At 44.9% G+C, this 273,880-nt stretch overlaps 10 protein-coding genes, 3 long non-coding RNA genes, 2 other non-coding genes and 1 pseudogene across 32 annotated transcripts; 4 read left to right on the top strand and 12 right to left on the bottom strand.

Moving 5' to 3' along the window:
• Nucleotides 1–8: 8 nt before the first annotated feature.
• Nucleotides 9–25,069, bottom strand: LOC120740862 (diacylglycerol kinase delta-like). 3 transcript variants are annotated; one of them, XM_040043358.1, is made up of 31 exons: nt 24,909–25,069; nt 22,195–22,305; nt 22,032–22,112; nt 17,401–17,505; nt 17,191–17,323; nt 16,728–16,834; nt 16,523–16,648; nt 16,305–16,407; nt 15,317–15,479; nt 15,120–15,228; nt 14,906–15,045; nt 14,726–14,810; nt 14,088–14,182; nt 13,905–14,004; nt 13,506–13,827; nt 12,715–12,873; nt 12,513–12,641; nt 12,297–12,372; nt 12,082–12,192; nt 11,909–12,005; nt 11,468–11,575; nt 11,139–11,252; nt 10,927–11,061; nt 10,692–10,852; nt 10,325–10,436; nt 10,148–10,240; nt 9,837–9,956; nt 1,957–2,074; nt 1,705–1,835; nt 1,406–1,505; nt 9–633 (listed from the first exon to the last, which is right to left on the bottom strand). In XM_040043358.1, the coding sequence occupies exons 1-30, from the start codon at nt 25,044–25,046 to the stop codon at nt 1,416–1,418; spliced, it is 3,672 nt and encodes a 1,223-aa protein (XP_039899292.1). In that variant the 5' UTR covers nt 25,047–25,069; the 3' UTR covers nt 9–633; nt 1,406–1,415. The 3 variants fall into 3 exon arrangements, with proteins under 3 accessions (XP_039899292.1, XP_039899293.1, XP_039899294.1); XM_040043359.1 differs by having other exon boundaries at nt 9–627; XM_040043360.1 differs by lacking the exons at nt 22,032–22,112; nt 22,195–22,305; nt 24,909–25,069 and adding an exon at nt 20,304–20,832.
• A 3,896-nt stretch (nt 25,070–28,965) lies between these two features.
• Nucleotides 28,966–49,207, bottom strand: LOC120740866 (S-arrestin-like). 2 transcript variants are annotated; one of them, XM_040043372.1, is made up of 16 exons: nt 48,935–49,207; nt 45,497–45,564; nt 44,713–44,773; nt 43,910–43,954; nt 43,345–43,544; nt 37,752–37,811; nt 37,486–37,553; nt 37,274–37,409; nt 37,071–37,155; nt 36,311–36,383; nt 34,731–34,868; nt 31,828–31,905; nt 31,021–31,035; nt 30,831–30,883; nt 29,884–29,893; nt 28,966–29,060 (listed from the first exon to the last, which is right to left on the bottom strand). In XM_040043372.1, the coding sequence occupies exons 2-16, from the start codon at nt 45,542–45,544 to the stop codon at nt 28,967–28,969; spliced, it is 1,164 nt and encodes a 387-aa protein (XP_039899306.1). In that variant the 5' UTR covers nt 45,545–45,564; nt 48,935–49,207; the 3' UTR covers nt 28,966. The 2 variants fall into 2 exon arrangements, with proteins under 2 accessions (XP_039899306.1, XP_039899307.1); XM_040043373.1 differs by lacking the exon at nt 48,935–49,207 and having other exon boundaries at nt 45,497–45,565.
• Nucleotides 49,208–50,648: 1,441 nt separating this feature from the next.
• atg16l1 (ATG16 autophagy related 16-like 1 (S. cerevisiae)) lies at nt 50,649–88,025 on the bottom strand. 4 transcript variants are annotated; one of them, XM_040043366.1, is made up of 20 exons: nt 87,824–88,023; nt 85,962–86,073; nt 82,912–83,005; nt 82,734–82,836; nt 71,055–71,128; nt 70,877–70,946; nt 70,199–70,380; nt 70,056–70,121; nt 69,833–69,919; nt 69,695–69,754; nt 67,834–67,939; nt 67,643–67,748; nt 67,454–67,524; nt 67,308–67,379; nt 66,359–66,479; nt 66,184–66,289; nt 65,937–66,086; nt 65,100–65,147; nt 64,915–65,016; nt 63,895–64,830 (listed from the first exon to the last, which is right to left on the bottom strand). In XM_040043366.1, exons 2-20 carry the CDS (start codon nt 86,065–86,067, stop codon nt 64,737–64,739), a joined length of 1,818 nt encoding a protein of 605 aa, XP_039899300.1. In that variant the 5' UTR covers nt 86,068–86,073; nt 87,824–88,023; the 3' UTR covers nt 63,895–64,736. The 4 variants fall into 4 exon arrangements, with proteins under 4 accessions (XP_039899303.1, XP_039899300.1, XP_039899302.1 ...); XM_040043368.1 differs by having other exon boundaries at nt 67,834–67,936; XM_040043367.1 differs by having other exon boundaries at nt 85,962–86,070.
• LOC120740891 lies at nt 66,658–66,933 on the bottom strand. Its single transcript, XR_005697515.1, has one exon.
• On the bottom strand, nt 70,450–70,723 carry LOC120740888. Its single transcript, XR_005697514.1, has one exon.
• A 4,917-nt stretch (nt 88,026–92,942) lies between the features above and the next one.
• Nucleotides 92,943–100,894, bottom strand: spint2 (serine peptidase inhibitor, Kunitz type, 2). Its single transcript, XM_040043370.1, has 10 exons — nt 100,330–100,894; nt 98,309–98,479; nt 96,171–96,284; nt 95,783–95,803; nt 95,534–95,695; nt 95,367–95,423; nt 95,033–95,197; nt 94,906–94,950; nt 94,647–94,752; nt 92,943–94,528 (listed from the first exon to the last, which is right to left on the bottom strand). The coding sequence occupies exons 1-10, from the start codon at nt 100,766–100,768 to the stop codon at nt 94,441–94,443; spliced, it is 1,368 nt and encodes a 455-aa protein (XP_039899304.1). The 5' UTR covers nt 100,769–100,894; the 3' UTR covers nt 92,943–94,440.
• A 3,405-nt stretch (nt 100,895–104,299) lies between these two features.
• Nucleotides 104,300–120,531, bottom strand: LOC120740875 (transmembrane 4 L6 family member 5). Of its 5 annotated transcripts, none has more exons than XM_040043395.1 (6): nt 117,808–120,531; nt 114,504–114,697; nt 105,619–105,687; nt 105,318–105,472; nt 104,971–105,163; nt 104,300–104,869 (listed from the first exon to the last, which is right to left on the bottom strand). In XM_040043395.1, exons 2-6 carry the CDS (start codon nt 114,678–114,680, stop codon nt 104,849–104,851), a joined length of 615 nt encoding a protein of 204 aa, XP_039899329.1. In that variant the 5' UTR covers nt 114,681–114,697; nt 117,808–120,531; the 3' UTR covers nt 104,300–104,848. The 5 variants fall into 5 exon arrangements, with proteins under 5 accessions (XP_039899329.1, XP_039899328.1, XP_039899326.1 ...); XM_040043394.1 differs by having other exon boundaries at nt 104,300–105,163; nt 117,808–117,842; nt 117,931–120,531; XM_040043392.1 differs by having other exon boundaries at nt 104,300–105,163.
• Nucleotides 120,532–120,654: 123 nt separating this feature from the next.
• rnf168 (ring finger protein 168) lies at nt 120,655–129,644 on the bottom strand. Of its 2 annotated transcripts, none has more exons than XM_040043388.1 (8): nt 129,339–129,644; nt 128,910–129,143; nt 128,226–128,424; nt 127,912–127,982; nt 126,755–126,910; nt 126,497–126,582; nt 122,037–122,106; nt 120,655–121,965 (listed from the first exon to the last, which is right to left on the bottom strand). In XM_040043388.1, exons 2-8 carry the CDS (start codon nt 129,054–129,056, stop codon nt 121,396–121,398), a joined length of 1,299 nt encoding a protein of 432 aa, XP_039899322.1. In that variant the 5' UTR covers nt 129,057–129,143; nt 129,339–129,644; the 3' UTR covers nt 120,655–121,395. The 2 variants fall into 2 exon arrangements, with proteins under 2 accessions (XP_039899322.1, XP_039899324.1); XM_040043390.1 differs by having other exon boundaries at nt 128,910–129,098.
• LOC120740876 lies at nt 127,046–134,702 on the top strand. The gene is made up of 4 exons (XR_005697510.1): nt 127,046–127,148; nt 132,208–132,211; nt 133,876–133,884; nt 134,689–134,702. It is a non-coding gene; the product is annotated as an uncharacterized LOC120740876 (long non-coding RNA).
• Nucleotides 132,802–137,935, bottom strand: LOC120740871 (gastrula zinc finger protein XlCGF26.1-like). 4 transcript variants are annotated; one of them, XM_040043382.1, is made up of 6 exons: nt 137,640–137,935; nt 136,426–136,612; nt 136,053–136,336; nt 135,896–135,965; nt 134,882–135,647; nt 132,802–134,221 (listed from the first exon to the last, which is right to left on the bottom strand). In XM_040043382.1, the coding sequence occupies exons 1-6, from the start codon at nt 137,748–137,750 to the stop codon at nt 133,426–133,428; spliced, it is 2,214 nt and encodes a 737-aa protein (XP_039899316.1). In that variant the 5' UTR covers nt 137,751–137,935; the 3' UTR covers nt 132,802–133,425. The 4 variants fall into 4 exon arrangements, with proteins under 4 accessions (XP_039899316.1, XP_039899317.1, XP_039899318.1 ...); XM_040043383.1 differs by having other exon boundaries at nt 137,703–137,935; XM_040043384.1 differs by having other exon boundaries at nt 137,551–137,756.
• Nucleotides 137,936–146,082: 8,147 nt separating this feature from the next.
• nyap2a (neuronal tyrosine-phosphorylated phosphoinositide-3-kinase adaptor 2a) lies at nt 146,083–207,069 on the bottom strand. 3 transcript variants are annotated; one of them, XM_040043385.1, is made up of 8 exons: nt 206,584–207,068; nt 203,758–203,877; nt 203,387–203,603; nt 202,672–202,982; nt 199,066–200,088; nt 173,163–173,276; nt 157,336–157,448; nt 146,083–146,562 (listed from the first exon to the last, which is right to left on the bottom strand). In XM_040043385.1, the coding sequence occupies exons 3-8, from the start codon at nt 203,587–203,589 to the stop codon at nt 146,341–146,343; spliced, it is 1,986 nt and encodes a 661-aa protein (XP_039899319.1). In that variant the 5' UTR covers nt 203,590–203,603; nt 203,758–203,877; nt 206,584–207,068; the 3' UTR covers nt 146,083–146,340. The 3 variants fall into 3 exon arrangements, with proteins under 3 accessions (XP_039899319.1, XP_039899320.1, XP_039899321.1); XM_040043387.1 differs by lacking the exon at nt 146,083–146,562 and adding an exon at nt 155,727–157,249 and having other exon boundaries at nt 206,584–207,069; XM_040043386.1 differs by lacking the exon at nt 206,584–207,068 and having other exon boundaries at nt 203,758–204,949.
• LOC120740879 lies at nt 196,654–198,163 on the top strand. The gene is made up of 2 exons (XR_005697512.1): nt 196,654–196,706; nt 196,795–198,163. It is a non-coding gene; the product is annotated as an uncharacterized LOC120740879 (long non-coding RNA).
• Nucleotides 207,070–208,335: 1,266 nt separating the features above from the next.
• On the top strand, nt 208,336–227,811 carry LOC120740874 (sodium/potassium-transporting ATPase subunit beta-3-like). Its single transcript, XM_040043391.1, has 7 exons — nt 208,336–208,736; nt 215,395–215,523; nt 215,615–215,713; nt 220,155–220,342; nt 220,419–220,469; nt 220,643–220,729; nt 226,361–227,811. Exons 1-7 carry the CDS (start codon nt 208,451–208,453, stop codon nt 226,526–226,528), a joined length of 1,008 nt encoding a protein of 335 aa, XP_039899325.1. The 5' UTR covers nt 208,336–208,450; the 3' UTR covers nt 226,529–227,811.
• Nucleotides 211,250–236,803, bottom strand: LOC120740877. Its single transcript, XR_005697511.1, has 3 exons — nt 236,327–236,803; nt 228,936–228,941; nt 211,250–211,262 (listed from the first exon to the last, which is right to left on the bottom strand). It is a non-coding gene; the product is annotated as an uncharacterized LOC120740877 (long non-coding RNA).
• Nucleotides 236,804–241,006: 4,203 nt separating this feature from the next.
• Nucleotides 241,007–255,345, bottom strand: LOC120740826 (annotated as a pseudogene).
• Nucleotides 255,346–256,611: 1,266 nt separating this feature from the next.
• On the top strand, nt 256,612–265,349 carry LOC120740848 (neuronal tyrosine-phosphorylated phosphoinositide-3-kinase adapter 2-like). 2 transcript variants are annotated; one of them, XM_040043342.1, is made up of 5 exons: nt 256,612–257,106; nt 259,755–259,874; nt 260,029–260,245; nt 260,650–260,960; nt 263,544–265,349. In XM_040043342.1, the coding sequence occupies exons 3-5, from the start codon at nt 260,043–260,045 to the stop codon at nt 264,605–264,607; spliced, it is 1,578 nt and encodes a 525-aa protein (XP_039899276.1). In that variant the 5' UTR covers nt 256,612–257,106; nt 259,755–259,874; nt 260,029–260,042; the 3' UTR covers nt 264,608–265,349. The 2 variants fall into 2 exon arrangements, with proteins under 2 accessions (XP_039899276.1, XP_039899277.1); XM_040043343.1 differs by lacking the exon at nt 256,612–257,106 and having other exon boundaries at nt 258,756–259,874.
• Nucleotides 265,350–273,880: the final 8,531 nt, after the last annotated feature.

The raw sequence follows: 273,880 nt of genomic DNA, 5'->3' as shown, positions 1-273,880 counted from the left end.
AGCTGAGTCAGTAAAGTCATTAAAGGGTTAAACGTGTCAGAGACCAGAGGACGCTGTGATTGGTCTGCTGCTGACTTACAGGTGGGCACCTCAGTCCTGCAGACTGGATCTGGGTCTGACGAGTTTCAAAGTGGGGATACACCTCGGGCAGCGACTGACACGGCTTATGATTGGTCAGGTGAGAGTCTTCTCGTTCTGATGCTCAGACACTCAAACCAACAGCGATGTTCTGGCTCCTCCTCCAGCAGTGAAATCAGGTTGGGAGCTTCTCTGACTTCCTGAAACATGACGCAGACGGTCACGAGATGCACAGAGAGAGCTCTGTGTTTCCTGAACATTTCAACAGCCTGCAGGAACACAAACGTCCTGAATGATAAACCCTGCCCTCCTTGACCTCCTGCTGATTGGTTGGTGGGTGGGGTGACAAGGCACTGTGGGGTCATGTAATTGGTTGTTTCTCCTGAAATCCTGGGTGTCTGGGTTCAGTCAGGTTACTGAGAACCAGCACAGACCGATCCAAGTCCGATCACAGCGAGTCCTGGACCTGCGTCTGTAGGCTGAGGCGCTGGTCCAGGGTCAGAGGTCAGGTAGGTGAAGTGGTGAATAGCAACACAGGAGAGCAGGCAGCTGTTGCTGGGCAACAAAAAGGGAAAAAAAAAAACAGTCAGTGAAACCTGCAAACAGAGCTCAGAGTCAGTGAAGACCACAGTGTTCATCAAGCTAATGTTAGCTTTGCAGCTTGTGCTAATGTTCCTGAGATAGCATTAGCACGTAGCTGTGAGTTAGCTGCAGAAATGTGCTGATGTTTCCCAGACGGCACAGCGACGTGTTGACCTCAAACATTCGCCCTGTGGGTGGTGGCCCATCTACACCTATACCTACAGTTACATAATAAAATTCAGCGTGTAGGCTGCTACAAACATGTGTTCAGTGTTAAAAAAATGATCCCTGCATTCACAGTTCCATGTATGACGGGTTCCAGCTACACCACTCATGAGCTCCAAGCAGGTAAGCTACACCCACCCGGCGGAAAGCCACATTGGCACTACTTAACTGTCCACTGTGAGGGTCATGCACAGAGAGGTGGAATGTAGGCAGAGCAGCACTACGACGGAGAAACGACCTCTTCCCTATGACAAAGACACACACCTACCCTACATTAGAGCTAGCACCACCTCCACAACGCACGTGATTTACTGACTACGTTTTCTGTAATGGCGACATCAATGATAGACGCTGCTGTCTGGTTTGGTTCCTAACATTAACTGATAAAGTTAGATCAGTCAGTCCGCAGACTTGGGACGAATCAGACGATTTTACCATGTGACAAAGACAACACTGAGTCTGTTAGCGCCAAGCTAACATGAGCGAGAACGTCAGGTTGTCCACATAAAGCAGCAGTCACCTGGCAGCAGCTAGGCCTCGCTGGCACTGCTGTTCCTGTTCAGCTCTCTGATGCCCTGCAGGATCCTCTTCATGTGGCCCACCTTCGTCACGCCGAGGTCCTGCACACACCAGAGGAGGTCAGTGAGGCTGGGCAGGCACTTCCACTCCACCATCCACCCATCCATCCCATCACCAGCACCATCCATTACATCACCACCATCCATCCACCACCATCCACCACATCTTCACCATCCATCCATCCATCCATGCTACATCAACCTATACCTATCAGCAGTTAGCGGTGACCCAGCGGCGTACCTTTAGGTCCCTCCTCTCCAGGTGGATGAGCTCAGCTCCACGGACGTCGTGACCAATAAAGATGTCTTTATACTCAGTGAGACACAGAAAGTCCAGCCATGCCCCCACCTCTTCTGTCCCCCACTGGTGAACTGAGACATCAACAGGAAGTGGTTCAGACAGACAGAAAACACCGCAAACAGTGATTTCATAAAATGCCATGACTATATTATCCTCTGTGAATTTAATCCCACAGAGAGAGACAGATGTTACCTGGCAGAGAGAACGTGGCGCATGTTTCTTTGTTCTTGTTGTTCTTCTCCTTCTTGAACTTTGGGACGAGGCGGAACTTGGCGCCCCGACTGCGCTTTGAAAAATCTGTCAGTGGACCCTGAGAGACAGATGGGCAGAAATGTTTGCCATTAAATGTTTTCACGCTTCCTGAGTTGATGTTTTCCATATTACCACCCGCTAAACACCTCGAGGCGGTTTGCTTAGGTGATGCACTGGGTGTTTCTTCATCACTCACTATGTGTTAATAGACCTCTCTGCACTGAATGATTTTTTTTTTAAAAAGTACCAAAGTCTTTTTATTGAAAGAGGTTTTGTACAATCACAAACAACAAATTAAACATACAAGCAGTACAGCATACTGCTAAAAAAACAAAAACAAAACTCAACCCCAAAAACAGCGTCTTCTTTAAGTTGCTTGAAGACGTTTCACCTCTCATCCGAGAAGCTTCTTCAGTTCTAAGGTCAAATGGTGGAGAGTCCCAGATTTCAGATGAGAGGTGAAACGTCTTCAAGCAACTTAAAGAAGTCCAGACGCTTTTCTTTCTAAGCTCCTTTGACTATGATGACCTGGGTGACTGAGAACCTTCACAGACACTCTCCAACATTGGCAGGTAGTTTGTTTTATAAAGATCTTTGTAACAGCTGGAGATCCAGATTCCGAGGAATTTAAACGTTTTATTATTTACTTTGAATGGTATTAGATTAGATGGGATATTTTTTGCAGCCGCATTGATTGGGATGAATTCACTTTTCTGAGGATTTATTATGTAGCCAGACATTGAACTAAATCTTTGCAAAGTGCTTAGTAGTTTCGAGGCGAGGGTGGGGTCAGTTATAAAAAAGCAATGGATCGTCTGCATAAAGTGAAACTTTGTATTCTTGGCCTCTTCTGATGACTCCTGTGATACTGATATCCTGTCGTATGGCTGATGCTAAGGGCTCTATAGCAAAGACAAACAAAAGTAGAGCTAGAGGGCATCCCTACTAGTGGCCCTATGGAGTTTAAAATAAGAAGAGATCGTATTATTAGTACGCACAGCTGCCATTGGTGAATTGTAGAGAGTTTTCACCAACAATATGAATCTGGGGCCAAAACCAAATTTGCTCAAACTATAGAAAAGGTAGTCCCACTCCACCCGGTCGAAGGCCTTCTCAGCATCAAGTGACAGTAGGGCTTCAGGTGTATTGGTTGAGGGAGGGTCATGAATTATACTTAAGACGTGTCTAATGTTGAAGAAAGAGTGTCTGCCCTTGATAAAGCCGGTTTGGTCTGTGGAGATGATTGTTGGTAACACGACCTCTAAGCGCTGTGATAACATTTTTGCGAGAATCTTTGCATCGGTGTTTAGTAGTGAAATCGGCCGGTATGAGCTACATTGGAGAGGGTCTTTGTTTTTTTCAGAATGAGTGAAATAACCACTTCTTGCATAGTTGGAGGGAGAGTGCCAGATGAATAGGACTCTGAAAAGACTGACAGCAGAAGTGGTGAAAGTTCGTTAGAAAACGTTTTAAAAAATTCAGATGGGAAACCATCTGGTCCAGGGGACTTTGCATTCCACCAATCACCATCATGACCTCCTGGATAGAGAGGTCCCTTTCGAGTTCGGTAACCAGTTCAGGGTCAACTGTGGTTATACTGAGGTGACTAAAGAAGTTGTTCATAGCACACTCATCTTGGCGTGATTCTGCGGTATATAAATCAGAGTAAAATTCCTGGAAACAGGAGCTGATTTCTGTGTGGTCGGTATGTTTTAGGTCCTGTTCATCAGCTATTTCAGAGATGAACTGTTTGGATGACTTTTGATGAGATGAGATAGCCGTTATTTGTCAGTTGCAGGTCTTTTGCCCACAACCGAGATGACAGACCTTGCCGACCCGTACATACAATACACATACATCTTTGCCTCCCTCCTGCTGTGTGCCCAGCCTGGAGGCTGCGGCTCCCGGTGCAGACGGCTCCCTGTGATAGTGTTTCCTCACCTGGCTCATGTCTGTCCAGCCCAATTTTACTTTTTAAGTGTGTGTGTGTGTGTGTGTGTGTGTGTGTGTGTGTGTGTGTGGGGGGGGGGGGGGGGGGGGGGCTGCTTTTAACCATGTAAAGCACTTTGTGCTACATTGCTGTATGAAAAGTGCTTTATAAATAAAGATTGATTGATTGAAACATCACATTGGAGAGACAGGTCAGGCTAGGTAGCGAGGAAAAAAACATCGAAATGTGTAACACAGAAGAATAATACAGGAATGCACAGATATCAACACACCATAGCACAATAAACACAGACAGCAACATGGGAAAGAGTTCCAGTGTGTACATCTGATTTGGGACCGCTGCAATCTTCGACTGCGCCTCCAGCTGACCCGATGTCCACATCAGAGGGGAGGTAAGCGTTGGAGGTGGCGTTGGATCTGGGGTAGGGAGGGTGATCCGTCGGTGAGTGCTTATCAGTATCAGTATATGTATGTGTGTGCGTGTCCATAGTTCAGCTGAGACAGTGTCCTTCACCCTGCCAGGCTAAGTAAACAGTCTTCCAGCCAACCCAGGTGGCCTTGTAGGGAATGGGAAGGAACAGACTCAACACAGTCGTTATCAGGGAGTTTTTGTTCGGCTCCAGCCTTGAGCCCACAGCTGGCGCCGAAGGTGTAGCCGCATTATGATGGTCATTTTTCTTTTGCGACAACTCATGAGAATTTCAAGCTGTTCTTTAACACTCCGACATTGGTCTCTCAATCTCCCATTGGAGAACCGCGAGCTTCCCCATGATGGTATCAAACTTGCGCTCCGTGGTCTTGTCATTCTTTTGCTCAGAGAGCTGATTCTGAGAACTCACGACTGCAGTCAGCTGTTCCACGATGTAATCCAACTTTCGCTCAAAGGTGTTATTCTGAGCAGGCCTCTCCTTGATGTAACCCAATATACGCTCAGAGGTGTTATTCTGAGTATTCACGGCAGCTGTAAGCGTCTCCAAGGTCTTAACCATGCTGCTCTCAATGAGCCCGTTCTGAGAAGTTGCGCCTCGTCCCATCGTTTCAATCCCAGCGGGCAGCCTTGTGGGGGTTTGAACAGCCGGTTCTGCTCTCTTAATTCTCCGATAAGCCAGGGCCAAGCCAGCTCCGATCAGCCAGAACCCTGTTATCATGGTTCCGAATAGGTAGATATCTTCAGCGTCCTCGATCGACAGTCCCACCAGGCACACGATCCTCTGCCACCCGTCCATTGTGTATCCGGCAGGGAAAGTCCCTCCAGGGCACTCGGGTTCTCCCAAGCTCAGACTTCTCGTTGAGAAAAGGGTGTCAATAGCATTCAGAGACCGGTTGATCAAATCCATAATTCTCTTTAGGTTTTAGAGAACAGACTGTGAGAGAATGTTCCAGGGAAAGTAATGCAAAAAACACGAGACTAGACAAGGACATAAGAGCTAAGCAGGGAAGATAAGGGAGAGGAGAGGAGAAAAAGTGTGTCCGCCTCCTCCGAGAGCCAAAAGGATGTATTTGATGTGCTAAGACCCTGCCAATTTTCTCTCCCTCCTCATAGAAAGTACATCTAGACTTTAGGATAAGTCGCTCCGCTTGCTGTGTTGAAAAAAGATCAAATTTCATTTTGAGGGCTTGACGTTCTTTAAGGATGCTTTCCGATGGTGAGTGACTGTAGTTTATATCTAGCTGCAAAATATCATCCAATAGCTGTTTCAAGTGCTCAGTGTCAGCTTTTTTTCTTGAAACGGAAAATGAGATAATTTGGCCCCGAAGATAGGCTTTCAGTGACTCCCATATAACTGAAAAAGACATCCCAGGGGTCTGGTTTCGTTCAATAAAGTCTCTAATCTCAGATTTTGTAAAATTCACGAATGCTTTGTTAGAGAGTAAAAGAGCATTAAACCTCCAGGGGGGGTATATACGATTGGCACCAGGGATGTGCATTCTCATCACTAGGGGAGCATGGTCTGAAATAACAATAGATTGATAATCTCAAGTTTCAACCAGTGGAAGAGCACGTTTATCAATAAAAAAAGTAATCTATCTGAGAGAATGTTTTGTGGACAGGAGAGTAGTAGGATCGCTACCCTATCGTGGTGGAGGGGTTTGTGTGTCCCAGGGATCCCAGGGGCTATGTTGTCTGGGGGCTTTTGCCCCCTGGTAGGGTCTCCCATGGCAAATTGGTCCTGGGTGAGGGACCAGACAAAGAGCGATTCAGAAGACCCTTATGAGAAAAACATAGAGGGAACAGTTTACCCTGCCCGGGATAGGGTTACTGGGGCCCCGCCCTGGAGCCAGGCCCGGGGAGGGTGCCGAGGCCAAGCGTCTGGTGGCCGGGCCTTAGTCCGTGGGGCACAGCCCGAAAAGGGGACATGGTCCCATCCTCCCACAGGCCCACCACCCGCAGGAGGATCGGGGGGTCGGGTGCATTGTGTGCCGGGCGGCAGCCAGGAGTGGAGGCCCTGGCGAACTGATCCCCGGCTACCAAGACTGGCAATTGGGACATGGAATGTCACCTCTGGTGAGGAAGGAGCCTGAGTTAGTGCGTGAGGTTGAGAGGTACCGGCTAGATATAGTCGGGCTCGCCTCTACGCATGGCTTGGGCTCTGGAAACAGTCTCCTAGAGAGGGGCTGGACTCTGTCTCAGTCTGGAGTTGCCCCTGGTGAGTGGCGGCGGGCTGGGGTGGGTATTCTAATATCCCCTCGGCTTGCTGCCGGTACGTTGGCGTTCTTCCCGGTGGATGAGAGGGTTTGTTCCCTGCGCCTTAGGGTCAGGTAATGGGTTGCACTTATGCGCCGAGTGGCAGTTCAGAGTACCCAGCCTTCTTAGAGTCCCTGGGTGGGGTGCTGGAAGCTGCTCCACCTGGAGACTCTGTTGTCCTACTGGGAGACTTCAATGCTCACGTGGGTAACGACAGCGAGACCCGGAGGGGCGTGACTGGGAGGAACGGCCTCCCTGATCTGAACCTGAGCGGTGTTTTGTTATTGGACTTCTGTGAAAGACAACGTTTTTCACATATATCATTGCCTTCTGTTGATCCAAAAACTCCTTACTCTTGCCCCTGAAAGATATACGCAGTCTCCCTGGAAACATTATTCCGTAGCTGACATCTTGACGCCCTCGAAGCAGGTTCCTCACGTCGTTAAAAGCGATTGCACCGCGAGCTTTGGCACTGCGAGCTTTGGCACTGCGAGCTTTGGCACTGCGAGCTTTGGCAATGCTCGCGGTGTAGTCAGGGAAGATGGCCAGAGGGTTCCCCTTATATTGCAACAGACCCCACTCCTGGGCCTGCCGTAGCACATTGACGCAGTCTTGGTAGTAATGGAGTTTGGCGATGATAACTGAAGGTTTCCCGTTAGATCTTCTGGGAGCAAGGCCTCTATGTGAGCAGTCCACTGGGATTTCTTTATCCAGTATCAGAACTTCTTTCAATAGAGTAGAAACTGAGCTGGTCGAGCTGGAACCGGCGTCCTCCGCAACACCCACAATACAAATATTGCACCTCCACATTCTTGCCTCCATATCTTTGTTCTTTTCTTTTAAGCTAGCCAGCTCAGTCTGTAATCCTGCAACCATCTCTTGGAGGCTGACAACCTTGTACGACCATGATGATAAACCCTCTTCCAGGTCGCTAATAGCGGACTTGATGTTGTTAATTTCTGAGCGGACTGCTGCTGTGTTGTTAGTAATCTCCATCTTAACTTCTCTTAGTTCGTTCTTGAGGCAGTCGAAATCCTCTGCAAGCGCACTTTTAAGTTCTGACCTGATAATCATGGAGATATCGGCTTTCAGAGAGGAGAGGATGTCCGATTTCAGGCCTTCATACTCCATCGCGGTGCCTGACTGCGAGCTAGGCGACGAGCTCCTGCCTGCTTTATCAGCGTGTGCCGAGGATGCGTCTGGCCGCTGGCCCGAGGGGCCAGTATACCTATATTTCCAGAGTTTAGATGCCATTCCGGTTGTAACCTTGGCCCGTTTTTTCTCGTCGGTCACAGGTGTTACGGGGAGTGGTGGTTCGTTTAAATAAGCCTTTAAAAGCAATTGTTAAAATATAAGCTAGCTAGACGGGAGTCCAGTCCAACACGTCTTACTCCATTGTTGGCTCACTAGTGCCCCCTGAATCGTACTTTGTATTAATCTCTGTCTCTCTTCCACAGCATGTCTTTATCCTGTCTTCCTTCTTTCTCCCCAATTGGTCGCAGCAGATGGCCCCACCCCTCCCTGAGCCTGGTTCTGCCGGAGGTTTCTTCTTGTTGAAAGGGAGTTTTTCCTTCCCACTGTCGCCAAAGTGCTTGCTCATAGGGGGTCATATGATTGTTGGGTTTTCTCTATATGTATTATTGTAGGGTCGACCTTGCAATATAAAGCACCTCGAGGCGACTGTTGTTGTGATTTGGCGTAGCTGCTCCTCTCCTGTGCCCTGTCCTGTTCTTTCTGGGTCATAAACTTTTAAGATATTTTCAGATCTCTTCAAATACCTGCTCGGTTTATCAAGACATCACATGTTTGCAAAAGTGCTCTGACGTTTTTGGAGACGTCTGTTACCCACCAGCTCGATAGCTAGCCGGGGGCAAGGCTCACTAGATCCGGTGAGAACACCGGACTCCCGGCAAATCGTTTTCAAACCCACCGCTGTCTTTCACTACTCAGGTTAAACATGATATACAAGTCACTTAGATAACTTAAAAATGTTATTGTTGGGCTTTTTTAGTATTTTATTTGTTCCTGAGTAAATCGGTTTGGCTGAGATTAAATTATAGTTTTTACACAGATGAATAAACGTCAAGCAGACAGCTGATTTGTGTGAGCTGCTCGATAATTTACTCCGGTGTCCCGTTATATTTTAGATAGCAAGGAGCAGACAGCTGAGTTTATTAATCTCCACTGAAATAATCTGAAAATTTCATTAAAATTTAATAAACTATCATGTTGTCTTTATTGTTAGTTAGCACATACCTTAAACACTTAAAGCTGTAAGCTAATGATAGTTATATAAGAGCAGATGCTGCTGGTGCAATAAGTTGTACGTTTTACGTCCAATGGATGATGATCTGATTAGTCGACTAATCGCAAAAATAATCGGTGACTAGTCGACTATAATCGTTTGTGGCAGCTCTACCTGACAGCCAGATATCTATAATCAAACAGCATCTTAGTTCTCTTGGCTCAGAGATACCCGAGGCTCACCCGAGCCTCAGGTATCTCGGTGTTGTTTTTGATTCTGCCATGTCTCTAGAGCAACACTCTCGACAGTTAATTAGGAACTGCCTTTTTCAGCTGAGAAATATCTCCAAACTTTTGTTTAAATCTGAGTTAGAAATGATTTTATTTCTTCTTGCTTAGATTATTGTAACAGTCTTTTTCTTTGTTTGAGCAAAAAGAACCATGACCGTCTCCAGTCAGTCCAGAATGCTGCGGCAAAGCTTTTAACAAAGACATGAAAAAGAGAGCACATTACACCAGTTTTACGCTCATTACACTGGCTTCCAGTAAATTTTAGAATTCATTTTAAAATCTTAGTACTGACTTTTAAAGCTTTGAATCATGACACTCCTCTCTTTATTTCTAATCTCTTAGAAGCTCACGCTCCCTCTCGCAGTCTGAGATCATCTAATCAAAGGCTGCTGGTAGTTCCCTGAACACGTTTTAAAACCAGAGGTTTTAGAGCGGTGGCCCCCAGGTTGCTCTCCCTCCATCTCTATGTTGCCTGGATTGTATTTATTTTTTTTAAACATCATCCTAAGACTCATTTATTTAGACTGGCTTTTAATTAGATTTGTGCTGTATGGTTGATTGTACTGTTTTATATTATTGTGAAGCACTTTGTGGTTTTTATCCTGTGAAGAGTGCTGTATAAATCAATAAAGTAAAGTACAGTAATTACCTCATGGTCTGATGGGTCGATGACTGGACACAACCAGAGAACATCAGCCAGGCGGGGGAGCTGCTGAGCCACAGAACTCAGAGCTGCATTCAGTTGTTCCTGCTGAGGAGGATCCAGCTGCTGCACAGACAGACACACAATGTTAGGACTGAACCACGAGGTACAGGCTTTTTTTGTTTTTTGGTGTGGTTACCCATGAACAATCAGAGTAAAACATGGCAGGAACCTGTCAACCTGCATTGTGTAACAGATAAAGATAGAGCCTAAGGTTTCTAACATTCTGGGATAAAGTAAAGGACCAAAGCAGTTACCATGGACATCTTTCCAGACAGGAGAAGTTCAGTCTCACTGACCAAAGCTTTGATGTTGCTGACCATCTGAATGACCACGCTGCAGCTCAGAGCCTGTAGACAAACAGTGATACTTTACACAGCTGAAGGCTCAAGGACTTACGTGAACTATAGAAAAGGTAAGAGCAGCTGTCGTACCCTGGAGCTCTTGGAGTCGGCGTAGACTACGTCCATGGCCTTTGAACTGGCGTTGACAGCGTGAGCCAGTTCCTGTTCCATGCTCTGGTGAGACTGAGCGACCTCACGGATGCTGAAACGCCACAAACACATTCAGGTACTCACAACAAGAACACAGAGGTCGACCCTAAGGTCTTTGTTCTTCCACAGAATCAGACCAAATCCATCTGTTTATTGAGCTGCGGTAGGACGACAGGTCCTACCAAAGGATTCAAACCACTTCCTGCTGTGAGGCGACGGTTCTAACCACTGTGACACCGCCATGCCATGATATCAAAAGTAAAAACATTTGTTCAGGGAGCAGGTGGGAACACTGGGTGGGTCTCACCTGTGGATGAGCACTCCAGCTGCCTGACCGAACTCGCTTATGAGTGTCGCCTCTTCCTCGGAGACGATCTCAGGCTGGGAGGACAGTGGTGGCTGAGGCGGCGCCCGGGGAAACTCGCACTTCTGTTTGTCCTCCCAGGACTTCAGGGTGCTCTCAAATGCCTGAAACACAGACACGAGCTGAAAACCTCCGCCGGATCGAGACTCCCAGAACAGCCCAGAGCTGCTTCACTTACTCGGTCTCGGGTCAGGGTCTGGGTCCGGTTCTTATGGATGATCTTTATGTACCCCGGAGGCTGGATCCACGCTTCCCCGTCCACCTGAACCGGGACACCCTCGTCGCCCAGGATTGTGATCTTCACAGTCCGACACTGAGAGGGAGGGGGTGACAGTTACAGACAGATAGGCGGGTGGATTGGACAGATAGGTGGGTGGGTGGGTGGGGTACCTGAGCGATGCGGTGGTGCTGCAAGTTGATGACTCGGGACACGGCCATCTGCATGCTGCCAAAAACGGCCACCACCTCCAGGATCTTATCATCGAAGGACGGAGCTGTGAAGGTCTGACAGAAACACATAGGCCGAGTCATGACAGCACCGCTCAACTACTAGTAACCACCAGAGAACTTCCTGTTCCACAGGGGGCGCTCACAATGACTGCAGCTACGCAAACGCCAACCTTCACATGAGACGTTCAGTACTACAGTAATGTATTACTTCATTTCAGCATCAACATGTTCACACGAGTACAGACAGGTGGAGGAGGTGGAGGTCTTACATCGTCCTCTTTGGTTCCTCCCCAGAAGTTGGTCCCACCTGCGTAGCTCGGGATGTTCAGGACAGCGATTCCCTGCAGACTGGGCAGAGGGATTGGCCGACCATCACACTGAAACACACACAGTGTCACGCGTGTTACCAGCTAATCTCTTTAATCACTGCAGGAACACGGTAAGAAGTGGAGTGACAGGTCAGGTGGTTTACAGAGCAGGTGTGTCTCTGCTCTCAGGACCTAAGAGGAAGCAGGAAGTTGTCATTTTCCTGGTCGTGCCCCTCCCCGTCGGCTGCAGGTTGTTTGGACTACGTCCATTTATAAAAAATACTGTGAAGAAAACTGAACTCGGCCTCAAAGACCCTGAAGACATTCATGACGTCATGAAGGTCAGAGTGAGTTTACTGAGGAGGCAGCAGAGCGTGAGGGGTTTCCTGGTTCTGCTCTCACCTCCAGAAGGACTCTCTGCTCGAGGTTCTTGTAGGTTCTGTGCAGCAGCTCCTTGGTTCCTAGGACTCCATACCACATCATGTTCTTGGTGCGACTCCTGCAGATCAGGACACATCTGAGTCAGTTAGCGCTCTCGGAGCTCGCCACGCCGCCGTCATCGTGCCCACTCCTACCTGCACTTCTCTGGATGTTCGTCTCGCTTGTTGTTGAAGTCCAGAGAGATTTTGGCGTCTAGTCCGATGCCAAAGTAGTTGTTCATGACACACTTCTCAGTGTAGCAGTCCCTGACACACACACACACACACACACACACACACACACACAACAGGGTTAATGAGAGCACGTGTGGACGCAGCGAGGACCTTACGACGCAGTCACGGAGCCTCACATGTTGTCGGGGTCGCAGCTGAACGGGTCGGCGTTGACCAACAATCGGCTGATGACGGAGCTGCTGGACAGCGAGCCTGCAACACACACACACACACACACACACACACACACACACACACACACACACACACACACACACACACACACACACACAGGCATCACTACTGGCATCATAAATACACACTTTAAGGAGTCAGACCTGCCGGCTTGTTACCTGGATACAGGATCTTTGTGTTGAGCATAGGCATGTTGTCCCGGCTTCCTGTCTGGACAGGAAGTGATGCGGAGCTGCCCAGTGGTAGGCCGCCTTTGCTGATGAGCTTCTCACAGGGCGTCTTACTGACTGAAGACAGAAAACAAAGCATGAGCGTGCGGCGGCCGTCCCGTGGGGAAAGCACGCTTTGGATGTTTCTGACCTCTGCGAGCGCCACGATGCTTGGAGCTGTAGGACGAGTGCAGGGACGTCTTGTCCTCCTCGGTGTCCTCCTCTTCGTCCTCCTCCACCAGACCCTCCTCCTCGGCCCGGCTCAGAGAGAAGACCTGCTGCTGAGTCTGAGCGTTCTGCTCGTCCACCGCTGCAAACACACAGAAGCAGCTCAGCTCGCTCGCACCACGTTCTCCTCACATTACACTGATAAAAATATCAGAGCTGGTCATTTACTGATTTCTAAAGTGACCGAACTCATCAAGCTTCCTGCCCTGGTTTCCTGAATCTGAACCAGCATGGTTAACCATCACAGACAGTGAGTCCCGCAGCTGGGGTCTGTCTGTGGACAGAGTCTAACAACAAACCTGAGGCCAAGCTGTTCTGCAGCAGCAGACATTGAGATCTGATCCTGGATCAGTGTGTTTGTCATTTCTGTAACTCAGCCCAGCTTCAATCTGTGGGAGGAACTGATGAGCATTTACCCAAATTTTTCAGAAGGACAGAAAATCAAATTTTTCCCTTTAACTGCATCTCATACAGCCCCCCGATCCATCGTCGAAAATAAACCTGTTGTCACTCGTCTCTTTAAAGCCCTCCTCCCCAAACACCTGCTTTCCTCTGATAGGCCAGCCTGTGGCAGCCTGCTAAGGGGCAGCTGTACTGACTGTAGCTGAGTATCCACAGCCTCATGGAGATTTGACTTTACTGAGCTGTATCTGAACAGCTCCTCTGTGAAACCACCACACCTGTTCAGGTGAGTCCTGACCATGACGGGCTCACCTTTCTCAGTGTGCTCGATGATCTGCCGGATGGCCTTCTTCAGACTGTTGGCTCTCAGCATCAGCTGCTCTCGAGGTTTAAAAATGGCAGCTGCTACCACAGAGGAGGAGGAGGTGGAAGGGGTGGGGCGTGAAGAGCAGGTGGAAATGGGCAGAAAGTGAGGAGGAGGAGGAAGATGAAGAGGAGGCAGCACAAGTCCCTCCACCTCCTCCTGCTCCTCAGCGATGGTTGGGGGAGGAGCTGGAGGGAGCACGGAGGACGCCTGAGACTCTTCATTTAGAGTCTTCAGCAACGAGTCCAACTTCTCCTTCAGCACACCGCACTGAGACAGAAAACGCGAGTCATCAAACACAGACGCGAGTCATCAAACACAGACTGGTGCCTTTTCAGTTGTGGTACCTTCTTGGCCATGGCCTCTGACTCCTCCGAACTCTCCGTGTTCTTCTCGTAAGCTTTACCAACCCGGGCCACAAAGTCCTTCACAGTCTCACAGAGAACTCTGCAATGAACCACACAAACACCACCATTACTCAATTACACCCAAGACACGACACAGATGGCTGCGCAGGTGGGTGGGCGTACTTGGCCGAGGAGATAACCACCGAGTGCTGGTCAGAGGTCAGGATCTTGGACAGGTGAGCAGCCACTGAGTCCTCATACGTGAGAATGTGCTGGACCTGGATTAGAGGATGGAAACACTCGAGTCAGAGGAGTCTGTTCGTTGTTCCCAATCTGATTCAGCAAGCACGACACTTTCAAAATAAAATCATGGTGACGTCTGTCAGTGTCAGATCGGCCCCTCTGTTTGCTCACATTCAGCACAAGCTCAGCCACATTCACGGAAACATATCCACTTACTCATCGTTAGGTTGCTAGGTAACATTGATCCCTGACTTTAATACTGATCAGTATTAAAGTCAGGGATCAGCACTGGCATCACTGCTGCCCTGGTTATTGACTATTGTCTTATTGACGATGATCTGATTAACTAACATTAAAACCTGCCAAAGCTGGTCCTGCACAAACCAGAAAAAGCCAGTTTGCTCATAAAGCCTCATCCAAGCATGCTAAGCCTCTGAATACTGTTATACTCTTTGTAAATGAGTGGCTTTGGTTTGTTCCACCAGAGGAAAGAATCACAGAAACCCACACACGACCAATGCAGAGGACAATGAGATTGGCCACACCCATTCTTCATCAGAGCAGTGCTGAGGTCTCACCTCAGAGTCATCGCTGCAGTCCTCGGTGACAGTGGATGCAGAGTGTTGCCGTGGAAACTTAGTCTCATAGACCATGATGCTCCACCTGCAACAGGAAGAGAGAAAGGCGTGGTTTACCTGAGCTACAGCCCGGACCCGAAGGTCGTCCCCATCCTCGTGTGACATCAGATAACTGGTCACCTGTCAAGCATCTTGGTGCTGGCTCTCTCCAGTTTCTCCAGAATTTGAGGGAGCTGGGTGTCATCGTCGCAGGCCGAACCCCAGCCCAGAACCCGGGCAAGGTCATTCCCGGTCCCCAGAGGAAGAACGCCGAGCTGACACTGAAACACAGATACACACAGTCAGCGGCGAGCACGGCGGGAGGCAGAGCACGAGTTAACCCGCAAGCTCGTACCTGCTTGTGCAGCGTGAGCATATCGATCTCAGACAGCACCCAGCCAACGCTGCCATCTCCTCCACACACCAGGATCCTGAAGGTATCGAACTTCTGGAACAGCCGCAGACTGCCACACACACAGAGGTGTGAACTTGCATGTCAAACATACTGTGTGTTACTGTGTTTTTGTCTGTGTGCGTCTGTGTGCGTGTCACCCCAGGTGAGGCCCTCCATTCATCAGGTCAAACACCTGCGCCGGGTTCAGCAGCTGCTTGAAGCGCCGCAGGAACTTCACGCCCTGATTGTCTCCACTTTTAGAGTTAACAAAGACCAACAGAGGACTGGTGCAGGACGGAGGACACGACGCCTTCCAGAAACCTGCGCACACACACACACACACACACCAGCTGTTGGTCTGCCGTGGGTTAGTGGGGCACTGGTTTGTGTCGACCTCCTGCAGACCGACGTGGGCGGTGCTGGCTCTAATGCTGCACACATTAAAACCTCTGTAACAGCCGCTTTAACCCGAGAGCCCACCCTGAGGCCCTTTGCTGTCATATTTCAGCCTGCACAGAGTGAGTGGGTCTGCTGTAGTGACCGGTGAGGGTGGTGAGCTTTTTCAACGGTCGTCAGACCACAACTTTATTGGTTTGTATTGGTGTCAAAGGTCATCTTTGTGGGGGAAGTGTCGGCATTCTGACGTCTTCAAAGTTTATGGCACAGAGCTCAACGTTTCTCTGTGAGGAGACATGTTGATGGTGTGGATGAACCTGCCTGTTTACTGAGCACACTCTCATCTTTATTGTTTATTATCTTTAATTGCAGTCTGGAGATGTTCTTTCTTGTGGGATGAAGACAGCTGTGTTTAGTTATCTGACATGTCCGTTTTTACCGCCATTTTAATGAAGCTCCAGCACAGACGTGCAGGTACAGAGACGGAGATGTGGCGGTACCGTCCGAGCGGCCGTACCCATCATTCAGGAGAACGCTGACTGTACGATCATGTTCAGAGGGTTCACTGTGTGTGTTACTGACATCAGGGGAAATAAGAAGGAAACCTGCAGGGTCCCGTCAGCGTGAGGTGGTAATGTTAGTGATTATAATGGTGATGGTGGGGATGACGGCTGTGTGAGCAGATCTGCAGTGAGTGTGTTTGCCCTGCGGGGGGCAGCGTGGGGCTCAGACTGACAGAAGCACACTCACCGTCTGAGTCGATGCTGTTGAGTGCCGTCGGAGGGATGACGGACACTTTGCACTGACCAAGGGGACACTTGGAGGACAGCTGCTCCTTACAGCTGGAGTGCACCTGTGGAGACAGCTCACCTGTTCACACATCTGATGTGTGTGTGTGTGTGTGTGTGTGTGTGTGTGTGTGTGTGTGTGTGTGTGTGTGTGTGTGTGTGTGTGTGTGTCTGTCTCACCATTGCTTTACACCACAGACACCTCCAGTCCTGCAGCCGCAGCACACTGCCGCACGTTTTATCACACACGGTGCACTTGGCCGACACCGGCAGGTTTCCCTCCAACCACTGATGAGGCATCGACACCTGAGAACAGAGGTCAAAGGTCAGAGGTGAGCCGTCCCCCGACTCAGAATTGACAGGACATCTGTGCTGTGTGTCTCACCCCATCCTCGTCCTCAATGATGTCCTTCCCGATAGAAGCTAGTGTTGTCCACTTACAGTTGTTGGTGGCTCTGACTGCACACCGTTTGTGAGCCTTAAATTTACACACTGAAACACACACACACACACAGACACACACAGGTCAAATTATCCTGCGGTTCATCTACAAACTGCAGAGCACAGCCCCTGAGCTGGAGCTGTCTGCTGATAGCATTCAGCCTCACAGCTTTCCTTTATTGGCCTGTAACAAAGCTTTTATCTGAAGGATGCAGTCCGCCTGCATGCTGATTCACAGGATGCTGATTCACACCCACCTGTACACAGGTGGAGGTGGGTGGAGCACACTCAGCTCCAAGTTTGTTGATCAGGAACACACTGCTGCTCACAAACAGCACTCCTCACTGCCACTATAACAGCTCTTTGCTCTGCACCGTGTGTGTGTGTGTGTGTGTACACTTGTCTACCTTCACAGGAGAGGCCGTGTGACGTGACCCCTGACAGAGCCTCCCTGCATACGTTGCAGTACGTGGGTCTGGCGTGGGAGCAGGCGTACCAGTTGTGCATCCCACTGAAGTGGTCCATGCTATACTGGGTGGACTGGGACACACACACACAGTGAGCAGGCTGTACAGAGACCAGTCTCTGTACACTGGGATGGCGGGGACGAGACTGACCTCATAATTCTGTCTGTTCTGGATGCTGCGCAGCGCCGTCATCCACTCCTCCATTTCCTTCCTGTTGTCTGCACAAAGGATGAGGCGCCGACAGGGCGTGATCACCTGAAACACACAGGTGCATACATCACGGTGCATTCACAGTCCACAGCCAGATGTAGGAGTTTCGGATGTCACACTTCAAACTTTAATTAACAAGATGTCAAATCATGAGGACACAGCTGGAAGCTTGAAGAGCTGCTGCCCTCATAACTCTGTGACTTCTTGATCAGCTGCTCTACAATGAAGCTTCTGTTTCCTCAATGACAGAAACAGACCCAACCAAGAAACCCTTATCAGGTATCCAGTGCTCACACACACACACACGCAAACTGTGTGTGTGTTAGAGTTGGTGCCTCTGTCACTCTGCTCCTCCTCAGGTTGTGTCTCAGGTGTGGTGCATGCTGGGAAACGCGCTCAGACTGCTGCAGGGTCTGATGAGTGGCTACATTCTGACTTGTTCTGGATCAGTTTTGCTCCTGCTGTTGCAGTTTCCTGAACTTTTACTCTGATGTCTGGGAATAAAAGCACACGAGGCTCAGTCCGAACACTCTGGGAATGATCAGGGTTCCGTGTGAGAGCTTAGTCACGTCCCAACAAAGCCTCGTTTCAGGACGCGACCACAGAACCTGCAGCACAGGCTCGGCCGTCACACGGAGAGCATCACAGGACGTCGGGATATCTGGGAGCAGACTTCCTTGCTCGGGCTGCTGACACCTGTCAGGAGCAGAGATGGGCAGTAACGCGTTACTGTAATCCGATTACTTTTTTCAAGTAACGAGTAAAGTAAGGGATTACTATTGCAAAAACGGTAATTAGATTACCGTTACTTTCCCGTGAGCACGCCGCATTACTAAAACCGTGAGTTTTTTGCGAGTGTGTCTCACGACAGTGACGTAAGCGAGTGTGACGTTCGTGACAACAGCTGTGTGCAGATCAACAATGGATCATATATCGAGTGCGGAGAGAGTATGAGCGTGCAGCGTTTAAAGCGTGGAAGTACTGACCTTACTTTGAGTTTGATTCCATAAAAAGTGACAAAAACATTAGTGTCCGCTGTGCGTGGTAAGAAAACTTCTTTTTACAGCGAAAAAAAACCCTAAACTTCCGAGCAAGCACCGAGTAGCTACGAAGTAATGGGAAACTCACAGAGAAACTCATCTGACGGCTGCGGCACACCTGCACCAGGGTAAACCTCCGCCTACCCCACTCCTGCTTTACAGGTGAAAATAGAGCAACAGGACCGCTGAGTCTGTGACTTTATTTATGTTCTGCTTGTTTTACTTGCATCTATTTGAAAGACTGAGTGTAAACACAAAAAATATTTTATGTGCTGGAATGTGCAGAAAATAGGTTTAAATGTTAAACTAATTTCTTCCAGTCAGAGAATGTTTCATATAATTTAATTTTTGCTTGATGCATAAAGTTAAAAGATTAAAACTAATAAAACGAGTTTTAAAAAAGAGACTTTTCCATTTGATTACATTCTGTATGATGGATTATGCAGAAACAGTAGAATTGGGCTGAAAGATCTATCGCTTTATCACCTCTTCAGGTTGTAAATCATGTTTTTAAAAAGTAACTAAGTAACTAAGTAATTAATTAATTTTGAAAATAGGTAATCAGTAAAGTAACAGGATTACTTTTTGGGGAAGTAATTAGTAATTAGTTACTGATTACTTTTTTCAAGTAACTTGACCAAAACTGCCCAGGAGAGCTCGCAGCGCGGTGCCTTACGGAGAGAAGGAATCAGCCGTCAGTGGTCACGTTAACCCGACGAACAGGAAGAGCGAGCACGGAGCGCGGGACCCCCAGCTGCCGACTGGACTTTGACACTGTGGGATGAGTCCACACAGACAGAAACACAGCCCGGGTTGGGCTGCAGCTGGTCTGCGGCTTTGAACATCTAGAACTGTTACAAGTATTCTGGGCTCCTCCCCCTGTAAGACAACTTTCTTGTGATTGGCTGGCGTTGGGAAGCCTGCAGATTACAGATGAGCAGAGCAGCATTATTTTGTATTTTATTTTAATTTTGTGCTAAGTCGTTCCTGCAGAGGGCGCTCCACGTCGGCTCACCGACCAATGGCGTGGAGCTGCTCAGCCTCAGTCTGCACAGCCGCTGTCGGCAAACGGGCATCACAGACAGGAAGTGACATCACGCCATCGCACACAATGGACCTCTGTGAGCACAAATAGAGATAGCAGTGTTTCTTGCCCCTCCCCCACCGTCCCTGAACCTCTGCTTTCTCTCCACATCGTCATCACCCAATCACTGAGCTGTACACAGTCACCTGACGTCTCCTCCTCTGCCTGTTTCCAGCTTCCTGCTCCTGTCCTCGCTGCTGCAGCCGACTCATGCTAAGCCTCGGGAAGTCCACAGATCCACACACAGCGGCATGAACGCAGGGGAATAAAACATGTTCCTTCATTCCCGTGTCATGTGACCCACGGGGTCTTTTCCCAGAGCTCAGTTTAAAACGCGGCGGACACCTCAACAGTTCACTTAAGCCACCAAAGCAGCTGTGCATGAGCCACAGTTCACAATAATCCTCCTTTGTGTGATCGGAACACATGGGCGAAGGAAGCGTTTAAAACGAGAACTAATGAGCTCTGTCGACAAAACGAAAGCTCGATTAATCGCCATCACTCTGCTTCCACCGTCTGACTAACGGCGAGCGCTGATGGAGACCGCCCGGCCCACTTGGGTCAGTGTCACTGAGGCTCAGAGCAAAACACGTGTGAAGGCCCGGAGGAGAGACGTCACCAATAACAGCGTGAAGGATCTGACGCAGCGGTGAGTCAGGAAGCGTGAAGCCGGTCAGCTGTCGGTGACATCATGACCTTTTGACCAATAGCTGACTTACCGCGTCCTGACGAAAGTCCGGCTCAGAGTCCCGATCCTGGTTCTGGTCTGCTGTCGTCTCTGCCTCGCTCTGACTATTTCTCCCTGCACCGGCCCCGCCCCCTTCCTTTTCTACCCAATCCAACCAGCAAGAAGGAGGAGTGTGTGTGTCAGCTGTGTTCATGTGACTGTGTATTTTTAGCACACAGACTGTTATTATACCGACCACACACACACACACACACACGCACGCACACACACACACACACACAGACTCTTTAAACAAACTTCAAAGGCCTCAATTACAGGAAATGACTTCACTCGCCAAAATAAGACGCTCTCTTCCTGTGTGAGTCCGTTGTGTGACTAAAACAGAAACTCTGATGAGCACAAACAGCTCCGAGCATCAAAGCGACAACAGCACGAAACGCACAAATGGATTCAGTTAGAAACAAAAGAAAAGCTGAAGATTATTCAACACAACATTTCAAAATTTATAAGAAAAAACAAATCTGTGAAAAATGTTAAAAATAGAAAAAAATAAATATGTAAATAAATAAATTAGAGTAAATATGTTTCCACTAAAGGAAAATCAGGTTTTTAATGGACGCCAGCAGCACAGACAGACACACACACACACACACACACACACACAGACTCAGACAGACACACACACAGACACACACACACACACAGACTCAGATAGACACACAGACACACACACACACACACACACACACACACACTCTCAGATAGACACACAGACACACACACACAGACTCAGATAGACACACAGACACACAGACACAGACACAGACTCTTTAAACAAACTTCAAAGGCCTCAATTACAGGAAATGACTTCACTCGCCAAAATAAGACGCTCTCTTCCTGTGTGAGTCCGTTGTGTGACTAAAACAGAAACTCTGATGAGCACAAACAGCTCCGAGCATCAAAGCGACAACAGCACGAAACGCACAAATGGATTCAGTTAGAAACAAAAGAAAAGCTGAAGATTATTCAACACAACATTTCAAAATTTATAAGAAAAAACAAATCTGTGAAAAATGTTAAAAATAGAAAAAATAAATATGTAAATAAATAAAATTAGATTAAATATGTTTCCACTAAAGGGAAATCAGGTTTTTAATGGACGGCCAGCAGCACAGACAGCACACACCACACAACACACCACAGACACACACACACAGACACACACAGACTCAGACAGACACACACACACACACAGACTCAGATAGACACACAGACACACACACACAGACACACAGACTCAGATAGACACACAGACACACACACACACAGACACACACACACAGACTCAGACAGACACACACACAGACACACAGACTCAGATAGACACACAGACACACACACACACAGACACAGACACACACACACACAGACACACACACACACACAGACACACACAGACTCAGATAGACACACACACAGACACACACACACACAGACACACACACACACAGACACACACAGACAGACAGACACACACACACACACACACACACACACACACAATGAGTGACAGACGTAACTCAGCCACGCCTGCTTCCAGTCACTGATCAGCTGATTAGACAGAATGTGAATTAAACAGGAATCTATCCTGAGGTCACTTCCTGTAATGTAACCACACAGAGCAGGAACAGCGGCCTGTGTGGGGACTATTTTCAGCGGTGGATGAACCTGGCCGTGCTGCTGCAGGTTTAAGACTCACGGTGAAGCTGTTGTTGACGTTTTTGGTGCTGGACTCGGCCACGCTGGCGTCCGTCAGGTCGACTTCGTCAAAGATGATGGACTGCAGACACACAGAAAAGGTCATGCTCACGCGTGCGTCCTCAGAACACAGCCCAGCAACTGAGCGGCAGGGCGGGGCTCACCTTGGCGGTCTGAGCGTAGTACAGCGTCCTCCCTCTCAGCTTGAAGTATCGCCGCTTCCAGCGCTGGAACGAGCTCGTCTGTTTCAGCAGGTTCCCCTCCTTCAGCACCGTCTGAAACACACACAGCTGTGAGCACAGATTTCTTCTTTCTTCTTCTCAAGCTGAAAGTGTGTAAATCTTGTGTAAGGCGAGAAAGTAGCTGTGTAAACATCAAATATCTGCTCGGTTTATCAAGATATCGCATATTTGCAAAAGTGCTTCGACGTTTTCGGACACGTCTGTTACCCACCAGCTCGATAGCGAGCCGAGAGCTCGAGGGTCACTGGAGCCGCCGAGAACGGCACAACTCCCGGCACATCACTTTCAGATCACTTTCACTACTCTGGTTAAACGTGATATATAAGTCACTTAGACAACCTAAAAATGTTATTGTTGGGCTTTTTTCAGTGTTTTGTTTGTTCGTGAGTAAATCAGTTTGGCTGAGATTAAAGTTATTAGATTAGATTAGATAAAATTAAACTTTATTAATCCCCCGGGTGGGTTCCTCCTTGGTTTTCACACAGCTGACTAAACGTCAAACAGAAAACTGATTAAACAGTATGAGACGGTCGAGAGTTTACTCCAGTGTCCTGTTATATTTTAGATAGCAAGGAGCAGACGGCTGAGTTTATTAAACTCCACCGAGACAGCGGTGACGCTAATCAGAAGGCTAGGCCGTCCCATTTCACAGCTGTTTACTTCCGGCCTACCCGACCACCTCAGGAGGATGCAGTCCATGAATTTGGACACGACCAAAGACACCTGCTGTGATGCTCACACCTCTGATGAAGTCTCACAGTGTCAGCTTTGGTTTATACACAGATAGTTTACACTGAGTTTGTTATTACAGACAAACATCCATCCATCCGCTTCCACTTATCCTTTCCAGGGTCGTGGGGGGCGCTGGAGCCTATCCCAGCTGTCATAGGGTGAGAGGCGGGGTACACCCTGGACAGGTCGCCAGTCAGTCAGGGCTAACATGCAGAGACAGACAACCATCCGCACTCACATTCACTCCCAATGGGCATTTTGGATTAATCAATTAGCCTATCCCCACAAGCTGCATGTCTTTGGACGGTGGGAGGAAGCTGGAGTACCCGGAGGGAACCCACGCAAACACGGGGAGAACATGCAAACTCCACACAGAAAGACCCGGCCTGATGGTGGAATTGAACTCAGGACCTTCTTGCCGTGCGGCTCTATGAAGTGAGGACTCGGTGAAGATCTGCAGGTCACAGCGTTGACCCGGTAACCCTTTCGCCATGATGACGCCATGTTCACAGAGGAACACCTTTGATCTGGGGCCCAATAACGCGCTCTCTGTGAGTGGGATTACGTCACCGGAGGCCCCCTGCAGCAGAAACCACACCTCACTCACCTGTGTCCTGCTCATCACTGATGCCTACCGCCCTGAAAACCAGAGCCTGTCTTTGGTCAGCTCTGTAGGTCGAAGGAAGCGCCTCACAGTGAGCTTTCAGGACTCCGGGTTTGTTTGTTTGTTTTTTTAAATTGTTTCCTAATGGAGCTGCTTTGACATCGTCTGACAACACGATGTCCACATTTCCGAGTCTTTAGCCTGCCCGTGAAGGCAGCAATATGAAAAACGATCAGTAATCAATAAAAGTATAATCTGTCACGTATTGATCAGCGGTGCCACTTTGAGTTCCCGCTGTTCTCTATCGCAGTTAAAATCCCGCTGCTTTTACCGGAAAACCGGCCGTTACGTGTCGACCGTGATGGGACCGTTATGTGTCACAGTGCTAAAGCTAACGTAGCGCCGCCTCAGCCGCCTCAGCCCACCCCGCAGCAGCACGCCCATTTAGGCCACCAGCGATAGGAAACACCGATGTCTCACAGTGGGCCCAAATCTTTCCGTTATCAGGCGTGAGCTAGTAACCGGTATGTGTTACCGGTTTGAACTCGCGACGTTTCTCTGTTGTTTCCGTGCGTTTTACCGGCGTCTCCGCTGACTTTATGCCGTTTCTGCCCTAATTAGGTTTAACGGAAGCTCCACAGATGGTGAAAAAACCGGACCAGTCAGACTCCGTGTTTACACCCGGTCATCTACTGAAACTCGGTGTCTGGCTACGGCGTTTCCCGTTATGTGGTTTAGAAATGGTCTAAGAGCTGTGGCCCTTACCCCAAAAAGCACAGTTTTTCCAGGGATGCTGAAGCCTGGGCTCAGAACTCCGTTTAAAATCGGTCAGATTTAAAGTGACACCAATCTTTGGACTACGGGAGCACGGGCCAAAGACAGTAGACCGGTTTAAGGCGCAAACGCGTCCGGTCTTCAGTTCGGCGTCACCAGCATCCAGCCCACATCTCACACTTGTGTTTTAAAGGCAAAGATAGCGCCGCCCGCAGCGGCCAGTGGAGGACGGCTGTCCGGGAAACAGACGTCAGAGCGGCGCTGAAACATCACACATCATGTTCACTGCGCGCCGGAGTATCCGACGGTCGATGTCTGGTCCGAACATGTCTCACTCTAACAATAAACCGGCTGCTTACCGCTAGAAAGAGGGACCGACTTTTAAAGAGTCCGTATTTTACATGGAGTTCTGCGGGCCGGTGGACAGCGCCGTGCCCTCATGCTGCGTGTGGCCCTGTGCCGCTGAATGAGCGCCGCCGCTGACCGCCGGCTGTGCGCAAGGAGCCCCGGATGTTAGCACACGTACCTTGCTGCGGATCTGGCCGGACGTCGACACTTTTCGGATGAGTTTCTGCGGAGTTCCGGGCTCCTGTTCCGGCTCACTATCCGATGACTCGTCCGGGTACCGCGCCGCGGCGGAATCCGGTCCCCCTGCCTCCGCCATCCTGCCATCAGACCCCCGGTGTCTGCCGCTAGGGGAAGCAGCGCCCCCCAGCGGCAGAGACCGGACAGCACAGCGGAGCCGACCCCTGGTGGTCACTCGGTGACATTACAACAACACGAGTTCTCCGCTGGCGTGAAAACAGCCTGATCTCAGCGGAGAGGGTTTGATGGTCCACTGAGCTCCGACAGGCCTGTGTGACCCATAGCATTCCCGCCTCTTACCTGAAAAGGTTGCTCTGTGAAGCAGCCCGACGCCTCGTGAAAGTCACCGGTGACCAGGTTAACTAGATTTTAGGTAACTAGTTAGATTTCTTTACATAGTCCACTCTCCATGGTGCCGGTGTTTCATCATGCACGCGTTAAAGACAAAAATAAGTTCTCCTTCTCCAGCTCGTGCAAAAGCATACACGTATCAATGTTATCTTCAGATAACAATGAAATCATTTTACTTAAACACAGCAATCAAAACTCAAATCTAGTTAACCTGAACACAAGCTCTCATGGCAGGTGTGAGGTGAGGGTTACACCTTTGCCCTCGCAGATTTAGTGAAGCTCGCTCCCACACGGCAGAGACTCAGGTGTACTCTTAGGTGAACGGAGTCGTTTTTTATTTTATTTTTTAGGCTGAATTTCCAAACCAAACAAAGTTCAACCCTTTGACTCAAACACAGAAAACAACCATACGGTGCTGTTGAGTCAGTAGCAAAGGAATAGAGAAAAAAACATATAAATGATATGAAACAAGAGGAAAACTAAGTCGTCCTGCTGTGTTCCTTCGGATTACCCCCCACCCCCCTATCCAACCCCTGTGGCTAGTCACGTGCTCTAATGTTGTGATGTGGACATTAATGTGCTCTCTGTGCAGAGGAGTTTTTTTTGTTTCCTGTTCTCATGCTGTCCTCCCATAGGTGCCCAGCGTGAGAAGAGGTCTCTTTTTTTCCTCTTGTACTTTTCCCATTGTTGTGTAATTTTTCAGTGTTTTCTCTGCAATGCTGCCGATCTCCGACTGTATTCCCATGTGATGTCTTTGTTGTGTGTGTAAGTCGGGGGGGGGTCCTATTCCTCTGCGGGGCAACCTGCATATGGCCAATAAAGCATTCATTCAATTCAATTCAATTCAATTCAATAATAAAATAAAACAGGGGTTTGAGTCCAAGAGCATCTCTAAGTCCAGTAAGGAAATACATTTCAGGGCTTTTGTGTCCAGATCTGGAAAATACTTTGAGATGATTCTTCCACGCACAGAAGTGGGCTCGGACTGTAATATGTTGCTAAAATAATCACATTATTCAGTCCAGATTTTTGTCTTTCATTAACACTCCAGTGTTAGTCCACATCATATACAGAGCAAAGAAATGTTTTAGAACAAAGCCAACTTTGAGAATCGGTCCAAACTCACAAACTAAGTTGGGCTGTAATAAAACATTTTCCACAGTCTCAGTGTTGTTTTCACAGAATCCACAGAAAAGTCTTCCAGTTCAGCCTAAAGTGTGAAAACTGAGAAAACTCGTTCACAAGTTTAAATTCATCGTCGTATTTTTTGGCCTCCTCATCCTCACTGAAAACAACATATTTCCTTTTCAGTTTGACAGGCTAGCATTTTGTTGACAAAAGGTTTCTTATTAATCGATTCTTGTCTTCCCTCTCTCGCTGGATACCTTCAACAGTTATCGGTCTCACTTCTACACCAAGGTTGGAATATCTCCCAGTCTGTTGAACCATTGTTTTAAAGGGTACCGGGATGATCTTCATACCTGTTTTGTCCATGAAGTGAGTCACGGACCATGGTGCTTTTTGCTCCCTTTTTGATTTTCTGTTAGCACCAATGTGTCCTTAGTTTCACTTGACTGTATTATGTGTTGTGAACTCATGCTTGTATAGTAGAGGAGAGCTTGTTGGTGGAACTTTGACAGCTTTGTGGGCACTTTGAGAATATCATGGTAGAGAAAGTCAATACCTCTGTGTCTGACAAAAGAGCTCAAAAATCTTAGTTTAAGGCTCCGTTCATAACCCCATAACCCCCAAATCGAAACTTCTCTACACTCTTAACCCTATCAGCTCATCTCCTGTAGAGACATTTATTATTTTTCCAAATGAAATTCAAATTCACGCTGAATTTGAGTCATTCTGTCACAAACTCACCTCGGATAATAAATTCTTCCAAACACTGTCGTGTTCCTTTGAAGCCATGAATTAAAAGTGGATTTATATGCTGCTGTTAGCCACTCTCTGTGGACCCAGGCAAAGGATTACATTTGGGCTCTGAACACGCCCCCCGGGCCCAGGACGAGCTGCCCTTAGAGTCCGGGCCCTCTGGGTCCACAGCCTCAGTGTTAAGTGACTGACAGTTAGTATCCACAGACACAATGTCTCCACAAGTACTCAGTCCATCTGCAGAGACACACAAAACAGCAGGAAGCCTCAGTTTGTGGGTGTACTCATTAATCATGACACTTTATTAATCCTTAAGGAAATGATGTAGGTTATAGTTGCTCCAAGACAGTAACAGGCTAAACTAAACAATACAACATGTTACAGATTTTTCAAATTTAAGAATTAAAAATAGCACTAATGTACACAAATCACTTAATTATAAATATCAAGAATATTATGGATGGATGCTCACTGGACTCGATCTGATCTCTTTATTGTCACCGTATAACAAAAGTACCTCTGTGTGACAGGAAGTAGAAGTGAGAAACCCAAATGTAAAAACATGGAGCCGTGCGGAGTGTGAAACATGGAGAACAGGCTTCTTTAATCAAACACAAACACAGCGACTAACAGCTCACAACCTCAATCTGTTTAATGCATGCAGAAAAAGTGGAACACACACACGTATGTCAGGTATCACCGTATCGGACAGAAACAGGAGAAACATCGCTGCCTCTAAAATAAGCACACTGACAGGTCAGCTATGACGTGCTCTACAGAACGTCAGCAGCTCGTTTCACTGAGCTCTAAAGATGCACTTTACTCATCTACATTTGCTCAGAGCCTCACGGCTAACAGCCCGGCCTGCTGACACTCATCATATCCAGCATTTCCTTCATTTAACGTGACACACCAACCCTCTGAGGACGGAAATGTTAAACTCTGCCTCCCAGAAATGACCCTCGGGCCCTCAGCTGCTTTCCTCTGGAGCAAAAGAAGCTCCACGTGCTGCAGGAGGAGGTGGAGTTGGACGGAGGACGGCCAATCATGGACGCCTGTGGCCACGTCGGCATTCTTCACCTAACCCTAATGAAGCACTTAGACCAGGGGTGTCCAACTCCAGGCCACGAGGGCCGGTGTCCTGCAGGTTTTAGATCTCACCCTGTTTCAGCTCACCTGAATCAGATGATTAGTTCATTACCAGGCCTCTGGTGAACTACAGGACATGTTGAGGAGGTCCTTTTAAATCAGCTGTGATGGATCGAGGACACATTTAAAACCTGCAGGACACCGGCCCTCGAGGCCTGGAGTTTGACTCCTGTGACTTAGATCATTTCGTTCATCAAAGACAAGCAGCTCCATCCGTCCATCCACCTCAGCGTCCTCCCAGCCACGACTGCATCACCCAGCTTTGCTCACAGCATAATCACTGTGGCCACCGGAGGGCGCTGCATCAGGTTTGGGAAACCCTAAAGTACACACCAAACCCAGCCATGGAGGAAGTGCTGCAGGAAAAAAAAAGTAAAAACATCTGGTTCCAGGTAAAAGTACTGCATTAGGGGAGGAGATGGTCATTTATGGCAGACAGAGTTTTTGGTTCCTGCTAGCGCCACCTCGCGGCTGTAGTTAGCCTGGGGGTGGTGTTGCAGGAAACACGATGGAGTCGTTAAAACAGTGAGGAAACCACGGGTGGACGACCACGCTGTGTTCATCTTCAGCTCCGAGTGGCCGCAGCGCCGTTTGACCTGAGGCAGCCATCTTTGTAGTTCAGGCGTCGGTGGGGGACTCGTCGTCGTCTCCGTAGACCACGCCCTTCAGGTAGGCCCGTTTGAATTCCTCAAACACCATGTCATCTGATTCACTGCAGCACAGACACAGCGGGAAGGTCAACAGCAAGCTTCGCCTCCTGTCTCAGCAGTTTAAGTCACTTCCTGTTCTTAATAAACAAGAAAAAACTGAAACACACGTGAACGTTTAAACATACGATGTGTTTGGCGTAAACAGTCACATGACCACATGGAGGCGCTGGGGCTCGATGACCAGCTTTACCACCTAAACCACAGCCGCCCGATGAAGGTTGTAAAAACTAAAGTGTGGGACTTCGGTCTATCAGCGGTGTCAAACATAAGGCTCGGAGGCCACAACTGGATCGGCAAAGCCTCCGATCTCACCCGCTGGGCAAACGTGAAGGAGGGCAGGAATTTTGGCCTTTAACTGTGTTTTCATTTCAAAATCCATCCGCTGTTCTCACCGAGGTGACGACAGAACACGACAGCATAACATTTTACAGTCACAGGACGAGCGACGAGCGAATTTTCTACATGTCGTGCTGACAGATTTCTTTGATCTGCTGCGTTTAGTTGTCGTGTGGAAAAAGGAGATGCCTGTTTTATATTATTTACGCCTCTCAGGGATTAAAAGTGGGATTAATCTTTACAGGGACAGCAGGGGCGCTTTGCTGGTCCGGCCCTCTACGTAAGACGAGCTTGACCTTCCTGCTCCACGTGAGCTACGTCTGCTGCTCTGCTCCTTTTAAATTTAACCAGTCAGATTCGAGCCCCTCCCCCCCTTGTAAGACAGAGAATCGGCCTGGGAAGCGCCAACCTTTCCCTATGATGTCCGTCACACAGAGGAAGACTTCACTGTGTGGGACAGGAAGTGATGTTGTTTACTGTCACACTTACCTGTCCTTGGCTGCAGGTCAGTCAGCATCAAGAAAAGAGAAACAGGTGAAATATGAACAATATGAACTTTTTTATATGGCGCCAAATCACAACAGCTGGTTTCATACGGTCAGGTGGACCCTGCAGTGACACACCTGGAGGGTCACACTGGTAACACGCAAGAGTGTGCACCTGAGAGTGTGTGTGTTTACGTGTGTGTGTTTACGTGTGTGTGTGTTTACGTGTGTGTGTACGTGTGTGTGTGTTTACGTGTGTGTGTGTGTTTACGTGTGTGTGTTTACGTGTGTGTGTGTTTACGTGTGTGTGTGTGTGTTTACGTGTGTGTGTGTACGTGTGTGTGTGTTTACGTGTGTGTGTGTGTTTACGTGTGTTTACGTGTGTGTGTGTACATGTGTGTGTGTTTACGTGTGTGTGTGTTTACGTGTGTGTGTGTGTGTTTACGTGTGTGTGTGTGTGTTTACGTGTGTGTGTGTACGTGTGTACGTGTGTGTATGTTAAACTCTATTAATCGGTGCTAATCTGGATGTTAATCTGTGTGACGCAGCTTCTTGTTTATATCACAAACTGCTGTCAGCAATACACAAGAAGCAGCTTAAAACATACACACACACACACACACGTAAACACACGTAAACACACACACACGTAAACACACACACGTAAATACCCACACAGACTCACACGTACACACACACACACACACACACACGTAAACACACACACACGTACACACACGTACACACATGTAAACACACACACATGTAAACACACACACACGTAAACACACACACACGTACACACACACACAGCTGGACCAGCTTATGAGCCGGTTTACATGAGAACATGTTCTGTGTGTGTGTGTGTGTGTGTGTGTGTGCGTGCGCGTGTGTGTGTGTGTGTGTGCGTGTGAGTGTGTGTGTGTTGTGGAAGCTGAAAGAAATCTGTACCTGGTTCAGGTTTGGGATGCATGAGCCTGAAGGGAACCTCCAGAGACACCTCACTGTAAAGCACAGACACAGCTGTGAGTCCAGATGTTTTACACACACACACACACACACACACACACACACACACACACACACACACACACACACACACACACACACACACACACAGTGTGTCTGAGCGTGACCCTACCTGGATCCCACCGTCCTGTCAATGAAGGGCAGCAGAGAGAGAACAGACACAAAGCGTCAGATTGCTTTGAGGTTAATTTTCCCTCTGATATGAGGCGCAGCGTGCGGGCACGACCCTGGCTGAGAGAGCGCTCCTATTGGTCAGTGACACTTCAGGCTCTCTGATTTGAAAAGATGGAGTTTCATGACCCTGGCACATGATAGAGGTGTGTGGCTAGTGTCCAGGTCAGCTGACCCAGGAGGCTGTCACAGCCCCACATAGCAAAATTGGTATGGCCCAGATCAGGCCCACACAATGTTCTTACACATGGCCCACATACCACAAAAAATGACGGCCCTTTGGTGGCCCAGATCTGGTTGACATACACTCTGTCATGACACCGGTCAGTCAGAAGTGCCAGCTTGATGCCGGATCCAGGCCAGACCTGTTTTCTATGAGCCTGGCCAGATGGACCAAACCAAGATTGAGCCAGATGTGGCATGCCATCACATAGACAGTGCCGTCTAAGCCAGGCCTGGCCCACATCTGGATGACATACCACTTACCATGCCAGAAGTCAGCCAGCAGTTGACACCAGATCCGGGCCAGACCTGTCTGCTATTTGGGGCCAAGGTGTTGGTGACGTTGAAGCTGTTTTTGTTGTTCTGTGTCATCAGTTGCTCGTATTCACAATGTGTTCAAACCACTGCCTCGTCACACCTGAGCTGCTGTAAGTGAGGTCAGGCAGAGGGCCTGTAGTGACCTTTGACCCCTCACCAGACACCTGAACATACACACACTGTTAACAGCAGGAAGTGTGAGACTCACCCTGAGGCGACCATCCTCAGCACGACCTTATAGGAGACCAGAATCCCCTGAACCTCCTTCAGGACCTCCTGCTTCACACTGAGACACAGACAGCTCTCATCAGCTTAAGGAAAACTTTCTGAAAGTCATGCAACGCTCTTTCGCTAAGCTCAGGAAACTCAGGTGCTCTCGGCATTGTGTTCTAGCACGCTATGTGGTTAAAGGACAGGTTCACAGCTCTGTCAGGGGTCACAGGTGTCTGAAAGCACGAGCAAGGTTTCAGGCTCGTCGGCACAAACTGAGAGTCAGGAACCGTTTGCAGCACAGAGCTTCAGATCATCCAGAGTCCCCGTGGTGTTTCTAACCCAGCAGCTAGAAACAGGTCAGAGATCTGACCCCGCAGAGGAGACATTAGGAGGGAGACGTCCGAATCATCGAATCAAATAATCGTCTCACTAACGTTTGGGATGCTTCTGGTTCCACCTCTAAGAAGAAAGTTAAACTGTGGAAGCTTCATGACCTGACAGAACAAAACGAGACCTCGGCTCTGACACTTGGATGAGTCCATTTCTATCATATTTCTAATTTCAGTGGTTGATTTTCTGGAAAACATAGTTCAGTCTCCTGGAGGCTTCCAGTCGTCAGAGGTCATCAAGCCGTGATTTAAATTGAAAAAATTGCCAAAGTGATCCCACTATATAAAACTGGTGATAAACAGATTGTGTCAAACTATAGACCAGTATCTTTACTGCCTCAGTTTTCAAAGACTCTTGAAAAACTATTTGCAAACAAACTAGATTCTTTTATTGATAAATATGATTTATTGAATGATCATCAGTATGGGTTCAGAAGAAAGCGCTCAACATCTCTATCTGTGATGGAATTTATTGAAAATATTGCAACGGCTGTGGATGAAAAACAGTTTGGAATAGGTGTGTTCACTGATTTACGTAAAGCCTTTGATACGATAGATCATTCTTTACTTTTACAGAAGTGTGAAAGGTATGGTTTAAGAGGTGTTGTCCAATTTTGGTTAAATACTTGAATAATAGGTTCCAATATGTGAGTATTAATAACATGAAATCTAAACTTAGAAAAGTAACTTGTGGAGTTCCGCAAGGATCTGTTTTGGGACCTAAGTTATTTTTACTTTATATAAATGATATTTGTACAGCCAGTGATACTTTAAAATATGTGATGTTTGCTGATGATACAAACTTAGTTTGCTCAGGAAAAGACACAAAGAATTACTGAAAACAGTGGAAACAGAACTCATGAAGTTAAATAGATGGTTTGTATTTAATAAACTATCATTGAATGAAAGTAAAACAAAATTTATGTTATTTGGAGGTAGTAAAAGTAATATTAAAGTCCATCCATCCATCCATCTTCATCCGCTTATCCGAGGTCGGGTCGCGGGGGTAGCAGCCTAAGCAAAGAGGTCCAGACCTCCCTCTCCCCAGCCACCTCCTCCAGCTTGTCCGGGGGAATACCAAGGCGTTCCCAGGCCAGCCGAGAGATATAATCTCTCCAGCGTGTCCTGGGTCTGAGCTTCCTCCGAAGGGTGGCTGGCCTCTCCCTTAGAGATAGGGTGAGAAGTTCGGCCATCCGGGAGGGGCTCAGAGTAGAGCAGCTGCTGCTCCACATCGAAAGGAGCCAGCTGAGGTGGTTCGGGCATCTGGCAAGGATGCCCCCTGGGCGCCTCCTGGGCGAGGTGTTCCAGGCATGTCCCACCGGGAGGAGGCCCCGGGGCAGACCCAGGACACGCTGGAGAGATTAATATTAAAGTAAAATTGAATTTAAATAATGTTGAAATTGAAAGAGTATATGAGACAAAATTTTTTGGCATAATTATTGATGATAAACTTTGTTGGAAGCCCCACATAGAACATGTGAAACTAAAATTATCCAAGTCTATTTCTATTCTTTATAAAACAAGAGATTTTTTGAATAAGAACTGCCTTTATTTATTGTATACTTCCCTTTGTTTGCCTTATATGACCTACTGTGCAGAAATTTGGGGGAACACATACAAAACATATTTGGATTCAATATTTAAATTGCAAAAAAGAGCTATTAGAATAATAAATAAAGTTGGATATAGGGAGTCCACCAACCAGTTTTTTGTAGGATCATCTATGTTAAAATTCATGGACATTATATATTCTAAAACTTTAGAAATGATATATCGTGTGATGAAAAAGAATGTTCCAATTTGTATTTTAAGTATGTTTCAACTAAGAGATGGAAAATATGATTTGAGGGGGTCTTATAAGTTTGAAATGCCTAAAGTGAGAACCAATGTTAAGTATAGATGTGTGTCAGTTTTGGGAGTGAAATTATGGAATGGACTTAATGATGAACTGAAGATGTGTTTTTCTTTGTCATTCTTCAGGAAGATTTTAAAAATTAGTATTATACAAGGTTATAGAAATTTGGTTTGTTAACATTTTTTTGTGTTGATTTAATTTCTTGATTTATCATTGATTTCTTTTCAAACTGTTATACAACTTATTTATCAATGTTATTTATTTTCTTGGTTAAGGATTTGATTACTTCTATGGGGGTAAGGGATAGGATAAGTATAAGCCATAAGGCTTCAGCCTATTCCTTTTTCGGTTACTGTTTGAGTACTTTTATGTAAAATTATAATCTGTTGTTGTTGTTGACTGAAAAAAAAATTTCAATTCAAATTCAACTGAGGCTCCATCACCTCGACGGCCTGACCGGCCTTCAGGCTCATCTGATGGAGTCTCCGGAGATCTCGTGAGAATGCAGCCGGTCTGAACACTGTGTATTTTGCCCAGAATGCTCTGATGACAGATCTGTCTCACCTGCCAGGTTAAATAATGTGAACCTGTCCTTTAAAGAGCAGCCGTGTTTCCTGTCTAACACCATCATTAAAACCTCAGTGTGTCTCTGACATGCTCGATGAAGCCAGGTTGGTGTCCTCGTGTTTAAGTCGTCCATCCAAAGCGAGTCCTCTGCGGTCTTTGTTGTATGCCAGCAGAGGGTGCAGGGTGTACTCCTGCTTCAGACTGGTGCCACAAGGCACAGAGTCACTGTAACCAAAAACATAACATGATTAGAAACCTCTTGGTCAAACCCAGGGTGGTTAAAACTAACCCAGCTGACAGTGTGAGGTCACTAGGAGTATCTTTAGACCAGGGGTCAGCAACCTTTAACACCCAAAGAGCCACTTGGAGCCGGTTTCCAAGCAAAAGTAAACACTGAGAGCCGCAAATACTTTGTGACATCTAAAATGAAGATAACACTGTAAATATTGTTTTTTTACCTTTATGCTTTGTGTGAACAACTAAGGTGTGTTGCTTATGAAATCCATGAAGTGCTACAGTAAAAACTACATTTTATTTATGTAATGAACACATTTTGAACTTTTAAAGAAATATAACAAAAGGAAAGCTGAACTAAAATGATCCAGCAAACAAAAACTGCTGTGAGCCGCCAGCCTTATATCGCCTTTGGGCTTTTGGAGCCTTGACCTGACTTTTAAAAATAACTGAAAAAAAGCTCTATGCTGCTGAAAAATGAAAAATAGATATTTACAAAATTCTGCCTAAATATGTATTTTACCTGGTAAATGTGTGTGGCGGGGCGTGGTCTGCAGCGCCGCTGCAGGGGAGGCGGACACACCTGAGCGGCACCCGCAATCACGCCTCGCCGTCTTAAAGTCTGCGCTCTCTCTGCTGTTGTGTGTCGGGCTGTGAGCTGAAAAGCTACAGCCGGCTGTGTGCGCACAGCAACCGTGTGTGAAAAGTGGTCAATAAAGAGATGCTGAAAAGCATGTTCATGGAAACATCGTCGGGTCTGCCGTGGTATGTTTACAACGGGACTTCTGCTCCTGAACCTCCGCGCACAGTGAAGTCACTTCATCTTTACGCAGGACTGTAAGCTGTCGTCTGTGAGGCGTGAGCGGTGTTTGTTTTTAACATAGTTCACGGTGGAGCTGCTGACATAATGTGGATCCCAAGATCCATAATTGGCCTACCTGGGGTTGAAAGTCTCGGTAAATGCAGGTGTTTCGGCGGGTACACCGGCTTCAGCGAGTGTGACGCTTATTTTGAGCGATGAAAAATAATAAAATATAATTTTATTTTTATATTTCAAAATCACAATAATCTTTCAATTTAGAACTACAAGTTTAAAAAGAACTAATACAAAAAAAAATACACTTCAGCTAAATACTTCTAATTTATTTTCCCAAACCACGCGGAGCCGCAGTACAAGGACTAAAGAGCCGCATGCGGCTCCGGAGCCGCAGGTTGTCGACCCCTGCTTTAGACCAAGATGTATCAGGTATGACAGGGGCACATCTGTTTTTAAACAGATCAGTGCAAACATTAAATGTACAGGAAACATCTTCCTTTTGAAAAAAGAAAAAATATTCTGTCTGATCAAACTGAGACCATGAACGCAACTCCTGCTTTAAGTTCCCTCAGAAAAGATTCAAAAGAAATATACTTCTGTTATATCTTTAACTCACCTGGTCTCCTCTTTGGCCACAGACTTGACGTACTTATCGTTGGAGTAAAGGATGACGTGGGTCACCTGCTCGACTAAGCACAGAAACTCAAAGTAAGCCACCGTGCTGCTGCAGACAGGGAACACACCTGTCTGCTGTCAGAGGCCTGCAGGTGAGGCAGCGTGTCACCGCCACAGACACCTTTCCTCATGTTTACAAGGAGCAGCTTTTCTGGTTAAACATCTCTTTAGGTCACAATTCATTTTGGCCAATCGTGTCTGAGCAGGCTTTGGTTGCATGACTTTTTAAATTTATGCTAATGGAAGGAAGTGTTATCAGCTGATGTCTCCAGTCAACCCGATACCACTGCAAAGTGGGTATTAGACATGCCGTCCACTGTGTCCATTTCACCCTTTGCCCCTCCAAAGAGTGAAATGTGCAAGCGTGCAGTAAGCTGCAGTACCAGCAGGGGGAGACATTTTATTTAAAGTCATTATGTCTTGAAATAAATAAGCCAACAAAATAATGTAAATACATATTAGCTGCCTAGCTTAGATGTTTCTGGAGAGTAAGGACTCTGGAATGGACTTCATACAGTTTTTGTTCACTACAGACTTCTCGGCTTTAAATCAGTCGTCTCCCCTGATGGTAATGCAACTTCTGCATGCTTGTACATTTCACGCTTTCCTTTATAAAAGGAAAAACTGGAGAAATGATGCTTGGTGGCAGAGACACGCTGCTCTACGTCACCTTAAGTACTCTGAAGCCAAACTGATGTCACCTGACAAGCTGATGTCTTTGATGTTCCTGCTGGACGAGTTGGTGATTTCAACATTGGCTTTGAGCGGCTCGCCGTGGTAAAAGGTCTGCAGACAGGTAAGCAGACAGGTGAAGTGCTTTCATGAGTACATCTGTGAGAGTCCTCCAGCTTTCAGAACCTGGTGGTTCTGGTGTCTGATTCAGGACACTGACTGAAGCTCTGACCTCTTTGGGCAGGCTCAGTTTCACGTGCAGAGGTTTCTCGGACATCAGGAACTCAAAGGTTGTCTCTGCGCTGGGAAGCAGTTTGCTGTCCTCTGGACTGAACTGGATCTTGCGGATGGTGAGACGGACAGAACTCCTGCAGAGAGGACAGAGGAACACGTGAAAGGCTGTCCATCGAGTCCTCAGACTGAGATCCACTCTGAGCGACTCACTGTTTGTCGATCTTCTCGTCCTGGTTCTCACCACAGAAAGCTTTCACCTCAAATTCCACCGCACATTTCTGTCCAGCACACAGAAGCACACAGTTTGCACATTTACAGCTCATATCGGGCGAATTGGCTGATTTCAGAGGACTGCGTGAAAACGCAGAGAGAGGGAAGCTGATGTGAAACATCAGTGTGTGGACTCTGAGACTTTGTGGTGCTGAAGCAATGTACAGATGAAGAACATGAAAGGCTGAGTGTAGTGATGGCGTTACCTTCCCCACGTCGGACAGTCCGGGCTGCAGAGTGATGGAGCAGGGCAGATTGTCTGGAAACTGAAGCACATTAGACCGTCACGCTCGTCCTGTACGGTACCTGAATTGGTACGTCTCATTCTAACCTCTTCAACAATAAACACAGGAATAGTAACTAATCAAGACAATCTATACGATTAGAAGAGTGAAACCCACCCCTTCCTCTGTAACTGCGCCACAGACACACGCTGGTGACTACAGAACAATGACCTCGCCCGTGTTCAGATTTCAGTCAGGTTCTCGGAGGTTCTCATACAGCTACAGAGAACCCTTCTCTGTATTTCTGAAAATTTCTTCCCTAAAATGTTAGATTGTCTTTCTGAACGGTTAATGATCATTAATTTCTAACCTCTCAGAGAACTCTACTCTTTTCTGCTCAAATGTGGACATCCAGCCATCCATCCATCCATCCTATTCTGCTGGAGCCTATCCCAGCTGTCTTAGGGCAAGAGGCAGGTTACACCCTGAACAGGTCGACAGTCTAGAGTTTCCAGTGAACCCGACCTGCATGTCTTTGGACTGTGGGAGGAAGCCATAGAGAACCCACGCACACGGGGAGAACATGCAACCTCCACACAGAAAGACCCCTGTGGTTGAGTCAAGCTCAGGACCTTCTTGCTGTGAGGCAACAGTGCTAACCACTGTGCCACATTTCTAGTTTTAAAGAGAGTTTTAACAGATTTCTGAGACATTTGTGGGGGTTTTGTTATTCTGACCAGCGGCGGAGCGTGGGGGTGGCTTACTGGGCTTAAGCCCGGGTTGTTTTGTCAGAAGCCCGGGGTATTTTGGAGTGTAATTTTTTCATAGTTAGATGCCTGGCTGATAACTGTATAAAACAAAAAGTACACACAATATTTGAAGCACATAGTGCACACTGTGGGAATTTACGACTGTACGTGAATCCCCCCCTGATATTGGTATGATCCGAGCTCAGGCACTAAGCGACTGAGCGAGGGGCGGGGCAGGCTGCTGCCCGTGGAGTGCGCTGTTGGAGAGACGGAGCCAGCCATACTAAGGAGAGCTTAAGTTTGACCAGGTACCAAAGCAAACCATTCGTACCGTACAAATAATGTAAATATGACGGTGCATCATGAAAGATTGATGTCAAACTGATCACTTGACCAATATTACGTTACTTGCTCTTCAAGTGAATCAACAAATGGCGAAATGAAAAGCCAAACAAATGCTATTTTTTTTATAGAGTCTTAGCTTACGTGTGTTTATTTCATATTTTCAGTTCTTACCCTCCCCGACTAAATCGGTTTCAGTTATGTACTGAAATATAAGAATGGACATTAGAGGCTTCTTTCAAAGAAAAAACTCAGGTAAATGTTATTTTATATATTATGCTTTGTATGTTGTTCAGTATATTCTATGCAAACAAGAGGGATTTCAGTACACAGCAGGATATTCACATTTGTAACCAGATATTTACACTTTAGGGAGAAAACATAAAACATTTTTACTGTACAACATCAATTTATTGGGGGCGACCGTGGCTCAGGGGGTTGGGAAGCGTATCTGTAACCGGAAGGTCGCCGGTTCGATCCCCGGGCTCTCTGTCCTGGTCGTTGTGTCTTTGGGCAAGACACTTTACCCTACCGCCTACTAGTGTTGGCCAGAGGGGTCGATGGCGCGATATGGCAGCCTCGCTTCTGTCAGTCTGCCCCAGGGCAGCTGTGGCTACAACCGTAGCTTGCCTCCACCAGTGTGTGAATGTGAGAATGAATGAATAGTGGCATTGTAAAGCGCTTTGGGTGCCTTGAAAAGCGCTATATAAATCCAATCCATTATTATTATTATTATTATTACAATGTACTCACAATTCGAAGTTTTTAACTCCGGATCCGGGCTGGCCGAGTGAGATCTTGAGGGAGAACAAAGGGAAGCGGCGGCGGCCTAGAGGGAAGCGAGCCGGCGTCAGGAACAGGCTGAGAGCTCGTGCACACCGCACACCTCTGCCTAGCATCCTGCTCGCCAACGTCCAGTCACTGGAGAACAAGCTTGACGACCTCAGGGCCAGGGTAAAGTTCCAGAGAGACATTCAGGACTGCAATCTCCTCTGCTTCACTGAGACATGGCTGAACCCAGCGGTGCCGGACCACGCCATCCAGCCGGCCGAGTTCTTCTCGGTTCACCGCATGGACAGGACACGGGACTCGGGGAAGTCAAGGGGAGGCGGCGTGTGTTTAATGGTGAACAACAACTGGTGCAACAGTGCGAACGTTGTTCCTCTCACACGCTCCTGCACACCAAATCTGGAACTACTGTCCATCATGTGTCGTCCTTTTTATCTACCTCGGGAATTTACATCGGTCATTGTAAGTGCCGTTTATATTCCACCACAAGCGGACACGGTCACCGCCTTATGCGAGCTGCATGAGGCACTCACACAGCACCAGACACAACACCGGGACGCTGCGCTTATTGTGACGGGGGACTTTAATAGCACCAACCTCAAACGCGCAGCGCCGAACTTTTATCAACACATCTCCTGCCCCACCAGAGGTGAAAGGACACTGGACCACTGCTACACTACGGTCAAGGACGGCTACAAGGCACAATCCCGCCCTCCTTTTGGCAAATCTGATCACGCTGCCATCTTCCTCATCCCAAAATACAAACAAAGGCTGAAACAGGAAGTTCCGGTTCAGAGGAAGGTCGCGCGCTGGACGGATCAATCGGTGGCCGCGTTACAGGACGCACTCGATGACGCAGACTGGGGCATGTTCAGAAACCGCTCCGATGATGATGTCAACGTGTTTACGGAAGCGGTTGTGGGATTCATCGGGAAACTAGCGGATGATACCGTGGAGACAAAGACTATCACAACGTTTCCCAACCAGAAGCCGTGGGTGGATAAAACCATCCGCGACGCTCTGAGATCCCGCACCGCTGCCTACAACACGGGACTCACGACGGGGGACATGGACCCGTACAAAGCCGCGTCATATAACGTGCGGAGGGCGGTGAAAGAGGCGAAGCAGCGCTACGGGAGGAAACTAGAGTCACAACTCCAACAGAGTGACTCTAGGAGCCTGTGGCGGGACTAAGGACAATAACGGACTATAAAGCACCAACAACCGGTATGACGAACGCGGCCGTGACTCTGGCAGACGAGCTGAACACTTTCTATGCTCGCTTCGAGGCTGCAGCTAAGGACTCCAACGATGCTAGTGTTAGCGGCGCTAACGGCTGCAGACAGGAAGATACTGCCAGCACCGGAAACGTGCTCGTCATCTCCGAGCATGAAGTAAGGAGAGCCTTCAAGAGAGTGAACACCAGGAAAGCAGCAGGCCCAGACGGCATCCCAGGTCGTATCCTAAGAGACTGCGCATACCAGCTAGCTCCTGTGTTCACTGAGATATTCAACATCTCTTTATCTCAGTCGGTGATCCCCACATGCTTCAAAGAGTCCATCATTGTTCCTGTCCCGAAGAAACCCCACCCTGCTTCTCTCAATGACTATCGCCCTGTAGCCCTCACCTCAGTAGTGATGAAGTGTTTTGAACGCCTAGTCAGAGACTTCATCATTTCTTCACTACCAGACACACTGGACCCACTACAGTTCGCTTACCGTCCAAATCGTTCCACAGACGATGCCATCTCTCATCTCCTCCACACATCACTCACTCACTTGGACACTAGAAGGGGGAATTATGTTAAAATGCTCTTCATAGACTACAGCTCTGCATTTAATACCATAATTCCCTCCACACTCACCACCAAGCTGGAGCATCTGGGACTCAGCTCATCTATGTGTCAGTGGATCTCCAACTTCCTATCTGGCAGACCACAGGCAGTAAGGATGGGCGGACATGTCTCAGCCTCCACCACTCTCAGCACTGGAGCCCCCCAGGGGTGTGTTCTGAGCCCCCTGCTGTACTCTTTGTACACATATGACTGTGTGGCCACTACCAGCTCCACCACCATCATCAAGTTTGCTGACGACACCGTCATGGTGGGCCTGATCTCTGATAACAACGAGACGGCCTACCTGAAGGAGATTAGGAATCTGGAGAACTGGTGCCAGAGGAACAACCTCCTTCTAAACGTCAGTAAGACAAAGGAGCTGATAGTGGACTTCAGCACTAAGCAGGAGAGGAACTACCAGACCCCCGTCATCAACGAGTGCCCAGTGGAGAGAGTGGACAGCTTCAAATACCTCGGAGTTCACATCACGCAGGACCTGTCATGGTCCTGTCACATCAACACCGTGGTGAAAAAGGCCCGTCAGCGTCTCTACCACCTCAGACGCTTGAGAGACTTCCAACTGCCCTCCAAGGTGCTCAGGAACTTTTACTCCTGCACCATAGAGAGCATCCTGACGGGAAACATCTTAACCTGGTTCGGGAACAGCACCATGCAGGACAGACGAGCTCTACAGAGGGTTGTGCGGTCAGCTGAGCGCACCATCCGCTCCGAGCTCCCTGACCTGCACTCAATCTACAGCAGGCGGTGCTGGACCAAGGCCAGGAAGATCGTGAAGGACCTCAGCCATCCCAACAACAGACTGTTCTCACTGTTGAGGTCAGGAAAGCGATTCCGCTCCCTGAAGACCAACACAGAGAGACTGAGGAGGAGCTTCTTCCCGCAGGCGATACGGTCTCTCAATCACACCACCACACAGTACTGACCCACACATACAGTTCTTACACACACACTGGACTTTCTGGACATTTGTTTACACTTCATTACTTAAATCACGCTGCTGTTATTGTGTATATGCTGCTGTTATTGTGTATATATTTATTTATATTTCTTCATACATTCTTATATAGTTCTATATTGTGTATTGTGTATTTTGTTGTACAGTTATTTTATTTTCAACTTTAATTTATATATTTTATCTTATTCTCCCAGTTAAATTTACCCTTCATTCTAATTTGTGTTGTACAGTTATTTCATTTTTAACCTTAATTTATATTTTATTCCTTCCTAGTTAAATTTACCCTTTTTAATTTTTCATATTTATTTCCTATCTTATTCATAGCCTTTTCCTTTTTTGTTTTCTTTAGGTCACGAGCAGTTGTCCAAGCATTTCACTACATATCGTACTGTGTATGACTGTGTACATGACAAATAAAATTTGAATTTGAATTTGAATTTAGTCTAAGGTGTCCTGCACATGTGATATATATTTTTCCCTATATGAAGTCATTCTTTTTTTAACAAAACTCAAAACACAGCCTATTAATCTTTCAGTCATTTCTATCCCCCCCCCCCCAAGGGGAAAAAAAAATCCCACATGCATACTACCCTTTTGGGCTAAGCCCCGGGTGTTTCAAATGTCTGGCTCCGCCTCTGATTCTGACTGGTGCTCTAATGTTTTTATTCATTCTGTAATCAGGTTTTCCTTTTTTACCTTGAGGATTTTGGATGACGATTTAGGCCAGATCTGCACTGGGTACAAAACCTAACACAACAAAAAGGACTCTATTCCAGACATGACAAATGTGCCCTTTCTGTTTTCTATCCTTGAACCTGATGGAGGGATTAAACCTCTTCCTCTAGCAGGGCCTGATCTTTCCAGACGTTCCAGGCTGTTCCTCACCTCGAAGAAAAAGGGGAAGGCGTTGTTTCCGAGCTTTCGCAGCAACTTCTGCTGGATCTTGGTGTGGGTGAGCTTTTCTTTGTCCTGCAGCTCGGGGTAAACCTGCCGGGTCACCAGGAAGAGGTCCCTCCTGAAGGCCACGCCCATCACATCCATGTCCTGACGGCCGTAGCGAAATGTGCACGACAGCATCACATACACTAACAGACACCGAAAAACAGGAATGAAGCCACACATCCAAGAACATGCTGCACCAGGAGAATCTGGCTCCATCAAACCTAAATCAGTGTGAATAGAAGCTGGAGAAACGTCTGTCAGAAGCTGCTTATTGTTCTCTGAGATCTTTTGTGTCGCACCCACCCCACACTGCAGAGAAATGTGCATCTGCACAGAAAGAAGCTTTCATTCAGTGAAATATGTTTTACACAGGAACCACAGTCATAAGCCCTGTGGACCTCCTCCGGTAAAGCTGAGCTTCTCCACACTGACGGGCTGAAGGAGGGAGTCCCACGGCACCTCCTCCGGGTTCTGCCTTATGTTACTGCACACATTTAAACACACTGACCTTTCTTTCCTTTGAGCTGCACTGGGTCAATCACAATCACGCCATCTGTAGGAAACAGGAAGTGATCAAATCACAACACATTCCTGACTGTTTTAAAGGTTTGTCACTGTCCTCCTACTGGGCATGAGCAGAAATGATCAACTACTTCCTGCTCTGCTACCATCCCCATATCCATGGCTAGTTTACAATTAGCAGTAAAACCAGTGAGTACTGTTTTTCAGTCTGTTCACTGCGGTGTATGGATCCCACAGCACAGGCCACCCCTCAACATTCACCATGAGCGCTGTGTGGTGGAGAAGCTCTGTTTAAAGAGTCGGTCCTGGGTCTTTGACCCAGTTTGGAGTGAATTATGGTTTGTGACTCAGATTTCATATTCTAGCTCTGTATTAGTCACTCTTTATTTCTATATTTCATAGTGCTCTGAATTTTTCATTATTCACATTTCTAGTTCTATGTTTCTTGTTCATGTTTGGTGTCTTCGTTTCCGGTCTGTCCCTGTCTTGTACCTGTATCTCTCTCCTTCTCTGGTTTGTCTTTGTGGCTCTTTACTGTTGTAGTCCTGTCTCTGTGTTCTGCTCATTTGTCTCCACAGTCTGTCATGTCTCCATGTTCTTCTTCCCCAGTGTTTGTGGGGTCCTGACAGAGTTTATGCTTTTTTCTCTCACAGGGCTCAGCACATGCAGAGATGTCATGAAGACATAGGCCTGCATCTGTCAGTCCCCCGTCTTTAAACATTTTCAAGAAACATTTTTCAATCAGTAGCAAAAGCAGAGCGAGAGCAGGTAGTTAGCATCAGGACTCACCGACTGGATCCACAAAGTCGCAGTGATCCACAAAGTCCCTCTTGGCCATGTAGACGGTCACCTGAAAACACACGAGGGTCACGTAAGAATGACTGCAGGATCAAGAGCAAACACCTCCTCGTGCAGCACAGGTGCCCCTACTAAATCTGTCCTGCAGAAGATGTGTGGATGGGTACATCTTTCTGTGGGAATAAGTCAGTGACTTGGAGGTCACTCAGAGTCTGCAGGAGCTCCACATTCACTCTAAGCAGGGTGGACCATCACATGCTTGCAGAGGCAGAAATGACAGCACAGCTCTGAGTAGAGGTTTTTATTTGTGCTTTTAGTTTCCCACAGACCGGGAGCAGGAGGCGCATCGGTTCAGTTCATCGATGGAGTTAATGTTTTTGAACCTTTTCCCATTCTGAGGTCAGAAATAAAAAAAACCCTGAATGTTTACCCGCAGGCAAAGCAGACATTAATATTACAGTTACTCTGTCACATGTCAGTTCAATTTGGATTTCAGCACAAAGATGCCATCGCAACCCAGAGGGTCCGGATTAACAACCTGGATCCTGTTGCACACAGAGCGGTGGAGGAAGATCAGGGACCAGAACTTTTCTTAAAATGGTGTCTTAAATGGTGTCCTGAGTACAAATCAGCATCCTTTCAGTGCTGATGTTTCCACTAGGGGGAAACTTTAGTCTCTCCAAAAGGAACTTTGATATGACCTCTGCTCTGGGTTTCTAAACCACATCTTCTCCATGACTTATGATGTCAATGCTGAACTATCTTCAGAACTTACCGACTTGTCACGGGACACCTTTTTAAAGACGACGTGCTTGGGACTCATGCTGAGTGTTGAATCTTGACCTGCAGCACAGAGACATTCACATATCAAACGTTTATCATCTCAAAGTTAAATCGCACACAGCCCTCACACCTAAACATCCACTCGTGCATCTATGGATGATTAAAGCATCCCAGTAATATGACCAACTAAGAACACAGGCAGCAGATCTAACGCAGTTTTTTTAAACATTGTACAGACATGAAAGAAACTCCGACTAATAAGAATAATAAAAAAGATCTGGTGGATGGAGCACTCCAGCTGTGATTTCGGTGGGTGATGGTCTGGGCTGTACTCGGGTCAGTTATGGAGCCGTGCTGCTGCAGGCTGTGCTCAGTGAGATTTCTTCATTGTCTGGAATCACAGATGCTGTCCAGAGAGAGCACATTCTCCTACAGCTGCAGATGTGCCTCAGCATTAATGACGCCGTCACAGATGTGCCAGCTACCCCTGCACCTGCTCGGAGGAGGTGGGGGAGTTTCTGGATCTTCGTGTGGATGCAGTGATGTGCTCCACTCATGTTCCATGTTGCATCCACCAACACAAACCAACGCCCACCAACACCAACCTACAGCCACTAACATCAATCAACATCCACCAAGATAAACCAACATCTACCAACACCTACCAACATCCACCAACATCAACCACCAACCATCCACCAATATCAACCAACATCTACCAGCACCTACCAAGATCCACCAAAATCAACCAACATCTACCGACATCTGTCTATGAAGGTTCTCAGTCATCCAGGTCATCAGGGTGGCTGTAGCTCAGGCGGTAGAGCAGGTCATCTACTGTTCGAAAGGTTGGTGGTTCGATTCCTGGCTTCCCCTAGTCTGCATGCCAAATATCCTTGGGCAAGATACTAACCCCAAATTGCTCTCCGATGCATCCGTGTGTGTGTGAATGTTACTTAGAAAGCACTTAGAAAAATGTGCTTGTGTGAATGGGTGAATGCACAAGTTGTGTTAAGCGCTTTGAGTGCTCAGAAGAGTAGAAAAGCGCTATATAAGAACCAGTCCAGGATTTACCATCGTAGTCTGAGGAGCTTGGAAAGAAAAGCATCTGTTAGTAGATGTTGGTTGATCTTGCTAGATTAAGGAGGTTGGAAAGAAAAGCTGGACTGCTTTAAGACGTTTCACCTCTCATCCGAGAAGCTTCTTCAGTTCTAAGAGTCAAATGGTGGAGAATCCCAGATTTTAAACCCTGTGGGAGTGTCCCCCCAAGAGGGACAAAGGACCCCCTGATGATACTCTACCTAATCACATGAGCCAAGGTGTGAAAACGGGTGTTCCTCACCCTCTGGAACACAAACTTGGAGTAATCAGGACCCTACACCACCGGGCAGAACATGTTCCCTCTAAGCCTGAAGGGAAAAAGAAGGAACACACACATGTAAAGGAAGCACTTAAAAAATGCGGTTATCCTAATTGGGCATTTATAAAGTCAGCAAAGAGGCACAGAAAAGAAGATCAGACACCAACTAAGAAAGACAGACGCAACAACATTGTCATCCCCTATGTAGCCGGTGTATCAGAGAAACTCAGGAAGGTTCTCTCCAAGCACGACATCCTGGTGCATTTCAGACCCAGCAACACACTCAGACACAAACTGGTTCACCCGAAAGACAAAACTCCAAAACACAGACTTAACAATGTGGTGTATGCTGTACAGTGCAGCGAGGAATGCCCAGACCTCTACATTGAAGAGACCAAACAGCCACTTCACAAGCGCATGGCACAACATAGAAGAGCCACCTCCACAGGACAAGACTCAGCAGTCCATCTGCATCTAAAGGTCAAAGGTCACTCTTTGAGGATGCCAATGTTCACATGTTGGACAGAGAGGACAGATGGTTTCAAAGAGGAGTGAAAGAAGCATCTATGTCCACTGTGAGCGACCATCTTTGAACAGAGGCGGTGGCTTAAAACACCAACTCTCTGCCATCTATAATCCAGTTTTGAGATCCCTTCCCAGACGCCTTAACGCCCACTCACATCCTGGGCCATCTGACCTCAGGAATTCGCAGGATAGGGTGGGGCTATGTTTCACAATGAGCTCACCTGAAACCCTGGCTGATTGGGACCCACACCCATTTTCACCCGGCTCACATGATTAGGTAGGTACCAACATCTACCAACATCAACCAACATCTACCAACACCTACAAACATCAACCAACATCCACCAACATCTACCAACATCTACCAACATCAACCAACAACCGCCAACATCTACCAACATCAACCAATATTAACCAACATCTACCAACATCTACCAACATCCACCAACATCAACCAACATCTACCAACACCTACAAACATCAACCAACATCCACCAACATCTACCAACATCTACCAACACCTACCAACATCAACCAACATCAACCAACATCTACCAACATCTACCAACATCAACCAACATCTACCAACATCCACCAACATCCACCAACATCAACCAACACCTACAAACATCAACCAACATCCACCAACATCTACCAACATCTACCAACACCTACCAACATCTACCAACACCTACAAACATCAACCAACATCTACCAACATCAACCAACATCTACCAACATCCACCAACATCCACCAACATCAACCAACACCTACAAACATCAACCAACATCCACCAACATCTACCAACATCTACCAACACCTACCGACATCTACCAACACCTACAAACATCAACCATCATCCACCAACATGAACCAACATCTACCAACATCTACCAACACCCACCAAGATGAACCAACACCTACAAACACCCACCAACATTCACCAACATCTACCAACATCCACCAGCACCAACCCACATCCACCAATACCCACCAAGATCCACTAATGCCCACCAACACCCACCCACATCCACCAGCATCCCACATCTCTGCAGCATCCTCCTTTGACTCCACCTCTCCATCCGATCATGAACTGTAGGTGAGGGACTCACTGACCTTTACAGTGACAAATGCTTTTCTCAGATTGTTGAACTGTGTGCTCACATCCTGACACGCAGAGTTGAACCCTTTACATCTCTGAAGCTCTGAGAAGATCTTCTCGCCGTTCCACCTCAGTTGATGGCAGATGTTAATCCAGTTTTACTGGGGTTTTTTGTTTGTTTGTTTTTCAATCAAACTTAATGCTGCATCATATAAAATCAGGGGATACTACAAAAACATGTATGAGTTTTAACTTCTGGTAACTCATCACCAAGTTTAAAAAGTAATTGATCAGATTTGTTGTTTCACACACTTTTAGGTGAAGCTTCACAGAATTAAGGAACATCAGCTGACCTTCAGACTTCCTCAATAAACTAATGAAACCCATCATCAAACACTCATTCACACTGATAACAGATTCATCTTTCACTGAACAGACTGACCTGAAGCTGCAGTGATGAAGACGAGCTGGAGAGAAGCAGGTTTGAAGCTGATCAGAACGATCAGTTGTATTTATAATCAGCACACAAAGCCTGGTCAGCATGCACGTCCTTACAGGGAATAATCCTGCAGGCAGACACACACACACACACACACACACACACACACACACACACACACACACACACCTTTTCTAGTGGGTTGATGAATTTTCTAAATTACTGACTGATGGCAACAAAAGCAGATTTGAATAAAAGTGGAATTAAACATCTTTACAGCTTTTTACAGACGCTAGGACACATTTCTCAATACTTAGGTCACTTTTGCAAAACTCCTCACACAGTGAGCACAACAGAAGTCTATGTGGGCTAAACTGAGGATCAGTTATCATTGTTTTGGCACAAAATGCATTCAATGACTACATCTCTCAAATTTCATGAATTATTTTCTCACTCAGACACAACAACTGCCAAAAATCTTTGTACGGACAGGACATTTTGCATGTGCTTACATACTGTTTTCAAAACTGTTAAACTTATGGCCAAAACAATAACACAATGCAAAACTTAAAAAGACAGCAAAATGCAACAGCAATATTTTATTGAAACATATTTTAAATCTAAAAATGCAGTTTAACCAGCCACAGCTGATTCTCATTGTAGATGAACATCTACACAGGTGTTACTCCTTCAATTGTTCAACTCCTTCAATTCTGGCAGCCAGAAGATTCTTTCCTAGGTGTGTTGCCCTAGATGACATAAGATGTGATGTGGATGGGAACCTGTGGCCAAATGGAGAAGACCGAGTAGATTAGCATTACTATTGTATGTGTATCAGTGGATGGTGTGTATACAAATTCTTGTATTTTGGGATTACTTAGTGCAAAAAAATAAAAATACAGAAACAAATATTAACGAATTCTGCATGATGTCTGATTCATTCCAGTAACATATATTGAAATTATAAACAGAGATGTGTCCTTGTTTTACACAAGGAAACACTGTGTAATGCTACATGTTGTTAGTGTTTTTTAGGTCATTGTTTTGTGGGTGACAAAGTGTGTTTGTCGGCTGTCAACCTTTGCTAGTGTTCTGGAAGAATGAGTTTATTTGAGACCTGGATGAAGTGTTTTGGTAGTTGTAGTGCATTTTGAATGTGAAATGAACTACTTTGCCAAGCTGACGGTCAGTTAGGAGAATTGTGTGAAGAGTTTTGCAAAAGTGACCTAAGTATTGTGACATGTGTCCTAGCGTCTGTAAAAAACTGTAATCCAAAGCCCTGACCTCACCATGCACCTGACCGTTGGAGCTTTGCAGTAAATTTGGACCTTTTAAATGATTTTTCTATCATCTCATATCTTTCATAACTTTTTCAGCTCAGCAGATCTCCACATCAAACTTTTTGGCTGAAAAAGATGTTTAAAGTCTTTTTAAAAATGCAGCCCGGTTGCTTCTACAGCGTCTGCAGGAGTCACAGTCAGAGCACTGAGCCTGCTCTCTGTGAGCAGCTGCGTGATGATCGATCAGAGTGTGAAGAACCTGCAGCAGTTTCATGTCTATTTATACAACACACACACACACACACGTATATATATACACGTACAGATGAATGAAGACTAAAAGCACATGAGGTCAGATGGTTTTGGTTTGTGTATTGATCGATATTAATATGTCATTAACATGATCAGCAGGATGCGACTCAGCTGAGCCGATAAGTTTCTGTCACTCAGACTCAGCAGTCTGAGTGCTGACAGCAGCAACACACACACACACACACACACACACACACACACACACCTGAAGCTTCGGTTGGACCTGTGTTGGTCTATTCAGCTGCTCGTTGATGTTTCTAAAAGTCTTAAAGGTGAGTCACCTGCAGGACCTGAAAGTGAAGACATCGTGGATATCAGAAGTAAGCGGACACGTTAACCTTTGACCTCAGTCACTGACACAGAGACATGTGACCATAATCTGCTGTGCATCAGCCACACACTGTCCTTTAGTTTCTATGCAATATGTTAAAACAAGATCTAGAGTGTGATTAAAGTGGTGGGTGGGTTCTTTTACATTTTGAGAGAAGCCAATTGAGTCTAATAACAGATTAAATGCCATGTTGAGGCTGTCATTTTTAGCATCTACATGGATGTTAAAATCACCCACAATAATTATTTTATCTGAGTTGAGAACTAAATCAGATAAAAAGTCTGAGAAATCAGACAGAAACTCTGTGTAAGGCCCAGGTGGACGATAGATGATAACAAGTAAGACTGGTTTCTGAGTTTCACAGCTGGGATTGGGACGGTAAGCAAACTGGAGGGGATTGACAGCGTCTGGGACCATGTGGTTGATGTGTGTGAGAACCAGTTGTTCTAGGCACTTCATGGTAACTGGTGTGAGTGCTACTGGCCTGAAGTAATTTAAGGGACTGGTATAATGGTGGAGCACTGCCTGGGATAGTGACAGGTTGAAGATGTCGGCATACACAGCAGCTAGTTGTTCCCCACAGGCCTTCAGAATTCTGGGAGGAACTCTATCGGGTCCCACATCCTTGTGGGGGTTCACCTTCTTCAGAGTTTTCAGGACCTGTGTGTGTGTTTGACCTGGAAGCCAGTGCCCGTGGGGCCGCTGGGGGCCTTTGAGGGTGTTTCTGTGTTCAGTCTGTCAAACCTGGTGTAGAAGGTGTTAAGGCTGTCTGGGAGGGTGGCATGTCGGGTGTCTGTGGTAGTTGTGGTTCTTGATTAGTTTGTGACAGATTTAATTCCATGCCATGTGCTGCGTGTGTTGTGGTATAAGAATCCCTTAATTGTCCCACAAGGGGAAATTTTGTTCTAACAGCAGCCAGAAAGACACATATACAAACAAACAGTACACAGGACACAGAACAGAAACATACACAATTTTTACATATTTACATCAAGGACAATGGTTACTATAAACAGAATACTGTACTGTTATTAAATTAAATAAAATTAAATACAGATAAGAGGCAAACCCTGGTTATAGTGTAAATCGGTTGATTAAATTATTGCAGTTACAGCGCAGATGTAAACATCTATGTTTGTTGGGAGCAGTTCTGATTGTACAGTCTGACAGCTGCAGGGAGGAAGGACCTGCAGAAACGCTCCTTCATGCATCGAGGATGCAGCAGTCTGTCACTGAAGCAGCTCTGCAGCAACATTTACATGCATGGGGTGGGAGACTCTGTCCATCAGAGATGTTATTTTGGCCACAGTCCTTCTGTCTCCCACCACCTGCACTGGGTCCAGGGTGCATCCCAGAACAGAGCTGGTCTTCCTGATGAGTTTATCCAACCTCTTCCTCTCAGCTGCCGATAAACCGCTGCTCCAACATACCACACTGTAAAAAATGACAGATGCCACCACAGAGTCATAGAAGGTCTTTAAAAGCGCTCCCTGGACTCCAAATGACCTCAGCCGCCTCAGCAGGTAGAGTCTGCTCTGACCCTTCCTGTAAAGAGCATCAGTGTTGTGGCTCCAGTCCAGTTTATTATTCAGGTGAACACCCAGGTACCTATAAGACCCCACTAACTCAATGTCCACTCCCTGGATGTTGTAGTACATTCATTTGTGTTTCAACCAATGACTCTTAGATTAATGCACTAAATTCAGCCTTCATACCAACAGTGTTCAGTCGAGGATGAACACAGTATAAACAGTATTACTGTCAGAGTCCATCCATCTATTTTCTTCTGCTTATCCGGGGCTCGGTCGCAGGGGGAGGAGCCTAAGCAGAGAAGCATAGACCTCCCTCTCCTCCCTCTCTCTGGGGAAGACCGAGCCGTTCCCAGGCCAGCCGAGAGATGTACGCTCACCAGCGTGTCCTGGGTCTGCCCGGGGCTTTCTCCCAGTGGGACATACTAGGAACACCTCACCCAGGATGCGTCCTAGTCGAACCGTCTCAACTGCCTCCCCTAACCCTACTATCAATGTAGAGAATGGAAATCAGGCGGGGAAACTCATGAAACATCTATTTACATCCGGTTGAATTCAGTTGTGTAAATCCACAACGAGCACCAGGTCAGCTGATCACAGTCTGAAGATCAAGGATATTAGGACCACCAGGAAGATGATCCCCAAACAGGTGTGGATGACTTTTCCGAGCAGGCTGGCAGATGCACTGAAGACCGAGTCACAGCGTTGGAGGTCAGAGGTCTGAGGTTTTGGGGTGATGAAAAATGTGTGATGAAGCTGATTGTTGGGGCCAGGAGACAAGCCCAGGTGACCCCGGAGATGATTTTTGCAGCTTGTACTATCTGCATCATGTGAGTTCCTGATGGATGGATGATCTTCAGATACCTGGAGAGACCAGAGGAAGGAGGCAGTAGATAACTTTACTAATCAATCACAGCAGTTCCTGTTCTCATCTGCAGAAGGCGTCAAGAAGAGAACAAGATTCATGTTTATTAAGCTTTTAATATTCTTATGAACTACAGTCTGAAATCAACAAAGGTTCTCTACCTGTTAGCAGCAATGTACCCCATGAACAAGATGCTGGAGTACATGTTAAAGTATAGTGATGTGGCAATTCCAATTAGCCAAAAAAATGGATCGGACATCAATTGTAGAAACGATAGTCTTTATATAAGGCTTCAAAAAGGGGAATGTACAACAAATAAACTGCTCGACATCAGAGCAACATATAATGGCTTCCCGAAACTTTCTTTGCTAGCTAAAACCCAGAGTAACTTTCGTCTACCACAAAGGATTCTGGGAAATGCAGTTTTCTAATGAAAATACATGTTAAATGCTCCCTTTTAGCAGAAAATTAAATCTATAATTAATAGCTCTCACTAAACTTGTGGCTGACACTTAAATCACTTACAAAATAACCAAAATGCTGTTATCAAACAATAAACTGCAATAAAGTTACAACATATAGCACAGAGATTCCAATGCTGCAGTGGAGTTGGTGGATGGTGATGGAGCTGCTGGATAGTGGTGATACGGAGGGGACGGCTGAGGCAGAGCAGGAAGTCAGCAGCTGTCAGGTTCTTCAGGTAGACCGTCAGGCTGCTGGGTTTCTGCTGCTGAGCTCAACAGAAGTAAAACTTCACGGTTGTCATGGGATGTGTGCAGACTCCAGGAGGCACAATAGCGCAGTCACAACAGCTTCATTGCTGAACATAAAATAACTAAACTGAAAACACCAATAAACTAAACAGGCAGACTGGCAAACTGAACAAACAGGCTGTGTCCCAAATCAGGGTCTGCAACCTCAAAGGCCGCATTTTAAGGCCGATTACGTCACAGTGACGTGACGAAGGCTGTCCTAATTCAAAGGCTGCTCAAAAGCATCCTTCATTTCCCTGAATTTGAAGGATGGGTCTGTGTATGGCCCAACATATCCCAGACTTCATAGCGCGGTGGTGGATGTGGATAATTTATTCGGAAAAAAGCGGGGCGCCCGAAGAGTAAACTTTCAAAAGTAAGTACTGAATATTGTGTCACTTATTTATGTGCAAATGTTTAATAATGAAGAACATTAAAACATTACTGTTGGCCACATGTCGGAAAAGTTATGTGACATTAGTGACGTTTGTACTAACTTGGTTTTAAAGCCTTTACTTTAAAATATATGCCATTCAATATGTCTGTGAAGGTTCTCAGTCGTCCAGGGCATCGTAGTCAAAGGAGGTTTGAAAGAAAAGCGTCTGGACTTCTTTAAGTTGCTTGAAGACGTTTCACCTCTCATTCGAGAAGCTTCTTCAGTTCTAAGGTCAAATGTCTGGGCATTCCTCGCTACACTGTACAGCATACACCACGTTGTTAAGTCTGTGTTTTGGAGTTTTGTCTTTCAGGTGAACCAGTTTGTGTCTGAGTGTGTTGCTGGGAAAGGGAAAGAAAGACAACGGAGGAAATTTCACACCTTGCTTTCAAAAACACTCACTCCTCATTCTGAACCTACACAACTCAGAGAAGAAAACACACCTGAGGACAGTCAGAAGAAATGGGTAAAGAGCTTTTCAGACTGGAATCTCACTGAACCTGAAAAGAGTATTAGCCAAAGGACTCAATTCCCCGCAACAGTTGCCCATAGTGGACCTCATCACAGCCACAGAAGCCCCCATACGGATTAATACATTATCACAGACAGAAGCAGAGCAAATCAGGATGAAAGTCTCAGCCACCCTCTCCAGTGCCAAAGTCCCTCCATCCAACCTCACAATACAAGAAAAGAAGGTCGTCGCTTCCCTGAGCAAAGACCACAACATCACTATATTACCAGCTGATAAGGGAAGATGAACAGTGGTCCTAAACACTACAGATTACCACACAAAGATCACTACTCTCCTCAGTGACAACAATACCTACGAAGCCTTAAAGCGAGACCCCACAAGCAGCTACAAAAAGAAAGTTATAGCTTGCCTTCAAGACTTTGAAAGGGACAAAATCACCGCCTTTATCCAGGGGATACCATACCCTGCATTTACGGACTTCCTAAAATCCATAAGGAAGGGGTCCAACTCAGGCCCATAGTCATTAGCATAAACTCAGCCACTTACAACATCTCGAAACACCTTGCTACGGGAACACCCCACACCACATCAAGAACTCTACCGACTTCACCAACAAGGTCCAGAAACTTCCCCTGGATCCAGATGAAACGATGGTGTCCTTTGATGTAGTCTCTCTCTTCACTTGCATACCCACCACGGAGGCCGTGGAGACTGTCAGAAAACGACTACAAGAAGACAGCTCCTTGGAGGACAGGACCAACTTCACACCCGATCAGATCTGCACACTGTTAGACCTCTGCCTCACCACAACATATTTCAAATACAACGAAGGCTTCTACAGACAAAAACATGGCTGTGCCATGGGCTCCCCCGTGTTACCTATTGTAGCCAACCTTTACATGGAGGAAGTGGAAAGGAAGGCTCTTGGCTCTTTCAAAGGAAGAGTACCCAGCCACTGGTACAGATATGTAGACGACACCTGGGTCAAAATCAAGACACAAGAAGTGGAATCCTTCACTGCACACATTAACGCTGTGGATAAAAACATCAAGTTCACCAGGGAAGACACTGTTTGCCTTTCCTGGACTGCGCTGTGCACATTGAAGAGAACGGCAAACTGAACATCGAAGTTTACCGGAAGCCCACACACACGGACCAGTACCTCCTCTTTGACTCCCATCACCCTTTGGAACACAAACTTGGAGTAATTAGGACCCTACACCACCGGGCAGAACATGTTCCCTCTAAGCCTGAAGGGAAAAAGAAGGAACACACACATGTAAAGGAAGCACATGCAGCTATCCTAATTGGCCGTTTATAAAGTCAGCAAAGAGGCACAGAAAAGAAGATCAGACACCAACTAAGAAAGACAGACGCAACAACATTGTCATCCCCTATGTAGCCGGTGTATCAGGAAAACTCAGGAGAGTTTTCTCCAAGCACGACATCCTGGTGCATTTCAGACCCAGCAACACGCTCAGACACAAACTGGTTCACCCGAAAGACAAAACTCCAAAACACAGACTTAACAATGTGGTGTATGCTGTACAGTGCAGCGAGGAATGCCCAGACCTCTGCATCAGAGAGACCAAACAGCCACTTCACAAGCACATGGCACAACACAGAAGAGCCACCTCCACAGGACAAGACTCAGAAAGAAGCATCTATGTCCACTGTGAGCGACCATCTTTGAACAGAGGCGGTGGTTTACGACACCAACTCTCTGCCATCTATAATCCAGTTTTGAGATCCCTCCCAGACGCCTTAATGCCCACTCACATCCTGGGCCATCTCCGCCATTTGACCTTAGAACTGAAGAAGCTTCTTGGATGAGAGGTGAAACGCCTTCAAGCAACTTAAAGAAGTCCAGACGCTTTTCTTTGCAAGCTCCTTTGACTACGCCGTTCAATAGTCAACCTTAATCTAACAGAGAATGTGATGATTTTATGGATAATTAAAGTCAGTCATATATCCACAAACACAACAAGCTGAAAGTCAGTGATGCTGCTCGGTTTGCAGTCCTGAATATCACGGCACAAGCAGGATCCACTGCACTGTTAATGTGAGCTGTGTTATATTGCTGCCTCTGTTCGGTGGTGTCGAGCCAAACGGACTTTAACGTGTGTTTGAACGAGCTGACGGTTCACTCGTTAAGCTGAAAGAAAGATGCTTTAATCACAGCAGTCACACATGTGTCCACTGCACCATCTGGAACTCTTCTTGTTTACACTCGTAATAACACAAACACTAAATCCTGCTTCTCTGGTGCTGTTGTGTAGCAGTGTGTACACCTGAGACTGTCACCTGTCTGTCTGTCCTGCACTCTCTCTCTGTTTCTTTCTCTCTGATTGTGGAATAAAAGTATGAACATGTGTTTATAAGTTACACTTGTGTCTGAATCCTGCAGCTTATCACACATTTGATTTCCATGTGTGACGACTGCAAGTGTCCAGAGTGAGGACAGACTGAGGGACCCACTGCTGCACATCATCTGTGAGGCTTTGCAGCCCTGATGATCCACCAGGACAAACTCAGCAGTGTGTGAGGAAGAGGAGGAGGAAGAGCCAGCAGCAGCTGACAGATGGAGAGAATAGACAGACTGTTCCCTGTTTGTGAAGGACTGCTAGGAAAGTTTAACATAACTGTCTGTCCTGAATCAGTCTTATTAGGTAATGTTCAAATAATGTGATCATCCCAGTGTTTTCAGTGTGGGAGAAAGTACTCAGGGCCTTCAAGTTACACACTATGAAAGGCAGCAACAAGTTTAATTGTCATGGTCCTGAGTCTGACGACTCAGAATAATATAAAATCTGACGACTTTAATAATATAAAGAAACACAAAACACTTTATTCTGTTATGTCTTTTGTTTAGGTTTGTGTGACCAAGTGGTCAGCGGGGTTATAAAAGAAATAATAAAATGACAACGTCACCAAGGGGAATTTCACCCCCAGGAAATATATAAGAAAAATAGATAAAAGGAAAAAAGAGACTGCACAGATTCAAGGATGCACACCGAGGCAGGTTGGCTCCAATATTAAAACAGTTTTATTTATATTAAAATTAAATAAAATATTAGAAAACCGCTTAAAAGCAGGACAAAAGAACAGCTATGTCTTCAGTGTCGGTGTCTTCAGTGAGAGTCAAAACAACAACTTTCCAGCGTGAAACAACTCAGCTCGTGTAACCTGAGGAAACGGTAAGTTTTCTCTAAATATCTTTTTAGCTGTGGTTAACTGGATGTCAGTCTTATCCACACCCCTCCCCCACATTGGACAATCGGACCATCTCTCCCTGTTCCTCACACCTCGGTATTCACCACTCATCCAACGTGTGAAACCTGCTGTGAGGACACACCATTACAAAAAGAAGGTAGAAGAACACTTCTCCAACTCCAACCCCTGACGCATGTGGCAAGGACTCCAGACCATTACAGACTACAGGACCACCAAACCCTCCCCCGCATCCTCTGATGTCTCCTTCCTCAACGGGCTCAACAACTTTTATGCTCGTTTTGAGTGAGGGAACCCCACAACCACAACCAAAGCAGACATGACGCCAGACCACCAACCTCTGACTCTCTCCCCCACCGATGTAGGAGCGGTGCTGAGCAGGATCAATGTCCACAAGGCTGCAGGCCCTGATGGCATCCCCGGGCGTGTTCTCAGAGCGTGTTCTGGGGAGCTTGCAGGAGTGCTCACAGACATATTCAATCTGTCCTTGGCCCACGCTGTGGTACCGGCCTGCTTCAAATCCACCTCCATCGCCCCGATACCCAAAAACTCCAACCCATCTTGCCTCAATGATTACCGCCCAGTAGCACTCACCCCCATCATCACTAAGTGCTTAGAGCAGCTGGTCCTAGCACACTTCAAATCCTGTCTCCCCCCCACCCTGAACCCCCACCAATTCGCATACTGCCAGAACAGGAGCACAGAGGATGCAGTCTCCATCGCACTGCACTCTGTCCTCTCACACCTGGACAACAACAACACCTACGCCAGAATGCTGTTTATAGACTTCAGTTCAGCATTCAATACAATCCACCCCTCACAACTCATCAGGAAACTGACAGACCTGGGCATCAGTTCCCTCATCTGCAAATGGTTACTGGACTTCCTGACCAACCGCCCCCAACATGTCCGGCTGGATAACCGCTGCTCATCTACAATCACGATGAACACCGGTGTACCACAAGACTGTGTGATGAGCCCTTTCCTCTACTCCCTCTTCACCCACGACTGCAGACCTGCTGATGGTTCCAACACCATCATTAAGTTTGCAGATGACACCACAGTGATTGGCCTCATCAGTGACAACGATGAGGCCGCCTACAGGGAGGAGGTGGATCGTCTGGCTGAGTGGTGCGACAGAAACAACCGGCTGCTCAACACTGAGGAGACCAAGGAGCTCATCGTGGACTACAGGAGGAATGCTGACCCACATCCACCCATCCACATTAAGGGGACGGATGTGGAGCGTGTGAGCAGCTTCAAGTTCCTGGGAGTCCACATCTCCGAGGATTTCACCTGGACGACCAACTGCTCCAAGCTGGTCAAGTAGGCTCACCAGCGCCTCTTCTTCTTGAGGACTCTGAGGAAGAACCACCTGTCCTCAGACATCCTGGTGAACTTCTATCGCTGCACCATCGAGAGCATCCTGACCAACTGTATAGCAGTCTGGTACGGGAACTGCTCTGCCTCGGACCGGAAGGCGTTGCAGAGGGTCATGGAAACTGCCCAGCGCATCGCCAGAGCACCACTTCTTGCCATAAATGACATCTACAGGAAGCGGTGTCTGAAAAGGGCTGGTAAAATCATCAAAGACCCCAGTCACCCATCACATGGACTCTTCACCCTCCTGCCCTCTGGGGGGTGCTACAGGAGCCTCTGGACTAAGACCACCAGGTACCGGAACAGCTTCTTCCCCACAGCTGTCAGACTCCTGAACTCTGCCTCCTGTCATCTGACCCACGTTAAACTCATGGACTGGACATACACACAACCACCTACACACACACACACACACAATGGACAACTGTACCCTCAAACACACAATAATAACATGGACTGAACCACCACTCACAACCACCAGCACTTTATATAACCATTGTAGAAATTAGCCACATCTCACTGATCTTAACTGCACTACTGTATAGTTCTGTGTAAATAATCATTCTGTACATACGATAATTTTAAATCCTACAACTGTTTATAACTTGCATAGTTCACATTTCTGTATAGCTGTATATCTCAGATTTCTGTATAGTTTTTCATATTTCTATCCTGTTCATAGCCTGTACATACTTATAGTTATAGAATATTCACAACATACTTCATACCGTGTACATTATAACATACCATAATAGACCCATTTCCAGTGGCGGCTCCTGAAAAAAATCTCAGGGGGGGCAATTTTTATGATATCGACTAAAATGACCCATTTAATGAGTACATCAAACAACACAATTTTAATTTGTTGCTAGGTGATTAACTCATACAGTGATACCTCATGCCCACTAGATGGCAACACACAACAGAAAGCTTTCCTCTAGCTACATAAGTTACAGGTAGAAAGCGAAAGAAATTAGCATCCAGTAGCCTTTAAGCAAAAATGAATGTGTCCACTTACTCATTACTTAGGCTACATCAATCCAATGTTGTGTGGTGTAATCAAGCAACAATATAAAGCCGGCTGCATCATATAAATCAATATGCACAGCCTGTCAGCCACGACTTGCGCTGGAACCAACTCCGACAAAAAGTCCTGTTGTATGCTTTTGACTTCTCCTTCGTTGCCTGGGTTAGTTGAATTTCGGGCTTGTCAGGTCCCAACTCTTTAACTTGCAGTTTTTCTGCCATTGTCCTTCTGGCAAAAGGGTAGGTTAGAAGCGATCTAACCGAATTTGGGGGAGGCTGTGCCTCAACCGTTAACAATACCGCTGCCATCGTCTCTCTCTGACCTTATAGCTCACTTAGGCTACTGACTGAGGTAAAATTCTAGAACAGCAAATCTTCGCGCGTTTTCTGCAGGGGCGCAATTTTAAGCGCCCCCAAACCATTTAATTCAGCGACGCTGATAGGTCAAATATTTATTATTTTCCCCTGGCAACCATTTAATGATAGGCTATTTCGCTGCATATCAAGGGCGCTTTGACGAGCGCCCCAGAAGAAGAAAAACACCGTTTGTTGGTTGAACTTTAATGAGTCAGCTGGTGAAAATGTTAAAATACGCCTGGCTGTATATGGGCACACACATAGTAAAACTATCATTGATGAATTTTTTAAAAATATATATTTTTACTCCTCCACATTTGGGGGGGCGGAGCCCGAGCGCCCCCTATGGGCCAGCCGCCACTGCCCATTTCTGTAATATACTTACATATCTATATTATTGCTAATATATATTGTAATATATCTATATCACGGCTAAAGCACTTCTGGATGGATGCAAACTGCATTTCGTTGCCCTGTACCTGTGACATGACAATAAAGTTGAATTCTATTCTATTCTATGTTACAGCAGCTGTGTCGCGCTCGAGCTGCGAGTCATGTTTTCGGCGCTACGTTGTAGTGAGATAAGTTTGTGGGTGTTTTGTGCAGCTTCAGCTGTCTTTTTACTGCTCGCTGGTTAGCTAGCGTGAGCTATAAGCTAACAGCACATGTAAACAGCTCGTCTCTACTGCTTTAACTGTTAAAAGAGAGGCAATACTGCGGCTGACAGGGTTTATTATGTGAAGCAGCAGCTTGTTTAGTTTAAACAGTCTGCATTAAGCTGGGCAAACACTGCGATTTTTTTCAGTCGTGTTATTCAGCTCCTGCTCAAACTGTACGATTGAATCTCAGGGGTTAGAAGTTCATAGGTCACGATGCAGGTCTCACACTACACGGCCTGATGCTCTGATGCGACCTGAGTGCTCAGACTGTGCGTCCATAACATGAAGCTTATTATGCAAAATCTGTCCCTCGCTCTCTCATCAAATGGGTTGATAACCAATCGACATATAGATGAGAAATCCGATTACAGCAAAGCAGCAAGCCCTGGACTGCAGTTCAGGGGTTGCTGCGTCTGCTTCTGCCCAGCAGAGGCAGCAGTGAGTCTCAGATGTTTGCAGCCTGATACACAAACTGTTTGGTCTCTATTCACACAGACCGGCTCACTACGCTTGCAGGCAAAAGACTGCCCCATCACGACGGCCAGTAGTGGACGGCTGGTAGTACTGCAGGACTGAAGTGTTGGTTTTTTCCAGCCCAGATTACTTGGATCATCCATGGAGGAAAAACAAAGATACAGAGAGATGTGTGATCCGTAACGTGACATGTACTTGTGCCACCTTACCCTGCTGCCAGGACGAATGCTTCCAGTTACAAAGTTACACGCAGTGTTGATGTGGATGGGTAAATAACGCTGCTCTGTGGGAGCTGTTTGAGTCCCTGAGGCTGCTGCATGGAGGGACTCACTTTCTGTTATTAGCTGCATCTCAACTTAGTCTTAAAAAAGTATAAAATGGATCATGAAGCATGAAGTACAACAAACGAGAAGCCTGCAGGACTCCCGTGTCTGATCAGCAGAGCAGTGAAACTAGTTTCATATGGTGTAACAGCACCGAAGACACATTTCCTGTCTTCACTGTTTCCATGTGAGACAAAGACATGAGACAGAAAAACGTCACTTTATACTCTGATAACTTATGATCTTTATAAAACTCACCTCCTGTGTTGGCCCTTTCTTCTTTTTCTCAGCTGGACTCGAACCCTGATGGCAGAGAAAAAAAGACATCGACCCACACACAGCAGTGTTTGTCTGATCGCTTATTGCATGGACGCAGTCATATATGGCTGCATGTGCTTCATTTTTAATTAATCCAGCCTCAGATAATACATGAATGTGTCACAGAGGATCAAGTCCTATAGACTGCTGAACATTTAAACCACTTCCTGTTCACACTTCCTCCTGGTCAGCCACTTTCTTTGTAATGGTTCAAATTAAACCTGACGTACTGCGTTATGTTGTTAGGACGCTGCTGACATCACAGCATGCAGTTTGCACAAATGTAACGTCCACATACACGATCAAATGTCAGCCAGTCAGGAGTGCAAACGCTGCAGATATTTTAGAGGCTATTGATGAAGCAGCGAACACCACGGGTATCAGAGAAGAGAGAAAACAGGAACAGCTGGGAGACTGAAACAGGATACCCCACATCATAACAACCCACTGTGTGGCACACATATTAGAGTTGGTCGAATCTTTTTGCCCTGACACGTCGATTCGTTTCTGGATGTTTTCTGGAAAAGGTTCAAGACACCTGGATCATAAAATCCAGACAAGAACAAAGAGCAGTGAAATGGAGGCCGCGAAAACGCTGATGAAGGAGATGCTGCGGCCTCAACGTCGAGTGGCATTTTCTCCTCCGTGACTTCAGTGGAAATGTCAGATTCTCATGTTCTACACAGTCATAGAAATTTCTGTTCAATTACAACCAAATATTTGAGCTGATGATTATAATTTTTATACAGTTGTTGTCATTTCATGCAGATTGCAGGGTTAATTGATTAGTGTAAATTGCCCATAGGTGAGAATGGTTGTCTGTCTCTACATGTTAGCCCTGACAGACTGGCGACCTGACCAGGGTGGACCCCGCCTCTCGGCCTATAACAGCTGGATAGGCTCCAGCGCCCCCCGCGACCCTGAAAAGGACAAGTGGAAGCAAACGGATGGATGTTGTAATTTCTGTTTCAACAATTTTTTGATTGATGTTTTGTTTGCTTTACAATATCATACAATAAAAATACCAAAAACTGAAGCGTGCCCACCCGAAGGGCAACCAGGGAATTTTGCGAGCCCTGCTTCCAGCAGGAATGTTTGGCTCCTTAATGTGAAGAACACAGGAAACATCGAGACGTAAAACGAGACGACCTGGGCTCAGGAACAAGAACAGCTCGCCACCGCTATGAGGCGCTCAGAGAGCGAGTGGCGTGGAAGAACTCTCGTGTGTCAGAGGATTTATTCATCAGGATTTTTACAGGACATTTACAATCATCAGGTTACACAATCACACTCGCCCATCTGTCCATGCTCGCAGCGAGGTTAGTGCAGTATGTAACACACCTGTGAATCAAACACACAAACCCACACAGGTGTGCTCTGACACAGTTTAATGTGAAGGTCCACTTCCTGTTTGTGGAAAAACATCACTGATGGCGGTTCACTTTACGGTCCAAACGGCCTCATTTCCACTCCGCCCCCTCTGATGACGGAACTGAGGCTCGTGCTGACCACCTGTTGAGGCTCGGGCATAACGTTCATAACACGTGATGTGCGACACGCTGTCCTGCTGATGATGTCATAGCGACACCCACAGCAAGGACGCGGTTCTGTCTGCGGTGGAAAACGAACAACAGGAAGTCAGCAGTACCTGGAGCGAGCGAAGCGGCGAGGTAGAAATGAGGCATTGCCAAGTGCAGACAGGAACAAACCACACGACAGTTTCTTTAATCTTTGATTAGTCGGTGCACGCACTTCCTGTTTCCTGAGGCGTCCTGTGGAGTGAGGATGAGGAGAGGAAGTGTCAACAGTGAAATGTCTCTGCGTTTCCAACGTGTCACCTGACATCCGACAGCTGTCCTCGCATCAGCAGCTGCGGCGCCGCATGTGGCTCCGCCTCCTCCCGGTCATTAAAATGATGCTGAACATTAAAAGCTGCAGAAACAGAACACGGCAGCTCGTCTCCACAGTCTCAGTGAATCCTCTTCATCTTCACCACGATGAAGATGGCAGAGGGGCCGCCACTGGCTGCCTACAGCCTGACTCCGCCTCCTCGGGCCCGGTCACATGTCTGACCACAAGATGGCGCGACTGCCTTTCTCCACGCTTGCCACGTATGCTCCTGAAGGCGACCAGGACACCGAGTTGATGGCTGAGCTGCAACAACAGTAGCAAGGAGAGGTCAAAGGTCAACAGTGCGGCATAAGCCGCTGGCGTGTGGATAAACCTGAACGATCTTACCTGTGGTTCCGGTCTAGAGTTCGGTCCACTTTCCCCGTCAGCACATTCCAGATGTACAGAGCGCCGTCAGCTGATCCGCCGGCCACGTAGCTCCCGTCAGGACTGAAAGAACGAGACACACTGAGCGTGCTCAGATCTCACACACACACACACACACACACACACGAGTAATGAGAGGAACCCACCTGAATGTCACTCTGGTCCAATCAGCGCCACACTTGAAACCCTGCGCACTGAACACAAACACACAGTGAGTCGGCTGAGGTCACCTGACCATCACATCGCAAACAGAATGAGTCAGTCACATGACCACAGCGGAGCACAGGAAGTGGATCTGCCTGTGACGTCAACAGTGACACTACGGCAACAAAAGTATCCTGGGTACTTTACTTGTCTGACGTACGACCGTCAGTCAGTTTGTCTATTTTTATATGTTACACGCACAAAAGAGCCGCTTTGTCGTTTCAGCCGTTTTGTCTCGTGAACTCTTAGCTTGATGTTCTTTTTGTTCATTAAAGGTCGGCGCCGACCACCTCGTGTGCAGTTGATCGTTAAAAACACTGAGTTCATGTTTTACACTTTATTTATAAACCGTATTTTTAGTTATACTATGATGTAACCAACATTCCTCTTTAAACTGCATCTATTATAGTAGCAACAGCAACCACTCAATGTGCACTATCACTGACCCCCCTGCACCTGCTCCTCAGATGGCATGTATGCGTGTGTGTAACTTGTACATATCTTTCTTGTGTAAATGTAACTTTCTCTGTGTCATTGTGTAGATAATATTTCACACACATGGGGAGATGCCAAACTGCCTTTCACTGTTCTTGTAACAAAGAGCTATTCTTCTTCTTCTTGTTGTTTTTGGAGGTTATTTAAATATAAGGTGATATTTCCTCACAGCCCTACTGACTGCCTGCCAACTGAGGTGAGATGGACTCGCCATGTTTCTGCTTCCCACCTGCACGGCTGCCTTCAAACTTCGACCGCTTTGTGTTACACTGGGCCCGCCTCACCTGAGCGTCTGCTTCACGGCGTTGGTGCGCAGGTCGACGATCTTCACCAGGTCATCTCTGGAGCAGGCGAGCAGCTCGGTGCGATCGTGGTTCAGATCCAGAGACGTCACTCTGCCGAACAGCTCCAGCTCCCGCACGATGCTCTCCGCCCTGATCTCACACACACAGGCAGACCGAGCGTGTCATCACCGTGACACAGAGCGATGGCAGAGATGCTGAGTGATGACAGCGTTCGTGCGCCGCTCACCTGATGTCCCAGAAGCGAACCTTCTTGTCAAAATGTCCGCTCATGACGCACTGCTCGGTGCACACGATGTCGTTGCAGCTGGAGCCCGCGAACACCGTCTTCATACCTGCACAGGTGAGCGACAGTTAGCTCGGGTGAGGACTCACTGAGACCGAGCGAGCGCGCACTCACGTACAGACTTTGCTGCGAAGGTCCCACAGCTTGAGTGTGCGGTCGTAGCTCCCAGAGACGATGCGAGCGTTGTCCAACAGGAAGCGAGCGGAGAGGACTTTCCCGCTGTGACCCGTCAGCGTGTGCTGCCGGACGGACAGAAAGACACAGGTAAGCGCAGGTAAACACACACACAGGTCATCGGCAGGTGACGTCTGCCACTTCCTGTCAGTACGAGAAACCCCGGCGACATGCAGCTGACCATGTCACCGTGGGGACGTCCCCTGATTCAGACAGGTGACATTAGATGGACAACAGTTTTCTGGCCTCAGAACAGGTGTGAGATCACCGCTCAGACCCCACCCCTCGGCCTGATGCTCCATGCTGATTGGTTTTGTTGGATGACATCATCACAGAGAAGCTGTAGGAGCTCTGTACAGACCTCGCAGTGATGTCACATCCTGTGTGTCAGCAGCTGCCGAGACCATCGCTGCACCACTAGAGCACGATGGCAGCAGAGAGCCGGGCTGCTGGGAGCCAAAATGGCGGCCGCGAGGGGGAAGAGCTGAGCTTCAGACCTTTTACATGACATCACTGACCAGGAAACTGAGCCGCCACTTCCTGCTGGGCTCAGTTGTCGGACAAGAGCGCGTGGTTTAGCTCAGCGCACGCAGACAGGGGCAGCTGACCACCAGGGGGCAGCGCTTACTTAGAAATATTTTCCTGATTTTGTGAAAAAAAAAATCTGTTAAATAAACTGCAGAAAAATGTGTTTCAAACACAAACAGGTGCAGAAACACGGCGCCGGCTGCTCTGAGGCGACGTGGAACCTTTCTGCTCCGTCCGGGCTGTTCGTCCTACTGCAGCCGCCGTAGCCAAGGTTACTCAAACAGCTCAGCTGACTAATCTGCTGACACGGTTGGATTTACGGTGAGCGTGTGTGACGCAGCTGTGTGACAGCTGGACGCGCTCACCCTCAGTCTGTAGTCATCCACGGTCCAAATCCGGCTGGCGAAGTCGTTGGAGGCGGCGAGCAGGTAGGAGCCCTGAAACACAGGAAAGCAGGTCAGTCTGAACAGGAAGTAACGCTGCCGTATCCTTCCGCCGCGCGGACACTCACAGCACTGTCGAACTCGATGCTGGTGATTCCCGCGTTGCTGCCGGTCAGAGCTCCTTTGGGCTCACAGTGACCTGAACGCAATCACAGGAAGTGATTTAGTCACGTGACCTGCTGCAGCTCCAGGGTTATTCAATCAAACATCCTTGTGCAAGCAAAACAACTTCCTGTTTAAACCCCGCCTCCACTCACCTGCCACCACCTCCCACAGCTTCACCCTGCGGTCCATCCCTCCAGTTGCTAGGAGACGGGAGCCAGGGCTAAACCTCACAGCATTCACCTCGCCGTCGTGGGCTTCCTGAACGCTCAGAGAGAGAGAGAGTGCAGACTGAGAGACGGCCGTGCAAGTCATCCCGACGATGACGAAGAGTGACGGTACTTACGAAGACGTGCAGCGCTGTGGTTGGCACGCGGACCTCAGCGCAGACGCCTGACGGGGCCTCGCTGCTCTCCGGTGAAGTGCTGAAAGAGTTGGCGCTCCGACGCCTGCTGAGGACGAACAAACGGTCACCTTTCATTTAGCGACAAGTGACAACGACGGTCACCTTGAGTGTGTGTGTGTGTGTGTGTGTGTGTGTGTGTGTGTGTGTGTGTGTGTGTGTGTGTGTGTGTGTGCGCGCGTGCGCCCACACACACACACACACACACACACACACACACACACACACACACACACACACACACACACAAACATAAGATAATAATGGACAGTCAGTATGGTTTCAGACCAAACAGATCAACATGGCATTAATGGTTCTTATTGAAAAGATCACTAATAAAACAGATCAAAGACACAGTTGGTGTTTTCATTGACCTAAAAAAAGCTTTTGACACAATCAATCATGAAATATTACTTGATGAACTGGAGCACTACGGCATTAGAGGAGTGGTGCTCGAGTGGGTCAGGAGTTATTTGAGAGACAGGCAACAATTTGTGAAGCTTGGTGAATATCAGAGTGCCTGGACATTGTGGAGTTCCACAGGGGTCAGCATTGGGACCAAAGCAGTTTATCCTTTGCATCAATGATATATGTAAAACATCTGATATATTACAGTTTATTTCATTTGCAGATGATACAAATATTTTTGTGCTGGAGAAAATTCACAGCAGCTTTTGGAAATTGTCACACAAGAAATGATTAAACTGAAAACAAGGTTTGACAGAAACAAGTTTTCACTAAATTTGAATAAAACTACATTTATGTTATTTGGAAATTGTAAAAAAGATGCTGGAGCAAAATTGTTGATAAATAATGTTGAAGTAAGTTTCTCATACAGAATTTCTGGGTGTGATAATAGACAACAAAATGTGCTGGAAACCTCACATAAAGCTACACTGTCCAGAAGCATCTCTGAGTAAAGCTAAACATTTTGTGCCTTCCACCCCGGGTACTTCACTGTACACTTACACTGCCATATTAGGAATACTGTGTGGAAATACACACAAAACTTCACTTCAACCTTTATGTAAAAAGCAATCAGGATGATTACTGAAGCAGGATTTAGAGAGCACACTAACATCATGTTCTTGAAATTAAAGATTCTGAAGTTTATGGATCTTATAAACATAAAACTGCAAAAATGATGTGCAAAGCCAGATACAATATGTTACCAGGAAATGAACAGAGGATGTTTTTGACAGAGAAGGGGACTATGAATCGAAGGGAAAACTAAACCTGAAGACTCTTAAAGCACGGACAAAGGTGTTAAAACCTTTTGTGTTACCATCTGTGGGGTAAACTGTGGAACAGTTTTCCTGTGGACCTACAGCAATGTTCAAGCCTTGGTCGGTTTATAAAGATGTTTCGAAAAGTGTTTTTGGAAGAAACTGATGAAGTTGATCAGCCATTGTACTTTAATTAAACTGTATCTATCACTGTAGCTATGTTAACACACGTCCTTCATTCCTTGTTTAGTGTGTGGGGTAAGTGATGACGGGAATCAGGGCTAACAGTGAACAGTGGGGTTCAACACTGGGGTAGGGACTAATAACTATGTTATACTTCTTCCTACTCCAGACTTAATAATTGTAATTTCATGTCATTTAGACTCTGTTTTTTTATTTATTTTCTTTCTTTGTTTTGTCTGAGCACATACGTGTGTATTTACATATATAATCCTATTTGTACACGTAAATGCAAGTATGTGCACTTGTATATATTGTTTTTTCTGTGTATGTCTGAAATAAAGATACAATAACAATAACACACACAGACGCGCGCGCACACACACACACACACATACCCAAACATGAGGGAGATGGAGTCAAGTAGCCCCCCGGGAGGCTGCTGGGAGATCTTCTTACTGCGGGCAGAGACACATCGTCACACACATGCTGAACCTCCGTAGAGGTCAAAGGTCAGCGGGCACGTGCGGCCTCACCTGGGAGTCCTGCTAAGCGGCCGGCTCGGTGACGTCTCTCCCCCCGCCTTCCCGGCGTCCTCAGTCAGCACCTCAATGTCGTCGTCCCTGCGGAGAAGCAGAGCAACGTGAGCAGGCGTGAGAGGCATTCCTGAGTCACTGTTGTTCCTTTATTTATTCCCGTCTGCTGTAACCATGGGAATTTCTCTGGGACATCTCATCTGATACAAACTCAGACACGCACGCCTCAATGGGCAGCGGTTCCTTGGCAGCGTCAGCAAGCTCCTTCTGCAGTTTGGCCTGCCGCCGTCTGAAACACACACACAGATGAAAATGACCTGAAGTCGCAGCAGCAGACCTCCTCCCGCCTCCAGCCGCCCTGCCTACCTGCTGTCCTTCTCGTTCTCGGCGTTGAGCCGGTTGGCCTCCTGAGCCTTCTCGGCCATCCAGCGCGACACCAGCTCCTGGTTGTCCTCGGTGGTCTTCCTCAGCTTCTCCTCCAGGGCGGAGAAGGTGATCTGCAGGGCGTCGTACTCGTCCTTCAGCGTCTGGTTCGCCCTCTCCAGGTCCTGTGAAACATGAAGTTACGTTAACCTCACTGCTCTGACGGGTGACGCTCGCACGTTCTGGGCAACGAAGGTCTCAGCTTGAAAACTTGAGATCAGCTCCCTGCTCCTCCTCCTCAGCCCGACGCTCCGTGCTGAGAGATTCTGTTGGATTACATCATCACAGAGAGGCTGTAGGAGCTCTGTACAGGCCCCGGTGTGATGTCGCATCCTGTGTGTCAGCAGCTGCCGGTACCACCGCTGCATCACTGGAGCACGATGGGAGCAGAAAGCAGGGCTGCTGGGAGCCAAAGGGCAGCAGGAGGGGATTGTGGGTAATCAGACCTTTTACTGCTCATCACTGACCTTCATCATCTTACTCGGTTTACAGATGAAAACGATGACAACAGTTATTGGTGAGTATAATAGAACTGGTCACAGGTGGGAGGGAGTGACTCCACCTGTCCGTCACAGCTACACCACCTCAACCGCACAGGTGAGCCACGTGAGGCGGGCCTACCTGCAAGCAGCTCCTGAGCTCACGGCAGTCGCCCTCCAGGCTGGAGATCTGCTGCTGGTACTCAAGCATCCTGCAAGGGGCAGCACAAAGGCAGGGTCTGCGTTACTGCGCGCGCACGCGTGTGTGTGTGTGTGTGTTACTGTGCGTGTGTGTTACTGTGCATGTGTGTGTGTCTGACTTGGCCTCGTTGTTCTGGATCTCTCGGTCCTTCTGTTGGATCTGGTTGTTCAGTTCGATCACGCTCTGGGCCAGCTGATGACAAAAACAGGAAAATAACCAATCAGCTGTTTACAGGACTGTCACATGACCAAGTCAGAGGAAACAACATACACACAAACACAAAGACCCTTTTGTACCTACTCGGATCGACTCGGCACAGTTTTCAATTCAATTCAGTCTTTTCTTTTTAATACAGCGTCACAACAACGGTCGCCTCAGGGCGCTTCATATTGTCAGGTAGACCCTACAATAGTACATACAGAGAAAAACCCAACAATCATATGACCCCCTATGAGCAAGCACTTTGGCGACAGTGGGAAGGAAAAACTCAGTTTTAACAGGAAGACACCTCCGGCAGAACCAGGCTCAGGGAGGGGCGGGGCCATCTTCATGTACATATACGTGTTTGAGAATTATACCACGGAGTCAGGTACTTCTGATTTGAGGCCTTAGTTTTCACCGGAGCTACAGTATCCAGAGTCGTACGTAGTGAGGAGGTAAAGTTATTAACAAGATGATCGACCTCTGTTGGAGCAGCGATCATGTAGCTGCTCTGTGTTGGTACAGGGCATTGAAGATGATAACAGTGCGTGGATTATATTCTTAAACTTAGTCACAGCGCTTTCAGAAAGACGTCTACTGTGATAGTCTACTCTCCACTGCCGTGTATGGAACGCCAGGACTGACATAATGAATTAATTAAATACACCATTAAATAATTAATTAAATGTTGCAATCATTAATTAAATAAATATTATTATGACATGTTTAATTAATTATTTAATGATGCATTTATTTAATTCATTTTGGAACTTTGGGAACCCCTTCAGCTATCACCATGAATTTATTTTATCTGTCAGCCTCACCCATCAAACTAAGGGGGCGGGGTTAACACTGACACTGCAGCTTCTCTGACATCTAATTGGTTGCCGTGCAAAGTAAGTCAAGACTAGGGATGGGTATCGTTTAGGTTTTATCCGATACCGGTGCCAAATCGGTACTTTTGAAACGGTGCCGGTGCTCAAACGGTGCTCAAACCGGTGCTTAAAGAATGGAGAACACAAAATTGGTCCAAAAACCTCTCATGTTCAGCTGGTTTTTTGTAAAAAGATAACAATGTTAGCCTTTTCTGCAGCTATGGGGCATATATGGTATCACTCTTGGCTGGAAGCAGTGCTTAAACAATGGAAAAAACACAAACTTTGTCCAAAAACCTCTCATGTTTAACTGTTTTCCACTTTTTCTTTGGTCATTTTAGCCTTTTTGGCCAGGGTGAAGGGAGTATCTGCCATCAAACAAGAAGACAGTCGCATGTAGCTATGATGATGTTTGCTAGTTCACCTTACATGCATTAATGTAATAACGTGGTTAGCCTACTCAACGTAAATTACACACGAACAACATTAAGCTACTCATGCAGAGAAGAACGGCTGCTGCTGCCATCATCATCCTCATCATTTCTGCTACACTGGCAGGGCTAGGGGCCAGGACTCTCCTCTTCGGGGTTTTTGGGGGATATTGCTAACTCCGGGTCAGATAACAGGCAACCCACGCACAGTAGATGCGCTCGGTGTGAGGTCTCGCAGCAAGCTATCATACGGCGCATTTCTGGGCTTTTAAAAAAAACGCTATGCGTCGCCAGGTGTTTCATTGGATTCGAGGTGTTACCTCCTCTGACAGTATCACAGTATCAGCTTAAAGCACTTGTTGCTGCTGAGTTTGCATATTTTGCTGTGAAGTACAGCCAGACTTTTGACCGCTTCGCCTTGGGCATTTTTAATCTGTAGCTCTGCTCTAAAAGAACGCACGTACCTGGACCCGCCTACTATCCTCGGAAACGTAAAATTATTGGCTAGAAGTGTATCACAGCTCAGGAAAAAAAAGCACCGAAATAAAGCACCGAAATGTGCGCTGCTTTTCGGTCTGGTTACTACCGTTTATGTCAGAACCGGTGCCATCATGGCACCGGACACCGGTACCCATCCCTAGTCAAGACAGGTCGATCCTAGATAATCGATTGGATGTGTGGACTTGGGGCAGCCAGGTATCCCAGAATGTATTTCAAATCACAGGCAGCAATGGTGGTGGTGTAAAGTTTTAAAATATCCCGTTTTTCTGTCACCAACTACACTTTTAACAGTGTTTCAGCCGCGAATGTCGTGGCGTAATCTTAACGTCTAGTGAGGTTGTCAACATAGAACATGTTTGTGCTCAGATGTTGTCAGAGATGTCACTCGCTGCGCTAACAGTCAGCTGACAGAGTGCACCGAGCTCACAGCCCCGGTGTTTCATCTTAACTGTTTTTCTTTTTTTACGTTAACCGGTTTGTTTACATATTCCACTCTCCGTGTTCCACATGTTGCATTCGCAGATTCTCATTTTCACCGAGCGATCGTCTCTTTCCGCCTGCTCTTGTGTCTCTGTGCTTCTGTAACATAAAGAACGAGCTGACATTTTTCTCACGACATCCGCGATCAGCTCATCAGGCCCTCAGTTTACCTGCATACCTGCTCACCTGCCAGCTGTTTAACACCTGCCGCTATTTCAAGAAACACCATAGCTGTGTCCCAAAACGTAGGCTGCATCCTTTGTGGCCCAACATATCCCAGAATTCATAGCGCGGCCCAGCCAATTCCAGTTTCCAACAATGGTGGCAGCTAGTTAGTTCTAATATTACTCTTATTAATCTTTCTGGGTCACAAAATAAAGTTTTAACATATTTTCAGGCGAGAAAGTAGCTGTGTAAACCTCAAATATCTGCTTGGTTTATCAAGATATCGCATATTTGCAAAAGTGCTTCGACGTTTTCGGACACGTCTGTTACCCACCAGCTCGATAGCTGACGGGAGCTCGGGGGTCACTGGAGCCGCCGAGAACGGCACAACTCCCAGCACATCATTTTCAGATCACCGCCGTCTTTCGCTACTCAGGTTAAACGTGATATATAAGTCACTTAGACAACCTAAAAATGTTATTGTTGGGCTGTTTTTAATGTTTTATTTGTTCGTGAGTAAATCGGTTTGGCTGAGATCAAAGTTATTAGATTAGATAAAATAAAACTTTATTAATCCATCGGGTGGTTTTCAGCTGAATAAACGTCAAACAGAAAACTGATTAAACAGGAGTGTGAGACGGTCGAGAGTTTACGCCAGTGTCCTGTTATATTTAGATAGCAAGGAGCAGATGGCCGAGTTCATTAAACTCCACCCAGACAGCGATGACGCAAATCTGAAGGCTGGACCGTCCAATTTCACAGCCTCGCACTTCCAGCCTTCTCGGTCTTTGAAGGACCCGGCCCACGAAGACCACGAAGGCCGGGTCCTCCAAAGGATGTAGCCTAGGTTTTGGGACACAGCTCATGTTGCCTGGTGATAGTCACAGTTTAACTGGGCAGCCGGTGCTCGATATAACGCAATGTCGGCACATAATTCTGTTTTTTTCCCGAGCGCAGAGCTGCTGGAGCTCGTTTCCCTACAGAGCACTTTATAGGCGAATGTCACCGGCACACAGCTTTGAAACCTCACCTGAGGTTTAGCTCTCAGTGTTAAACGCTAGACTTAATTCACTCAGGTTCTGTCTGTTGGGTCACGTTTACTTCGCTGTTTTATTTACAACTGAGAGAATCTGTTTACTAAACTAAAATGAATGAGGTTGATTTGTGTTTTTTTATGTTTCAGTCATGTTATGTTTACCGTTATCTGAGATAAGTTAACTTCAGTTAACCATTCCGACGGTTCTTTTGCAATGACAAGCATAAACACTCATGTCGCTGGTAGGTTTCCGCTGTGCCAGCTGTTTACGTCACAGCTGCTTATGCAGTAACCATGGTAACCACGGACTCTGAGCGGCTGGAACGACGCAGGTCAGACAACAATTTTACATATATGATCTTAAAACAGGACACAGCCATTCTATGTCCTGGCCTCATATCAAATGTGAACGCAGGACAGAAAAGAAGAAGCAAGGAGACGGTGAGACAGCAGTGGCTCGAAGCGAGGAGGAGGTACAACCAGTGTCTGCCGATATCAAATAAAATCAATGAGCTCTCAGCGCTGGTACGGAGTCAGAGGGAATACCAGGAGTGTTTACCCAAATCATGGATGCACCAGGACATTCCCAACGATAACGCATCCGTGGAAGGCTTCCACACTGTTCGGGCGGACAGGGACAGCATCACTAGTGGTAAGCAGAAAGGAGGTGGGCTTGCTGTTTTTGTTATCAACCGGTGGTGTAACCCTGCCAACATAACAATCAAAGAAAGAATTTGCTGCCCGGACATTAAACTGTGTGCAGAGAATATGTGGACTGTCCCACGAGGGGGGAGAGAATCTTAGACCTACTGTATGCTAATGTCAAGGATGCATACAGCTCTTCCTTCCTCCCCAGATCACAACCAGATTTACCTCACCCCCCGCTATGTGCTAATTGTGAGGAGGGAACCTGTGGAGCATTAGGAGGTGGTCAGGAGGCCTTAGTGGAACTACAGGGCTGTTTCGAGGTGACCAACTGGGAAACACTCTGTGAGCCTCACGCTGAGGACATCAATGGGCTTACTGAGCGTTATCAGGGACTACATAATTTTCTGCACCGACTCCATTGTTCCAGCTTTTGCTGCAATTCCAGCTGCCAGTCTTTTAGGGTCTGTCTCTACCAGCTTTGCACATCTACAGACTGAAATCTTTGCCCATTCTTCGCAAAACAGCTCCAGCTCAGTCAGATTAGATGGGCAGCGTTTGTGAACAGCAGTTTTCAGATCTTGCCACAGATTCTGGATTGGATTTAGATCTGGACTTTGACTGGGCCGTTCTAACACATGGATATGTTTTGTTTTAAACCATCCCATTGTTGCCCTGGCTTTATGTTTAGGGCCGTTGTCCTGCTGGAAGCTGAACCTCCGCCCCAGTCTCAAGTCTTTTGCAGACTCCAAGAGGTTTTCTTCCAAGACTGCCCTGTATTTGGCTCCATCCATCTTCCCATCAACTCTGACCAGCTTCCCTGTCCCTGCTGAAGAGAAGCCCCCCCAGAGCATGATGCTGCCACCACCATATCTGACAGTGGGGATGGTGTGTTCAGAGTGATGTGCAGTGTTAGTTTTCTGCCACACATAGCGTTTTGCATTTTGGCCAAAAAGCTCCATTTTGGTCTCATCTGACCAGAGCAGCTTCTTCCACATGTTTGCTGTGTCCCCACATGGCTTGTGGCAAACTGCAAACGGGACTTCTTATGGTTTTCTGTTAACAATGGCTTTCTTCTTGCCACTCTTCCATAAAGGACAACTTTGTGCAGTGCACGACTAATAGTTGTCCTGTGGACAGATTCCCCCACCTGAGCTGTAGATCTCTGCAGCTCGTCCAGAGTCACCACGGGCCTCTTGGCTGCATTTCTGATCAGCGCTCTCCTTGTTCGGCCTGTGAGTTTAGGTGGACGGCCTTGTCTTGGTAGGTTTACAGTTGTGCCATACTCCTTCCATTTCTGAATGATGGCTTGAACAGTGGTCCGTGGGATGTTCAAGGCTTGGGAAATCTTTGTGTAGCCTAAGCCTGCTTTAAATTTCTCAATAACTTTATCCCTGACCTGTCTGGTGTGTTCTTTGGACTTCATGGTGTTGTTGCTCCCAATATTCTCTCAGACAACCTCTGTGACGGCCTCAGAGCAGCTGTATTTGTACTGACATTAGATTACACACAGGTGCTCTCTATTTAGTCATTAGCACTCATCAGGCAACGTCTATGTGCAACTGACTGCACTCAGACCAAAGGGGGCTAATTACGCACACCCCACTTTGCAGTTATTTATTTGTAAAAGATGTTTGGAATCATGTATGATTTTCGTTCCACTTCTCACATGTGCACCACTTTGTGTTGGTCTTTCACGTGGAATTCCAATAAAATTGTTTCATGTTTGTGGCTGTGATGTGACAAAATGTGGGAAAGTTCAAGGGGGCCGAATACTTTAGCAAGCCACTGTATGTATATATTGTGCCATTTCTTACTTTGTGTATTGTCTGTCTTTATTACTGTTTGTACTGGAGCACTGTAACTAGGGCTGCACAATTAATCGTTAGAAAAATCGCAATCTCAATTCATACTTATGTGCGATCTCATTTCCAAATGACAACGATTAAAAAAAAGAAAAAAAGATGACGACTGACATTTTGATCCGGGACATAATCTGCATGAAAACAAGCGCTCACTCTTCCTGCAAAACAAATGACAAGGGCGGAGCCTTATACCACGTGATACAGAAGCCAGCTAGCAGGGAAAAAACAACAGAGAGCACGTGAGAGATGACGAAGCTGTAAAGGCCAAGAAAGTGACAGGAGAAAATCCGTCCCGGTCAACCACCCAAACATCAATAACGAGAACCTTATACAGCGCTTCCCCATACCCGCCGAACTCCCGCAAGCACAAAGAAATTACGGAGGCCATCACCTATCACCTGGCTAAAGATATGGCTCCCATCAACACTGTGCAAAACGAGGGATTTAGGAAAATGATCAACACCCTAGACAAACGCTACGCAGTGCCGTCCTGCAACTATTTTTCTATTGTTGCACTACCTGCTCTGTACACGCAGTGTCGAACACGAGACGGAATTACAAGAAGTACATTTTGCAGCAACGACAAAATGTGAGACATTTATTTTTATGTTCAGTCTCAACTGTTACGAAGTTGATGTGCAGTTAATAAGTGCAATAAATGTTTATATTGGAAAAGAAAATCATGAGAGAATCATGATCTCAATTCTAAGCACAAAAATCGTGATTCTTATTTTATGCAAAATTGCGCAGCCCTAACTGTAACCAAAATAAATTCCTCTACGGATCAATAAAGTATTCTGATTCTGAACTGTCGGAGCAGGTTTGATCATTTCATGTATTAATTTGGTGATTTATTAAATGTACAAATGTTATTCTAATCTGCTGCTGAGTCTCTTACGCTGATGAAAACACAGATAACACAGATCACGAACACCTGTTCAACCAATCACTTTCATTCCACTTTGATCTGTAACAAACTGACGCGTTCATCTCTGTTACAGTGTTGCGTTGCTATATTTTTGTGTTCTTTATGCTGTAGATTTTCACATCTCTGGAATAGTTGGCCGTAATAAGGATGATTTTCTGTAAAATAATATTGATATGACCCGTGAATTATTCGTAGATGACCGTTAGATTAGTTTGATGCTGCCGACACTTTCATGTGACCCAGCTGTGAAACTGTTAACTCAGAGAGCTGAAGATATCGTGGAGATGCTGACCTCGCTCCGTGGTGTACGGGCCGTTTACCCTCATGATTAATATTCACAATAAAAATATGAGGCAAACATCATGAAGTCTGTATGTGTTTCACAGTGTCGAACAACCTTGGTACAGTTAAACCTAACAGTTACTACATGACGGAAGCACCAACGTTATCTCTTTTAATAAAGTTTATGCGTTTATACGCAGGTCACACTGATTACTGAACAAAAACACAAAGACCAGATGTTAATCAGATTTTTTTGCTCTCTCTCCTCCTTAAATATGTTTTTAATGTTAGTTATAATTCAGGATTGGCGACTGAAATACGTAGGACACATACAAACATCAGGAAATAAAATCCCGATAAATATAACCTCAGTAAATGTTAGTTTCAACATGCCGGTTGTTGGTGTGCAGAAAGGCCTTCAAAAACAATGGCCACCAGGCCAAAGCAACGGTTTTGACTCGATCAGCGTTAACCCCGCCCCCTGGGTTTGATGGGTGACAGATCAAATGATTTCATGGTGAGACCTGAAGGAGTGAAGTGTGCCAAAATGAATTAATTAAATACAACAATACAATTCTCTCCGTGAATCGCTACCTTATCGTGGTGGAGGGATTTGTGTGTCCCAGACCATGGGAGACCCTACCAGGGCAAAAGCCCCCTGGTAGGGTCTCCCATGGCAAATTGGTCCTGGGTGAGGGACCAGACAAAGAGCGATTCAGAAGATCCTTATGAAGAAAACATCGAGGGAACAGTTTACCCTTCCCGGGATAGGGTTACCGGGGCCTCGTCCTGGAGACAGGCCCGGGGAGGGTGCCCGAGGGCGAGCGTCTGGTGGCCGGGCCTTAGTCCATGGGGCCCGGCCGGGCACAGCCCGAAAAGGGGACATGGGCCCATCCTCCCGCAGGCCCACCACCCGCAGGAGGATCGGGGGGTCGGGTGCATTGTGTGCCGGGCGGCGGCCAGGAGCGGAGGCCCTGACGAACTGATCCCCTGCTACCAAGACTGGCAATTGGGACATGGAATGTCACCTCTCTGGTGAGGAAGGAGCCTGAGTTAGTGCGTGAGGTTGAGAGGTACCGGCTAGATATAGTCAGGCTCGCCTCTACGCATGGCTTGGGCTCTGGAACCAGTCTCCTGGAGAGGGGCTGGACTCTGTCTCAGTCTGGAGTTGCCCCTGGTGAGAGGCGGCGGGCTGGGGTGGGTATTCTAATATCCCCTCGGCTTGCTGCCGGTACGTTGGGGTTTTTCCCGGTGGATGAGAGGGTTTTTGTTCCCTGCGCCTTAGGGTCGGGGAACGGGTCCTGACTGTCATCTGCGCTTATGCGCCGAGTGGCAGTTCAGAGTACCCAGCCTTCTTAGAGTCCCTGGGTGGGGTGCTGGAAGGTGCTCCACCTGGAGACTGTTGTCCTGCTGGGAGACTTCAATGCTCATGTGGGTAATGACAGCGAGACCTGGAGGGGCGTGACTGGGAGGAACGGCCTCCCTGATCTGAACCCGAGCGGTGCTTTGTTATTGGACTTCTGTGCAAATCCCAGTTTGGCCATAACGAATACCTTGTTCGAACATAAGAGTGTCCCATAAGTGCACGTGGCACCAGGACGCTCTAGGCCGCAGGTCTATGATCGATTTTGTAATCGTATCACCAGACCTGCGACCATATGTTCTGGACACTCGGGTAAAGAGAGGGGCTGAGGTGTCAACTGATCACCACCTGGTGGTGAGTTGGATCAGGTGGCGGGGGAGAACGCTGGACAGACCTGGTGCACCTAAACGCGTAGTGAGGGTGTGCTGGGAACGTCTAGCAGAGGCCCCAGTCCGCGAGATCTTCAACGCACACCTCCGGCAGAGCTTCAACAGCATTCCAAGGGAGACTGGGGACATTGAGTCCGAATGGACCATGTTCAGCGTCTCCAATGCTGAAGCTGCTGCATTGAGCTGTGGCCGCAAGGAGGTTGGTGCCTGCCGTGGTGGTAATCCCCGAACCAAATGGTGGACACCAGAGGTGAGGGGAGCCACCAGGCTGAAGAAGGAGTCCTATCTGGCTTGGTTAGCCTGTGGGACTCCGGAGGCAGCCGACAGGTATCGACAGGCCAAACGGAATGACGTTGTAGGGCTGTCCTGGTTGACACACCTCTACAATGTTGCATGGAGATCAGGGGCAGTACCCCTGGACTGGCAGAACGGGGTGGTGGTCCCTATCTTTAAGAAGGAGGACCGGAGGGTATGTTCCAACTACAGGGGAATCACACTCCTCAGCCTCCCTGGGAAAGTCTATGCCAGGGTGCTGGAAAGGAGAGTTCGTCCGCTAGTCGAACCTCGGATACAGGAGGAACAATGCGGTTTTCGTCCTGGTCGCGGAACACTGGACCAGCAATTTATCCTCTCAAGGATACTTGAGGGTGCATGGGAGTTTGCCCAACCAGTCTACATGTGTTTTGTGGACTTGGAGAAGGCATTCGACCGTGTCCCTCGGAGTGTCCTGTGGGAGGTGTTGTGGGAGTATGGGGTGTCTGGCCCGTTGCTACGGGCCATTCGATCGCTATACAACCGTTGCAAGAGCTTGGTTCGCATTGCCGGCAATAAGTCGGACTCGTTCCCGGTGGGTGATGGGCTCCGCCCGGGCTGCCCTTTGTCACCGATTCTGTTCATAATTTTTATGGACAGGATTTCTAGGCGCAGCCAAGTGGCGGAGGGCTTTCACTTCAGTAGCCTCAGAATCTCATCTCTGCTTTTCGCGGATGATGTGGTTCTGTTGGCTTCATCGGGTGATGGCCTCCAGCTCGCACTGGAACGGTTCGCAGCAGAGTGTGAAGCAGAAGGACTGAGGATCAGCAGACCCAGGACACGCTGGAGAGATTATATCTCTCGGCTGGCCTGGGAACGCCTTGGTGTTCCCCCGGATAAGCTGGAGGAGGAGGCTGGGGAGAAGGAGGTCTGGGCTTCTCTGCTTAGGCTGCTGCCCCCGCGACCCGGCCCCGGATAAAGCGGATGAAGATGGATGGATGGATAAATACAACATTAAATCATTAATTGAATGTGTCAATAATATTTATTTAATTAATTTACAATTTTAATTAATTTTTAATTAATTATTGCCACATTTAATAAATTATTTAATGGTGTATTAAATTAATTCATTATGTAGGTCCTGGCATTCCACCGCTGTGTAATCAATTATTGTAAATGTAAATGTTATCAGGAAATGATCAGACAGGAGAGGGTTTTCAGGAAACACTTAAATGTTCAGTTTCTATGCCATATGTTAAAACAAGATCTAGAGTGTGATTAAAGTGGTGGGTGGGTTCTTGATTGAGTCTAATTAAAAGTCTGTCTTGGTCTTTGCTTTTCAAGGTTTTGCATTAGGTCATAGGACATGGTACCTTCGTAGTACCAGATACTTCTGTAGTACCTGTACGAACGGGGTTCCAAGTGAACTGAGCAGGTACTAAAATGTGACGTCAGACTGCATGTCACCGATTCGCTGGTCAGTGGCGTCACTCGATGAGTGTTCCCCTGAGTCTGGAGAAACGCCATCGACCTTTGTTGTAGCGTTTGTGACGCACACTAATTATTTCGCTCGGACGCATTGTTATGACAACAACCAGCAAATTAGGATGTACTAAATTAAGCCAGAAACAGCTTTACGCTCCGTTTGGAGCTGTGACATCATCGCCATCGGCACTCAGTATTCAGAGGTGGAGCTCTCCAGCACACGACTGCACCTCCACCAGCCCTCGCTCACTGTGATGAGCTGCAGCAGGAGGGAGAACTGAAAGTCAAACATTCACACTTCCTGCTATAAAGCCTCGTGTGTCACATGTCAGCAGCTCAGAGTTTCCATGAGTCAGAGGATGTCAGCTGACAGAAAGTATCAACTATCACTGTGACATCACTTCCTGTTAGTGATGGTCAGGAATCATGTGATTAGTTGCGAATTCCCTCACATGATCAGAACTGCGAGCACGTCCCTGCGACTGACGTCCTGTCATCCTCGCCTGTTTCAGGCAGCTTCAGGAAAACAGATCTGGCGGCGGTTTAAGCAGTGGGCGTGGCACAAAGAGGCGCTTCAGTCTTGGGTGGGCCAGCGGTGTGTGTGGGTGAAGCAGAGCCTTGTTTCACCACCAACACGTGAGCGGCCACAGCGCGTCGGCAAACACGCAAAGAAGCCTCCATCCACTGTCTGTTTAAAACGATGTCACGGCGCTGCGAGTAGTCACTCTGTTGCCGGATTATTGAGGAGCAAACTGAGCGTGTCACACAGGAAACACTCCAGGTTTTCCCTTACCCTGTGTACTATCACAGCTCAGTAACTTGCACCTGTACGTCCCTCTAACCCCGCCTCCCCGCACACATGCCTCAGGCTTGGCGGCATGCCGGCAAGCACTCACCTCGCCTCGTTTCTTGTGCAGCTCCGTCAGCTGCTCCTGGTGCCGAATCCTCATCTGAGCCATCTCCTGCTGCAGAGCGTCGCAGCGACTCGAGTCCGCCGCACTGCCACGGGACACAGAGACACGTTAGACAACACACCGACGAGTGACAGCACACACCAGCACGCCTTACACTCACCTGGACTCGTGGCCTCTCTGAACATCATATTTGTCGGCCTGGTAACGCTCCGATAGAACAGCCTGCAGGTCCGCCTTCTCCAGGAGACGGTTATCTGAAAACCCATCAATACATCAACAACTATGACAACTCAAACAACATGGACGCTACGCTGTAGGTGGCTGACAAGTGTGTGGGTGGAGCTTCCTTCTGTCAGCTGCACTCAGGGTTAGTCAGGTCCTCCTGAGCGCCGACACGACAGCTCCAGTCAGCTGTACAGGTGTGTGAGATGCAGCCATGTTTAAATCCAACATGGGAGTCAGCACCGTGTTAATGTCAAGGGGGCGTCACCACAGCAACCTACGAAGCAGAGCTCTGAAAGGCTTCACTGCGATGACTCAATGTGTCGCTGAGTGCTTCTGTGGGCACACTGCTCTGTGCTGCCGACGGCCTCTGCTAACTGCTGTTAGCTGCTGTCAGTGGAGCTTACGCTGTTGGACACTTTGTGACCAAACTGAGTCGAACTGAGAACGTAGTCATTCTTCATCAGAGTGGAAGTGTGATTTTTAGGACACTCAAGCCTAGCTTCTAATCAGCTCCTGCTGTTGTTTGGCAGGGCGTAGTCAGTGGGTCTAATCCTGCTAGACCTCAGTGCAGCATTCGATACTGTCGACCATAATATCCTATTAGAGCGATTAGAACATGCTGTAGGTATTACAGGTACTGCACTGCAGTGGTTTGTATCATATCTATCTAATAGACTCCCGTTTGTGCATGTAAATGGAGAGTCCTCTTCACACACTGAGGTTAATTATGGAGTTCCACAGGGTTCGGTGCTAGGACCAATTCTGTTTACATTATACATGCTTCCCTTAGGCAGCATCATTAGAAGACATAGCATTTGGGGCGACCATGGCTCAGGGGGTTGGGAATCACATCTGTAACCGGAAGGTCGCCAGTTCGATCCCTGGGCTCTCTGTCCTGGTCGTTGTGTCCTTGGGCAAGACACTTTACCCTATCGCCTACTGGTGTTGGCCAGAGGGGCCGATGGCGCGATATGGCAGCCTCGCTTCTGTCAGTCTGCCCCAGGGCAGCTGTGGCTACAACTGTAGCTGCCTCCACCAGTGTGTGAATGTGAGAGTGAATGAATAGTGGTATTGTAAAGCGCTTTGGGTGCCTTGAAAAGCGCTATATAAATCCAATCCATTATTATTATTATTATACATTTACACTGCTATGCTGATGACACCCAGCTCTATCTGTCCATGAAGCCAGATAACACACACCAATTAGTTAAACTGCAGGAATGTCTTAAAGACATAAAGACCTGGATGGCCGCTAACTTTCTGCTTCTTAATTCAGATCAAACTGAGGTTATTGTACTCGGCCCTGAAAAGCTTAGAAATATGGTATCTAAGCAGATTCTTACTCTGGATGGCATTACCTTGGCCTCCAGTAACACTGTGAGGAACCTTGGAGTCATTTTTGACCAGGACATGTCCTTCAATGCACATATTAAACAAATATGTAAGACTGCTTTCTTCCATTTGTGCAACATCTCTAAAGTTAGAAATATCCTGTCTCAGAGTGACGCTGAAAAACTAGTTCATGCATTTATTACTTCCAGGCTGGACGACTGTAATTCATTATTATCAGGAAGTCCTAAAAACTCCCTGAAAAGCCTTCAGCTGATCCAAAATGCTGCAGCAAGAGTCCTGACAGGGACTAGAAAGAGAGAGCAGATTTCTCCTGTTTTGGCTTCCTGTTAAATCCAGAATTCAAAATCCTGCTCCTCACATACAAGGTCTTAAATAATCAGGCCCCATCTTATCTTAATGACCTTGTAGTACCATATCACCCTATTAGAGCACTTCGCTCTCGCTCTGCAGGCCTACTTGTTGTTCCTAGAGTATTTAAAAGTAGAATGGGAGGCAGAGCCTTCAGTTTTCAGGCCCCTCTTCTGTGGAACCAGCTTCCAGTTTGGATTCAGGAGACAGACACTATCTCTACTTTCAAGATCAGGCTTAAAACTTTCCTTTTTGCTAAAGCATATAGTTAGGGCTGGACCAGGTGACCCTGAATCCTCCCTTAGTTATGCTGCAATAGACGTAGGCTGCCGGGGATTCCCATGATGCATTGAGTTTTTCCTTTCCAGTCACCTTTCTCACTCACTGTGTGTTAACAGACCTCTCTGCATTGAATCATATCTGTTATTAACCTCTGTCTCTCTTCCACAGCATGTCTTTATCCTGTCTTCCTTCTCTCACCCCAACCGGTTGCAGCAGATGGCCCCGCCCCTCCCTGAGCCTGGTTCTGCCGGAGGTTTCTTCCTGTTAAAAGGGAGTTTTTCCTTCCCACTGTCGCCAAAGTGTTGCTCATAGGGGGTCATATGATTGTTGGGTTTTTCTCTGTATCTATGAAGCGCCTTGAGGCGACTTTTGTTGTGATTTGGCGCTATATAAATAAAATTGAATTGAATTAATCTATCGGGAATAACTGAGTGTGTTCATGCAGGTTTGTGTGTCTTAGAGCAGCGGTCTCCAACCTTTTTTGTGCCACTGACCGGTTTATGCCCAACAATATTTTCACGGACCGGCCTTTAAGGTGTCACGGATAAATACAACAAAATAAAACTAGTACCGGTACTGAAAAAATAAAATTTATTCATAACACACGTGAAAAGACCCAGGAAAACAGAGTAAACGATAAAAACGATAACAAAATAACGCTGGAAACCGATAAAAACCCTGAAAACCAGACATTTCACACCTGAGCCTCAACTCTCGCGGCCCGGTACCAAACGACTCATGGACCGGTACCGGTCCGAGGCCCGGGGGTTGGGGACCGCTGTTTTAGAGCTCTGACTTCAGTTCAGACTTAAGGAGGAAGATGAAGAAATGTTCATATAAAGTTCAGCTACTTGCGATCTTTGACTTCAAACCAACTTACAGCTGCTGCCTTACAGCAGTTTTTAAAATAACTTTAAGATTTCTATCTGAACCTCTGGAAACTGGAACATTCCAGGGAATTCTACCGAGTACAGAGGGTTAAAGAAAGAGTGCGTGTCTCACACTGCAGGATGATCTCCTCGAAGGCCTGTCTCTGCTCTCGGTCTCTAAGCTTGAGTTGCTCCGCCACGTGTTTCTTCCACAAACACTCGCCTCGCCGCTCCGCCATCACCTGCTGACACACACACAAACACACACAGCTGGGTCCAGACAGAGCTTCGACCTTTAATGCAGTCTCCACCTGTCTAACAGAGGGCCAAACACCTGTTCAGGTGAATTGTTGTAAGAGGGCCATGACTACGGAGGAGGTGCAACATATCCAGGCTTTCTTTGAGTTAACTAGATCAACAAAACCTAACCTCAGTCAGAGCTAACTCTCTCTGATAACCTGGGCTCTCTGCTTCAGGCTCAGTGTGCACCCACATGAAACAGGGGTATTCTGCATGTCATGCGACTCTTCCTCCTCCTCACAGAATGACCCTGTGAGTGCTGCTTGCACCAATCAAAGCCATGATCAAGGATGATGATGATGATCTGAGAGCTGAAGCAGCAGAATCTTCGGCACAGAGCGGGAGAATAAAATTTGATTTACAGCGAATGATTTGGTGTCTGAATGCGCTCAGTGCTGCTCTTTGTCTCTAAGGTGACAGCTACACATTACAGCTGTTTCCATGGAAACATGAACACTTCCTGTCCCACAGCCTGATAAAGGAGACGTGAAATCAGATCAGAGAGAATTAATGTGATTGGTTGAACAGATGTGTTCACTGTTTGCAGAGTGACTCAGCAGGAGTTCTGCATCACATGCAGTCTTAGCTGCTGGGCATCTTTTACTGCTTTCCGTAAGAAGCTGCACACTGACAACATGCACGTAAAAAACCAGAGGAAACATCACCTGTTCTGCATCTGTTTCCATGGTGATTCAGCTTGTGGAAGAGCCGATTGGGCCACAGAGTCTATGTCAGCTGATAGGTAATAATAAAACCTGTAATCTGTGTTAAAATTGCCTAAATAGGATCTTAAGCCCCGCCTCCTAGATCTTTGTCTGAAAACACAGAGGCTCAGGCTGCTCAAGTCTCACCTGGCCTGCAGGTGTGCAACCTCTGCTGCGATCCCTCTGACACCCAACAGAGGACCACTGTATTTGGGCCTCTGTCTGTATCTTAATTGTCCCTTGGGGATAAATAAAGTCTCTCTGACTCTGTCCCACAGACGGCCATGTTTAACACCTGACAGGGTGTGGAAAACATGCCTGGGTAATAACCTGCATTATTGGGGGCATAGCCTCTTTGACTAACAGCTGTCTGTAAATGGATAGGTCTGATTCAACTACTGGAGTGCTCAAAGCACTTTAAAGCACACACACACACCTAAAGAGTAACTCAGGGTTCAGTGTCTTGCTCAAAGGCACTTTGGCACCCAGGGCTCAAACCACCAAACTTCTGATTGCTATATAACCTGCATGCTCACATGAGCTACCTGGACCTCTGTCCCACCCCTTGTGGAGATGAGTCCAGCTACGTCGGATGACGTCACTCTGATCAGCCCCTCCTGGTGGCGGAATAACTAAGCAACCTGTGAACTCAGGTGAGGAGCACAGGCGACAGCGACGCGGTGAACCACGTGATTAAACTCCCACAACAAAGACAAACACATTGATGACGTCAGGTGGACCCCGGCTCCCCTGAGCGGACGGCTAGCTTCTCTGTTAGCATGCTAACATAGGAAGAGCAGTGCTAACAGGCTATCGGTCCTCTGAATTTCTCCGCCCGCGGTGGGCGGCAGCGTGGCCGCCGGGAGGGCTCCTGCGGGCGGGCCTGGGGTGCTCCGAAGCTCGCGGCGAGGCTGTTCGCTGATTTGGACCCCCGTGACTCAACACGTTAGCATGCTAGCCGCGGGGCTCGCAAAGCGTAGCGGACACTCACTGCGCGTGTGTGCGTCCCCGACGGCGGCGCGTGTCCTCCGCGGGATCCCCGTCCACCTCGCGCTCCGGTCTCCGGTTTCCGGTGATTTTCGGTGAATTTGTCATCAAACGACACCTGAGCTGCAGCCGCCGCTCCACTTCTGCGCCATTCTGGCTCCAGCGCGCACTTCCGGGAGGCCGCACGAAGATGACGTCATAACTGACTGTTTTGGTGAATCTTTATTGACACTGCGTGAATGAATAGCCCAGAATGAGTGTGTATGCGTGAGGTTCCGGTGTTATGCCCAAAACTGATTGCTCGTATTTAAACTGCTATAAATAACTTGTTGGTCTCTAATATCTGAAATATATGTCAAATGTTTCCCTCATGAATGACATCAAGCCATCTTGAGCCACAAACAACATTCCTGTCACAAGGTAGACGTGGCAATCAGTTTTTGGCAGTGACTTTTGTATATCCTTTATTTTTCCAGTTAAATAAATCTCCTTGACATTACTGTTAAAAAACACATTTTTAATCTGGCCAAGAGGACAGCAGATATTGCAACAAATATAACAACAGTTCTGTAAACATATTTCAAGTGGACAAAAAGGACCGGATTGGTTATAATGTAAGTACAATAACACGGAGTTATAAAGATACCTGAAAAACATGTAATTTTTAAATTTTATATATAACCCCTCTGTTCACCAAAGTCTATTTACCAACATACGTAAAATATTACTCACAAAAAAACACACAGAAACATTGGAAATCACTTTTTGGCACAACACGGCAGGTGTTCAGCTCCGAAAAGCTTGTACTTCCCAGTTAAAAAACACAAAACTTTATTCCACAAAAGAACAAAGTCCAAGCGCAGCAGCTGCCTCAGTCGCACACAGATTAATCAGAATCAGAATACTTTATTGATCCCTGGGGGAAATTATTTTTTGTTACAGTGCTCCATTATAAACCAACATTAAGACAAGACAGACAATACGCTTACTAAGAATAGTACAATATATACATATATATACATACATAAGTCACTCATAAATAAATAGCTGGAAAAGAAACGTGTAGTTGTAGCAGTAACCAGTGTGTTAAGTGGATGCGTTGTACAGGGAGATGGCCACAGGCAGGAAAGATTTCCTGTGTCGTTCAGTGGTGCTTTTCGGTAATCTCAGTCTCTCACTGAACGTGCTCCTGTGACTGACCAGCATGTCATGGAGTGGGTGGGAGGTGATTACATGAAATACATACAGCACACAACGTTTCACAACTTGTCCTGATGTGGTCCGGATAAAAGGCGATTTCAACAGAAGACTGCATGTGCTTAGAAACAGGATCCTCCTGGAACAGAGCTCTGACCTCTTCATCACAGTTTCAACAACATCAGAATTACAGACAAAGAAACAAAAGCTCCAGTTTTAGACAGGATATGAAGATGACATCACACATGCTTGTAGGAAGCTGAGGAATAATAAATGTGTTGTTTAGAGAGGAGGAAGGCAGACAGCAGCGTTCTCATAAGAGTTCATCATTGAAGAGTTCTTCATAAAAATCTTCAGCCTTATCTTTGCTTTTTCACTGCAGAAGACTTCTTTGATTTTTGAGCTGAAGAGTCAAGGATCCATTCCCAGCTCTACAGCTCACCTGGAGATGCCCGCTGCCTCTCAGAGACCGAGCTCAATGAGCACCGGCTGAAACTGAAGTTTAATGAGCCTCGTCTTTGTTGGTCTTTAGTGAGAACGATACCGAACAATCAAATCTCACCTTTATTGACGTGAAGACAGAGACCTGCTGCTCTGTAGGAGACGTGAAGTGTTTTAATAGCTAAATGAAATTTGGCTCCAAACTTGTATCGTCTGCTGATTGTGTCAACATCAGTTAAGTCACAAACTCCTCGAGGAAACCTCCCTGCTGCAGCACACCCAAGTAACATGACGATCATCAGGGTTCGGGTTCAGGGTTCGGGGCTGAGCGTGCAGTCAGGTGTTGCTAACGACCTGCTGATGTTACTCAGGTGTGCTGCAGCAACACCTGTAAAGGTTTCAGGCCCTCGAGGACTGGACTCAAACCCCAGATGAGCCCAGATTGTAGTGACAATCTCCGAGCCGACAAACAGGAAGAAGCAGACATGTGGAGACGGGACATTCTTGATGATGTCCTCTGCAGATATTGAAGCTGAGAGTTGAGCCACAGTTGAATGCAGTGCTTACAGAGTTCAAACATCAGCAATGAAGTTTCTACCAAACCCAAATTAATCAGGATGTCCAAAATGAGCCATATGTTATTTTTTATATGTTTCTCATAAAACCTGATTGTGTCTCATCAATAACAGATTTTAATTAATGCTAGAATTTTGAGATCATTATTCAGTAAACAATTAGGACGCCAGTCGTCAGTGACCAAGACGGGTTATACCCCAAGTTAGAGTCGCTGGGGTGGTTTTGTAAACTTTCTATATAAAGCTGCAATAAGAAGGGAGCTGGCTCATCAGAGAATGACTTGTAAAATTCAGCCACGAGTCCATCTGCTCCAGGAGATTTATTGTTTTTGAGCTGACAGATTGCAGTCTGGTAAGTGGCCTGTCACATAATTCCTGATCCGATTTGGAGATGGGATCTACCTTGAGAGAGTTTAAAAGGAAGTCTGACAAAAACTGGAGCTCCACAAATTTCCATAGAAGGTGTCACAGTATTAGGAAATAAATAACAGGCCTATCTCCCCCCACCACTCCCCCTGCCGGTGGCAGACGCCCTCAGATATCGGTGCGTTGGTGGTTCTTTGTGTCCGAGGATGGGCGTTCAGGTACACACCGGCTCACTCCTGGTGGCTGCTTGTTGGGGCCTGGAGCCTGGGGCTCACTCGGGCCACTTCGGGGGTGGGGTGCCCTCGGCCTGGGGCTCGGTCACTCTGGCACAGCTGGCTGCCGGCGGAGCTCACGGGCACGTCACTGCAACTCCCCCTGGCTTCTGCTCGATGGCTGCTGAGTGAGCCCTCATCTGGGACTCTCCTCAGCTCTTACTGGGACAGTGGCGCGGCTGCCCCTCTGTTGGTCTTCCTTGGTCTCTTGTGTTCTGGGGGCCTCTGGATGTCTGGAGTTTTGATCTCCTCCATACCTGCTTCATGCCCTGGAGGACGGGGCTGTGGCCCCCCCCACACCCGGGGCTGTGGCCCCCCCACACCCTCTATATATTTAGTATTTACTGTTATATTCCCATATATCATCGCGATGTTGTTTATTATGTTGCTCTCTTTTTTCTTTCTCAACAGGTGATCCAGGTGATTGATGGATGGATTTTTTGTCTGCTTATTTTGTTGGTTTTTGCCCTTTATCCCCGTCCCTCTTCCCCGCTGTTTTTCTTTCCCCAGTCACGTCTGTCCTGTATTTAGCAAGTGAAAATAAAATAAAATAAACAATAAAAGGTGAATCAAATAGACCATTCTGCTTTTTCACAGCAGATTCTTTTAAGAAAACACCAGATTCAAATTTAAAAAGTTCCCAATTGTTGCCAAATTAGTTTTCTTCTTTTTTTCCTTTTAATCAACTTTGTGATTTCTATTTAAACTTCCAGGACGCTGTGTGAGAGCGGTCACGAGAGGAGGGTTTGAGGATCAGATCAATGGCTTTATGGTCCATGTGGGTAACATCTTAGCCTCAACAAAATTCATATCTAGACTGAGAGATTAGCCAGAAGAAGATTGGAGGTTATGATGCAAAGAAGTGGGTGGGATCAGAGAACGCCATACAAACAACCTGCCGCCATCTTGGACTGGGGCCTCGGCTGGGCTTTCCCCAGTTTTCTGTTTACAGCTGTTACCTGCGCACTGTCACGAGCTCCGTCTGATGAGCCCAGGTGTAAGTCTTGGTGGACGGTGTCCACAGGTAGCGTCTAAGCATAGCACGCACACGCACACACACCGCAGGTGTGTCTCACCTGTGTGATGGTTAGCTGATTCAGTGATTACAGGTGGAGGCGTCTGAGGGCTCCAGCACAGCTGATCTGTGCAACGGACTGACTCTCCTGCTCCTCTCGATTCAGATGGAGGTGCTGCTCTTTTCCCGTTTTCATGGTGAATCCTTGTATCAGCGCTCCGGTGATGATGTCGTTCTCAAGATGATACTTGAAGCTGATCAAACCAACCAATCAGCTTTTGGGAATAAAGGGTGCATTCCTATTGTCCATTTTGTTGTGGAAGGTTCCTCACTGGGAGGCGTGACCCGTACGTATCTGCATGCTGGTAACAATCAGAGCTCTTCCAAATCTCCAAACACCAAGGAAAGGAGCTTCAATGCTTCCTTTATTGCTTCCTTTAGAGTAGGGTACACCGGACCGTCCTTTGAGAAAATGCTGACTGTGCATGAAAACATGGATATAATAACCAAAGTGCAGCAGATCAGATAAATGTTTATCATCACTGCATTTTCCATTGAATCCATGAGCTGCTGATATATTTATAGTTCCACTATCATCGCTGTTACACTCACAGCTGGACTCTGAGCCTCACACTGCTGGAATGAAAACTACTTCCTGTTCAGTTGTTTCTGCATGAAGAACACTGAACAAGCTCAAGATTTTGATCTCTGAACTGTTCCTTAATGAAAACAGTGTTACTGAGGAACGATCAGTGGGCTCGCCTCTGAACACGCAGCATGACACTGATGAAGACTTTAAGGACGCAACTCATCCTGATAACACCTCCCACCTGGAAATAAACTGTCTAGCAGCAACACCAACTGTCCTCCTTCCTCAAATTCCAGCCTTTGTAACGAAGGATATTTTCCCAGGCTGCTCTCGTTTATATGACATCCATGAAATAGCAGAACACGTTGTGGTGAAGTAAGATGCACATATTGGAGTCCATCTTCTGCACATTGCAGTTTCAACATTGCAGACATCGATGTCACACCATCAAGGAGAGTTCAAATTTTCAGCGCACAGCTCTTTATTTTCCAAAGAATTCCAGGAAAAGAGGTGAATGGATGTTGGAGGTACATTTGGGACGCACCCCAGGTTTGTCCAACCCACTTCTTAGAGCAGGTCCCTCATCAGCTCTTATCAATTAATCACACAATCAATGAAATAATCAGATTATTTATTACATTGAGGATCAATAGAAAATGTGAAAGAGATTTTCAGAGTAAAATAAAAGTTTATTATGAGTTTTCTTAAACCCCACACAGTTTACAGCTAATAAAGATAAAACGGTATTAAAACAAACAAAAGAATCACCTTAATAGGCCCAGTGCAGTTTCCCCAGCAGGGGGAGCCATCAAGTCCCCAGGTGCATTGTGGGACAGGTAGTGCGCTCAGTTTGACCTCAGGTTAAGGTCTGATCAATAATCTGAGTGAGCTAAAGTCCTCTAGCATCCAGCCGAAGGATACGCTGCACTGAATGCTCTGATTAAACACCCCTGAGCTGATCACACACACGCTTACAGGTGTGAACCACGAAGGAGCTGCAGGTCCAGCAACACCTGCACCACATTCTTCTCTGAGCCCACCACTGGGCCAAAGGATATGCTGTAATTAGTTAGAAAATAGTACCTCCACAGACCTGCCCCTGAGATGATCAAAGACCCCCATCCATTTATTTAAGCGTGAGAAACAATTTTTAACACAAAACTGGAATGCTGAAAAAAAACAAACTATTACTGATCAATGGAATCGATGACATCACGGATCATGATCAACAAACATCTATGTTTACACAGAGTAACACACCTGGCACACGAGGTTAAAGGGCTGCTCAGCGGAAAAAGAAACCCATCGGCGAGTTTCATGGATGGAGTCTGAAAACTGCCAAAAGCAGGAGTTTAAGCTGAAAGTCTTCATTAAACTTAGAGTCACTGCTGTGTACTACTCCCTCCACATAGAAGCTCAAACTGACTCCGCCCACACGATGCACACCTGAGTGACAGAACTTGCAGTCTGAGAATCAGATTCAGCTCCATTGGATGGTACCTGCGTGAGCTGGGAGGAGCATCTGTGAGGGGATTAGTACACACCAGAGCACAGATGGTCCACGCTCAACCAATCAGCTGCTTGCTGCTGTGATCACATCATCACCAAATGTTCTTTTTAAAGTGACTCCCCAGCACCTGCCAGGTGTGCCACTACACAGAGGTGATGTTCTGTTAATCGTCAATATTGAGTTATGATCCGTCACTTCAGTAATTATTGCCTTCTACAACATTTCTGATCAATTTCATGTTCAAATTAGAAAACTGTTTAGTTTCATCAGCTGTGAGGTACAGATCACGTGACCCGACTCGAGATTCACTTTGATTATTGGTTAGATGTTTTGCTGGATGAGGGTAATCTAAAGCTTCACAGAGTGATTGATTATGTAAAAAAAGAAAACTAACATAAACTAAAGCTCTTCATCGAATTTCTCACTAATGTGTTTGGTTAAATTAGAAGGACTGCTCCTTTAATATCAGGAAGTTAAAGCTCTGATCAGTGCAGATCGATACAGTGATTGATTACTCAGTAACAGACGCAGTGTAATTGTGCTGCAACACGAAGGAAAGGGGATGTTTTATTTAGCTGAGACCTTCAAGCGTCTCTGACAGCAGCATCACAACAAGCCCTGCCCCCACACTCAGCGACGCCTTCAGCCACGCCCCCTCAGGCCTTCTGATCCAGTTTGGGGCTCTCAGGGAGGGGGAGGGAGTCTACAGATGCCTGCTCATCTGGAAGCAGCTCCTCCTTATCGCTGAGAGACAGGAAACAGGAAGAGAAGCGGCGTCACTGAAACAGCTCCTGCACGTCAAGTCTGCCACGCCACCCACCGACCAACCCCACCCAAGTCTAGACGGGCAGTGTTCTATTACCTGGAGGACCGGCGGCGGGAGAGGCGGTGCCGTCTCAGCGTGATGATGATGAGTGTGGCCAGCAGCAGGGCAGAGATGGCTGTCAGCGTGACGAAGAGGAAGAAGGCTGCAGGAGATGAAGATGAAACTCAGAGCTTTTATTGTGAAAGGTTCTCTGCAGAGCTATGTTTATTTGTGCTGCGGAGCCCATGTTGGACATCAGCTGAAGCACAGCCCTGAACACACACAGACACACACGCACAGGCAGACACACACTCACCTGCGGTCCAGTGGTTTTGGACTTTATCATGAAAGTCAAGCCGACCTGAAAGAGAAGCAGAGGTCAGAGGTCAGAGTTCACCGTGACGAGGGCCACTTTAAGATGGATGTAGGCGGTGTCTCTTTACCTCCACTGCAGCTACTCATGCACTCATCCTCGCTGCCATACCGGTTGTAATTGCCACGGCAACCGCCATATATGAAGGGCCGGCAGGAGGCGGAGTCTAGATCGTAGTAGAACATGGTGAAGGCGGCACGGCAGGGCCCGGAGTCCGGCTTCTCTGTGCACATCCCTGTAACACACACCGGCGCAATCACACTCTCCTCCAGCTGCTGCCCACATTACCCACATTGCAACTGCACCGTGCCAGCAGCAGTCCCCATATCAACCTAATCATGTGTGCTCTAGCTCCACCCACAGTCAGGTGACATGCTGCAGCAAGGGTGCGTTTCATTTCTTACCCTTGTTGTCTGAGGAGTCCTCATCTGTGGATTTCTTAGAGGATGGAAGGACGGACACTGCGGAAGACAAACACGTCAGCGAACGCTCTTCCACCTGCCCGACAGGTGAGGATCTTGGATCTCTCACCTGTGCAGGTACCCTCAGCTGATGTGCATGTGTCTCTCACCTGTGCAGGTCTGCATGCAGCTCTCTCTGGTTAGGTAGTTGTTCTTGTTTCCTCTGCAGCCTCCGTACATGAACATCTCACAGTTTCCTGTCTCTCGGTTGTAGTACCAGTGCCTCAGCGATGCTCTGCAGGGACCTGTTTCAGGCTTCGCCTCGCAGTACTCTGATTGGACAACACCACACAGGTGTCACTTATATGGAGAGGCAGGTAAAAGTTTCATGTTTGTGAAAGAGTAAAAGGATATCATACCATTCCCCTCGGCAGTTACCTCTGCAGGAGGGAGAAAGAAAGGCAGTTAGTCACTTCCTGTTTTCGGACCTGAGTTTTACTTCCTGTTCCTACCTGTCTACTTGTATACCTGTGTTTTACTTTTTGTCTAAAATTAAATTTAAAGGCAATTTTTTTTTATTTTGCATAAAACTGTGACAAAAACTTCCTGTTCACAGCCATACTGCAGCACTGTTTGAACCTGGTTGTCCTGCAGGTGGCAGCACTGCATCTTCCTCTAGAAGAAGTACTTTTCAAAGGTAACTTGAGTGGGACTGCTGGTAGTACTGGAGTACTGCAGTAGTGACAGGTGTTATAAATGATCAGTGTTATTGATCAGTGATTGGTTGGTGAGTCGGGGTGGCGTTACCAGATTTGTCAAAGTCAGCAGATTCTGGATCAGATTCAACCAGAACATTTGGAGCCATCCGAGGAGCTTTAACAGGAGGAGGAGCAGGAGTGGACTCATCAGGGAGAACTGGGCCTGGAAAAACACACACAGTTTACTTTGACCAGGTGTGCTCCACAGGTGTAACCAGGTGCAGCACCTAAATGAAGAATGCCCATCTTTCCAGTTGAACACTCAGTTGAACACATGAATGCTGTCATGTGGGTTTACAGTGCTGCTTTTATAAACTCATCAGCTGAGTACAGGTAAGCCAAAGCTGTCCTTTTAAAGGAAAGCTGATGGTGAGAGGACACACTCCACTGATCGTCCAGCAGGTTGAAGTAAACCAGGTGTTCTCTGGTTTACCTGGAACACAAACGTTAAACTGATCCAGTTCTGGTTCACTCAGGTACAAACACCAGACCACCTTAAACAAACCAGCTGTTAGTCCCGCCCCTTTTACATTCTTTAGATCAGATTTTAATGTTTTTACTGCGTGAGTAAACACACCTTTGATACTGTGTGTGTGTGTGTGTGTGTCCTCTGTGATTAGGGATGGGTACCGGTGTCCGGTGCCATGATGGCACCGGTTCTGACATAAACGGTAGTAACCAGACCGAAAAGCAGCGCACATTTCGGTGCTTTATTTCGGTGCTTTTTTTTCCTGAGCTGTGATACACTTCTAGCCAATAATTTTACGTTTCCGAGGATAGTAGGCGGGTCCAGGTACGTACGTTCTTTTAGAGCAGAGCTACAGATTAAAAATGCCCAAGGCGAAGCGGTCAAAAGTCTGGCTGTACTTCACAGCAAAAGATGCAAACTCAGCAGCAACAAGTGCTTTAAGCTGATACTGTGATACTGTCAAAGGAGGTAACACCTCAAATCCGATGAAACACCTGGCGACGCATAGCGTTTTTTTTAAAAGCCCAGAAATGCGCTGTATGATAGCTTGCTGCGAGACCTCACACCGAGCGCATCTACTGTGCGTGGGTTGCCTGTTATCTGACCCGGAGTTAGCAATATCCCCCAAAAACCCCGAAGAGGAGAGTCCTGGCCCCTAGCCCTGCCAGTGTAGCAGAAATGATGAGGATGATGATGCAGCAGCAGCCGTTCTTCTCTGCGTGAGGAGCTTAATGTTGTTCGTGTGTAATTTACGCTGAGTAGGCTAACCACGTTATTACATTAATGCATGTAAGGTGAACTAGCAAACATCATCATAGCTACATGCGGCTGTCTTCTTGTTTGATGGCAGTTACTCCCTGCACCCTGGCCAAAAAGGCTAAAATGACCAAAGAAAAAGTGGAAAACAGTTAAACATGAGAGGTTTTTGGACAAAGTTTGTGTTTTTTCCATTGTTTAAGCGCTGCTTCCAGCCAAGAGTGATGCCATAAATCCCCCATAGCTGCAGAAAAGGCTAACATTGTTATCTTTTTACAAAAAACCAGCTGAACATGAGAGGTTTTTGGACCAATTTTGTGTTCTCCATTCTTTAAGCACCGGTTTGAGCACCGTTTGAGCACCGGCACCGTTTCAAAAGTACCGATTTGGCACCGGTATCGGATAAAACCTAAACGATACCCATCCCTATCTGTGATCATGGTGCCTTTAAGCAGTGTCTGAAAATCGAGTGTCTGACAGGAAAAGTCACCTGATCTGATTGTCCAATCAAATCATCTCAGATGGGAGAAGATGCGAGCCGCTCAGCTGCTGATGTTTGATTCAGAAACATGGAGGACAAAAATGCTTTTAATGAAGGAAATTTAAGAAAGGACGAAGATTTGTGCTGTGAACTTTGACCCCACAGCTGTCACAGCCAGAGCCCCCCCACAGTCGGTTTAATAATGACCCTCACAGTCTGTGTGCTCGATCAGTCAAACGTTGGTTACTGATTATCAAACACGTCATTAGTCTGTGTGACTTTAAAGGAGTGGTTTCATATCCGATCTGTAACGTGTGCCGTGGATCTGTGTTTTAATGACGCTCACGTGTGTCGGTTTTTTTCAACCTGCAGGCGAAATCCGCCTGCGCGCCTCATCCTCACACAGTCAACGATGAATTTATATTCCCCGTGTCCTTAAATAGGCACTGTTCCTTTAAACAAACATAAACAGGAAGTTTACCTGTGACCCCAGAACAGGTGGCCTCACACTCCTCCTGAGACTCAAAGTGGTTTCTGTTGGCCTCGCAGCCGCCGTACACGAAGCCGCTGCAGTTCCCGCTCGTCACATTGTAGAAGAAGCGTGGGAAGGCAGCGCGACACGGGCCCACCTTCATCGGCAAGCGACAGCGAACTGAGAGAGACAACGGAGACACCATCAATAACAGCACTGATAATCGCTCTCTGATTGGCTGAGTTCAAACCCTGTCAGTTTCCTGTAATTTTCAAAGTGCTCTTGAGCAACAGCTCTCCAGCTTCCTGAAGGAGTGCGTTTGTTTGTTGACCTCTGACCTCAGGCTTCTGATGCAAAGATGAGCCAGTTTTGTCTCTGCTCATAACAGACACCTGAGCAAAGAAGCAGTTTTAAACTGTCTTTAGGCTCTTTGTCACGGTCCTCATAGCTCACTAAGATAAAAATAAGAACTAGATGTTTGGAAAAAGAAAGAACACTAACAAAGTCGGTGACCGTGGAAACTAAACGAAACTAAAACGAGACGTTTTAACACTTGTTAGTTTGGTAAATATACCTTCCCTGACGAGGCTCAGACTCTGGAGTCACATGTTTGTCAAACGCCCTCCTCACAGTAAGAACTTAAAAAGTGTAAAACTAACACTCAAAGTATCATCTACTAATGACGATCATCTAGTGTCCACTGAAGCCTCATCAGACAGGTCTCAGTGAAGGACGGCTGTCAGGAAGTCATTCCACATGAGGGGACACAGGAGAAAAGACTGAGGTCTGAAAATGACACGAGAACTGGACTGAAGAGGAGCAGGTCTGACGGAGCGATGGATCCACATCAGTATGTATGAGGAGATCCCACACTGAGAGTCTGCAGCCATCTGTGAGCCACGGTGGAGGCGCTGCCATGGCTTCAGCTGACCTTCCAACCAAAATACAAAGAAAGGAGTGTTGACGTATCAGGTAACACCAATGAGTTAATCCAGAAAACCAGGTGCATTATGGGTGTGCCAGCAAAATAAACTGGACAGTAGATGGACTCAAAAACCCAAACCTCATGAAAATCTCAGGTGTTTAAATCACCTTCAAACAAACAGGTAAGGGCTCCGCCTCCTCTCAGGTGAACCAGCCCGACCAGTCCAACCTCTCGGAGAACAAACAGCCTGTAAAATACCTGCACAGGTGGATTCCAGGTAGGGCATGGTGTCACATTTACAAGGAAACAAATGAGAGCAGATCATTAACTCTCAGAGGTGCTCGACCCGAGAGAGGCTGCCAGGGGCTCCCATGATGCACTGCGGGTTTCTTCTTCACTCACCTTGTGCTCATAAAGCTCTCTGTGTTTCAGGTAATCACTGAGCAGCTGAAAGCCTCATCCGTCACGTTAGACTAAAAAGGTCAAAGGTCAGTTTCTCTGTGACATCAATTTCACTTGTTTTTATCATTATTATAATAATGACCACAGCGTCCACGCTCTCAGGTTCAGTCCACGTTTGGCGCTTCCTGTTGACATTAGTGTGAATATGTCTCTGATGAACCAGAGCGTGAAGCATCACAAAGAGGCCACAGGTCACGGGTTTGTGTCTGCAGTTCACCTGTGCAGGTAACAATGCAGCAGAGCAGGATGGGCAGCATTGGTCAACAACAATGAGGCACTAAATGCGCCGCCCACAGCGACTCCCTTTTCACAGATTCACACGCCAATTCTGTTATTGATCAGGAAGTATGAGCTCAGTATTCTCAAAGGTTTCAGTGAATGAGGTCATTACTGAGTCAGCTCTGACTCCGCCTTCTTTTGTTTCTTTTATTTTGAAAGTCTTCAGCTGAAGCACGAAGGAGGAACTCAATAATAATAATAATAATAATAACAACGACCAATAATCAAGTTAAACTGATCAGGTTTCTCCCTGCAGACTGATCAATGAGCCATCTATCGATTAGGTAAAGGATCAGTTATGTTCAGCCTGATCTGTCAGCTCCATTACGGCTCTGCCTGTCGATCAATAATCAAAGCTTCTTACTGTTGTTAGACTCGTTGCTCCGCGGCTCCCAGCGCTGCACCTGCGGCACGTTGTTCTCCTCCTGGCCGCCCTCCTGCGCATCTCCGTCGGCCTTTTCCGCCACGAGCTTACGGTAAACCTCAAACTGGCTACTGGGACGAAATGCGCAGGCGTCGTGGCCGTCCCCACAGCCCACCAGCTTGCAGTGGGTCGGTCCGTCCGCCGGAAACCCGATCACAGCCAGGTCGCAGTCCGGGAGCGCGCAGCACATCGCCCGGCAACTCTTGGGATCGAGCTCCATCACATTGCTCAGCAGCCGCGCTCCGCCAGCCTCGAAATCCGGGACCTGTTTGGGGTCGGTGGACTGGTTCCAACTGCAGTCCATAGCCAGACCCGAAGCCAGCACGAGCCCGAGCGCGAGCAGCTTCAGCGGGATCAGGGTCGCGCCCCCAGTCATCATCAACAATCAATACAAAGCTCCAATAACCAGGAAACAGCGCAGCGAGCCTCCGGCCACACGGTCACTTCCGTCTTCTTGGCTCTGTCGCACTTACATTTACCTACGACAGGTGCGGCAAGCGAGGCCACGCCCACACCCAGACGTCAGACACACACACTCACACATAGAGAGTTCTGCTGAACGGTGAAAACCTCAAAGGTTCAAATAAAACTCGTTTTGTTTTACTGATGACGATGAATCTTCGGCACAGAGCGGGAGAACAGAGTTTGAATTACAGTCAATCATTTGGTGTCTGAGCGCGCTCAGTGCTGCTGTTGGTCTCTAAGGTGACGGCTGCACATTACAGCTGTTTCCATGGAAACATGAACACCTCCTGTCCCACAGCCTGATGAAGGAGACCTGAAATCAGATCAGAGGGCATTAATGTGATTGGCTGAACAGGTGTGTTCACTGTTTGCAGCAGAGTGACTCAGCAGGAAAGCAGAATCAGCACATGTTCACATGACCACATGACCACACGCACTCTGAGCTGCTGGGCTGCACATAAAAGAATCAGAGGAAATGGCTGATTTCAAACTCTGAGCTCGACACATGACTCGGCTCCTCTGCTTCCTTCTGAGGGCCTCTGGATGTCTGGAGTTTTGATCTCCTCCATACCTGCTTCATGCCCTGGAGGACGGGGCTGTGGCCCCCCCACATCCTCTAGCAGATCATTACATGTAGGAAACTTTTAAAAACAAGCGTGTCTATGTTCACAGGTGTACACACGGGTGCTCACACACACAAACTACACCCTTTTTGGCTCCTACCTCAAAGCACACTGTGCGCTGTCGATCTTACGTGCTGCACAATAATGTTTAATATTTAGTATTTACTGTTATATTCACATAGATCATCGCGATGATGTTGATTGTGTTGCTCTTTTTTTTCCTTCTGCTTGTTTTCTCTTTTTTCTTTCTCAACAGGTGATCCAGGTGATTGATAGATGGATTTTTTGTCTGCTTATTTTGTTGGTTTTTGTTTTTTGCCCTTTATCCCCATCCCTCTTCCCCGCTGTTTTTCTTTCCCTCTTTCTTTCTCCCCTTTCTTTTACCCAGGCTCTTTCGTCTTCAACCGTCAGTGACCTGCAGAGCAGCACCATGGCGAAGGTTTATCAGAGAGAAGTCTTCTGTGATATTATAATATGCCCCCTTCATCTCTCGAGCTCCCGGAATAATTTTGTTTCATCTTAAAAGGCTGGAAGATGTTACAGAACTTCTAGACAGAAAACAAGTCCTTGAGAGGCTGTCCACGTGCTCAGATCTGACCGACAGTGAATCATTCATGGAGTGCAGGAAACATGATGAGAGCCTGATTAAGGACAGGGAGAAATGGGCTCCGATGTTAAATCAGCACAGACTGAGGGCTGATTAGACCAAAACCTTTACATGAAAAAGCTGAGAAACTTAAGAATCTTCTCTGGCTGGTGAATTGGGGTCTTTTTATGTGGTTAAAGTCACATCATGCACATGAATCCATGCTGGCTGCATGTATATATATCAACTAAAAATTGCACAGACTTGTAAAGATCATTTCTCATCGGTGCCTATTTTCATTTTTGCAGTGTTGTGTTTAACATGTCATCAAAGCTGTGCCACCTACATGCAAATGTATAATCAAAGGTAAACATGTGTACACACAGACAGCTACACGCACAGTTTTACAGATATTTTTCTACTTCAAGCTCATGAATTCATAAGACAGTGTGTATGCCAGGCAGAGCAGACTAACATGACAGCCTCCTGACAGCTCCCGTACACAGGCAGCCTGCTTTGTGTTTTAGATATACAGTATATTTAGAAAAGTTATTCAAGAGCAAGGGTGCGGAGGGAGCAGAAACACCACATGAATAAATAGAAATCAAACACTCACCGGCTGAGGTTTTGGCACTTTGAGCAGAGATATGGGGGAAGGTGTCAAGGGGTATGGCAACAGGGTTTGACAAGGGGGCCATGACGGGCAGCAGACAAAATAAGAAAATAAATAAATAATAAAAAATACTTGTGTGATGATTGATCAATCAGCCCTCTGAGCCCTCCTGAGCTTCAGCTCATGTTGTCATGTCATGGTCTGTGGAGTGGACAGTAGTGGACCCAAAGACAGACACACGAAACGTGGAAACAGTGCTGATCTGAACAGAAAACGTGTCTTTTATTATGGCCGAAAACATGAACCACACACGAAAAAGAGAAACTAATCGCAAAAACCTAAACTGGGAAAATAAATACATGAAAACCAGGAACACTAGGAAATAGATATGAGACACGAGGAGCTTAACAGATGATCGGACGAACAGCAGAGGGAGACAGAGGGCGTAAATACACAGAAAGGTACCGATGGAACCAGCTGACAGATGAACATGACTCCACAGGGGAAGCAAAATTAAACACACCGAACATGGAACACGGGACTGTCAAAATAAAACAGGAAATAGGCAGAGTAAGACACTCGGACTAAACAAGTGAACAGGGAAGTGACAATGGGAGACGAGACACGGATCAAACTACAGAACACATACAGAGGACACAACGGGCTGGGAGACATGACACTGAACACAAGGAGAACATGGGAACAAAGCGGGGAAACAAGACATGTGGACACACACACACACAAGGCGCTACACTGAGACGGCAAGCGTAACTGGACTGACCCTGACCTCAAACACACCACCTACAGTCAGATCAGGAAGACAACCCCATTTTAACTCCACCCTCACAACATTAACCAGCCCACCTGCCTCAGCAGAGCCTGCGGTCACAGGGAGTGTGCGCCTCACTCGTGTCTGCATTTCACACTGCAGACGCGGCTCTGAAACAGCCGCTGCATTTAGCTGCTGAACCCGAGTCTGACTCCACTTTCATCCTCACGGCTCTACTTCCTGTTTGTCACATGATTAAAAAAGAAACCTGAGCCATGATCCATCTCACGTGTGTGTGTATGGTACTTGTCTACGTGCGTTGTCAGGGTGTGACCTCTGGCTCACTCACACATTAATGCAGTGGAGTTCACTTGGAGCTGTGCGTCTGAGCCCTGCTTCATCTGAGGTCACCTTGACATTCAGGGCCAAGGTCGTCCTTAAAAGAGGAGCGAGAGTCTGAATAGTGTAATAGTGTTTGTTGGTGCATTCAAGTTTAAAAAGCTGAGCACCAACCACAATTTTATGTCAGCAACACAGTCCTGCAAAACCCCCAGACAGGTTGGAGTTGGAGTCATAATGCACCCAAATACAGGAGGAAAACTCAGCTTTATGTGCTGCAAGCTTGCAGATAAAACAGACTGAGACACAACAGGATGGCTCAGGGTTCAAAGACGCCACACTGGACCATCATCCACATGGACCATAACCTCGAAACATCACACTGCAAACTCCACAAACACATGAATAAATACAGAGCGTTGTTGTTTGCGCTGTGTTGTTCTTATCTGAATGATCAGTGTAATCAGAACTGTGACATCTGCAGATAGTATCTCTGCAACTAAAACCAAAACATCTTTAACACTTTTAGTTTTATTTGTTTTTATGGATTATCACAAAAATACAAACAGCATAAGCGTATGCTTCAGCCAATAACTGTTGATTAGCCTTGTCTCGTGCTTTCTTTGTGGTAGATCTTTATTCTGTATACACTGAGATATCTGAATGCTAATCAAAATAAATAAATTAAAAATTAAAAAAATAAAAAGTTTAATAAAATGATCAGTAAACAACATAATCAATAAAAAGCAGACTTTAACTTTGAAAACAAAAATCAATGATTTAGTTTTTTTTTTTAACCAAACATTTGAATTTGTTGAAGCTCTTATTAAGCACGAGGATATTATTTTATTATTGATTATTTAGCTTAACTGGATGTTTGAATAGTTTTATTCAGGAAAATAAATAAATAATTATTAAAAGGTACATGTACTGCAATCCTGCGTAAGGTCGAGGTATCTCAAGTTATTGATCTTCATGCTATTGATTATCTAAAGTGCATCAGTGAAAGACTTTTAATTTTAATTCTGTGTATCACAGTTGGAGCTCCCAGGATCGAACCCACGTCAAACTGAAACTGGACTGATCTGAAACATAGAAACACACACACACGTGCGGCATGAATAAACTGCTAAATCTGGAGCAGACGTTATAAATAGATGGTCCAAAGCTGTGTTCTCCCACAGACCTTACTGTGGGAGAGGCCCTGGCCCAGAATCAGGCCAAGTATGGAGTTCAGGATGTTGGCCCCACAGAGGACCGTCTGCAGTCCGCTCACAGTCCCCATCACGCTAAACAGGACCAAGTTCCACTGGACCACCGAGCTGGGCTCCAAGCAGACCCCAGACCACAGAGTCCTGTTGAACAGGTATCCCGAGTGTCTAAGGAGACAGGAAAATATCTGCCCAAGAGTACAAGGAAACATCTGTCCGAGGCTACAAAGAAAACATCTTTGACATTACTCCGAGTGTCTGAGGACAGAGAGACAGGAAACCACTAAAACCAGTTCAGAACATCTGTGTGAGTGTGTCTCACCGGCCTGGGAGGGGCTGCAGCGGGACCCCCCAGGTGGGACCAGAGGAGTCGTTGTAGAGGCAGAGGGGACCCTGAGACAGACCAGTGGCACTGACCAGGGAGCAGGAGGCAGCAGAGAGCAGACACAGGCAGGAGTAAAGCAGCTGGCACAACATCTGGAGAAGAGAGACGTGATATGACTGACAACATCTGGAACAGCTCACATGTGTCAGAAAAATACAGTTGTGGTTTCCAGATTTCACTTTGATAAAAAACATCTGTGATGAAAATCAGTGCGAGAGGGGGTGGAGCCTGAGGTCACCTGACTCCTGAATGCACAGCAGCCTCGGGTTCTGCTGCTCTGGACAAAGGCTCGAGCTCCAAGTAGAACCTGAAATCAGAGTTTAAAAATTCTAGTTAAACTGTTACACCTTGATTTCATTTTCTACTTTAACTTTGTTGAGGTCCAGTCACAAAGAGGAACATAAAAACACATCATCAGTAAGCAAATTATACTGATGCAAATGTAACTGACAAGTCAATACAATGAGTCAAAGGTCAAACATTAAAATCCCAAATGACAAAATGTACTGTACCAGACCCAGCACAGTTTTTATCGACAGTCACTGAGCAGATAAAACCACAACCAGGAACACACAAAAAATCCTCAGTAAGCAACTTGTACTAACACAAATTCAGCTATTTAAAATAACATGAATATGAATGATATGGCTGGATTGTCTCAGGGGCATCTTTACACAACCTGCACCTGGTGTGATAGACTCCAGCCTCTGTGGATCTCAGAGCTTGTTCTTGTGCTGCCATGATTAGTGCCTCTGTGCTGTCTTTCAGTCCAGCTTTGTCCAGCCACTGGTAGGATTTCTGGATATCAGTCACTTACTCTACCTGCTGGTGGTACATACCGTGCAGGGGCCTGTCCTTCCATGATGGTGCCTCCTCTTGCTCCTCTTCGTTCTCACGTTTCTGCTGCCTGAGGTAACTGACACCAGACCCAGCACGATCGTGGCTCAAGAGTTGGGAGTTCGCCTTGTAATCGGAAGGTTGCCGGTTTGAGCCCCGGCTTGGACAGTCTCGGTCGTTGTGTCCTTGGGCAAGACACTTCACCCGTTGCCTACTGGTGGTGGTCAGAGGGCCCGGTGGCGCCAGTGTCCGGCAGCCTCGCCTCTGTCAGTGCGCCCCAGGGTGGCTGTGGCTACAATGTAGCTGCCATCACCAGTGTGTGAATGGGTGGATGACTGGATATGTAAAGCGCTTTGGGGTCCTTAGGGACTAGTAAAGCGCTATATAAATACAGGCCATTTACCATTTACCATTTGAGGTGCTGACATTCAACGGTCCCCGGCCTCCTTCCTTCCACTTAGCGTACAGCCTCAGGGTGCTGGACTTGGGGTGAAACCCTCCGTGCATGGTCAGGAGCTTTCTTGCCTTGATGTCAGTGGCTTCTATCTCCTCCTTTGGCCAGCTTATTATCCCAGCAGGGTACCTAATCGCAGGGCATAGGTGTTGATAGTCCTCATGACTTGCCTGACGCTCTGCAGGTACTTGGTGGTTGCAGCTTTCCTAGCGGCCTCTTCATGGTTCCCATTTGCCTGTGGGATCCCCAGGTACTTGTAGCTGTCCTCGATGTCTGCAATGTTGCCTTCTGGTAGTTCGATCCCCTAAGTTTGACTACCTTCGTCTAAAACTGCTCCGTGTCCACACTATCATTTTCAAAGAGTTGTTCGTCCACATTGAAACAGCCAAAAACGCTTACATTCCAGTACTGTACATGCGCGTAAAGTAACACGATTCAACCTCCCTCATTTCTGTCTGCTGTTTTTTTACTTTGCGGCTCTTTGAAACGTCGCGGCAAAATGTGGAGGAAAAGCACCAAATATTTTAAATGGACTGACAATGAGGTGGAGTTGTTGCAGCGAGTAATATGAGAGTGCAAAGTTGCAAAAACGAGTGAGAATTAAAGAATAGCTATCTGGAGCATGTACAGACTGATATTAACCTTTAATAGGGCTGTCAAAACTGAGAGCAAACAAAATGCTGTCCACCACCTTAGTTGAATTGGTCACATGACTGCATCACATGACTAGCATCACATGACTAAAATGCGTCATGGTTTTACAAAGCCTCCATTTTCACAGTCCACACCACAACGCGAAAACTGCGTTTTCAAACGTATCTGCTTTGGAGAGCATTTTCAAAAAGCTCAGTTTTCCTTGACCGAAAACGCCGTCTCAGTGTGGACGGGAGGCCAAAACAGAGAGAAAAAGATCAAAACGTATTAGTGTAGACATGGCCTCTTTGTCCGTGTGCGTGCGTGTGAGGATGTGTGGCTTGCGTTCAGCCTAAGGAAGTGTCCTTTCACCCAATTAAGCGAAGATCAACAGTCTGCAGCCTACGCAGGTGGCCTGGAGGGAACTGGTGAGAGAGTTAGGGAGTCTCGTTGTCGCTATCAGGGGAGAATTTGTTGTTGTTCTCGTCGGCATTGGTCTTCAAGCGTCCAGCTGCCGCTGATAAGCTAGGGCCAAACCAGCTCAGATCAGCAAGAACCCCGTTATCATGGTTCTGAATAGGTAGATGTCTTCGATGTCCTCGATAGACAGACCTGCCAGCCACACGACGCGCCACTTCTGCTACCCATCCATCGTGTATCCAGCAGGGAATGTCCCTCCACTGGGGCTCTCTCGAACCCAGGCTCCTCGTAGAGAAGAGAGTGTCAACTGCACTCAGGGACCAGTTGATCAAATCAACAGTTATAATTCTTCTTTACTTTTTAGAGAACAAGAACGAGACTGAAAGGATCTCTGAGGGTTAGAGTTAGACGAGACTAGACAAGGACATAGGAGCTAAGCAGGAAAGACAAGGGAGAGAGAGGCGTCCGCCTCCCCCAAGATCTGAAGTATCAGTATCAGTATCATCAAGCTTTATTTGTCGCAAGCAGGTTACCCTGCAGCGAAAATGGGACCCCCCCCCCCAACATTACACACATAACACAGACATCACATGGGGTTACAAGTCGGAGATTGGCAGCGTTACAGAAGGAAAAACACTGAAATATACACAACAACGGAATGGTACAAGAGGAAAAAAAGAGACCCCCACTCATGCTGTGCTTCCATGGCAGGACAGCACGAGAGCAGGAAACAAAAAAACTCCTCTGCACAAAAAAAAGAGCATAAGAATGAACACATCACCACATAGTGAAAGACATGACAAGCCACAGGGTTGGGTAGGGGATATCATAACACAATAAACACAGTGTGCACATCTGATCTGGGAACTGCTGCAATCTTTCGACTGCGCCGCCAGCTGACCCGACGTCCACATCATGGGGCAGGTAAGCATCGAAGGCGTTGGAAGGGGAAGGGGGATGAGTGAGTGCTTATCAGTGTAAGTGTGTGTGTGTGCGTGTCCATAGTTCAGCTGAGACAGTGTCCTTCGCCCTATCAGGCTAAGTAAACAGTCCTCCAGCCAATCCAGGTGTCCTTGCATGGGATGGGAAGAACAGTCATAACACAGTCGTTATCAGGGAGTGATAGTACAGCTCCAGCCTTGGGCCTGCAGCTGGCGCCGTGATGGGGGTTCGCAATTTCGATATTGATTTTGTAAATTTCCATGCGAGCAGCCCAGGAGAATTTTCAAGCTGCTCTTTAACACTCTGACGCTGGTCTCTCAATCTCCCGTTGGAGAGCCGCGAGCCTCCCCATGATGGTATCAAACTTCTGCTCCGTGGTGTTGTCATTCTTTTGATTCTGAGACCCCACAACTGCAGTGATCCGTTCCGCGATGTGTTCCAACTGTCGCTCAAGGGTCTCATTTTGAGCAGGCCTCTCTCTGATGTATCCCCCCATACGCTCAATGGTGTTATTTTGAGCCTTCACAGCAGCTGTAAGCGTCTCCAAGGTGTTAACCATATTACGTTCGTTGTGAGAGGTCGCGCCTCGTCCCATCGCTTCGATTCCAGCGGGCAGCCTTTGGGGGGTTTGAACAGCCGGTTCCGCTCTCTTATTTCTCCGATAAACCAGGACTAAGCCAACTCCGATCAGCAAGAACCCTGTTATCACGGTTCCGAATAGATAGATATCTTCAGCATCCTCGATCGACAGTCCCGCCAGGCACATGACCCTCCAGTTCTGCCACCCGTCCATTGTGTATCAGGCAGGGAAAGTCCCTCCAGGGCACTCAGGCTCTCCCGAGCCCAGACTTCTCGTTGAGAAAAGGGTGTCAATAGCATTCAGAGACCAGTTGATCAAATCCATAATTCTCTTTTAGGTTTTAGAGAACAGTGAGAGACTGTTCCAGGGAAAGTAATGCACACGAGACAAGACAAGGACATAGAGGCTAAGCAGGGAAGATAAGGGTAAGGAGGAGAGGAGTGGAAAAACACTTGGCCTCTATTGCTGTTCGCCATGTCCCCACTGAGTTCCTGATGAGGGCTCTTAGGATCCTGTTGATCTGTTGTAGACAGGTCTAGGCATTCCAGGATCCAGGTGTGAGGCATTGAGTCAGGTTTTCTTGTAATCCATCCAGGCAGTGCACAGGTTGGTCAGTCTGGTCTTGCAGTCTCGGCTGACTGTTCGGTCTACCAGTAGCTGGTGTTTTGCTCCTCTGGTATTCCCGCCAGTTCCTTTTTGTGTCCCGCTCATGTTGTGACCCATGTGCCTGTTCATCTTAGCCGCTATGATGCCTGACAGGAGCTGCCACGTGGTGCTGAGGCAGGTTATTGGCCGGTAGTTGGAGGGGATTGGTCCCTTCTGGGGGTCCTTGGGGATCAGGACTGTCCTGCCTTCAGTTAGCCATTCTGGGTGACTAGCTGCTGGTTCCCCAGCCCCAGGATGCAACAAAGACTCCGGTAAGTTAATGGGCAGCAGGCTGTGTGCTTATGTACTCCAGGACCGGTGCCATAACAGCAGATTATGGAGCACCTTATGGCGCATGTGCAATTTTCACTGCATATGTACAATGACAATAAAGGGCTATTCTATTCTACATGGAGGAAGAGAATATCTCCTGCTCAGAAAACAAACAGAAGCTGAACATCCTAAAACCAAAGAACTCATCATGGACTTCAGTAGGCACAGACAGGTCCACTCTCATTGTAAATGGAGAACAGGTGGAATCTGTCTCCACCTTCAGGTTTCTGGGCATTCACATCTCGGCTGATCTCACCTGGACCCACAACAGCATCGCCCAGAAGGCCCAGCAGTGGCTGCGCTTGTTCCGTGTCCTGAGGAAGAATAACCTGGACCAGGAGCTGCTAATGCTCTTCAGTGGAGAGCGTGCTCTCCTCCTGCCTGGTGTTTGGTACTCAGGGGCCACGACTGAGAGCAGGAAGGCTGCACAGAGGGTCATTAAAACACCAAAAACATCCCCGGCTGCCCTCTGACACCCCTGGAGGTCATCGCCTGATCCTCCTGTCTCAGGAAAACCAGGGCTATCACAGGTGACCCCCGGCACCCCGGCCACCACCTGTTTGACCCATTGTCCTCCGGTCGGCGCCTCTGGTCAGTCAGGTCCCACACACTCACTAACAGCTTCTTCCCCGGGGCCATTTGGACTGTTAACAAACACCATCTCAGCCATGGTCTGAGTGGCCCTGATCACTCAGCCACTCACACACAGACTCTACCCAGACCATGTCCTCTGCACTACTTCCAAGCGCTTGGAACTTGTTCTTCTAATGCAGCGGTTCCCAAACTTTTTTTGCTGGGCCCCCCTTTGTTTTACAAGGAAAATGTTCGCCCCCCCCCCCTGCACACGCACACACACATCCTCCAACCACACACGCCCATATTTTGCTCCATTGTGGTTTATTTCACACCTCAAACATTTTGTGAACAATTAAGCAAATACAAGTAATCAGCAATAAATTACAGGCAGTAATAAAATAAACGACTAACTCTTTTACGCTGTCCGCACCTACACGGGTGTTCTTGAACACGCAGCCTGTTTCGTTCACGTAAACGGCGTTTCAAATCACCGAAAACTGAGATTTTTTAAAACTCCTTTTTGCGTTTACGTCACGCAACGTCAAAGGTATGCGCCTTTATTCACGTCACGCTGTGCGCCACGTTATTGTTTACATGAGATGAACTGCAGAATGATAAAGACGAAATACTGTTAATCTGACTGTCTGCAGGTTTTACATGCAGTTACTGTCCCTCCATTTACAAAGGCAGAGGCGTCACGGTGCGATTATTTTATGTGTAGTTGTTTTTTTCCTGTGTAATAATATTCAACATTGCATCAATACATTTTTCAAAAATGCCTCTCTGTGCAAAATTGGTTTAAAAACATAAACAGCTGTTGGATCCTGTTTGTCCGTGATTTAAACAGCCCAGCGCTGCTCCCGACAGGGAAAACCAATCCTGCAGGGAGACCTACCTCGGCACTTGTGCAGGTGAAGCCAAAGGGAAGATTTGCTTCACCATATTTTCTAGTCTTTGGCTTAGAATGAAGTTGGTTTGGAAACATATTCAGCGATGCTTCAGCTCCTGCTTTGCGTTTCTGTGGCCGCCCCGTGCTAGCAGTGTCCAAGCGTTGTTTGTTTGTTTTTCCCTTTTCATACCGCCCCCCTGCAATGGCTCTGCACCCCCCCTAGGGGGCGGGCCACACACTTTGGGAAGGTTCTAATGTGTGCCTTTCTCTTGTTCTCTACATGTCTCTCATGTCTGATATTTCTCTCTGCTGTCTTACTATTTATATTTCATACCTGGACAGTTGATGGGGAGCACCCACAGTTTCATTGTATATGTACAATGTCAATGTGTTTATTCTATTCCATATAAGCAAATAGATTAGCTCTGCAGTTTTGGTTGGTTTATTCTAAATTCAAGCTCCATTGGATGGAGCAAAGCTGCTCTCTCCAAATGTTCCTTTACTTGTTTAACAGCAACATTTTCAAACACCTTTGAAACCACAGGTAATACAGGTAACAGGTCTGTACCCAAAGTTAATTCTGTTCATCTGGACTTTAAAAAAAAAAAAGTTAAAGTGACTTCTTCAGTCTCAGCTGACTGCAGGTTTCAACCTTATAAACAGGACATTTGTACAATGACTGAAGCCAGCCCACTGAGGAACAATGGGCTGGGAGGTCAGTTAATGATCATTAATATGCAAGTTTTCAATTCAATTCAATTCTATTTATACAGCACCAAATCACAACAACAGTCGCCTCAAGGTGCTTTATACTGTAAGGTATAAAATACTATAAACAGAAAAGCAACAAAAATCATAATGAGCAAGCGCTTTGGAAACACTGGGAAGGAAAACCTGCAGGGGGGGCTATCTGCCCCGAGCTGTGACTGAATCACTCAATGAAATATGGGAACGTATGGAACGCTGCACTGAGGTCTAGCAGGACAAGAACAGAGATGAGTCCACTGTCAGAGGCCATAAGAAGATCATTTGTAACCTTCACTAAAGCTGTTTCTGTGATGAGCTCTGAAACCTGACTGAAACTCTTCAAATAAACCATTCCTCTGCAGATGATCTGTTAGCTGTTTGACAACTACTCTTTCAAGGATGTTTGATATGAAAGGAAGGTTGGAGATTGGCCTGTAATTATTGAGCAGTCTTGTATAGGGATGGGTATCGAAACCCGGTTCTTGTTGAGAACCGGTTCCCACTGTTTCAATTCCTTGGAATCGTTTGCCATTTTCGCAAACGATTCCCTTATCGATTCCAGTCGCCCCAAATGACGTCACCACGTTGCGGAGCGTCATTTACCTGGCAGGAAACACGGCGCCTAAGCGGCTCAAACGCTCAAAAGTTTGGTTATACTTTACGAGAACGGATGACAACAGGGCAACTTGCAATACTTGCAAAGTAGATATTTCATTTAAGGGAGGAAACACTACGAATATGCAAAAGCATTTGCTCACAAAACACACGATGACCTTAAATGAATGTCGTGTTTTTAATTCCGCTCCGGACTCGTGAATCTCAGCCCAGCAGCAGCGGTAACGTTTGCACGTCCTCTCCCGTTAATGCGGCAGGTAAATAATCAACTAACAGTGCATATTATGTTAGCGCGATCTGCCTTATTACAAAACCTGCCATTACTGTGCATTTAGGTGACCATGATGAGAGAGACAGAGTCTGGCTCAGATGCTGGCAGTTCTCGCTGCAGTCTACCGGTAGCGTCTCCTTTCAGGCCAGGATAGACGAACGTCACCGAGCAGTGACTCAGTTTGTGGTCAAAGGCTTGCACCCGTTTGCCACAGCAGATGATTTTCAGTAAGTGAATGTGTTTACTTGTAGGCAGGGACATTACTGGATATTCTTGTGTAATTGCTACAGAATAATTTATGTTATACTTTGTTATTGCTACAGAGGAACATTTATTTTATTATTTTACATTTACATTTTGTTTTCCTGGGGACCCTGTGACACCCCATTGAAGAGCCGTAGGCTGGATCTCTTAAGATCTCACTGTTGGGTTTGTAAGGCCATGTTACTCCTAAATGTTTGTCTTGTTCAAAGAGAAGATATAAAACAAAGTTCTAAGCTAATCGACCTTAGTGTTCTCCTTTTTTAAAAAGAATCGATAAAGAATCGAATTGTTAAACAGAATCGAAACTGGAATTGGAATCGTGAAAATCAATACCCATCCCTAGTCTTGTAGGATTGAGATGTAGTAGACACACTGATGTTTTGGAGAAAGTCATTACTTAAGTTAACTCAGGAAGAAAGATTGGAGAAAGAGTCTAAAGAAGAATAAGCAGTCTACAGACTTCTGTTACGGCAGCTCTGCGCAGTAGTTACTTTTGAGGGAATAATATTATATTCTGTATATTCCTCATGTTGTTTACTTTGTTCTTTTTAATCGTACTATGTGATTGTGACTATCACATCATATTTTGCATCTAAATATCATGTCACACTTGACCTCTGATCTCACTTTTACATTTCACATCTGCCTTTGTTTCAGGTTGACCCCAATCGTTTCCTAGATGTGAAGGCACCAGAGTTTGAAGCTTAGTTTCAAAGACAACAGACATTTTATAAAAGCTGACCTTATTTAACTTTGAGGAAGAGATGAAAGGTCCAAAGTAAGGCGATATGTAGAATCCCTACTTTGGCCTACTGATCTGAAGGTCACATACACAAACACACATGGATGGCATGTTAAAGTAGTACATATATATATATTAAGTATGCGAAGCAGTCCATGTATACACACACACTCACCAGGAAGCCAGAGGCCCACAGTCCTGTGGCCCAGGTAGCCTCTCTAGTCACATGACCGTCCAACAGGAACTGGATCTTCAGCTCAGGAACCAGTAGCAGGATGTTGCACAGTATGCAGACAATCGCCATGGGAACTAGAGACACGCCCACACATCGCAGACACCTTGATACACACATCTAGATTTTTATAGAAACTGCACATGAAAACAGTCATGAGATTAACAGGCGAGTCTCTGAAGGTAAAAACACATCCTTCATAGTATTATCATTTCTTCTAAACCAAATATCTAACATCCGACTCCTGTAATTTTAATCGCATTATCTGACTCTTCTAATATGACTCTGTAATCTTGGTAGTGTGGTTACTCTAATCCAGACCTTCCCAAAGTATGGGGCTGCCCCCTAGGGGGGCGCAGAGCCATTGCAGGGGGGGCGTGGTATGAAAAGGGGGGGGGGAAAAACAAAACGCTTGGACACTGCTAGCACGGGGCGACCACAGAAACGCAAAGCAGGAGCTGAAGCATCGCTGAATATGTTTCCAAACCAACTTCATTCTAAGCCAAAGACTAGAAAATATGATGAAGCAAATCTGCCCCTTGGCTTCACCTGCACAAGTGCCGAGGTAGGTCTCCCTGCAGGATTGGTTTTCCCTGGGTTCTCCAAATCACTGACAAACAGGATCCCACATTCTTGATTTTTAGTTCACAAACACTTGTTGTAATGACTAACTACTCCTGACATTTTGGAGACGTTAGCTCTTTATACAGTAAAGTTACAGCGGGATACAAATAACTAGGGGTGGGTTTTTATAATCGATTCATCGATTAAAATCGATTCTGGCTTGGATAACGTAAAATCGATTCATTAAAATCCTGAATCGATTTTTTAATATAAATTTATTTTGCCCGAAATGCCAGAATCTCAGGTGAAATCTCACAAACTTTCAACAACCACCAAACAGCTAAGACAGTAAATGAGAGCAGGTACACGGATTCTGCACAAAGACTTAAACACACAGCGCGACCTGCGGATCAGAATCAGTTAGATGTCGCCTTTCTCACGGTCGGGGCTGAAAGCCGACAGCTCGCTGACTCTGATCCGCGGGTCGCGCTTTGTGTTCACGCCCTTTATGCGCTGATTCTAAAGCTGTTAGTTTGATCTCTCTCCAAACAATATTGACCGAACCAGCAGCAAAAGAAGATCCAAACTACGCTTCACATAAACATCGTCATGTATTCACTCTGACTTTTACTGTTTTGCTTCCACCACGATGCACCATGATGCTCTCTCTGTACTTCATTATTCGCTTGCTTGTTACGCACAAGTCTACCGTTGTTTACAGCGCTGTCGGCCTACGTTTTCTTTTCGTTTTATATACTTTCGAAAAGAAAACATAATTTCTGCTGTTCAATACTGAACAAATGTAAACTTTTTAAAATTATGCAAAATGCAAAACGCCGTGTCTCTAATAAAACCGCTGTAACTTCAGAGGTGATGTTCATATGCTGATTAATGGTTTTCTTTCGTTTTTGATGTGCTGCAGAATATTTTTATAAAATCCCAGGCCAGGAAAATCGCCTCCGTGTTTTTCTCTGTTTTATCTTCAGCTACTTTGACACAAAGGCCTCTGCTGTGATGCTCACACCTTTGATAAAGTCTCGCGTGTGTCAGCTTCCTTTTTATTGATACAAAAATATGTAAATGTACTGATCTGAATTATAATATTTCTGACTGTCAAAATTTCCCAGATTCAAATCGAATTGAATTAAATCGAATCGTGGATCGAATCGATTCGGGACCTTGTGAATCGGAATTGAATTGATTCTAGAAATCAGTGACGATACCCAGCCCTACAAATAACATCAGGCTGATCCTGCCACGATTTGCTCCCCCGTTCAAATCACAGACTAACAGGATCCCACAGCTGTTTATGTTTTTGAACCCATTTTGCACAGAGAGGCTTTTTTTTTGAAAAATGTATTGATAGCAATGTTGAATATTATTACACAGGAAAAAACAACTACACGTAAAATAATCACAGCGTGACGCCTCTGCCTTTGTAAATGGAGGGACAGTAACTGTGTGTAAAACCTGCAGACAGTCAGATTAACAGTATTTCGTCTCTATCTGCCATTCTGCAATTCATCTCCTGTAAACAATAACGTGGCCACAGCGTGACGTGAAAAAGGCGCATACCTTTGACGTTGCGTGACGAACTCTGTATTCCTCGTCCACACATAAACGCAAAAACTGAGTTTTAAAAAATCTCAGTTTTCGGTGATTCGAAACGCCGTTTACGTGAACGAAACAGGCTGCGTGTTCAAGAACACCCGTGTAGGTGCGGACAGCGTAAAAGAGTTAGTCGTTTATTTTATTACTGCCTGTAATTTATTGCAGATTACTTGTATTTGCTTAATTGTTCACAAAATGTTTGAGGTGTGAAATAAACCACAATGGAGCAAAATATGGGCGTGTGTGGTTGGAGGATGTGTGTGTGCGTGTGCAGGGGGGGTGAACATTTTCCTTGTAAAACAAAGGGGGGCCCAGCAAAAAAAGTTTGGGAACCGCTGCTCTAATCTGACTCCTGTAATCTGTTTTTTGTAATCTTGCTCCTATACTCTGACTCTAGTCTGACCCTGTATTCCAGCGCCTGTAATTTGCCGTAATATGCCTCCTGTGATTTGACCCATATAATCTGGTTCTATAATCTCTTTCAATATGACTCCTGTGATTTGACTTTTGTGATCGGGTTCCTGTAAAATGAGTCCTCGTTTCAGATTCCTGTTATTGGATTCCTCTAATTATGCTGTGATGTGACTCGTTTAATCTGGTTCTTTAAAAACTTATTTATAAACTTACAAAATCATCCTTGAAATGTCATTGAAATAATCACATTCATATTTCTGTCAATATCAGTAAAGTCATAGTCTGAGTCGAGTCTTAATTCATTGAATAATCATTATTAATAATACAAACATGTTTAAATAAAAACATTGATTCAATCATACAGATTAATAATCACTCATTCTTCAATCCTCGAGTGTTTAAATCACTAAATAATAATATAATTACAAAACTGTGTGATCATGTATCATTCAGGTCAAATCTCATCAAAGTAAAAGCATGAATAAAGGCTCCTTCTATTTGCACTTTTATGTTGAAATTATTAAACCCATTTACAAATATAATTTCTCAGTTTTTAGTTTATTTATCACGTGTAAGATGATTTTTTAAATCTGTGACAGTACACAGACTTTGAGCAACAGTCATATGTTTCTATTAATAATAGCAGAAGTAGACTCACCGGGAAGGCTGACTGACGATCCACTTCAGACTCTACTGAGGAACAACCACAAATATCTATCAGCACATGCACCAGGACACGCCTCCCGCTATTACGCACGCAGGAAGTACAAAAGATGGAAACTTACCCTCAACAGGACCGGCTTGGTATCAAACTGGAAAAACAGAAATAAACAGGATGAAATCAGACCTACAAACACACACATGATGCGACCCAGCAGCTGGTGATTCTGCTTCTGTAGCTCAACACGAGGAGGGAGGTTTTTCAGGGTGGATTCCTATTAGTCGATTCTGTCACCACTGATCGTGACTGGTCAGCCGGACGGCATCAAGGTAGAACATGACTGGTCCCGATTACATCGAGGCCTTGAAAGACACAATATATTAGAAGGTAATTATTTGGAGGTTTTGGTGCATTTGTAGACAGAACTAAGTTCACAGCTCCAGAGGCTGGACTGAGAAAGACCTAACAGTCAGGAGGTCAGAGGTCACAGGCCACTCAAAGATCAAATCAGTGCCTGTTCAGCTCAGATGTTTCTGCTGCTTTTCTCTGTAATCAAATCAAAGAGTTTTATTGTCACAGCACATGTGAGTGAAATTCTTGTGTGCCAGCTTCACAAGCAACAGAGCTGCAAAATGCAAGAAACAACCAAATATAAGAGCAGGAATGTGAGAATGATGAGACGTATGCACGTTACTAGATACGTATACTCATTCATCTCATGTGTGTGGGTACAGACAGCAGCTGATCGGTTCTCAGCCCACAGTGGACAGGCGAGCTCACACTAAATACTTCAGAGCCAGCGCCCGAGCTCATGTGAGTGAAAAAGAAAAATCTCAGTGAGACATCAGTTTCTGTGCCGCCTGTACGTCAAAGAGGCCACGCCCCTAATGCTACAAACTTTAAAGCTTAAACAGGTAAGATACAAAAACATCCTCTTCTGATGAACTGGAGTAAACTTTGGTCCACAGCAGCGTCTCCTCTGGAGTTTTTGAGTCGCAGTCCGAGGAACCTAAATGGCGAGCCGAGGCGCCCGCTTTGAAGCGTCCTCATCAATCAGGCCTGATGTGGTCGACTTCCTCACATTTTCTCGTGGAGCTCATTAGGTCACACAGCGGAAACCATGACTCCTTGGGGATGTTGACATCAGTCACCAAGGTCACATGACCGCAGGGAAACCGCAGAAAGCCGTGTGGCGATGTAACTTCCTGTTAGACCATACGCAGTGACCTGGTTTCTGACCCCGAGTCTCTGACCTGCTGATGCTTTCTGTTCCTCAGTCTGAGGTCATGTCAAGTCAAAGTTTATTTATATAGCACATTTAAAAGACCAGTGTACATCAAAGTGCTTCACGATAAAACTGCAATGCGGGCAGAACAAATAGTACAATTATACTTAAAATTGCATTTACATGGTGTAGTGCAGGCCGAATGAAAGTCACACTAATTGTTTTCAAAAGCTAAGTTGAACAAGTGTGTTTTTAAACGGGATTTGAATGATTGAATTGATTCCGATGTACAGATTTCCACTGGGAGATTATTCCAGAGTCCAGGGGCAGCGATGGCAAAAGCACAGTCACCTCTGGTTTTTAAACGAGACCTTGATTGCATTAGGAGCAGTTGGCTGGAGGATCTTAGTGCTCTCTTTGGGTTGTACAGATCAAGCAGATCAGTTAGGTAGCTAGGGGCCAGGTTATTTAGAATTTTAAAACTGAGCAGCATTTTGAAATCAATGCGATATTTGATGGGAAGCCAGTGTAGTTTAGCGAGGACAGGGGTGATCTGGCTGCATGCCTTCGGGGGTGCTGGTTAAATGGTAAATGGCCTGTAGTTGGGGTATAGCGATTGCTTAGTCCCCTAAGGACCGCCCAAAGCGCTTTAACCATACAGTCACACAGCACATCCACACACTGGGATGGCAGCGAACATCGTAGCCCAGCCACCCTGGGCGCACTGACAGAGGCGAGGCTTGGGCTGCCCGACACTGGCGCCACCCGGCCCTCTGACCACCACCAGTGGCAACGGGTGAAGCGGCTTGACCCAAGGACACAACGAACCGAAGAACGGTCGGAGCCGGGGCTCGAACCGGCCTAATTGATAAAAGCTTGTTTTTGCACAGTGGATGCTTGCTTCTTTAATTTAAAAGGACTATCCCTGAGCACGCTGAGGTTACTGGCAGAATGAGAAAGGTGGTTGGCGAAAGAACCCATTGTATCAGTTAGCTGGCCCAGGGGAACGTGGCTATCAAAACAATAATTTCTGTTTTGCTTTAATTTAAGAGAATTCTGGGATAGCCAGTCTTTTAACCGCCTGCAGACATTCAAACAAAGGCGAGAATGTGGACGGGGCATCCAAATTTAGAGGAAGGTACATTTGGATATCATCTGCGTAGCAAAACCATCTAAAGGGTTCAAAAGTTTTAAAAAGCTGAAGTGTGATCTGTGTTTCTCTGGTTTTCCAGCCAATCAGGACACAGTACCTCAGTCACTTTGTAATGTCTAACGTTTACCTGGATTCTTTATTCTTCTACCTGTGGTCTCACCTGTGGGAGCAGCCACCAGACCCACAGTCCTCGCTCTGACTGCTGGATCGTTTCACACAGTTTTCGTTTATTCATGTATTTAATGTCAGTGTTTAATATGTCACACACACACACACACACACACACACACACACACACACACACACACACACACACACACACACACCTGTATGTGCAGATCTACATAGAATTAACTCTACTGTGAGACCCACGTGATGTCATAGAGAGGCTCCACTGATGCTCCTTTGGGCAAAATAGTGAATGGGGAGTTGCTCGTTCGTTAGTGTCAGAAAACAGGAAACGATAATGGTGATGGTTTATTTCTCAGAAAAACAAATGACAAACAGGTTGACACGGCAGCCTCTTTAACCCCTCCCACTGTATGGCGCGGCCATGTGCCGCTTAAACGGGTGAGTGCTGCATTCAGGTGACCCTGGGACAAACAGAAACTCCCACTTTCAACATTCAAACCATAAAAATAAATCAGTTGTAGCGTCACATGACCCATGCAGTCAGCATGCAGCGTATCCCACAATTCCTCACATTCTATCATGTGACACCAGTGACATCAGCAACAACACTAAGGAGACACATTCACACACCACCTGACCAATCATCAACACGTTAACCAGACGTGGACGGGCTCTGGGCGGAGTCACAGAAGCTGAGGCTGGAAATATAATGGTGACTCGGTGTCATCTGGCAAACGGGTAAAAATAACCTGACGGCACTGAGTCCTCGCCAGCGCTTCCACCAATGAGAAAGAAGCATTCCAGCTGAATGACGTGCAGAGGCATGAAGTCATCCTCCAGCAGAACTTTTCAAAGTAAAACACATGAACTCTGTTCACGATTCCCCAGTGGACGGTCACTGCCATCACATCTGTGGACCGCCGTGTGCTCACCATGACGACTCACAGGTAAGAGGCAGCGGCGTGTCCACAAACTTCTGGTCTTCTGTGCTTTAAAGTAACAACAGCCCTCAGGTTGACAGCTCAATTTATTCATGATCCTGCAGGAAGGGGAGGAGGAGCAGGCAGAGGACACCTCAGCTGCTGAAGAACATCTCAGTCAAAAGAGTCTGTTTGCTCCCCTTCCCTGAGCAGGAGGAGGAGGCAGAGGGCTTGGCGGTACAGTTCTTTGGCATTCTCCTGCAGGGTCTTCCTGGCATGATGGAAGCGCAGCCCTCCTCTTCCTCGGCTCGTCGGTGTGGGCGGAGCTGGTAGGCGTCTGTGGAGCCTTTGCTTCTGTTAGTGGCACGCCGTTTCTCCTCCTGGTCGAGCTGCTTCTGCAGGATGAAAGCGAGCCGTCTGTCCTCCTCCTCCTGCCTCCTCCTCTCCTGTAGCTCCTGTTCGGCCGCCTCCAGCAAGGAGAAGGAAGAGGAGCCAAGGAAATGGGCAGAGACTCGCTTGGTGTCTGCTGTCGCCTCCTCTGTGGCCTCCAGCTCCGAGCTCTTCCTCTTCACTGATGAACATCCTCCGTCTCTGATTGCCTGACTCCCTGGTTGATGCTTGGCCACCTCCTCGGGTGGGCGGAGCTCAGTCTCAGGCCCATAATAATCCAGCTGAGGTGGTCTTCGTTCTGCCGGTAGCGCTGCCTCTGAAACAAGGATGTTCTCCTGAAACAGGAAGGCTGTTGTAATTTGGTGTTATATAAATAACACTGAATTGAACAGAAGTTCAAACTCACCTTGTTGGACACAAGGCTGGAAGCGGAGCTACAGGTGGAGCTGGGTGGAGCCACTCGGGGGCACAGGAACCTGAAACAACAAATAGAGATGTGTGAGGTCATACAGATGGCGTTCCCGACACAGTGAGTCGTTTGTCCACGTTTGAGGAGGCACTTCCTGCTCAGCGATTTTAATTTCAGTTTGACGTCACATACGTTCAAGATGGCGCTGAAGCGACGGCGGCCTTTTGTCTATTCCAAGTCAAAGCCGCTGGCACTAAATACAAAGGCACAGACCGGCATGCGACACAGCATACCGGCCAAGCTACAGAGGCCACGAGACGGGAGCGAAGCTGAAAGTGAGGAAAGCGGATCACCGGAGGCGATTCGAACCATCAATCCCGACAGTGACAATGGGCGACGTGAACTCGCTACAGAACACGATTGACAAACTCTCTGCTCTGAACAACCATCCAATCTACCGTGACTGCAGCTGCCTGTGAGGAAATACACACAGCAAGACTGCAGACACAACAGCCCGAGGCCTTCATTATTATATGTGGAGACCCTAACCATGTCACACTGGACTGTTTGTGGTCCCACACGGAGAAACAGGACAACTGGCCTACTGTATGCTAATGTGAGACATGCATACAAAGCCACCCTCTCCCCCCACTAGGGAAGTCAGACCAGTGAGAACAAGCTGTCGCTGAATGTGGACAAAACCAAGGAGACATCAGGAAGACTCGCTCCACCCACACACCACTCAGCATCCACGGTTCCACAGTAGAGACTGTTAACAGCACCAAGTTCCTGGGAGTACACATCTCAGACGACCTCACCTGCACCCCTAACACCATCTCCATCACCAAAAAGGGCCAGCAGCGCCTTCACTTCCTGATAGGGCTGCTCGATTATGGCAAAAATGATAATCACGATTATTTTCACTGAAATTGAGATCTCGATTATTTGACGATATTTAATTAACTCTTTAAGACCTACCATAGAACCAAGTCCGCCAGAGCTTATATTATTTTTTTTACATGTTGTAGTGCCATTTTTGGGAGCATTTCAAGTTGCTATACATCAATACAACTGTTATAGCCCATATGTTAATAATATGTATGCATTAAGTCCATAGTAATTACATTAATTACAAAAAAGTGCACTAAACTACAAAAAAAATTGAAAATCGTTTTTGTTTTTTTACATATATTTCTACTTGGGGAAATTTAAGAGGCTTATCCCTCAAAACTTTAAATACAAAAAAGTTGCAAAAAATAGTTTCCCACCACAGGAAATTTATTTTGAGTGTCTTCATAGTTTTATTTTGGAGATACAGCAATTTTTATATACTGCAGGAAAAACAAAAAACAATCCTATGATGCAAATTTGCAAAGAAAACAGCATGTGTATGGGCTCAAAATGTGGTCATAAATATTTTGTACTTGTAAAAAAGATTTGTGCGTGCGTAAAAAAAGATTTGTATGTGTAAAAAAGACTTGTATGTGTAAAAAAGATTTGTGTGGACTTAGCCCAAAAAAACCCCTGCAAGTTACAACTACGAATTTTGACCCTATTTTTCTTCCTTTCATCTGATTGGTCAATGTCATGTCAATCACAAATTAAACAATCCAATCAGAGAACAGATGGGTTTGGCTGTCGGAGGGGCGCTTTTTTGAACTGCAGGTCCTTGAAGGGTAATCTCTATATAAATATCCGATAGCAGCTAGGTCCCCTAACTTTCAGCAGCTGTTGAAAGGATAAAGTTGTGGTATGTCAGTGGTTAGAAATACATTATTACTTTAGGATTAGTTTAACACAACGTCAGGGCTGACCCGGGACCATTGCTGTGAGTCACAGTGCGCAGCATAAAAGTCCTTTCACATCGGACGCAGGATGTGCTGCTAATGCTAATTGCTAACTAAAAGCAAAGGATCCAGAATTTGTTGCTGGCTGCTGAGCTCTGTGGGTTTTTGCAGCAGCTCTACCTGTACTAGATGCACCTGCTCCTTGTCGATTTTATCTCTGACTTTATGTGAACTACAAGAGTTTCTGGTTTTTTTTGCTAGTTCTTCAAATGTTCAATAAAAACATGTATGCTAATTCATAACGAAGAAAGCTTTGTAATGAAGACTGTCATTTACAAAACACTGCCCCCCCCCCCTGCGTTCGCAGCGCTGTTGAAAAGGCTGTGGAAGTCCCTGTATTAAACACGTAGTCCTGTGACACAGAAATCACCAAACTCGGACGACCACAGACTGTTTTCCTCCGTGGTGATGAAGGAAAACGCTGGGTTGGCATGTAAAAGGGCATTTATTCCCTTCAAAGACCTGCAGTTCAAAAAAAGCGCCCCTCCAACAGCCAAACCCATCTGTTCTCTGATTGGATTGTTACATTTGTGATTGACATGACATTCACCAATCAGATGAAAGGAAGAAAAATGGGGTCAAAATTCGTAGTTGTAACTTGCAGGGTTTTTTTTGGCTAAGTCCACACACAAATCTTTTTTACACACACACACACACACACACACACACACACACACACACACACAAATCTTTTTTACACACACACACACACACACACACACACACACACACACACACAAATCTTTTTTACGCACACACAAATCTTTTTTACGCACACACAAATCTTTTTTACATATACAAATCCTGATTTACAAGTACAAAATATTTATGACCACATTTTGAGCCCATACATGTGCATCAAAATAAACTATTTCCAGCAGTGCAATTCGAGTTCTAAGCATCACAGAAACTATTCAGAAAAGTATAGAGTCAAACATGACCTATAAAAACACCAGTATAGGCTTTTAAGGCCTACAAGTAAAAAAAACTACATTTTCCGCGAAAATGACGTCACTTCCGGTTTCGGACAGGAAATGGCAGACATGCGATAGTTCGCGTTGACGTCTTTTTCATTGTGGGAAGTGTTACGAACAGCTGATCGGATCGGCAAAGCGTGTTTGTGGAATATTATGTTTTTGTTCCTGCAAGTGCTTTTTATGCAATTTTTGCAAAGCTTTATGTGGAAGGAAACCGTGACCAAGGACAAGCTGATGGCATAAGATGTAAGTACAACTCCTCCGGTTTCATATGCAAAACAAATTATTGCGCTAGCTTACAAGGTTCAGGTTCTACAGGGATTTAAAGGGTTAACAATAACAAGGTATTGAATAATGACTTTAAAAAATAATATAAAATAGTGTGCAAATACTGATAACAGTGCAAATGTTTGCAATATAAAAAATAAATGAAAAATGTAAACATCTATGTTTAGTGAACTTTGCAGTGTTGCTCTGTGGTGCAGCTACGACATCGTAGCAAAGTTTACACACTGTGTCTACTTGATCCACGTCTGACTCCGCGAACCCATAATGTTTCCACACCACTGAAGTTTTTTTTTACCTCTTTTCAACCAACAGCAGTCACTCTCCTCTCCAAATAACTTCTGCTTAGCTTTCCGAGCTTCCCTCGGGTCCTCTTAATTGTTGTGATGCGTGTTCGAAATGCAGAGAGGTGCGCTCGATTTGTCACACGGAGCAGCGCGAGAGTAAAGCACGAGGGAGGGGCTAATAATCGGCTCAGTCATTTTAAATGATCGTTGAAAGCCCAGATCGTAATCGTGATTAAAATTCGATTAATTGAGCAGCCCTACTTCCTGAGACGCCTGAAGCGGGCCAGCCTCCCTCCTCCTACCCTCACCATGTTCTACACCACAGAGCTGACGAGCTGCATCCCCATTTGGTTTGGAAACTGCCGGCTACAACGGATTGTCAGAGCAGCTGCCGAGATCATCGGAACATCTCTCCCTCTGCTACAGGACATCTTTCACAAACGCTGCATCAGTAAGGCCTCCTGCATTGTGCGTGACCCCTCACATAGTCTTTTCCCTCCTCCCATCCGGTGGACACTATCGCAGCATCTGGGCCCGATCCTCCAGACTGCGAGATAGCTTTTTCCCACAAGCCATCAGACTCCTGACCTCACTACCAGCTGCCCCACTCCCCCTCACCACACACACCCTCACAAACCACTAACTGAGTCTATTGCACTCCACATACTGCTGCCTTTGTAAATACAGATGGTGCTCTATGGACACTCCTGCTCATGTTGATCACTTTAAATCACTCATGCTGTAAACTGTAAAGCTGCTACGTTGGTCACTTCAAGGCCACTTTAAATCTGAATTATAAATTGTAAAGTTAGACTGTTATTGATCCTTTTTAGCTTAAGTGTATATTTACTCCTTTTATCTTAGTCTCAAAGTGTATATTTATTTCTTATTCTTCCTGTTTTTATTGTTTTTTTGCACTGAATGGAACTGGAGCCTCGCCGTCTCTATATACTGTACTGTATATAGCAGAGATGACAATAAAGTTTACTTTGACACACTCCAGGTCATGTGACTCTAACCAGTCTTTCTCAATGACCTTGATCTTTAAAACAGTCGCTTACTTCTCGATGTGTCCCACAGAGGCCGCCTTCTTCTTCTTCAGTGGTGTCACAGCAACATGACCCCTGTCCTCGAGAGGAGGAGGGTTCTGCCGAGGAGGGAAAGAGAGGGTGATAAATTTCCTCAGAGAAAGAATCTACCAACTGATCACTGGTTAACAAGCCGAGACGCTTCAGTTTCTGATTTTTAATCAAATATTGGGGATTTTCTGTGAGGCATCTGTATCTATAAGCCTCTCCCAGTGTGGACCAACCACTGACCAGCTGATCACTGAGCAGTCTGGCCAGCCGCTCGTCTTCGTCCCTCCTCTTCCTCTCATCCCGCAGCAGCTGCTCTTCCTCAGCCAGCAGCCTCTGGATGTACTCCTCACTGGCCTTCCTCTCCTCCTCCTGCAGCTCCCGCTTCTCCTCGGTCAGCTGAGAGAGGACAGACACACCTGAGATTTACCTGAATGACCAAAGTGTGTTCATCAGGAGGTCCGATGCGGACTGACCCTTACACCCATCAGTATCTAATCGGCATCCTCTTCGGGTCAGATGACACACAAACCACAGGCCATCATCACAACAGATCTCGTGCACATTATAAGGAAATTCCAGGACCTTTTCAGACCTTTAGGCCGAGACATCAGAGTGAGAGCACAGACATGTGAAAGTTTTATTAGTTTTATCAGTGATTTAGATCATTTATTAGAGATTGTAAAGTAAAAGTACACATTAGCATAAACTCATAAACAAAGGTACACAATGACACATCTTAATAATTTATATTATTACCAAGCATGAACATTATGAGCAGCCTGTGAATAAGACGTCTGACCACATAAGCTGACACCGCAAAAACACAACAGCAGCGATGATGCTGGCAGGGTTTAACGTGGAGGCGGAGTCTGTTTATACCACCAAGCGTAAAGAGGCAGAGCCTTACTGAGACTGAAGGCAGATATCCTATCACATGTGGAAGCAAACAGGGGTGAATCTAAAGGGGGGCATGGGGTGTATTGCAGCTGCAGCCCTACTCACAGCTGCTACGAAACACATTTAAAAAAATAATTGTAAAAGTAGAACAGTCACAGGGTTTTATCTCCTCGCCATCAAACCTGTAGCCCCTCATCAGCGTCCCCTGCTGCCCTGCACAGCAGCAACGCTCCCACTTCGCCAGCTCTGACCCGGCTCATCAGCAGTAATTATTCGTCTCTTCACTTCCTACAGTTCCCTAAATATTTACTGATCAGCTTTGGCCCACATTAGAGCAGCCTTGACGTCACAATGCCTGTAAACAGCCAGGTGTGCCGCATTAGTGGTTTTACATTCATTTCTATGGGGTCCAAATTAAGTCCCTGGGGTTCTTGTGTAACACTGAGGCTTCTGCACATCCTCACAAATCCAGAGCAAAAGACTGTGTGTCTTGAACTCACTTTGGTGATCTGGTCCTCATACTCTTGCCTCAGCTCTCCAGGTTCACTAACTCTGCGGAAACACACCAATGCTGCCCACACGCGCGCGCACACACACACACACACACACACACACACACACACAGTGGGTTCAACATCACATTGACCTATAAGAAAGCAGCTCTGCATAGTTTACATTTCAGAGTAATCCTTCTTTTTCTGAGCTTCCGTCAAACATGCTGTTTGCCCCTCACCCTTTACAAAAGCAGTACCTTTTCTGATTGGCTGCCCCTCACAAACTGCAGTTTTGAGCCAAAGATTTGTGTCCGCGTTACCTGAGTGGGGGTCCTCGGCCTCACCCTGCCCGCTGAGGCGATGCTCGCACTGTCGGGGGAAGCAGGTTTGGATCCGCCTCCACAGTGTCTCGTTCACTAGCGTGTTGCTCCTGCTGTGTAACCTAGCCCAGGTGGAAACCCTCTTCCTGCACATGGGACAGCACAGCGTGGCTTTATCCACCGACTCCAGGAAGCACACCTGCACAGGTACACACACAGTCAGGCCCAGTTTTGCCGGAGCGCCCTGAGGAGAAGTCATATGACTATAATGTGTGAGGTCAGGCTGAAGGTGTTGGCATCCAGCAGACCTTTGACCTCTGACATGAAGATCAGCTCAGGAGGCTAAACGCCATCAGTCCAGTCACTGATTGGCCATTTAATTGGCTGCTGGCCTGTTCAGGTTAGAATGCAGGTGTGTGACTGGTGGAACTGAAGCAGAAGGAGCTGAAGCTCTCACCGGGGCAGTTATAATTCACTTTATTTAAAACCACGTCTTCAGTCACAGGAAATGAATAAGCCTGATGATGTCATTCAAGGACAAAACGGAAACACACACACAAAAAAGGTCCTGACTACTGCGGCACACGCACGCACACCCCCTAACCTGTCTGTGCACACACCTGCTGGTCGTGCAGGTAACTTAACACACCTGAGCTACACGCACTCATTGTGTGTGCGTGTTACCTTGCAGAAGGTGTGTGTGCAGGGCAGTGTGACGGGCTCCATGAAGATCTCGAGGCAGACGGGACACAGACAGTCTTCTTTGGACAGCGTAGTCTCCTGGCCCCGCCCCCCTACGTCCGAGCCCTCAACCTCTGACGCCGGAGACATCTTCCTCCTCCTCTTAGACGTTACAGCTCAGCAAGGAAGGACCTAAACGAGACAGGTAGTGCTGTACTTCCTCTCTCCAGGATTGAGCTGTCAAAGGAAACGTACTCGATTACTGCTCAATACTCCCCCCTGTGGCAGCTAAAGCCCGCTGCTGACCTCTGACCCCAAGGTCCGCGAGCCAGTAAACAATCCATTCCTACAACAGCACCTAACGGGGTCAAAGTTCAGCTAGCTCAGGTGTCTGTGTTTCGGAAGTATGCCGTCACGATTACTTGGACTCACCTGAGCAGCCGGGCCGTTTAAAGCTTCTGTTGACGCTGACGTTAGCTTCGTGTTATGTCCGAACTAGCAGCGGTTCGTTGGCGGATTAAACCGCGGAAAAAACAGCGCCAAACTTCTTTTTTCACCCCGGAAACAAACGGGGCTCATGGGAAACTGCCACACTTTACCTGAGACCAACGGCTGCACGAAGACTGTCTGAGTTTGCCGGAGTTTAACCGCCTTTACTGCAGCTAACCAGCTAGCACTGAACACCCGCGTGAACAGGCTGTTGGCACAATGCGCATGCGCTTTGGACCAAACAATTTTCCCTCCGTCTCTCTCGTCTTCTACTTCTTCGTGGATTAACCCAATTCTCACGGAGCGCCCCCTGCTGTTCACAGCTCTACAAGCTCAGCGGTTTACTGTAAATAACGTACACAAACCAGAGATACCGCAGCGAACCCATAATAGAATAGCCTTTTTTGTCATTGTACATGTATTTCAAGTGTGGGTGCTCCACACCGACTGTGCATGGAATAAAAATATAATAAGTAAGACATCAGTAATAAATTACAGACAAGAGGAGTGTTTGTTTACAGTTTGAATGGCCCAGGTGAATAAGCTGTTTGTGAGTCTGCAGGTGTGGGACCTGACTGACCTGAGTGCCGTCAGGTGGTGAGCAGGGTGCGAGGGGTCAGCTGTGATGGACCTGGCGATGGTCCCAAGGGGTATCAGAGGGCAGCCATTAATTGTTTTGGGCAGTCTTTAGTACTAAAACCGCACAAGTATTGCAGTTAATGTATGATACTTAAGATGTTAAGTAGTAAATCTACTCCCGCCACTGCTGTAAAGACGAGTTGCTGAAATGCAGGAGCCAGTCAGGCTTTCTGTCTGGGTCTATGGCTGGTTAATGAGCTCGGAGTGGAAGATTGCTGCCACTCCTCCTCAGCCTGTGTTTCGAGGATTCTGACAGTTAGAATGACTCAGGGGTGTTGATTAAATGACACAAACATGGCCATCCTGCTCTCTGTAAGGCAGAATATTCTTTTTACTCCTTCATCATTGAATCTGTCCTTACTTTCTCTGTTACCACTTGGTAGTGATGGCTCGCTTGAAGCTGACGCTCCGGTGCGTGTGTCAAAAAAATCAACACACTGCTTCAGAAGCACTGTGTCGAAGCTTGATTCGTTTGGCCAGAGTCACGTGATCAGTGACGTCCGAAGCTTCATTTAGAGCGTGACTGCTTCGGTGTCTGATTCAATGGTTTATAAGGAAGCGAATCATTCGCGGGATTTGTGGAGTGTTTGATGGTGACAGATAGCGAACCACTGATATTTCTACTGAGAGATTTGGAGCCAGTGAGGAATAGAGGAGGTTCTGTTGTGTGGGAGTATTTTGAGTTGATTTTGGTCGATCGGGTGGGTTTTCCAGCTTTGTGTTCTGGCTGTTTGCTTTTGTTTTGTGCGTGTTTATTTTATCTGACAATGGGAAAAACTCAAAATGTCAAAAATCAGTTTTTCATAATATAAATATCATCAAATAACTTTAGAAAAACTTCCATTTGACTTGTTACATTTAATATTAAAATATATATATTTTTTATTTTTCAATTAATCTTAAAATGTTAGTCTGCCAAATGTGCAGCAATTTAAATTATTTATTCTCTTTAGCTGATAGTTTGTGGGGTGGACTGTATAACTGCATCTCTACCAGTTTCTCTGCACTCCAGCCTCTTCTGTTCCATGTGAAGGGATTTTCCTTAATGCAGAAGAAATGATCTCCACGAAAAGGAACAGGTTCGGCCATCGCACAGTGGAACGAATTTTCTTCTTAAATAAAAATGAAAAAGGGTTACCTAAAATGCATCATGTTTTTAATTTGCAAGTTCATAAGCATTTTCCATTTCACAATCAGTTCTACCCCCAGGTCAGAAATATGTATAGGAAAATTTCCCTAATATAATATTATTGATAAATACACCCATCTTGCGATTAATTTCATAAGTGCATGGAGGCAGGACCTCACAGCAGAAGCATACTCCATAATGTGTTGTACATTATTACATGTATATTATATGTAACGTGGTATTTTTCAATTATTGTATTTACCAACATCAAGAAGTGAAAAGCAAAGAAAGACCACGCCATGGTGCATATTTAAACAAGGAGAGTTTACTGGTCATAATTATTTATTAAACAAATAAACCACATTTTTTAACCCCCCAAAATACACGTTCAAAGCAACACAGCGGCGGCCCAATATCACACAGAACTCCACTCTGTAGAGTGGGCAATCATAATGAAGCAGTTGGTTTTATTTTGTGGATTCAAGCTGCTCTTCATATTTTTGGCCACCAGATGTCACCAGAGAGGACTGTGTTGAAAAGCTTCGAGTAATGAACCGTTTTTCAATACAAGCTTCAGAAAGCTTCATTTGGCCATCACTACCACCTGGTAAGCTGCTGTCTCTGCCAAGAACCAAAGCAGAGTGAAGCGTGTTAGCCGCTCCTCCGAGAAGACGATTGGCTGCAATCCCTACAACACCTGAACAGGAAACTGAGGCTACAGTTCCCAGACTCCCCAAAATTGGACCACAAAATGAAAAAATGTTTTCCGATCTGATCATGATTTCTGCAGCAAAATTTAAATGTTTGGTGTAAAGATGAAAGTATGGATCCACCCTGCCTGCACCAGTGCTCAGACTGCTGCTGATGTGATGGTGCAGGGCAGATTTCCAGTACCAGCTGAACATCGTTTAACTCCACAGCCTACCTGAGTGTTATTGCTGACCACGTCTGTGGGTTTATGACCACAGTATACCATTCTCTGATGCTGCTTTCAGCACGATCACACAGCTCATCTCAAACTGTTTTTTTGAATATGACAGTGAGGTCAGTGCACTCAGCCTCCAGTCCTGTGAATGTTCAGCACTCTAACAGGTTCTAAATGCAGTCTCCATAGCACGTTCTTCTATTTCATCTTCAGATATGTTGAAATGTAGGTACTAACTGCTGCAGAGACGTGTCCACACTGTCTCCCCTTTATTTATTTTCAAAGTCTGCATCCTGTCAGCTGATCATTACCTATAAGCATTAAATCAAAAGGTCAAATCTGAGCTTCATCATTTGTCTCGCACTACTGAGCTTCATCTACTAATGAAAATGAAAGCTAGATAAATGTCTGATTAAAGCTGGTCTCTCTTCTGATGTTTGTAGATCAACATCACGTTCATGGATTTAAATGGGAGCTCCGCTCTTTACTTACCTGTTGCTATGGAGAATCGTTGCATAAGAGCTGCACTGATATTAATCACGTATGTGCTTAATATCTGCACAGCTGTCTGATTTGAACCTACTTCCTGGATGAAGACTCTGCTCATACACTCAATGTGACTTCAACTAATCACATGTAATTTTTAGCTTTAGCTACATACCGTAGGTCTGCACGTTGAATTTAATGGACAAAATGTATTTGATTGGTAGACATTACCTTTGACACATTGCAGCTGCATTTTAATCTGAATTATTACTTCACGTTCATCGAGGGCAGAAAAATCATTTTGAAGCTGGAGCAGCACCTCCAATAAAAGCTCGTCAGTCAAAGGAGGAGGAGTTTTATTCTACACACTGAAACACAGCAAAGTCATTTTTTCACAGATGAAACAGAAACTAAATGTTTATTAGAGCTGCTTTCATCTGATTCCTCTTCTGTCACTGACTGAGGTCAAGGTGTGTTTGATTTTGGCAGCTGAACTTAAATCACCACGACCAGGTGAGAGTCAAAGTCCATTTAGAAGAGTTGTCATTTTACCTGCTAAGGCTGGAGATGCTGTCAGGGCCCAGCTACTCTTTACCTTTGTTTTAGATTTCAACCCGAGACATGCGGGGGCGTCAGGTGGTTTTGCAGCAGAGATCAAACATTTTCTGTGTCGCTGACTTTAACAGGGGATAAAAAAACAGAAACGCCAAAGAAACAAACCAGCCAATCAATGCCGGCTTCAAGAGGTGGATGGACACACTCCCTAAATTTGATGTTGATGTGCCGGACACAGTCGCGGGGGGTGGAGTCAGCGGGAATTGTCTGGGTTTTCCCGCTGGCCTGTTTCTGTGTCACTGTGCCGTGAATTCGTGCGTCCACGGGAACGCGTCCGTCTGCTTCCTGTGCTTGCTGGCAGAATCGAGCGAGTCGTGCTCGCTGTCTCCACAGCGGTGTTTCTTGAGCTGGCGTGAGTCGGAGAAGCCCCGCCCACAGCGTTCGCACGAGTACAGCTTGACACCGGTGTGGATCTGCATGTGAGACTTCAGCTGGTTGGACTGGCGGAACTTCCGGCCACACACAGCGCACTCGTACGGCTTCTCGCCGGTGTGCACCAGCAGGTGGCGGTGGTAGTTCTGAGGCGTCCTGAACTCTTTGCCGCAGTGCTCGCAGCGGTGAGGTTTGACACCTGTGTGCAGAAGCTCGTGCTGCTTCAGCTGCGATGCCAGCAGGAAGCCTTTGTGACAGACAGCGCAGACGTGTGGCCGGTCGCCGCTGTGCTGCCTCAGGTGGTACAGGTACAGGTGACGCAGGTGGAAGGCTTTCCCACATGTGTCGCAGGTGAACTCTTTGTTTTGGGCGTGGCTCTTCTCGTGCGTGCGCAGCGAGCTGCTGCTGCTGAAGCTCTTTGGACAGACTTTACAGCTGAACGGTTTGACTCCGGTGGACCGCCGCCTGCCCGCCTCCCCGCCGGACTTTCCCCGATCGCCACCGCTGCCGTGAACCAGCTGCTGGTGCTTCTGCAGCTGGCAGTTGTAGAAGAACGTCTTTCCGCACAGGTCGCACATGAACGGCTTTGCCACGCCGTGAACAAGCATGTGAGTCTTCAGAGCCCAGGTCCCCGTGAAGCCTTCGCCACACTGATCACACCTGAGGAAGGAAGGACAGGTGAGGAAGGGTCAGAGGTTAAAGAAGACGCAACTCACAGAAATCAACACGATCTTGATGTTTTGAGTGATCAGCACACAACACAAAAGCAGTGTTCACCGAGTGCTCAGGGCCGTCTGTAGTGCTGTAGGGCTTTTACTGTGCAGTGTTAATCACTGCGAAGTTGGCCCATATAAATAAACCTGAACTGAACCGAATGAACAGGAAAGCTGACGCTGGTATTTCTCGTGTCTGCCTGCAGCGCCGTGCCGCGCTCTGTTGGCGGTTCACTGGTGGATGTCAGCAAACAACCCCGCCTCTGCTTCGTGTTTGACGTTACATTGAAGCACTTATAAAATCCACGATCACCTTATTTAATCAGTTCACCTGCAGTCGCATAAGTCTAGTCTTCCTGCTAAGGACCGCGCTGATGCTGTTCACCTGTACACCTCACTCAGGTGCGTTAAGAGACACAGGCGAATGTTTCACCCGAGGGTCAGAGTGCGCCCTGGAGCAGCGCGTGTATGTGACCCTTGATTGTTCAGGTGTGTTTTTTTGTCAGATGTTGTGTGTTGAGCCAATAAAAAGCAGAGATTTCTGTCAAATACCGAAACAGACTCGCTGAGACCCAGAAAATATACGTTATCGTTCGGGGCCTCGTACCTGAAGGGCTTCTCCCCGCTGTGTAGCCTCAGGTGTCTCTGGAAGTTGTATTTGAGGCCGAAGCTCAGGCCACAGGTGGGACAAGTGAAGGGTTTCTCTCCCGAGTGGACCACACGGTGCTGCAGCAGCCCCATCCGGCACTTGAATGCCTTGTCGCACTCGTCGCACTTGTACGGGCGTTCCTCGGAGTGCGACCTTTTGTGCACGCGCAGGTTGCTGGCGGTGGAGAAGCTCTTGGCGCAGGTCTGGCAGGAGTACGGCCGTGCCCCGGTGTGCACGGTCTGGTGCTCCCGCAGGCTCTTCTTGCGCGTAAAGCTCTTTCCGCAGACGTCGCACATGAAGGGCTTGACTTTGGCGTGCGACACCTCGTGGTATCGCAGTGCCCCACTGGATGTAAAGGTGCGGTCACATGCGTAGCACTTGAGTGGCGTTTTCTCAAGCCGGTGACAGGCCTGGTGCGCTCGAAGCTGACGTGGCAGCCTGAACTTCCTGTCGCATTGGTCACAGCGCAGCAGCTTGTCTGGGTCGCTCTCCTGCGCCTCGCGGAGACGGTGGGCGAGCAGGTGGCGCTGCAGCGTCTGCGCTTTGTAGAAACCTTTGTCGCAGGAGCTGCAGGGGAATGGCTTCAGGTGGCACGCGGCGTGCTTCAGCAGCTGGTGCTTCTGATGGAAGCCTTTGTCACACAGCTCGCAGAAAAACCTCTTCTCCTTGTACAGCTCCCTCCTCCGCCTCCTCTCCTGCTCCTTCTGCTGCTCCTCGCTCACACCTGAACAGTAAGACAGACAGGAAGTCAGAGACGCTGCAGGTTTGACAAACAGAAGCGACTGATTAATGGACCATCAGCTGTTCTGAAGGACGACATCATCAAGATCCTCACGTACTAGGTCTTGATTAATCAGGCCCCATCTCATCTTAATGTAGCGTATCACGCCATTAGAGCACATCGCTCTCACACCACAGGCTCACCTGTGGTTCGTACAGTATTTAAAAGTAGATGGGAGGCAGAGCTCTCACCTGTCGGACCCCCGGGCACCTGCTGATCATCATGTTTCTGTTCTGCAGGTTCAGACTTCGTCTCTGCTGCCTGGAAAACACGATGGTATTATTGGTCACCACATACAGAACCATCAACCAGTCAATCAACCAGTTTGAAGCAGCTGTCGTCACTCACAGCGTCACACTGCTCTTCGTGGGTTTCATCACCTGGAAGCTCAGCGGCCGGCTGATCCTCACAGTCAGGAAGTGATGTCACATCTGCGGGCTGGATCATATCACGTGACACCTGAGGATCTGCAGAGAAGTGCGTCATGTCCGAAACACTCACAGCACCATTCTGCAGTGCGGTCAGATTGTTTTGGCCTGTGACTGGTGCGTGCACCGGCGGGCTGAGGATGACCACAGCCACAGCAGCAGTGGCAGCAGCTGATTGGACATCCAGAGACAGGGTGGGTGCATCTGCAGGAGAAACCAAATGAGTTTCCTGTGAGACTTTAACCCGGGCTTTTGAGCTGAATGACTGTTCGACCTTTGACCCTGGGTCTCACCTGCCGGGCTGAACTTCACCAACGGTTTGGCCATCCTCGAAGCGCCAGGTGTGTTTTCGAGGCAACTCAGTTCTGCCCTGAGAGCTTCATTTTCCGCCTCTACGCTTGCATACAGCTCCCTGAAGACTCTGCAGATTTTACGGACTGCCTCTCTGGCCACGCCCCCCAGCACGGTGGACAGGTGAGCCTGCAGCACAGACGCATGGGTGACATGATAGATGCACAGGTGGAACAGGTAAAACATCTGATCTGTGGACCCGAGCGTAACTGATTTCTGATTACACAACCTGTAGACAGGCCCCGCCCACATCCACCCGAGGAGTTCACCCGAGGAGTTCACCCTCATGTCACAACATGCTGACTCTCTCGGAGACTGACTGATGCTCACAGCGAGTGTTCTCCATGACATGCAGCATGTTTTCAGTGCGACTGCCTGACTGACTGTCGGCCTGTGGCACGAACACCGACAGTGCTGAGACAAACACCAAAACCATCCAGCCTGACTTGGAACCGCTTCACCGAGGACGCCGTTTCCACAGCTCTTCACAATCACCTGCACGCTCACAGTCATGTGACGATGTCATTCACAGATTTTCTCTGCTTTTATTTATCTTTTTATTCCGTGGACAGTTGGTGCATGCACAATGACAACAAAAGGCATTTCCAGGCCTTCCTAAACACAGGTTCCCCCCAAAGCTGTGTGCTGAGCCCAGTGACTGCAGCCCCAGCTGTTTACAGATGGCACCTTGATGCTTGGCCTCATTTCTAATGAGGGTGGTTAGCGAGGCTGCACCTTTAAGGTTTAGGTGCTGCTGTTTTCTCCTCTGTTGATGCTGGTTAACCTTAAGCTTCTGTTTAGGTTAAGTAGAGGATGATGACGTCACACCACCTGCGGCAGGTGAAGATGAGGCTGCGAACAGATCTGTTTACGTACAGCCTAAACTTTGGTCATGTGAGCAGTTACAGCTACACCATGCGCGCGCACCACACTTCTGGACAAACCTGAAGGCATGCGCACTTCAGAGCTGCATATACCTGGGTCAAAGATCAAACACCTGCCTCCAGGCGTCTCCTGCGTGTCAGTGGGCGGGGCCAATACGTTTTTTTTTTTTGTTGTTTTTTTACCTTTTATCCCTTCTGTAGCATGTTTTTAACGCGAAACCGGAAGTGACGGCGGATTTTGCTCTCACATAATCTTCACCTGAGATCCTCACCTGGCCGTGCTCCGCTCGCGCGCCCTCCCTCCCCAACTCGTGCACAGCGCTCCCCACGGCTACCTCCATGATCAGCTCCACCTGCGAAGAGAACGTGCTCAGGGCTGCCATGTTGTCTTTGTCCCGTGCCGGTCCGCGCGCACACGTTTTCGGAGGACGAACCGATCGAGGAGGGTTCGGGTCAGCCGGCCCGGGTCAGAGGTCAGACGAATACGCTCTCCGCGGGATGATTCCCCGCTCTCTTTGCAGCCAACATGGCGGTCTGACGCGATGGTTACTTCCGGGTCAGAAGGCGAATCTCTCTTCTTCTCCTTCTTCGTGGTAGGACCGCCACCTGCTGGAGGAAAGGTGAAGCGCTCAACAAATTAACTGAGCGTGCGCACCCAGAGCGTCTGCGGAGACGTCACCAGAAAAATGAGAAAATTAGAAAAAAAATCATTTCCAATTCATCCTGACATAAAAGAGGTACATTTTAAAACGTCAGATGAAATTTATCCAAAAAACGATGTTATCATATTGAAATGTATTTATGAACATCAGTCCAACAATGATTAAAGAAACATGTCCACAAGGTTGAGCCTGAAAGATTATAAAGAAGAAAAAACTGTTACAGTGTAACAAAGGTCAACACAAAGTGCGAAGAGAAAAAGTCCTTTACTGTATGTCAAAAGAAGAAAAGTAGAAAGAGCAGTCGGGAGTTTTTCATTCAGCCATCTTTTCATACACAGTTAAGCTTCACAGCATCTACATTTATGGATAAAAAGATATCCCTCATAACAGCACTGTCCTGAAAACAGAATGCAGATTTTATTGTCAATAACTATCCCGACGATTGAGTCGCCCTGGACTGCATGCAGCGCCACGTGCCGTTCCAAAAAGCTTGAACCCATTTACAGTGAAAAAACACGTGATGCCGGCTTTCAGTGTTGTTTTCACAGAATACACATGTATTCAGATTAAATTTCAATCTTATAAAAATCGTATTTATTATTTTGATGTTTACTTCTTTTACTTTAGGTGAAAGGGGAAGAGAAATATATTTTCTTTGTATAACCCTAATCTTCTCATTCTTAAATTCTTTAAGAATATAACTGGGTTAGGACAAAATAGCTCTGATCGCCTTGTTTGTGTCAATTCCTGCTCTGCGGAGCTGTGTCAGTCCAGAGGAGACCTTAGAGAGCATAATATCTTCTTTATCTTTGATCTCAAAGGGACACTTTTATAGTTCCGTCAGCGTATCTGATGTTGAACTTCTTACAGGTAACAAGTCACATCCTCCTCATCTGTAAAATGGGCTACAAGCCAAATCCCTTTGGATCTCCATTCATCCACAGACTATTTACCCAGTCGATGTACCTATTGTTGTACTGTGAGGAGTAAAGTTATGTTTGTATATTCATTTCCATTAAAGAGGCACCTGCTTATGGAAATCTGAGAGTTTAACTGGTAATGAGCTGCAGTCTAAATCACAGTGAAGCAAAATGAGTGAATGTGGCAAATGCTGAAAAACAAAACCTGTCTCCCCATTGGTCAGTCCAAAATGTGACATCCTGATGTGTCGCGCAAACCCTGAATGTTTAATGAGCCGAACAACATTTTTAAGTTTAACATAGGAGTTAAGTACCGAAAAACTTAGGACTAGCTCAGTGACAGGTGACGTTTAATAGAGCTCTATTGGCCCAATAATAATTTTTTTAAACAAAATGGTTCATCTGTCATCACCTCAGATCGTCTCCAACCGTTTCCCAGCCCGCCTCGCTTGTTCAGTGTGAGGCCACAGCCTCCTCCCAGTCCTCCCACAGCAGCACATCTGCAAAGTGGAACCTGCCGCTCTTACCGACAGCTGAGTCGACGTTAAATCTCTTCTTTCACATGTCTCCAGAATAATGATATGTTTCTGTGCACCGCATCCATAGCTTCCTCCGTCTTTGCCCCCATATCAGGTGCGATTTTGGAAAGTATTCAAAGGAAGAGGTTATCAAATGAAAAATGAGAAAGGGAGATTAAGAAAGTAGGCAGGAGTACTAAGAGGCTAGGTGTGCAGATAAGAGAGATTTCAAAGGAGAACTAAAAGGCTTAAAGTGAGCTGTATGTGAGGCTGGACACCAACGAGATGAGAACTTGTATCGATTGGCAGAGACAGAGCTGACAGGATGTGGAGAATGGATGAGTTCAGGCAGGAGGGAGGAAGAAGACCTCAGAGAGGGTTCATGGATGTAGTGAAAGAGAACATGCAGAGGGTTGGTGAGAAAGATGAGGATGATCCATTGTGGCAACCTGTAAAGGGAGCAGCTGAGAGAAAAAGAGGAAGCACTTTAATTCCTGGACTTGATTTAATAATCACCTTTTTATTGCTGATGCTGTATTTTTTCTTATTTGCATTTAAGGTGAGCTGGTGTTGTGGTGCTGGAACCAGGCGACCTCCCCAACAGAGTAATAAAATTCTGCTGGATTCCAGAGGGAGATATATTTCTGTCTGTAACATGCTGGACGTATTCTTACTAAGTTTATTTAAAATCAGAATCACAGTTTAAGAGAAATCTTATGTCTGAAAACAGACAGTCACTAATGTTTTACTCAGCATTCTTTGCTTTGACCCAGTAAAACCATGAATCTGAATCCACAGTGCTAAACTGTTTGACTCCAGTTTAATGATAAAAATGGCAAAAGTGTGTTCATTAAAAATCTGATTTATTTTCATCACAGTGTCACAACAGTCAATAAAAATAAACACAGACTCTGAACTCGTTCACCTGGACCCTGATCCAGGAAGCGGCTTCAGCAAACTCTGAACGTCCTGTTCCAGAAGATTCGAGCTGGTCCAATCAGCTCTGAGTATGTTCAGCCTGACAGACCAGGGCAAAGAGTCAACAAAGAGCACTCTGTCATCGTCACAGACTGAATAAAGTTTGATTTAGATCAGCTGAATCCTGATGTGACCTTTGACCTTAAATCCAACAATCGGAGCCAGTTTGCCCACAGCATCTGTTATAGAGCTGTCTGCATGCCGCTCAGACACGGTTCAAACATTTCAGGAGGAGACGTTTAAATCGGGAACACAGTTCCAAAACAGAGCCGAACCTTGGTCTGATCCGCTCTGAATCCGTGCTCCTGATCCAGTTTGGATCCATCCTGTAGAGTGAGTGCTGTGGACTCCCTGCTGTCTGGCATACCCACTGAGAATGTGTTAAGGTCAGAGGTTACAGTGAAAAATAAGTGTTTGTACGAACTTCGCTCTGATCTCTGACAGCTATTCTACGAAATGGAAGGTCAGTTAAATGGTTGGGCTGCAGGACTCAGGGCGGAGTCAGAGAGAACACCTGCCAGTGAAAAGGTGAAGTTCACAGACTGAAGCTGCTTTCTGGAGCAGGACCCTGATTCAGTGCCAGCACTCCGCTCAGTCACAGAGACACCTGCCCACAGGTGAAGTACACGAATGAGAGTGAAACAGCGCCATCATGTGGACAAAATGACCTGATTTTTATGTGACTGACCTTTACATCATCATCCTGAGCCTTAAGCCAGGTGTCGTTTGAAGAATAAAATATTTTAGTTTTTCGTGTTGCATGGAGGAGTTATGTGACACTCTCAGGTCATGTGACTGTTCCCTCAGTGCAGTGGTCAACATGACATTACATGTATGTAATTACCTTACATACAGAACCGTCATCTTTCAGTGATACAGTAATGATGTACTGATTACATGTTGGTCCCTCTCTCTGACCGGCTGCTACGGCTGCTCACACTCTGGCACAGAGGAAAGGAGGAAGACAAACTGAGCAAGCTCAGGAAGTCTTTGTGGGAATGGACATCATCATCATCATCACGTTGTTACCTGGCTGCACAGCTGCGTTCAGCATCATGGGATCGCAGTAGAATCTGTCCTGCACTCTGCTGTGGTTCTGCTGTGTAACGTTCAATGACACCGAGCGCGGTGGGAACAATGATTTAAACATTTCTCTGATAGTCTGAGGGAATGATCAATCGTATGTTTCACAGACACTGATCCTGTTCATTGATTAATCTTAAAATTTCTCAGGACAAGTTAATAAAGTTTTATTTTAATATCGACTTTTACAAACTGAAGTGCACTTGGTTGATTACAGGAACAAAAAGCATCAAATCGTTAACAAGGACGCTATAGATGACATGATCACACTCTGTGTTGATCACAGCGAGTGTGAGAGTTTGTGTGCATATCCAAATATGAAATCTCCCCATGGCTTCGAGAACAGCTGTGGACAAGATGGTCAACCTCTGTGGCAGACAGGAAGTCACGTGACCTCAGAATTGGAAGACACGTGCGGTCGTTTACACGTGGCCGAGTAGGCGGGGCGTGCACGACGAGGAGGAACGGGCCTCATAATTCCTGTCAAACTTTGATGTTTGTAGAATCAGCTGAGGTGGAGACGTCACATGACTCGATTATAACCCCGGCTGAGATGCTCCTCTGTTACACAAGAGCGAGGTTGCTGTGACTTCAAATGCCGGGTGCTGCTGATGTCACATGATTTCCTGTCCTTCATCTTGTCTGTAGTCAGATGCCACGTGGCTTGAGGTTGATTTATGTTTATCTGATATCCCATAATGCTTTGCTTCAGTGCTGTGATTTGACATCATGATAATCAATCAGCTCATTCACCAATGATCAATAAACTGCATTCATCAAGTGAAAGCTTTCTGCAGACCGTCATCATCATCTACTGCCCCCAAAGAAGTGACCTTTGACCCTGACAACGCTGTCTCTCCCTGTTGTTGATGACAGTCGGGGCAGCTGATGAGAGCAGACGAACAAACAACCTGTCAAAATATTCTCTTTTCAAAATAGCTTTTCTCATCTGAATAAAAGTGTTTTCCATATAAAACATGGTCACGTCCTGACAATTCTTTCACACACAGATGAGCAAGCCTTTAATTTTTTAAATATAAAAACACGATTAAGCAACATTTTCAGCCTTTTTGTTACATACTTTATAAATGACTTTTTTCTGCTACACAACTGTCAGACTTAAAAAAAAAACCATCAGTCTTTTACAGATAGAAAAATAACGAGTAGAAAGATGACAGAAAGCTCTGCTACACCCGAATGACCACGCCCTTCTAGACTCTGATTGGATGGCAGGAGAACACCCGCATGAGTGTGTGTGTGTGAGAGAGTGTGTGTGGCTGTGTCCCAATTCAGGGTACGCGCACTACGCGTACTACGTACAGTGTGTACTATAAGTACGAGAAGTGCGGAAGTGAGAGGCTTGTGAAATGGGACGGTATGCGCTTCGTCGCGCTGGTCAGGTTGCCTAGCAACCATGATACTAACCGCGAGACACGTTACATACAGCTTTGTTTGACAGAAATGAAGGAGAAAAATGTTTTGTTAGTCATTCATTTTTGTCATGACATCACTTTGATTAGTTGAGTATCTGAGGCTGAGACCACGGGACTGTAAAACATGATTGTTGGGCTTCATTTCTGTGCTGAACAGTCATTTAAGATTAGTTAGTAAATAACAATTAGTTAATGTTGTTCATGAGACTAAAGTCATCTCACTGTGGTAATGTGGTAATGTAAATATAATATGGCCAATATTATAGTATTGTCAGATTATTATGATAAATATATATATATATATATATATATATATATATATATAGATATACTATTATATATATATATTATATATATATATATATTATATATATCTATATATATATATATATATATATATATATATATATATAGACTGGCTACGGATACCGACTACGGAACGGAGCAGTTGTCAGCCACCTCCTGTACATGGGTGACATCAAGCTGTATGCCAAGAGTGAACGAGACATCGATTCACTGATCCACACTACCAGGATATACAGCAATGACATTGGAATGTCGTTCGGACTGGAGAAGTGTAGTCGGATGGTAACAAAGAGAGGGAAGGTAGTCAGAACTGAGGGGATTGAACTACCAGAAGGCAACATTGCAGACATAGAGGACAGTTACAAGTACCTGGGGATCCCGCAGGCAAATGGGAACCATGAAGAGGCCGCTAGAAAGGCTGCAACCACCAAGTACCTGCAGAGGGTCAGGCAAGTCCTGAGGAGTCAGCTGAATGGTAAGAACAAGATCCGGGCTATCAACACCTACGTCCTGCCCGTGATCAGGTACCCTGCTGGGGTAATAGGCTGGCCAAAGGAGGAGATAGAAGCCACTGACATAAAGACAAGAAAGCTCCTTACCATGCATGGAGGGTTTCACCCCAAGTCCAGCACCCTGAGGCTGTACGCTAAGCGGAAGGAAGGGGGCCGGGGACTGGTGAGTGTCAGCACCACAGTCCAGGATGAGACAACGAACATCCAAGAATACATTGGGAGGATGGCCCCAACTGACCGAGTGCTCAGTGAATACCTCAGGCAGCAGAAACCCAAGAAAGAGGAGGGAGACGAGGAACCATCATGGAAGGACAGGCCCCTGCACGGTATGTACCACCGGCAGATAGAGGAGGTGGCTGATATCCAGAAATCCTACCAGTGGCTGGACAAAGCTGGACTGAAAGACAGCACAGAGGCACTAATCATGGCAGCACAAGAACAAGCTCTGAGTACAAGATCCATAGAGGCTGGGGTCTATCACACCAGGCAAGACCCCACGTGCAGGCTGTGTAAAGATGCCCCAGAGACAATCCAGCACATAACAGCAGGGTGCAAGATGCTAGCAGGCAAGGCATACATGGAACGCCATAACCAAGTGGCCGGCATAGTGTACAGGAACATCTGTGCCGAGTATAACCTGGAAGTCCCGAGGTCAAAATGGGAGATGCCCCCAAGGGTGGTGGAGAATGACCGAGCTAAGATCCTGTGGGACTTCCAGATACAGACGGACAAAATGGTGGTGGCTAATCAACCGGACATAGTGGTGGTAGACAAACAGAAGAAGACGGCCGTAGTGATCGATGTAGCGGTTCCGAATGACAGCAATATCAGGAAGAAGGAACACGAGAAGCTGGAGAAATACCAAGGGCTCAGAGAAGAGCTCGAGAGGATGTGGAGGGTGAAGGTAACGGTGGTCCCCGTGGTAATCGGAGCACTAGGTGCGGTGACTCCCAAGCTAGGCGAGTGGCTCCAGCAGATCCCGGGAATAACATCGGAGATCTCTGTCCAGAAGAGCGCAGTCCTGGGAACAGCTAAGATACTGCGCAGGACCCTCAAGCTCCCAGGCCTCTGGTAGAGGACCCGAGCTTGAAGGATAAACCGCCCGCAGGGGCGTGCTGGGTGTTTGTTTATATATATATACACACACACATATACATACATCACTGACTTTCAGCTTGTTGTGTTTGTGGATATATGACTGACTTTAATTATTAAACATTCGCACATAAATAAGTGACGTCATATTCAGTACTTTTGACAGTTCACTCTTCGGCCGCTCCATCTTATTAGGGAAATTCCACATACATAAATGTAAATTTCAAAACTCAACCCCATCATTTAATTTGTTTTTGATTGAAATTGAATATTACTTAAACTCTCTTAAATTAACTTCCAATAAAAAAGGTTTATCATTGATTGAAATTCATTCAGAAATGTTTAACGAATGAGCTGTCACAACTTTCAAGTACAAAGTTGTTATGAAGTCTGTCACATTCCCCCCTTTTTTTCTTTTCTATCCTTTATTTATATGTCCTTCTTATTTCATTGTACTGTATATTGTTACTCTTATTTGCCTTGTATGTCTACTGTACAAACTGAACTGGAATGACTGACTGTTTGCTTTATAATTTCAATAAAGTTTGGGAAAAAAACAAAAAAACCTCTTCGGCCGCTCCCTTCTGCCGTATTTTGCGGCAAAATTATCCACACCCATCGCCGCGCTATGAATTGTGGGATATATGGGACCACGAAGCGTGCACCGGACCACGCTTGATATTTGGGGAAATCGACGATGCATTTGGAGTATGCATTTGAAGTACACTTCGAATTGGGACAGCCGTCGTCGCGTGGCGGTGACGTAACCGCACTTGAAATGCGTACTTCAAGCATGCAGACCCTGAATTAGGACACAGCCTCAGTGTGTGTGTGTGTGATGTGGGGGGGGAGCTGCTTATCAGGTAACCTCAGGGGCAACTTCCTGCTTAACCCATGCAAGGAAACAGATTGGCTAATCAATATCTAGATCACTGGGAAACCACACCCCTTTTCTCTGTGAAGACGCTGATTTGGACAGTGCCTTTTCCTGGAGGTGAAACTTCCTTCCTAGAGGGCTCTGTGTGAACATTACTGCCCTCTGCACAGATTGACTGATTTCTCTGATTATTCTTCTGATGGTGAACGGACCTGGACACATCAGGACATCTGCAGCTTTACTGTGGTATGTTCTTTCTTTAAATGACAAACATACCACAAGGAGGAGCAGGTCCACCTGTTAGTTTTTGTATATAACTGAAGAACGTTTGCTCTTTCATGACTATTAGATTCAGTATAACTTGAATTCATGTAAAAAAGTAAGATGCTCAGAAGGGAAGAAAGAAGTTTAGTCAGATGACTTTCAGCAGTGGCTCTGCTCTTGCTCTCGTGAAACAAGGAAGGAAAAGCATCTTTCATCACATTCAAGGATTCAGTGCACGGTGGAACCTCATCATGATCATCATTGCTGTGTTTCTCCGTTTTACACAACACTGTTCTGGGTGTTTCATGGCGCGAGTATTTGTCTTTCAGATGGCGGTGTCCCAGAACACGGTGGCAGCATGGCCAGCGGCAGTGGGCGAGGCCGAGTATGGCGGTGGCTGCTTCCTCTTCCAGCTGGGCAAGATGGGCATACTGTCCTGTTTGCACAGATTCTTATCTGGCCGCTGACGAGCTTTGATCTCTCGACATAAAACTCTCTTTTTCTCAATCATCTCCATCATGGTGGCGTCGCCACATAGCCATGGCATCTGGACACAAAGAACAGCTCGACATCAACAGACCCATACCTCCCTTCTCTCTGCAAACTACACTGAGACACACAACGTTACTGTGATGTTTCACACAACTGCTGGCTGTGGACGCCCTGCAGGTTCACCGTCACATTCCTATTCCTAACCTGCTTTCTTTGACCTAGATAAAAATGTCACTGAGGTCAAGGAAAAGAGAAGACGTTTGTTTTTCCTCCATGATGTGACATTGGATGTCTGAAGTGCTCACACTACAGTTTGCAGAAGATGGACTACAAAACCTCCATCTAACTTCCCTACAACATTGTTTTCTGGAGGTAATTTATACCAGAAAAGTCTGTGACATATAAGGTTTAATTTCAACCTTATATTTCACTGACTTTTCTGTGAAATATAATATAACATCCAGGGTTAGATTTACTAATGTCTGTAGCAGCACAAGGCCGTCTTTTGATGTTATAAATGTGCTGGTCAGTTTTAAAGTCTTAAATAATCAGGCCCCATCTTATCTTAATGACCTTGTAGTACCATCCCATATGGAAAAGAAATAGTAAAAACTTATATGATTTACTCATGAAAGTGGCCACTTTCTCATTACTTTCATATATTGTTTTAGTAAGTATTCAAAACATACAAGTTTCATTATATAATTTTTCAAGAGATCTTATATCTGTTTTCACTCTTGTATGCTTTTCATACAAGTTTCACACAAGACAGATACAAACTTTATAAGATTTATATATATATTTTCCATATGGGATATCACCCTATTAGAGCACTTGGCTCTCGCTCTGCAGGCCTACTTGTTGTTCCTAGAGTATTTAAAAGTAGAATGGGAGGCAGAGCCTTCAGTTTTCAGGCCCCTCTTCTGTGGAACCAGCTTCCAGTTTGGATTCAGGAGACAGACACTATCTCTACTTTCAAGATTAGGCTTCAAACTTTCCTTTTTGCTAAAGCATATAGTTAGGGCTGGACCAGGTCTATTTATTTGTTTGATTATTTATTTAAAATTTTATACTTTGTAAAAGTGTAGCACTTTTTTTTTTGTAAAAAACACTAAGACAAATTTAAGATGAGTCAACAAAACACACACACACACACACACACACACACACACACACACACACACACACACACACACACACACACACACACACACTCAGTATTATGTATAATCTTGTATACTAACTGTATCTCTGAATACATAACTCTATTACCAAAACATAACTTTTCATGTTGTAAACAATAATGATATGATTTTCTGTCCAGCCTGTTTGTGGAGTGACCTGATGGGTTTAAGTCTTGTTTGCCTGTGACCGTCGTGAATTGACATTGCTTTGAACAAAGGGTTAGATGCTTCATCAGTTTCCTAATGTGTTTACAATGAGCTCTGTAGTATTTCATATGGTTTTTAAATGTAAGAATAGAATCTAAAAGCCCTTTTCTGATTAGTGCCTACTTGGGTCAGCTCGGCGCAGATTGACTCAGTTTTTAGGGTTTTCCATTATGTACTAGTACCTTACGTACACCTTATGTCCCATTACATACAGGTACTTTTTTAGCACCTACACAGCGAGAGCTCTGGGCAATCCGAGGTGATCTGAAAACATGGCGTTAGCCTAACCTTTAAGCCCTGATTTTAGTAATTTTTTTCATGGCTGTATCTGTTTCCCTCATTACTGGTGTAAATTGTGATTCAACTGAGCCCAGTCTGGTTTTCTGTTATCCTTCTGAGACACACTAAGTGCCTCTGAAGGATTAGGAAATTTGGATATAAGTGTCTTAATTTCCTACTGGATAACTGAGAACCTACATGGACTGATCCCTACAGGCCTGTTCACTGTTTTATATTTCATTATATGTTCCAGTTGTGCCTTATTTCATTATCAAAATGCTGTGTTTCCCTTTTTGGCATTAATGAAATGCACTTCTCTTTTAATGCGGGGGGATTCCCATGTTGCCTGGGTGTTTCTTCTTCACTCACTGTGTGTTTATTTGCCCATTTGCACTACTCTGCCTGGTTTGCACTCAATGTCATTTACCCGTATATTGTATATTGTATAGCTTTCTTGTTATATGTAAAATTGTATTATATTATTTAATTTTATTTAATTTTTTTTACTTTAAAATATTTTACTTGCATTTTTAATCACTCTTATATTTAAATGTTCATTTTCTATTTTATCTAGGGATTGAGAGTAACGAAGTTTCTATTCTCTGTATGTCCTGTACATGTGGCAGAATTGACAATAAAGTTGACTTTGACTTTGACTTTGACTTATGCACCTCTGCATTTAATGATGAGTTATTGTCACGTCTGACTGTGGCAGATGATGGACACAAACACAGAAACAACATTTGTATCTTTCAGACTGAGGGCTGTGTCAGCACTGCATCGAATTATGCATGGAATTATTAAAGGACCCAAAACGCAGGCAAAGGACGGATGATATGAGTGCGTGTTTATTTTCAAAGTGGCAAAATGACACCAACAGGCAGCGGGGGTATGAGAAGCAACTGAGGAACCCTAAACTGGGAAGACTAAAGAGCAAACCTGAAATGATAACCAAACGGCTGCGCGCGCTCGGAGTGCACCAGTGAAGAAAATGCATTCGTCATCACAGAGCATGCCGTGAGGAACACCTTCAGGAGGGTGAACACCAGGAAGGCAGCAGGACCAGATGCAATCCCTGGCCGGGTCCTTAGAGCCTGTGCTGACCAGCTAGCACCGGTGTTCACGGAGATCTTCAACCTCTCCCTGGCCCAAGCTGTGGTTCCCACGTGCTTCAAAACAGTCCATTATTGTTCCTGTTCCAAAGAAACAACAGCCCGCTTGCCACAATGACTACCGTCCAGTAGCACTGACTTCAATTGTGATGAAGTGTTTTGAAAGACTGACGAGAGATCACATCACTTCTCACTTCCTGCCACCATCGACTCACTTCAGTTTGCTTACCGGACTAATCGCTCCACAGACGATGCCATATCTCACCTGCTCCACACATCCCTGAGTCACCTGGACACTGGCAGAGGGAATTATGTTAGGATGCTGTTCGTGGACTACAGTTCAGCATTCAACACAATAATTCCCTCTTAGCTTTTCACCAAGTTGACGGATCTAGGACTCAGCTCATCACTGTGTCAGTGGATCCTCAACTTCCTCACAGACAGACCCCAATCAGTGAGGGTGGGAAAACAAGTCTCCCCCTCCATCTCTCTCAGCACTGGAGTGCCTCAGGGCTGTGTTTTAAGCCCCCTGCTGTACTCACTGTACACTTATGACTGCGTAGCCACATCCGACACCACCTCCATTGTCAAGTTTGCTGACGACACTGCTGTTGTGGGCCTGATCTCCGACAACATCAAGACGGCCTACCTGGAGGAGATTAGGAACCTGGAGACCTGGTGCCAGGAGAATAACCTCCTCCTAAACATCAGTAAGACTAAGGAACTGATCGTGGACTTCACTACAAAGCAGGCGAGGAATTACAAACCCCTCATCATCAGTGGCACGCCAGTGGAGAGAGTGGACAGTTTCCAATACCTGGGTGTCCACATCACTCAGGACCTGTCATGGTCCTGCCACATCAACACCCTGGTTAAGAAAGCCCGGCAGCGTCTCTTCTTCCTCAGAAGACTTAGAGACTTCCATCTGCCACTGAAGGTGCTCAAGAACTTTTACTCCTGCACCATCGAGAGCGTCCTGACGGCAAACATCTGCACCTGGTTTGGGAACAGCACCAAGCAGGACAGACGAGATCTGCAAAGAGTGGTGCGCTCGGCAGAACGCATCATTCAATCTGAGCTCCCTGACCTGCTGTCCATCTACACCAAGCGGTGCAAGTCCAAAGCTAGGAAGATTATGATGGACCTCTCCCATCCCAACCATGGACTCTTCTCACTGTTGAGGTCTGGGAAGCGCTTCCACTCCCTTAAGGCCAAAACAGAGAGAATGAGGAGGAGCTTCTTCCCCCAGGCTATTCGGGCCCTGAACCAGGTGTAGGACTGGACTCTCCCACACACGTCACTATAAGACTGGACTCTCACACACATCACATCACCACACGCACCACCACACATTTCCTATAATCCTATAATTCCTATAATTTATAATCTTTATAATCTCTTCTGCTATTTGTACATTCTTTACTGTAAATTCCTAAGTTAATATGTAAATTTTGTGGTAACCTGTAAATTGTAAATATTGTAAAACTTTTCTTCTGTCATTTAATGGTCGGGCATTGTACAGCTACAAGCATTTCACCCCCATGTCATACTGTGTATGGTTGTGTGTGTGTGACAAATAAATTTGAATTTGATTTGAATTTGATTTGAAATGGGGTGAAGGACAGAGAGACGCAGGGAAACCACTGAGGATGACGGAGGGGATTAACGCAGATGAACCGGCAACAGGCAGGAGAACACACAGGGCTTAAATACACACAGCAGTAATCGGGGGATGGGAGACAGGAGAGGAACACACCTGGGAGAAGTCACAGCTGACGGGACAGGGGAAACGTAAACTGAACACACTCACGTAAGACAGAGACCTTCAGAATAAAACAGGAAACTCACAGACACAGAGGACCAGACAAGACACTGACCTTAACAGACAGACTCACGAACAGACACAGTGACACCACAGACAGACAGAGGGAACACAGAGGAGTGGGAGCAGCAGGCACAGAACAAAACCCTAACAAATGGCAAACCTCAACAAAAGATATAAAACATAGAACATAGAATAATATATATATATATATTGAATTTGAATTTGAGAAACACAAAACACTGAGTCGTCAGACTCAGGACCATGACACATTCACTCTGTGAAGCAGTGGGCAGCCATTGGGCGCCCAGGGAGCAGTGTGTAGGGACGGTACCTTGCTCAGGGGTACCTCAGGGTAGCCGTTCAGTGGATTTGGACCCCCGACCTTCCGATCATGGGGCCACTACTCTACCTACTGAGTTATCCCTGCCCCTGTATATGATGTATGTATGTATGATCTGTATATGTGGTTTCGAAAATAAAGATGACTTTGACTTGACAAAGGGAGTCAATACTGAACACGAAATTACAAACAAACCAAGAGGAGATAACACTCAGCTAACATGGGACGACATGACAACAAGCAAAGGAAGACAGAGGACCTGAATCCACATACAGGATGATGAGAGGATAGGCTACAGGTAGAAGCACGCTGGACCTAATACTGAACACAACGCACACAGGACGAGGGACTATCAAAATAAGACAGGAAACACACAGACAGAGCCTCAGCCTGACACAGTGACCGTGGAGAACAACTAAACAGGGAACAGAAGAGTCATGACAGCAAGTGTAAACAGAGGGATCACAACAACCAAAGCTGGGAACACAATCCTCACCTCACAGTACTACACAAAAGTCCAGACACATAAATGCTGGCTCCACAGACCCAGGACCATGACTAGGGAGGGGTATCGTTTAGGTTTTATCCAATACCAGTACCAAACTGGTACTTTTGAAACGGTGCCGGTGCTTAAAGAATGGAGAACACACACTTTGTCCAAAAACCTCTCATGTTTAACTGATGTTTAACTGTTTTTTTGTAAAAAGATAACAATGTTAGCCTTTTCTGCAGCTATGGGGCATATATGGCATCACTCTTGGGTGGAAGCAGTGCTTAAACAATGGAAAAAACACAAACTTTGTCCAAAAACCTCTCATGTTTAACTGTTTCCCTCTTTTTCTTTGGTCATTTTAGCCTTTTTTGGCCAGAGTGAAGGGAGTATCTGCCATCAAACAAGAAGACAGCCGCATGTAGCTATGATGATGTTTGCTAGTTCACCTTTCGTGCATTAATGTAATAACGTGGTTAGCCTACTCAACGTAGATTACACACGAACAACATTAACCTACTCACGCAGAGAAGAACGGCTGCTGCTGCATCATCATCCTCATCATTTCTGCTACACTGGCAGGGCTAGGGGCCAGGACTCTATTCTTCGGGTTCTTGGGGGATGTTGCAAACTCCGGGTCTGATAACAGGCACCACACCCGCAGTAGATGTGCTCGGCGTGAGGTCTCGCAGCAAGCTATCAAATACGGTCCATTTCTCGGCTTTAAAAAACCCCCGCTATGCGTCGCCAGGTTCGTCGTCAGATTCGAGGTGTTACCTCCTCTGACAGTATCACAGTATCAGCTTAAAGCACTTGTTGCAGGCTGCTGAGTTTGCATCTTTTGCTGTGGAGTACAGCCAGACTTTTGACCGCTTCGCCTTGGGCATTTTTAATCTGTAGCTCTGCTCTAAAAGAACGTACGTACCTGGGCCCGCCTACTATGCTTGGAAAGGTAAAATGATTGGCTAGAATCCAAAGTGTATGACATCTCAGAAAAAAAAAGCACCGAAATAAAGCACCGAAATAAAGCACCGAAATGCTTTTCGGTCTGGTTACTACCGTTTATGTCAGAACCGGTGCCATCATGGGTACCCATCCCTACCCATGACAGTGATGAATCTATGGCTGTCATTCTGCCCTCACTCCCAGCGGTTATGGCAGATCACTGCCCCCTGCCTGAGCCTGATTCTGCCAGAGATTTCTCTCTCCTAAAATAGAGTTTTTCCTTCCCACTGTCGGCGAGTTCTTGCTCATAGTGGGTCAGGGCTTTTTCTGTATCATTAGATTACAATAAAAACTGCCTTGACATGACTACTGTTGTGATATATATATATATTAAACAGCAATCATATTTTTATGTCGTTTTGTTTTGGTTTGTGGTCTCCTGTTGCTGTTTTTGGGGATTTTTTGGGTCCCTTTTTGTCCCATTCCTCTTTGTGTTATCTTTGTTGTAATTTTGAGTCTTTGTGGGTTTTTTGGTCTCTTTGTAGTACCAAACAGTTGTTTCTGTTTATCTGGACATAGCGTATTGAGCATATTTGTCACAGCTGCGACGGCAGACATGTGGAGGTGAGGTAAAGACCCAAACACAGGCGCTGACTTTGATGGGATGAGTGAGCTTTTATTTATAAGTGAGCAGGATACAGCAGGAGCAGAGAATGGAATACTCAGAAACAAAGGGGAACCTAAACCTTAATCCACAGATGACACAGAGGAAGGGTCACACAGGGAGACCATGCAGACAAACCAGCAACACGCAGGACAAAACACAGGGCTTATATACACAGTGGAATAGGAGACAGGAGGGAAACACAGCTGGGAGAAATCAGGGCTAATGAGACTAGGGAAGAAAAACTAGACACAAGACATGGACCTTGAAAGTAAGACAGGAAATACAACGGGTATGCACAGACTCAAACTTAACACTAAGACGTCAGACATGGCAACAGGGAGGAAACATGGAGATGTGAACGAGGGCAGGCACAGTCACACAGAGCAGAAGGAGCTCAAAATACAAAACCTGAGAACAGGAATGACTAGAACAGTCCTGGGGGTTTTCTTGGATAGCAAACTTACATTCGAGAAACAAATTCATTCAGTTGTCCAGCGGTCCTTTTTTAAATTAAGGCTCCTATCCAAAGTGAGATCTTTTCTATCCTTTAGAAATTTGGAACGAGCCATTCATGCGTTTGTTTTATCTCAACTGGATTACTGCAATTCACTGTATGTGGGTGTCAGTCAGTCCAGCTTGGCCCGGCTCCAACTGGTACAGAATGCTGCAGCTCGCCTTTTGACTCGTGTGAAGAAACACCAACATATTACTCCGGTGCTTGCTTCCCTTCATTGGCTTCCAGTGCGTTTTAGAATTAAATTCAAAATCTTACTTTTGACTTATAAAGTGCTAAATGGCCAGGCACCGGACTATTTGTCTGACCTTGTGCAGCTGTATACGCCCTCTACAGCCGTTCGATCAAGTGATCACCTACTCCTTACCTTACATAAGTCTAGGATGGTTCATAGAGGAGATCGGGCGTTTGCGGTTGTGGCACCAAAAATGTGGAATGATCTACCTCTCCACATTAGAATGTTAGGGTCCCTGGGTCGTCGACCCAGTGTTTTGTGTTTTTGGTTCTTTGATTTTGTTATTTCATTATATTCTAGCTTTGCTTTATGGGTTTTAGGATTATTCTTAGTTTAGGTTCTCTGGGTGGGGTTTGGTTAGAGTTTTAGTGTTCTGGTTTTCTGTCTGTGTTCCATAGTTGCTGTCTGCCCTGGTCCCACGTCTCTGTTCCCTTTGTTATATTGCCTGCCTGTGAGTCTGTGTTATGTTTCCTGCTTTACTTTGAAAGTCCATGTCTCATGTTAATGTGTCTGGTTTCGCTTCCCCTTGTCTCGTTAGGCCTGATTTGTCCCAGCTGTGTCTCCCTCCTGTTGCCCATTCCCTGATTGCTCCCTCTATGTATTTAAGCCCTGTGTTTCATTTTGTCAGTGTCGCGATCTACTCTTATCTACCCTCGCTTATGCTGTGTGTTTTGGTTTTTCCCCTGCCTGTGTTAATGTTTGTACTTTGGAGGTTTGTTACTTTGAGTTCAGCATTAAAGCTGTTTTTTTTTAGTTCACGTCTGTCTCCGGAGTCTGCATTTTGGGTCCTTTTCCTGCCTGCACACAGCCGTTTCATAACATAGAAAGGCCCCAACTGTTAGTCTTTTTAAATCTTTTTAAATCTTTTTTAACTCTGGCTGTTAGGTTTTGTATTGTTGATTGTCATTTATGCTTAGAAATATCTACTTATATATGCTTAGAGTTTTATAATTAGTTGTAGATTGGTAGAGGTTTGATCCTTGATAGTCTGCAAACTTTGTGTGCATTAGAGAGCACTCTGGGAGCACGAGAGAGGTCGTACCTTGTCTTATTGTTTTACGGTAGGATTAACGTAGCTATGTCTGTTCTAGTCTAAGTGCTTTTTGTTTAGATGAACTGCTGGACTTCCTCACCGTGTTATCTAGGGTGAACCATCTAGGGTGAGGGGGAGACTACCCTCTTCCTGACCAAGGATGTACCTTTTGTGCTTTCATGTTATATGAGCCTTTGATCAGCAGTACCACACACACACACACAGGCAAGGTACTCTTTGTGTGTATGTAGACATCATATGTTAATGACCCTATGCATATTCATGTAACCACAATAAAAGGAGTGCTATGGGGAACCTGGCTGAGAGTCTGACGGAGGTCAAGTGGTGGAACGACACTTGGCTCCAGGCAGGTCTCCCTCATGCATGAGTAACAAGAAGAACTTTGCCTACTTCGTGTCTAGCTTGCTGTGTAATTATATTGCCTTCAACGTTCCAGCGAATAGGTTCAAGCTACAAACCTATCACTGGCTTTCGAAACTGTATGAGAGTTACCAATTCTTTTATCCTAATTTTCTTTTAATTTTCTTACCTGTTGCTGTTGTCAATGTCATTGTTTAACTGTTACTCTGTACAGTACTTTGGTCAGCTCCCTGTTGTTATTAAACGTGCTTTATAAATAAATAAATAAATAAAATAAATAGAACAGAAATAAAACTATTAACAGTGACAACCCTAAATAACAAATAGTCAAGAAACACAAATGAAAAAGCTACAAAACATTGGGTCACTGACCCAGGATCATGACAGTGTTGTCCCACTCCCACAGAGTGCACTATGTCCAGATGAACAGAATCAACTCTCTGGGATTTCCTTACCTGAATGATTGAGCATTTGTCAAGATGCCTCTTTGTAGAGTTTTGTGGTGTTTTTGCATTGTTGTTTTTTTTTGTCTCTTTGTTTTTTTCATCTATTGGTGCCATTTTTGGTTTTATTTTTAGTCTTTATTGTGTTTTGTGCCTCTTGGTGTTGTTTTTGTCCCCCTTTTTATTCATGAGCATATGAAATCTGAGTTTCTTGTTGTGTATTGATTCATTTAGCAACAGTAGGCATTATCAGTCTGGCATGTGATTGGCTGTTACTCTGTGATGTGGCATCCTAAAGAATCTGTCTTTGTGTCAATATTAACAGTTACAGTTAATACTTTAAGCTTTATTGTCTTTTTTTTCTTTTATTGTCTTTTTTGAGTTAGATAAGTGAATGGATGGACACACACACACACACGCACACACACACAGAAAGACAGACAGAGAAGACAATAACATGTTTTTAATTAGATGACTTTAGCTCACGGTTGTGTGTACGTGTGAAATGATCACAGCAGCTTTCGTGTATGAGGATCACTTTGACATTCATACATTTTGGTTATATTATAAACAAATATAATAAGATTATAATTGTAGAAACAACCATATTGTACAACATAATCATTGTTAATAAATGACTGAATTTAAGTTTTGCTTACATGTTAAAGAAGTGGGATAGATATTAGTGGGTGGAGTTATTATTGGTGGAAGTAGGTGTGGTTACATCCCCATGTTCAGGTAAAAAGTTTACTGACACTTTTAATTCGATCTTTTATGATTTAAAAGGTTTTAATTTCAGAGTGAATTTGAACAGTGTTGTTGTTAGTTTAGTGTAATGTTAATGTAATGTTAGTATTAGCATTTAACTTTGTATCACTACAGAAACTACAGTGTAAGTACTGGAGCATTTAACCGCATGCTGTTAGTTTCAAAATGAAAGATAAATCCAAAAGATTGAAATATTTGACATGAATGATACAAAAGTCTAAATTAGTAAAAACGTGTGCACATCTTGTCAGACTTCAGCTGATGGACCAAAGCTTCTTTTACTCTCAAGTTGTTTTATTTTCTCTTGTTCAGTTAAAACCTGTGTAAAAATATTTCAGGTCATTATCATCTCAACATGTAACACAGACAATAAACAGGTAAACAGGTGCTTTACACATGCTGTACCTGGCTTAGGGCAAGGTGATGCGGCTCATGCAGGTGACGATGTGGCGTGCCACCTGGTGAAGGAACTCCTGAAGTCGAAGCTGAACGGCCGAGCTTACCCGCAGACTTTGGTTCTGCAGATACAGATCAGTGATCGTCAGTAAACTCAAAGAGACATCACCTCGGTGCACATATGTTTGTGTAGATTTTCAGTCCTCCAGGGATTCTGTTACGAAATAAATATATATTCTTAATGCTTATTTTCTGTTTATATTGTTTTATAGAGCCCAGTGTAGGAAAACGCCCTTGTGAGTTAGAATGTAGGCCAAAAGTCACAGAATAGACTGCACGTCTTGTGCAGAAAACAGGAAGTATAGTGCAGAGGAATTTAATAGTTCTTACCCTTTTTTTTTTTTTTTTTTAACCTCGGGGCCCAACCTTTCCACTACACAGTGGCCCGAGGTTAGGGCTATTACTGACACTGAATAAATTGACGTTGCTTTTGGTTTGATTTACACTTAATAACTACATCCAATCTACTTCATTTTAACGAGTAAAACCTTGTCAAATAAACATGATGAAGACATGATGCAATGTAATAATCACAAAGACATTTATTTATTATGTGTATGTGAACCTGCACAAAGAACAAAATGCCAAACAGGTTAACTTTCATGGGAATCAAACTGAAGGCTCCAGTCAGGCTTAATTACACAAAAATAATTCATAATTCAATTCTACTACAGCAAAAGAGAAGGAAAAACTGGATAAATAATGTGATGATAAAATAAATACATTCAAAATAATTTTCTGACTAAATGAATAACTAAATAAATAAACTGTTATAGAATGTAAACAAAGCGCAAATGAAAATATAGCCCTATAAAGTCATGGTCCTGGGTCGGTGACCCAGCGTTTTGAGTTTATTGTTATTATTTTTTAGTTTCTTCTGATTTTGTGTGAATTCTTATTTTGTATTAGTTCTTAGGAGTTGGTTCTTGTGTTTAGTGTTTTAGTGTTCTCCCTTCTGCACTCTGTTCGTGTCCCTAAGTTAGTGTTCTAGAACAGCTTGTGAGTTTCCTGTTTTACTTTGTAAGTCAGTGTCTGGTGATGTCAGTTAGGAACAGCTGTGTCTCCATCCTGTTCGGGCCATTCCTTATTCCCTTCTGTGTGTATTGATAGTGTGTATCTACCTGTGCTCACCGTCGGTTCATCTGTGTTATTCCGTCTTTCTCCGTGTCTCCCCTGCTTTCTCCATGTCATCTCCGTGTATCATCCCGTGTCCTTATGTTTTCAGGTTTGTTTATTAGTTTTGCCCAGTCTAGGTTTTAGTAGCTCCCTGTTCCTTATTTCCTGTTTTTGTACTTCACTGTCACTGTAAATAAACACTCACTCGCACCCCAGCCAGTACCTGCATTTTGGGTCCTTTTCTCATAACACCACATGACTGTTGCCCCGTGACATATAATCTGTGAGTGAATCTGAAAGTTTCAGCAGTAAACCGTTTTTCATTGGCAGAACCAGAAGTTACTCTTTATGTTTAAGACAAATGTACAAACAGTCACAGCAGGTAACTCCCCTTTACCTGAGACACCTGAGCCTGCCTCTGAGACACGATCAGATCCGGTCTGGGTAGGGTTGGGGAAAGGATCACTCTCTGAGTCTGTTTCGGGCTTTGGTCTTGGTTGTGACCACAATGGAAAATCCTGATTCACACAGATATGCAGTTGTGAATGGGAGGAGTTTCACAGCTCTTAGTGCCAGACATGGGTCCTCCTTTGAGACAGCACTCCAGAAGGAGCCCACATCAAGTTTGCTCCACTGCAACTTTAAAGTGCTGTTGGTGGAAACTTCCAGAAGCTGTGAGTCCAGATGTGAGGGCAAAGCAACATTTACAGTGGGATCCACAGGAAATGGGTCCAAAATCCACACGTGTCCTTCTCTGGGATCCAAAGGGATCATCAAATGTCTGTGTCAGTTGTGAAACGTGCTGACAGACAGAGTCACGGACCTTCACCTGAGGGGAGTTTTCCGAGATGTGAGTCAAAAGTGGAAACATGTCCATCGTCGTCTCCTGGGCCCTCTAATTCTACAAAGCAAGTTTCCTCTTGAAAGCTTCAACTTTCAAGAGGAAACTTCAACTTTCCTCAAACGCTTGAGGACCATTCCTGTCCCATCTCACCTCACCGTGGTAGAGAGCTGGACACGATCTGCTTCCAAGTCCTCACAAAGCTCGTCAAAACATCTGGAGTTCACAGCATTGTTTTTAATGAAGTTGATGTTTTCCACACTTACACCCATCACCTCATGGAACTCTGGTGAAATCTTTTTTGCTGCGACTTTCATGGTGGAGAAAACTGGGTCCATTTAGCTGCTGGTGCACGATCAAGAACATGATGTTGTGATGCCTGCAAGTCATTGAAGCTGCACCATCACTGCATGCCCCAACACTGTCCTGACAGTCCAGGTCGTTCTCAGTGAAGTAGTTGTCTTTTCTTTCAAAAGTCATTTTATTACACAAAGGTTTCAGAGCAACGTGTAATACAAAGTACTTCAGAATTTTCACATTCCGTTCCCTCCCCGACTATTAAACAAGTAACTGGCAGCGACTAAACAAAACATAAAGAAAAACACATAACCAAACATAAAACCAAATAACCAAACAAATAGGCAGGAAAAAGAAAAAAACGGGGAAGGGGGAGAATCCCTGGGTTACTCAGAAACAATAGTCGTGGGTTTTCAAAGAAATCCAGAAAGGGGACCACAGTTTATAAAATGTGTGTTTTGACCCACGAACTGTATATCTGATTTTTTCTAAAGCCGTGCAGGACATTATATCTTTTACAGATTGCACATGCGAGGGGGGAAAAGAGTCTTTCCACTTTAGTGAAATAGCTGTCTGACCAGCAGTAATGAAAGGTTTAGTGCTCTGAGTCTGGAGTTGGGCAGCTTCAGGTCTGCACCAAACATAGCACAGAGTGGCTCTGGTTTAATTTGAGGACTTCAGACATTGTTTGGAAAACAGAGGTCCAAAGGTTGGTCAACAAAGGACAGGACCAGTACATATGAAGTAATGTACCACCCCCACACCTTCTACTGATTGGATCCACCTCTGGGTATATACATACCAGCTTAGCGCTGGATCAATGCCCCCGATGAACTATCTTAAATTGAATGAGAGTGTGTTGAGCACACATCGATATATTGTGAACTTGGCCGAGGACAGAGTCCCACAGTTCATCTGTGATATGAAAGTTAAGGTCTTGTTCCCATTTACATTTGATGGCAGCTACTGAAGAACATTGTAAGTGGGAGATTTTAGACCCTTTCTGTGCCAGATGTGAAAAGCATTATCTGTCATTGAAGGAACAAATAGGTGGTTTGCTGCAATTGGGCTTTGAAGTGAGAAAGCCTGGTAGGGCTGGGCCATATTATACTGTTCACGGTAATATCGGTACAATGTTAGGCAATGATAAGAAAATGAAATATCGTGATAGAATATGGGTAAAACGCGCATGCCCAGTGCCTTTGTTTTCATACACACATGGCCGAAAAAGCATGGCGGCAATGGACAATGAGAAGGGAGAAAGCGGATTGTTGAGTGAAACGGATGAACCAGAATTGGTTTGTAAAAATGCTGCAACTTCAGTGATGTGGAACTGGTTTGGTGTTTGTCTGTCAGATACCCACCAAAGCACATATTTTTGTACAACATGCAAGCGGGCCGTCGTATTGCCATATTTGTCGGACTAAGGTGCTCGTAAATCTGGGAGTAATCTGGGTCCTAAACTCCGCCCCTTCAGGTCCCAAAGTCAAACAAACACTGCAGCATCACTGAGAGCTAAAAACTGTCTAAATTCTTTCATCTTTTCATCTATGAAGTTTAACATCCAGGCATCCATGAAAACAGAATTTATTACATTTAACGGAGTTAGAAGTTAGCGGAAGTTAGCTCGCTAGTTTCGCTAGTTACCTAAGCATAATATAGCATGTTCTGACTGAGAGATTTCAGAAAAAAATTCAAACGTACAGCTCTGCTATCACTTCCAACATAAATGAAGACAGAAAACTAAACAGCAGTGACGTTTGTAGGGTTACTGAAGTTGGGCTAGCTGGTATATAATGATGTGCTACGTGATCGCTAGCTACACAGCTATGTTAGCATAACATAAACAGTGAAGCTGGAGGATGAACGCTAACTCTTTTCCACTCGATAAAAGTTAACGTGAGGATTCCTGATGGTTAGAGACAAATGCAATCGCATGGCAGGATTCTGTAAACGGACCAAACTTCAGTCAGGAGAACAACTGAGATAATCCATCCACAATACGAGGTTAGTCATTAATATACTGCAACAACACAGGAATAGAGCAACTTTGATAGAATACAGCATTAATGAATCAATAGTACAGAAGTGGAAGAAGCAAGAAGAATGAGTTGAATAAGGTTTGATAAGGTTATCTGACTGCTTTGTTTCGCTTAATGTGTCTTATAATCCCGTGCACCTTATGGTCCGAAAAATACGTATTTGACTTTTTTGGCCAGAGGGGCCGATGGCGCGATATGGCAGCCTCACCTCTGTCAGTCTGCCCCAGGGCAGCTGTGGCTACAACTGTAGCTGCCTCCACCAGTGTATGAATGTGAGAGTGAATGAATAGTGGTATTGTAAAGCGCTTTGAGGGGTCCCGAAAAGCGCTATATAAATGCAATCCATTATTATTATTATTATTATTTTTATTTGGCACACTGCAGTTTAATGTTGCAAAGCACCTCTTTTTAACTTCAGTGGCTATTATACATGGTTATGCTCAGCAAGGAATTTGCATTTGCACATTTAAATTTTTATATAACTTTAATGCACATAAAAAACAGCTGCTTGTTTAAGTGAAAATAAATGGGTTTTTTGCGCTAGTAAAGTTGTGGAGTTGTATTTTGTCTCACATCAATTATATCATCAGTTATATTGTTATTGCAAATTTTCAAATATATATATATCGTGATAAATATTTTTGGCCATATTGCCCTGCTCTAAAGCCCGGAGGCCAAGACTCTTCCTAAACTGAGTCCAGATTCTAAGACTGCTGGACTACTCTATGATTGCTAGGCTAGGGTAAAGGCAGGGCCAGAGGGAGCGATGAGCCCAAAGTTGTGGGTAGAGAAATTTTCCTGCTCGAATAAGACTCCATGGTGACCCAAAGTGGTGATGATAGGTCAAGGTGGTACTCTCTCACATACAACATACACCAAAATAGTCAGAGTAGCGACAGTTAGTTACCCCTTACGCCGTGGGACTAGCGTAAAGCAGTTTAATCCAGGAGCCCATTCCAAACCTTTCTAAAGTAAAAAACAAATACTACCACTCCACCCTATCAAATGCTTTTTCTGCATCCATAGCAATAAAGCATTCAGCCACAACATGGTTGGGTGTATAGATAATATTAAAAAGTTGCTGTATGTTAAAGAAGGAATGTTGATTTTTAATAAGGCCAGTTTGGTCGGGAGAAATTGTAGCAATTTTTTCCAGCCTGTGTGCCAGTAGCTTAGACAGAATTTTAACATCTGTGTTTAACAGAGATATAGGCCTATAAGAAGCACAGTCAGTTGGGTCCTTGTCCTTGTAACACTGTTATACAGGCCTGGTAACATGATGAAGGAAGTGCCCCAAAGTCAAGCAATTCTGTGAAAACTTGGCAAAGGAAGGGAGCCAAATTGTCTGAGAATTCTTTTTTTTATTAAAGTGTGTAGAAAATCCATCAGAGCCTGGAGATTTCCTGGATTGCATGGACGCTATTGCCACCTGAATTTCCTGTTTTTTAATGGGGGCTTCCAGAGTTCTGGAGGAAGCGAAGGCATATCGATGGAGTCAAAGAAGTCATGCAAATCTTTTACATTTACTGTAGATTCTGACGTAAATAATTTAGAGTAAAATGAAGAGAAAATGTCATTAATCGCCTTCTGATCTGTAGTCATCACTCCATTGTCCGCCCTCACTCCTGTTATGATTTGTTTAGCTCTCATGCCGCACAGTCGATTAGCCAAAAGCTTACCAGTCTTTCCACCATGTTCGTAAAATTCACTCTTGTTCCTTCTTCTTTGGCTCTCAGCGAAGGCGGTCGCACTTTTCTCCTCTCCTCTCCCTTATCTTCCCTGCTTAGCTCCTCATGTCCTTGTCTTGTCTCGTGTTTTTTATTACTTTCCCTGGAACACTCTCTCACAGTCTGTGTCTAAAACCTAAAAGAGAATTATGGATTTGATCAACTGGTCTCTGAATGCTATTGACACCCTTTAACAAGAAGTCTGGGCTCGGGAGAGCCCGAGTGCCCTGGAGGGACTTTCCCTGCCGGATACACGATGGACGGGAGGCAGAGGATCGTGTGCCTGGCGGGACTGTCGATCGAGGACGCTGAAGATATCTACCTATTCGGAACCATGATAACAGGGTTCTTGCTGATCGGAGCTGGCTTGGCCCTGGCTTATTGGAGAATTAAGAGAGCAGAACCGGCTGTTCAAACCCCCACAAGGCTGCCCGCTGGGATTGGAATGACAGGTGCGACTTCTCAGAAAGGGCTCACTGAAGGCAGCACGGTTAAGAGCTTGGAGGCGACTTACGACTGCAGTGAATGCTTAGAATAACACCTTTGAGCGTATGTATGTTGGATTACATCAGGAAAGAATCAACTCAGAACAACATCTCTGCGCGGAAGCTGGATTACATTGTGGATCAGTTGGCTGCGGTCGTGAGGTCTCAGAATCTGCTATGTGAGCAAAAAGAGTGACAAGACCACAGAATCGACGGCTAATAACATCACGGAGAAACTCGCAGCTATTAACGGGAGATTGAGAGACCAGTGTCGGAGTGTTAAAAACAGCTTGAAATTCTCATGAGTTGTTTGCAAAAGAAAAATTACCATCATAATGCGGCTACCCCTTCGGCGCCAGCTGTGGGCTCAAGGCTGGAGCTGAACAAAAACTCCCTGATAACGTCTGTGTTGAGTCTGTTCCTTCCCATTCCATGCAAGGCCACCTGGGTTGGCTGGTAGACTGTTAGACTGATAGGGCGGAGGACACTGTCTCAGCTGAACTATGGACACGCACACACATACACTTACACTGATAAGCACGCACTCATCCCCCTCCCTTTCCAAACGCCTTCGATGCTTGTTTCCTGCGGGGGAACACGGCGGGTCTGTGTGCCGCGCTGGAATGGTAGCGCTGTGCAGGGCGGCTGCTGTGTTCGCTTCGGATTACTCCTCACCCCCCACCCAATCCTGTGGCTTGTCATGTCTTTCACAATGTTGTGCTGTGGACATTTATGTGCTTTTTGTGCAGAGGAGTTTTTTTGTTTCCTGTTCTCATGCTGTCCTACCATGGAAGCACAGCATTAGTAGAGGTCTCTTTTTTTCCCTCTTGTACTTTCCCACTGTAGTGTACATTTCAGTGTTTTTCTGTAACGCTACCGATCTCCGACTTGTATCCCCATGTAATGTCTGTGTTGTGTGTGTAAGGTCGGGGGTGAGGGGGGGGTCCCATTTCATTGCAGGGCAACCTGCATGTGGCGAATAAAGCTTTGATTGATTGATTGATAATCAGACATCCTTCCACTTGCTGAGTTGAAAGTAGGGTGAGTTTGGTTTGTAAGCTCAGGCGTTCTTTGTACAGCGCTGGTCATGGTGATTGACCGTACTGCCTGTTGATGCTCATAATCTGGTCTGAAATAAGCCTCTGCTCCCGTTGTGCACACTGTCTTTGAGATGCTGCCAATTAAATTATTTCTCCTCTCAGGAACGCCTTTAAAGCCTCCCATACCGTCCTGTTTGGCATACCAGGTGTTCCATTCTCACTAAGTAACCTTTTAATTTTACAAGAAATATTAAAGACAAATTGTTCATCTGTGAGCAACAATGGATCCAACCTGCAGAGCTTTCTCACAAACTCACAGCCCAAAAACAACAACAACAAAAAAACATGAAAACCAACCCCACCCGAGAAATAAAATACAATAACATGCCACAACGTGAAGGAAACTAAAACAATACCAACCACCAGTATTACCTCAGCAGGTTGCATTGAACAGCAACTGCCTAAGCCCCTGCTCGCTTCCCATACTAGCTAAGTACTCCCCCGTACCACTACCACGTATGCCTTGTACCTGCACCATTAAACATTAACCCCTAAACTTAAAGCAGGGCCCATATTTAAAGGTGATGAAGAAGAGAAACAAAACACAACAAGACCAAAGCAACCACACAACAAACAAGTTTTCCTTAAAATGAACAGCAAAGAACACAATACTATACTAACAGCACGGCTGTACAATATCAGTCAGATCGAGGCCTTTGTTTTACTAGCTTCAAAAGATGCTAACTCTCTGCGTGTTTATGATCGCCAAACGCTTTTAGATTTAACATTACCTTGTTAGAGACGTGAATCCTGCTGGAACTTCGGAAATCAGAAATTTCTCCCTCCACCGTTTCTGCCCGGCGTTTCTGTCCCAGCCTGCCTTTGCTTTGCTTCGGAGCTACCCCAATCAACCAGGCGCCGCCGGCGCCGGGGGAGACGAAGCGATCGACTGGTGAGACTGAAGGCTGCCTTCTTACGTCCCGGGAATGATCAATACTTTGAGGCGGCCAGATCTGACTACGTCAAATACTGGACCTCCCCGACCATGATCTACCCCTGTTTGGTTCCTGTCGCTGGGATTACTACAATAAACCCACGCCTGCGACCTCCGCAATATCGTCGGAGAGGAGTAAATTTCCAGAACCTGCGGACGCTTCAACGGGCTCCTATTTCCATTACTAAGCCTTCGACTTCACTAAGGAGTAGCCTTGCTAATGTCCACTCGTTAGCTAACAAAACCTTTATTCTAAAGGACTTTTTTACTCACCGCGATTTGGATCTGATGCTCCTAACGGAAACTTTGCTTAGACCAGGTGAGCTCAATTGTTTTACTGAACTTCTACCTCCTGATTGTGATTATTTAAATCTGCTGAGGATGGGCAAACGCGGGGGCGGAGTTGCGGCTGTCCTCAAGAAGAGACTAACATATAAACAACTTTCAACAGACTTCTACTCAAGCTTTGAAATTCTACTTTTTGAATTGGGGAACCCATGCCCAACACTTGTTGGAGTAATATACAGACCTCCAAAATATAACAAAGATTTTATTCGAGATTTTTCTACTTTTTTAGCAGGAATCACCCCGAGTTATGATCAAATTCTAATAGTAGGTGATTTTAATATCCATGTATGCTGCCCCCACAATCAGCTGGCTAAAGACTTTTTAAATTTGATTGACTCTTTTAGCCTCATCCAGCATGTATTGGATCCAACACATGTACAGGGCCACACGTTGGACCTCGTGTTGTCTTTTGGATTACCAATTTTTAATTTGGAAATAAGTGATGCAATCTTTTCCGACCACTGTCCATTAGTGTTTAATATACTTTTATCTCATTGCCATCTTAAACCTACATCCTCAACATGACGGTATCGTGTTTTTAAGCCAACTTCCACAGAACAGTTTTCCACCGCCTTTGACGGACTGTCGAATTCTTCTCTTGGTGATGGCATTGAGCAGATGGATTTGAATTTTAATAATAAATGTAAGACTATTCTTGATGAGATCGCTCCATTTAAATCAGTGCGATCAACAGCTTACTCAGACCTGTGGATAAACGACTCAACTCGATCAGCTAGGCGACAGTGCAGGAAGGCCGAACAAAAATGGACAAAAGACAAGTTACAAGTGTCTTTCCTGCTGCTGAGAGAGAGCCTATCTAGATATCAAATCATCGTAAAAGCCGAAAAATCTAAGTTTCTCGCAAGCATTATTGAGACCAACTCTAATAACCCCCGAACTCTTTTCTCAGTTATTGAATCGGTCTTGAATACCTCCCCCGCTTTCCATATAGATAGCTCCATTGAAACTTGCGATAGATTCTTGCAGTTTTTTATTAATAAGATAGAAAGGCTTCGATCTACATCTATCCCATCACTGTATAATGTCTCATTAACATATACCCCCTCAACTGCTTTTGACCAGTTTGAGGCTGTATGTCTTAACCAGGTAGAAGAGCTTTGCAATAGCATAAAGACATCATCCTGCCCCTCAGATGGAGTCCCAACCCATTTTCTAAAAAAGATTATTAAGGTAGTCGGTCCTGACATTTTAACTATTTTTAATAGCAGTCTCAGCTCTGGAGTAGTACCAACTGGATACAAGCACGCTGTAGTGCAGCCAGTACTTAAAAAACCGAATCTTGATTCTTCTGTTCTTGCTAATTTTAGACCTGTCTCCAAGCTACCGTTTCTGTCAAAAATGCTAGAAAGGATTGTATTTGAGCAGCTACAATCCTTTCTAAACAGTCATAATATTTTTGAGAAGTTCCAGTCGGGCTTCAAAACCCACCACAGCACAGAAACTGCCCTCTTAAAAATACTTAATGATATTTTATTAATCACTGACTCAGGAGACCCAGCCGTGCTCCTGCTCCTAGACTTAACTGCAGCCTTTGATCCTGTTGACCACAGCATTCTGATCTCCCGTTTGGAGCAATGTGGTATCAAAGGTATCCCCTTGGAATGGTTTAGGTCGTACCTCTCCAAGAGGACTTTTTCCGTGAGCCTTGATGATTTTATTTCTTCCCCAGCTCCTTTTACTTGTGGTGTCCCGCAGGGATCCGTATTAGGCCCAATTCTTTTTTCAATCTTTATGTTACCCCTAGGCCTAATCTTTAGGAAACATAACATCTGCTTTCACTCATATGCCGATGACACCCAGATTTATCTTCGGTTTAATAGAAACACCTCTACACCCATGGAATCGTTAGTCAAATGTCTCAACGAAGTTAAAACCTGGATGGCCTCAAACTTTCTTACCTTCAACGAGGAAAAAACAGGTAATTATTTTTGGACCAAGCTGTAATTTCAGTGCCCCAGATTTGGACTTATGCAACCTAACATGTGCTGTTAAAACGCATGTAAAAAACCTGGGGGTTCTCTTGGATAGCAAACTTACATTTGAGAAACAAATTCATTCAGTTGTCCAGCGGCCCTTTTTTAAATTAAGGCTCCTATCTTTTCTATCCTTTAGAAATTTGGAACGAGCCATTCATGCGTTTGTTTTATCTCAACTGGATTACTGCAATTCACTGTATGTGGGTGTCAGTCAGTCCAGCTTGGCCCGGCTCCAACTGGTACAGAATGCTGCAGCTCGCCTTTTGACTCGTGTGAAGAAACACCAACATATTACTCCGGTGCTTGCTTCCCTTCATTGGCTTCCAGTGCGTTTTAGAATTAAATTCAAAATCTTACTTTTGACTTATAAAGTGCTAAATGGCCAGGCACCGGACTATTTGTCTGACCTTGTGCAGCTGTATACGCCCTCTAGAGCCCTTCGATCAAGTGATCACCTACTCCTTACCTTACATAAGTCTAGGATGGTTCATAGAGGAGATCGGGCGTTTGCGGTTGTGGCACCGAAAATGTGGAATGATCTACCTCTCCACATTAGAAAGGCCCCAACTGTTACTCTTTTTGAATCGCATCTTAAAACATATTTTTTTACTCTGGCTTTCGAAACAGTAGGAGAGTTACCAATTCTTTTATCCTAATCTGTTTTTAATTTTTATCAGTTGTTGATTGATTGATTGATTGATTGAATGCTTTATTGGCCATATGCAGGTTGCCCCGCAGAGGAATAGGACCCCCCCCCCCCCCCGACTTACACACACAACAAAGACATCACATGGGAATACAGTCGGAGATCGGCAGCGTTGCAGAGAAAACACTGAAAAATTACACAACAATGGGAAAAAGTACAAGAGGAAAAAAAGAGACCTCTTCTCACGCTGGGCACCTATGGGAGGACAGCATGAGAACAGGAAACAAAAAAAACTCCTCTGCACAGAGAGCACATTAATGTCCACATCACAACATTAGAGCACGTGACTAGCCACAGGGGTGGATAGGGGGGTGGGGGGTAATCCGAAGGAACACAGCAGTCGTCCTATACAGCGCTACCATTTCAGCGCGGCACACAGACCCGCCGTCTTCCCCCGCAGGAAACAAGCATCGAAGGCGTTGGAAAGGGAGGGGGATGAGTGCGTGCTTATCAGTGTAAGTGTATGTGTGTGTGTGTCCAGAGTCCAGCTGAGACAGTGTCCTTCGCCCTATCAGGCTAAGTAAACAGTCTGCCAGCCAACCCAGGTGGCCTTGCATGGGATGGGAAGAATAGTCATCACACAGTCGTTATCAGGGAGTTGTTTTGGTGGGCTCCAGCCTTGGGCCTGAGCAGCTGGCGCCGTGGTGTCCATATGTTGAATATTGTTGATTTCTCCTTTATGCGAGCAGCGAATTTAGCACTCTGACACTGGTCTCTCGATCTCCCGTTGGAGAGCCGCGAGCCTCCCCATGATGGTATCAAACTTCTGTTCCGTGGTGTTGTCATTCTTTTGATTCTGAGACCCCACAGCTGCAGTGAGCCGTTCTGCGATGTGATCCAACTTTCGCTCAAGGGTGTCATTGTGAGCAGGCCCCTCTCTGATGTATCCCATCATACGCTCAATGGTGTTAGTTTGAGTCTTCACGGCAGCTGTAAGCGTCTCCAAGGTGTTAACCATGCTGCGTTCGTTGTGAGAGGTCGCGCCTCGTCCCGTCGCTTCAATTCCAGCGGTCAGCCTTGGGGGGGGTTTGAACAGCTGGTTCCGCTCTCTTATTTCTCCGATAGGTCAGGGCCAAGCCAGCTCCGATCAGCAAGAACCCTGTTATCATGGTTCCGAATAGGTAGATGTCTTCAGCGTCCTCAATAGACAGTCCCGCCAGGCACATGACCCTCCAGTTCTGCCACCCGTCCATCGTGTATCCGGCAGGGAAAGTCCCTCCAGGGCACTCAGGCTCTCCCGAGCCCAGACTTCTCGTTGAGAAGAGGGTGTCAATAGCATTCAGAGACCAGTTGATCAAATCCATAATTCTCTTTTAGGTTTTAGAGAACGACAGTGAGAGACTGTTCCAGGAAAGTAATGCACACGAGACAAGACAAGGACACAAGAGGCTAAGCAGGGAAGATAAGGGGAAGGAGGAGAGGAGAAAAAGTGCGACCGCCTTCACCGAGAGCCAAGAGACAAAAAAAAAAAAAAAAAAAAAAAATTGTTGTTAATGTCACTGTTTAATTGTTATGTTGTACAGCACTTTGGTCAACGCCCTGTTGTTATTAAATGTGCTTTATAAATGAATAAAATGAAAAATGAATGAAATGAGGGTGCTGCGCAAACCAGTCTGACCTATTATACTGGTGATTTAAGGTGAGTGCACTGACCGGCTACAATATCCACCTCAGGATGGAGAGCGTTGGTCTTCCTCAAAGGATTAAATAAAGCGGGTTGCCTCATCAACTGACTCCGGTCGCCGGTTATTTCCATCTGGAAGAGTAATCCGAAGTCTGGCGGGGAAGAATAGGGAAGGTTGGAGGCCTCTCCTATACAACTCAGCCATAACATCCTTATACTGGGCTCACTGATTTTCGAAGTCTGCGTCGTAGTCCATTTAGAACTGGAGCTTGTGTCCACAGTACTCAGTTCGCTGTGGACCCAGATCCACTGATTCAGATTGGAATGCAAGCATGCTGATCCACACAGGTATGCACACAGGTGTACACATGGGTATTCACAGACGCGGACTAAAGCTTTCTTGGCTGCTGCCTCAAAGCACACTGTGCGCTGTCTATCTTGCGTGCTGCACAATATCGTTTATTATTTAGTAACTATTGATATCTATGACTAGCTAGTTTATTGTGATGGTGCTTTGTTTTCTCTATTATTATGTTGCTCTTTGTTGTTTGCTGTCTCCTCTGTTTTTTTTTTTTGTTTTTTTTGTTTTTTTTTTCTCCATACAGGTGACCCAGGAGTTTTTTTTTGTTTGTTTTTTTTTCTTTTTTTTTTCTCTCTCTTCCCCCCCCTTCTCACCGTCTCTTCTCCCCTTTGGTTTTCTTTCTTTCTCTCCCCCTCTTTCTCTCATTCATTCCCCCTGTCCTATTTATTAAAAAAATAAATAAATAAAAAATAAAAAATAAAAATAAAAAAAAAATGACAAAGGATGAACTGAAGCTCTGCCATCACGAATGAATGTTCGGCCCTCTGCTTCTGCTCTCCAGGTCAGAAAGTTTAGTTTTGAAAAGTTTGTTCTCCCCCTCTCTCCCCCTTCATATTTAGTCCATCTTGTCCAGCTTACCATTAATTACATCAAGATGTAGGCTTAAAATCTGCAGCTATGGCTGTTCTGTGCTGTTCAAGCAAGGCGACAAGCGCCGGGTTCAGGGCAGCACTAGCATCCTCTGCTAGGCCAGCACTAGCGCCACTCTCAGCAGCAGTTTTCTTCTCAGTTTGTCTTCTTACCTTGGACATCTTTTCAGTGTCACACTTATTAAAGGCCCCCAAACATACGTGTCTAATAGCAAAGTGGGGATTAGGAAGTAAAATAAGAAGAGTTAAGCAGGTGCTAGTAGCTGACACACCTTACCCCACTGCCAGAAAAATGAAATCCCCCATAAGTAGTTGTCAATGCAGTGGAAACTCTCCTGAGTCATGGCTCGCGTTGGTAGCTCTCCACAAAACAGCATGTCTTCATGTAAACTGCTGTCCCAGCAATAATGTACAAAAACCAGAAGCAATGCACCATTCGTGACCAGTGTTGTTCAAATTACTAAAAAAAATGTAATTAGTCACTGATTACTTCTCCAAAAAACCAATCCTGTTACATTACTGATTACTTATTTTCAAATGTAATTAGTAACTTATTACTCAGTTACTTTTTAAAAACATGATACACAACCTGAATATGTAATGTAAAGCAACAGACCTTTCAGCCCAATTCTATTTTTTTCTCCATAATCCATCATATCAAACTGAATCAAATGAAAAAGTCTCTTCTTAAAACTTGTTTCATTAGTTTTAATCTTTTAACTTTATGCATCAAGCAAAATTAAATTATATGCAACAGTCTTTGACTTGAAGAAATTCTTTAACATTTAAACTTATTTTTTGCATATTCCAGCATATAAAATAAAATGTTTTGTGTTTACACTCTTTCAAATAGATGCAAGTAAAACACAGCAGAAAATAAATAAAATCAAAGATTCAGCAGCACTTAAATCTATTGTCACCTGTTTAGCAGGAGAGGGGCGGGTGGAGGTTTGCCCACAGCAGTCATGTCAGTGGGGGCATCCGGGGGTTTCTCTGTGAGTGTCACATTCCCGTGGCAGCGTGCTCGCTGCACGCTCAGATTTGAAAGTTAATTTTTCGCTGTAAAAAGAAGTTTTCTTCCCATGCAGAGTGTAGAGCAGACGCTAATGTTTCTGTCACTTTTTACAGAATCAAACTCAAAGTAATGTGAGTACTTCCAAGCTTTAATCGCTGCATGGTTGTACTCTCTCCATCGCTCTATATTTTCCAATGTCACTTTTATCTTCATTTTTGTGTTTTGAGAACTTCTCCATATCTTTTAATAACTCCAAATGACAGGCAGAGTGTCTTCTTCTGCTTGCTTATTGAGGCTGATTAAACAACTCCCACCAAGTGGGCTTCATTCACTACTTTCAGGAACAAGCACATACAAAATCTATCACACTGAAAACATGCTGCACATAAAAATATCAGCGCAAACACGGTCCTTCAGCTGATTTTACCTGTCTTGAAGTTTCTGTAAATGGCAGCATGAAGTTGGAGTGCTACAACTGTAAAAAACATCTCTCTCTCTCAAGACACACTGACACAATGTTCAGCAGACCTTTCTCTTCTCTTCATAGTTAAACTCCTTAAACATGAAGTCAGTGATGTTGCTTTCTGACTCACCTCCTCCTCCTGTCAGCATCATGGTGGGACTGACAGATGACCTCCCCATCCTGCTGGAAACCGGACTCGACTGTCCATCTCTGTCTTTACTGTCATGTCTGGACTTGCCATCTCCTACAGAGGCACAACAACATCAACTCAGCAAGTCCTGAAGAGTCAGTCAAAGTAAACTTTATCGTCATCTCTGCCATATACAGTACAGTATATAGAGAGACGAGATGATGAGGCTCCAGTTCATTCAGTGCAAAAGAACAACAATAAATATAGGAAGAGTAAGACATAAATATGCACTTCAAGACTAAGGTAAGGGGAGATATACACTTTGTAGTTGTATGTTGTTTGTTGGTATTTGTCTACAGCAGCAAAAGAAGCTGCAGAGGAAGTAAAGAAACACTCAGTTCCTGTGACATCAGACCTTGACCCAATAAACCTATTATCAAACCAAACCATGCAGCTTATCAATTTGCAGTCCACTTCTTCTTATACACAATATACTATATAATATATTCCACCCCTGCCTAAAGACAGTCATATTTATTCTGCCAATGAACATTCAGATAGTTGCTGTGAAAGACGAGTGCATCTGACCTGCTCTTTCGTTTATGGCATGTAGTCTGTTTTATCTCAAGAAATAACTCTGTGATCTTTTTGTTGTCCATGTTAAGACGTGCTTTCACCATAGCAGACCCACGTCCATCTTTACAAAGGAGTTGAGTGTCAGAGCACTTGGAATCTCTGAGCACCACATTTCAAATGTCCCAGAGGTGTAAGTTAAAGGGGGCCGGAGCGACTGCAGGTGCAGTGTCCGTTGTGCTTCAGCATCTGGATAGCGGTATAGAAGAGGAGCAAGCATAAAGGGAGTAACTTTTTTTTTAAGTGTCAGGTAATTTCAAATGCCATGTTTTTATGAGTTTAACAAATATCTGCAAACACACAAACTGTTTGTGTGCAGTCTTTGCAGTGAGTTGCTAGCTAAAGATACAGCTGCTGCATTTCCAGGAAGAGAAAAGAATGAGAGCTAACTCAGAAATGATAGTAAAGCTAAGAGCTTTTCAGGGGCATTAGATGAACTGTAATTTAAAAATTAAATGTAATTGTCTTGATGCTCAATTATCCAAGTGAGGAACTCCCATAGAGTTGATTCTGTTCATCTGGACGTTTCAGTAGGAGAAATGTTTCATCAGGATCAGGTGACTGCAGGTTCAAACCTTATAAACAGGACATTTGTACAATGACTGAAACTAGCACCACTAACTGAACAATGGGCTGGGAGGTCTGTTCTGTCTTAAGTTTAGTGCCCCCTACTGGACCTTGTAAATTGTTGTTAATGTGTCTGTGAAGGTTCTCAGTCATCCAGGTCATCGTAGTCAAAGGAGCTTGCAAAGAAAAGCGTCTGGACTTCTTTTAAGTTACTTGAAGACGTTTCACCTCTCATCCAAGAAGCTTCTTCAGTTCTAAGGTCAAATGGTGGAGAGTCCCAGATTTAAACCTAGTGGGAGTTTTCCCCCCAAAGAGGGACAAAGGACCCCCTGATGATCCTCTAATCACATGAGCCAAGGTGTGAAACTGGGTGTGGGTCCCAATCAGCCAGGGTTTCGGGTGAGCTCATTGTGAAACCTGGCCCCACTTTACCATGTGATTTCCTGAGGTCAGATGGCCCAGGATGTGAGTGGGCGTTAAGGCGTCTGGGAAGGGATCTCAAAACTGGATTATAGATGGCAGAGAGTTGGTGTCGTAAACCCCCACCTCTGTTCAAAGATGGTCGCTCACAGTGGAGATAGATGGCTTCTTTCACTCCTCTTTCAAACCATCTGTCCTCTCTGTCCAAAATGTGAACATTGGCATCCTCGAAAGAGTGACCTTTGACCTTTAGATGCAGATGGACTGCTGAGTCTTGTCCTGTGGAGGTGGCTCTTCTGTGTTGTGCCATGCGTTTGTGAAGTGGCTGTTTGGTCTCTCCGATGCAGAGGTCTGGGCATTCCTCGCTGCACTGTACAGCATACACCACATTGTTAAGTCTGTATTTTGGCGTTTTGTCTTTCGGGTGAACCAGTTTTTGTCTGAGCGTGTTGCTGGGTCTGAAGTACACTGGGATGTCATGCTTGGAGAAAACTCTCCTGAGTTTTTCTGATACACCGGCTACATAGGGGATGACAATGTTGTTGCGTCTGTCCTTCTTTTCCTCCCTCGCTGGTGTCTGATCTTCTTTTCTGTGCCTCTTTGCTGACTTTATAAACGCCCATTTAGGATAGCCGCATGTGCTTCCTTTACATGTGTGTGTTCCTTCTTTTTCCCTTCAGGCTTAGAGGGAACATGTTCTGCCCGGTGGTGTAGGGTCCTAATTACTCCAAGTTTGTGTTCCAGAGGGTGATGGGAGTCAAAGAGGAGGTACTGGTCCGTGTGTGTGGGCTTCCGGTAAACTTCGATGTTGAGGTTGCCGTTCTCTTCAATGTGCACAGCGCAGTCCAGGAAAGGCAAACAGTCGTCCTTTGTGTCTTCCCTGGTGAACTTGATGTTTTTATCCACAGCGTTAATGTGCGCAGTGAAGGATTCCACTTCTTGTGTCTTGATTTTGACCCAGGTGTCGTCTACATATCTGTACCAGTGGCTGGGTACTCTTCCTTTGAAAGAGCCAAGAGCCTTCCTTTCCACTTCCTCCATGTAAAGGTTGGCTACAATAGGTGACACGGGGGAGCCCATGGCACAGCCATGTTTTTGTTTGTAGAAGCCTTCGTTGTATTTGAAATATGTAGTGGTGAGGCAGAGGTCTAACAGTGTGCAAATCTGATCGGGTGTGAAGTTGGTCCTGTCCTCCAAGGAGCTGTCTTCTTGTAGTCGTTTTCTGACAGTCTCCACGGCCTCCGTGGTGGGTATGCAAGTGAAGAGAGAGACTACATCAAAGGACACCATGGTTTCATCTGGATCCAGGGGAAGTTTCTGGACCTTGTCGGTGAAGTCGGTGGAGTTCTTGATGTGGTGTGGGGTGTTCCCCACGTTATTAATGTGCATGCACTTTGACCAAGAACAAGAAGTCAGCCATGTTAGTTGGGGTAACCAGGTTCACATAAGTTGAAGGGTTCCTGTAATTGTCTGCTGCAATCCTCTTTCTTGTTTATGCCTTCAAAAGCATTGTCTTTTCACTGTGATGCAATGGTGTATGGTAGTGCAATGTAAAATAAGTCACCTGGAGCTTGGATGCTATATCCTGACTCCCGTATCCTTTTGAATGGAGTTTGGCTGGCTGCTGAATTGTGTACATACGCACATATGCACACACACAAGGAGAGCAGTACAGTGAAAAGATGAATACCCAGATGGCTAAACTATACTATTGCAGCAGATTGCAGAGAACATGGACAAAAAATGTAGGAGAAGCCCTTCTGTCACGGCGGGGTGCGCCAGAGTGTTTTGACTTCAGGACCCAGATGCAGATGCAGAGAGAAAGGCGTTACAGGAGACGTGACGTGTCTTTAACCAAAAGCGAGCTTTATTTAGCTGGCTGCAGACAAAACATGAAACTAAGAAAAAAAAGAGGAATGTGAACACTGTGTAACTAAATGACTATGAAACCATGAACACTGAGTAACTATCAAACACAGTGAAGACAAAAACCTATGACACTCTATGACTGAGAGATGACAGACAACATGACTCTGAACACAGGAAGACTTGGGGACTTCAATACACACATGAGGTGATCAGGGGAAGTGGAGACACATGAGGACACAGCTGACTAGAATCAAACATAGTGACAACACAGGGGAGAGAAAAACTAACCACATGAACCCAGAACATGCAATCTACTTCAAAATAAAACAAGAAACTAGACATGACAACACTTAGCTCACAGATCTAAAACACATGATAAATTAGACAAGAATCCAAACATTGAAACCAAGGAAACAATAAATAATGACTGCCTTTAACCTAAAGTAAATAGGACTAACACATGATCACAAAGCTAACATGAGAAGAATACAAAAATAAACTCAGAGCGCTGGGTCAGAGGCCCAGGTTGTGACACATTCACTGAAGGAATCGCTGAGCATTAAAGATGAAGCAGTTAAAGATTAAACTTCCCGGTGTTCTAGTTCTACACGCTCATCAAAATCATCTGCGGGTGTTGAGGCAGCACGAGCAAGACCGTTAGTAGAAGCTGCAAAAGCACGTGTAACATTTGCAGAAAGGGAAATTGCTATCAAAGTCGACAAAGCAAGATTGGAGGCTAATTTAGATGCTCTGCATGTGGAAAAGAGGCTGCAGCTGCCATTGCCCAGGCAGAGATATTGGAGGCAGCAGCAGAACATCTGGGTGAGGAGCGTTGCAGTAAGAAAAGCCACTCAGCAAAACTTTGAATGAAGGTGTAAGTGAATATGGTAGGGACCAGGCCACACGTCTTAGTCAACAATCTGAAACGACGTTGCACTTGGCACATGACCAGAACCCAGAGCACCCCACCTGCTTTACGACGCAATGTTCTCAAAACACCTGGAAGGAGGAGGACAATGAAAGTATTAAACAGCATTCCTTGTCACGGACCCGGCTCTGGAGGACTCGGGGGTCCGTGACCAGTTTTGACTGTTGTTATTGTTGTTAGTATTATTATTATTTGGTGATGTGTGTTTTCTCCACAATGCTGTGTTAGTCTGTGTCCCACTCGTATGTATAGGCAGGGGGTGGGTGTATACGTGTGTATGTCTGCGGGTGTGGCTGGAGGATGGAGCACAGCCACCTGCAGGCCTGATGGGTGTGGCCCTGCGAAGGACTGGCCACACCTGAAGTTTCTGCCACACCTGTTGGTGATCAGGGCTCGTCGGGGGAGCTACTTAGGAGAGTGTTGGAGCTCCCACCGGCGCGGGATCATTGAGTTATCGTACCAAGTTAGTGTGTCAGCATATGTCTGTGTTGTTCATATATGCCCGCCGAGGGTTAGTGTTGACGGCTGCTTCTATGGTTTCCCCGCAGGAGGAAGAGTGGTCCAGAAAGGCAGCACGCACGGGGTGTGCGGAAACACAGCAGCGGGGAGCACGAGCACGAGCACAGATGTCGGAGGGAAGCACGCACACGGGGTTCAAGGGAGCAACGGGGAGTTATTGTGTTTACAGCTTTTCACTGTGAATAAAGAGCACTGTTTGCATCGCAGAGTCTGCGTTTTGGGTCCTCCTTTCCCCACATCCCCACGGTCTGCCAGCCAGACCGTGACATTCCTACTCTCCGCAACTGGATGCCAAAGAACAACTTACCTGTCCAACTACAAGACAAACATCTCCCCATATTAAAAAACAGGCAACCCTGCAGGAACCATATAGTGACAAATGTCAGGAAAGGGCAAGGTCTGTCACTCAGCGGTATGCAGCTAGTCCACCGACGAAGAGTGTGCATCTAGAGTCTGCAGGTATGATGGACATGGCATTGACAAGTATTTAGCACAGATAGAGCTTGTGAGTACTGGTTTATAAAAATTTGATGACTGTCCAGAAACCTACAGAGCATGGAGGTCATCTTTCCTTAACACAATAAAGGATTTAGACCTTACAGCCATTGAAGAGTTGAACTTGCTGTTGAAATGGCTTGGGAAAGAGTCATCAGAGTATGTGAGGCATATGAGGGCAGTTCAGGTAGGCAACCCAGCCTTAAAGCAACCTTAAAAATGACTTGGGACAGGTTGGATGAATGTTACGGTGCCCCTGAGGTCATAGAAAGTTCTTTGTTTGAGAAACTGGACAGCTTTCCTAAAATCTCAAAGAAGGACAATCGTAAGTTAAGAGAACTTGGTGATCTTCTAATGGAGCTACTATCAGCTAAGGAGGATGGCTATCTTCCAGGTTTGTCATACCTGGACACCACTCATGGCATTGGCCCCCATGTAGAAAAGCTGCCATCACATTCACACACACATTCTCCAGTGTGTGAATGTATGTGTGAATGGTTGGATGACTGGATGTGTAAAGCACTTTGGGGTCCTTAGGGACTAGTAAAAGCACTATACAAATACAGGCCATTTACCATTTACAACATGCAGGACAAATGGGTTTCTCAAGGATCCAAGTATAAGAAAGAGTATCATGCATCCTATCCTCCCTTCTCTTTACTCAGTTTACCTGCCACCAAGCTAAAACAGGGAACGATCCCAGATTTGCACTTCCAAGCAACTATTCTCCCAAGCAAGAGAAGCCTTTCTTAAAGCTTGCAACATTCAGGAAACCAGTTTTAGTGCAAAAGACTACTGTCTCTTCAGCTGCAGATCCGAAGGTAACGGCTAAAGATGAACCAGATAAATATTGTCCCATCCATAACCCACATAGCAAAACTGGTATGGCCCAGATCTGGCCCATACAATGTGCTTAAACATGGCCCACATACCGTAAAGAATGACGGCCCTTTGGTGACCCAGATCTGGTTTGCCAGAGGTGGCCCACACATGGGCCAGCGCAAGGCCAGTTTCAGACACATTGCTGGCCTTGTGCTGGCCCAGAACAGTTTCAGCTCTGGCACCAGATGTCAGCCTAATGTATACCTTAATCAAGTCATGTAATAACAACATGTGCTGAAACATAATAGTGCAAAAGCAACATGATAAAACTCTGTTCAGACAGTGAATGGACTGATTCTTATATAGCACTTTCCTACTCTCCTGGATTATTCAAAGTGCTCTATACAACATGCCACATTCACCCAATCACACAATTGTTCTAAATTGAGTGCTTCCTAACTACATTCACATACATTCACACTCTTGACATGCAGACTGGAAGAGCCAGTGGTAAACATGAGTAAACCCTTACTAGGTTTTGGATAAAGTGTACACTCACAGACCTGTCAAACCTGCATTTGAAACGTTGGCTACCATAGAAGTATAGTATTGCAACATGGCATTTGGGTCTTCTAACAACAATAGGAAAATATAAACCTAAATAGTGCCATCATTGCCAGACTTGGCCCACATCTGGTTGACACACACCCTGCCATGACACCAGTCAGTCAGAAGTGCCAGCTTGGTGCCAGACCCGCCCCCAGACCTGTTTTCTATGAGCCTGGGCCACATACACTAAATCATAATCGGGCCAGATATGGCATGCCATCACAAAAACAGTCCCATCTACGCCAGGCCTGGCCCATATCTGGATGACATACCACTTACCATGCCAGAAGTCAGCCAGCAGTGCCGGCTTGACACCAGATCTGGCCCAAACCTGTCTGCTATGTAGGAACAAGCCTCACCCACCGAGGAAATGCTGTGGCTTTAGATTCAAAACTATTGAGGAACAAAGCCTACTTCAAAGAGCAAGGGATTTGTTTCAGATGCTGGTCATCATCCACACATCTTGCCCGCACCTGCAAAGCTACATTAAAATGTGATGAGTGCAACAGCGACAGCCACAATAAAGCATTATATCCTGGTCCACCACTATGGATAACCAAGTCCTTAGGCACTCCAGCAGAGGACAGCGGGGAGGAAGGAAAGCAGGATGCCTTATCATCGCCTGCTGTGAGCTTCCTGTGCACTGATGATTGTGGTAGCAACATTAGAGCAAAGTCCTGCTCTAAAATATGTCTTGTCAAGGTCTATCCAAAACATCAGCGTGAAAATGCTGTTATGATGTATGCTATGCACCTGGATACTTCTCCCTGTCAATCTTTACTTGACTGTCTCAGTGACGTTAAACTGTGGATGGCAAATAACTTTTTTAATTTTAATGACCATAAAACGGAAGCAATTTTATGTGGCCCGCATCGCTCTATTGTTTCTTCAGATGCTGATTTCGGTGTTTTGGCCTCTCATCTGAAAAGTTCAATCGTAAATCTTGGTGTGAATTTTGATTCCGCACTTACCTTTGATGGTCATGTAAATGGGGTGGTAAAATCGGCTTTTTATCAGATGCCTATCAAAGGTCAAGCCTTTTGTTGGGATTTAAATATATATTCTTAGTGCTTATTTGCTGATTATATTGTTTTATGTATTTTAATAAGAGAGAGCCAACTTTGAGTGTAAACTAGGTCGCAGGCTGACAGGAAACTGCATGCTTTTGCAGAGCACAGGAGGTGCAGACAGAAAGTGAAACTAAGCAGAGTGCACTCCAGAGTTGTTTTTATCGAAACTTAGCGTGTGACGTAGCCGAACTATATATACACCTTGTGATTTTGTCAGAGCTGTGGATGCGTGCTCGTCTCTGCAGTTCTTCATTTCCGGAAATGTAAAATAAAGATCATGTTTTGAGTTTTGACCACTCTGGGTCCAGTCTTTCTTTGCTGCCAAAAGAATTCAAAAGAACAGAATTTCCAAACACAATTTGGAGACTGTTATTCATGCCTTTATTACCTCATGTTTTGCCTATTACGATTCCCTTTTAATTGGGGTTGGGTTGTGATCTGTGTATTGGGGTTGGGTTGTGATCCGTGTGGTCGCTGAACAACGGTTCCGTGGACGGGCTGATCACCCCTGAGGAAAAAGGTACCTTTGTCCTACCAGCTGTTGAAGCAAAGGAAATGGAGGAGTCACGGAGCCGTGTGTTTCAGCCACCACTGAGACCATCGACTTTGAGGGGACTCCTGCAGATGGGTGAGTTGTAGCTAACTTGTATACAGTCATGGAGAGTGTTTGTCTGGCTGAGGGGGGGAACACCGGCCGACTCCGGAGTTCGAGTCTCCGGAGGGAAAATCCTGGCGGTTTGAGACCCCAGGCCTGTGTTCGGGTTTTTTCCAGCACACGGACGGTAATTAAAATCCACCGTCGGGAAAAATCCTGGTGGTTTGAGACCCCAGGCTTGTGTTGGGAACGGCTCATCACAAGGACAGTGACTCGAGCACGCAGTTGGGGAGAAGCCGGCCCAGGCCTGTGTTCGGTCCAAGTACGCCACAGGGACGGCGGTTCGAGTACACTGTTGGGAAATCATTCCTACGTGGAGTGACGGTATTTTAGCACTTTTCTGCCGGTAAGGGAAGAAGGCCATTGCAGAGGACGCTCTGAATGTAAAGGGAAGCTGGATCCAGTAAAGCGGCAGGCTTCCACCAGGCGGCCAGGCACAAAACTCAATGCGTGACTGTATGGTAAGAACTGAGTAAATGTGTGGTGTGTAAGATTGCAGAAAATGGTTGTGTGGGAAAAGTTGATGTGTGTGTAAAAACAGTGAAAAATGGGGTTTCAAAATGTTGAAAAAAAAAGAAAAATGAGAGGAGTGTAGAAATGTGTATAACAGTTGTTTCCAACTAGAGGGAGAGGGTGGTACTACAGGCCACCAGCTCCCCTGGGGTGGACACACAAACATTTATTTTTTTAGCAGACAAAAATAGGAAGAGGGTTTGGTGTTTTTCAACGTAGAACAACTACAATCTCTCTGGGTTTTTAAGAAAAGGGAGTTCAGAACCAGAGCGAGGCGTGTTGTTTTAAGCAGTGATAAGAATGATCAAAATGTCTCAGTGTGTCACTTGCAGGTGAAGAGCAGACCCGGATCAATTTTCCACGTGCAGCAGTCGGAAGAAAATTATAGGTTTACACCATTAGAAACACTCAAGCCAAGTTTTGGCTGAATTATTTTACAGCTTAACTTCCATGTGTTTTTCACCCTGAGAACACAAGCTCCAAGAATCTCTCCCTGAAGACAAGAAATGCAGTTCCAGAACAATGAGATGGATCTCAAGAGCTCACAGCAGCATCCTGAGCAGTGAAGAAAAGGTCCAGCAGCAGCAGCTGTGCGAGACAGCGACAGCAAGGAGGAAAATGGCATCATCATGACTGGATGGATGTGCATTTCCAAAGAGCTGCACCTTCACTGTGTGTGAATGGACCTTTGAAAAGACTGCCCGAGTTGGACATTTGCCACTTTTGGAGCAAAATGGCAAAATGAGACAGTGGAAAAGACACAGGACAAAGCTGAAAGACAACGGACTCTCACTGGACTGCTGCAAAGGGGGGAGATGGGATGAGACCACAGTGGAAGGAGCAGGGAGGACATGGAGGAAGCTGTTTTAGTGTGGGAATGAAATTTGGGTTTAGGAAACTGGGAAGAAAGAACGACTGCCTTGCGTGGAGAATTGAAAAGTGTCTGGAGCACCGCAAAGAGGAGAGGTACACAAAAATTACACAAACAGAAAAATGCATTAATCCTACTAACACACACACACATGCAATGAAGCTCATGAAGATCAAACAGCATTTTAAGCGTTTCTGTTACCATCATCTTGTCCAGTTCACTTAGTGGGTTAAGAAGTGATACATCGACGAGTGAACTAGTATTATTTTTGGGGAAGGATGATTGAATCATAGCAGGGGTGAACAGAATGCTGCAGGGGGTCAGATGAGTGGAGACTAATAGATTATTGAGTTTCTTGTTTCTGATGTGTGGGGGAGGTCTTATCATGACACACATTTGGGTACATTGGAAAACAAAACTCATTATCTAATAGAATATTGCTGTTGTGTGAGGTGTGACTGGTGGATGAAAGTTTGGGGGATTTACTGATGCATTTTCCTTTGGTACCACTTTGAACCTGCCAGTTTTGATCTATCATTCTAAGAGAGTACGCTTAGACAACTTCTAAAAAGAGGCCTTCATATGTTTTATTTTTAACAGTGCACTGAGATTTTTGTTTGGCAATTTTCTCTTTTTCAAGCAGGCCTGCAAGATCGGGATCGAAAGCGCTACACAACATGTCGAACAATCGCAAGTGAGCTTCTCCAAAATTAAAATGGGCTCAGGAGAAAGCCACTTACTTGGGACAATCAGAAAACAAGTCCCTGCCAAAAAGGATTCAGCGAGGTGATCCAGTCTAAATTATTTTTGTTTTCTTTTTTTTAATGACGTCATTGCTGGCAGTAGAAACTTATTGCGTCACGAGAGGTTCTACTGTCAGCAAATAACAAATGGGGACTGACTGGACTGACAAAAGCTTTGACTGACTTGACACCAGTATGCAAGATTGCACCTCCACCCAGAGTGACAAAAGGGTGGATGTATGTATGTTTCTTTTTACAGGAGTCAAGTCAAGTCAAGTCAAGTCAAGTTTATTTATAGAGCACATTTAAAAACAACCAAGGCTGACCAAAGTGCTGTACAGTAAATACAGATAAAAATACAATAGAACACAATTTCGTAGTAACACCTCGCTGATAAAAATAAAATAAAAATAAATAAAACAAATAAATTAAACCTTTCTAAAAGCCAATGAAAAGAGGTGAGTTTTAAGAGCGGTTTTAAAAGTTTCTAGGCTTTTGGAGAGTCTGACGTGAGGAGGTAAGCTGTTCCACAGTCTGGGTGCAGCCACAGCAAACGCCCTCTCTCCCTTTGTCTTTAATTTATACCTGGGAACATCTAAAAGCATCAGGTCGGCTGACCTCAAAGATCTCCTGGGGCGATAAGTACTAAGGAGTTCTGACAGGTAAGAAGGTGCAGTGCCATTTAAAACCTTAAAAGCCAGCAGTAAGATTTTAAAATCAATCCTAAAGGCAACTGGGAGCCAGTGGAGAGAGCAGAGAACCGGAGTGATGTGGTCTCTTTTTTTTGAACCGGTCAACAGGCGAGCGGCAGCGTTCTGCACCAGTTGAAGGCGATGTAGACAGGAACGATCTAGGCCAGCATAGAGGGAATTGCAGTAGTCTAGCCGTGAAGTAATAAAAGCATGGACCACTCTTTCTAGATCGTTCCTGCAAAGGTAAGACTTGACTTTAGCTAAAATCCGCAAATGATAAAAAGATCCCTTAACTACAGAGCTGATTTGTTTATCAAGTTTAAAAGCATTGTCAAAAATAACACCAAGACTCTTAATGGAAGAAGTGCAATCGGAGGTTAGGGGTCCCAAAAAGTCAAGAGAGAAGTTGGGATCTTTGGGAAGCCCAAACACAATGACTTCAGTTTTGCTTTCATTAAGGTGTAAGAAGTTAAGAGTCATCCAAGTCTTAATGTCAGACAAGCAGGAGAGTAGCGGCTGCAAAGAAACATTGCAGTTCAACCTCAGAGGGAGGTAGATCTGAATATCATCGGCAAAGATGTGGAAGGACACATTATGTTTACGGAGCACATCGCCCAGAGGGAGCAAGTACAGAATAAACAACAGGGGGCCTAGTATGGACCCCTGAGGTACGCCACAGGTTAAAGGAGCTCTGGGAGATGACAGTTCACCAAGGTGAACAGAAAAACTCCTATTATTCAAATAGGACTGGAAAAACTTTAAGACAGTGCCCTTTAAACCGACACAATGTTGAAGGCGGGATAGCAGTATGTTGTGATCAACAGTGTCGAAGGCTGCTGTCAGGTCCAGGGTTACTAGGACAGCAGCACAACCAGAGTCAACAGTTAAAAGCAAATCATTAAAAACTCTCAGTAGGGCGGTTTCTGTGCTATGCCGAGCTCTAAAACCAGACTGGAACTTCTCATAGAGATTGTTATTGTCGAGAAATAGCTGGAGCTGCATGAGGGCGGCTCGTTCCAGTACTTTGGACAGAAAAGGGAGGTTGGAAATGGGCCTATAGTTAGAGAGTAGGGATGGATCTAGATTAGGCTTTTTAAGGAGAGGTTGAACAACAGCGTGCTTGAAGGGTGTTGGAAAACAACCAGAACTGAGGCAGGCATTGATCAGGACCAGAAGGAAAGGTCCGACTGAGTCCAGAACCTGTTTCAGAAGCCGAGAGGGGATAGCATCGGTGGAACAGTTGGTAGTCTTAACCTTGCAGACTATTTCATGCAGCTGAGAGAGAGAGATTGGTTCGAACTGATTAAAGGCAGAATGGCACAAAGATAAAACACCGGGATTGGAAGGTGAAGATGGAATGACAGACTGCAGGGAGGAAATCTTGTTTACAAAGAACTTTAGAAAATCATTACAGAGGGTGGCAGAAGGTGTGAGGCTGGTGGATGTGTAAGGATTTACAATGGAATTTAAAACACGAAACAGAGTCTGAGGTTTATGGACACTACTGCTAACCAGGTTTGATATGTAGGAGGACTTGGCCTCTTTAACGGCTTTCTGATAGGTTGAAAGAGAGTCTCTGAGGATATTAAAAGAAATGTGTAGCTTGTCCTTTTTCCATTTTCTCTCAGCACACCTACAGGTGCGCCTGAGAGCACGAACAGAGTCTGTAATCCAGGGTTCAGCATGAGCTTTGGGACGGAGTGTTTTTAAGGAGCGATGAGGTCCAAAATAGAAGTACATGTTGAGTTAAAAAGAGCAGTTAAATCTTCTGCACACAAGGAACCAATCCAGTCCGCCATGGAGAGCTCAGAGTTGCTAAAAGCAGCAGAAAACTGAGATGGTACATGGGTATTGATGATCCGGTGACGGCGTGAAGGAGGTTTAACTGCAGCATCAGAACAATGTGCAGTGGCAGAAAATAGAACAGGAAAATGATCGGAGATACACGCACTCTCACAAATTTCAGAGATGTGGATACCCAAACCGTGAGACATGACAAGGTCCAAAATGTGACCCTTCTCATGTGTGGAGCCAGACACACACTGAGTAAGGTTGAAGGAATCCAACAGTGAAACAAAGTCTCTAACCAGGGGTTTAGATGGACAGCACACATGAATATTCAGGTCACCAACAATAAGAAAATGATCAAAATCTACTGAAAGTCCTGAAAGGAATTCCCCAAACTCACTGATAAAGTCCTTGTTAAATTTGGGAGGATGATATACCACTGCAATCAGTAACGGAGTGGATGAGTTTAGTTTAAAAAGCTGTAGTTCAAAGCTGGAATAAGAGGAAAAGTAAATCTGATGACAGTCATAAACAGATTTAAAAACACAGGCGAGGCCTCCGCCTTTGCCAGAGGACCTGGGAGTGTTTAAAAAACAACAGCCTGGAGGAAGAAGCTCAGAGAAGGCCACAGTCTCACCAGCGCGTAGCCAGGTCTCTGTCAGGAACATAAAATCCAAGTCGTAAGAAGAGAAAAAATCCTTGAGCAGAAACATCTTATTGGAGAGGGATCGAGTGTTGATCAAAGCCATAGATAAGGTGAGATCAGTAGCTGTCATCGGGGTTGATATGCGGGTGAGTGGGCGTAGGTTAGAGTTTGTAGCACCAAATCTGCGGATCCGTGGCTGTAGGAGAGCCGATGACCGAGGACCCGGAACGGAAACAGCGAGCGACGGACCCGGAGAGTCACGCAGGAAGGGAGCAAACACCAGGCGAGGGCCGGAGATGGCAGAGAGTCGCCTACCAGAGGAGAACGCCGCCGCCGGCATGGTGAGGAATGAGCCAGATGACCGAGGGAGGCGCGGGCCAGGAAGCGGGCCTACCGGTAAAGCCGGAGCAACAGCAGGCGGAGTTTGAGAGACGGTTTGCACCCAGGGTCCTCTGGGCTGGAGTGAGCCCCTCACCGCAGCAGAGTAGCAGAAACCCATCTGAGCGAGGGGAGGATCAGCCAGGCAGGAGAGTGATAGAAATGCCTTTGTGCGAGCCAGGAGACCACTTCGCTTCCCTCGTCTTCTCCAACGTTTTTTCCGGTGTAGCTTGGGAGGGAGGAACCAGGTGCGACGTAGGTAAGGTGGAATACCATCGAACAGTGGAGGCACACCGCTTGTTTGTCCGTCAAAGACAGAGGACAAAGGTGCTGACACTGCTGAGTCTCGAATAATAAAGAGAGTTTGCCGGTCATAAGTCCGGAGCGAGTTGATTTCCACAGTTAAGGCAAAGAACAGCAAACAAAAAACTAAAAAACAGGAGGAGGAGTGACGGCGAGCCGAACATACTGGCGCCATCTTGTCTCTAAATTTGTCTCTTCAAATTTAGGAGCAGGAAGGTGACAGCAACAGGTTGCATGAGCTTTTGGGCCGTGCTGACTTAACCTCTTAAATGCCACTTTCTGTGTCTGTGAATTTACCAGCAGTGTGTTATTCATGACCTTGTATTGTTTAGAGTGCAGAGGTCGCTGTGAGAAAGTGTGCATACAGATGCGCTGCGCTAACATCTACATCACTTTTTCCACAGCCGAGGGTTAATCGTGGGATCTAATCACATGATTTACAGCAGGACACACCACTGGCTGATGTTTTACTTTTTCTTACGACAGGGCGTGGAGTGAAACTACTCCAGGGGAGAATCCCTGGGAATTTTTAAGAGACAATGCACAACTTTATTGTGCGTGTCTAATTGTGCTAAGCTGACAGAGGGCAAAAGAGGGTTTTCCGGGGAAGCTTTCATTTTTAAATTGCAGGGACGGTGACATGAGGGATATGGAAGGATTGACTGAGGCGCAGATGCAGACCATGACCAGGAGAGAACGCTTCAACAGGACCAGTGAGAAGCAGAGTCCATCTGCAGGACAGCAGACAAACGACAGTGGGCTGCACCACTGGGCTTCCAAAGGATTGTCACGAGAAGATTTTGAACAGCAAAATCTTAAATAAAATGAAAGAGTTTCTACATGGACGTGGAGGAAGACTACTAAGGAGTGTATGACTTGCTCTGCTCCTAATCTACAGCCGCGTTGGAACAGAAATCGAGGGATGAAGAGAGCATGCCAAGCTCCAAAGGTGACAGCTCAGAGGGAGACCAGCATTGGAATTATGACTCTGTAGATGGCACAGACACCAGGAGCCATGACCGTGACTGAGAATGTCCACCTAATGCTGCTTCACTTTGCCATGCAAAGTACTTTGACACTCTGGAGAAGACCTTTCCTCTGTATCATTGTTGTTGCCATTTGCATGTGAGAGCTTAGATTGTGGGGAAGATTAAAGATGAACAAAGGGTGGTGGGAGAACAGTGAAGTGAGGATACACAGTGTGAAACTCCTTCAAGTGAACAATAATGTTGATGTGACATACACAATGTCAGGAAAGAAATTCTGGTATTAATGTGATTCTTGATTTAAGAATCAAAGGGAGGGATTGTATAGGAATTTATTTTACTTATGTATTAATCACATTATTTTATTGTATGATGCCTTGGTGCCACTGGATTTAAACATGTCTCACACTCATACAGTTAGACAAATGGTGGGGGTGTAGTAAGGATGTTGGGGGAAACAGGAACTCCACAGGAAGAGTCTTTTGTCTCTTCGAGGACTCTGGGAGGCAGCAAGGGAGTGTGAACCTCAAGGTGTGAAACAGCTGTGTACTGCCTTTTGTTCCTGGAGAAGGTGTTTAACTGAGAGCCATGCTAGGCTCAGAGAGACGCTGCTGACCTGCCCCGCAGTCATGCAGGATCTCCACAAGCTTGGTTTTCTGTTCTTTGTGTGTTTGGATTAAAGAATGTTAGCTACCGCTCACCGCTCGTCTGCAGGCCTTATTTAATGGAAAACTTCCAGGTTGGGCACCCTGTCATGCTTGCAATTAGTGCAAAATGCAGCGGCGCATTTTTTTAACTAGTAGAAGGACATTTGACCGCATCACTCTGGTTCTGTCTTCACTACATTGGCTTCCTATTGTTTTTAGGATCAGTTTTAAAGTCCTTTTATTGGTTTTTAAATCTTTAAACGGTCTGGCCCCTGTTTATTTATCCGATTTGTTGAAACCTCATACTTCTACTCGCTCGCTCCATTCAGCTGATCAATTGCTGTTGTCAGTCCCTAAGTCGCGGCTGAAACTCGGAGGAGATCGAGCTTTCTCAATTGCGGCTCCGATGCTTTGGAACAACCTTCCCTTTCATATTAGACAAGTGTCTTCAGTGCGGGTCTTTAAATCCAGATTGAAAACCTATTTTAATTTCCTGACTTTAAACTAGGTGGGAAACTGACATCCCTACTATTATTTTATACTATGTTTTGCTTTTCTTTGTTTTTGTGTTGTTCAGCACTTTGGTCTGCCTGCTGTGTTTTTAAAGTGCTATATAAACAATGATCAGTAGCGTTTTTTGATACGGGCGACACGGGCGGTTGCCCGGGGCGGCATCACGGGCATTGGCAAAAAAATAAATAAAAATAAAAAATTGCTCGTACTCATGCTGCCCCGACATCAGCCAGCGCATATTGGGAATGACATAGGCACCGATCGGTTTTCTATCGTCCATTTGCTGGGAGTAAGGGCGCCCTCTGTTTGCGAGGTGCGCCTGCTGCTTGCAGCACAGGGAGGAGAGGGCGGGGCGGCGGGGGATTCTCTGGCTGGCTGGAGCGGCGTCTAATAATCAACTTGCAAAATAAAAACAAAACAACAAACACGAAAACAGCAGACATCATGATACAGACTTATAATTTGCACCGATGTTTTTTCGAAATTCTGTACACGAGAAGTGAGCGAGAGCCCTCGGTGCGCCTGCGCGCTGCTGAAGTCAAAGTAAACTTTATTGTCATCTCCACTACATACAGTCCAGGATATAGAGAGACGAGACGACGAGGCTGCAGTTATAGCAGTGCAAGTAAACAAACAATAAATATAAGAAGAGTAAGAAAATAAATATACACTTTAGGACTCGGGGTAAAGGGATGAATAACACTTTAACATTTATAATTTATAGTTTGATGATTTAAAGTCTCACACACAACCCGTCGAAAGGGGAGGGAGACCTGCTGCTTCCAAATAGAGCACATTTCATTCATAATGATGTAAATCCAAGCCCATCATGTATTCATGATTTGAATCCTGGGTCGTGTGAAATCCCAGAAATAAACCTTAGACAAAGTGAGTCTGTGAACTAAGGTGTAGGTGTGTTAGGTTATGTTGTGGTGATCCTCGAGTCCTCAATTATTTGTGTTCATACTGGAGTGCAAAATTAAAACCAGTGGAAGATGGACAAGAAACGTTCAAAGCCATCAGGTGCTCAGTTTAGAAAAAAGAGAAAAGAAGAGGAGGAGAAACAAGCAACAGATGCAGGTAAGCAGATGTGTGATTGGATAATGGCAGCTCATCCTGAACCAATCAGAGTCAGAACACTTTATTAATACCTAAGGAAATGATGTGGGTTACAGTTGCTCCAAAAAGAAATGGTAAACATAGTAACTGTTGGAGCTATTTGTTCTTTATTTGTTCTTTATTTTTTTTTGAAAGTTAGTTAAAGTTTGTTGTTAGTTTACTTATATTTTGGGGTTTATTTGTCGGTTAATATTTTGTTTTAAATGATTTGTTTGTTTGTTGTTATTTTGTTAAATTAGTTAGTAAGAGCTGTAGGGCCATTTTGTTTCTATAAATAAAGAGACTGGTATAGGACCAGCATGCATTGGGGTGGGCCTATGGTTTTTTAATAGAGCAGGAGAAGCAGCAGGAAGGATCTTGTTATTGCTTGCCAAGATGGATAAATAAACCAAAACCAAAACTTTCAACTAAAAGGTTTGGACAATGGACTTCTTTTGCCTGCGTACGAAATATTACCTCAGTGCAGCAGTGGCTTGTGGACTTTAAGTTGTGGGACGTTTGATCTTTCAAAAGTAAAGGAATTGCCACTACAGTAACAGTAACAGACTAAACTCCAAACAATACATTATGTTACAGATTTTAATATTAATTAGTTATTGTCAATTGTTGATTTGTCCTGTTCTCATTGTATGACGAATTATGATGGCTGTTTGGTAGCCGTTTGGATACAATGCATACTCTCTCTCTCTTCATATGTGTGTGTGTTTCTCTGATGAAATTCAGTATGGTTGTGACAACAGTTTTATGTTAATGTATAATCCTTAATATGTTTTATGTGTGTGTGTGTGTGGGGGGGGGGCGCCAGAGGGAGTGTTCGCCCGGGGCGCCAAACAGGCTAGGACCGCCACTGACGATGATGATAATGATATGCTTGACAACCAGAGTAACAGATCATTAGCAAGGACAGGATTTTTTGACCTGTTCAACATTCAAGGTGATGCATTCCCTTGAAGACATGTGCTGGCATTAGAGAGAGTTCTGGAAGAAGAGCGAATGGCTATCAGGTTGAGTCACTGGTGGTATCAGCCTCACACTGCCAACACTGCTTGAATGCAATGACATTTCAGACAATCGTGAGGAAATCCCAACACCCGAGGCTGCTTTCCATGTTCATCTCAAAAGAATTGCTGCTGAAATCCCAGCTATAGATGAGGAAGCTCTCATTCTACTTCTGTTTGGCAGAGACATTCTTAGGGTCCACAAAGTCAGACAGCAGATTAATGGCTCTGACAACACACCCTTTGTACAAAAGTTGGATCTTGGTTTGGTCCTGGTGGGTGATGTTTGCTTAGGGAATGTCCATAAGCCTACAGTCTGCAGCTTCAAGACAAATGTCTTAGAGAATGGAAGACCTTCACTGTTCAGACAATGCACAAGCCATGTCCACCTCAAAGAAAGGGTTGATTTGAGTTTATTACATAGTCCCCTACAAGGCTGTTGGGGGGTGCAGAACGGTGGATTCCGTTGGAGTCACAGTTTTCAGGAGAACAAATGATGATGAGAAGCCTGCATTATCAGTGGAAGATGAACACTTTCTGCCAAACAATCGACAGCAAGCTTTGACTTGCTGGTTTTGTTTATTTTGGGTTGTTTGTGATTATCCCTAGTGTTTTGTGTCCTCTGTGCTCTCCTCTTCCACATTTCAAGTTCCTATGTTCTGTCTCCCCAGTCTGTGTTGTGTGTTTAGAGTTTTGTCGGTGTGTTTCCTGTTGTATTTTGCAGCTCCGTTTCTCTTGTCAGTGTTTCTAGTTTCGCTTCCCCTTGTCTCATTATGTCCAATTAATCCCAGCCGTGTCTCCCTTCTGTCTCCCATTCCCTGATTTCCCTGTGTGTATTTAAGCCCTGTGTTTTCTCGTGTGCGTTGCTGGTTCACCTGTGTTCTTTCCCTGCCTCATTCTGTTATCTCCCTGCATCCCTGTTTCAGGTCGGTGTTTTCTTAGTTTTTCCCAGTATAGGTTCCTTAGCTTCTGTTTCTTGCCTGCTACGTTTTTGTTTGTTTTACTTAGAACTGCATCTTGTTAGCACTGCTTGGGCAGAGTCAGCTTCAGCCACCTTCGTGTCTGTCACAGGACCTCGTGCCTGCTGCTTTTGTGCCTGTCTCTGCTGGAGGGTCTGAGGGGCCCGTCCAGCTTTCTGCCTCCACTGGGGGGTCCGAAGGGCCCATCCAGCCTTCGTCAGCCTCCGCTGGAGGGTCCGAGGGGCCCGTCCAGCATGCAGCGCCACCACCTACGGCTTGCACGCCGTCACCTGCAGTGCTGTCACCTGCAGCGCCACCACCTGCGGCCCTCACGCTGTTGCCTGCAGCGCCACCACCTGCGGCTCCCACGCTACCTCCCACGCTGTCGCCTGCAGCGCCACCACCTGCGGCTCCCACGCTGTCACTGCTTTTCGCACGGTCGGCCTCCTGAATTTAACTGTTTGGGATTCCTGCGCTGTTGGCCTCTGGGTCAGCCCCCTGAACTGTTTGTTGGCTCGGTTTTCTTGTGTTCCTGTGTTTTTGATTTTGTGGTCTGTTTTGGTTTGTTTCTGGACTTCTCCCAGTATAGGTTCCTTAGCTTCTGTTTCTTGCCTGCTATGTTTTTGTTTGTTTTACTTACCGGTTTAATAAAGTTCACCTGTATCTGACACTTCCTGCATCTTGGGTCCTACTTTCAACCTCCACTTGTCTGCCACTGCAGACATGACAGGCGATATGTGCGCACAGAACATAATCCAGCAGATCATGCGTCAAGATCAATCCAAGCCTGCATTTTTTTTTCCTTTTTTTTTTTTTTTTTTTTTTTTGCTCATTCTGTTGGTTTTTGTTTTTTGCCCTTCTCCCCCGTCCCTCTTCTCAGCTGTTTCTCTTTCCCTCTTTCTTTCTCCCCTTCTTTCCCCCAGTCAAGTCTGTCCCGTATTCAGTAAGTGAAAATAAAATAAACAATAAAAGGTGAATCAAATGGACCATTACGGCAAGGCTGGGATGGTCAATTTGGTAAAGTAAATCCGTTGGGCATCTTTCTTTGCCTTTAGACAACAATTCTGATGGCAAAAGAGCCAAACGGGACAGGTGCAAAAAAAAAAAAAAAAAAAATCAATCCAAGCCTCTCGGCTTACTAATACGAACCAGCTGTCTGGACCAGAAATCTTGTATGAACAATACAAAAGCAAGACATCTTCAGTGTTGTTGAACCAGACTCGGATAAAGAGATCCAGCCACGAGTCACTTGCTGTGCCAGTAAGAAAGAGGAAAAGAAACTCGCTCCAGAAAGGTTTGAGAAATTTTTTTCATGGAACTCTTTGCAATGAGCAGTTGCCACACTTATTCATATTGCTCAGTCCATGACCCAAATTGCTAAGGAATGCAAAGGATGGCATCAGTGTTCAAAGCCACAGTTGTCCAAGACAAGGAGTGTTATTATTCGCTCTGTGCAGACAGCTAGTTTCTCTGAGGGTGCGATTCGAGCAGCTGGAATATGACTGATAGGTGGCAAAAGTTGCATAGGCAGTGTTATTCATGGATGTGTCATTTGTCGGAAGCTGCGAGGCAGAACTGAGAGCTAGAAGATGTCGCAATTGCCAGAGGAACAACTTAGTAGTTCTTACGCCTTTACTTACTCAGGCCTGGATGTCTTTGGGCCTTGGAATGTAGTTGGAAGGCGCACAAAAGGAGGACTAGCCTACAATAAGCGCTGGGCAGTGCTATTTACTTGTCTAAGTACTCGTGCTGTTCACATAGAAGTGATTGAGTCCATGGATGTTTTCATTAACTGTCTATTCTTCTTCTTTGCTATCTGGAGCCCATGAATACAACTGCACTCTGGTGGCGCATGGGAATGCACAATTGGAGTCGCAAGGAGGATCCTGGACTCTATGCTAATGCGCACAGATTGTTCCCATCTCACACACGAAGTACTGCGCACTTTAATGGCAGAAGTAACAACTATTATTAACTCCAGGCCTGTAGTTCCTGTCTCTTCAGATGCAGACTCACTTGAAATACTAGCCCGGCTATGCTCCTTACACAAACGACAAGCGCACCACCTCCACCGGGGAAGTTTACAGAGAAGGATCTCTACAAGCAGCAATGGCAGCAAGTTCAGCACCTAGCAGACCACTTCTGAGACACTGGAAAAAAGAGTATCTACACACACTCCAAGCTCGTCAGAAATGATTGAAGTCATGTCCTAACATTGAGAAAGGTGACGTTGTGCTGCGTTAGCATGGTTAGCTCGTTAACGCGTTAGTGCCATCCAGCCCCATGCACGGGGCGCTAATGCGCTAACTCGCTAACAGAGTGTTGCCGCGTTAATGCGGTTATGGAGTTAGCGTCATTTTAATGAGATTAATGCTGACATCACTAGTATTTTCATATTATGAAACTATTAATTTTGTGTTATTCAAATGTTGCATGAAAATGCATAGTAAACCACTGTGTTGGACTACTGCGCAGTAGTTGTTGTCAACAAACGTCAACAAGCCACAATAAACAGATCCAAAGTGAATCCTGGCCAGATGAGCTGATACAAGAACTGATTTGCTCCAGATCTATGATCCTGATCTGGTTCTGATCCACTGCTATGCTATTCTGATTTGGATCCAGTTTGTAGATCCATTACAGAGCCTACGGTACATCTGGGCCAGATCCGGTCCAGAGTAAATTCGCCATCTAGGAGTATACAGTATACTGTGAGTGTGGGAAATGAAAATCAGTCAAGATTGTGAAGGTTTGCTGTGTGGCAGGCAGGATGAAGGACCAAATGCAGGACTCACGAGAAACCAAGGAGTGAAATAAAGGAGGCAGCTTTTATTGCGCTGTAAAAACTCGACCACCAAATACAAGGAACACAGCATAATAATTTGACGCTAGAAAATTACGAACTCAGGAAACTAGAAACAAAGAAGCTAGAAACTACGAACTGACAAGAAGCAACAATGGGAATGAGCATCACAGAGGGTGCACACAGCACTGAGGGAGTATTTAATGACGTGACAATGGACAGAGGAAAACACAGGGCTTAAACACACCAGGCAGTAACGAGGGAATGGGAAACAGGAGGGAAACACAGCTGGGACTCTGGTCGTGTCCAAATTCATGGGCTGCATCCTCCTGAGGCCGCATTTGTAGGCCAATTTCATCACAGCGACGCGCTGAAGGCTGTCCAAATTCGTAGACTCTTCCGAATGCAGCCGACAAATGTGTCCTCCTTTTCCCCGAATTTGAAGGATGGGTCAGATGTGTCCTTCGTGGCCCACCATATCCCAGAATTCATAGCGCGGCCCAGCCAAACTCCAGTTTCCAACAATGGCGGCCGCTACTAAGTTTTAAAATTACTGTTATTAATCTTTCTCGGTCACAAAATAAACTTTTAACATATTTTCAGGCGAAAAATGTAGCTGTGTAAACTTCAAATATCTGCTCGGTTTATCAAGATATCACTTATTTGCAAAAGTGCTTCGAGGTTTTTGGAGACGTCTGTTACCCACCAGCTCGATAGCTAGCCGAGAGCTTGAGGGTCACTGAAGCCGCCGAGAACGGCACAACTCCCGGCACATCATTTTCAGATCACCACGGACTTTCACTACTCAGATTAAACGTAATATATAAGTCACTTAGACAACCTAAATTTTTATTGTTTGGCTTTTTTCAGTGTTTTATTTGTTCGTGAGTAAATCGGTTTGGCTGAGATTAAAGTAAGATAAAATAAAACTGTATTAATCCTTCGGGTGGTTTTCACACAGCTGAATAAACATCAAACAGAAAACTGATTAAACAGAAGTGTGAGACAGTCGAGAGTTTACTCCAGTGTCCTGTTATATTTTAGATAGCAAGGAGCAGACGGCTGAGTTTATTAAACTGCACCGAGACAGCGGTGACGCTAATCAGAAAGATAGACCGTCCAATTCCACAGCCGTTTACTTCCGGCCTACCCGACCTTCTGAGGACCCGGTCCACGTAGACCGCGAAGGCCGGGTCCTCAGGAGGATGCAGCCCATGAATTTGGACACGACCTCTAACATAACAAAACGGGGAGAAAGCAAAACTGAAACACAGGACACAAGAATTTCAAAGTAAAACAGGAAATATAAGACATGGAGACACCAACTAAACAAGGAGACACGGCAGACAGAGAAGACAGGGAGAACATGGAGCACAGAGACAAGAGTAACTAGATGTGGAACACGTGGAAGGCAAAGTAACAGAAAACTAAGGACTATAAACTAAGACTATACCATAAACAGAAAACAATAATGAGAATCAAAACCATTAAATCCAACAAATCCAAGAATATAACTTCCACTAGAGGGCAGTGCAACTACCTCCCCAAATAAATTGGTTGCCAACTGCCAGTAAAACAGAAGAGGACGAAGAAGAAATTACATAATACTCATGCTGTGAGTAAAACAATGAAGCGCCTAATAGCAAAGATAAATATTTAAAAAAATAAAGAAAAAGTAATCTATCTGACCTGGGTCCTGGAGAAAACCCCAACCCAGATGAAGGCCCTAGCATGAGCTGTGGTCAGAAGAAAGCAAAGAAGGTAAACTGGGGACAAACCAAACCAGTTCCACAATGCCTGGTGTGTGGGGGAAATTATCAATATGTCTTTTGTGACATTTTGTTTGCTGGTGTGCTGTGTGATTTTTCTAATGTGAAATATGTGATGCCCTAGCTGCACCATGGAGATATAGCAGTACAGAAGACTGAGATGTACTTCTTAAAGGGAAGCTGTTAAAAAATAAAACTCTATGCTATCAGTACACCCAGATAAAACTAACTAAATGCCTAATGCATTGGTAGGTTGTCTACCAGCACATTAGACGATTTAGGTGCTATAAATATGTAAAAAAATTAAGATACTGTTAGCAGAAAATAACTATAGTCACTGTCTGTTGTTCATATATTCTGTTAATTTAATGCCATCATACCCAATACAATAGAATTAGACAATTAAAGTTTTAGCAGTGTTTTTCCAGTGCAGTTGAAGGTAAAATTGGCTAAATACATTCACTATTTCCATTCAGCAGATCTGGGTAACAGTAGCTGTACTCACATATTTTACTGTGAAAATGTATACACATTGGTTAAACCACATACACAACTGTATATGGTGTTTAAATATTGTAAATCAATGATATAGACATATCTATCTATAGTTAATCTGAGAAACTGGAAAAAAAAAACATCTTGTGGACTTAACCTGAAGGTTCAATTTTGATTTTAATTGAGCTGAAGTAAACTGACTGTTGTCACCATGGCAACACAGTCTCCCTGGAGAGTCTCTCTGGAGACCGAATGCAGTAATGACAACTTTTTGAGTATTCTCTCATATTTGACTACAAATGAGTGATTTTTTTTATTCTTAGTCAATTTATCAGATTCAACTGTCCTTATATTTATTTATTATACTTATTATATTTCTGAGCAGCTGACCCAAAGACCATTAGAGACTGAGGAGGCATTCAGGAAAGCTGGTGGGTGTTAGTGTAAATAAAGACTCACAAGCTAAACACTGTTTTTCTATCGTCTTTTACAGTTTTAGAGTGGGAGATAAATTGGACACTTCAACGTGCTGAACTTAATTTGTATAATGAACATGGTTTGACTGGGTTTTGCTTTGTATTTGAGATAACAAACCGCAGTGTGTAATCAGTGTTACACAACAGCTTGCAAAACTGTTTAATATACTTTTCTTTCAGACGTGTGGATGAGCACCATTGGGTAATAGCAACCAGTCATCAACCTCTGGGACTAAAATTAAGCTAAGGCTCAAATCCCTAAACTTACAGTTCCTCATACATCCAGCAGGGGCTCCAGCAGTGAGTCAGTCCCCATAGATTTCCATGTTAAAATTTCACAGCAGAAACAAACATGTTTACAGCCAGACACACAAGCTGGTTTGGTCTCTGTGGATAATATCCCCCTACAACTGCATGGTGGAGGGTTATTTGTCTCACCTGCTGAAATTGTATTAAGGTTTGCATTGTTAAAGGATTGGGCCATTATTGTGAATGTGACCTCAGGTTTACTTGCTCTGACTTGTAGTCCCCCAGCACCCCCAAAAACCAAACCTTGTCCTTGATGTGCATCAGGTATTATAATATGGTGTTGATGCAATACTCTGCAACTCTCTTACCTTCACCCTCCCTGCTCTTCCTCCCTCCTGACCCCCTCTTCATCACCTGTCTACCTGATGCAAACAGGTTGTTGAGTTCGTCTAGTGGACTTGTTGGAGTCTGTGACCTCACGGACATGTTCTGCATGGACCCATGTGTGGAGGAGGAGTTACTGAGTTTAGCCCCTCCTTCACCTGCCCTGTGTGAAGATGATGAAGATGAAGATGAAGAGCGAGGCATACTTCCTCCTGCCATCAGGGTGTCATACGGTGGTGGCCTCTTCAGGCTCAGAGGTGTTAGCGAGCGTCCCATGCTGACAGGAGATGGGCATGCTGATTGGCTGCGGGGGTAACCGTGACCACCGTGTGTGGTGCTGGATGACTTGTAAAGGCTGGAGGGGAGAGGTGGAGCTGAGGAGCGACCAGAAGATGTGATGGTATGAGTGGAGGGCATGTCCCGGTCTCGTTCTTTGCGGTAGTGAGTGGAGCTCTGCGGCTGTTCAACACTGCCTGACTTGCTGTAGGAGACGTTTTCTAACATGGGGAGGCGTGTGACGTCCAAAGGGGTGAGGGGGGACTCATCTGAGTTTGGGGAGCACTGAGCGGGGGCAGGTGGGAAGATGAGCAGTGGTGGGCGGTGAGTCAGGAGATTTGGGAAAGGTGGAGGAATGTCACAGAGTGAGCCGCGGGATGACCAAGCTTCAGGGTCAATGATGGCAGCATTTGTGTCCTGCAGAAAGTCTTCCAGCATTGGGTACTTCATCTCCTCGTACACCGATTCATTCTGGTCGTCCTCCTCTGCTTCCTGACCTTTCAGCCCTCGCAGGATGTTTCCCACCATCTCAATGTAAACTGGCTCCTCTTCGTCCGTGTCCCTGGATGCTGGACTCTGACTTTGGGATGAAGATTTGTCCCACTTCTTGTTGCCATGGTTACGGATGTAGCACTCATCAAAGGAGGTGCTGAGCTGAGTGTTGGGATTCCTTTTGGGTTTAGGTGGAGGCATCTTCTTGGAGGCATCTTCAGAGTGCAGGAAACATTGAGCTGCAGACAGAGAGCGAACAACTGTCACAACACTTCTTCCATACCTTCTGAAAGCTACAAATTACTTAGAGAACTATTTAAACTTCAAATTCAAGGGCAGTCATTTTTTCAGTCATCTTACTGACAGAAGAACTAGAATTACTTCAGACGGATACAATAAAAATATCTTCTGCTTTTCAATATAGTCTTAGGGATGGGAATTGATAAGAATTTAGCGAATCGGATTCTATTATCAATATTACTTCTTGGTTTTCATTGACTCCATTATGAAAGTCACCACCATCTCTAAGCAGCATATCAAAGACATTACATTCATGCACATGAATGACATGCTGTGGATGTTGGAGGTATTTCTGCTCTTTGTTGCGATCCGTGTCGGGGTCATTACTGAAAAAAGTAATTCTTAAAATGAATGCAGTACATAACTTAATTACTCCCAGGAGTAAGTAATTCTTTACAATACTGGTTACATTACTACTACTACTAATAATAATACATTTTATGTAAAAGCTGTCATGACTGTGTGCAGGCAGGAAGAGAGGACCCAAAATACAGGACTCACGGAGGCAAACGTAACTCAAAATATTCAGCTTTATTGCTGGAAAGCAACTGAACAAAAAACTAACTAAAATGAGAATAAAGAACAAACTAAACAGGCAGGCAGGCTGGCAAACAGAACACACAGTGAAAGTGAGGGTACGACGCAACAGCGAGCAGGGGAAGAGGCAGACACTAAATACAAGAGGTAAACAGAGCTAAGAAGAAAGAGGTGGGAGAGACGGCTGACGCTGAATAAACTGACGAGACACAGAACTTAACAGACACAGACTCATGAGCACATATAATAACATCATGGACATCAAGTAAAACAGAAAAGTGGGACTAAGGCAGGCACAGAACAGAAACCTAACAAAACCTGGCAAATCTTAATGGAAAACACAATCAGAATAAACAAGATCATAATAAAGAAACACAAAACACTGAGTCACCAGACTCAGGACCATGACAAAAGCGCCTTTCAAAACACCCAAGGACACTGTACAGAACAAATAAGACAAGCATAAAAACAGGAAATGAACACAATAATAACACAAAGTTTAAGAGCATGGAGAAGTTATATAGAGTAGGCTATCTTGAATAGGTGGGTTTTGAGGGTGGACTTAAAAAGGGGGAAAGAAGTGATGTTTCTTAGGTCAGGGGGCAAGGAATTTTACTATTACTAATACTATTGCATTTCTCAGTAAAATGATCATGATCATGTCTTGATGCATGCTCAATCATCTAGGTAAGTAAATCTCCAAAAGTTGATTCTGTTCATCTGGATGTAGCGTTTTGTTTTAAATCCCAAAACACGCTGTGCCAAAAATTGGTCCACCCCAAGGATCAGGTCCCCCGACACAAACAGAGTAACATAGTGTACGTTGTTAAGTGCCAGGAGGATTGGCAGGATCGGGGAAACCAAACAACCTCTGGCTAAGAGAATGGCACAACACAGAAGAGCTACCTTGTCAGGCCAGGACTCTGATTTTTGGAGTCTCGTGATCACCATTTAGCAATATTAACCTATAGCTACAGCTACACACCAACAGAGATCTCTAACCTAAAGAGGACACACATATGATCGTTCTCTTAGTATTTAGGTAAGAACACAAAGCTGACAGCACAAAACAAAGATAAAAACCCTTATTGTCTATTATTACTATTATTGTCTTTACCTTACAATATAAAGCACATTGAGGCAACTGTTGTTGGGATTTGGCGCAATATAACTATATTAAAAAACAAAACAAATAACAGGTAAAAACGAAGGCTGCAGCCTGACTGCTCATCCGTTTGTTACCTGATGAAGTTCAGTGGCAGCTGGCTTCACCGCAGCCCCAAAATAACGGCTCACTTGGCTGCAGAGTCGTTCTGAGATCTGCATTCACTCAGCGTCACTCTGGCTCCTTGGTGAACTTTACCATGGAGCCACAGTGACAGACAACATTAGCATCTTGTCTGTGCAGGTGTTTGCAAAGAGCTGAGATTGTGTTAGCAACACAGTGTAGCTGTTTTTGTCCTGGATGCAGTTTGCACTTTACCATCACATTCATGTCCTTTAATGCAATAAAAATAAAAGTTCTGTTCATATGCATGCTGTAAACTTCCCTACTATTTTCCTCCTCCTACAACTGAAATCACCTGATTGTAGCGCAAGTGCAAGAATTGATCGGTGGGATCAAGAGACAAGCAGCTGAACAATTCCAAAGAATTCAACTACTAGGAACCGGTTCTTCTAGAGAACTGGTTCTCGATTCTGATCCCTACAGTGTCTTCATTTAAAGGTCTAAGAAAAGGCTTCACACACTTCTTTAATAATAAAGTCAGGTGAAGTGAAACACATTGAACCTCTCCTTACGAATAATGTCCATCTGAGGCCACGGCAGCATCCTCAACAACGCCACATGGACCAATAGGAGGTCATGAACAATGTTTATAATAAGACCTTGCTGTGGCCATCACCTGAACATCAGTCCTGAACATGCAGATCTAATTTGGTGCCCAGATCTCCACCATGTGAGACATGTGGTTTTAATGACTCACCTTCAGCCTGTTCTAGCTTTTCTTTGGTATCTTGGTGGTCTCTTCTTGTAACTCCACCCCCATCCACAGTTTCGGAGCTGCTGCTCAATTTGGTGTTGGGATCTCTCTTAGGTTTGGGTGGGGGTTGTTTGCGGCTGCTGCTGGAGTCATCTTCTCCTCCGCCCACTGAGTGGAGGGACTGCGATCTGACGGTGAAGCCCTGGTTGGCTGGGGGCAATCGGTCCTGTGGAGCTGGCATCGTCATGAAACCCATCCTGAAGTGTTTCCCAGAGTACGCCCCATCCGAGGCCGCGGCAACATCCTCACCAATCCTGGTTGCACCAAAGGGAGATCATGTTAGTGTGACTGTCCGATAACACAACAGCTTGTAAAACAAATACAAGCCACTCATAATGTTTCTGAAGTGGTGATGTGTTAAACTCTTATTTACATTTAAAACACTAAAAAAATGTCCTAAATATCTATCTATCTCTCTCAGACCTAATTAAATTTCTTTATAAAACTTAAAGAAGTCCAGTTGGTTTCAAGCTCCTTAGATTACCATCACCTGGATGACTGAGAACCTACACAGACATCCAGTTTACCAGAAGTATACCATATCTAAGCCCATATGAGGTCTGTGTGCTTAAGAAAAGATCTGGAGACTTTTCTATTGCGGTTTAGATGAGTTTACAGGAAACAACATGGTCTCGTTTTAAGGTTTGATGCTTTCTACCTCTTGATGCTTTCTTCCTGCCGTCTTTTTTTCTGGTGTTTTTCATGCAGGTAGGTCCAATTGGTCTGGTTGCGAATGCGGTCGCTCTCTCTAGCAATGTCGGAGGCGTTTTGGATCACCAGACCATCGTATATTCGAAGTCCACTGTCCTCCACGTATTGGAAAAACCTCCTGAATGAAGATCCCTCCTCCTGTGATGTCATGACTCCCTAATGACCTGAGAGGAAGAGCAGAGAAAATCAGTTCACAGTGTTTGTTCCTGTTGGCAGTGCAGATCATGTTTGAATGGTGCAGGGCCACCCGTTAGATCAAAGGTCAGTCATCATTCTGAGTGTAAGCCAAAGATTCTTAGTATAACTCATGAATTCCACCTTAAGACTGGTTAGAAGCTGGAAAGCAGCAACGCTGGCTCGTGTAACATCTGCTCACATCTTGTTCAGTTCAACCAGGAAGCCTCAGAGCAGAAGCAAGACAGTTCAGGTGATGTTAGCCTGCCCACAAAAAAACAACACATTTCTGGATTATTGTGACTGATTTCTGTTTTAGTCATCTCTCTTCTGCACAGCTAGGTCTTTGGATTCCCACCTGTGAACGTCCTGACACCGGGGAATGCTGATGATGTAGTCCTCTGTGAGGTGTTGTGCACAAACAATAAAATAAACAGCTGTTTATTCGTAACGAAGAATTGTTTTTTGCTATTTTATTAATGTATACATTTTTCCTTGAACTTATTGCTTGTTGATCTCTGCCTTGACATGGAACAGTATTTGCGATTAGTGATTATATTAGTGATGTTGACCATGTGGGTAGGTTGTGTGGGTATGCTGCAACACACTGGGATTAATAAAGCTATCTGGATCTGAACAGCAGCAGCATCATTAGCAGTGACTTTTAGCTCTAATCGTTCAGATCAGACATCTTCGGGTTTTTTTTTTCAAATACAGAGTGAGAGTTCACTGTCGACAAACACGTGTTCTTGTTTCTGCTTAATCAAGTATTCCAGGATACATTTCATTTCAACCAGCCAAGGTTTTATATCATCTTTGAAATGTAATTATTTTGTTCTTCTACTTAAAACCTGTCTGTTTTTAGCAAGTTTGATTTGATATTCACTTTTATTCTTGTGTAATTAGTGCCATTGACCTGTTAGCATATTCAGTACTTTGTTAATGGTCTTATATTTGTCATGATCCTGGGTCATTTTGACCCAGCGTTTTGTGTTTCCTTTTGGCATCACCTTGTGTTTTGTGTTAATTCTGATTTTGTATTAGTTCTTAGGTTTGGTTCTTGTGTTTAGTGCTTCAGTGTTTATCAGCCCTACCTGTGTCTTCCCTCTGTGCTCTGTTTGTGTCACTGATTTTGTGTTGTAAAACAGTCTGTGCATTTCCTGTTTTACTTTGAAGGTTTGTGTCTCGTTGTGTCTAATTAGGTTCAGCTGTGCCCCCCTCGTGTGTGTCATTCCCTCATTACCTTGTGTGTATTTATGGTGTGTCTCTGCCTGTGTTCCTCACTGCGTCGTCTGCATTACTCTGTGTAACTCAGTGTTAATCAGCGTTTCCCTGCCCTGCTTTCTCCGTGTCATTTCCGTGTGTCTTCCGGTGTCCTTAGGTCCCCAGCCGTGACAATATTATTCATGTTTTAACCTGCTGTTTTATTGTGAAACACTTTGGTATACCATTGGTTTTTAAATGAGCTATATAAATAAATTTGTATTGTATTGTATGGATTTATTAAAGTAATCATCTGAATATGAGCAACGTGGCTCACTTTTATTCATCTTTATCATGAAGGCTTCATGTTTGTTTCTCTGACTTTTAAATAAAGTACTGCTTTGAATTCATCTCGCCATATTGATCCCCTCCCCCACCTCTCTGTTTCTCAGCATCCATCTAAAAATGGAACAGGGAGTCAGCTGGCAGTAACCTAGCAACAGCAGCATCTCTCACAGGAGAATGATGTAATGCATCCTGTAAGCGGGTGAGAGAGGAGACACGAGGAGAGGATGAGGGGAAAGATTCAGATTTGCTACTCAGGGTCTCCCCTTTAGGATCTGTCAAGGTGGAGCTGCTTCACACTCTGAGTTGTAGCAGCCTCCTGAGAGGTTTACTGACTACTCAGTCCTTTACACCACCACCCACATTAACACATACAGCTTCATTACAGATTCTGACCCACCACACACTCCTTCTGGCTCACAGGTTAACGTAACCAGCATGTGTTTGTTGGAGGAAACAGGAATACCATACTCCTCACAGCAGGAAGCTCAAAACAGGAACTTACCTGCTGTCAGATGGTAGTGAAGTCATGTTACCTACAGTACAACAGGCACTGTTCAGCACTGAGTGTTTTTAGTTGATAACGGTGCTGCTCCACCTATTTATTTCTGTAGGAACACCACCCTGAAGGTTGAGTTTATTCCAGTTTTTTATTTTATAGCCTCTATCCACTAATTCTGTCTAAAGCACCCATCCATCCATCCATCTGTCCATCCATTAACATATATGTATCCATCTTTCCACGCATTATCCTTAACTCCTTAGCCTACTTTGGAACATGTGGGGTGGTGCCTATTCCAGTATAGGTGGGATACACCTGGACAGGTCAGTAGTCCATCACAGGTGAAGCACAGTGATGTATCCACAGCAAGAATAACTGCTTAATGAACAACTCTCAGATAGTGGGAGAAAACAGGGGCAAGAATATGATAAGTATGTCTTTGGCTGTATCTCTTTGACTTAGGCATGAACCTTCCCACACACACACACACACACACACACACACACACACACACACACACACACACACGCACACACACACACACACACACACACGCACACGCACACACATGCACACACACACACACACACACACGGTTTACACAGAATCACTTCCAATCTGAACTTTGACCTTGTCTTCTTAGGTGTGTTCACCTTTGTTTTTACACTGTTTACTCATGACTGACAGACATCCCCTTCAAAATAAAAGCAAATCAAATGAAGTTTTCCCTTACTCTAACCCAACATGGCAGCCATATTGAAGTAAAATGCTGCCGTTTCAGGTTTCACTGAAAGGCGAGAAGGATGTGAAGAAACTGGATATTTTGAACACTGTCAGTGGGAACAGCAGCAGCTCGGAGACAAGCAGAAACACCGAAGAGATGAAGGAAGATGACACTGAAGCTGAATGAGGAGCCTTACCTGATGACCAGCAAGGACTCAGACTCCCTCTTCCTCCCACTCTCCCTCCTTCCCTGATTCGATCCTATTTCCTTCCCTGCTTCCTATTATTTTTTCCTTGTTTCAGTCCTCCTTTCTTTCCCCCTTTTGGTCCTCGACTCCTTCCTTCCCTCCTTCAGTCCTCCCTCTGCAGGAACAAAGATGGAGTGATGAGGCTTCTGTTGTCCTCTCAGATCTCTGCAGCTCAGAGGAAATGACAGATATTTTTGTCTGCAGCGACGTTAATCCAGATCCACCCTTCAATGCCACTTTCCTCCCCCGTCCTTCCTTTCCTTCCTCTTCGCCTTTCTTCATTCATATATCCTTACAGTTGCAATAACCACCACTCAAATGCACACACACACACACACACAGTCACACTCACACACCCTTCACCCTCACACACACACATCCCTGACGATGGTCGCCACAAGAAACGAGAGGCTGAAACCACGGCAACCTGACAGCATCCTTACTCTGCTGGCTCCTCCCCCTATTGCTGAAGGGTGGGTGGGGGTGGGGGGTAAGGAGGGTGAAGAAGAATGATGAGAGAGAGAGCAGCGTGTTTTTATGTGTAAATGTGTGTGTTTGTGTGTGTGTGTGAGAGAGAGATAGATGATATCACACAATACTTTATCACAATTGTGTGATGTCACAGCTCCCACATTTACTGACACCTTTCACTGGGAGCAGGAAGTGTCCACAAAATAGTATAAAACACAAAATAAAAGCCCATAACAGGAGATACTAAACAAACAAACAAAAACCAGAAAGGACGTAAAAGTCTGGATCAGGTAGGCAGCACTTAAGGCTTGGCTCCATTTTTCAGACTGCTTTGTTCTACATGAACCCCTCCATCATCACCCAAAGGTCCAAAACAAATAAAACTTGTGTCTTTATATATCATGTACCACCTTCTCACTACTAGAACCAGAACCTCTTCATTCAGTGTTCAGTGTCTGCTGAGTCTGTTTTCCTCCACATCTGAAACATGACTTTAAGTGTGCAAACATCACCTCAGAGAGAGTCAGGTGCAAGGAAATCAGGAGCCACTGTGTTTGTCGCTGTCACATTCATGAAATATTACAACAGGACAGAAAAAAGCACCGAACAAAAGAAACAGAATAGATCCTCTTGCATTTGCTGGCTCCTTATTTCCTTCTTATTCCTCTTTTTCAGGTGGCTCCCTCCTTCTTTCTGTGTGTCACATCAGCATGACATCATCCTGCTTTCGCCCAATTACTTGCCACTGCAATTGTCACATGATTATATAATGTTGGTTTGACATGAATTTATTTCTAGGCAGCTTATTTTTTTCTTTCAGGGCTTATTTTTATTGTTTTATACAAAAATTACATTGAAAGGGCTTATCAGGCATGTTTTTTATTGACAAAAACACTGAATATCCTCGTCCTTCAGAGACTGACTGATGACTTAACATTATATTAACCCATATCACACGATAGTAGGGTTATGGTTAGATTGGCGATAACTTTTGGGGATGTAAGAGTTAACTGATTAGAATTAATTGTAATTAACCCCCCCACACACACGCACAACAGCTGGGATAGACTTTAGGATGGATGGATGATGGTCTCAGCCTATTCTCACAACACAGTGCATCTTCATTATCATCATCATCATCGTCTTTATCACTGGAGACCCTCAGCCCTCACACATGCTCTGTGCTGCGCATGCGTCTCGTTCTGCAGCAGTCCCTATGTGCTTGTGTGTGTGTGTGATTGCGCGTGCGCGTACAGGGCTCCTCACGTAGATCCGACGGATCGGTTTATCCCAGCTGTTGGTGTTTAGCCTTGATTAGCCCAGATCAGTTTAGTCCGGCATCGGTATGTCGTCCAGTCCGCAGGTCCAGACCCAGGAACCGAACCAGGAACCAAACCAGGATCAGACCCAGGAACCGAACCAAGATCAGAACCAGGATAATGCGAAGGAGGAGGTGAAGGCGGAGGAGAAAGAAGAGAAAAAGGAGGAGAAACAGGAAAAGAAGGAGGACAAGAAAGAGGCGAATGAAGCGAAAAGAGAGGAGAAGAAGAAGGAGGAGCAGGATTCCTGGAAGGATTTCATCTACAACCCGCGGACCGGGGAGTTTCTGGGCCGAACAGCTGGCAGCTGGGGTAAGAGAGGCGGCCAAAGAACCTGGTCTTTTCCTGACAGTGGAAGTCTGTTCTGACCCGGTCTGACCCTACCCGGCTCGGTCCGGCACGGCTGTAAGCCCGCTGAGCTAAGGGTGCCTGTCACGATGCGCGCAGCTTCACAGTGGGCCGAGCCGGATCGGGCCGAGCCGGGCTAATATGTGAGCTCGGATAAGTGATTTTCATTAACACAGCTGAAGATGTGAGAATAAAGCAGATTCACCCTCTGCGCCTTCAGGCGCGCCGAGTTCATGTTTAATTATGTAAAATCCTCTGCAGCTCTGTGACGGTACTACAACATACTGCAGTATTTATGCTGCTGTACACCACAGCCTGCACACACTGTGTACTAATGCACACATTCAACACTAACAGCATTTAATAACCATCGTGTTCATATTGATTTTAATCCTTGATGAGATTTAATGAGTTTGAGTGAAGCTCAGAGGGAAGACTGCTTATAAGATTTCTACAGTCATGACTGAGGTGAAATCGTTACTTATCATTTATTTACAAAAGACTAAGAGGCAGATTTAGGATCATCCTAACCCAGCAAAGATTTTAATAAAAGAGTTTGTCTGTTCCGTCATGACTACGAAAAACAAAACTGTTTTAAAAAGCTTTCAGTCTTAACATGAAAATAGGATGAACACACTGAGGATTTATTAATAAACTTCCAGTTTAAAAAGCTCAGTAATGCTGATGACATCACAACCGTGACTGAATTAATGTCTCTGGGGTTACAGCCAACAGTATCAAAGACACAACTCATCAGAACTGTTCTCCTCACTTCCACCTTCATGTCCTCATTTTTGGGCTTTCTAGAGCAGCTCAGCACGACTCTGTTCCAAATAATCCTCCTTCATCTGAGCCTGGGCCTTGGTCCTAAGTTCATCTTGTTTGAAGGAAGCCATTTTGGCTCCTTAGTTTTAAGATCCCTGTGGCGCAGGATTTATCTGACAGGAAGTGAGAAAAACCGGTTGATTTTTAAATGATTTAGGCTACGTCTACACTAGCCCGGATAAATTAGTTTGAAAACGTTCCGCGTCCACACTACCGTTTTCATCCATTTTCACAGAAGTGTGCGTCCACATTGAAACGGCCGAAAACGCTTACATTCCAGTCCTGCGCATGCGTGAAAGATAAGAAGATTCGACCTGCCTCATTTCTGTCTGCCGTTTTTTTTTTTTTTTTTTTTTTTTTTTTAACTTTCAGGTGTTCTGGGAATCCATCCTACCTGAAAAAACATCCTACTCAATGTTTCTGCGCAGGCGCATGCGCACAACACTGACGCCGAATTAACTTCTTTTTCTCTCACCCATCCAGAATACTTCTTAAGGTTATGGTTAGGGGTAGGGTTAGTCGCAAGTCACCGTCAAAATTATAATGTGGGTAGGACGTTTTGTCAGAGTAGGATGGTTTCTCAGAACACTGACTCTTTGAAACGTTGCAGCAAAACGTCGAGGAAAAGTACAGAGGTTTTTTTTTTTGTTTTTTGTTTTTTTTTGTTTGTTTTTAAAAGGACTAACAATGAGGTGGAGTTGTTGCTGTGAGTAACACAAAAGTACAAAGTTGAAAAAGCAAGTGAGAATTAAAGAATTTGAAGAAAAGCTCTCTGGAGCATGTGCAGACTGATATTAATCTTTAATAGGGCTGTCAAAATTGAGAACAGACAAAACAACTGCTGTATAATGCCCTCTGCTATTTTAGTTTAATTGGTCACATGACTGCATCACATGACTAAAATGTGTCATTGTTTTCAAAAAGGCTCTGGGTTTGCTGTCCACACTACAACGCGAAAACGGGATTTTCAAATGTATCTGCTTTGGAGAGCGTTTTCAAAACGCTGTTTTCCTTGACCAAAAACGCCATCTCAGTGTGGACAGAGAGAAAAAGATGCATTTTCAAACAAAAACGTATTAGTGTGGACATGGCCTTAGTCTGTTCAGCATCAGTGCGACGTGATGCTGGATGTTTAGGCAAAAGTCTGAGCTGATAATGATACAAAGCTGATAAAACACTGCCTGACAGGAAAAAAATGAACATAACAGACTGAACTTAACAATACATGCTGCTTTAATTACTGTAAACCCTCTCTAATGCATACAAAAGTACTACTTTGTAACTCATTTTGTAACTCATCCTGGAAAAGGGATCCTTTAGAGTTTGTGTCAGGAAAGACATCTGATGAAAAGTATTTGCCAAATCAAGTATTCTCGTGAATACAGGAGCTGGACGTAGCTTTTATTTAGAAAAGTTCCCCCCCCCCCCATGTACATACTAATTTAACTCTTTACAAACACCAGTATGGTTTCTGTAAACCCCGCCCCCCTCCACCAACCAAATTAAACAAACAAAACACCCCCTCTTCATTCCTTCACCATATCAAATTTAACTGAATAATAAGAATTTTAATTGACCAGTCAGCAGTTCCTGTTTACTGGAAAAGCTCCAGAATATGATCACATTTCAGGTTCCTCAGTAGTCTGTTCTAGGGCCATTAAAGTTCTTCGTGTATAAAAAAACATGGCACTCCAATCATTTACTTGCCGGAGGTTTCTTCCTGTTAAAAGGGAGTTTTTCCTTCCCACTGTCACCAAAGTGCTTGCTCATAGAGGGTCATATGACTGTTGGGTTTTTCTGTATCTATTACTACCTTACAGTATAAGGTGCCTTGAGGTGACTGTTGTGATTAGGCGCTGTATTAATAAAATTTGAGTTAAAATGAAGCCTAGAAGACAGCTAACGGTTATATCCCCCTGCCACACCCCTAATAATCAGGCTATAAGACTTATAGCTGCTACACCTGAAGTCTGATTGCCAGTTTGATGCTTTGTGCTTGTCCAGCCCTTTCAGATTACACAAAGGCATGTTTGTTTTTTGTTTTGTTTTTTTTTAAATGAAAAAGCTGTGTTTCTTTATTGCTGCATTGCACCTGTGGCATTAGGTTCTTTCAGTAAAGAGTTTGCATGTTTTCCCTGTGTGTGACTCCCACCACCCTCTGGAACACAAACTTGGAGTAATCAGGACTCTACAACAACTCCGGGCAGAAAATGTTCCCTCTAAGCCTGAAGGGAAAAAGAGGGAATCCACACATGTAAATTAAGCTCCTAAAACATGCGGTTATCATATTTGAGCTTTTATCAAGTCAGCAAAGATGCAGAGGAGAGAAGGTCAGACACCAGTTAGGGAGGATAAGAAAGACAAACAGAACAACATTGTCATCCCTCATGTATCAGGTTTATCAGAGAAACTCAGGAGCATCTTGTCTGTGAAGGTTCTCAGTCATCCAGGTCATCGTAGTCTAAGGAGCTTGGAAAGAAAAGCGTCTGGACTTCTTTAAGTTCCTTGAAGACGTTTCACCTCTCATCCAAGAAGCTTCTTCAGTTCTCTGCGCCAGGAGTGTCTTCCCAGAGTACTTCTAGCCCAGCCACACACTCAGACACAAACTAAACAATGTAGTGTAGCTGTGCAGTGCAGCGAGGAGAGCTCAGACCTCTATACTGGAGACACCAAACAGCCACCTCGACAGGACTCAGCTGTACATCTGCATCTGAAGGTCAAAGGTCACTCTTTGAGGATGCCAATGTTCACATGTTGGACAGGGAAGACAGACAGTTTGAACGAGGAGTGAAAGAAGCAGCTATGACCATCTTTGAATGGAGGGCAGGGCTTACGACACCAACTGTCTGCCATCTACAATGTGTATGTGCGTAAACCATGTGTATGAATGTTTCATAAATTAGTGATTCATCAATATTTCCACACCTGAATACATACATGCTTACCAGATTTAGTAGAGCACCGTGGAGTATCGGGCTTATGCCACAGCTACCCTAAAGTGAAAGTACTGATCATTATCGAGATTTTTGTTTCTGTAATTGTTAATCCACCAGGATGTACAAGCTCTTTAATCAAGCTGATAATTTTATTGCTAAAATATATTTTGTAATTTTGTTGTTATCCATGTTTTAAGATGCCAAATTACAGTTATGTGTTTTCCTGAACAGAAATAATAGTTTAAGTGGGCGATAGATCATAAAATCAAGCACAACTGTTCAGTTTCTTCAGTCTGACTCCCTTCTGCTTTCCTGCCCTAGAGGTGCAAGCACATTTAACTTTACTTACAAGTGAATCAGAGAAAGTGGTGCTGATAAAGGTGTAGAAATGGCTCTGTAAGCAGTTTTATGCAGCTGGTATAGACTTCTTTGGTTCACAATAACTCAGATGTACTAATATAGTACAGTAGTATGAACAAAATGTGCTTGAACTAGTTTTTCTGCTAAGAATGTTTCCATGCCACATCCCTCCCCCCACCTCGGCCAGTCCGAAAACCTCTCCCTCCTGCTCCCCCCAGCCTACACCCCCCTCAGATGCAGTGCCAAGCCCACCACAAAGACCGTTACAACCTGGCCTGAAAATGATCTCTCCAAACTGCAGGACTGCTTCACACAGACAGACTGGGACATATTTCAATATCAGAACCTAGAAACTTTCACAGGATCAGTACTGGACTACATCAAGTTCTGTATTGGAAATGTGACTGTGGACAAAAGCATTCGGGTTTTCCCAAAACAACAACCGGCCAGGTTCGATCACTCCTCGAGCCGATCTGAAAAGAGGAATTAAAGACCATAAAAGAAGCATCGAGTCCCAGCTGTCGAGCAACAACACACAGGAGGTGTGGTAGGGCATACAAGACGACATAAACCACAAAGGCAGCACTGTGAAAACAGTGCACTGAGTGTGCAGCTGCCAGAGGAAATAAACCGCTTCTTCACCAGCTTTGAAACACCACAACAGCAGCACTCATCTGCTTCAGCCCTGCTCCCATCCTCATCCTCACCTGGTTCCTGCACCGCTCCACTCACTGTAACGGAGCACGATGTCAGACATGTGCTCCTAGCAGTGAACCCCAGGAAGGCTGCCGGTCCAGATGGAGTACCTGGCAAGGTGCTAAGAGCATGTGCCCACCAGCTCACCCTCATCTTCACCAGAATCTTCAACCTCTCACTGGATCAGGCAGCCATCCCATCCTGTCTAAAATCAGAAACAAACATCCCAGTGCCGAAGAAGTCTCCCATCACCAGCCTGAACGATTATTGCCCTGTGGCCCTCATGCCGGTAATCATGAAATGCTTTGAGAAACTAGTCCTTCAGCACATCAAGGACTACCTTCCCCCAGAATTCGACCCCCACCAGTTTGCATACCGTGCAAACAGATCCACAGAAGACGCCATCGCCCTCCACTCTGTCCTGAGTCACCTAGAACATGCATGTCCCAGTAAAACAATCATCCCAGACATCCTCATCATCAAACTGGTCACTCTTGGCCTCCCGCCTCTCACATGTGCCTGGATAAAGGACTTTCTCACAAACCGGCCCCAGACTGTAAGACTCCGCCCTCATCTCTCCTCCACTCGCACACTGATCACTGGCTCCCCACAGGGCTGTGTGCTGAGCCCCCTCCTGTATTCTCTCTACATCCACGACTGCAGTTCAACCCACAACAACAATCTCATCATCAAGTCTGCTGATGACACCACGGTAGGCTGCCTCATCTCAAAGGGAGACGAGGCAGCCTACAGAGAGGAAGTCCTGAAGTTGGCAGCCTGGTGTTCAGAGAAGAATCCGGCACTGAACACTAAGAAAACCAAAGAGGTCATTGTCGGCTTCATGAGGCACAGCACTGACTTAGCCTCTCTTTACATCAAAGGGGAGCGTGTGGAGAGGGTCCACACCTTCCAGTTCCTTGGTGTCCTCATCTCTGCTGACATCTCCTGGAGAGACAACATCTCAGCGGGCATCTGATGTTCTATCGCTCATCCATTGAGAGCCTGCTAACTAACTGCATCACGGTATGGTAGGGCAGCTGCACTAAGGCGGGTAGAGTGAGGCTTCAGAATGTAGTTAAGGCAGCACAGAAGCTCATCAGCTGCCCTCTCCCCTCCCTGATGGACATTTTTTCCTCCTGCTGCCTCAGCAGAGCAGCAAACATCATCAAGGACAGCTCCCACCCTGGTTTCAACATGTTCAGCCTGCTTCCCTCAGGGAGGCGCTACAGGTGCATCAGCACAAAGACCCACAGACTCGAGAACAGTTACTTTCCAAAGGCCATAACCACCCTGAACTAACACATGCACCGATAGCACAGCCCCACCCCCACATTTTTCCAGTTCCCTCCATAAATCACCATTGTGTAATACTAAATTCTATGTGCAATCACCGGTAACTGTATATACAAAACCCAGTTTATTTATTTATTTATTTATTTACTTTTTTCTTTTCTGTCATTTACACCTGATTGTAAATTTGTACTATATATATATATATATATATATATATATATATATATATATATATATATAAATTATACACATTCATTGTTTTTGTTAACAATGTCCATATGTGTATATAGAGCAGCAGAACTGCCCCCCCCCCCCCGTTTGCACTGAGTATGAGATGATCTGTATCTCACTGTACAACCGTACAGTGACAATAAAGGCATTCTTTTCTATAATCACTCTTTAACTGTGGGTACTGGTTTCCATAGTATTTCTGAGAGTCAACAATGGCTATTCTCTTGCTGTCTATTTAACCACAACAGTGAAACAAAGTAACATTTGAATGTTCTCTGTAGGTCTCATCCTTCTCTTCTACCTCATCTTTTATGGTTTCCTGGGGGGAATGTTTTCTCTCACCATGTGGGTGATGTTGCAGACGCTTGACGAAAATGTGCCCCGACATCAGGATCGAGTGGCCAGTCCAGGTGCTTTCATTTCCTGTTTCACCCTACTGCCACTCATCCTTACTTATGGTTGTTTTTTAAAATTTCAGTAATGACTTTGATTTTGTTGCAGGTTTGGTGATTCGTCCTCATGCAGTTGAAATTACTTTCAACCGCAGTGACCCAGAAAACTACAAACATTACATCCAACAGTTGCACAACCTCCTGCAAAGTGAGTACAACATGTAAACCGCCACACAGAGTCTCCAAACTCATTTCCGGGATTTCTGGAATTGTCAAAACTTGATCTAATCTTCATTGTTATCTTTTTACAAAAAAACAGCTAAACATGAGAGGTTTTTGGACAAAGTTTGTGTTCTTCATTCTTTAAGCACCGGTTCGAGCACCGTTTAAGCACCAGCACCATTTCAAAAGTACTGTTGTTAACTTCACCTTTCACATAAAAGTTTGCCTCATCACTGAACAAAATCTTCTGCGTGAACTGAGGGTCCTGTTCCAGTTGTTGTTTTGCCCATTCTGCAAATTCTGTGCGCCGATCTGGGTCATCCTCGTTGAGATGCTGCAGTAGCTGGAGTTTGTAAGGGTGCCATTTGTGAGTAGCTAATATCCACCGAAGGGATGTTTGACTAATGCCACTCTCCAGTGACATGTGGCGAGTGCTACGCTGTGGGCTCTTGCTGAATGAAGCTAGGACAGCCACTGATGTTTCTTCATTAGTGACAGTTTTCTTGCGTCCACATTTTGGCAAATCCAACACTGAACCAGTTTCATGAAACTTAGCAAGCAGTTTGCTGACTGTAGCATGGGAGATGGGTGGTCTCGTAGGGTGTCTTGCATTGAAATCTGCTGCAATGACCCGGTTACTGCGTTCACCAGATATCAACACAATTTCGATCCGCTCCTCATGTGTTAACCTCTTCAACATGTCAATGGCTGTGAACAAAGAGAAACTTGTAAATAACTCATGAAAGAATAAAGTTACGTTGAAACCAAGCACACCATTGTTTTTCTTGTGACATTACCAATAAGTTTGATGTGTCACATGGCACTCTTCCTATTGAAAAAACAAAAGTTGTATCCAAGATATGGCCGACTTCTAAATGGCCACAATGGTCACCACCCATCTTGAGGAGTTTGCCCCCTCACATATACTAATGTGCCACAAACAGGACTTTAATATCACCAACCATTCCCATTTTATTATGGTGTATCCATATAAATGGCCCACCCTGTAGAACGTCAGTGAACCTCTGTGCTAACATTATGCCCAAAACCTAGCTGAAGTAAGGGTGAATTATAGAAGTACTCCTGCAAATGACTTTGCTTATTCCAGGAAGAAAAGGACCAAGATGTGTTCAGACATGAGCTTGAACCATTAAGCTACCTAATGTTCGTTCTCAGACTTAGAATTTAGGTTGAAAAGCAAAATGTTTTTTTACACACATTTCAATGTTGGTGTTTCCTGTAGCACATTTACCATGTCAGTGAATATGACTGGTACATTTAATAGATCACTCTCAATATTGCTTGAAGAAAATGGCAGCCACTGTACTGAAGTGATAAACTGCAAATTGTATGCGTGACATTATGATTGTGTCTGAGTCACCTCAAAGCATTGATCCTCACCGCAGCCAAAATACAAATGACTGTGTGCTTGGACACATGGGTTTGTCTGTGTGTGTCCATCATGTACTGTTGTGTGCAGAGCTTCATGAAAGACACATGGATATCATATTTATGGGATATCATTCAGTCTCAATCACCTTCCCTCTCATTGCACCACTTGGTGAAATGTATCCGGTCTAACGTCCCAGTGTCCCCTCTGGAGATCGTCGGTGTCTCAGAAGCCCAGGGTCTTTTTGGAGTGTAATTTGTTTCATAGTTAGATGCCTGACTGACAAATGTGTAAAACAAAAACTACACACATTATTCGAAACACATAGCGCACAGTCGTGAATTGCCCCTAATTTTGGTATGATCCGAGCTCAGGCACTAGGCGACTAAGCACAGCACTTACGCATGTGAGCGAGGGGGGAGCTGCTGCCTGCGAGTTTGCTGTAGGAGAAGCGCAGCCAGGCAGACAGAGGAGAGCTTAAGTTTGACCAGGTACCAAACCAAATCATTCGTACTGTACAAATAATGTAAATATGACGGTGTATCACGAAAGATTGATGTCAAACTGATCACTTGACCCATATTACGTTACTTGCTCTTCAAGTGAATCAATAAATGGCGAAATGAAAAGCTGAACAACAACAATGCTGTTTGTTTAGAGAGTCTTAGCTTACATGTGTGTTTATTTCATATTTTCAGTTGTTACCCTCCACGGCTAAACAAACTCTCTAAACAGGTTTCAGTTATGTACTGATTAACACAACAATGGATATAAGGAGCTTCTTTCAAAGAAAAAACTCTGGCAGATTTTATTTTATATATTATGCTTTGTATGTTGTTCAGTATATTTCTATGCAAAAAGAGGAATTTCAACACACAGCAGTATATTCACAGTTTAAACCAGATATTTACACTTTATGGAGAAAACATAAAAACATTTTTTTTTTTTTTACTGTTAAACATCAATTTAGAGTAAACTTGTTTTGTTTTAGATAAATAAATATTGAAATATCTTTTGAATTAGTTAAATGTCAGAATAAAGAGAGACAGAGCTTCTATTTTGTATCACTTTCATGAAATGTAAGAGTACATGTACACTAAGTTTATTGTTAATTAATAAGAAAACTCCAGACGATTCCATTCTGAGCTGAAGAAGCTTCTGATTGGTTCGTAGAGTCCATGTGAGTAAATTGGTGACACAGAGGCTGTTTCTATGACATGGGAACATCAAGAGATGTCAACCAAAACACCAGGAAAAGAATTGTGGAGCTCCACAAGTGTCAGTTTGAATACAATTTGGTGCCATTTACAATTAAGAAGTACAGACTCTCTCTTTACTCTTAAAGTTAACAAATATGTATTTTGTGAGAGAGAGAGAGAGAGAGAGAGAGGTGTGGCTCCACCTCTGCTGTAGATCCTGGTGAGGTGGATCAGTGAGTCCACTCATGATGTACTCTGAGCTCTGCCTCTTCATTTAGGTGTTTAGTTCCAGTCACATATGTCAGAGTAAGGATTTGAGTATGATGATGTACATTTTGACGGAAGCCAATTAAGCCTAACAGTACTATAATAATTTTACCTGAACTGAGCACAGACTCTGGTAAAAACTGAGAAACTATATACAGCGCAGGAAGATCAGATCATCTGCTGCTTTCCTTAGCAGCAGATGTCTGTCCAGCAGACGGCATCAAACAACCCTGAAAAGTCGTGTTAATGTATGTAAACCACAGAAGAAACATTGCTTTTCACATAAACACTGCAGCACATCTGAGGTTGGATAACTGCATGCTCACAGCCAACATGCCGTCCATCTGTGAAACACAATGCAGGCAGTATCATGGATTGATAAAGCTCTGTGGCTGTCTGAATTACATGTGCTTGCAGTGATTCAAAACTGTATGAAACATGTTCAAAGACAAAAGAATTCCAACAGGACGGATGAAGAAGCTCATGTAAGAGTCCTGAGCTACACTGGCAGAAGGCTGACCGATAAATCAAAGAAATATTGATAAAGTGAAATGGTTTGTAGGCTGGAAAAGAGTGGAGTGCCCACTCCGGATCAGGGACGAGACCCTGCCCCAAGTGGAGGAGTTCAAGTATCTCGGGGTCTTGTTCATGAGTGATGGGAGAAGGGAGCGGGAGATCGACAGATGGATTGTTGCAGCAGCTGCAGTGATGCGGACGCTGTACCGGTCTGTTGTGGTGAAGAGAGAGCCAAGTGTAAACGTGGAGCTCTCAATTTACCGGTCGATCTACCTCCCTACCCTCACCTGTGGTCAAGGGCTGTGGGTAGTGACCGAAAGAACGAGATCGCGAATACAAGCGGCGGAAATGAGCTTCCTCCGAAGGACAGCTGGCCTGTCCCTTAGAGATAGGGTGAAAGTTCGGCCATCCGGGAGGGGCTCAGAGTAGAGCTGCTGCTCCTCCACATCGAAAGGAGCCAGTTGAGGTGGTTCGGGCATCTGACATCCCCCTGGCGCCTCCTGAGTGAGGTTTTCCGGGCATGTCCCACCGGGAGGAGGCCCCAGGGCAGACCCAGGACAGGCTGGAGAGATCATATCTTTTGGCTGGCCTGGAAATGCTTTTGTGTTCCCCCGGATAAGCTGGAGGAGGTGGCTGGGGAGAGGGAGGTCTGGGCTTCTCTGCTTGGGCTGCTGCCCCCGCGACCTGGCCCCAGATAAGCGGAAGAAAATGGATGGATGGGTTTGTAGCTAGAGCAGGGGTGGGGAACTCCAGGCCTGGAGGGCTGGTGTCCTGCAGGTTTTAGATGTGTCCTTGATCCAACACAGCTGATTTAAATGGCTAAATGACCTCCTCAACATGTCTTATGGTTCTCCAGGGAATGAACTCATCATTTGATTCAGGTGTGTTGACCCAGGGTGAGCTCTAAAACTTGCAGGACACCGGCCTTCGACGCCTGGAGTTGCCCACCCCTGATCTGGAGTTGATTGACTTTACTGTGTGTTGTCTAATACGGTAGTGTCGACTCTGCCCCTGCTCAGACATACAAGCCTCATTTTGTCTTTCTTCCTCTTCAGGTTATAATGACAGTATTCAGGAGCGTAATGACTTGTGTATGGTGGGCGAATACACTACGCAGGACAATGAGCCGGTAAAGAAGGTTTGTCAGTTTAAACGAAGTACACTGCGTCAGTGTTCCGGTTTGCCTGACCCCAGCTTTGGGTTCAAGGAGGGGAAACCCTGCATCATAATCAAGCTGAACCGGGTCAGTGAAGCACTTGTTGATTTTAAAAAAAGTCAAAAATGACTTGCGTGAATGCTAATTAAAAACCTGTCTGCAGGTAATCGGCCTGAAACCAGAAGGAGATCCCTACATCAACTGCACTGCCAAGGTAACCCACAACATGCAAATATCCCATGGTGCACCTGTGAAGCAGAGGAGAAACGTAAAAGGAGAATTCACCACATTTTTAGAAGTGCAAATTAGAAGGTTTCAGTAATAAATGAAATTACTTTTTCGAACTATTAAATTGAAGAACTGTATATGTGCCTCACTCTCTCGTAGAGAGCCACTTCCTTGCAGATGCAGTACTTTCCGTCTGAGGGTCGTCTGGATAAGATGTTTTTTCCATACTATGGGAAGAAGTCTCACGTGAGTAAATATTGCATGCTGAGTACTTATTCAGAAATATTTTTATGTAGCAAAAAAAAAATCTGATTTATTTCTACTTTTCTATTTATGCAGGAAAATGTCAGAGCGACTTTAACGTTAACTGTTTTCCTCTCACTTTGACAATACTTCTATTTTTGAAGCGTCAAAGTTTACTTAACATACAAGGAATGAATACAAGAATAGTATTTGATACAGGTTGCTAAGCTTTATTTAAATATTTACCTTTAATTTTATTTGTATAGCACCAAATCACAACAACCATAAGGAGAGATCATTTGTAGGAACTGACGCTGCCATAGGTCTCGGCTGCTCAGGATTCCCATGATGCATCGAGTTTTTCTTCTTCAGTAACCTTGTGTTTATACATCACTCTGCATTTAATTTTGTTAACCTCTGTCTCTCTTCCACAGCATGTCTTTATCCTGTCTTCCTTCTCTCACCCCAACCAATCACAGCAGATGGCCCCGCCCCTCCCTGAGCCTGGTTCTGCCGGAGGTTTCTTCCTGTTAAAAGGGAGCTTTTCCTTCCCACTGTCGCCAAAGTGCTTGCTCATAGGGGGTCATATGATTGTTGGGTTTTTCTCTGTATGTATTATTGTACGATCTACTGTACAATATAAAGCACCTTGAGGCGACTGTTGTTGTGATTTGGCGCTATATTGATAAAACTGAATTTAATTCAACTGAACACAATTTATTGTATACAGAATTAAAGCAGGACCCTCAAAGAAAAGAGAACCAATCTTACCATGGCCTAAAGGAGTATGAAACATTTGAGGATTAGCAACATTGCGAAGGCCTGAAATGCCAAGAAAGTCCATACACAGTTATACGAATTGATTTGTCAGTTCTCAGAAAAAATGCCTATAAGAGGCATGAGGAATTCCAATTTGCAGTGAAAAAGCCTGAACTCTAATGGTCCACCACATACAAGCAAAGGTGAGCCCATAAAGGGCAGGAAGTAAACATTCCTTACCAAATAAAGAAACCAGAACCTTACATGGAATGTGCCTGCAGTTTAAGGCAAGGTTTACAAATTTTAAGTACAACAATGACAACTTTTATCACAATCACTCAAACAGAACCAAGACTGAGCTGAAGGGAGGAATAAAATCTCACGGAGTTAAAATCGTTTCATGGGAAAATTAATTATTTTTAGTGTCTTGCTGCAAGAGCTGCAAGCTTACAAGGAGGAGGCTGCAGAGGGGTAAGAGGGGTAAATGCAATCATTCTGTTAGAATGACTGCAATTGATCTCTAGATCAACATAAATGACCAGGCTATTGGAATGATGGGGGAGATGGATAAGACTGGGAATTTCAGCTTGGTGACAGGGACTGGCCGGTTGAAGGGAGATTGAACTGGGCAGCCATCTGCCGCAACTGGTTGGGGTTGGTGGGAGGAAGACATAACAAATGGCATAACTTAATAATCACCAATGATTAAATGCAGAGTTGTATATAAAAACACAGTGGGTGAAGAAACGATACATCATGGGAAGCCCCTAGCAGCCTAGATCTATGGCAGCAGACAAAGAGGGGTCTGAAATCTGAAGGCTCTGGCTCCCATCATACTTGTGGTTCCCAGAGTGATAGCAAAGTACTGTATTTGGGTGATGCGCTACTGTGAAGTCTTTAAGATGAGATCAGGCTTAATTATTCACGACTGAGCATATGAGAAGGAGTTTAAATTCAATTCTGGATTTAATAAGGAGCCAATGAAGAAAGCCAATAGATATGAATTAACAAACTGCTGCAGCACAGTAGGTTTCATACCTAAAGCATGCTCTAATCGTTGTAAGAATGTAAAATACTATGGTAAATTGTATCGAATGCTGCACTGAACTCTAGCAGGACAAGCACACAGTTCACTACACTGCCAGAGGCAAAAACATAATTTGTAACAGTGACTACCATATTTTCACGACCATAAGACGCACTGTACTAAAAGGCGCAGTCTCAGTTATGTGTGCCATTACTGTATTTAACACACACATAAGGCGCACTGGATTATAGGGAGCATACAAGTACCGTATGCGTATTTAAAAATAAAGCGGGAGCAAACCTGAGTTCGGTACCTTACTCACATTTCTATTACCGGTAATCGTCATCATCAACAACACACAAGCATACAAGTGTGCATATTTAAAAATAAAGCAGGAGCAAAACTGAGTTTGGTACTCACTAGGGATGGGTATCGTTTAGGTTTTATCCGATACCGGTGCCAAACCGGTACTTTTGAAACGGTGCCGGTGCTTAAACGGTGCTTAAACCGGTGCTTAAAGAATGGAGAACACAAAATTGGTCCAAAAACCTCTCATGTTCAGCTGTTTTTTTTGTAAAAAGATAACAATGTTAGCCTTTTCTGCAGCTATAGAGGATTTATGGCATCACTCTTGGCTGGAAGCAGTGCTTAAACAATGGAAAAAGCTTAAACAATGGAAAAAACACAAACTTTGTCCAAAAACCTCTTTGTCAACCTTAACTGTTTTCCACTTTTTCTTTGGTCATTTTAGCCTTTTTAGCCAGGGTGAAGGGAGTATCTGCCATCAAACAAGAAGACAGCCGCATGTAGCTATGATGATGTTTGCTAGTTCACCTTACATGCATTAATGTAATAACGTGGTTAGCCTACTCAACGTAAATTACACACGAACAACATTAAGCTACTCACGCAGAGAAGAGTGGCTGCTGCTGCATCATCATCCGTCATCATTTCTGCTATACTGGCAGGGCTAGGGGCCAGGACTCTCCTCTTTGTGTTTTTGGGGGATGTTGCTAACTCCGGGTCCGATAACAGGCACCACACCCGCAGTAGATGCGCTCGGTGTGAGGTCTCGCAGCAAGCTATCAAATACGGCGCATTTCTCGGCTTTTAAAAAAAAACGCTATGCGTCGCCAGGAGTTTCATCAGATTTGAGGTGTTACCTCCTTTGACAGTATCACAGTATCAGCTTAAAGCACTTGTTGCAGGCTGCTGAGTTTGCATATTTTGCTGTGAAGTACAGCCAGACTTTTGACCGCTTTGCCTTGGTCATTTTTAATCTGTAGCTCTGCTCTAAAAGAACGTACGTACCTGGCCCCGCCTACTATCCTTGGAAACGTAAAATGATTGGCTAGAATCTAAAGTGTATCACAGCTCAGGAAAAAAAAGCACCGAAATAAAGCACCGAAATGTGCGCTGCTTTTTGGTCTGGTTACTACCGTTTATGTCAGAACCGGTGCCATCATGGCACCGGATACCGGTACCCATCCCTAGTACTCACATTTTTATCATCAATCAAACCCTTCGAAGTCCTCATCCTCTGTGTCTGAATTGAACAGCTGCGCTAAATCTCCATCAAACATGCCAGGTTCACTTTCTTCACTGTCAAAGTCACTTTCTGTGCCGTGCGGCTCCTCGGAAATGATGCCGGCTTTTGCGAAAGCTCGAACAACAGTGCCAGCAGACATGTTAGCCCAAGCATCTACAATCCATTGGCAAATTGTGGCGTAACTCGCCTGGCGCTGCCTTCCACTCTTGGTGAAACTGTGGTCCCCATTGGTCATCCATCGCTCCCAGGCCGCTCGCAGCCTTACTTTGAACGGGCGGTTCACACCAATGTCCAGCGGTTGGAGTTCCTTTGTCAGGCCTCCCGGAATGACAGCAAGCTCACAGTTCATTTGTTTCACTAGTTTTTTCACATCGGCTGTGAGATGGACACACATAGAGTCACAGATTAAGAGCGATGGTGATGCGTGGAAAAAACCACCTGGTCTCCTTACATACACCTCCCTCAGCCACTCTTTCATCATTTCCTCATCCATCCAGCCCTTTTCATTTGCCTTAATGATGATTCCTGCTGGAAACTTCTCTTTAGGCAAAGTCTTTCGCTTAAAAATCAACATAGGCGGCAGTTTCTGTCCATTAGCATGGCAGCCAAGCACAACAGTAAAAGAAGACTTTTCGTGCCCCGTTGTGCGTATCGCTACCGTGCTGGTCCCCTTCTTCTCCACAGTGTGACTCACCGGGATGTCAAAAGTGAGCGGCACCTCGTCCATGTTTGTGATGTGGCTGGGCTGGATGTTTTTGTCGCCGATGTGTTTGCTGCAGTAGGAGCGGAAGGTGGCCAGCTTTTCCTTATAATCCGCTGGAAGTTGCTGCGCTACCGTAGTCCTGGTCCGGATGGAAAAATGGCACCGTTTCATGAAACGAAAGCACCAAGACGGACCTCCTTGGAAATGTTCAATGTTCATCTCTTCAGCTAGTGAAACTGCTTTTAGCCGAATGGTGACCGTCGAAACGCTTCTCCCGCTCGCTCTTTGCTCGATGATCCACCGCTCGAGTCTTTCCTCCAACTCGGGCCACCTCGCCTTATGTCCGCGGAAACTCAGCTGCGTTTTCTTGACCTGCCGGAGCTTGTTTTCTAGCTTCCTCCATTTGCGAACCATCGATTCGTTAATCTTAAATTCTCTCGCCGCTGCTCGATTTCCATGTTCCTCCGCATAGCTGATGGCCTTCAGTTTAAACTGTGCTTCATAAGCATGTCTCTTTGCCATTTTCAGGGTTGTTAAAACAACAATGTTCCACATAATGCACATACCTGTCCTTTTACCGGACAATCGCACATACCTGTCCTTTTAAAAGGACAGGTATGTGCGATTGTCCGGTATATACGATCAACGCCCACACTTCACCCTTTAGCGTTCTCATGGCGTTCTCTACTACGTCCTCCTTACAACACACAGGGCGCACTGCGCTATAGGGCGCGCCGTACTTTTTGAAGAAAATCTAAGACTTTTAAGTGCGCCTTATGGTCGTGAAAATACGGTATACTGTTTCTGTACTGAAAGTTCTGAACCGTGATAGAAACTCAAAGAAAGGGTTTCTGATCAGTTAGCTGTTTCACAAATACTCTGTCAAGAATTTTTGACATAATATAAAGGTTGGTGAGCTGGGTGAAGTGATAGATTGTTAATTACCGGCAGCTTTTAGGCCTGTAGTATGTAGCCCATTAATAGAGATGGGATGATCATATTTAAGATTGAAGGATTAACTAATGGTAGGACTTCTTTGTGGAGTCTAAAAAACATGTTGATGGTTTGGAAGAAGAAATTCATTCAGAAAGTTATGGGTTATCTTATCTTGTGGTTTGGGAGCGAGTAGCAAATAACATAATTTGGTCTTGTCCTTAATTTATGCAGTAGATGATGAAGTCTTTGTAGGCTGTCTGCAATCTAACCCTCCCAAACTTTCTTTGAGTTCTGATTTACTAAGTACATGGCTTTCTCAGCAGAGGCGGCAGGCGTGCATAGTGTTATTCATGCTCAGTTTTCCAGCCTTATGCCGAAGATTGAAGTTATCCTTTTGGCCAGTTTTCAAGACTGGGTTTGTAAGTTGAAGGTGTTATTTAGCTGAATAATTCTCTCCCATACAGTTCACCACTCAGGAAAACTGGAGCTCAGACTTCTTGGATTGGTCTGCCAGTACAATTAACTACACAACAGCCATATTTTTAGTTGGATAACTTCAATAAAATTGCTGGCAAAGGCTGCAGAAGACTCCAGTTAGATGAGGTTAAGCCAAGAAGATGGCTATGAGCTACAGCTAACAACCTCTCTCTCCGTTTACAGCCTGACTACGTGCAACCGCTTGTTGCAGTCAAGTTATTGTTCACAAAAGAAGACTATAACATCGAGCAGACGGTGGAGTGTAAAGTTGAGGGTTCTAACCTCCGCAATGATGATGAGCGAGACAAATTTCTGGGTCGCGTCACTTTTCGGGTCAAAGTGTCAGAGTAACCAGACATAACAATTGCCATGAACACCACAAACTGGGTTTACACTGGCAATTGGTCTCCAGTTCTGGATACTTTTTAACATGGACCTGATCTTATCTCTGTCTGTTCAGACTCTAAAGAAGTGATCAAATCTAGAGAAGTGGGAGATTTCACTGGTTTTACTGCCTATATCTTTCAGACCTCCTGTTTCAGACATAGTTAACCCCAACAGATGTTTTATTTGCTCCAGATCTGCATTTTATTAAAGAGAAAACCAGAGTAACTGACTGTAGTAGAGTCTGTTCTGACAGCTGGAGCAGATCAGGTCTGCTGTGGGGCGCATGTAAGCCAGCGGCACAATGATGTGTTGTTTTTAAATTTATGTATGTTAGTGATGTAATAAAACAGTAATATTATACCTGCCATGTCTGACAGAGGAGTGCAACACACTGAAATGTAGTTTACATGTGACCTGGTGGTTGGTAATCAGATTACCTACCATCCAACCAGATAATGCAACAGGAACTGCCTTTGACATATTCATTGTACTGCAGTGAAGAACTGTGACTGTCATTAATTACATCAAATAATGTTAGATCCCATTTCTTCTGCTTTGTGTTCTGATGCAGTCTACAAAGAGCCCATTTAGTTCCTGTTACCCACTGTATTGAAATTGGCTGCTGTTTATCTAAAGGATTCACATAAGTTCATTCCCAGGAAATAGGACTGAGTGCCCAAAACACCAAATTTTGTTAAGATACAAAAAATACAGCATTAAATTTGACAAAATAAGCAAAATAAAAACTTTCTTCAGTTTTTCACAGTTAAACATGAATAGAAATAACACTGCCTGTCCTGCTGTCATAAACATGGCCAGAAGATGTCACTGTTTTGTCATAAATCATGTTTGCAGAATTTCTTTAGATTCTTTTTCAGTATAATTTATTAGATATTTGTAAAAAGTTTTCCAGTGTTTATTAAGCATAGAATTTTTTTTTAGAAATGTGAATAATGTGTAACTGTAATAACTAGTGTTTTGGGACTATAGAAACAGATGATACCAGCAGAGCTTTTCACCTTCAACACATGTCATTGTTTATATATATATATATATATATATATATATATATATATATATATATATATATATATATATATACATACCATTTTTTACAAAATATTCTGAACAAAAAGGCACCACTTGAACGTTGTAAAACCATGTTTGTTTCTGGATGATCAAAAACAGGAAACCTAGTGACACATACACTGCTGGAAATAAAACGAAGTTCTAACACTTGTCAGTGATTTAGTCTCTTTCTTTTAATATTATTATTATTATTTTATTTTATTTTTTTAAGCTCCTATCAGACGTCCCTCTCTTTTTCATATCACTGGCCTTTTATATGGGTTGAAGATTTCCTGTCAAAAAAAGCTTGTGCAGATGCAGAAAATAAAGGAACATGCGGTCTCTAAATATTCATGCTGGATATCTATAATGATATGCACTAGGTAATGAGTTAGGAACAGAAGGATGCACATTGTATGATGAAAATATATCTACCTACAAATGGCTGAATTTAAAGAAGCCTGAAAGTCAGTGTGGAAAAAAGTATGCATAAAGCTATTCCAGTTTCATGTAAATCCTACTGCTAAGATGAGTGATTGAAAAACAGAAAAACAGCTATTTTTATAGAGCAAAAAGAGTGGTTAACACTGAAAATCTAGTCATCCATTTAGGTTGATAAGTTAACCTGGTTAACCCAAGTGAATTACTCTGTAGTCAGGTCTGTTCGGGCTTTGGGGGAATTTTGGACTCAGCAAGTAACGCTTGACTTGGGACTCACAGTGGGAATCTGAGGGTTTGATAGTCTGGACACGCTGGGTAAATTGCGTGCGTCGCTGTATAAAAGGTCACACCTTCGGCCAAAGTGTACATATGTAAATAGCTGTTACTAACCCTTGAGTATAATTACTGCTGTAAATACTGCTGACTAGTAGTCTAGAGCACAGGTGTCGAACTCCAGGCCTGGAGGGCCGGTGTCCTGCAGGTTTTAGATGTGTCCTTGATCCAACACAGCTGATTTAAATGGCTAAATGACCTCCTCAACATGTCTTGAAATTCTCCAGAAGCCTGGTGATGAACTAATCATTTCATTCAGGTGTGTTGACCCAGGGTATTATCTAAAACCTGCAGGACACCGGCCCTCGAGGCCTGGAGTTCGACACCCCTGGTCTAGAGTATAATCTGTTTGTTGCTGTAAATACGGCTTAATATTAATCTATGAATATAACCATGTATTGCTGTAAATATAAAAATAATTCTTGCTGTAAATAAGAGTTAGAGGAATACGCGTAAGGGGTGAGTTTTGATAGATAAATGAGAAAAGGGGAAGTTAGTATATATAAATAATATCACTCGGTCTTCCTACTTTCATCTCTGTAATATTAACCGTCTTCGTCCCTCACTCACACCACACAGTACCGCCATACTTGTCAATGCTCTTGTCACATCTTGTCTGGATTACTGTAATTCTCTTCTCTATGGTTTACCTCATGAATCCCTCCATAAATTGCAGTTAGTTCAAAATACAGCTGCTCTTATTATTTCCAGAACTAGATCCACTGAACATATAACACCTGTTCTTAAACAGCTCCATTGGCTCCCAGTTCACCTCCGTGTCAATTTCAAGATCCTGCTTCTCACTTTCAAAGCGCTTCATAACCTTGCTCCTCCATATCTATCTGATCTTCTCCACACATACTCACCCCTTCGTACACTCCGCTCTTCTTCAGCTTCCCTTCTGTCTGTTCCACCTGCTCGCCTGACTACCACGGGACTCAGAGCCTTTAGTTGTTCTGCCCCGAGACTTTGGATGCACTTCCACTTGCTCTACGGACCACACACTGTCTCACCACTTTTAAATCACTACTCAAAACTCATCTATTTAGAATTGCATACACCCGATCTGTCTTAGGCCATTTTTACCTTGCTCAGTTTTTATATTTCTTTTTATACTTTTATGGCTGTTTATGTCTAAATTTTATCTATAAATAAAATAAAATAAATGTATTATTAGTCGTTCACTGCACAAAGTTGGCCTTTATGGAAGAGTTGCAAGAAGAAAGCCATTGTTAACAGAAAACCATAAGAAGTCCCGTTTGCAGTTTGCCACAAGCCATGTGGGGGACACAGCAAAGAAGGTGCTCTGGTCAGATGAGACCAAAATGGAACTTTTTGACCAAAATGCAAAACGCTTTGTGTGGCAGAAAACTAACACTGCACATCACTCTGAACACACCATCCCCACTGTCAGATATGGTGGTGGCAGCATCATGCTCTGGGGCTGCTTCTCTTCAGCAGGGACAGGGAAGCTGGTCAGAGTTGATGGGATGATGGATGGAGTCAAATACAGGGCAATCTTGGAAGAAAACCTCTTGGAGTCTGCAAAAGACTTGAGACTGGGGCGGAGGTTCACCTTCCAGCAGGACAACGACCCTAAACATAAAGCCAGGGCAACAATGGAAAAGGTTTAAAACAAAACATATCCATGTGTTAGAACGGCCCAGTCAAAGTCCAGATCTAAATCCAATCGAGAATCTGTGGCAAGATCTGAAAACTGCTGTTCACAAACGCTGTCCATCTAATCTGACTGAGCTGGAGCTGTTTTGCAAAGAAGAATGGGCAAGAATTTCAGTCTGTAGATGTGCAAAGCTGGTAGAGACAGACCCTAAAAGACTGGCAGCTGTAACTGCAGCAAAAGGTGGTTCTACAAAGTATTGACTCAGGGGGCTGAATAATTACGCACACCCCACTTTGCAGTTATTTATTTGTAAAAAATGTTTGGAATCATGTACGATTTTCATTCCAATTCTCACGTGTGCACCACTTTGTGTTGGTCTTTCACCTGGAATTCCAATAAAATTGATTCATGTTTGTGTCCCCCTTGAACTTGGAAAAGTTCAAGGGGGCCGAATACTTTTGCAAGCCACTGTAAGAAAGTAAATAAACAAATTAAACTTTATATGTTTAAGGAATTCTTTAGCAAATTCTTTTACATATACAAAATTACTATTACCTTTAATCTGTCAAGTTTAATAGGTATTGTGTCAAATTAGGTGGCAAATATTTCAGGAAGGAGGGTTTGAATAGTGACAGAGTTGATCCCACAGCTGCATCTTGTCACTTACAGGAAAGTTGAGCAGAAAAACACAAAATGTTGTATATGGTAATAAAGCCCCTATGATCTTGTTTTAGTGTTACAAGGAAAATAAAATAAAAGCAAATATAGATAAATCTCTGCAGTCTGTAAGAAACACAACACTATAAGCAGTGCGCATCATGCAAGGGGGAGATACACAGGAGCAGGGTTTGGAGGGGATGACAGAGCCTTTGTTCTAGCAAAAGCTGGTAATTAGAAAGAAAACATGAATCTAAAATGCAAAAAGGAAAAAGCCTTTGTATTTAAACAATATTACAAAAGCGATTATGGCTTAGAGGAGGAGAAGTAAACATGAAAAAGTCAGAGATGTAGGAATTCAGATAAAGGAGCTGAAGAGTGTATGGGTGATTAGAAAAGGTGGGCCAAAGAAAGCTGTGAGAGGAAAGGAAGCTCTATAGGAGAATTCAAAGAACAGGAGTAAGATAACGGAGATAACATGAGGTTGGGCTCACAGGCAAAAGAAAAAAGTGGAGCAAATGAAAACACATACTCGAAGCAACAGCTCTCCTGCTGTGAAAAAAAGAAGGAATAACTTGTTACACATGAAGGAGCTCACCAGCTGAAGGGGAGAAACACAGACCACCAGTGAAAGACACTGTGGTGATATGAAGGTGTTCATGTAATGGTAAGGTTTACCAGCAGGGGGCGCTGTATTTAAGAAAGCTCATGAATGCCTCCAGGGGAGCACATATAAGAAGACTGGTCTGTGGTGTGATGGGATGAAGGGTGTCAATAAAATGTTTGGAGCAGTAGCTCGCAAGGCATAAGTGGATGCTGTGTTATTTTTTTAACAAGCGCTACGAAGACAACACATGGTACCAGGGGCCCGTTCTTCGTACCTCGCCAAGTAAGTTAGCTGGATTTGATTGTTGACGATTTCGCGTGATCTTGGATCATTCGGTTCCCCGAAGCTCATCCGGGACTTGCTGTCATAGCAACAGATCTGTAAGCGTAAACCTGCTCGGGAGCAGGCTTACTTTATGTAAACAAGATTAGATCGCGGCCACTCAGGTATGTCCGCTTCATTTATACAAAAGCGACAGCGATATTTTACCACTGTTTTACCATAAATAAATATTATCAATGTAACTAAAGATAATGCAGTATTTGATTCTTTTATTGATTCCATACAGATACATACAGGTCATTTCCTAAAAAAAGGGAAATGTACTATTAATCATTCTATTTCATGTATTTGATTATTTCAGATGTAATTCATATTTTAGAGTAGTAATAGTAAATTACTTCGTGTAATCAAGATGAGAGACCACGGCTATAAAAGCGAAGGTGGATTTGGGAAGTCTGTCGCAGCCATGTCCTGTCCGTATACGCGAGCAACCCATTGCGGAAGGTGCAAGATTGATAAGGAGAGTTTTCAGAATTCAGCGTATATTGCGGGATAGACAGGATCCTTTAGCTCAGCGCGACAGTGTGCTCATAGAGAGATATCGATTTTCCCGTGAGGGTATTATTTACTTAACCAACTTGTTGACGAGGGGGTGCAGGACCACCACCTGTCTTTTTTTGCTCTGCCCTTTTCTTGGTTGCTGTTATAAACAAACAAACAGATTATTTCAGGGTCTCTTTCCAAGAGACTGAAAAGCAATATAAGTGATAAATATTACCATTCTGTAGAATATTCTTATATTGCACTTTTACTTGTTCCCATGTTCTAGTGGGTCCTGTCGTGGCTCTAATGTGACAGAGGATATAATATAATATAATATAGTGTAATATAATAAATTTACCCTACCGCCTACTGGTGTTGGCCAGAGGGGCCAATGGCGCGATATGGCAGCCTCGCTTCTGTCAGTCTGCCCCAGGGCAGCTGTGGCTACAACCGTAGCTTGCCTCCACCAGTGTGTGAATGTGAGAGTGAATGAATAGTGGCATTGTAAAGCGCTTTGGGTGCCTTGAAAAGCGCTATATAAATCCAATCCATTATTATTATTCTTATTAAATTACTTACGAGTTTAATTTGTCAGCAACTTTCTGCCAGCCCTCTCTCCTTGCTTTTGCAGCCTTTGCAGTGTTCCCTTGCGTTTTAATTAAACTCTGAAACTCCTGAAATCCCTCAATCAAGAGTTCTTGCTCTGCTCCCGAAAAATACCGAGCGCGCTCCTTCGACATTTTCGCCGACCAAAGGGTTGCCGATCAATGTTTCTACTATCGATGCGTAGCCCCTGTTAAGCCACCCAGTGATCTCACATTACTTCATCCAGCTATACTAATCGTCAACAACAGGTGTGTTTGGAGAACCGGAATAGTGAGCTCAAAGTTAGCACGATGATTTGATCTTGGATGTGTCATTTGATCTTGGATGTAGTAAGCGAGGTACGAAGAACGGACCCCAGGAGTAAAAGTGGGAGAGTGGAGGCGATAGCAGTTCAAAGTTCTGTTTGAGATGGAAAGTTTGAAGCCACCGGAAGGACTGAAACTGGTGGGGAATGTGGACAGCAACTGGCGGTGTTTTAAGCAGCAGTTTGAGCTGTACATGGCTGCCATGGGACTGGACTCTAAACCCGATGCCAGGAAAATTGCATTGCTGCTCACGGTAGCTGGTCCTCAAGCCACTGAAGTCTTCAACACGTTTGAGTTTGAGGAAGTTGGTGACAGGAATAAGTACGACAAAGTGGTTGAAAAGTTTGATGCGCACTGTTCACCACAGAAGAATACAGTATATGAAAGGCATGTTTTTTGATCTCGGATGCAGCAACCAAAAGAGACTTTTGATTGCTTTGTGACTGATTTGAAGCTAAAGGCACAGTCATGTGATTTTGGAGAGCTGAAAGATTCTATGGTTCGTGATCAAATTGTGTATGGGATCCATGATAAACGGACTAGAGATTCCAAGCTAACTCTGGATGAAGCAGAAAGACTGTGTCATGCAAGTGAGTTAGCCCTGCAGCATGCAAAGACATTTAATGAGACAAGCGTCGCTGCAGTACATGATGGTGCAAAAATAGCTGTGGTTAAAAAGAAAATGAGGAAGAATATGTCACAAAAGTCCAGCAAGGAGGATACAGTGTACTCCTGTAAGCGATGTGGTAGCAGACATGAACCTAGACAGTGTCCAGCTTATGGCAAAAGATGTTTGAAATGCGATGGAAAAAATCATTTTGCCAAACAATGTCTGTCGAAAGCCAAACCCAAATCAGTGCATGTAGTTGAAGAGACTGACTTAAGCGAGACTTTCTTTGTGGGCATAGTGTCACTTGGGGATGTAAAAAGTGAGCATAACGAAGCAGAAGACGGTGAGCGATGCTCAGATTATGAAGACGTGGATTGTTTCACTCCCAATACAAGGAACTTTGGTGGCACTAAGGATTGATACAGGTGCACAGGCAAACCTAATCAGCATGACACAGATCCATGCTATGAAACCAAGGCCCAAAATAATAAAGAAAAGAGTACCTCTAAAAGACTACAATGGAAAGAATATTGAAAGTAGTGGTCAATGCAGGCTTAAAGTGACAATAAAACATAAAGATTATGATGTATTGTTTAATGTTGTTCCAGAAGGTCGTGAATCACTGCTAGGTGGCGTGACATCCAAAATATTGAACCTAGTAGAAAGAGTGTACCACATCAGCCGTCCAGAAACAGCAAGTGGACAGCGAGGAGCAGTTGACTCCATTGTACAGCATTATGAGGATGTCTTCAAAGGTTTGGGATGTCTACCATGCACTTACAGTATCCAGCTGAAAGAGGATGCAAAGCCAGTGATCCATGCACCACGTAGAGTCCCGGCTCCACTGAAGGACCGTTTAAAGAAAGAACTGGACAGGATGTCACAGTTGCAGGTCATTACAAAAGTGGAAGAACCAACTGAGTGGGTAAACTCAATGGTGTGTGTGGATAAAAGGAATAAAGACAATTATTTGAGAATATGCATGGACCCTGGCGATTTAAATCAAGCCATAAAACGTGAGCACTACCAGATACCAAAGCGTGAAGAGATTGCAAGTGAAATGGCAGGCGCCAAATACTTCTCAAAGCTAGATGCAGCACCGGGTTTTTGGCAAATAAAGCTGGATGAGAAAAGTTCAAAATGCTGTACTTTCAATACACCTTTTGGCAGGTACAGATTCCTCAGAATGCCATTTGGCATAATCTCAGCATCTGAGATTTTTCATCGTGCCATGGACAACATGTTAGAGGGTTTACAAGGTGTTCGCTGTTATGTTGATGATGTGGTTATATGGGGCTCGACCCTACAAGAACATAATGAAAGACTGGTGAAGGTGCTGCAGCGGATGAGGGAGAATGGATTAAAGCTAAATCGTGACAAGTGTCATTTTGGTGTAAAGGAAATAACATTTCTGGGAGACAAATTCCCTGCTGGAGGTATTGAGCCAGATGAAAGAAAAATAAAAGCCATCACAACAATGCCACGCCCGACAGATAAGAGAGGCGTGCTCAGAGTGATGGGAATGATAAACTTTGTAGGAAAATTCATACCTAACTTGTCAGTGAGAACATCAGCACCAAGGGAGCTACTTCGTGATTCCATAGAATTTAAATTAAGCCATAAAACGGGCTGGCATATGGACTTGATATTTTTCACTGTTATGTTTATGGTCTACCTACCTTTACAGTTGAGACAGATCATCGTCCTCTTGTGTCAATCATTAAGAAAAATCTGAATGAGATGTCGCCGAGGATTCAACGTCTCACGATGAAACTGCAGAGGTACAGCTTTGACTTGATATACACACCAGGCAAGCATTTAGCTTTAGGGTTAGGGGTTAGGGTTAGGGGTTAGGGTTAGGTAAGGGGAAATGAAACTCCTCCCTGCACGAGGAGGGCAGGAGTGGTGCACGGGCCATACTCGTGACCCTTCCCAAGGCCCACTACTTTTTTGCCACTCCGTCTTCCATGTCCGTTACTCTCCGGTTCCGAATCAGGTAAGTACCTTCCTCTTTTAGGCTTCCAGGTAAGTACCGTATTTTTATTATTGTTGTTTTTAATCAAATTGTATTAATATTGGTTTTCTTACAGGTTTTTTGAAATTGTTTTTAAATTGCTTTTAAAGTTTTTAATCAACTGGTTTTTAATTGTGCTTTCAATAAAGTTTTTATATTTTCCCAATGAATTTCAGTCTCCGTGTTGTTTTTCATTAATTCCAAATTTCAGGTTTTAAATTAGTTTTTTAGGCCGTACATAAACAAGAAAATGAAAAAACAGCAAATAAACCTCCCCCAAAAATAACAAACTAAAATAACAAACTAAAATAACAAACAAAACGTTTTTATTGATGATGCATGGCTTGCGCTAGCTTTCGGCGGTGTTGTGCCTTCTTCAGGCTGTGCTCATGCATCGGTGGCCAAATTCAAATAAAGGAGACTTCTCTCTGCCCCTCCTTTTATAGGCTGTGTTGACTCCTCCCTACGGTACTTTGTGTTTTTCCTTTTTGGCTTTCTTTTTAGTTCTCTTACTTTACTTTCTTTGGCTTAACCCTATCCTTTCCCTTTCCTTTCTCCTGTCCTACCCTTACTTTGCCTTCTGTTTCCTTTTGCTCCTAATTCCTGCTTCCTTTCCTTTGGCTTACATACCCCTCCTTTCCTAATTATTTTTGTTTATTCTTTGTGTCTTGGCACTGAGGTTAAGGTTAGGGCTTCACCATGGATGGGGCTAGGGTTAGGGCCAGGGTTGTGGCTGGTTAGGGTTAGGATCAGGATCCTGGGGTGGGGTTAGTGGTTAGGGTTAGGGTTAGGGGTTAGGGGTTAGGGTTAGGTGTTAGAAAAGAATCAGGCCACCAGCAAGCTGGTAGCCTGAGGTGCACGGGCCATCGATGGGGCCGGGTGGTGGTGTCCCTGCCCTGGTTCAAAAAATTGCCCTTATCTAGGGTTTTAGTGCACATTTAGCATCCACTGGGCCGTTCGCGACGTTTCGGCATGTTTTTGCCTTCTTCAGGCCGACCCAGTGTGTCTTGTCTGTCTTTCTGTTTTCTGTTTGCCTCCCTTGGCCTTTTATACTTTTGTTAGCTCCTCCCACTTGGGTTTTTTAAGTTGAAAAATTGTTTCTTAGTTTTTGTAAAACATTCTTTTGCTTTTACTTCTTTTCTCCTTTTTCCTTTGACTTATATTCCTTGTCTTACTGTTCTTCACTTCTTTTTCTGTTTTTCTTTCATATCTTTAGTTTTCTTACTATTTTTCTCTTTGTTTTCCACTTGTTTTTTCCTTGTTTTTCTGTGTTTCTCTTTATCTTTTTATGGCACCCCCTGTCTTTTTTGACATCCCGTCCTTTGTTCACTGTATTTGTGTTTATGGCACCCCCTTCCTTTAAATCCTTTCCATGTGTTTGTTTACATTACTCTCTTTGTTTTATGCTTATCTTTCTCTCTTGTACGTGACTTCTTGTCTTTTTCTGTTTCTGATTATCTTTCTTTCTTGTACGTGACTTCTTGTCTTTTTCTTTTTCTGCTTATCTTTCTTTCTTGTACGTGACTACTTGTCTTTTTCTTTTTCTGCTTGTCTTTCTGTCTTACGTGACTTCTTGTCTTTTTCTTTTTCTACTTGTTTTTCTGTCTTACGTGACTTCTTGTCTTCGTTTTTTGTGTTAGGGACCCCCCCGTGGTTAGGGTTAGGGTAAGATAGAGGGCAGGGGCACCCCCAACCCCACGAGGCACTGGCTGGTTAGGTGTTAGAAAAGAATCAGGCCACCAGCAAGCTGGTAGCCTGAGGTGCACGGGCCATCGATGGGGCCGGGTGGTGGTGTCCCTGCCCTGGTTCAAAAAATTGCCCTTATCTAGGGTTTTAGTGCACATTTAGCATCCACTGGGCCGTTCGCGACGTTTCGGCATGTTTTTGCCTTCTTCAGGCCGACCCAGTGTGTCTTGTCTATCTTTCTGTTTTCTGTTTGCCTCCCTTGGCCTTTTATACTTTTGTTAGCTCCTCCCACTTGGGTTTTTTAAGTTGAAAAATTGTTTCTTAGTTTTTGTAAAACATTCTTTTGCTTTTACTTCTTTTCTCCTTTTTCCTTTGACTTATATTCCTTGTCTTACTGTTCTTCACTTCTTTTTCTGTTTTTCTTTCATATCTTTAGTTTTCTTACTATTTTTCTCTTTGTTTTCCACTTGTTTTTTCCTTGTTTTTCTGTGTTTCTCTTTATCTTTTTATGGCACCCCCTGTCTTTTTTGACATCCCGTCCTTTGTTCACTGTATTTGTGTTTATGGCACCCCCTTCCTTTAAATCCTTTCCGTGTGTTTGTTTACATTATTCTCTTTGTTTTATGCTTATCTTTCTCTCTTGTACGTGACTTCTTGTCTTTTTCTGTTTCTGATTATCTTTCTTTCTTGTACGTGACTTCTTGTCTTTTTCTTTTTCTGCTTATCTTTCTTTCTTGTACGTGACTACTTGTCTTTTTCTTTTTCTGCTTGTCTTTCTGTCTTACGTGACTTCTTGTCTTTTTCTTTTTCTACTTGTTTTTCTGTCTTACGTGACTTCTTGTCTTCGTTTTTTGTGTTAGGGACCCCCCCGTGGTTAGGGTTAGGGTAAGATAGAGGGCAGGGGCACCCCCAACCCCACGAGGCACTGGCTGGTTAGGTGTTAGAAAAGAATCAGGCCACCAGCAAGCTGGTAGCCTGAGGTGCACGGGCCATCGATGGGGCCGGGTGGTGGTGTCCCTGCCCTGGTTCAAAAAATTGCCCTTATCTAGGGTTTTAGTGCACATTTAGCATCCACTGGGCCGTTCGCGACGTTTCGGCATGTTTTTGCCTTCTTCAGGCCGACCCAGTGTGTCTTGTCTATCTTTCTGTTTTCTGTTTGCCTCCCTTGGCCTTTTATACTTTTGTTAGCTCCTCCCACTTGGGTTTTTTAAGTTGAAAAATTGTTTCTTAGTTTTTGTAAAACATTCTTTTGCTTTTACTTCTTTTCTCCTTTTTCCTTTGACTTATATTCCTTGTCTTACTGTTCTTCACTTCTTTTTCTGTTTTTCTTTCATATCTTTAGTTTTCTTACTATTTTTCTCTTTGTTTTCCACTTGTTTTTTCCTTGTTTTTCTGTGTTTCTCTTTATCTTTTTATGGCACCCCCTGTCTTTTTTGACATCCCGTCCTTTGTTCACTGTATTTGTGTTTATGGCACCCCCTTCCTTTAAATCCTTTCCGTGTGTTTGTTTACATTATTCTCTTTGTTTTATGCTTATCTTTCTCTCTTGTACGTGACTTCTTGTCTTTTTCTGTTTCTGATTATCTTTCTTTCTTGTACGTGACTTCTTGTCTTTTTCTTTTTCTGCTTATCTTTCTTTCTTGTACGTGACTACTTGTCTTTTTCTTTTTCTGCTTGTCTTTCTGTCTTACGTGACTTCTTGTCTTTTTCTTTTTCTACTTGTTTTTCTGTCTTACGTGACTTCTTGTCTTCGTTTTTTGTGTTAGGGACCCCCCCGTGGTTAGGGTTAGGGTAAGATAGAGGGCAGGGGCACCCCCAACCCCACGAGGCACTGGCTGGTTAGGTGTTAGAAAAGAATCAGGCCACCAGCAAGCTGGTAGCCTGAGGTGCACGGGCCATCGATGGGGCCGGGTGGTGGTGTCCCTGCCCTGGTTCAAAAAATTGCCCTTATCTAGGGTTTTAGTGCACATTTAGCATCCACTGGGCCGTTCGCGACGTTTCGGCATGTTTTTGCCTTCTTCAGGCCGACCCAGTGTGTCTTGTCTATCTTTCTGTTTTCTGTTTGCCTCCCTTGGCCTTTTATACTTTTGTTAGCTCCTCCCACTTGGGTTTTTTAAGTTGAAAAATTGTTTCTTAGTTTTTGTAAAACATTCTTTTGCTTTTACTTCTTTTCTCCTTTTTCCTTTGACTTATATTCCTTGTCTTACTGTTCTTCACTTCTTTTTCTGTTTTTCTTTCATATCTTTAGTTTTCTTACTATTTTTCTCTTTGTTTTCCACTTGTTTTTTCCTTGTTTTTCTGTGTTTCTCTTTATCTTTTTATGGCACCCCCTGTCTTTTTTGACATCCCGTCCTTTGTTCACTGTATTTGTGTTTATGGCACCCCCTTCCTTTAAATCCTTTCCGTGTGTTTGTTTACATTATTCTCTTTGTTTTATGCTTATCTTTCTCTCTTGTACGTGACTTCTTGTCTTTTTCTGTTTCTGATTATCTTTCTTTCTTGTACGTGACTTCTTGTCTTTTTCTTTTTCTGCTTATCTTTCTTTCTTGTACGTGACTACTTGTCTTTTTCTTTTTCTGCTTGTCTTTCTGTCTTACGTGACTTCTTGTCTTTTTCTTTTTCTACTTGTTTTTCTGTCTTACGTGACTTCTTGTCTTCGTTTTTTGTGTTAGGGACCCCCCCGTGGTTAGGGTTAGGGTAAGATAGAGGGCAGGGGCACCCCCAACCCCACGAGGCACTGGCTGGTTAGGTGTTAGAAAAGAATCAGGCCACCAGCAAGCTGGTAGCCTGAGGTGCACGGGCCATCGATGGGGCCGGGTGGTGGTGTCCCTGCCCTGGTTCAAAAAATTGCCCTTATCTAGGGTTTTAGTGCACATTTAGCATCCACTGGGCCGTTCGCGACGTTTCGGCATGTTTTTGCCTTCTTCAGGCCGACCCAGTGTGTCTTGTCTATCTTTCTGTTTTCTGTTTGCCTCCCTTGGCCTTTTATACTTTTGTTAGCTCCTCCCACTTGGGTTTTTTAAGTTGAAAAATTGTTTCTTAGTTTTTGTAAAACATTCTTTTGCTTTTACTTCTTTTCTCCTTTTTCCTTTGACTTATATTCCTTGTCTTACTGTTCTTCACTTCTTTTTCTGTTTTTCTTTCATATCTTTAGTTTTCTTACTATTTTTCTCTTTGTTTTCCACTTGTTTTTTCCTTGTTTTTCTGTGTTTCTCTTTATCTTTTTATGGCACCCCCTGTCTTTTTTGACATCCCGTCCTTTGTTCACTGTATTTGTGTTTATGGCACCCCCTTCCTTTAAATCCTTTCCGTGTGTTTGTTTACATTATTCTCTTTGTTTTATGCTTATCTTTCTCTCTTGTACGTGACTTCTTGTCTTTTTCTGTTTCTGATTATCTTTCTTTCTTGTACGTGACTTCTTGTCTTTTTCTTTTTCTGCTTATCTTTCTTTCTTGTACGTGACTACTTGTCTTTTTCTTTTTCTGCTTGTCTTTCTGTCTTACGTGACTTCTTGTCTTTTTCTTTTTCTACTTGTTTTTCTGTCTTACGTGACTTCTTGTCTTCGTTTTTTGTGTTAGGGACCCCCCCGTGGTTAGGGTTAGGGTAAGATAGAGGGCAGGGGCACCCCCAACCCCACGAGGCACTGGCTGGTTAGGTGTTAGAAAAGAATCAGGCCACCAGCAAGCTGGTAGCCTGAGGTGCACGGGCCATCGATGGGGCCGGGTGGTGGTGTCCCTGCCCTGGTTCAAAAAATTGCCCTTATCTAGGGTTTTAGTGCACATTTAGCATCCACTGGGCCGTTCGCGACGTTTCGGCATGTTTTTGCCTTCTTCAGGCCGACCCAGTGTGTCTTGTCTATCTTTCTGTTTTCTGTTTGCCTCCCTTGGCCTTTTATACTTTTGTTAGCTCCTCCCACTTGGGTTTTTTAAGTTGAAAAATTGTTTCTTAGTTTTTGTAAAACATTCTTTTGCTTTTACTTCTTTTCTCCTTTTTCCTTTGACTTATATTCCTTGTCTTACTGTTCTTCACTTCTTTTTCTGTTTTTCTTTCATATCTTTAGTTTTCTTACTATTTTTCTCTTTGTTTTCCACTTGTTTTTTCCTTGTTTTTCTGTGTTTCTCTTTATCTTTTTATGGCACCCCCTGTCTTTTTTGACATCCCGTCCTTTGTTCACTGTATTTGTGTTTATGGCACCCCCTTCCTTTAAATCCTTTCCATGTGTTTGTTTACATTACTCTCTTTGTTTTATCTCTTGTACGTGACTTCTTGTCTTTTTCTTTTTCTGCTTATCTTTCTTTCTTGTACGTGACTTCTTGTCTTTTTCTTTTTCTGCTTATCTTTCTTCTTTTACGTTACTACTGTCTAAGCTTGCAGCTCTTGCAGCAAGACACTAAAAATAATTAATTTTCCCATGAAACGATTTTAACTCCGTGAGATTTTATTCCTCCCTTCAGCTCAGTCTTGGTTCTGTTTGAGTGATTGTGATAAAAGTTGTCATTGTTGTACTTAAAATTTGTAAACCTTGCCTTAAACTGCAGGCACATTCCATGTAAGGTTCTGGTTTCTTTTTTGGTAAGGAATGTTTACTTCCTGCCCTTTATGGGCTCACCTTTGCTTGTATGTGGTGGACCATTAGAGTTCAGGCTTTTTCACTGCAAATTGGAATTCCTCATGCCTCTTATAGGCATTTTTTCTGAGAACTGACAAATCAATTCGTATAACTGTGTATGGACTTTCTTGGCATTTCAGGCCTTCGCAATGTTGCTAATCCTCAAATGTTTCATACTCCTTTAGGCCATGGTAAGATTGGTTCTCTTTTCTTTGAGGGTCCTGCTTTAATTCTGTATACAAAATTGTGTTCAGTTGAATTAAATTCAGTTTTATCAATATAGCGCCAAATCACAACAACAGTCGCCTCAAGGTGCTTTATATTGTACAGTAGATCGTACAATAATACATACAGAGAAAAACCCAACAATCATATGACCCCCTATGAGCAAGCACTTTGGCGACAGTGGGAAGGAAAAGCTCCCTTTTAACAGGAAGAAACCTCCGGCAGAACCAGGCTCAGGGAGGGGCGGGGCCATCTGCTGTGATTGGTTGGGGTGAGAGAAGGAAGACAGGATAAAGACATGCTGTGGAAGAGAGACAGAGGTTAACAAAATTAAATGCAGAGTGATGTATAAACACAAGGTTACTGAAGAAGAAAACTCGATGCATCATGGGAATCCTGAGCAGCCGAGACCTATGGCAGCGTCAGTTCCTACAAATGATCTCTCCTTATGGTTGTTGTGATTTGGTGCTATACAAATAAAATTAAAGGTAAATATTTAAATAAAGCTTAGCAACCTGTATCAAATACTATTCTTGTATTCATTCCTTGTATGTTAAGTAAACTTTGACGCTTCAAAAATAGAAGTATTGTCAAAGTGAGAGGAAAACAGTTAACGTTAAAGTCGCTCTGACATTTTCCTGCATAAATAGAAAAGTAGAAAAAATCAGATTTTTTTTTTGCTACATAAAAATATTTCTGAATAAGTACTCAGCATGCAATATTTACTCACGTGAGACTTCTTCCCATAGTATGGAAAAAACATCTTATCCAGACGACCCTCAGACGGAAAGTACTGCATCTGCAAGGAAGTGGCTCTCTACGAGAGAGTGAGGCACATATACAGTTCTTCAATTTAATAGTTCGAAAAAGTAATTTCATTTATTACTGAAACCTTCTAATTTGCACTTCTAAAAATGTGGTGAATTCTCCTTTTACGTTTCTCCTCTGCTTCACAGGTGCACCATGGGATATTTGCATGTTGTGGGTTACCTTGGCAGTGCAGTTGATGTAGGGATCTCCTTCTGGTTTCAGGCCGATTACCTGCAGACAGGTTTTTAATTAGCATTCACGCAAGTCATTTTTGCTTTTTTTAAAATCAACAAGTGCTTCACTGACCCGGTTCAGCTTGATTATGATGCAGGGTTTCCCCTCCTTGAACCCAAAGGGGGTCAGGCAAACCGGAACACTGACGCAGTGTACTTCGTTTAAACTGACAAACCTTCTTTACCGGCTCATTGTCCTGCGTAGTGTATTCGCCCACCATACACAAGTCATTACGCTCCTGAATACTGTCATTATAACCTGAAGAGGAAGAAAGACAAAATGAGGCTTGTATGTCTGAGCAGGGGCAGAGTCGACACTACCGTATTAGACAACACACAGTAAAGTCAATCAACTCCAGATCAGGGTGGGCAACTCCAGGCGTCGAAGGCCGGTGTCCTGCAAGTTTTAGAGCTCACCCTGGCTCAACACACCTGAATCAAATGATGAGTTCATTCCCTGGAGAACCATAAGACATGTTGAGGAGGTCATTTAGCCATTTAAATCAGCTGTGTTGGATCAAGGACACATCTAAAACCTGCAGGACACCAGCCCTCCAGGCCTGGAGTTCCCCACCCCTGCTCTAGCTACAACCCATCCATCCATCCATTTTCTTCCGCTTATCTGGGGCCAGGTCGCGGGGGCAGCAGCCCAAGCAGAGAAGCCCAGACCTCCCTCTCCCCAGCCACCTCCTCCAGCTTATCCGGGGGAACACAAAAGCATTTCCAGGCCAGCCAAAAGATATGATCTCTCCAGCCTGTCCTGGGTCTGCCCTGGGGCCTCCTCCCGGTGGGACATGCCCGGAAAACCTCACTCAGGAGGCGCCAGGGGGATGTCAGATGCCCGAACCACCTCAACTGGCTCCTTTCGATGTGGAGGAGCAGCAGCTCTACTCTGAGCCCCTCCCGGATGGCCGAACTTTCACCCTATCTCTAAGGACAGGCCAGCTGTCCTTCGGAGGAAGCTCATTTCCGCCGCTTGTATTCGCGATCTCGTTCTTTCGGTCACTACCCACAGCCCTTGACCACAGGTGAGGGTAGGGAGGTAGATCGACCGGTAAATTGAGAGCTCCACGTTTACACTTGGCTCTCTCTTCACCACAACAGACCGGTACAGCGTCCGCATCACTGCAGCTGCTGCAAACAATCCATCTGTCGATCTCCCGCTCCCTTCTCCCATCACTCATGAACAAGACCCCGAGATACTTGAACTCCTCCACTTGGGGCAGGGTCTCGTCCCTGATCCGGAGTGGGCACTCCACTCTTTTCCAGCCTACAAACCATTTCACTTTATCAATATTTTCTTTGAATTATCGGTCAGCCTTCTGCCAGTGTAGCTCAGGACTCTTACATGAGCTTCTTCATCCGTCCTGTTGGAATTCTTTTGTCTTTGAACATGTTTCATACAGTTGTTTGAATCACTGCAAGCACATGTAATTCAGACAGCCACAGAGCTTTATCAATCCATGATACTGCCTGCATTGTGTTTCACAGATGGACGGCATGTTGGCTGTGAGCATGCAGTTATCCAACCTCAGATGTGCTGCAGTGTTTATGTGAAAAGCAATGTTCTTCTGTGGTTACATACATTAACACGACTTTTCAGGGTTGTTTGATGCCGTCTGCGGACAGACATCTGCTGCTAAGGAAAGCAGCAGATGATCTGATCTTCCTGCGCTGTATATAGTTTCTCAGTTTTTACCAGAGTCTGTGCTCAGTTCAGGTAAATTATTATAGTACTGTTAGGCTTAATATGGCTTCCGTCAAAATGTACATCATCATACTCAAATCCTTACTCTGACATATGTGACTGAACTAAACACCTAATGAAGAGGCAGAGCTCAGAGTACATCATGAGTGGACTCACTGATCCCACCTCACCAGGATCTACAGCAGAGGTGGAGCCACACCTCCCTCTCTCTCTCTCTCTCTCTCTCTCTCTCTCTCTCACAAAATACATATTTGTTAACTTTAAGAGTAAAGAGAGAGTCTGTACTTCTTAATTGTAAATGGCACCAAATTGTATTCAAACTGACACTTGTGGAGCTCCACAATTCTTTTCCTGGTGTTTTGGTTGACATCTCTTGATGTTCCCATGTCATAGAAACAGCCTCTGTGTCACCAATTTACTCACATGGACTCTACGAACCAATCAGAAGCTTCTTCAGCTCAGAATGGAATCGTCTGGAGTTTTCTTATTAATTAACAATAAACTTAGTGTACATGTACTCTTACATTTCATGAAAGTGATACAAAATAGAAGCTCTGTCTCTCTTATTCTGACATTTAAACTAATTCAAAAGATATTTCAATATTTATTTATCTAAAACAAACAAGTTTACTCTAAATTGATGTTTAACAGTAAAAAAAAAATGTTTTTATGTTTTTTCCCTAAAGTGTATGTAAATATCTGGTTTAAACTGTGAATATACTGCTGTGTGTTGAAATTCCTCTTTTTTGCATAGAAATATACTGAACAACATACAAAGCATAATATATAAAATAAAATCTGCCAGAGTTTTTTCTTTGAAAGAAGCTCCTTATATCCATTGTTGTGTTAATTAGTACATAACTGAAACCTGTTTAGAGAGTTTGTTTTAGCCGTGGAGGGTAACAACTGAAAATATGAAATAAACACACATGTAAGCTAAGACTCTCTAAACAAACAGCATTGTTGTTGTTCAGCTTTTCATTTCGCCATTTATTGATTCACTTGAAGAGCAAGTAACGTAATATGGGTCAAGTGATCAGTTTGACATCAATCTTTCGTGATACACCGTCATATTTACATTATTTGTACAGTACGAATGATTTGGTTTGGTACCTGGTCAAACTTAAGCTCTCCTCTGTCTGCCTGGCTGCGCTTCTCCTACAGCAAACTCGCAGGCAGCAGCTCCCCCCCTCGCTCACATGCGTAAGTGCTGTGCTTAGTCGCCTAGTGCCTGAGCTCGGATCATACCAAAATTAGGGGCAATTCACGACTGTGCGCTATGTGTTTCGAATAATGTGTGTAGTTTTTGTTTTACACATTTGTCAGTCAGGCATCTAACTATGAAACAAATTACACTCCAAAAAGACCCTGGGCTTCTGAGACACCGACGATCTCCAGAGGGGACACTGGGACGTTAGACCGGATACATTTCACCAAGTGGTGCAATGAGAGGGAAGGTGATTGAGACTGAATGATATCCCATAAATAATGATATCCATGTGTCTTTCATGAAGCTCTGCACACAACAGTACATGATGGACACACACAGACAAACCCATGTGTCCAAGCACACAGTCATTTGTATTTTGGCTGCGGTGAGGATCAATGCTTTGAGGTGACTCAGACACAATCATAATGTCACGCATACAATTTGCAGTTTATCACTTCAGTACAGTGGCTGCCATTTTCTTCAAGCAATATTGAGAGTGATCTATTAAATGTACCAGTCATATTCACTGACATGGTAAATGTGCTACAGGAAACACCAACATTGAAATGTGTGTAAAAAAAACATTTTGCTTTTCAACCTAAATTCTAAGTCTGAGAACGAACATTAGGTAGCTTAATGGTTCAAGCTCATGTCTGAACACATCTTGGTCCTTTTCTTCCTGGAATAAGCAAAGTCATTTGCAGGAGTACTTCTATAATTCACCCTTACTTCAGCTAGGTTTTGGGCATAATGTTAGCACAGAGGTTCACTGACGTTCTACAGGGTGGGCCATTTATATGGATACACCATAATAAAATGGGAATGGTTGGTGATATTAAAGTCCTGTTTGTGGCACATTAGTATATGTGAGGGGGCAAACTCCTCAAGATGGGTGGTGACCATTGTGGCCATTTAGAAGTCGGCCATATCTTGGATACAACTTTTGTTTTTTCAATAGGAAGAGTGCCATGTGACACATCAAACTTATTGGTAATGTCACAAGAAAAACAATGGTGTGCTTGGTTTCAACGTAACTTTATTCTTTCATGAGTTATTTACAAGTTTCTCTTTGTTCACAGCCATTGACATGTTGAAGAGGTTAACACATGAGGAGCGGATCGAAATTGTGTTGATATCTGGTGAACGCAGTAACCGGGTCATTGCAGCAGATTTCAATGCAAGACACCCTACGAGACCACCCATCTCCCATGCTACAGTCAGCAAACTGCTTGCTAAGTTTCATGAAACTGGTTCAGTGTTGGATTTGCCAAAATGTGGACGCAAGAAAACTGTCACTAATGAAGAAACATCAGTGGCTGTCCTAGCTTCATTCAGCAAGAGCCCACAGCGTAGCACTCGCCGCATGTCACTGGAGAGTGGCATTAGTCAAACATCCCTTCGGTGGATATTAGCTACTCACAAATGGCACCCTTACAAACTCCAGCTACTGCAGCATCTCAACGAGGATGACCCAGATCGGCGCACAGAATTTGCAGAATGGGCAAAACAACAACTGGAACAGGACCCTCAGTTCACGCAGAAGATTTTGTTCAGTGATGAGGCAAACTTTTATGTGAAAGGTGAAGTTAACAACAGTACTTTTGAAATGGTGCTGGTGCTTAAACGGTGCTCGAACCGGTGCTTAAAGAATGAAGAACACAAACTTTGTCCAAAAACCTCTCATGTTTAGCTGTTTTTTTGTAAAAAGATAACAATGAAGATTAGATCAAGTTTTGACAATTCCAGAAATCCCGGAAATGAGTTTGGAGACTCTGTGTGGCGGTTTACATGTTGTACTCACTTTGCAGGAGGTTGTGCAACTGTTGGATGTAATGTTTGTAGTTTTCTGGGTCACTGCGGTTGAAAGTAATTTCAACTGCATGAGGACGAATCACCAAACCTGCAACAAAATCAAAGTCATTACTGAAATTTTAAAAAACAACCATAAGTAAGGATGAGTGGCAGTAGGGTGAAACAGGAAATGAAAGCACCTGGACTGGCCACTCGATCCTGATGTCGGGGCACATTTTCGTCAAGCGTCTGCAACATCACCCACATGGTGAGAGAAAACATTCCCCCCAGGAAACCATAAAAGATGAGGTAGAAGAGGAGGATGAGACCTACAGAGAACATTCAAATGTTACTTTGTTTCACTGTTGTGGTTAAATAGACAGCAAGAGAATAGCCATTGTTGACTCTCAAAAATACTATGGAAACCAGTACCCACAGTTAAAGAGTGATTATAGAAAAGAATGCCTTTATTGTCACTGTACGGTTGTACAGTGAGATACAGATCATCTCATACTCAGTGCAAACGGGGGGGGGGGGGCAGTTCTGCTGCTCTATATACACATATGGACATTGTTAACAAAAACAATGAATGTGTATAATATATATATATATATATATATATATATATATATATATATATATATATATATATATATAATGTACAAATTTACAATCAGGTGTAAATGACAGAAAAGAAAAAAGTAAATAAATAAATAAACTGGGTTTTGTATATACAGTTACCGGTGATTGCACATAGAATTTAGTATTACACAATGGTGATTTATGGAGGGAACTGGAAAAATGTGGGGGTGGGGCTGTGCTATCGGTGCATGTGTTAGTTCAGGGTGGTTATGGCCTTTGGAAAGTAACTGTTCTCGAGTCTGTGGGTCTTTGTGCTGATGCACCTGTAGCGCCTCCCTGAGGGAAGCAGGCTGAACATGTTGAAACCAGGGTGGGAGCTGTCCTTGATGATGTTTGCTGCTCTGCTGAGGCAGCAGGAGGAAAAAATGTCCATCAGGGAGGGGAGAGGGCAGCTGATGAGCTTCTGTGCTGCCTTAACTACATTCTGAAGCCTCACTCTACCCGCCTTAGTGCAGCTGCCCTACCATACCGTGATGCAGTTAGTTAGCAGGCTCTCAATGGATGAGCGATAGAACATCAGATGCCCGCTGAGATGTTGTCTCTCCAGGAGATGTCAGCAGAGATGAGGACACCAAGGAACTGGAAGGTGTGGACCCTCTCCACACGCTCCCCTTTGATGTAAAGAGAGGCTAAGTCAGTGCTGTGCCTCATGAAGCCGACAATGACCTCTTTGGTTTTCTTAGTGTTCAGTGCCGGATTCTTCTCTGAACACCAGGCTGCCAACTTCAAGACTTCCTCTCTGTAGGCTGCCTCGTCTCCCTTTGAGATGAGGCAGCCTACCGTGGTGTCATCAGCAGACTTGATGATGAGATTGTTGTTGTGGGTTGAACTGCAGTCTTGGATGTAGAGAGAATACAGGAGGGGGCTCAGCACACAGCCCTGTGGGGAGCCAGTGATCAGTGTGCGAGTGGAGGAGAGATGAGGGCGGAGTCTTACAGTCTGGGGCCGGTTTGTGAGAAAGTCCTTTATCCAGGCACATGTGAGAGGCGGGAGGCCAAGAGTGACCAGTTTGATGATGAGGATGTCTGGGATGATTGTTTTACTGGGACATGCATGTTCTAGGTGACTCAGGACAGAGTGGAGGGCGATGGCGATGGCGTCTTCTGTGGATCTGTTTGCACGGTATGCAAACTGGTGGGGGTCGAATTCTGGGGGAAGGTAGTCCTTGATGTGCTGAAGGACTAGTTTCTCAAAGCATTTCATGATTACCGGCATGAGGGCCACAGGGCAATAATCGTTCAGGCTGGTGATGGGAGACTTCTTCGGCACTGGGATGTTTGTTTCTGATTTTAGACAGGATGGGATGGCTGCCTGATCCAGTGAGAGGTTGAAGATTCTGGTGAAGATGAGGGTGAGCTGGTGGGCACATGCTCTTAGCACCTTGCCAGGTACTCCATCTGGACCGGCAGCCTTCCTGGGGTTCACTGCTAGGAGCACATGTCTGACATCGTGCTCCGTTACAGTGAGTGGAGCGGTGCAGGAACCAGGTGAGGATGAGGATGGGAGCAGGGCTGAAGCAGATGAGTGCTGCTGTTGTGGTGTTTCAAAGCTGGTGAAGAAGCGGTTTATTTCCTCTGGCAGCTGCACACTCAGTGCACTGTTTTCACAGTGCTGCCTTTGTGGTTTATGTCGTCTTGTATGCCCTACCACACCTCCTGTGTGTTGTTGCTCGACAGCTGGGACTCGATGCTTCTTTTATGGTCTTTAATTCCTCTTTTCAGATCGGCTCGAGGAGTGATCGAACCTGGCCGGTTGTTGATTTGGGAAAACCCGAATGCTTTTGTCCACAGTCACATTTCCAATACAGAACTTGATGTAGTCCAGTACTGATCCTGTGAAAGTTTCTAGGTTCTGATATTGAAATATGTCCCAGTCTGTCTGTGTGAAGCAGTCCTGCAGTTTGGAGAGATCATTTTCAGGCCAGGTTGTAACGGTCTTTGTGGTGGGCTTGGCACTGCATCTGAGGGGGGTGTAGGCTGGGGGGAGCAGGAGGGAGAGGTTTTCGGACTGGCCGAGGTGGGGGGGGAGGGATGTGGCATGGAAACATTCTTAGCAGAAAAACTAGTTCAAGCACATTTTGTTCATACTACTGTACTATATTAGTACATCTGAGTTATTGTGAACCAAAGAAGTCTATACCAGCTGCATAAAACTGCTTACAGAGCCATTTCTACACCTTTATCAGCACCACTTTCTCTGATTCACTTGTAAGTAAAGTTAAATGTGCTTGCACCTCTAGGGCAGGAAAGCAGAAGGGAGTCAGACTGAAGAAACTGAACAGTTGTGCTTGATTTTATGATCTATCGCCCACTTAAACTATTATTTCTGTTCAGGAAAACACATAACTGTAATTTGGCATCTTAAAACATGGATAACAACAAAATTACAAAATATATTTTAGCAATAAAATTATCAGCTTGATTAAAGAGCTTGCACATCCTGGTGGATTAACAATTACAGAAACAAAAATCTCGATAATGATCAGTACTTTCACTTTAGGGTAGCTGTGGCATAAGCCCGATACTCCACGGTGCTCTACTAAATCTGGTAAGCATGTATGTATTCAGGTGTGGAAATATTGATGAATCACTAATTTATGAAACATTCATACACATGGTTTACGCACATACACATTGTAGATGGCAGACAGTTGGTGTCGTAAGCCCTGCCCTCCATTCAAAGATGGTCATAGCTGCTTCTTTCACTCCTCGTTCAAACCGTCTGTCTTCCCTGTCCAACATGTGAACATTGGCATCCTCAAAGAGTGACCTTTGACCTTCAGATGCAGATGTACAGCTGAGTCCTGTCGAGGTGGCTGTTTGGTGTCTCCAGTATAGAGGTCTGAGCTCTCCTCGCTGCACTGCACAGCTACACTACATTGTTTAGTTTGTGTCTGAGTGTGTGGCTGGGCTAGAAGTACTCTGGGAAGACACTCCTGGCGCAGAGAACTGAAGAAGCTTCTTGGATGAGAGGTGAAACGTCTTCAAGGAACTTAAAGAAGTCCAGACGCTTTTCTTTCCAAGCTCCTTAGACTACGATGACCTGGATGACTGAGAACCTTCACAGACAAGATGCTCCTGAGTTTCTCTGATAAACCTGATACATGAGGGACGACAATGTTGTTCTGTTTGTCTTTCTTATCCTCCCTAACTGGTGTCTGACCTTCTCTCCTCTGCATCTTTGCTGACTTGATAAAAGCTCAAATATGATAACCGCATGTTTTAGGAGCTTAATTTACATGTGTGGATTCCCTCTTTTTCCCTTCAGGCTTAGAGGGAACATTTTCTGCCCGGAGTTGTTGTAGAGTCCTGATTACTCCAAGTTTGTGTTCCAGAGGGTGGTGGGAGTCACACACAGGGAAAACATGCAAACTCTTTACTGAAAGAACCTAATGCCACAGGTGCAATGCAGCAATAAAGAAACACAGCTTTTTCATTTAAAAAAAACAAAACAAAAAACAAACATGCCTTTGTGTAATCTGAAAGGGCTGGACAAGCACAAAGCATCAAACTGGCAATCAGACTTCAGGTGTAGCAGCTATAAGTCTTATAGCCTGATTATTAGGGGTGTGGCAGGGGGATATAACCGTTAGCTGTCTTCTAGGCTTCATTTTAACTCAAATTTTATTAATACAGCGCCTAATCACAACAGTCACCTCAAGGCACCTTATACTGTAAGGTAGTAATAGATACAGAAAAACCCAACAGTCATATGACCCTCTATGAGCAAGCACTTTGGTGACAGTGGGAAGGAAAAACTCCCTTTTAACAGGAAGAAACCTCCGGCAAGTAAATGATTGGAGTGCCATGTTTTTTTATACACGAAGAACTTTAATGGCCCTAGAACAGACTACTGAGGAACCTGAAATGTGATCATATTCTGGAGCTTTTCCAGTAAACAGGAACTGCTGACTGGTCAATTAAAATTCTTATTATTCAGTTAAATTTGATATGGTGAAGGAATGAAGAGGGGGTGTTTTGTTTGTTTAATTTGGTTGGTGGAGGGGGGCGGGGTTTACAGAAACCATACTGGTGTTTGTAAAGAGTTAAATTAGTATGTACATGGGGGGGGGGGGGGGGGGGAAAAAAAAAAACTTTTCTAAATAAAAGCTACGTCCAGCTCCTGTATTCACGAGAATACTTGATTTGGCAAATACTTTTCATCAGATGTCTTTCCTGACACAAACTCTAAAGGATCCCTTTTCCAGGATTAAACCAAGATATTTTGTTTGGTGAATGTGTAAGCCAAAAAAATGAGTTACAAAGTAGTACTTTTGTATGCATTAGAGAGGGTTTACAGTAATTAAAGCAGCATGTATTGTTAAGTTCAGTCTGTTATGTTCATTTTTTTCCTGTCAGGCAGTGTTTTATCAGCTTTGTATCATTATCAGCTCAGACTTTTGCCTAAACATCCAGCATCACGTCGCACTGATGCTGAACAGACTAAGGCCATGTCCACACTAATACGTTTTTGTTTGAAAATGCATCTTTTTCTCTCTGTCCACACTGAGATGGCGTTTTTGGTCAAGGAAAACAGCGTTTTGAAAACGCTCTCCAAAGCAGATACATTTGAAAATCCCGTTTTCGCGTTGTAGTGTGGACAGCAAACCCAGAGCCTTTTTGAAAACAATGACACATTTTAGTCATGTGATGCAGTCATGTGACCAATTAAACTAAAATAGCAGAGGGCATTATACAGCAGTTGTTTTGTCTGTTCTCAATTTTGACAGCCCTATTAAAGATTAATATCAGTCTGCACATGCTCCAGAGAGCTTTTCTTCAAATTCTTTAATTCTCACTTGCTTTTTCAACTTTGTACTTTTGTGTTACTCACAGCAACAACTCCACCTCATTGTTAGTCCTTTTAAAAAAAAAAAAAAAAAAAACCTCTGTACTTTTCCTCGACGTTTTGCTGCAACGTTTCAAAGAGTCAGTGTTCTGAGAAACCATCCTACTCTGACAAAACGTCCTACCCACATTATAATTTTGACGGTGACTTGCGACTAACCCTACCCCTAACCATAACCTTAAGAAGTATTCTGGATGGGTGAGAGAAAAAGAAGTTAATTCGGTGTCAGTGTTGTGCGCATGCGCCTGCGCAGAAACATTGGGTAGGATGTTTTTTCAGGTAGGATGGATTCCCAGAACACCTGAAAGTTTAAAAAAAAAAAAAAAAAAAAAAAAACGGCAGACAGAAATGAGGCAGGTCGAATCTTCTTATCTTTCACGCATGCGCAGGACTGGAATGTAAGCGTTTTCGGCCGTTTCAATGTGGACGCACACTTCTGTGAAAATGGATGAAAACGGTAGTGTGGACGCGGAACGTTTTCAAACTAATTTATCCGGGCTAGTGTAGACGTAGCCTAAATCATTTAAAAATCAACCGGTTTTTCTCACTTCCTGTCAGATAAATCCTGCGCCATAGGGACCTTAAAACTAAGGAGCCAAAATGGCTTCCTTCAAACAAGATGAACTTAGGACCAAGGCCCAGGCTCAGATGAAGGAGGATTATTTGGAACAGAGTCATGCTGAGCTGCTCTAGAAAGCCCAAAAATGAGGACATGAAGGTGGAAGTGAGGAGAACAGTTCTGATGAGTTGTGTCTTTGATACTGTTGGCTGTAACCCCAGAGACATTAATTCAGTCACGGTTGTGATGTCATCAGCATTACTGAGCTTTTTAAACTGGAAGTTTATTAATAAATCCTCAGTGTGTTCATCCTATTTTCATGTTAAGACTGAAAGCTTTTTAAAACAGTTTTGTTTTTCGTAGTCATGACGGAACAGACAAACTCTTTTATTAAAATCTTTGCTGGGTTAGGATGATCCTAAATCTGCCTCTTAGTCTTTTGTAAATAAATGATAAGTAACGATTTCACCTCAGTCATGACTGTAGAAATCTTATAAGCAGTCTTCCCTCTGAGCTTCACTCAAACTCATTAAATCTCATCAAGGATTAAAATCAATATGAACACGATGGTTATTAAATGCTGTTAGTGTTGAATGTGTGCATTAGTACACAGTGTGTGCAGGCTGTGGTGTACAGCAGCATAAATACTGCAGTATGTTGTAGTACCGTCACAGAGCTGCAGAGGATTTTACATAATTAAACATGAACTCGGCGCGCCTGAAGGCGCAGAGGGTGAATCTGCTTTATTCTCACATCTTCAGCTGTGTTAATGAAAATCACTTATCCGAGCTCACATATTAGCCCGGCTCGGCCCGATCCGGCTCGGCCCACTGTGAAGCTGCGCGCATCGTGACAGGCACCCTTAGCTCAGCGGGCTTACAGCCGTGCCGGACCGAGCCGGGTAGGGTCAGACCGGGTCAGAACAGACTTCCACTGTCAGGAAAAGACCAGGTTCTTTGGCCGCCTCTCTTACCCCAGCTGCCAGCTGTTCGGCCCAGAAACTCCCCGGTCCGCGAGTTGTAGATGAAATCCTTCCAGGAATCCTGCTCCTCCTTCTTCTTCTCCTCTCTTTTCGCTTCATTCGCCTCTTTCTTGTCCTCCTTCTTTTCCTGTTTCTCCTCCTTTTTCTCTTCTTTCTCCTCCGCCTTCACCTCCTCCTTCGCATTATCCTGGTTCTGATCTTGGTTCGGTTCCTGGGTCTGATCCTGGTTTGGTTCCTGGTTCGGTTCCTGGGTCTGGACCTGCGGACTGGACGACATACCGATGCCGGACTAAACTGATCTGGGCTAATCAAGGCTAAACACCAACAGCTGGGATAAACCGATCCGTCGGATCTACGTGAGGAGCCCTGTACGCGCACGCGCAATCACACACACACACACAAGCACATAGGGACTGCTGCAGAACGAGACGCATGCGCAGCACAGAGCATGTGTGAGGGCTGAGGGTCTCCAGTGATAAAGACGATGATGATGATGATAATGAAGATGCACTGTGTTGTGAGAATAGGCTGAGACCATCATCCATCCATCCTAAAGTCTATCCCAGCTGTTGTGCGTGTGTGGGGGGGGGGGGGGTTAATTACAATTAATTCTAATCAGTTAACTCTTACATCCCCAAAAGTTATCGCCAATCTAACCATAACCCTACTATCGTGTGATATGGGTTAATATAATGTTAAGTCATCAGTCAGTCTCTGAAGGACGAGGATATTCAGTGTTTTTGTCAATAAAAAACATGCCTGATAAGCCCTTTCAATGTAATTTTTGTATAAAACAATAAAAATAAGCCCTGAAAGAAAAAAATAAGCTGCCTAGAAATAAATTCATGTCAAACCAACATTATATAATCATGTGACAATTGCAGTGGCAAGTAATTGGGCGAAAGCAGGATGATGTCATGCTGATGTGACACACAGAAAGAAGGAGGGAGCCACCTGAAAAAGAGGAATAAGAAGGAAATAAGGAGCCAGCAAATGCAAGAGGATCTATTCTGTTTCTTTTGTTCGGTGCTTTTTTCTGTCCTGTTGTAATATTTCATGAATGTGACAGCGACAAACACAGTGGCTCCTGATTTCCTTGCACCTGACTCTCTCTGAGGTGATGTTTGCACACTTAAAGTCATGTTTCAGATGTGGAGGAAAACAGACTCAGCAGACACTGAACACTGAATGAAGAGGTTCTGGTTCTAGTAGTGAGAAGGTGGTACATGATATATAAAGACACAAGTTTTATTTGTTTTGGACCTTTGGGTGATGATGGAGGGGTTCATGTAGAACAAAGCAGTCTGAAAAATGGAGCCAAGCCTTAAGTGCTGCCTACCTGATCCAGACTTTTACGTCCTTTCTGGTTTTTGTTTGTTTGTTTAGTATCTCCTGTTATGGGCTTTTATTTTGTGTTTTATACTATTTTGTGGACACTTCCTGCTCCCAGTGAAAGGTGTCAGTAAATGTGGGAGCTGTGACATCACACAATTGTGATAAAGTATTGTGTGATATCATCTATCTCTCTCTCACACACACACACAAACACACACATTTACACATAAAAACACGCTGCTCTCTCTCTCATCATTCTTCTTCACCCTCCTTACCCCCCACCCCCACCCACCCTTCAGCAATAGGGGGAGGAGCCAGCAGAGTAAGGATGCTGTCAGGTTGCCGTGGTTTCAGCCTCTCGTTTCTTGTGGCGACCATCGTCAGGGATGTGTGTGTGTGAGGGTGAAGGGTGTGTGAGTGTGACTGTGTGTGTGTGTGTGTGTGTGCATTTGAGTGGTGGTTATTGCAACTGTAAGGATATATGAATGAAGAAAGGCGAAGAGGAAGGAAAGGAAGGACGGGGGAGGAAAGTGGCATTGAAGGGTGGATCTGGATTAACGTCGCTGCAGACAAAAATATCTGTCATTTCCTCTGAGCTGCAGAGATCTGAGAGGACAACAGAAGCCTCATCACTCCATCTTTGTTCCTGCAGAGGGAGGACTGAAGGAGGGAAGGAAGGAGTCGAGGACCAAAAGGGGGAAAGAAAGGAGGACTGAAACAAGGAAAAATAATAGGAAGCAGGGAAGGAAATAGGATCGAATCAGGGAAGGAGGGAGAGTGGGAGGAAGAGGGAGTCTGAGTCCTTGCTGGTCATCAGGTAAGGCTCCTCATTCAGCTTCAGTGTCATCTTCCTTCATCTCTTCGGTGTTTCTGCTTGTCTCCGAGCTGCTGCTGTTCCCACTGACAGTGTTCAAAATATCCAGTTTCTTCACATCCTTCTCGCCTTTCAGTGAAACCTGAAACGGCAGCATTTTACTTCAATATGGCTGCCATGTTGGGTTAGAGTAAGGGAAAACTTCATTTGATTTGCTTTTATTTTGAAGGGGATGTCTGTCAGTCATGAGTAAACAGTGTAAAAACAAAGGTGAACACACCTAAGAAGACAAGGTCAAAGTTCAGATTGGAAGTGATTCTGTGTAAACCGTGTGTGTGTGTGTGTGTGTGTGTGTGTGTGTGTGTGTGTGTGTGTGTGTGTGGGAAGGTTCATGCCTAAGTCAAAGAGATACAGCCAAAGACATACTTATCATATTCTTGCCCCTGTTTTCTCCCACTATCTGAGAGTTGTTCATTAAGCAGTTATTCTTGCTGTGGATACATCACTGTGCTTCACCTGTGATGGACTACTGACCTGTCCAGGTGTATCCCACCTATACTGGAATAGGCACCACCCCACATGTTCCAAAGTAGGCTAAGGAGTTAAGGATAATGCGTGGAAAGATGGATACATATATGTTAATGGATGGACAGATGGATGGATGGATGGATGGATGGGTGCTTTAGACAGAATTAGTGGATAGAGGCTATAAAATAAAAAACTGGAATAAACTCAACCTTCAGGGTGGTGTTCCTACAGAAATAAATAGGTGGAGCAGCACCGTTATCAACTAAAAACACTCAGTGCTGAACAGTGCCTGTTGTACTGTAGGTAACATGACTTCACTACCATCTGACAGCAGGTAAGTTCCTGTTTTGAGCTTCCTGCTGTGAGGAGTATGGTATTCCTGTTTCCTCCAACAAACACATGCTGGTTACGTTAACCTGTGAGCCAGAAGGAGTGTGTGGTGGGTCAGAATCTGTAATGAAGCTGTATGTGTTAATGTGGGTGGTGGTGTAAAGGACTGAGTAGTCAGTAAACCTCTCAGGAGGCTGCTACAACTCAGAGTGTGAAGCAGCTCCACCTTGACAGATCCTAAAGGGGAGACCCTGAGTAGCAAATCTGAATCTTTCCCCTCATCCTCTCCTCGTGTCTCCTCTCTCACCCGCTTACAGGATGCATTACATCATTCTCCTGTGAGAGATGCTGCTGTTGCTAGGTTACTGCCAGCTGACTCCCTGTTCCATTTTTAGATGGATGCTGAGAAACAGAGAGGTGGGGGAGGGGATCAATATGGCGAGATGAATTCAAAGCAGTACTTTATTTAAAAGTCAGAGAAACAAACATGAAGCCTTCATGATAAAGATGAATAAAAGTGAGCCACGTTGCTCATATTCAGATGATTACTTTAATAAATCCATACAATACAATACAAATTTATTTATATAGCTCATTTAAAAACCAATGGTATACCAAAGTGTTTCACAATAAAACAGCAGGTTAAAACATGAATAATATTGTCACGGCTGGGGACCTAAGGACACCGGAAGACACACGGAAATGACACGGAGAAAGCAGGGCAGGGAAACGCTGATTAACACTGAGTTACACAGAGTAATGCAGACGACGCAGTGAGGAACACAGGCAGAGACACACCATAAATACACACAAGGTAATGAGGGAATGACACACACGAGGGGGGCACAGCTGAACCTAATTAGACACAACGAGACACAAACCTTCAAAGTAAAACAGGAAATGCACAGACTGTTTTACAACACAAAATCAGTGACACAAACAGAGCACAGAGGGAAGACACAGGTAGGGCTGATAAACACTGAAGCACTAAACACAAGAACCAAACCTAAGAACTAATACAAAATCAGAATTAACACAAAACACAAGGTGATGCCAAAAGGAAACACAAAACGCTGGGTCAAAATGACCCAGGATCATGACAAATATAAGACCATTAACAAAGTACTGAATATGCTAACAGGTCAATGGCACTAATTACACAAGAATAAAAGTGAATATCAAATCAAACTTGCTAAAAACAGACAGGTTTTAAGTAGAAGAACAAAATAATTACATTTCAAAGATGATATAAAACCTTGGCTGGTTGAAATGAAATGTATCCTGGAATACTTGATTAAGCAGAAACAAGAACACGTGTTTGTCGACAGTGAACTCTCACTCTGTATTTGAAAAAAAAAACCCGAAGATGTCTGATCTGAACGATTAGAGCTAAAAGTCACTGCTAATGATGCTGCTGCTGTTCAGATCCAGATAGCTTTATTAATCCCAGTGTGTTGCAGCATACCCACACAACCTACCCACATGGTCAACATCACTAATATAATCACTAATCGCAAATACTGTTCCATGTCAAGGCAGAGATCAACAAGCAATAAGTTCAAGGAAAAATGTATACATTAATAAAATAGCAAAAAACAATTCTTCGTTACGAATAAACAGCTGTTTATTTTATTGTTTGTGCACAACACCTCACAGAGGACTACATCATCAGCATTCCCCGGTGTCAGGACGTTCACAGGTGGGAATCCAAAGACCTAGCTGTGCAGAAGAGAGATGACTAAAACAGAAATCAGTCACAATAATCCAGAAATGTGTTGTTTTTTTGTGGGCAGGCTAACATCACCTGAACTGTCTTGCTTCTGCTCTGAGGCTTCCTGGTTGAACTGAACAAGATGTGAGCAGATGTTACACGAGCCAGCGTTGCTGCTTTCCAGCTTCTAACCAGTCTTAAGGTGGAATTCATGAGTTATACTAAGAATCTTTGGCTTACACTCAGAATGATGACTGACCTTTGATCTAACGGGTGGCCCTGCACCATTCAAACATGATCTGCACTGCCAACAGGAACAAACACTGTGAACTGATTTTCTCTGCTCTTCCTCTCAGGTCATTAGGGAGTCATGACATCACAGGAGGAGGGATCTTCATTCAGGAGGTTTTTCCAATACGTGGAGGACAGTGGACTTCGAATATACGATGGTCTGGTGATCCAAAACGCCTCCGACATTGCTAGAGAGAGCGACCGCATTCGCAACCAGACCAATTGGACCTACCTGCATGAAAAACACCAGAAAAAAAGACGGCAGGAAGAAAGCATCAAGAGGTAGAAAGCATCAAACCTTAAAACGAGACCATGTTGTTTCCTGTAAACTCATCTAAACCACAATAGAAAAGTCTCCAGATCTTTTCTTAAGCACACAGACCTCATATGGGCTTAGATATGGTATACTTCTGGTAAACTGGATGTCTGTGTAGGTTCTCAGTCATCCAGGTGATGGTAATCTAAGGAGCTTGAAACCAACTGGACTTCTTTAAGTTTTATAAAGAAGTTTAATTAGGTCTGAGAGAGATAGATAGATATTTAGGACATTTTTTTAGTGTTTTAAATGTAAATAAGAGTTTAACACATCACCACTTCAGAAACATTATGAGTGGCTTGTATTTGTTTTACAAGCTGTTGTGTTATCGGACAGTCACACTAACATGATCTCCCTTTGGTGCAACCAGGATTGGTGAGGATGTTGCCGCGGCCTCGGATGGGGCGTACTCTGGGAAACACTTCAGGATGGGTTTCATGACGATGCCAGCTCCACAGGACCGATTGCCCCCAGCCAACCAGGGCTTCACCGTCAGATCGCAGTCCCTCCACTCAGTGGGCGGAGGAGAAGATGACTCCAGCAGCAGCCGCAAACAACCCCCACCCAAACCTAAGAGAGATCCCAACACCAAATTGAGCAGCAGCTCCGAAACTGTGGATGGGGGTGGAGTTACAAGAAGAGACCACCAAGATACCAAAGAAAAGCTAGAACAGGCTGAAGGTGAGTCATTAAAACCACATGTCTCACATGGTGGAGATCTGGGCACCAAATTAGATCTGCATGTTCAGGACTGATGTTCAGGTGATGGCCACAGCAAGGTCTTATTATAAACATTGTTCATGACCTCCTATTGGTCCATGTGGCGTTGTTGAGGATGCTGCCGTGGCCTCAGATGGACATTATTCGTAAGGAGAGGTTCAATGTGTTTCACTTCACCTGACTTTATTATTAAAGAAGTGTGTGAAGCCTTTTCTTAGACCTTTAAATGAAGACACTGTAGGGATCAGAATCGAGAACCAGTTCTCTAGAAGAACCGGTTCCTAGTAGTTGAATTCTTTGGAATTGTTCAGCTGCTTGTCTCTTGATCCCACCGATCAATTCTTGCACTTGCGCTACAATCAGGTGATTTCAGTTGTAGGAGGAGGAAAATAGTAGGGAAGTTTACAGCATGCATATGAACAGAACTTTTATTTTTATTGCATTAAAGGACATGAATGTGATGGTAAAGTGCAAACTGCATCCAGGACAAAAACAGCTACACTGTGTTGCTAACACAATCTCAGCTCTTTGCAAACACCTGCACAGACAAGATGCTAATGTTGTCTGTCACTGTGGCTCCATGGTAAAGTTCACCAAGGAGCCAGAGTGACGCTGAGTGAATGCAGATCTCAGAACGACTCTGCAGCCAAGTGAGCCGTTATTTTGGGGCTGCGGTGAAGCCAGCTGCCACTGAACTTCATCAGGTAACAAACGGATGAGCAGTCAGGCTGCAGCCTTCGTTTTTACCTGTTATTTGTTTTGTTTTTTAATATAGTTATATTGCGCCAAATCCCAACAACAGTTGCCTCAATGTGCTTTATATTGTAAGGTAAAGACAATAATAGTAATAATAGACAATAAGGGTTTTTATCTTTGTTTTGTGCTGTCAGCTTTGTGTTCTTACCTAAATACTAAGAGAACGATCATATGTGTGTCCTCTTTAGGTTAGAGATCTCTGTTGGTGTGTAGCTGTAGCTATAGGTTAATATTGCTAAATGGTGATCATGAGACTCCAAAAATCAGAGTCCTGGCCTGACAAGGTAGCTCTTCTGTGTTGTGCCATTCTCTTAGCCAGAGGTTGTTTGGTTTCCCCGATCCTGCCAATCCTCCTGGCACTTAACAACGTACACTATGTTACTCTGTTTGTGTCGGGGGACCTGATCCTTGGGGTGGACCAATTTTTGGCACAGCGTGTTTTGGGATTTAAAACAAAACGCTACATCCAGATGAACAGAATCAACTTTTGGAGATTTACTTACCTAGATGATTGAGCATGCATCAAGACATGATCATGATCATTTTACTGAGAAATGCAATGGTATTAGTAATAGTAAAATTCCTTGCCCCCTGACCTAAGAAACATCACTTCTTTCCCCCTTTTTAAGTCCACCCTCAAAACCCACCTATTCAAGATAGCCTACTCTGTATAACTTCTCCATGCTCTTAAACTTTGTGTTATTATTGTGTTCATTTCCTGTTTTTATGCTTGTCTTATTTGTTCTGTACAGTGTCCTTGGGTGTTTTGAAAGGCGCTTTTGTCATGGTCCTGAGTCTGGTGACTCAGTGTTTTGTGTTTCTTTATTATGATCTTGTTTATTCTGATTGTGTTTTCCATTAAGATTTGCCAGGTTTTGTTAGGTTTCTGTTCTGTGCCTGCCTTAGTCCCACTTTTCTGTTTTACTTGATGTCCATGATGTTATTATATGTGCTCATGAGTCTGTGTCTGTTAAGTTCTGTGTCTCGTCAGTTTATTCAGCGTCAGCCGTCTCTCCCACCTCTTTCTTCTTAGCTCTGTTTACCTCTTGTATTTAGTGTCTGCCTCTTCCCCTGCTCGCTGTTGCGTCGTACCCTCACTTTCACTGTGTGTTCTGTTTGCCAGCCTGCCTGCCTGTTTAGTTTGTTCTTTATTCTCATTTTAGTTAGTTTTTTGTTCAGTTGCTTTCCAGCAATAAAGCTGAATATTTTGAGTTACGTTTGCCTCCGTGAGTCCTGTATTTTGGGTCCTCTCTTCCTGCCTGCACACAGTCATGACAGCTTTTACATAAAATGTATTATTATTAGTAGTAGTAGTAATGTAACCAGTATTGTAAAGAATTACTTACTCCTGGGAGTAATTAAGTTATGTACTGCATTCATTTTAAGAATTACTTTTTTCAGTAATGACCCCGACACGGATCGCAACAAAGAGCAGAAATACCTCCAACATCCACAGCATGTCATTCATGTGCATGAATGTAATGTCTTTGATATGCTGCTTAGAGATGGTGGTGACTTTCATAATGGAGTCAATGAAAACCAAGAAGTAATATTGATAATAGAATCCGATTCGCTAAATTCTTATCAATTCCCATCCCTAAGACTATATTGAAAAGCAGAAGATATTTTTATTGTATCCGTCTGAAGTAATTCTAGTTCTTCTGTCAGTAAGATGACTGAAAAAATGACTGCCCTTGAATTTGAAGTTTAAATAGTTCTCTAAGTAATTTGTAGCTTTCAGAAGGTATGGAAGAAGTGTTGTGACAGTTGTTCGCTCTCTGTCTGCAGCTCAATGTTTCCTGCACTCTGAAGATGCCTCCAAGAAGATGCCTCCACCTAAACCCAAAAGGAATCCCAACACTCAGCTCAGCACCTCCTTTGATGAGTGCTACATCCGTAACCATGGCAACAAGAAGTGGGACAAATCTTCATCCCAAAGTCAGAGTCCAGCATCCAGGGACACGGACGAAGAGGAGCCAGTTTACATTGAGATGGTGGGAAACATCCTGCGAGGGCTGAAAGGTCAGGAAGCAGAGGAGGACGACCAGAATGAATCGGTGTACGAGGAGATGAAGTACCCAATGCTGGAAGACTTTCTGCAGGACACAAATGCTGCCATCATTGACCCTGAAGCTTGGTCATCCCGCGGCTCACTCTGTGACATTCCTCCACCTTTCCCAAATCTCCTGACTCACCGCCCACCACTGCTCATCTTCCCACCTGCCCCCGCTCAGTGCTCCCCAAACTCAGATGAGTCCCCCCTCACCCCTTTGGACGTCACACGCCTCCCCATGTTAGAAAACGTCTCCTACAGCAAGTCAGGCAGTGTTGAACAGCCGCAGAGCTCCACTCACTACCGCAAAGAACGAGACCGGGACATGCCCTCCACTCATACCATCACATCTTCTGGTCGCTCCTCAGCTCCACCTCTCCCCTCCAGCCTTTACAAGTCATCCAGCACCACACACGGTGGTCACGGTTACCCCCGCAGCCAATCAGCATGCCCATCTCCTGTCAGCATGGGACGCTCGCTAACACCTCTGAGCCTGAAGAGGCCACCACCGTATGACACCCTGATGGCAGGAGGAAGTATGCCTCGCTCTTCATCTTCATCTTCATCATCTTCACACAGGGCAGGTGAAGGAGGGGCTAAACTCAGTAACTCCTCCTCCACACATGGGTCCATGCAGAACATGTCCGTGAGGTCACAGACTCCAACAAGTCCACTAGACGAACTCAACAACCTGTTTGCATCAGGTAGACAGGTGATGAAGAGGGGGTCAGGAGGGAGGAAGAGCAGGGAGGGTGAAGGTAAGAGAGTTGCAGAGTATTGCATCAACACCATATTATAATACCTGATGCACATCAAGGACAAGGTTTGGTTTTTGGGGGTGCTGGGGGACTACAAGTCAGAGCAAGTAAACCTGAGGTCACATTCACAATAATGGCCCAATCCTTTAACAATGCAAACCTTAATACAATTTCAGCAGGTGAGACAAATAACCCTCCACCATGCAGTTGTTATGTAGGGGGATATTATCCACAGAGACCAAACCAGCTTGTGTGTCTGGCTGTAAACATGTTTGTTTCTGCTGTGAAATTTTAACATGGAAATCTATGGGGACTGACTCACTGCTGGAGCCCCTGCTGGATGTATGAGGAACTGTAAGTTTAGGGATTTGAGCCTTAGCTTAATTTTAGTCCCAGAGGTTGATGACTGGTTGCTATTACCCAATGGTGCTCATCCACACGTCTGAAAGAAAAGTATATTAAACAGTTTTGCAAGCTGTTGTGTAACACTGATTACACACTGCGGTTTGTTATCTCAAATACAAAGCAAAACCCAGTCAAACCATGTTCATTATACAAATTAAGTTCAGCACGTTGAAGTGTCCAATTTATCTCCCACTCTAAAACTGTAAAAGACGATAGAAAAACAGTGTTTAGCTTGTGAGTCTTTATTTACACTAACACCCACCAGCTTTCCTGAATGCCTCCTCAGTCTCTAATGGTCTTTGGGTCAGCTGCTCAGAAATATAATAAGTATAATAAATAAATATAAGGACAGTTGAATCTGATAAATTGACTAAGAATAAAAAAAATCACTCATTTGTAGTCAAATATGAGAGAATACTCAAAAAGTTGTCATTACTGCATTCGGTCTCCAGAGAGACTCTCCAGGGAGACTGTGTTGCCATGGTGACAACAGTCAGTTTACTTCAGCTCAATTAAAATCAAAATTGAACCTTCAGGTTAAGTCCACAAGATGTTTTTTTTTCCAGTTTCTCAGATTAACTATAGATAGATATGTCTATATCATTGATTTACAATATTTAAACACCATATACAGTTGTGTATGTGGTTTAAACCAATGTGTATACATTTTCACAGTAAAATATGTGAGTACAGCTACTGTTACCCAGATCTGCTGAATGGAAATAGTGAATGTATTTAGCCAATTTTACCTTCAACTGCACTGGAAAAACACTGCTAAAACTTTAATTGTCTAATTCTATTGTATTGGGTATGATGGCATTAAATTAACAGAATATATGAACAACAGACAGTGACTATAGTTATTTTCTGCTAACAGTATCTTAATTTTTTTACATATTTATAGCACCTAAATCGTCTAATGTACTGGTAGACAACCTACCAATGCATTAGGCATTTAGTTAGTTTTATCTGGGTGTACTGATAGCATAGAGTTTTATTTTTTAACAGCTTCCCTTTAAGAAGTACATCTCAGTCTTCTGTACTGCTATATCTCCATGGTGCAGCTAGGGCATCACATATTTCACATTAGAAAAATCACACAGCACACCAGCAAACAAAATGTCACAAAAGACATATTGATAATTTCCCCCACACACCAGGCATTGTGGAACTGGTTTGGTTTGTCCCCAGTTTACCTTCTTTGCTTTCTTCTGACCACAGCTCATGCTAGGGCCTTCATCTGGGTTGGGGTTTTCTCCAGGACCCAGGTCAGATAGATTACTTTTTCTTTATTTTTTTAAATATTTATCTTTGCTATTAGGCGCTTCATTGTTTTACTCACAGCATGAGTATTATGTAATTTCTTCTTCGTCCTCTTCTGTTTTACTGGCAGTTGGCAACCAATTTATTTGGGGAGGTAGTTGCACTGCCCTCTAGTGGAAGTTATATTCTTGGATTTGTTGGATTTAATGGTTTTGATTCTCATTATTGTTTTCTGTTTATGGTATAGTCTTAGTTTATAGTCCTTAGTTTTCTGTTACTTTGCCTTCCACGTGTTCCACATCTAGTTACTCTTGTCTCTGTGCTCCATGTTCTCCCTGTCTTCTCTGTCTGCCGTGTCTCCTTGTTTAGTTGGTGTCTCCATGTCTTATATTTCCTGTTTTACTTTGAAATTCTTGTGTCCTGTGTTTCAGTTTTGCTTTCTCCCCGTTTTGTTATGTTAGAGGTCGTGTCCAAATTCATGGGCTGCATCCTCCTGAGGACCCGGCCTTCGCGGTCTACGTGGACCGGGTCCTCAGAAGGTCGGGTAGGCCGGAAGTAGACGGCTGTGGAATTGGACGGTCTATCTTTCTGATTAGCGTCACCGCTGTCTCGGTGCAGTTTAATAAACTCAGCCGTCTGCTCCTTGCTATCTAAAATATAACAGGACACTGGAGTAAACTCTCGACTGTCTCACACTTCTGTTTAATCAGTTTTCTGTTTGATGTTTATTCAGCTGTGTGAAAACCACCCGAAGGATTAATACAGTTTTATTTTATCTTACTTTAATCTCAGCCAAACCGATTTACTCACGAACAAATAAAACACTGAAAAAAGCCAAACAATAAAAATTTAGGTTGTCTAAGTGACTTATATATTACGTTTAACCTGAGTAGTGAAAGTCCGTGGTGATCTGAAAATGATGTGCCGGGAGTTGTGCCGTTCTCGGCGGCTTCAGTGACCCTCAAGCTCCCGGCTAGCTATCGAGCTGGTGGGTAACAGACGTCTCCAAAAACCTCGAAGCACTTTTGCAAATAAGTGATATCTTGATAAACCGAGCAGATATTTGAAGTTTACACAGCTACATTTTTCGCCTGAAAATATGTTAAAAGTTTATTTTGTGACCGAGAAAGATTAATAACAGTAATTTTAAAACTTAGTAGCGGCCACCATTGTTGGAAACTGGAGTTTGGCTGGGCCGCGCTATGAATTCTGGGATATGGTGGGCCACGAAGGACACATCTGACCCATCCTTCAAATTCGGGGAAAAGGAGGACGCATTTGTCGGCTGCATTCGGAAGAGTCTACGAATTTGGACAGCCTTCAGCGCGTCGCTGTGATGAAATTGGCCTACAAATGCGGCCTCAGGAGGATGCAGCCCATGAATTTGGACACGACCAGAGTCCCAGCTGTGTTTCCCTCCTGTTTCCCATTCCCTCGTTACTGCCTGGTGTGTTTAAGCCCTGTGTTTTCCTCTGTCCATTGTCACGTCATTAAATACTCCCTCAGTGCTGTGTGCACCCTCTGTGATGCTCATTCCCATTGTTGCTTCTTGTCAGTTCGTAGTTTCTAGCTTCTTTGTTTCTAGTTTCCTGAGTTCGGAATTTTCTAGCGTCAAATTATTATGCTGTGTTCCTTGTATTTGGTGGTCGAGTTTTTACAGCGCAATAAAAGCTGCCTCCTTTATTTCACTCCTTGGTTTCTCGTGAGTCCTGCATTTGGTCCTTCATCCTGCCTGCCACACAGCAAACCTTCACAATCTTGACTGATTTTCATTTCCCACACTCACAGTATACTGTATACTCCTAGATGGCGAATTTACTCTGGACCGGATCTGGCCCAGATGTACCGTAGGCTCTGTAATGGATCTACAAACTGGATCCGAATCAGAATAGCATAGCAGTGGATCAGAACCAGATCAGGATCATAGATCTGGAGCAAATCAGTTCTTGTATCAGCTCATCTGGCCAGGATTCACTTTGGATCTGTTTATTGTGGCTTGTTGACGTTTGTTGACAACAACTACTGCGCAGTAGTCCAACACAGTGGTTTACTATGCATTTTCATGCAACCTTTGAATAACACAAAATTAATAGTTTCATAATATGAAAATACTAGTGATGTCAGCATTAATCTCATTAAAATGACGCTAACTCCATAACCGCATTAACGCGGCAACACTCTGTTAGCGAGTTAGCGCATTAGCGCCCCGTGCATGGGGCTGGATGGCACTAACGCGTTAACGAGCTAACCATGCTAACACAGCACAACGTCACCTTTCTCAATGTTAGGACATGACTTCAATCATTTCTGACGAGCTTGGAGTGTGTGTAGATACTCTTTTTTCCAGTGTCTCAGAAGTGGTCTGCTAGGTGCTGAACTTGCTGCCATTGCTGCTTGTAGAGATCCTTCTCTGTAAACTTCCCCGGTGGAGGTGGTGCGCTTGTCTTTTGTGTAAGGAGCATAGCCGGGCTAGTATTTCAAGTGAGTCTGCATCTGAAGAGACAGGAACTACAGGCCTGGAGTTAATAATAGTTGTTACTTCTGCCATTAAAGTGCGCAGTACTTCGTGTGTGAGATGGGAACAATCTGTGCGCATTAGCATAGAGTCCAGGATCCTCCTTGCAACTCCAATTGTGCATTCCCATGCGCCACCAGAGTGCAGTTGTATTCATGGGCTCCAGATAGCAAAGAAGAAGAATAGACAGTTAATGAAAACATCCATGGACTCAATCACTTCTATGTGAACAGCACGAGTACTTAGACAAGTAAATAGCACTGCCCAGCGCTTATTGTAGGCTAGTCCTCCTTTTGTGCGCCTTCCAACTACATTCCAAGGCCCAAAGACATCCAGGCCTGAGTAAGTAAAGGCGTAAGAACTACTAAGTTGTTCCTCTGGCAATTGCGACATCTTCTAGCTCTCAGTTCTGCCTCGCAGCTTCCGACAAATGACACATCCATGAATAACACTGCCTATGCAACTTTTGCCACCTATCAGTCATATTCCAGCTGCTCGAATCGCACCCTCAGAGAAACTAGCTGTCTGCACAGAGCGAATAATAACACTCCTTGTCTTGGACAACTGTGGCTTTGAACACTGATGCCATCCTTTGCATTCCTTAGCGATTTGGGTCATGGACTGAGCAATATGAATAAGTGTGAGGAAGCAGCAGTCAGGAAGCAGCATGTGAGGCTGGGAAAGAATGTCTCGGACTCCCGGACCATCAGCACCGGCTCCCCTCAGGGCTGTGTTCTTTCTCCTCTGCTCTTCTCCCTGTACACCAACTGCTGCACCTCCACCCACCAGTCTGTCAAGCTAATCAAGTTTGCAGATGACACCACCGTTATTGGGCTCATCTCGGACGGGGATGAGTCTGCCTACAGGAGGGAGGTTGAACGCCTGGTGTCCTGGTGCAGCCACAACAACCTGGTGCTGAATGCCCAGAAGACAGTGGAGATTATTGTGGACTTCAGGAAGCACACAGCCCCACTCCCCCCCATCATCCTGACTGACACCCCCATCACCTCTGTGGACTCATTCCGCTTCCTGGGTACCACCATCACCCAGGACCTGAAGTGGGAGCCCACCATCACCTCCGTCATCAAGAAAGCCCAGCAGAGGATGTACTTCCTGAGGCAGCTGAAGAAATTCAACCTGCCAACACGGACGATGATGCAGTTCTACACTGCTATCATCGAGTCCATCCTCACCTCCTCCATCAACCGTGTGGTACGCTGGAGCCACTATCAGGGACAAACAGAGACTGCAGCGTGTTGTGCGCTCTGCTGAGAAGGTGATTGGCTGCAGACTCCCATCCCTGCAGGACCTGTACACCTCCAGGACATTGCGGCGTGCAGCTCGGATCTCAGCTGACCCTTCTCACCCTGGACACAGTCTGTTTGACCTGCTCCCCTCAGGCAGGAGGCTCCGGTCCATTCGCACCAGAACCTCTCGCCATAAGAACAGTTTCTTCCCCTCTGCTGTTGGACACATGAACAATAACCATATGACTGTCCCCGCCACTATCACATGACCCTACGCTGTGTCACTGCATCATTCCATGTTTGGCACTGATCACCACCTGCACTAATGTATATATCTTTCTACGTAGCACTCTTAATTCTTATTCCCATGTATATATCTCATGTATATCTCATGCACATATCTTTCTATGTAGCACTTTTAATTCTTATTCTTATTTTTATATCTTATGACACTATGTTTGCACTGAAGCACCGCAGCAATTTCCTAATGTTGTAAACCTGCTCAACATTTGGCAATAAACCCCTTTCTGATTCTGATTCTGATTCTGTGGCAACTGCTCATTGCAAAGAGTTCCATGAAAAAAATTTCTCAAACCTTTCTGGAGCGAGTTTCTTTTCCTCTTTCTTACTGGCACAGCAAGTGACTCGTGGCTGGATCTCTTTATCCGAGTCTGGTTCAACAACACTGAAGATGTCTTGCTTTTGTATTGTTCATACAAGATTTCTGGTCCAGACAGCTGGTTCGTATTAGTAAGCCGAGAGGCTTGGATTGATTTTTTTTTTTTTTTGCACCTGTCCCGTTTGGCTCTTTTGCCATCAGAATTGTTGTCTAAAGGCAAAGAAAGATGCCCAACGGATTTACTTTACCAAATTGACCATCCCAGCCTTGCCGTAATGGTCCATTTGATTCACCTTTTATTGTTTATTTTTATTTTCACTTACTGAATACGGGACAGACTTGACTGGGGGAAAGAAGGGGAGAAAGAAAGAGGGAAAGAGAAACAGCTGAGAAGAGGGACGGGGGAGAAGGGCAAAAAACAAAAACCAACAGAATGAGCAAAAAAAAAAAAAAAAAGGAAAAAAAAAATGCAGGCTTGGATTGATCTTGACGCATGATCTGCTGGATTATGTTCTGTGCGCACATATCGCCTGTCATGTCTGCAGTGGCAGACAAGTGGAGGTTGAAAGTAGGACCCAAGATGCAGGAAGTGTCAGATACAGGTGAACTTTATTAAACCGGTAAGTAAAACAAACAAAAACGTAGCAGGCAAGAAACAGAAGCTAAGGAACCTATACTGGGAGAAGTCCAGAAACAAACCAAAACAGACCACAAAATCAAAAACACAGGAACACAAGAAAACCGAGCCAACAAACAGTTCAGGGGGCTGACCCAGAGGCCAACAGCGCAGGAATCCCAAACAGTTAAATTCAGGAGGCCGACCGTGCGAAAAGCAGTGACAGCGTGGGAGCCGCAGGTGGTGGCGCTGCAGGCGAAAGCGTGGGAGGTAGCGTGGGAGCCGCAGGTGGTGGCGCTGCAGGCAACAGCGTGAGGGCCGCAGGTGGTGGCGCTGCAGGTGACAGCACTGCAGGTGACGGCATGCAAGCCGTAGGTGGTGGCGCTGCATGCTGGACGGGCCCCTCGGACCCTCCAGCGGAGGCTGACGAAGGCTGGATGGGCCCTTCGGACCCCCCAGTGGAGGCAGAAAGCTGGACGGGCCCCTCAGACCCTCCAGCAGAGACAGGCACAAAAGCAGCAGGCACGAGGTCCTGTGACAGACACGAAGGTGGCTGAAGCTGCGCAGGGCACTGACTCTGCCCAAGCAGTGCTAACAAGATGCAGTTCTAAGTAAAACAAACAAAAACGTAGCAGGCAAGAAACAGAAGCTAAGGAACCTATACTGGGAAAAACTAAGAAAACACCGACCTGAAACAGGGATGCAGGGAGACGCAGGGAGATAACAGAATGAGGCAGGGAAAGAACACAGGTGAACCAGCAACGCACACGAGAAAACACAGGGCTTAAATACACACAGGGAAATCAGGGAATGGGAGACAGAAGGGAGACACGGCTGGGGAGTAATTGGACATAATGAGACAAGGGGAAGCGAAACTAGAAACACTGACAAGAGAAACGGAGCTGCAAAATACAAACAGGAAACACACCGACAAAACTCTAAACACACAACACAGACTGGGAGACAGAACATAGGAACTTGAAATTGGAAGAGGAGAGCACAGAGGACACAAAACACTAGGGATAATCACAAACAACCAAAATAAACAAAACCAGCAAGTCAAAGCTTGCTGTCGATTGTTTGGCAGAAAGTGTTCATCTTCCACTGATAATGCAGGCTTCTCATCATCATTTGTTCTCCTGAAAACTGTGACTCCAACGGAATCCACCGTTCTGGCACCCCCCAAACAGCCTTGTAGGGGACTATGTAATAAACTCAAATCAACCCTTTCTTTGAAGGTGGACATGGCTTGTGCATTGTCCTGAACAGTGAAGGTCTTCCATTCTCTAAGACATTTGTCTTGAAGCTGCAGACTGTAGGCTTATGGACATTCCCTAAGCAAACATCAACCACCAGGACCAAACCAAGATCCAACTTTTGTACAAAGGGTGTGTTGTCAGAGCCATTAATTCTGCTGTCTGACTTTGTGGACCCTAAGAATGTCTCTGCCAAACAGAAGTAGAATGAGAGCTTCCTCATCTATAGCTGGGATTTCAGCAGCAATTCTTTTGAGATGAACATGGAAAGCAGCCTCGGGTGTTGAGATTTCCTCACGATTGTCTGAAATGTCATTGCATTCAAGCAGTGTTGGCAGTGTGAGGCTGATACCACCAGTGACTCAACCTGATAGCCATTCGCTCTTCTTCCAGAACTCTCTCTAATGCCAGCAAATGTCTTCAAGGGAATGCATCACCTTGAATGTTTGAACAGGTCAAAAAATCCTGTCCTTGCTAATGATCTGTTACTCTGGTTGTCAAGCATATCATTACATCATCGTCAGGGGCGGTCCTAGCCTGGTTTTGGCGCCCCGGGCGAACACTCCCTCTGGCGCGCCCCCCCCACACACACACACACATAAAACATATTAAGGATTATACATTAACATAAAACTGTTGTCACAACCATACTGAATTTCATCAGAGAAACACACACACATATGAAGAGAGAGAGAGTATGCATTGTATCCAAACGGCTACCAAACAGCCATCATAATTCGTCATACAATGAGAACAGGACAAATCAACAATTGACAATAACTAATTAATATTAAAATCTGTAACATAATGTATTGTTTGGAGTTTAGTCTGTTACTGTTACTGTAGTGGCAATTCCTTTACTTTTGAAAGATCAAACGTCCCACAACTTAAAGTCCACAAGCCACTGCTGCACTGAGGTAATATTTAGAGATGGCGTACGCAGGCAAGAAAGAAAGGTCCATGTCCAACCTTATGTATTTGAAAGTTTTTGTTTTGGTTATATGTATCCATCTTGGCAGGCAAGAACAAGATCATCACTGCTGCTTTCTCCCTTCTCCCTGCTACTATTAAAAGGAAACCTAAGGCCCACCCCAATGGCGTGCTGGGTCCTATACCATCTCGATAAGTATGTATAGAAAAAAAAAAATGGCCCGAAACGCTCCTTACTAACTAATTTAACAAAATAACCTAAAACAGCAAATCAGTTAAAACAAAATATAACGCGACAATAAACCTCCCATGAATAGAAGTTTTTAAACTAACAACAAACGGGCACGAACTTTCGAAAAAAAATAAAGAACACATAAGAAACAGATAGCTCAACAGTTACTATGTTACCAGTTCTTTTTGGACAACTGTAACCCATCATGCATTTCGCTTAACTACTTGTATT

The sequence above is a fragment of the Simochromis diagramma genome, unplaced genomic scaffold (assembly GCF_900408965.1).
Source record: "Simochromis diagramma unplaced genomic scaffold, fSimDia1.1 OVJJ01000377.1, whole genome shotgun sequence".
NCBI classification, from domain to species: Eukaryota; Metazoa; Chordata; class Actinopteri; order Cichliformes; family Cichlidae; genus Simochromis; species Simochromis diagramma.
Note: the sequence above shows the minus strand (reverse complement) of the source record. Positions and strands in the feature narration are given on the sequence as shown.

Bases quoted from the DNA above. Each gene is read 5' to 3' on its own strand.
- LOC120740848 (XM_040043342.1), top strand. From the start codon at position 260,043: ATGACATCACAGGAGGAGGGATCTTCATTCAGGAGGTTTTTCCAATAC. The intron at 260,246-260,649 runs GTAGAAAGCATC...TGGTGCAACCAG, and splicing joins CAGGAAGAAAGCATCAAGAG to GATTGGTGAGGATGTTGCCG. The intron at 260,961-263,543 runs GTGAGTCATTAA...CTCTGTCTGCAG, and splicing joins AAAGCTAGAACAGGCTGAAG to CTCAATGTTTCCTGCACTCT.
- spint2 (XM_040043370.1), bottom strand. From the start codon at position 100,768: ATGATGACTGGGGGCGCGACCCTGATCCCGCTGAAGCTGCTCGCGCTC. The intron at 95,424-95,533 runs GTGAGAGACACA...TGTCTTCCGCAG, and splicing joins CTGCATGCAGACCTGCACAG to TGTCCGTCCTTCCATCCTCT. The intron at 94,951-95,032 runs GTAAAGAGACAC...CTTCTCTTTCAG, and splicing joins CATGAGTAGCTGCAGTGGAG to GTCGGCTTGACTTTCATGAT.
- LOC120740862 (XM_040043358.1), bottom strand. From the start codon at position 25,046: ATGGCGGAGGCAGGGGGACCGGATTCCGCCGCGGCGCGGTACCCGGAC. The intron at 11,253-11,467 runs GTAAGACCTCCA...TGTTTCTGTCAG, and splicing joins GAGGAACCAAAGAGGACGAT to ACCTTCACAGCTCCGTCCTT. The intron at 11,062-11,138 runs GTACCCCACCCA...CCTCCCTCTCAG, and splicing joins AGCACCACCGCATCGCTCAG to TGTCGGACTGTGAAGATCAC.
- LOC120740871 (XM_040043381.1), bottom strand. From the start codon at position 136,996: ATGACTGTGAGCGTGCAGGTGATTGTGAAGAGCTGTGGAAACGGCGTC. The intron at 135,966-136,052 runs GTGAGTGACGAC...CGTGTTTTCCAG, and splicing joins ACGAAGAGCAGTGTGACGCT to GCAGCAGAGACGAAGTCTGA. The intron at 135,648-135,895 runs GTGAGAGCTCTG...CTTACTGTTCAG, and splicing joins GGTGCCCGGGGGTCCGACAG to GTGTGAGCGAGGAGCAGCAG.
- LOC120740875 (XM_040043392.1), bottom strand. From the start codon at position 114,680: ATGTGTGTATCAAGGTGTCTGCGATGTGTGGGCGTGTCTCTAGTTCCC. The intron at 105,688-114,503 runs GTGAGTGTGTGT...CTCTGATTTCAG, and splicing joins TGTGGGCCTCTGGCTTCCTG to GTTCTACTTGGAGCTCGAGC. The intron at 105,164-105,317 runs GTGAGACACACT...CTGTCTCCTTAG, and splicing joins CTGCAGCCCCTCCCAGGCCG to ACACTCGGGATACCTGTTCA.
- LOC120740866 (XM_040043372.1), bottom strand. From the start codon at position 45,544: ATGAGTCCCAAGCACGTCGTCTTTAAAAAGGTGTCCCGTGACAAGTCG. The intron at 37,812-43,344 runs GTGAGGAACAGC...AATGTGCTTCAG, and splicing joins CCTTCCCCTTTTTCTTCGAG to TTTCCAGACAATCTGCCCTG. The intron at 37,156-37,273 runs GTCAGAGCTTCA...ACCTGTCTGCAG, and splicing joins AACTGAGCCTGCCCAAAGAG to ACCTTTTACCACGGCGAGCC.
- LOC120740874 (XM_040043391.1), top strand. From the start codon at position 208,451: ATGTCGTCCAGTCCGCAGGTCCAGACCCAGGAACCGAACCAGGAACCA. The intron at 215,524-215,614 runs GTGCTTTCATTT...ATTTTGTTGCAG, and splicing joins GGATCGAGTGGCCAGTCCAG to GTTTGGTGATTCGTCCTCAT. The intron at 220,470-220,642 runs GTAACCCACAAC...ACTCTCTCGTAG, and splicing joins ACATCAACTGCACTGCCAAG to AGAGCCACTTCCTTGCAGAT.
- nyap2a (XM_040043385.1), bottom strand. From the start codon at position 203,589: ATGACATCACAGGAGGAGGGATCTTCATTCAGGAGGTTTTTCCAATAC. The intron at 202,983-203,386 runs GTAGAAAGCATC...TGGTGCAACCAG, and splicing joins CAGGAAGAAAGCATCAAGAG to GATTGGTGAGGATGTTGCCG. The intron at 173,277-199,065 runs GTAAGAGAGTTG...GTGCCTCTGTAG, and splicing joins GAAGAGCAGGGAGGGTGAAG to GAGATGGCAAGTCCAGACAT.
- atg16l1 (XM_040043366.1), bottom strand. From the start codon at position 86,067: ATGGCGGAGCGGCGAGGCGAGTGTTTGTGGAAGAAACACGTGGCGGAG. The intron at 70,122-70,198 runs GTAGGCAGGGCG...TGTGTGTTTCAG, and splicing joins GAGAACGAGAAGGACAGCAG to ACGGCGGCAGGCCAAACTGC. The intron at 66,290-66,358 runs GTACGTGAGTGC...TCACCTGTGCAG, and splicing joins GGACCTTCGCAGCAAAGTCT to GTATGAAGACGGTGTTCGCG.
- rnf168 (XM_040043388.1), bottom strand. From the start codon at position 129,056: ATGTCTCCGGCGTCAGAGGTTGAGGGCTCGGACGTAGGGGGGCGGGGC. The intron at 127,983-128,225 runs GTAACGCGGACA...GCGTGTGGGCAG, and splicing joins GGCCGAGGACCCCCACTCAG to CATTGGTGTGTTTCCGCAGA. The intron at 122,107-126,496 runs GTAAGCGACTGT...TTGTTGTTTCAG, and splicing joins TCTGTGGGACACATCGAGAA to GTTCCTGTGCCCCCGAGTGG.